This window comes from Sminthopsis crassicaudata, chromosome 1 (genome assembly GCF_048593235.1).
Source record: "Sminthopsis crassicaudata isolate SCR6 chromosome 1, ASM4859323v1, whole genome shotgun sequence".
NCBI lineage: Eukaryota > Metazoa > Chordata > Mammalia > Dasyuromorphia > Dasyuridae > Sminthopsis > Sminthopsis crassicaudata.
Genome location: NC_133617.1, coordinates 383,674,203 through 383,906,397, shown reverse-complemented (window position 1 = coordinate 383,906,397; position 232,195 = coordinate 383,674,203). Strand labels below are relative to the sequence as shown.

The window sequence follows — 232,195 nt, the reverse complement described above, 5'->3', positions numbered from 1 at the left end:
AGTTGTGGTATATGAATGTTATGGAATATTATTGTTCTGTAAGAAATGACCAACAAGATGATTTCAGAAAGACCTGGAGAGACTTACATGAACTGACTCTGAGTGAAATGAGCAGGACCAGGAGATCATTATATACTTCAACAACACTATATGATGATCAATTCTGATGGACGTGGCTTTCTTCAACAATGAGATGAACCAAATCAGTTCCAATAGAGCAGTAATGAACTGAACCAGCTACACTCAGGGAAAGAACTCTGGGAGATGATTATGAACCACTACATAGAATTCCCAATCCCTCTATTTTTGTCTGCCTGCATTTTTGAATTCTTTCACAGGCTAATTGTACACTATTTCAAAGTATGATTCTTTTGTACAGCAAAATAATTGTATGGACAAGTATACATATATTGTATTTAATTTATACTTTAACATATTTAACATTTATTGGTCAACATGCCATCTGAGGGAGGAGGGTGGAGGGAAGGAGGGGAAAATTAGAACAAAAGGTTTGGCAATTGTCAATGTTGTAAAATTACCCATGCATATATCTGGTAAATAAAAACTATTATAAAAAAAAAAACACAAAGAATTAAGCCATGTGTTGTGCTTTGAAGGATGAATAGGATGTGGAGGATTGTAGGGGAGATGGAACAACATTCCAGTCTGCACAGGGTAAACATTTAATATATATTTGTTGATGGACTGACTACAGGGGCTTGAAGAAAGGTTTGAAGATGGTATACATTTCAATGCAATTAAAAGTTTGTTTAGCATATAATAATGTAGGTAACATTGGTATTGAAAGGCATTCTTGTAAAAGGGTACTGACTCTGGAGTCCAAAGATCTAGATTCAATCCAATCTCTCTTCCTACTTATTTAACCTAGGACAAGGCATTTAACTTTCCTAATAGTCGTTTGATCAACTATAAAACAATGGATTTGGCCTTGATGGCATATTAGGTCCCTTCCATCCCTATGATTTTATATCTTCAAGAATCTAGATGTTGCAGTGGATAAAGTCGTAAATCTGGAGTCTGGAAAACCAGGAGTTTAGATTCAATCTCAGATATTTACTAGCTGTGTGACACTGGGTAAGTCATTTCATCTTTATCTGCCTTAGTTTTCTGATCTATAAAGTAGGGATGACATTACCTACCTTCCAACATTATTGTGAGAGTAAAATAAAATTTGAAAAATGCTCTGCAAACCTCAAAGTGAGTTATTATAAATTCTTTTTAGCAATTTTCCATTATTTAAAACATTTTATTATCAATCAGTGTTAGTATAATGGATAATATTTTAAAGCAGCAAAATTGCTTTTATTTCAAAATATTCTGTAATTTGGACTTTTTACCAATTCAGATTGATTTTCCCATCAATTTAGTTAATTTTATTGTTTATGGCAGCAGGGCCAATAAAATAGTTCACTGAGATGTAGGAAGAAAATATTGGAATTTGTTTCTATTTTAGTTAAAAATAAAGAAATTAAACTTTGCTAATACTGACATAAGTATTCTCACTTTTTAGTTAGATGAAGAAACCAAGTCCTAGAGAAGTTAACTTTATCAAACACTGGAAATAATCAACTGAGTGATTCCTAAGAGGAACTAGTAAAGGCTTCCTGTGGAATGTTAGTTTAGCTGGTATTCACATGAAGTTAGGAGAGCCAGGAGGTAAAGATGAAGAGGGAGAACCTTCTTTGTCGGGGTCTAATCAGTGGCAATGCCCACAGATTAGAGAAAGAATTTCTTGTTCAAGGAACAGCAAAGAGACTATTGTCACTGGATCAAACTATGTGTGGTGAGGATTAGGAAGAATGGAGAGTGAATAAGGTGTAAAAAGACTGGAAATGTATGAAGGGGCTAAGGCATAAAAACTTTGAATGCCACACAGAAAATTTTATATTTGATCTGGAGGTGATACGGAACCACTGGAGTTTATTGAAAGGGATATGACATATTGAGACCTATGTTTTAAGAAATTTACTTTAAAAACTGAGTGAAGGATAGATTGGAGTGGGAAGAGAAAAAGACAAATAGGCAGATCAACCAATAGGCTCCTGCAACAAACCATGAATGAAGTCATGATAGTAACAGAGGAGGGAAAGCAGGCATTTATGAGAGATGTTATGAAAGTAAAATCAACAGATTTTGGAAATAGATTGGATATGGGGGAGGAGAGGACACAGGAATCAAGGATAACACTTAGGTTGGAAGCCTGAGTGATAGGGTTCACTATAAATCTCACATATTTGCCAAATGTATAAGTGAAATATGCTGGTAGATAGTTTCAGAGCCCTTTCTCTGGGACCAATCTTAAAAAGTTTGGAGTCACACAGTTAATACAATAATTCTCTGGAATCATGGACTTTTGTAACAAAAAGATTACTTTGGTTATGAGTTCTGTAGTTGCACTCTTCAATCTTCTAGGATGATAGAATTTAGAGCTGAAGGACTCGGGTTTTATAGATCATCTACTCCAAACCCCTTTTTATTGTTGTTGAGATAGATATGTAGAGGAAAAGTAACTTGCTTATGATCACCAAAGTTATAGGTAGCAAGCAAGTCTGTGCTTTAAATCTAGATCTTCCGACACAATCTACCGTTGAGTTGTCATTTGGCTTCAATAATTCTTTTTTTCCCCCGATTCCTTAATGTTATAGTAAATATAAAAGTATATACTTTTATAAGAAATTAGAAAATGCCTCACTGGAAATTTGATCTAATGAAGTTCTATAATTTTATTTTCTTTTTTAAAAAATTATTTTATTTTAAAAAAATAAGAAAAAAAGAAAAACAGAGAAAGAATACAAAAAAAAATTTTCATATGCCCAACAGAACATCAGCAGGGAGAATTCAAAATATAAAGCATCAAATTACCAGTTCAAGAAAATATATGTAGAAGAAATGATATTCATGAATATCCATCTTTACTTCTTTGTAAATTGTTTTTTTATTCTCTGTTGTGTACTTTTTTTGTTTTATTATTTTCCCCTCCTTTCAATCCCCCCCATCCCTAATCAGGCTATTTTTAAGAAAGGATATATTTATATATTCATATGTAAATATATACATAAACATAGATACACATACCCTGTTCCCTCCAACACACACATATCTTTCCCTATCTCTGTTGACTCTTTGCTTTAATTCTGCTCCTTTACTTGCCTTAGTATTAATTAACCTCCTCCCACCCATGGACCCCTCCCTTGTTTTCTTCTCTCACCTTTTGCTTCCCTATTCCTCACCCCTATTTCCTTATAGATTTTGGAGGGTGCTATTGCCTTTCCCCATGTGAGAAGGTTTTCAGAACTACAAGCCCTCCTCTTCTCTCTAATGCCTCTATGTCTGTTCTTCCTCTGCCCCTCATTCATATAACATGATTACTATTTTTACCTTAATCCTGCCCTAATCTTTCTTTTGAGCTACCCCTATTATTGATGTCAGTCTTAAACAGTCTTATACATTTCCCATGTTAAAAAAAAAAAGTCAATTTGTTCATGTTGAGTTTCTTGAAATTGCACTTTGATATTGGCTCTTATATGTTAAATTTTCTATTAAGTTTGAATTTGGTTGATAGTCCTGAAAATCTGCAAGTTTCTTGAATGTCATTTTTTCTCATTCAATATTACAGATAATTTTGGTGGATATGATATTTTTGGCCATACAATTTCTTTTGATTGTTGGTAGATGTGACTCCAGGACCTGCAGTCTTTTATTGTGGCTGCTAAGTCTTGTGCAATTTTAATTGTAGTTTCAGTGCATCTAAATTTTTTTCTTGTTTCTTGTAAAAATTTTTCTTTCATCTAGGGGTTTTAAAATTTTGCAATAATATTCCTATGTGTTTTCCACAAAGGATCTTGTCAAAGTGGTAATTAGTGGATATTTTTTTCTATTTCTACTTTTCTCTCATATTCTATCACTCCAGAACAATTTTCTTGCATTATTTCTTGCATTATTGTGTCAAAATTCTTTTTTTTGGTCACAATTTTTAGGCAGTCCAATTATTCTTGTCTTTTCCCTTCTTGATCTGTTCTCTAGATCTGTTTTTCTCAAGAGGTTTCTCATTCTTTTTTATTTTTTTTGTTCTTTATAATCTTTATTATTATTTTTTTGGTCTCTCATAGCTTCTCTGGCTTCCCCTTACTCAATTATAATTTTCAAAGAATTATTTTCATTTTTGAGACTGTATCTTTTCTAGTTAATTTTTTCATAATTTTCTTGTTTTTCTTGGATGGTTTTTATTTTTTATTTTTATTTTTTCCTTAATGTCTCAATTGATTTTTAAAATTCTTTTTTGAATTCTTCTATAAATTCTCTCTGGGCAGAAAGCCATTTCACGTTACTCTTTGGGACAGAAGTTTTAATCACTTCAATATTCTCCTCTGAAGATGAACCCTGCCTTCCTAGTTCCCATAGTAAGTTTTTATGGTGGGGTTCTTGCTTTTTTGCCGGTTCGCTTTTTTAAAAGTAAGAGGTATTAGTGTAAATTAGTGTAAATAATCGTAGGATGGAGTGGGGATGGTGCCTCAAGCTTAGCTTCAGCTCTCTCCTCTGACCCAGAACCCTAAACCAAGAGCTCCAAGTAAGTGTCTGAAGTCAGCAGGGTCTCTGCCTCCTTCCTCTTCCTACTTCTTACTTCCTACATTATACCTTGTATAATGGGTGTGCAGGTTCCTTCTCTCCTGGGGTCCAGACTCTGCAGCACAGCCAGGACTGGCATTCTTTATCAGCCAAGGTTCACTCAGTCTTCCTTGACTCAGACCCCTACTCACAAATGGTCCAGGAGGTGAAAGTTTCTGTGGTTCCTGCTGAGGTTCCAGCTAAACCAGCTAGCCCTGGGGATCTCCATTTGGTGTTTCTGTGGAGCTTGCACTTCACAGGAGTTAATCTCAGCTCCAGGTCTTCAGATCTTCCTTTGTACCAGGAGGACCACAATTCTGCCCCAAGCTTCTTGATTTTTCACTTCTCTGTGTGTGACCTTGAAGCAGGTTGTGGTCCCTTTAAGAAACTGTATTTCCTATTGATCTGTGATCCTTTTCAGATTTCCAACTCCTTTTGGGGAAGGCATATCCCATTAGATAAGTTATCTTTCCAGGATGCCAGAATCTCTGATTCAATTAGAAATCCTGATCAAAAAGCATCCCTTTAAAGTATTGTTAATTCCACTAGGAGATCTGAATTGTCCCAGTTCCCACCCCCACTGGGTCTGACCTGCTTGGGTGTCCCAGACCTCACTAAGACCCAATATAATAGCTTCCTTCAAATAAGGTCTTTTGCAGATGGGCCTAAATAGCTCATTCAGCTATCAGGATCCTTCTGTCCACTGAGAACTGAATTCTCAGTGCAAAACTCCATTTTCCCATAGATCTGCCACTATAGAAGTCAGTCTCTTGGTACACTGATTTCTATCCAACAATACATTTTCATTTTGCAACTAATAATTCGGGAATGACTGAATTCTTTTACTCCTAGAACCTGCGGCCGATTTAAAGGGGATTCTTAACAACTCTCTTATAGCCATTAACTTGTAGAGCATCAGGAATCTAGACCACTCAAATTGCATCAACCTGAGGTGCAAATTTGTTCTATTTGTGGGAGAAATCTGGAGAACTTGAAATTTACCAACCTACTCTGCGTCTTCCTAGAATCCTTCCAATTTATTCTAGTTAACCAGTAAGATCCAGGATATCCTTAATATATATCATTCCTTAATCTAGTACTTCAAACCTGATTTTATCAAAAGATAACTGGAGTCTTAGGCCAAAAAGGGTGTCATCAGAAACAAAGACATTAGGTAGAAATTACTTGTCAGATGAACAGGCTGATTTCAGAAAAGCCTGGAAAGACTTACATGAACTGATGCTAAGTGAAGTGAGTTGAACCAAGAGAACATTATGTTCAGCAACAACAAGATCATGTGACAATCAACTTGACTCTTCAACAATGGATGTTTCAAAACAAATCCGATAAATTTATGTTGGAAAGAGCCATCTGCATCTAGAGAGAGGATTATGGAAATTGAATGTGGATCAAAGCATAGTATTTGCACCTTTTGTTTATTTGCTTAATTTTTCTTCATGTTTTCCCCCCCTTTTGATTTTTTTTCACAGCATGAAGAATATGGAAATATGTTTAGAAGAATTGCACATATTTAATCTATATTGTACTGCGTGTAGGGCAGGGGGGACAGGGAGGAACAAAAATTTGGAACCACAAGGTTTTGCAATGGTGAATGTGGAAAATTATCTTTTCATGTATTTGGAAAAATAAAAAGCTATTATTAAAAATATTTATCAGAAATATACATATAAGAAGAATCCACAATCAAATAAGGAATGGAGCTCATAGAAAATGTAATAGATAGTTTTGATTACATGAAACCAAAAAGGTTTTGCACAATCTAAACTGATGTAGCTAAAATTAGAAAAGAAGCTGGTAAATAAGAAAAAAAAATGCAGAAAGTTTCTTTGATACAATTCTCATTTCTAGGAGATATAGGGAAATCAATCAAATTTATAAGAACAAAAGCCACTCCTCAAATAAATGGTCAAAGTTTTAAAGGAAGAAAACAAAGCTATCCATAGCTGTATGAAAAGTAAAGCACTAATGATTTTTTAAATGTAAATTAAAACAATTTAATGTTTCATCTCACATCCATCAGATTTGCAAACTTTACAAAGAAAAGAAAATGACAAATGCAGGGAGGGACTGTGAGAAAATAAGTAAATTAAAACTCTATTGGTGGAGTTGTGAATTAGTTTAACCATTCTGAAAAAGGTAATTATATCCCCAAAGTTATTAAACTATATATAAACTTTGACCTAGCGATACTACCACTTGGATCTGTATCTAGAAAATCAGAAAACTGCCCTAATTGGGTCCACTGCATGTTTATATTGCACAATTTCAACTGATTCTTACTGAGGCAATCCTTTTACACCTCCCTAAATGACTCACTATCCCACTGATCACAAAGACTTCTCCAAATCATTTCATCTCTCCTCTAAGCTCTTACAGCTTCCCTTCCACCCACCTACCCAGCCACTCCCATCCTCAGCTGAGAATATATTTCCTACTTTAGTGAAAAAAAATAGTTCCCTTTTTTCTCTTGTTCATCTTTCATCATTCAGACAAAGTGGCCCTTTCTTTGTTATAGCAAACTTTTCTATATGCACAAATAATTTCATTCCACCTCATCTCAGATTGCTCCCATTGCCTTGCTAATTTTCCACTAATTTTCAACTACTCTGTCTATTGGCTGCTTCTCTACTATTTACTAACATGTCCATGTCTCCCTGTCCTCAAAAAACCTTCACATAATCCATATCTCTATCTCATCCCCTGACTAACATCACCTATAGCTTTCCTCCCTTTTGCAGCTAAATTCCTTGAAAAGATCATCTAAAGTGCCTTCACTTCCTTTCCTCTCACTCTGTTCTTAACTCTTTGCATTCTGATTTATAACTTCAACATTGAACTGAAATTACTATCTCTAATGACTCTTGATAAATTAGTGAACTTTCTCAGTTCTCATCCTTTTTGATCTGTCAATTGTTTTCTTCTTGGTTCTTTCTCTTTTCTGGATTTTAATTACACTGCTTTCTCCTAGTTTTCCTCTTACTTGTTCATACTCCTCTGTCTCCTTTGCTAGATCTTCATTCATTTCACTCTCACTTATCATGAATGTCTCTAAGGTATATCCTGGGGCTTCTTTTCTCCTTCCCACTATTTTACTTGGTAATCACATCAAATTCATAATGTCAATTATCATCTCTATATCTGCTTGTCCAGTCCTAACTTCTGGACTTCTAGTTTTACACTTTCAACTGCCTATTAGATATCTTAAATTAGATGCTCTGCAAATATTGTAAGCTCTACATGATCATATATGAAATCATCTTTTCCCCAAAGACCTTACTAACTTCTGATTCCCCTCTTTTTTTTATTATAACTTTTTATTTACAGGATATATGCATGGGTAATTTTTCTGCATTGACAATTGCAAAACCTTTTGTTCCAATTTTTCCCCTCCTTTCCCCCCACCCTCTCCCCCAAATGGCAGGTGGACCAATACATGTTATATATGTTAAAGTATATGTTAAATACAATATATGTATACATATCCATAGTTATTTTGCTGTACAAAAATAATTGGACTTTGAAATAGTGTACAATTAGCCTGTGAAGGAAATAAAAAATGCAGGTGGACAAAAATAGAGGGATTGGGAATTCTATGTAGTGGTTCATACTCATTTCCCAGAGTTCTTTTGCTGGGTGTAGCTGCTTCAGTTCATTACTACTCTATTGGAACTGATTTGGTTCATCTCATTGTTGAAGAGGGCCACGTCCATCAGAATTGATCATCATATAATATTGTTGTTGAAGTATATAACGATCATGTAAGTCTCTCCAGGCCTTTCTGAAATCATCCTGTTGCTGACTCCCTTCTTAATAACTTTTCTGTTACCATGAAGAGTACCATCGTCCTCCTAGTTTCTCAGATTTGCAGCTTGGGGATCATTCTCAACTCCTCTCTCATTCCTATATCTAATATTTTGCCATCTAATTATTGTGACTGCGTTATTACCCTGGATATCTTAGAATCAGCCGGAGTCAGGATAAGCAAAATCCTTTATTCTTGGTCTTTTGGGGTCGCCATCAGAGAATTAGATATAGGAATCTACATACCTCCTTCCTCTCTCTCCACCGCCAAAGAATGATCCTGTTTGCCCTACTCCACCTCTGATCTCTCTCCCCCTTCTCTGTCCACACCCACAGATTGAGCCAGCACAGAGTAGTTGAGTAATGTCATCCTCCAAGCATATGCTAATAGAGTATTGTCCAATTGGTAATTAGCCTTAAGTGCTAGGTTGTCCAAGTGCATCTGCTCAGAATTTCAGCCCTTTACATCTCCCACTTTGTTTTGTTTTAGAACACAGGTGGTCACACCATCCCTGACTTCTCAGAGAGGTGAGAACCCCAAAAAGGAGGTGATCACGCCCCCCTTGACTTCTTAGGAAGGGAGATGAAAAGCACCAAAGGGAAGTGGGGATTGCTGGCAGGTTTCTGGGCTGAAGGGACTTCTTAGAGACAGGTATGCACAAACCCATCAGCATGGGAGATATTACACAAGCACATAGCAATAACGCATAGGCTATTAGTGATGACTCTCCCCATAGTGCAGGCTCAATGTGGTGTAACAAACAGGAATTGTACATGCAAGTAGTGATATAACAAACAATATAAATCAACATGGTCTTGTAAAAGATTTCTAGAAGTCCTAAAAGGAGGGTATGTAAACATCAGTCACATATACGCCTTCTTCAGCAGCCAAGAGATAGTCCAAAACCAATCTATTGTCCATTGCTTCACGTGTCAGGGAATCTAATGATCCCCACAGGTTTTTGAAGTCTTGCAACAGTCTTTTTATATGTTAGGGAATCCAATGATTCCTACAGGTTTTGAAATCCTGCAACAGTCGTATGTCTCAGAGAATCCAATGATTCCTGAGGGCTTTCAAGTCCTACAATCGTCTTATCATATCTCAGAGAATCCAATGATTCCTGAGGGCTTTCAAGTCCTACAACAGTCTTATGATGTCTCAGAGAATCCAATGATTCCTGAGGGTTTTGAAGTCCAACTATTTTTGATGTCTATGAGTCAAATGCCGTAACTGCCAGGCTCTTTCAGTGGTGGGCACAATCAGCAATGGAACCACCTGATGTTTCTTGGGTCTTCTCCTTCATTTCAAGGGTCTGCTTCATCTCTCTCCAATGGACAAGGCAAATATGGCTCGTTGGCACCCATCTGATTCCTTCTCCATCTGTGGAGATACAAGCAAACCCTCTCCCCAAGCAATTAAACTATCTAGTCCCTTCCATTCACCACTTTCTGGGTCTCTCCACATGACCTGGCGATTATCTAAAGACAGTGGAGCTGCTCACACTGGACACTGCCCTTCTGGTGGGTTATAAAATCTGTCTGATGGAGCCAGTGTATCTTTGTCAAAGATTAAGAAGTTAATAGTATAAAGGGCTAGATTTAGAAATTCTCTAGGGTTACCTGTGGTTCTGCCTTTCTTTTGTTTTTGGAGGAGAGTCTTGAGGTCTCTGTTTCTCCTCTCTACTATTGCCTGTCCTTGAGGATTAAAGGTATGCCAGTGGTATGTAAAATCTTATGCTGTGCACAAAAGTGTGCAAAATGTTTAGAAGTATACACAGGTCCATTGTCTGTTTTTATTGCTTGTGGCACACCCATAATTGTAAATGCTTGTATAAGAAATTCAGTGACCACTTGGGCTGTTTCTTTTGCTGCTGGTATTGCAAAAATGAATCCTAAAAACATGTCTACCACAACGTGGATAAAAGACAGACAATCAAAAGATTTATAATGGGTCACATCCATTTGCCAAATTTCATTAGGTCTCAAATCACGAGGGTTCTTTCCTGGAAGGAGTGTAGGAGCATGGAAAGGAAGGCAAGCTGGACAGGCTTTTACTTATGCTCCTAGCTTCCTCTCTTGTAATTCCAAATTGAAATGTAAAGCTTGGGCAGCTTGATGATATTTAGAATGAGATTTTTGGGCTTCTTGAAATAAAGGAGTATTGGCTAACATAGTAGAAGGCTATCTGCCTTTGAATTACCATCAAAAAAGGACCTGGAAGTCCACTATGAGAGTGGACATGCAAGATATAAATCTTTCCTGGATGCTTTCTCACTTGCTCTTGAAGTTCCTTAAAGAGCTGATATATATTGTTCTAAACAAATTAATTTGGGCTGTGGCAATTCTTTATACCACACCTACTGAATAGGCCAAATCAGATATTATATTTATGTCTCCAGGATAATAAGTAAGAGCTAGAATGATTGCTTACAATTCATTCTGCTGAGTGGACTGAAAAGGAGTTCTGACTACTCTTTTTATAGTTAAGTCACGAGACTATATAGTACAAATATGTTTGGACGCATCTGTAAAGATAGTTGGTCCTTTAAGAGGAACTTTAGAAATCTTTTCTTCAAGAATCCATCTCCAATTATGTAACAGTCTGGTTATCTTTAATGGAGACCCATGTGTAAAATTTGGAGCCATGGCTAATAAAATTTGCCACTCTGGGATGGTTTCAGAGCACACATTAACTTGTGCATTAGTATAAAAGGTGTATATCTTGTCAGGTCTTATCCCAGATAATTGTACTGATCACTTTGTACTGATGGCCTTTAATAAAATTCTAGCCACAAGCACTGGGTAAGGAGTAAGGTTTTGTTCTGGTTGTGCTGGGAGGTTCACCCACTCTATCACACTGTCTCCTTGATGAAAGACTGCTATGGATGCCTCTTGTGTAGCAGTTTTTCCAAGGGTTTTTCAGTGGCTATTTCAACCACATTGGATAAAGCCAGTTCAACTTCTCTCAAAGCCTCTTGAGCTTCTTTTGTAAGCTGGCATGGTGAATTTAAAGCACTGTCTCCCCTTAAAATATCATATAATGGTTGCAATTGATAAGTAGTCAAGCCTAACATTGGACACATCCATTGGATATCTCCTATCAATTTCTGGAAGTCATTTAAGGTGTTTAGCTTTTTTGTTCTTAAGGAAAGTTTTTGTACTATAAGCACCTTAGAAATACTTAATATCCTAAATATTGAAAAGGAGCATGATTTGAATTTTTTCGGGAGCAATGTGCAATTTATAATTCCTTATGGTTTTTTGTAGACATGCATCTAACATTTGTTCCTCAGGTGCACATCCCAATATATCATCCATGTAATGTAATAACATTACTTTTGGAAATGCTTTTCTTACTGGAGTAAGAGCAGCAGCAACATACATTTCACACATAGTAGGGCTGTTTTTCATTCCCTATGGCAAAATTTTCCATTCATATCTTTTATAAGGCTCAGATAAGTTAACACTAGGCACTAAAAAGGCAAATCTTTTTCATATCCTCCTTTTCTAGAGGAATAGAATAGAAACAATCCTTAATGTCTATAACCCAAAGAGACCATTCTCTAGGCAACTGAGTAGGAGATGGAAGTCCAGACTGAAGAGTTCCCATAATTTCCATCTGTTCATTTACATTTCTTAAATCAGTCAACATCCTCCATTTTCCAGATTCGTTTTTTACAACAAATACTAGGGAATTCCAAATACAAGGGAATACAAGAAGGTTGTAGATGTCCTTGGTCAAGTTGTTCCTGTACTATATCTAATAAGGCCTGAATTTTATCGCTACCTAAGGGCCACTGTTCTATCCACACTGGTGTAGTTTTCCATTGCATAGGAACAGGTGAAAGTGTTGGCAGGCCTTCAACAGCAGCCCTGCCTAAAAAACCGAAGTACTCATTCTTAACCCTAATTGTTGTAAAATGTCTCTTCCCCACAGATTGATGGGGATTTTTTTCAACTATAAAAGGAGTAAAAACTCCAGTTTTGCCTTCAAAAGTCCATCTCAAAGGGGTAGCACTAACTTTAGCTGCTATTGATCCTTCTACCCCAGACATGTAGGTGTCTGGCTTAGTCTTTGACTAGTGACTGGGCCAGTTGGCACCTCTAATGACTGTAAAATCTGCACCAATGTCTACCAGTCCTTCTAATAGTATGCCATAACTGCTGCTGTCCAGTATATTCCTAGGTTTTGCTGCTTGGAGTCAGAATGTGGGTGACTATCACCAGATTGCTTATTAGGGGTCTGTATCAATAAACCTGATGCTACTACTTTTCCTGGTTGATAAGTCACACATTGTCTACCTGTGTTAGTGACTGGGATATTATCTACACATTCCCCAATTTCCCATATAGGTGTATGGATGGACACTGTTTTGTAAGTACTCTCAGGAGGTGAAATGGTCACTGTGCCTGGAGGCAAGGGATCCATAGGCTGGAGAGGAACATATTTCCCTCTCCAGGGGTTATCTCAGTTGTCCTAGCTGCATATAACTCTATCCTCCCCAATTGTAATCCCTTTCTCCCATCAGATGGCTTCCTGGCTGATTGGACATGTCTGGGTATTGTACTTCTAGGCACTCTCTGGGTGTGGCATCAGCTGCCATCATGCCCCAAGTGTTTTTTACATGGAGTCCTGGAGCTGGGTCCCTCATCCCGTTTCCCTGAATCAGTCTACATTCTGATGCCCAGTGGAAGCCTCGGTTGCATTTTGGACATGGGGTATTGGGTCTTGTTCTCCCACCCTGTTTTCTCACTCTGTTTCTATGCCAACATTTAGCTTTCAGATGCCCTACTTTACCGCATTGAAAGCATTGACAAGTTTCTCTGGAAGTCCCTTGCCAAAAGGGACTCTGTCTTCCCATGTTGGGATCTTGGGAAGTCTGCATCATAGCCTGGCTATAAAAGCATTTGTGCCCACTGTAGCACAGTGTCTTTTGATCTCCTCTAAAGGAGCATCCCTATGTAGTCCTAGTACAATTCTTCTGCAAAGCTCATTAGCATTTTCTTTAGAAGTTGCCTTATCAAAATGTCTGTTACTGTATTTTCACCATTAGTCCATATGACAGCTGTCTGCAAACGTCCTACAAAATCAGCAAAGGGTTCATTTGGCCCTTGTGCTATTTTTGTGAAGGCCTCTCCCTTATCGTTTTTACTGGGGAGAAAAGCCCAGGCTTTGATAGCAGCAGCAGCAATTTGCTCATATGCTGCCATGGGGTAATTAATCTATACTGAAGCTTCTGCATAAGAACCTACACCTGTTAGTTGGTCACAGGTGATTGAAGTATTAACTCCACTTTGACTATTTTGTTGGGCTTGTATCCTACAGAGCTCTCTATATTCAGAAACCACAACAAGTTTTGTCCAGGTTCAAAGCATACCCTTCCTATAGATTTCTAGTCACTAGAGGTTAAGACTTCATAAGCCAAATTCTGTAATAACATCTTAACATAAGCTGATGTAGCCCCATAGAGAGTGCAAGCTTTTTTCAGGTCTTTGAGGACGTCTATATCAAAAGGAGTGTATCTTCTAATCTCTAGATCTGAAGAGTTAAACTGTTGAACACGGGATATATTTGGAGCTTCAGATCACTTATATCCTTCCTTTCTTCTGTAGCTTTAAGTACTGACTTTTGCAATCTAGTCACAAGAGGGGGTTGATTGCTGGGGGGGAGGTGCTGGTGATATCACCACCCCTCCCACTACTCCTCCTCCCTCCATCCCAGGAGGTGGCATTAATGGGGGCATATCAATAATCTGCTCCCTAGGTGGGGTTGAAGCTTCCTCAAGAGAGCCGGAATCACTATGCCCTTGAACCTCATTTAAGTCTTCATGCTCTCTGGCTATATGGTCTTGAGACTATCCATTGTCTTCTGACTTTTCCTCACACTTCTTCATCTGTCCGTTTCTAAAACTTTTCCTTTTTCTATAAGTTGCAAGATTGTTTAAAGCCAATAGAATTATGTTGTATATATAGAATGCTTCTGTGGAAATTGAATAGGACCTCTATTATTGTAGTATTCGCAGAGTTGTTCTCTCACAAGTTTCCAATTGTCTACACTTATTTCTTCTTCCTCTAAGAACCAAGGGGATGAGCATCCTAATGTACCCAAGAGTCTAGCAATCTGTTCCCAGGTTATAATTAAATCTTGCCCCTCAATTAAATTAAGCATGCTTTCTATAGTGCCCCTTTGGGGTGGGGGTGGGGGTGGGGGAGAATCTTTTCCTAACATCTGCCCCATTTCAGCTATAAAAGGTTACTAGTTTAGCCCTTTACAAAGTAAGTTCTCTGTTTGTCTATTAAATTACTCACCTAATTTCCTGGTCACCAAAGGACTTCTTCAGTGAAAGTAGGGTGCTTGGCCCACACATTGGGTGCTAAATGTTGTGACTGCGTTAGTACCCTGGATATCTTAGAATCAGCTGGAGTCAGGATAAGCAAAAGTCTTTATTCTTGGTCTTTTGGGGTTATAATCAGGGGATTAGATATAGGAATCTACACACCTCCTTCCTCTCTCTCCACCGCCAAAGAATGATCCTGCTTGCCCTACTCCACCTCTGATCTCTCTCCCCCTTCTCTGTCCACACCCACAGATTGAGCCAGCAGAGTATTTGAGTAGAGTCATCCTCCAAGCATATGCTAATAGAGTGTTATCCAATTGGTAATTAGCCTTAAGTGCTAGGTTGTCCAAGTGCATCTGCTCAGAGTTTCAGCCCTTTATATATAATCTATTATTTCTACCTTTATAACATTTTTCATATAAACCTCCTTCTCTCTTCTAACTCTGAAACCACCCAGTGCTGGTCCTTATCACCTCACTCATGGACTAATGAAACAGTTCGCTAGTGGGTCTCCTTGCCTTAAATCTTTCCCAACTCCAACTCATCTTCCATTTATCAAACTGAACTTTATAAAGTGTAAATCTGATCATATTCCTGCTCCTACCCTATCACCAATTCAAAAAACTCCACTGGCTACTTATTACTTCTAGTATCAAATATTGGCTTTTAAAGTCCTCCATAACCTGTCCCCTTCCTACCTCTTCAGTTTTCTTATATCACTCATGTGAAAAGTCATTCTGACTCAGTGATACTGACCTTACACATCTCTCAATTCTGAGTATTTTCACTGACTGTCCCTACCCTCCATTCTTATCTCCACCTCCTGGATTTCCAGGTTTCTTTCAAGTCACAGCTATATACTATCCTCTGCAAGAAGCTGTTTTTAGTTCTTCTTAAACTTTGTGCCTTTCCTCTGAGACTTCTCCCAATTTATTGTCTACATGTTCATCATAGTTGTTTGCATTGTTTTCTTCCATTAGATTGTGAGCTCCTTGAGAGCAAAGTCTGTTATTTGCCCTTCTTTGAATCCTCAGTGCTTAGTACAGTGCCTGGAATGTAATAAACACTTAATTAAATGCTAGTTAGCTGACTAACTAGACCCCAAAGAAGAGGAAAGCATATGTATATGTATATATTTGTCATGAAAACTTGTTTTTCTGTTTTTCATTGGAATGAGGATGACAAGAAGATAAAAAGGATTTTGATAATTGAAAGAACAAAATTAAAAATTAAAAAAGAATAAAATTTAATTAGAAAAACAATACAATAATGATTGCAAGTGGGAATCTCCCTAGAATTTTCAGCAAAGACAAGGTAAAGAATTAGTTTATTCTCTACAATCTCTCTTTCATCTTGGGCTTTGTATTGCTGTCATTTAGTGCAGAATGATAACATGGTACCTGGTGTTTCCATTTAAAGCTTTTAGTCTCACCCTGTTGTATTTCCTTTCTTTGTGGTTACCCTCATAGGAGGGGATTTCCTGATATGCATGCTGAACAGTCTATTGTATCCCCAAATATGCTGCATTGTTTTAGGTGAAATGGTAAATTACACACCCTGGTAATATAATACATGCCTTCTGGAGAGTTAAAGTGATAAAATCAGTAGATTGAGTCACATCTTACTCTATACCTTTACTTGACCTATAATAACTTTCTTTTATATTTCCACCTGTCACAATTCTATTCAGCCTACAAGGCTCAACTCAAATACCATCTCCTCCTAAAGTTTTACTTAATCCCACTATTGGATGTAGTCACTCTTGTTCTACTCCAATTCACAGAACACTTAGAAAACCCAAACTTCTCTTCCCCCCCCTCTATTATGTACTAAAGATATTTTGTCCTTTTTCCCCCCTTTTCCTTCAACTACCACTTTTATAGACTCTTGGAAACAAGGAAACTCTTTTGCCCATTGACCATAAGTAGATGGTGCAGTAATTTACACATAATAGATCCTCAGTAAACTTTGATTTAATGGTATAAATCTATAGTTTCTTAGTAAGAGATAAGCTTTTGCCACTATGCCCGACAATTAGGGCTAAATCCTTCTGGGCTTTCTCTGTACATTTACTTAAAAAAAAAGTCAGTAGAAAGTCCTAGAGAAAGACAGAATATGCAAGTTGGAAGGGATCTTAGCAGCCAGACAGACATCCAAAGGAATCCTTGTTATAACTACTGGACAAGTGGGCCTTCTTTTCCCAGGAAACTTGTCATTTAGGATATCTCATTATCCTAAAAGATTGAAGTCACATCTCATCAGTATTCACTGCCCTTCTGATTGGATACTGTGACTGAAGGGAAGAGGTATGGACTCCATAGCCATTATTTAAGAATGGGGTTTAGCACAGTTTTCCCCACACTTCGTGTCAGCTTCACTGATTTAAGACTTCTGGGGAATTCTCCATCATGCCTCCCTGTCTACCTTTTCCTCCCCTACCTTTTAAGCTTCCTGTTGTGTGTTGTCTTCCTCCATTAGATTGTAAACACTTTGTGGTCAGGGACTGTTTTTGTTTATATTTTTATTTACATCCCCAGTGTTTAGCACAATGCCTGGCACATGAAAGATGCTTAATAAATGTTTACTGACTAATTAATCATCCAGCCTTTGTTTGAAGACTTGTAAGGAGGAGGATCCTATTAACTTTTGAGGTAACTGCTTTTAGTTGGCCCTAATTGCTAAGAAATAAATTTGCCTCCTTGCAATTTCTACTCATTGATCTTGGATGTGCTTTCTGGGGTCAAACAAAACAATCCCAATTGCTCCTCCACAGGGTAACTTTTGAAATGTTTAAAGGCAGGTTTTCCTTTGAGTTTTCTCTTCTCCAAGTTAAATATCCTTAGGCTTTTAATCATTTCTTATATGATATCAACTGAAAGTGCTTTACAATTCTGATTGCTCTTCTATGCATAATAGGGTCACAGGTAAATCATTATGATCTAATATATGCCTAGACTTGGTATATGATATAACTCTCTTAGATATATTGGGAGATCTTAAAAATCTTTGTAATGAATAACCACTGTGGAATTGTCTACCCCAGTCACCAGTTGTAAAATACATTTTCCAGATTGGTTTTCCAGGTAGGTGGAAGTCGCTTCAGTATTTCTCACACAAAACTCTATGGACCTTTAGCCACATCAGGACTCTCCACAGCCAGCCTGACTCAGAGAAGCACAAGGGACAAAGGACAGCACCTTCAGGGACTTGAGCTAGGATTAACTTTGGAATGTACTTGTTTTTACTGATAGCTTTAAAAAGGATTCTCTTCTACTATTGAATTGAATTGGCCTTGGTGATGTATTATGAATACAGGCTTACCGGGTACAAACTACCTGTATACTCGTATAAAGTTCTATCTTTGGTACTATGCTACACTATTACAATTTTTTCATTATCTTCAATGTTCAGTTGAACAACATTGAACAATACTCCATTTGGATAATGCTGCTTGGGAGTTATAGAACTACTTGCATTTTTACCTGCTAAACAGGAAGTGCTATGTAAAATATGTTAGCCCTGGGTGAATGTTTCTTGTATTTATAAGCATAGTACACTTTAAGGCTTAAAGATTGCAGTTGTATAGTCATAAGTTGAATGAGAAATTCTGATCATGTATAAACAATGGCATATTTATTTTACTTTCCTTGGTGTTATTTACTATCTTCTATGGGAATGCAAAGAAAGCCAAGAACATGAGAACAGGACCCAACTCACACAGAATGAATGCAATACACAGAGAAGCAAAGGTGACTTTTTTCTCCAAGTAAGAACTATTGAGTATACATTGGTGAGTTTGAGTCAATTCTCTATATATTTTAGAAATAAGGCCTTTATCAGAACCTTTAAATGAAGAAAATGTTTTCCCAATTTATTGCTTCCCTTCCAATCTTGTCTGAATTACTTTTGTTTGTTAAAAAAAAACTTTTTAATTTAATATAATCAAAATTATCTATTCTGTGTTTAATAATAAGCTCCAGTTCTTCTTTTGACCATCAGTTCTTTAGGATTAAGTTAAACATTCTCCAATTAATTAAATATTTTCTTAAAAGGTCTTCTGTCACACATATTTTTAATTACATTGTGACCAGTAAAGGTTATGTTTAATTGCTTCTCAATATTTGTGAGTTTTAATGTTCTAATACCTGGTCATTTTTTGTAAAGTGCCATACATGTATATTCCTCCCTGCTTCTATTCAGTAGATGCCAGAGATTTATCATATTTAACTTTTCTAGATTCCTATTTAGGTCCTTAATTTTGTATACTTGTCTAATACTGAAAGAAGTACGTCAGTCTAAGACTGAGGGATAGGGAAGAAAATGATATGCTGGGTAGTTTGTGGTAAAGATTTTTGTAGCAATTTAAAAAATGGCACTATAACTCAAGTGTGAGATAGGGATGAGTGATATAGTTTTGGGTATTATGATTACAGTGGCATACATGAATCCAAGGTAGGGAGTACTGAGTGAACAATGGTTCTCAATCTGTTTTGTGATTATTGATAGTCTTATGAAGCCAATAGACATCTTCTAAGAATTATTACATTTTTAAACGCATAAAATTAAATATATGATTACATAGGAAACAAGTTATATTAAAAATAAATTATTCAATTTTTTAAAAGTTCCCAGACACTGAGTTAAGAACCTGTGGAGAAGAGAAAAACAGACTAAAGGGAGGTTTGAGAAACAGTATTTATACTTTACCAGTAATATAGTGTTTATTTTTATTAGCAACATCAGAGAAACCTGAAATTTCTCTTGTTCTTAAACTCCTTATTCTGACATTGATATTTAAATGTTTGTAAATGGTTCTCATAAAATTCACAAAAGTGATACTTCATTTAAAAAGCAACTGAAATCTTTCTGCTTATTTTTTATAGATTTTATCTGTTACTCTTTGTTGGCAAAATCAGGAAGATTTTCAGTTTTTTGGGACTTTATGCAACCAGTATGGTTGACCATAAACAGCAGAATCTGGAGGGCCTCACTGTGCAAAGGAAGTTCCTCTGAATGCTACAATGGATTTCCTCCAGCACATTTGCATACTACTTTGACAAGCATACATTACCCTAATTTATGCCTTTTTTGTTGTTTCTTATCAAGGTTCTTTAAACAACATTAGTTATATTTTTTCTTCATTTAAGGAATCTTTAATAACTTTGATGAATGGAAGATACTTTGCTGGAACAGACTTTTTTTCTTTAAAAAATTAATTTTTCACATAAAAAATTGAGTTCCAAATTCTCTCTTTCCCCTACCAATTGATAAGACAAGCAATATGATCTAAATTATACATGTGAAATCATGTAAAATACATTTCCGTACTAGACATATTGCAAAAAAATCAATGAAAAGAAATAAACACAAAGAAATAAAAAATATATTCTTCAATCTGTACCCAAGATTTCTCTCTCTGGAGATAGCATTTTTCATCATAAGTCTTTTGGAATTGTCTTGGATCATTGTATTGATCACAGCAGCCAAGTTTTTCATATTTGATCATTGTTATAATATTGCTGTTACTATGTACAGTATTCTCCTGATTTTGCTCACTTCACTTTGTAACAGTTCATATGTCTTCCTTGTTTTTTCCCTTAAGCTGTCCTGCTTATCTTTCTTGTAATACAACAATATTTTATCACAATCATACATCATAACTTGTTCAAACATTTCCCAGTTAATGTGCATCCCCTCAATTTTTAATTCTTTGCTGCCACAAAAGAACTTATATGAATATTTTTGTACTTTTATAACTATCCTCTTTTATTTTATTTCTTTGGACCACAGACCTAGTAGTAGTATTGCTGGGGCAACGGATATGTAGTTTTCTAGCCCTTTGAACACAGTTTCAAATTATTTTCTAGAATGGTTGGACCAGTTCATGACCACCAACAATGTCCCTATTTTTTCCACATCCCCCTCAGTATTTATCATTTTTCTTTTCTTTCATGTTAACCAATCTGATCAGAAATTTTAAATTTGCATTTCTTTAATGAAGAGTGATTAAAAACAGTTTCACAAAGCTAAATATAGCTATATATAACTATAACTATAGAAATCTGATTTCTCCTGAAAACTGCCTGTTCATATGCTTTAATTGTTTATCAATTGGTTAATGGAACAGAACTTTTAAAGTAGCAGGTTTTGCTTTACTGCATCAAATGCTTAAAAAACAACAACAAATAAGCCAATGGGCTCCTCTATTCTCTATATTTTTCAGTGTATTTTGTGATGGTTTTGGTTTTTCACTGCGGCATATGGCTTGTGAAGATCTACCTGTTCTCTTACATTCTCACTAAAAATTTCTTTAATGTTTATGAAGAAGATTCTTATGAGAAATTTTATGATGCAGATTGAAAAATAGGCATATAAGTCAGGAGCTGTCAATGTGCAATTTGGTCACTTCTTTTCAGTATTAGTAAAATCTAAGATTTTTTTCATAATCTTTTAAACATTTTAAACATTACTTGCTTTGAGATACCTTGTATATTGTAAATGTTTTTGGGGGGACAGTGCAATAAACTGCTCATAAATTTTGGGGACACTTAATTTGAATTTATACTACTCAAGTTAATCAACAAAAATAGATTGACCACATGATCACATAACATTGAAGTAACTAGGAGAACAAAGAGAAGAAATAAAAATGATAATTCAACAAACATTTCAAGTGATATATATTAAGCACATATACCCAATACATTGTGCTAAATTTTTGGGGGGAGACACAAAGATGAGTAAAAGTGATCCCTGACCTCAAAGAACTTAAAATTTAATAGGAAAAATAATAACCTTACATAAATTAACATAATATAAATTAGAATATATTTGGTAGTTTAAAAAGTATAATGAAATGAGATGAAAATCATGTTTTACAAAGACAAAAGTTTTATAACAATGATGTACAAATTGATCTTCACAGTCCTAGCTCCAGATCTCATTTTCACACTTAGATAAATGTCAGTACTGGGGAATATTTTGATGCACATTTTGTTTATGTAAAAACTAGAGCATTATCTTCTTCAAGTCCACTTTGCTAGAATTTGACCTAGTTAGTAATAGAATTCAGGCATCTGTCTTGTTGCCCTTTGCAGAGATCATTAGTCCTCAACTATTTTCTCTGCCACCTGTATGTTTGTATGGGGATAGGCTCACAAGATATCTAGTTACATAAGGGAGTGTCATAACACTGTCAATTGAGCAACTTCTAAAAGAGGTAGCTGCTGCTGATTCTACTTAACCTACGTTTTTGGCTCTTAGTGCTTCTGTCATGAGGGATATCATGTTCAGGAGATATTATGCATGGGGTATTTGCTCCTCAAGCTCATAGGAATTTAAATAGTTCTAGCTTCCCAAGGGTGAATCATACAAAGTCACATATTTATTCAGCAGATCTCATGCTGAATATATGGTGGGCTAAAGAACATGGGCAAGGAAATATTTCTATATTAGGCAAGACTTTGGGAGCAATAGTGTGGTGGTCATTACCTATTTTATTCTGTTTATACAAGACAAATCCCTGAGTATTCTAAATAATTACACAGGTCTTTAAGCCCTGAAGGATAGTCAGGATCTAAAAAAGAGCCTGATTTTAGGAATCCTTCCTATCTGGAAATATCCAATCAATACTAAGTATTAGGCACTTATTTTGTGCCAAACATCATGCCAAGACACTGGGAATACAAGTACAAAGTATTTGTTAGGACAGCCCAGGAGCAAAGAGGGATATTGATAGTTCAACCTTACCTTGGAGTTCTTTATATGCCCTTTCTGTTTTTCCATATACATCTCCCCTCATTCTCTATCCACAGCTCTTAAATTCAATAGAAATTCCAACCTGAAGTCAAATATAAAAATCTAGAAGGTAAGAATGTATTTGCTTAGCAGGCTTATATTTGAGCATCTGGTTTTTTTTTTTTTTTTTTTTTTTTGGTTTGGGGTTCTTATATGAATCAGTGGCTAGATCCATAGGAAGGGGTTACCCTTTGATTCTATTTCTATTTGATCCTATCACTACCCCATGCCACCACAGATAGGAAAATGGATACATATTTTGCAAGATAAATGAGAATATAGAATGTTAGAGTTGGAAGGGACCTTAGAAGTCTTTTGTTTTCAGCTTCTCATTTTTACAGGTGAGGAAATAGAAGCCCAGAAAGATAAAATTATTTGCCCAAGGTCATGCAGCTAGATAATAAAGAATTAGGAATAGAACTCTGATCTCCTGACTCACAGTCTTGCAGACTTTCTGTTATCACAACAAATTGTTGAAACATTTGAATGCTGATTTCACAAAAACAACTCTGAATAGAATTCCTACAAAACACTGCAGATAAAATGAATATAAATCAGGAAAGCAACTATTGCTTTTATATGGTATTGCTCCACATTTTCTTTCTTTCCTTCTCTCTCTTTTTTCCTTTCTTCCTTCCTCTCTCTTTCTTTTTCTTTTTTCCTTTCTCTCTTTCTTTTTCTTTATCACTTTCTTTTTTCTCTTTCTTTCTCTCTCTTTCTTTCTTTCTTTCTTTTTTCTTTCTTTCTTTCTTTTTTTTCTTCCTTCCTTCCTTCCTTCCTTCCTTCCTTCCTTCCTTCCTTCCTTCCTTCCTTCCTTCCTTCCTTCCTTCCTTCCTTCCTTCCTTCCTTCCTTCCTTCCTTCCTTCATTCTTTCCTTCCTTCCTTCCTTCCTTCCATCCTTGCTTGCTTGTTTCCCTCCTCCCTTCTTTTATTTCTCTGTCATATAGCCAATATGTGTTGGAGATAAGACTTGAAGCCATTTCTTCCTAACTCAGGGTAACTTTCTATCTAAGATACTTCGCCACCCAAAAACACACAGTAAAAACTTCATTCTTAGCCTGGGACAACAGCTTGAGGGTCTGTTTAAATCGACTATTCAACTTGTACTATGTGTATTGAATCTGACCAAATTAAGAATGTTAGATGACCTAAAGTTAGATCTAACTGATGAATTATGGTAATAATGACCACATTCTACTCAACAGGACTGAGCTGTATTTTAGAATTTGGTTCAATGAGAAGCTCATACATAGACTTAGGGATGTCAGGACACATCTCTATGGGAAATTCCCAGTTTAACCTGAAGTTCCTGTGAAGGGTGATCTCCCATTTAGCAAACTGAGAATCACAGGAATTGTGACTCAGCCCTAGGTGTGAGAAAGTCATACCCTTGTTGAAATATTTGCCAGCAAGTCATCATTTGACTTTTAATTAGATCAAGGAACAGGGATAGCTGAAAACTAATCAAATTCTTATGGTTTAGTGTAAAGCAGACCTTTTATCTGCTGGATATGATGTCAACTTAGGACACAGGAATGATTTTCAGGACTCTAAGGACCACATTTATAGCTAGCTACACAGCTTTGGGACTTCTTTGAAACTTTCTATTATGCCTTTTTATGCATTGTTTTGTTTTGTTAGAATGAACATTTCTTGAGGAAAGAGACTGTCTTTTTAAATTTTTATTTGTAGTCCTTACATTTACTATAGAATCAAGTTTATAAAAATGTTTATGGACTTACTGATTGACCAATGTAGGAAGTCAGGTGAAGATCTAGTAGGACCTCCATTAAATTTAATACAATTGAACATAGATTCCTTAAACTGGTTATTATCCAAAGTGCTCTGTGCTAATAAAGACAGAATACAAAGATGAAAAATGACATAATGATTGTCCTTCAAATTTTCACTAATTTAGAAAGGTAATATATGTATACAAATAACTATTTTACAATATTCATGTATATATCAAGTTATATAGAGGAAAGGTAAAACAAAGATATGAGAAATTGTTGAGGAAAAGGTTACTTCTAGCTAGGAAATTCAGACTGGATACATGTAGGAGATGATACCCAGTCTGGATCTAGAAGGAAGAAGAAAGATTTCACCAGGCAGAAATGGGAAAGGAATAGTATGAGATTCGGTTCTTGGCCTTTTACTCTAAGAAGACAAAAAATGGACAAATAAGACTGGGAAATGGCTAGCAGTGCATAGTGCCTAAAACAGAGAGGAAAAGTGAAAAATTAGGCCAAAATGTGAGTTGGAATTAAATGACAGAATTTGAATCTCAAGCTGAGTCCCTTAACCTCTTTTTTTTCTCAGTTTCCTTAAGTGAAAAATGAGGATAATAATACCAATCCTCACAGGATTGTTATGAGAATAAATTGAGATAATTGTCAAAGTTTTTAGCATAATTTCTGGTATATATTAGGTGCTATATAAATGCTTGTTCCTTTTTCTTCCACCCCATCTCAATTGAGAATTCTTTGGGTACCTTGAGTAGGGAGAGTGGTTAATCTGGCAACATTAGACAAGGTAAAGTAGGAGGGAGAAAGAGGTATCAAGAGGGCCAATTAAAATTTTATTACAATAGTCTGAACAAAAGATGATAGGAAAAGATAATGATAAATGTTAAAGGGGCTGTGGGAAATCTGGGACGTTAATGTATTGTTAGTGGAGTTCTGAAAAGATCCAAATATTCTGAAAAACAATTTGGAATTATGCCCAAAGGGCTATAAAACTGTGATCCAGCAGCATCTCCGCTAGATCTGTATCCCAGAGAGATCATAAAAGAGGAAAAAGGACCCACATGTGCAAAAATGTTTGTAGCAGCCTTTTTTTTTTGTAGTGGCAAGAACTGGAAATTGATGCTCATCATTTGGGGTATGATTGAAAAAGTTATAATATATGAGTGTGATGAAATACAATTGTTCTATAAGAAATGCTGAGCAGTTTGATTTAAGAAATGCCTGGAAAGACTTATATGAGCTAATGTTGAGTGAAATGAGCAGAATTGTGTAGAAGAGAACATTGTACACAGTAACAACAAGATCATAAGATGATCAATTATGATGGACTTGGCTCTTTTCAATAATTCAGTGATTCAAGACAATTCCAATAGACTTGGCATAGAGGATGCATTTCGCCTTTTTCATTTGTTTGATTTTCTTTCTAATTTTTTCCACTTCTAATCTGATTTTTCTTGTACAGCATGACAAGTGTGGAAATATATTGCAAACGAATATGTGATCATAAATCAGAGAGTAGAAATACTCCATGACAACCATACTCAAAACTTAGCATTAATACAACTGGTATCTACTCTTATTTCCCAATACTCTCCTTCATAGTCCCTTCTTTCCACTATGCAAATTCCAGTCTTTATTCTTTTGAGTATGGGTCAAACTCTGGGTACCAATAAGAGCAATTGTACAGGGGCCATTGGGAAAATTCTCCTCAACCCAGAATATCCATCTTTGAAGCCCATCTCACCTGAGTGGTCATGGAAGATGGCTCTTGGAAGGAAAGTTCAAGTTCTGGGTAAGACAGGATGAGCAGTTATGAATAGATTGTAATATGTTACCTTTCCCCCATTCCTCTTCTAGACTTATATTTGTGGAGAATACCAGTATTCTAATCACCCAGGTGGTCATTCTTAGTGTAATCCTCAACTTTACTCTTATTCCCCTTACATATCTAATCAGTTTCCAAGCATCTCTCTCTCTCTCTTTTTTTTTTTTTTTTGGCCTTCACACCTCTTGAATTTGTTCTCCTTTCTCTATTTACACAGTTGCTACTCTACTTCAGATCTTAATCACTTCCCATCTGTCTCTACCTCAAACCTTTCCCAAATTTTTTGTATTCCTCACATAGTTTCCAAAGTCAGTCTCAGGTCTAACCATGTCACTCCCTTACTTAATATTACAGTAAATGATTAACTGATATATTTATAAAGTGCTTAACACAATGCTTGCTACATAATAAATGCTTGGTCCCTTTCCTCTCTCAATAAATTTCAATAATTTCTGATTAATTGTAAGGTCCAGTATTATTTCTTCTTTATCTCTTCTTATATATAAAAGTCTATTCTTGGCATAAATTTTATAATGTGCACAATGATTAGTTTAGTGACATTATCTAATTTTTAAATTAGTTAATATATATACTTTGGAGATACAATCATCATATTACTGAGAGAGATCAGTGAGAGGGATTAGAGCTCATTGCTTTTGGAAAGAAGATTACTCAATCTAATCCTTTAAAGTGTCAAAACAAAGACTACCTAAACTCTCATGCAATCCATGATTTACCATGCTATGCCAGGCTAACATATATTTATAACTATGGACTAATTCTTATTGCCAAAAAAGAAGAGGGCAAGGAGAAGTAGTGTAGTGTAATCAAGGGAGTCTTAATATTACTGTTATGGAAGATGTGTTCAAATCCTATCACAAATAATTAATAGCTTTGTGGAAATTTATTCAGCTTTTCTAAGTTTAAGTTTCTTTATGAAGTAGAAATAATAACAGCATCTATCTCACAGGATTGTTGTGAAGCTCAAATTAGAAAATAAATAAATTGATTTTAAACCTTACAATTATATATAATTGTGAATTATTAATAGTAACAACAGGGTTTTTGTTTTGCTTTTACAAACCAACTCCATAATATCTTTCAAGTTCTTCCCTTTAACTAATATTTCAGTTGATGGGTAGGAGGATCAGGGAGGAGAGACTTCAGCATACAACTCAAGAAGAAACTTTGAAGTAAATAGTATCCCATTCTTATGTTGACAAAGTTCCATTCAGTTCGAAAAAGATATACAGGTTTGGTATCAGAAGGGCTCAGCCATCAACTCCAATAAAAAATAGCTGCCAGAAAGGACTTAGAAATTAATTGAATGCCTATCAGTTGGAAAATGGCTGAATAAATTATGGCATATGAATGTAATAGAACAGTATTGTTCTATAAAAAATGATGAGCAGGGCTGATTTCCAAAAAGCCTGGATTTACATGAACTGATGCTGAGTGAAGTGAGCAAAACCAAGAGAATATTGTGCACTGTATGTAATGATCAATTGTGATGGATTTGGTTCTTATCAACAATGTGGTAATTCAAGACAATTCCAATAGATTTGGGATGGAAAATGCTATCCACACCCAGAGAGAGAACTATGGAGACTGAATGTGAATAAAAGAACAGTATTTTCACCTTTTGTTATTATTGTTGTTGCTTTGCTTTTTTTGTGTGGATTTTCCCCTTTTGATCTGATTTTTCTTACAAAGCATGGAATATAAGGAAATATATTTTTTAAAATTGCACATGTTCAGCATATATCAGATTGCTTGCTGTCTTGGAGAGGAGGAAGGAGGAAGGAGAGAGAAAAATTTTGAGCACAAAGTTTTGCAAAGGCGAATAGTGAAACTATTGTTGCATATATGTGAAAAAATAAAACAGTATTAAAAAAGTAGCTGCCAGAAAATTTAGGTCATACAAGTCAACTCAATTGCACATACATTTATTGATCATTATATGTTAGACACTGATTTGAATGGAGTTATAGAGCTTTTGTCATATTTGCAAGTGTTATGAAACTAGAAGCAATGGTTAACATAATGGATGTCAGAATTAGGATTCAAAAAGATCTCCAGGCCAGAGCTAATCTCTATAGGTTAACACTAATAAGAAAAAATTCTATTAGGAATCTAACATTAGAGTTAAATCCCTCACAGATTAAAAAAGGGTCAATAGCCTAAATAAAGTATGATGGAGACATGTCCATACGACAATACCACAATGTTTTGAGTTGTACACATCCTTTTGTGAACCAGAAATTTGAAAGTATCTTTCTCCTACAAAGAATAGAAGAAAGTCCTTGGGGAGAGGTAGTGTTTGCTACTTGCTGGGAACTTAGGAGATCTGGAGAAATATCTACAGAGAGTGGTCAGCTCAGTGGATAGAGTATTGGGCTTAGAATCAGGAAGACCTGAATTCAAATCCTGACTCAGACTCTTACTAGTTGTGTAACTTTCAGCAAATCATTTCACCAGATAAGTTTCCTCATCTGTAAAATGAGCTGGAGAAGGAAATGGCAAACCACTTAATATCTCTGCCAAAGAAGATCTTAAATGGGGTCACAAAGTGTTGGACATGACTGAACAACCACAAAAGGGAGGGTAGAAATTGGGAGCAGTGACTGGGAGCAGCAATAAATGACATCATCTGAAATCAGTAAGAGCTGTGGAGAAAGAAAACTATTATACAGAGAATAAAGCCAAATAAAGGATCACTAAATCCATGTGGATTCAGTACCTAGACCTCCTATTTAGTAAATGACTGCAAGGGGTGTGACTGAGATTGTGCAGCAGTTTTGGAGAAGAGAAAGTTTGTCCACTAGGTTTCATTATTTCTAAGATCACTGGTAGAAGTCCAATTTTTACCCCCAACTTTTAAGCAAAATCTTTCCTATCTTGATCTTCAGTTTGTTGTGTCATGGAGTGTTAAATATTGAAATTCTTAAGTCAGCTAGCTAGGAGGGAACAATGAGCCAAAGAAACGAGTAGCCCTTCAAAATGTTCCAGGATCCTCATGGCAGTCACGAACCTGTAAAAAATAAGGGTGATTCAGTGACAATGGGTTAAGCATTAAGTCCTGAGTCAAATTAGAGTCCAGCTGGGTCCGCTATCAACTTTTCTTACAAAAAAATGCCTATCAGTTAACATAATTCTAATAAATCCTAAATGCCATTATATAGAGATTGAAGTACCCTATTTTAATGACTGAAGCAGAAGAATATATATATATATATACATACATATATATATATATATATATATATATATATATATATATATATATATATATATATATATATATATATATACTTTTTTTTTGCAAGGTTTTTTGCAACTTTTTAGGCAGCAGGAAAAGTGACCAGTAGACAGAAAAAACAAGAATTGTGAGAAGGCAGGGGGAATGGTAGGAGAAGTAAATAATTTGCTGGAGAAGGGATAGATTGGGGCCATTTATGTAAGTTGAGCCTTGGTAAGGAACAGGTTCTCAGTCCCTAATTGATTCATCATCTTACTCACTATGGGGAACCTTACATCTGTCTCACCTATAATACCTCTCCCCCTATTCTCTCCACTGAAAACCTTGACTGAACAAATTCAGTGCTTGTGTATCCCCTTCTCAGCTCCGATCTCTCAGAATCCATTCACTCTTTTTTTCTTTCACTCCGGAAGAGGCCTTATCTCCTTACCAAGGTTCTACATAGAGAAATGATCCCATTCTGCTCCCTCTTCTCTAGGAAATTACTTACTTCTATCATTCTCACTCCTCACTAAACTTAATCTTTGTCTACTGTCTACTTTGTTGCTGCCTACAAACATATCCATGTTCCCTTCCTATCCTTAAAAACCCCCAAACGTTTTATTTTATCTGTTGATCCCTCCTCTCTTTCATGGCGACATTATCTCTCCTCTCTTTCATGTTTAAATTCCATAAGAAATGTAATCTATAAGTATGTCTACTTTCTGTCCTCTTAAGACTTTGCTGTCTTGATTCCAAGCTTGTTATTTAATTGAAATTAAATTGAAATTACTTGCTCCAAAGTTACCATTAATCTTGTATTGCCAAATCTAATGCCTTTTTCTCATCCTTCATCCTTTTAGACAATTTTGAAGCATTGTCAATCACCCTTTTCTCCATGATACTTTTCTTCTTTCAGTCTTCATTATATTGCTCTTTTAGTTTTCCTTCTACTTGTTTGGCTGCTCCTTCCCAGTCTCTTTTTCTAGAACTTCATCCAGGTCATACCCTCTAATAATGGGTTCACCTCTTGGTTCTGTCCAAGGATGTCCTCTCTCCTTTCTCTACATCATTCTATTTGGTGATTTTATTATCTCCCATGGATTTAATTATTATCTTTGTGATATGTTTCCTGTATCTCTTTCTCTAACCTTGATTTTTCTTCTGACCTCTAGACTTGCATTTTCAATGGTCTATTGAATATTTCTTTCTTTTCTTTTCTTTTTTTTTGGCCACATAATTGGGTTTAAGTGACTTACCCAGGTTCACACAGCTAGTAAGTATTAAGTGTCTGAGACTGGATTTTAACTCAGATCCTCCTGACCCCATATTCAATGTTTCATCCACTGTGTCATCTATTTGCTCTGTTTATTGAACATTTCAAACTGGATGATTCACAGACAAATTAAACTCAACATGTCCAAAACTCATTATTTTTCACCCCAAATTTTCCCTTCTTCCTTACTTTCCTAGCACTATTGAGGGCACTACTCCTCTTTCTAATCTCTCAGGGTTGTAATGTAAACATCATCTTCAACTCTTCACTTTCATTCATCCCACATATCCATACTGTTGTCAAGTCTTATCATTTCTGCCTTTACAACATCACAATATATATACAGATATATAGATATATGTATATATATGCAAGCCCTTATCACCTCATGCCTAGAGAATTACAATAACCTCGTTGATCTCCTATGCCTCAAGTCTCACTTTACTTCAATCCATCCTCCATTCAGTGGCCAAAAAGATATTCCTAAAATGCAGATCTGATCATTTTGCAGCTGCTCTATTCAACAAACTTTAGGGACTCCCTATCACCTCTAGGAGAAAATATAAAATCTTTAAAACCCTTTACAACTTATTTTTTTCTCCAGTTATCCTGGTCTCTTTGCAAGTGTACAAGGATTCTGTTTTGTTCTGTAGAGATATTTTGCGGATAGATTTTCCTAATCCTGGAAATCTAGACCCAGAAGTCCTTACCTAGCTCTTAGCAGAAGGTTCACTAATCCAGTGATGTCTGGAGGACAGACACTATTAATCAGAGGTGGTATCAAAGTTTATTTTTCAAATATAATTGGTAAAAGTACACTTTTTCTTGTATAATTTCAGTCATATTTCTTCTACCCTGGCTACCCTCTGTTTTTTTGCACCAAGGAAGTGCTTCCTACTTTACCTGTTTTTCTATCTCTATATGTGTAGAAATATGGCAATAATTTCTGGATCATTCTATCTTTCTTTTTCCCAATTAACTTTTAACAAATATTAAGGGATCAGCCATAACAAAAAACAGCAAACATTTATTTATGTGCACAATATATCCTGAACATTGGGATTGAAAAGAATTTCCCTGAGTAGTTTTAATTAATTCATTTTATTTTATATTCATGAATTAGACATTTTGGACAGTGCTGAAACATGGATCTTTACTTATCTGGGAAGAAGAAACAATGCAGCACAGGAGAAGACAGGAGAAGGAAGTCAGAAAATAGGGATTGAAAGTCTGGCTCTCTGCCACTAATTCTGTGTAACATTGGATCAGTCATTTAATTTTTGTGGGTCTTGTGTTTCTTCACCTGTAAAATGAAAAGTTTGAATTAGATGATATCTGATATACCTTACAACTCTAAATCTATCATCCTAGAGTGACTTTGCACAGTTCTGCCTCACTTAAATACTTTCAAGTCAAGACATCAGCTTCCTGATATCATTAGTCCTCTTCTAGAATGAAGGACAAACAACCAGAACAAGAACAAATCCATCATTCTAAGAACTCTAAGACTGTATTTCTCTTTAAAAAGGATCATAGCATAGATTTTGCCTGTGAAAGCATCTTTGGGGATAAATGAAATTTTATACCCTTGGATGATAATATCCAGTTAAAGAATTTAGGGCAATAGAATTTTTAAATTTTTAAAATTCAAAGATTACTCAATTCCTTTTAATGTACCTACTATTTATAAAATACTGTTGTAGGTGTTGGGCTGGGTGCTGTGTCACCCAAATAGTTTCTTCTCTTGGAGATATGATATTCTCTTAAGGAAATATAACAGGTTTACCGATAAGCAAAAACAATTGAATTTGAGGAGGGAGAGGGCATTAACAACTAGGAGATGGCAAGGAAACTTGCTGAGACTTCAAGGAAAAGAAGGAATTTGAGTAATGGAAAGAATACTGTAGGTACATGGTGATATTCCACGCCATACTTTATTCTAAGAGCAATAAAAGGTTATTGAAGGTTATGCCTCAGAAATATTTTTTTACATCAGGGTAAATGATGGATGGAGAAGGGAGAAAGTAAAGGCTGAAAGAATGATTAGTAGCCTTTTACAAAAAGTTAGATAGAAGTGATAAGGTTCATTTGGGTAGAGAGGATAGATACATGACATGTCATATAGGTCGCAAACAAAACTTGGCAACTGATTATATATGAGGGTGAGGGAATGGTGCCAAGAATGATTTGAAGATTATAAAGCTGAGTAATGAGAAAGACTGTGGTTTTTATTGTTATGAAAGAGTATTAATTAGTAAATCAAAATAAGTGCAATACTCCTGAGGCAATTTAGTTCAAAAGACAAGCTTAATTAAGAAATTATTTTTATTTTCAGTTTCAGATTTTCTCCCTCCCATCATATTCTTCTCCACCCATTGAGAAGGCAAGAAATACAATACCCATTATGCATATGACATCATGCAAAACATTTCCATAGTAGCTTTGTTGCCAAAGAAAATAAGAAAAAAAAGTAAAAAAAATTATGCTTCAATCTGCACCCAGGCATAAATTCACCCTTTGAAAGGGCATAGCATTTTTTAAAATCAAGAGTCCTTTGGAATTGTGTGTCCATAGAGTAGCTAAGTCCCAGTTCATTATTATTATAACACTGCTGTTACTGTATAGGATGTTCTCCACATCTTCTCACTTCATTTTTCATAAGCTCATATAAATCTATCCAGGTTTTTCTGATATCATTCTATTTGTCACTTCTTATAGTATAGTGGTATTCCACCACAACCATAATTTCTTCAGCCATTTGCCAATTGATGGTCATTCCCTCAGTTTCCAATTCCTTGTCACCACAAAAAGAGCAGCTTTTAAAACATTTTTATACATATTGTTTTCCCCCTTATCTTTGATTTTTTTTAAAAGAATATAGACCTAGTAATTATATTGTTGAGTCAAACAGTTTCATAGCTCTTTGGTCATAGTTCCAAACTTTTCCCCACAATGGTTGGATTAGTGCCCAGCTTTACCAACAATGCCTCAATGTAATCTATTTTTCTAAATCCCATCCAGCATTGGTCCTTTTCTTTCTCTGTCATATTAGTCAATCTGATGGATATGTAGTGTTTTCACAGGATTGTTTTAATTTGCATTTCTCTACTCACTAGTGATTCAGAGATTGTTGATAGCTTTGATTTTTTTTTTTTTCTGAAAACTACCTGTTCATATGATTTTACCATTTGTCAGTGGGGGAATAACTCTTATTTTTATAAATTTGGCTCAATTACCTATATTTGAGAAATGAGACCCTTATTAGAGAACTTTTCTGCAAAAATTTCCCTGCAAATTTTTTTCTTTCCATCTAAATTTGGCTGCATGCTTTGTATCTCAAAAATTTTTAATTTATTATAAATCAAAATTATCCATTTTATCCTCATGATCCTCTGTTTCTTATTTGTCATTAACCACCCTTATCCATAAATCTGACAGGTTATTTTTCCTCCATGCTTCCTTAAATAGCATGATATGACTCCTTATGTTTAAATAATCTCCCTATTTTGAGCTTATCTTGATATCAAGAATATTACACTTGTCTATGGCTAGTTTTTGCCAAACTAGTTTCCACTTTTACGAGCAGTTTTTGTCATATAGGGAGTTCTTGCCTTAGTACCAGGTATCTTTGGAATAATCAAACACTTAGATTATTGTGGCCATTTGTTTTGGTAAATTACATAATAATCTATTCCATTGATCAAATGTTATATTTCTTATATACTGCCACATTGTTTTGATATTCACTGTTTTGTAATATAATTTGAGATCTGATACTTCTAGGTCCCTTACTTTCACTTTGATGGGCTTAAAATTTGCAGTCTTTTAGTTATCCTTTAGAAAGCCTAAAACCATAGTTAACAACTATAATATTTTGGATTTTTGCTTTTGTGAGTTCAAAATGGACTTATTAGTCATAACAACTTTATCTGTCCAAATAGTCTGTGTAAACAGCTATTACAAATTAGATATTTTTTCCCCAACATTTCTCATATCACTGACTGAAGTCAGTTTTATTTATCAAGCAGTTTTTGAATGCTTTTTTATTTTAGGTGTTGAATGGCCCTATTTCTTTTCTTTTCTTTTTACATAATAAGAGAATGAGAAATTAAAATTGTTTACTCAATTTTTTAAAACAATTAATTTATTTTTAATATGCATTGCTTTATGAATCATGCTATGAGAGAAAAATCAGAGCAAAAGGGAAAAACCATGGGAGAAATAAAAAAAAAAACAGAAAAAAGAAATGAACATAACATGTGTTGATTTATATTCAGTCTCCATAGTTCTTTTTTCTGGATAGGGATGGCATTTTCTGTCCAATGTCTATTGGGGTTGCTTCGGATTACTGAACCACTGAGAAGAACCAAGTCTTTCATAGATAATTATCTCACATTCTTGTTGTTATCGTGTACAATGTATTCCTGATTCTGCTTGTTTTGCTCAATATCAGTTTTTGTAAATCTTTCTAGGCCTTTTTAAAAATCAGCTTGTTCATCATTTTTATACAATAATAATATTCTATTACTTTCATATACCACAACTTGTTTAGCCAGTCCCCAGTTGATAGGTATTTACTTTTGATAGGTATTTACTCATTTTCAATACTTTGCTACCACAAAAAGAGCTGCTGAAAACATTTTTGCATATGTGGATCCTTTTTTCTCCTTTATAATTTCCTTGGATTATAAAGCAAGTAATAGCACTGCTGGGTCAAAAAGTATGCACAGTTTTATAGCCCTTTGGGCATAGTTCCATATTGCTCTGCAGAATTATTGGATCATTTTACAACTCCACCAACAATGCATTAGTGTCCCAGTTTTCCCACATCACCTCCAACATTTATCATTATCTTTTTCTGCCATCTTAGCCAATCTGAGATGTATGAGGTAGTATCTCAGAGCTGTTTTAATTTGCATTTTTCTAATCAATAGTGATTTAGAACATCTTTTTCATATGACCAGAGATGATTTTAATTTCATCACCTGAAAATTGTCTGTTCATATTCTTTGACCATTTATCAATTGGGGAATGACTTGTATTCTTACAAATTTGACAGTTTTTTATATATTTTAGAAATGAAATCTTTTGCTAAGTGAAGTGAGCACAACCAGGAGATCATTGTACATGGCAAAAACAAGATTATACGAAGATCAATTCTGATGAACATGACTCTTTTCAACAATAAAATGGCTGAGGCCAGTTCCAATGCTCTTGGAATTGGCCTCAGCTATCTCATTGTTGAAAAGACCCATCTACAGGCAGAGAAAGAATTGTGGGAACTGAATGTAGATCACAAGACAGTATTTTCACTCTTTTTGTTGTTGTTTGCATTTTATTTTCTTTCTCATTTTTACCTTTTTGATCTCATTTTTCTTGCACAGCACGATAATTGTATAAATATGTATATGTCTTGAATATAAAAAGCTTTAATAAAAAGAAAGAAATGAGATCTTTAACTGGCTAAATAGATTTTTCCCAGCCTTGTACTTCCTTTTAATCCTGTTTCTATTGGTTTTGTTTGTACAAACCCTTTTTAATTTAATGTAATCAAAGTTATCCATTTTGCCTTTCCATACTATTCTCTAGTTCTTCTTTGGTCACAAATTTTTCCCTTCTCCGATGATCTGATAGGTAAATAATCCCTTGCTCTTCTAATTTGTTTATGATATCATTCTTTATGCCCAAATCATGTAACTTATTTTGACCTTATTTTGATATGAGGTGAGAGATATAGATCTGTGTTGAGTTTCTGACATATTTTCCAGCTTTCCCAGCAATTTTTGTCAAATAGTGAGTTCTTATTCCAAAAGCTGGGGTTTGGGAGTTGATCAAATACTAGATTATTATAGACCTTGATTATTGTGTTAGGTGTATCTAATCTGTTCCACCACTCTATTTCTTAGCTAGTACCAAATGGTTTTGATGACTGCTGCTTTATAATATAATTTTAGGTTTGGTACTGCTAAACTACCATCCGTTGTATTTTTTTTTTCATTTATTCCCTTGACATTCTTGATCCTTTGTTCTTTCAGATCAATTTTGTTATTATTGTTTCTAGTTCTATAAAATAATTTTTGGCAGTTTGATTGATATGGCACTGAACAAGTTGACCAATTTAGGAAGAATTGTCATTTTCATTATATTAGCTCAGCCTACCATGAGCAATTGATATTTTTCCAGTTTTTAGATATGATTTTATTTGTGTAAGAAGTGTTTTGCAATTGTGTTCATATAGTTCTTGGATTTGTCTTGGCAGGTAAATACCCAGGTATTTTATTTTATCTACAGTTATTTTAAATGGAATTTCTGTTTCTATCTTTTACTAATGGGCTTTGTCAGTAATACATAGAAATGCTAATGATTTGTGTGGGTTTATTTTATATCCTGCAGCTTTGCTAAAGCTGTGAATTGTTTCAAGTAAGTTTTTGGATGATTTTCTAGGTTTCTCCAAGTTTCTCTTCATCATATCTTTTGCAAAGAGGGATAGTTTTATTTCCTCATTGCCTACTCTAATTTCCTTAATTTCTTTTTCTTTTCTAGTTGCTAAATCCAACACTTCTAATTCAGTGTTGAATAATGGTAGTGATAATGGGCATCCTTGTTTCACCCCTGATCTTATTGGGAATGCATCCAGCTTCTCTCCATTACAAATAATGCTTGCTGTTAGTTTTAGATAAATAGTGCTTATTATTTTAAGGAAAGCTTACTTTATCCCTATGCTCTTTAGTGTTATTCTTTTTTTTTTTTTTTAATAGGAATGGGTGCTGTATTTAGTCAAAAACTCTTTCTGCATCTATTGAGATTATCATATGATTTCTGTTGGTTTTGTTATTGTTATGTCAATTATGGTAATAATTTTCCTGATATTGAACCAGTCCTCCATTCCTAGTACAAATCGCATTTGGTTATAGTATATTATCTTATTGATAAGTTGCTTTAATCTTTTTGCTAATGTTTTATTCAAAATTTTTACATCATATATGGCCCTATTTCAGATGATCTGAGGGAATATCAGAATAAGTGATATATAGTACCACCCCTGTGGGAGCCTAGAATAGGAGAGAAGACATGTACACAAATAACTTTACTGCAAGGTCAAATGTGATAGATACTATAGGAAAAGGACAAAGTGCTGAAGAATCACAGAGAAAGGAAAAGATCATTTCTGGTTGGGATTAGGGCCTGGGATTCAGGAGAGTCTCCAGGAAGGAGGGAAATAAGTTATAGCTCAGAGGTAGATGGATATCCCATGGCCTTAGGCCACAGAAAAATTTTCTTCAAAATTCTGTTTTCCTTAGAAAGAAAGTTATTGGGCCAAAATTATATGTATCTGTTTCCATATATATATTCACAGTCTATGGGACAAAATTTTCTATTTCAAGCAAAGTTCCTAATCACTATTCCTTAACAAGGGAAGGAAGGCTTTAATTGGGAATTAAAATTTAGTGGGCACTGATAGAACATGTAATCTTTCAGTGCAAATCAAAAAAACTGAACATAGTATAGTGTTGGCAAGAATAATCAATTAAAATAGAAAGCTACCAGATGGCAGCTCATTTCTGCCCTACATATGCCCTAGAGTCTATTTCTTACATGGGAATTAATGTTATATGGTCTTTTTCTTGCCCCTAATGGTTTTTAAAAAGTTGGTTTAAGAATAAATTTGGTTTTGCTTACTCCAGGCATATTTTAGAAAAATTGTCTTAGGTGTCAAAATTGTTCATGATGGCTTTGATTATGGTTCTCATATAAAGAACATCTCCTTATCTTATATTCTGATAGAATATAAAGGGGCTTTAGGATCTAGAAAGTAAAAATATCATCAAAAGTATAAAATCCAACTGATTTATTTTTCCTCTACCATCTGTAGGGTAAGGAAGAAATGGGGATTTTGTTAATACTTCATACTTTTTAATGAGCAACTATAAAGCATATGAAATCTATGCTGCTAAAAAGATACCTTATTTATTACCAAGCAAGATACTATGAACAATTAGTATAAGAGAAAGCTGAAAAACATGAACAACAGATCATTCCAATTGTCCTCAAGGACTGGCCTTGATACATTTAAAGGGGTAGAAGGAGAATTGGAATCAGGAAGGGGGTTGATTTTAGCAGTATCTACTGAGACGTAGCAAAACATTGACAGTTCCTTGCAGTAAATGTGAACAGCTCAGGTTTTGGTATCTCCTAGGGATGCTGGCAGCAACTCTGGTCTGACATGTGATAAGTACACAAATCTGAGCCAAATATGTCCTGTGGAGAACATTACATCATGCATATCATTCTCCATGAATATTTGGGAGGCTTTGGTGCCAACAGGAATGAAATAAGCAGAGAAATCCTTAATGTTGTAGCCCAAATATGAAGGATAATAGTGAATAACAACATAAGAACACAATTGATTTGCTTTAAGCTTTAAGGCTTATTAGAGAAGAACTGACTACCTCTCAGGCAAGGGTGCCAGAAGAACTAAGCAGCCCCGTGTACTGGTGATGCCAAGAAAATGTCATCTGGAACATTGGGAAATCCAAAAGGTCTTTCAGAGAAGCAATTAAAAATGTCTGATGCTGAAATGCATTTGCAAACACTTTAATTTCCTTGGAAATGAGGGTCCAGAAGCAAGAGACTTAGCTTTACACAAAATTGAAATTTTATATTAAGTTGCAACTTTCCCATTTAAGAACCCCATAAAATAAAGGTCCTCCTAGTACTATCTCCTAATCACCTCTAGGCTTCTGGCAGTTTGGTTCTCATTTTGAAAAGTTACCACTGTCTCCCCATCTCCTGTCTTCTAAAGTAATAGGAAAGACAGGAACAGGAATAGGTTGGGGCGGGGAGGAAAAAATGAGTTTGGTTTTGGACATGTTGAGTTTAAGACATGAAATGTTCAGTTTGAGGAATCAAGTAGGCAGATGGAGATGAGAGGTTGGAGGTTAGTATTGGACAAGTATGTTTGAGAATCATCAGCATGAGATGATCATTTAATCATTGGAGATGATCAATAAGATCAACAAATGAAATAGTTCAGAGGGGAAAAAAAGGACCATAGCAGAGCCATAGTAGACATTCATAGTTATTGGGAATAACATGGAGAAAATCCAGCAAAGGAGACAGAGGAAAAAACAAGAGAGAGCAATGTCACAAAAACCTGAAGAGAAAAGAGTTAACAGATAGCATCAAACGTGCAAAGCATTAATAATGATGAGGATTGAGAAAATGCCATTATATTTGTCAATTAAGACATCATTGGTACCTTTGGAGAAGGCTGGTCAGTTGAATTTTCAGGTGAGAAGAGAGATTGCATAGAGTTAAGAAGCAAATAGGGATAGCTAGGTATATATTAGATACAGTACTGACCCTGGAGTCAAGAGAACCTGAGTTCAAATGTCATCTCAGACACATTCTAGCTGTGTGACATTGATCAAGTCACTTAATTCCAATTGCCTTAAAAAAGAAATAGCAGCAGAGAATAATGAAAAAATCAGTGGAGACACCAATTCTAAAGGAATTTAGTCACAAAAGGGAGGATAGATAAAGGGGATAGATGGATTAAATGAGAGGTATTTTTGAGGGTAGACATGTTTGTAGACATGAGGGAAATAATCAATAGAAAAGAACAAATTAAAAAAGTAAGAGAATAAAGATGAAAGAGTGGGCAATCTGCTGTAGAAGATGGGATAGGATTGGATCCTTTGTGCATGTAGAGATATTTGCCTTGTCAAGAGAGTCATCTATTTATGTGAGACAAGGATGAAAGAGGAGATAGTGGCAGAAGATATTTCAGGGATGTAAGATGAAGAGGTAGTGAAAAGACGTAGCTCCGGGTGAATGCCTTCATTTTTTTTTCCGGTTAAATATGAGGTTCTCAGATGAGATAGCGAAGGTAGGAGGAGCACAGGGAAATTTGAGCAGGGATGAAAATTTTGGAAAACTCCTTTATTGAGTAAAATAGTGAACTGATTAGGGAGATGTATAAAGATTGACTAGTCACATAAATTTGTAGTGAACCAAGTCCACATGGCTTCATGATTTTCTCTAGTTTTATTCAACACTATATGAATAGGAAGGAAGGTAGTGAATCATGGGATTAATTCAAGGCTAGGGCTTGGCAGGGAAAAGGAGATGAAGGGACTCAAGGGAAGAGGACAGTGTAGAGTTAAATTCTTTATTAAGGGGTTAAGATGTTAAAATGGGGCAAGTGTAGCCAGTGCAGAAGTGATGGCCATCAACCTGAGAAATTATAAGAATGGTTGTGCCTTCAAGAAAAACAGCAAAATTTGTTAGAGATGTTAATTTGAGGGGAAAAACAATGAGTTCTGATTTGGACATGCTTGTGTTTGAAATGTGCCCAGAACATTTAGTTTGAAATATCCATCAGAAAGTTGGTGATGCAGAATTCAAGCTCAGGAGAAATTGGAGCTATATATAGATCTGTCAATTATCTACAGAGAGATGACAAAGTTGATAAAGTCTCTTAGCAAAAGAAGAGAAGAAAGTTCAGGACAAAGTTTTGGGAGTAACATAAGTTAGTATGATATGGATGATGGGTCCGAAAAGGAGCTAACAGACAAGCAGGAGAGGCAGGAGAGATTGTGTTACAAAAATCCAGAGTGGGGGGGGCAGCTAGGTGGTGCAGTGGATAGAGCGCCAGCCTTGAATTCAGGAGAACCCGAGTTCAAATTTGGTGTCAGACACTTAACACTTCCCTGCTGTGTGACCCTGGGCAAGTCACTTACCCCAGTCTCAGGGGAAAAAAAATCCAGAGTGGAAAAGAATATCCATGAGAGGATGATTAGCAATGTCAAATGCAGCAGAGGGTTTAAAAAGTATGACTGAGAAAAGATCATTAGATATGACAAGTAAAAGATTATTGCTTATGTTGAAGAGAATTGTTTCTGTAAAGTGATGGATCTGGAAGCTAGATTGCAAAGGTATGAGGAATAAGAGAGGAAATGGAGAAAAATAGTTTTTCTAGGAGTTTGGCTTCTAGACAAAGGGAAGAGAGATTTAGAATATAGTTTGAGGGGGTGGTATAGTCTAATAGGAGTTTTTTTTTTTAAAGAAGGGGAAGATAAACATGTAGGCAGTAGAGAAGGAACCAGCAAACAGAAAGACTGAACATTAGGGGAGGAACAATGTCAGGAACAATCTATTGGAGAAGGTAGGAATGGATAGAATTGAGAACATATGTAGAAGAGTTAGAGAAAAGTCATCTTATTATGAGAGATTGAAAGGAATAAAAGGAAGGACGTGTTGTAATGTTAAGAAATTTTGAAAAAGAAAGGAAGAGGTTACTCATGATAAATGGCCTCAGTTTTCTCAGTAATTTAAGAGATGAGGTATCCAGCTAAAAGGGTGAAAGGGAAAGAGAGAGGCCTAAAAAGAAGGGAAAGTCTAAAATAACTTTTGTGGGGAGTGAGATAGGGTAAGGAGGAAAAGAACTGCCTTCTTATAATGAGGGCTCAGATGAGATAAGAAAACATGTATTTGTAATAAACTTAATCATCATCGTTGTTTGATTTCCTGCCAGCTCGATCCAATAATTGTGAGTAGGACAAGAGGAGACAGTGAAGAGTAATATAGGGATGAGTTTGGTAAAGAATGAATGGTAATAGGATAAGGTGGAAAGGTTTTCAGAAGTAGAAGACAATCCAGAGTTGACTTAATTTTAGGATCTCTCTATAGAAAGCTAGGTCACAGCAAGGTTTATAGTACTGAGAGATTGAAGGACTGGAAATCACAATGAGGCAAAAAGAATATATTTAGAAGGGATGAGGTAAAGGAAGAGATGGAATAATAGGTCAGATAGAGGAGTATAAGTTTTTCACCAAGGAAATGGCATACTTTTGGGTAGTAGATAGTGATAGTAGTAGATAGTGATAGACATGAGTCAGGAACCCTTGGGTTCAACTCTTACCTCAGAAATCAGCTATATGTCTCCCTGGCCAAATCATCCAACTCTCTAAGCCAGTTTTAACTTATCTGTCAAATGAAGGGGTTAGACTGCTAGCTTCAAAGGTCCTTTCTAGTACCTTTCTGTGATGTATTTCACATATATATATATATTTTGCATACATATATATATATATGTGTGTGTGTGTGTGTGTGTGTAAACATATATATGCATACCATGCACAGGTATGTGTACACACACATATATATTTAACACTCTTCACTTTTCTTTTTGGTACATGATCCTTTTTGCATTTGGAAAACATTATGCTGTTTACTAGAGAATGGACATTTACAGTATATTCCTTTCAAGGTCATAGGCTCTGCCCTACTCATTTTTCTGTGTTGCTAATTTTAGCTGCCAGACTCCAATTAGATCTTTTTTTTTTCTATGTTGTCAGTATTCAGATATAATACATTAAATTTTATGATAGCACTTCTAAGTTGTTTCAAGGCAATGGCCCCTTCATGCACTCAAAGAAGATCCAATTCTTTAAAAATAGCTATATTTTTGCAGTTTAATTTCTTGATAGTTTAAATTAATAGAAACACTAAATATTGCTTGCATCACTAGTGGCAAGATACTTGGATTTTGAATCAGGTCTGGATCAGAGTCTAAATTGTCATTTATTACCCATGAATCAATAAGCATATCACAGACTTTAAAAAAGTCCCTTCCTCAAATCTCAAAAAAAATTATTAAAACAAATACTATGTACCAGGTTATGGCTGGGTCTGGAAAATACAAACACAAAAACAAGATGTTTACATTCTGCTGGGGATAGGGTGGGGGAGTTCAACATTTTCACAGATAAACATATAGTGATTTGAATGGTGTAGTAAGGCATAATATGTAGGGAATCAGGAAAAATCTCTTGAAGGAGGTGACAGGTGTACCTGTGGACAAGCTCATAATTTCTCTGAACCTCAATATCTGCATATGTTTTTAAGAAGCTAATTCTAGCACTGCCTTTTCACAGAGTTGTTATAATGACAGTGCTTTGTGTAAACTTTGAAACAACATACAGGGTGCCCCAGAAGTCCTATTTAAGCCTAAAGCTTAAAATTACACAGAGTTTTGGGATGGCTTGTCTAAATAAGAGTGGAGAATGTGATCATCGAGGAAATCTGTTACTGTGTCTGGCCTTCAGCTTCTTCTGCTGGATTCAATCCCCTTTCTTTTTACTGGTCAGGAATAGGAAGTACAGAAAAGAAGCTGGGGGAGGCAGTGCTGGAGTTTGACCCCACTCTGTCTTTTGTTTTCTGAAGGGGGCTTCATAGGATGAGTAGAACTCCACTTATTCAACTGTATTTACTACATGCACTTTTAATCACTAAAATTCACTATCCTAGAAACAGCTGTTTTATTTTAGCTTAACCCCCTTTCCTAGTGACATGTTTTATTCTTCTAAGGTTAGTATAGCTGAGCCCCAAATTTGCAGTGTGCTGCTCAGCCTTCCCAGCCCCTGGTGAAAGCTTGTCCCTGCGCTTCATCAGTTCTCCGGGGCAGCATTTCACACTTAGCCCTCTGCCAGGGCCCCACCAGCGTCAATCACACCTACTACAGAAACAACCCTCAAATTTCATCACAGTGATGCTAAAATACACTCCGCTTTGCTCGATGACCTAGCCCATTCAAGGGCAGACAAAAATGCTCCTCCTTTCGAACTTTCCCAAAGACCTTCTAGGAAGAGAGGCTTGTTCCCGAAAATAAACATAGCTTCTCATTGGTCAGACCCTGCAAAAGGACCCTAAATCTTGTGTTCCAAATTCCAGGCCTGGAACTTTAGTCCATGTGAGACCCTCCTAGCATCAGCCCTCCTCCAGAGACTCCTGGACAAAACGTTGTGAAAAGTAAGTCTGCATGCTTTGGCCTTTACACCTGAAATGGCTTATGCTTTAGATATAGAGCTGCTCACATTTTCTAGAGGGATGAAGTGCCATAAAATAGAATCAAATGATAAGAATTAGTTTGTGTATTTTCCTATGCCTTGTTTTAGTTTACTTTATTGTCAGTGATATTTTCTTAGTTTAATATAACTCTGATCCAATTTGAAAAGGAATTTCTTGCTTAGTCTTAAGTATTTTCTGTAATTTTTCTATAGCTGAATCAGCAATGAAAACTAGAAAGAAACAATGTGTGAAGAAATAGATCTGTTTATAAAAACTATGCCAATTGTAGAGGCATTATCCAGTCAATTTAGGCTCCACAATCTTTGACCTGAATTTATGTGTGTTATTTAAGCCAAGATGCTTTCTTTTCTTGGAGTTATCTGGAAATTCCTACTTTTTGCCTTATAATGCCAGCTGCAAGTAGGGAGAACTGCCAGAAGGCTTTCAGATGATGAAAACAGGGAAATTGAAGCTTGCAGAGTGTCAGTACAGAAATTCTGCATTTGTGACAAAATAGGACCAAGTGAAAAAGGTTGGTAAAATAGTAGTACCGTAATCTTGTTTGTTTATGAGTCCATCTAAACTTTAAAACTGCCCTGATTAAGGGTGTCAGTTACAGGCATCTGGCAATCGTTTAAAAATAGATAAAAGCAAGAACAACATTGCTGGGCTGCTGCTATAATAACTATCCATTACCTTTTCCCTTACTTAAGGTATACTTCATCTTTGAAGATTAAAGAATGAATTCCTTGGATGGTGATATAGTCCTTCTCCTTTGAAGGGATGTATAATGCATTTCATGAAAGTACATTGAAACAAGGTAAGGATAACATGAAAACATTTTTCTGGAAACATTTTTGCTGGAAAGCTTAGGAACTGCAGTTCAAGATAAAGGCACTATTCTGGACCGATATAATCTATACAAAGATTAAAAAGCATTTTTTTCACTACATTGAGATTTAGACATTTGCAAACAAGATGCATACGTACAAATTAAATGAATTTTAGGCATCAAATGGTCCTTCCTGTTTAAGTTATTTAAAAATTTAGTCACAGCTTTCCAAGTTAATTTTTAAAAATAGCATTATTTGACCTGTGAAATGTGTACTATTTAACATAGCAATTTTTTTTTTGAGGTGGGAAGACCAAGATTCTTATTTTACAATTTTTAGACATTGTTCCTTAGTTGAATTTCATTTTTAAAAAATGTCTCATACATATGCATATAGATTTATGTGTATGCTACATACATGCACATGCACAAAAACTTTATGATAAATATTCTAATTTTCCAATATGAGTATTTGGTATTTCACTTACTTTTTTGTAAACATAAAATTAAAAAAAATTTTTTTTCGATAAAAATTCTGCAAGTAAATGTGTGAAATAATGAACAAAGTAAACAAGTAATTAGAATGTAAAATGTGTTTTATTTTAGTTGTTAGAAAAATTAAATAATTTTAAATAATATATGAGAGTATAATTAAAACATTGCATTTAAGTGCTATGCCTAAGAAAACAACAAAGTTATCGATAGAAATAAATGATAGGCTTTTTATATTCAAAATTTTAAAAATATAGGTATTTTAAAAAACATAAACTTAGATGAGATATAAGTATGAGCTATAGAATCGCAAGACTAAAATATTATCTCAAATCTGTACTGAATACATCATAAAGTAAAAAAATAGAATTCAAAATTTTCCTATGGATATTAAAGCATTGGTTTAACCTTTCCTAGACAAACAAAATAGGCTAAACCTGAATGATATTACCTTCTCTCTAAAAAAGAAAAGAAAAGCTAATTAAATTTATCAACCGAAAGATGGCATTTGGATGAGAATAAAAAGGATAGAGAAATAAAAATTATGTAACTGGAAATATTCTATAGACTGCCAAACTGAATTTTATATATATATATATATATATATATATATATATATATATATATATATATATATATATATATATGTGTGTGTGTGTGTGTGTGTGTGTGTGTGTGTGTGTATACATATATATATATATATAAAATGCCTATTGAAAAGAAGTTATAAAATGGACCCAGAAGTAAGTGATAGGACTAAATTACTTTAAGGACTATCTCAGCTATAAAATTCTATTATTTTAGAAGCGATAATCAATTATACACTGGAATTATTATTTTTATAAATCTGATAAATATATTAGACATTTTGGTGGTGACATCATGCCTTGGAGAGTAAAGGAAATGAGAAATTGCCACTATGAACTCAATTCTAACAAAAAAAGGGGAGATTGGTGAAGTGGAAGGAGACAAGTACCTGAGGACAAAGAAACCATCTCACCTTAGAGTTTGTAATAGCAAAATAAAAGAATACTGGGTATAATCAAACATATATATCTAGACATTAGGAAAATATGTATAAAAAGATAAGAGAAAATATAGAAATGGTTCCCTAGCCAGAGTCTCTGAAAAGAAAGGCAGTTAAAAAGGATGAAGAGATTCTAGAAAATTAAAATTTAATAATACAATTGTAATCTGTGACTCAAAAACCCTTTATGTGACTTTTCTCACTGGTAAATTACTGGATGTTCCTTCTTGTGTTGATGAGAATCTGAGAGAAGATAGGTCTTGGTCCTTCCACTTCTACATTATCTTTAGGGACAAGTCCCTCCAAGGGAGAGAAAAATTCTGGGAAGAACATGAGAAATTTCTAAATAATTGTTAAACTCACTAGTGAGGAAAGTCTTCTATAAGGAGCATTTGAACAGCATGCTCCATAATGACAAATGGTCCTTAGAGGGATGAAAAGGGAGATGTAACTAAGAAATTAGTGTAATTGATGCTCAGATCTCAGATTTTGAAAGAATGCATACAAATTATGGAAAGAAAAACATGTAATCAAGAATGACTAGAAAAGTGAAATGAATCTGAACAATAGTATCAGGATGTTTAAGACCAAAAATGAACAGAAGATTGCAAAATATTAAATGAATGACAAAAGAATTCTTTTTGTTTTATTTGGAAGAAGAAAAAGAACAAGGAATGTGGACTCACTGCTTGGGATAGATTATTTAAAGTTAACATATGACAAAGAGAAAGCAAGGTTATCAGCTTCTACTCTGTAACCATCTTCTTCAATCTTCAAACTGGAAAAGAGAGAACAAAAATTATGATGAGTAGGGAAATGAAGGCTGAGCTTGGTAAGGAGACAGTGACATAAAAGCCGGTGGTCACTTTAAATGAACTTGGATTTCCCTTTTAAAGAACTTCAGATATGAGTAAAACCAAACAATGCAAAACAATAATAACAAATGTCCCACTGTTTACATACTGAAAAATAATGGAAAAAAGAGAAAAAGTTATGAACGATTGGATCCTAGAAGTATTGTACAGTGCAAAGAATCCTAGATTTAATGCCACGGGACCTGTGTTTGATCCTGGCTCCATTACTTATTACTTTTGTTAGTTAATGGGATACAAAGATGAAAAGGAAACATCCTTGCCTTCAAGGAATTCACATTCTTAAGAGGTGAACACTTGAGCTTTGTAATTCTTGAAGGAATACAGATTGTGAGATGAAGGAGGAATGCATTTGAGGTATAAGGGAGAATTTGAATAGCTTCCCAGAGATGGGAAATGGATTGCTAGATACCATGATAGATAAAGTCCTAGATATAGAATCAGGAAAACAAGAATTCAAATCCTGTCTCAGACATCTACTTTGTAACTTTGGGCAAATCATTTAACTTGGTTTAGCTTCAGCTTTCTCATCTGTGATAGGACGTACCTCACAGAGTTCTGGAGAGAATCAGATAAGAAAATATTTCTAAAAAGCTTTGAAAACCTTGAAGTGTTATGTAAAGGTTAGCTATTATTATTACTACTCTTTTTGTTGAGTATGTGAACAGTTAGTAGTTTAATTTGATGGGAAGATAAAGTTCATGAAAAAATATCATTTTTTATAAGACTAGAAAGTTAAGTAGGAGCTATATTTTGGAAATGAAGCCAGATGTTCCTCAGGTTTATATAATTCTTATATAATAAGAATATTATATATACATTTGAAAAGCACAGAGTTTACATCTCCATCTAAATAATTTTAAAAATCTAAAAATTTAACTTCTTTTATTGGTCCAGCAGATCAAGAGAAGGTTGCAGGTAGAGCATACATTGGTTTCAGTCAAGTATTTAGTGCTATCTTTCTTTATATTCTTTTGAACAAGGTGGAGAAATGGGCTACATGCATGTAGTTCTATAGATTGCTTTGTAATTGAATATTATCATTCACGTATGGATTCATGGATTGATTAATCTGGAAGATGGCTTCTAATGATATGTCGTTGAATTTTATTCTTGATCCCCAATCTTCAAGTCTTAAGCTCAAGTAACCCCACACAGAGAATAGAATAAAAATAGGCTGTATAGGGTCAACTGGAACTATATTAAAAAGTTATCCATCTTGATAAGGCAAGTTATCTTGAAGGATGAACCCAAAAAACTGCTGAAAAAGAAAGACCTCTCTCTTCTTGGGGAATTTGTCAAGTAAGCCTCTGGAAGAGAAGACAATCAATTCTGATAATTATGAGTGTGTAGCTAAAGCTGTTATTTTTAAAGTACATTCCCCCTCTTTTATGATACCAGCTGTCTAGGGATGGTACTGAAGGTAGAATATCCAAATCTGCTGACACAGGCTCAATCTTAGACCTTCTTTGCAGTAATATGTATACCAATCAGAGATAATAGTACAAGTGGCAGTATAGGAAGGAAGGTTTCTAAGAACCTTGATATTAACTGTAATGATTGTGGACTTAATTAGCATTACAAACATTAGCATTACATATCCTGAATAAACATAGATTACAAGACCAAACATCTTGTCCATAGATGGAGGAAGAGGATCAATGTAATTAATTTGATAATCAGAGGCAGATTGAGGAACATGTGGGATTATACCATATTGATTCTTGAAAGGTAGACACTCTGGCATGAAAAGTATCATTGGGCAGGAGTGGCTACATCATTCTACTTAGTTAAGGGGAATTTATGGTTCTTTAAGGTAATTAGGTGACAGTGTATAGAATGCTGGAGCTGACTTGGAGTCAGGAAGGCCTGACTTTAAATCCAATCTTAAACATTTGATGGCCATGTAAGGCTGGGAAAATCACTTAATTCTATTTGCCTCAATTTCCTCATCTGTAAAATGGAGATGATAATAATAACAGCACCTAACTCCCAGGACTGCTGTGGGCACCAAAATGAGATTCTATTTTTAAAGTGCTTTTCAAACTTTAAAGTAAATGCTAGCGATAACGATGATAGTGATGATTATATTGTTCTATGATGACTCCAACACATCCCCATCGGTGATGAAGAATCCAATCCCCAATCTCCACTTTCTTATTAGGTATCAGTTTGATTATTCATTTTGGCAGTTGGAGTATGATATCTCTAATAAGCACAAATATCCCCACAAACAACTATTCTCCCCTGGATACAAACTACATATCCTGTAGTCACGAAAATTAAGTAAAAAAAAATTATCACCTTCCTCCCTCAAAGCTCTCTCACAAGCCAACCATACAACAGGACCCCATCCCTTAGGTTGGATGCTCTTAATGGTGAATCTATAAATTTGTTTTAAACGATATTTTTATTATAATCTTACTATGTGGTTTGTATTATAATCGTATATATTTCATTTTATGGATTGACAAACATTGTTCCGAGAAGACTATATGTTTCATTACACTACCAAAAAGGTTAGAACCCCCTGTCTTAAGGTATTTCCAGTACTGAGTTTATAAGTGCTGAAGTCTAGATGCATACACCTTTCTCATAAAAGGCACAATCATCAGGAAACCAGGTAAAACAACCTTATTCAAGAGCTAGGTCTTCATAAATAGGGACCTATTGGGTTAGCTAACAAGATAAGGTATTAGGACTAGAATGGAGCGTCTCAGCCTGAGACAATATTACAACCTGGTCATCATACCTGAGTGATTATGATCTTGGATGAGCCATTTTCATGTAACAATGAAAGCTTTTTGTGGTCTACTCATTTTGTTAAAGGAACTATCTAATATGTCCCAATTCATAGTGGCATTTCTGAACTAAAGGTAATAATATGCACCATCTATTCAGTAGTAATCAGGGCCCAATAACACGAAAACAATGGTTTCTCAAGCCTAATATAATAGTTTATCACTTGGGAGTTAATGGCTATAAAAGCCCAAGTGGTCACTTAATTTGGACATTCATCTTCGTCCCTATGCATGCTCTAGAAACTTAAGTCCCAAAAGGATCATAAAGGCCCCAAGGGAAAAACTGATGATGGGCCTCCTTAAATTCCCTAAATCCTGTTCTAGTCTCTGCTCAAAAGAAAAAGAATTTTGATAAACAGGAGCAATTTAAAAATACAGATGTGGAATATCTGGAAGTATTTGGGAAGATCCAAAGAGTTCGGTAAAATGTTGAGTTTCTTTTTTTGTTTTATAAGAAAGCAAATATAACTAATTCATTTATGACTATACTAAGATAATCCTAAAATGTTAACTAAATGGCCTAGATGCTGAATTTTTTTGTGTGTGTGTGTGTTTGTGTGTGTGTGTGTGTTAATCTCCTACCCTTGTGTCTCATGTGAACCCTTATCAGAGCTGTGGCTTCATTTGATCCAATCAGAATTATATCATCAATATAATGGTCAACATCAATGACCTCAGGAAGTAGGATCCCTTTCAGGTTTCTGCCCTGAGAGAAACTGGCAATGTGAAAGGGAGTTCAAATAAAGAAGAGGAATAATGCTGAGAGTGTGTTTAACTCCTTTCCAAGGAGAGAAACTGATCATCTCAGCCACATGGATGGGGAAAAAGCCATCATTGATAAGGACAATATCGTCATGCTATTCACCTGGTATCTGCATAATCTGGTCCCATGCTGAGGTGAACAGGAATAAGCAGGATGACCAAAATGTTCAATTCCCCCTATCATCTAGTTATTGATTACGAGGTAGCATCCATCATTCTCACTAGCCACACAGAGTTATCAAAAAATTTTGACAGAATATTCTAGCCTCCTTCATCTCCATTACTAGAGAGGAAATATCTTTCACCATCATCCCTCAACCTGATGTCATTTAATTTTGACTACAGGGGGTGGTTTAGACCTACCCAAAATATCTGGCTCAATAACTACTGAAATACCCAAAGCAATACTCATTTCTGAGAACTCAAAATGTCTGCACTTACAAAGCACTCTTCTTTATTCAGCCCCACAAGAGAGACCAAAACATATGTTTTTTTCCTCACTTCTACCTGAACAATCATATTTCTTTGTCATCCAGTCCTCCAATAAATAGAAACTGGAGTAATCCTATGAAGTTGTTGAAGGAGCTGTGTGAAAATATGGTCGGCTGCCAGTATCTCACAGACCTTTAGATATCTGGTGTCTCCTCCCTTCTCAAAGTGACAGTAACTCAAGCATATGATCACCAATCCCCCAGTATCCTACAGCAATTCATGAAGTTGGGGAAGAAGAAGAGGAAGGAGAGAGCTTTAGCCTTTTCCTTATGGTGATTCTTTCTAACAATCTCTAAAATCTGGACTTGTCTGGAAGGACAGAACAGGAAGGTGGAAACTTTGAAGGATGTCCTAAATTTTGATAGGGTAGAAAAACCCATATTACTCTACTCCTGGAAGTCCTGATACAATTTTACCAATACTTTTATAGAATGACCATCAATTTTCTTATGCATCCTGTCTTTTAAAAGCCATAACCATGATTCACTAGAGGAAATAATATCTTTACAAATACCCACTAAACATGGGTATCCTAACATGAACATCCTGAATAACTTAATCAACAATTTATCAATTGCTTACTATGTAAGTGGGATGGGCAGATGAGAACAATTCATTCCATAAAGGTGGCTACAGCTGTGGAGTGCATTGAGGTTTGTCAGACATGGAAGATAACAAGGTCATCTACTGCATCCTGGGCCATTGTTAGTTATCCTGATTTTTGTCTTGTCACAAGACTTCGATGACTCTGGAAGAGAGAGATGACTTTGTCTAACTACACTTAACTTAAATCCAATTCACCAAGAAGTTAAGACTTCATCGCATGATGTCATTGGTTCTCTTTGAAAAAGAAGGATAAACAATAACAACAATGTGCCAAGCTTTGGAGTCTCTTGGACTAGTCTAGTCTCTCTCAGGTGGTTAGAAAATGATGACTAAAATCAAGAAAGGAGTCAATGTCTTCTCCACATCCATTTTCTTAGGCCAACCTATTTATTTACTGCTTATGGGCACTGTCAGGGGAACAATCAATCAACAAATATTTATGATTCACCTATTATGTGTTAGACACTGGGGATGCAAGGATATAAATAAAACAGTTCTGCCCTCAAGAAGTTTACATTTTATTGGGTGAGGTAACAGACATAAATATATTCAAAGTGAATATAAGGATACATAGCAGCTGGGAAGATCAAAAAAGATTTTATATTGAAGATGACAAAAGAAGATTTTGAAGAAAACGAGAGATTCTACGAGATGGAGGAGAGATGGCTGCATATGGAACCTAGATGATATGAAGACCAAGTGACTGCAGAATAGACATGTATAATAAAGCTGTATTCTACTTCAGATCCCCTCCTTCTCCAACTTTGTCTCAAATTTTCCAAAATGTATTTCTTAAAGTTAGGGTTTTGATCCCTCTTAATTATAAATTTCCTATCAAGAAACTGCCTTTTAGGCTCTATTAAGGCAAACATATTTAGGACTTCATTAGTTCTTGTGATCTCATGAAAGAAAATAACTTTCCACTGGTGCTTACTCTCCAAATGACCTTACCCTTTGTCCTTCTTGTCCAAGATTTGGGATCAGTCCTTTATAGAGGTTTATCCCTCTGTAACCCTCTGCTGGAATGTGATCTCTTGTTACTTTTAAAGAAGTGGTCCATCTCCTCCAAAAATTCACTGGACCTTAGACAAAGTTCTCATATTGAATGTTCACTGTTAACAACTGTAATCACTAGGATTTATCTAGCCTATTAAGGATTGCTAAGCACTTTGCAAATTTCTTATTTTAGCCTCACAACACCCCTGGGAGGTAGGTGCTATTTTTAATGCCCATTTTACAGATAAGAAAACTAAAACAGACATTAAGTCCCACAACTGGTAAATGTGACCCTGGGAACTCAGGTCTTCCGACTCCAGATTTGGACTCTACCCACCTTGCTGCCTCAGTTCTGAAGTTCTTACAGTTCTTAAGCTTTTTCATCCACATTCTACCCATCTCTTATGGAAGAGTAAAGAGGTTGCTTGATTTGGGATCATTTTTGTATTTTCAGCTATTCTGTGGATCACCCAAGGCCAAAGAATTCATTACCTTCTAGTTATAATTCTTTTCATACTTAGGTTGATTTTTGAGGAGCAAAGTTCATTGCTAAGACCATAATTGAAGTCTTATAACTAGGTAGAAATTACCAGTCCTTGTGCACTGCTGGCACTGATTTTGGAAATTCAAGGTCATCTCTATCCCCCTAGGCACTAGAGGAACATTTTTACAAGGAGAAATCATGTATATTTTAGCATGAATGAGGATTTGGAAAGGTTTTTGATTGGAAGAAATGAAAGTATAAGGGTGATTGAACAAGAAGTTGGGAAAGAAATGTCACCCTAAAGGTTATAAGAAGAGAAGAGGATTGAGGGAACCTGAAAATTAAATTTGGTTATAAGAGTCAGCAACCTATGACTTTAAAAAAGACTTTAAAATCATGATAACAATAGGTAACAATTATATAGTTTTAGGATTTGTAAAGCATTTTACATATATTATCTCATTTGATTCTCTCAACAACTTTGTGAAGTAAGTGCTATTATTATCCTCTTTTTAGAGATTAGGAAACTGAGATTAAGAGAGGTATGTGAAAATCTGCTTTGTTATTTTTGTTGTACCTTACACATTTATAGTAGCACAATCTTGCTTGTCTTCTTTATCCTAATCCTTAAAAAGAAAAGGAGCAGGACAGCCAGAACAATCAGTAACCATTCTTTCTATATCTTGGACAGGGAGTCAGGATACCTAAATCTAAATACTTACTATTTCTTTAAATAGTTTTATGCTGGGCAAATGACTATGTCTTTAGAGCTAAGTTTTCTCATCTATTAAATGGAGGTTGTTCCAGGAAAGAAGCCTTCCAGCCCTCACATAATATGATTTTTAACTCCCCTAGGTTTACTCTTCCTTTGTCCTAATATATTCCCTGGTAACAGCCCTAAACCATCCTATCCCATTACATAGTTGAGTGTTTCCTTTCCCAGGTTCTCATTGGAAGGGGTGTATATTTATTGGCTTAGAGATTTAGAACTCAAAGTTTTCCTGGAATTCCTTTGAATCCAACCTCATTTTGCAAATGGTAAAAAAACCAAATCTAGAGAGGTTAAGTAATCTATCCAAGACCATAAAATTAGTAATTATGTGAGGTTTTATTTGAAAGCAAGTCTTCTTGTCTCTTAAGTCCAACAATAGATCAATTACATCATGCTGCTGCTCAGATAACTTAACAAAATCAAACTTTAGGATTATTCTGCATAAGTAGAACCCAGCCTACCAATGATGAGAAATTATCTCTACATTAACAACTTTAGCAATCAGCTCCTAAGTATCTGCTCTTTTTCTGTGTGTTATCTGGGATCTGTTCGCTGTCACCTAGGGGTGACACATGTTTTTCTTCCCAGAAGCACTTTTCTTGTCTGACAACAACTACAGTTTCCAGTTGGCACATGGCCACAGGGCAGGAAACCCCATTTAGGTGGATTTACCATCTGAGATTAGCTAATTCCCCACCACTGTTCCTTTCCATTCATCCAGTACTTCAGGTTGACTACATGTTGGATTTATTCTCTGGCAGAATTAAATTCAGATTAAAATACCTACAGTTAATAAACCTCTTTGCATTTATCTGCAATGGTTCTTAGCCTCAAAGAAAGCTTCAAATAGCCCTCATTAGCTATCATCCTTTTCCCCTGGGTACAGTTAGTGCCCTGTAGTTGCAAAATGTGCTAACTGAGATGGTGAGAGGGGTCAGATGAAGTGCTTTTCTCAGTATTACAGCACGTGAGCAACTTAGAGAAGAGACACAAGTGACCCCAGGCGATATGGTCCTGATACCTTTGTTCTCATTCTCTTACCTTGATCTTGGGGAAAGGGAGAGATGAGAGCTCTCTATATAATAATAATGGCAAGATGAGCATTATAAGATAACTGAGGAAATTCTTTATGCATTGATAGGAATACCATTAAAATTAGCCACATGTTTTAAAAAATCAAGATTATAATAACTCATGAAAGAAAGATTACTGATTGAAAGGTGCAAATTCTTTTTAAATGTGATGACTTGGATTCCATCATTTTCAAAGGAATTGCTTATACTGACAAATTGTATATAATGCTGAAAGGCAAAATATACTTTGCTTTATTGGTGGTTATTGAAGGCTACATTTTTTGTTTCAGATGAATTATTTCATACTATCCTTACACACACACACACACACACACACACACACACACACACACACACACACCTTAATTTCAACATTCTAAACAAAGAGGACTCCTTCAACTTGAAACACTTATCTCCCATTTCTGGCATTTATTAGACAATCCACTCCCTAGTCCTTTCTCATCTCAAACCCTCAGAAGCTTTATCTCCCATCGAAGCTCACTTCAGGTGCCAAAATTGTTCTAATAATTTGTATACTCATCCTCCCAGAATTATGGTTAAATGATACCTCACAGGTCATAAAATCTATCCTGTTCCCAAAAGAAAGATATGTTATATGAGATAATCATCTTCAAAGTATGATCCGCTAATGGTTGGCTGTTCCTAATTAGACCCTGTAGAGCCAAGCAGAACAAATCCAATCCTTCTGTCACAGGATAGTCCTTCAATTATTTGAAAATGGCCATCTGCCTGTATATGTATTCTCAGAGCTTAGAACAGTGACTGGCACATAGTAAGTATTTAATAAATGACATTCATTCATCCATTTATTCATTCATCATGTTCTTCTGATGACTCTGGTTCTCCAAAACATCCCCATTTCCTCCCTATGTTTCTTATGAACCTTCTCTATTCTGGCTAAATGTTTTCCAGTTTATCAGTGACTCAGATACCAACCCGGTTACTCCAGATATGGAATGCCTAGGAGGAAGAATCTAGAAGAATATCTAGATGAGGTGAAAGTTCAAAGAATAATTTTTTTTACCTAAGATAATCAAATATGGGAGATTCATGACAAGAAAAGATGACAAAAACAACTGATAGATTAACTTCAATGCAAAAAAAAATTACTAAGAACAAGACGCTGTTTTAGATACCATAAAATAAAGATAATAATAATTCAAATTTACATACATAAATTATAATTTATATAGGACTTTATATATATATATTATCACATTTAATTCTCATAACAACATTCTAAGCTTTGTGTTACAAAGATTATTATACTCATTTACAGATGAGGAAAACAAAGTTCAGAGAATTGACACAAGATGGCACAGTAGATAGAACACTGGAGTCAGGAAGACCAGAGTTCAAATCCATCCTCAGATACTTGATAACTGTGTGATCCTGGGTAAATCACTTAACCTTGCTTGTCTCAGTTTCCTCATCTGTCAAATGAGCTGAAGAAGGAAATGACAAACCAAGCCAGTATCTCTGCCAAGAAAACCCCAAATGAGATCATGAAGAAAGAGTTGGACAAGTCTGAGCAACAACATTTTGCAAGCAAAGAAAGTGAAGTTCAAAGAACTTCATGACTTGTACAAGATTCCATAGATAGGAAGTTCTAAAGCTGGGATTCAAATCTAGGTGTTCTGGCTCCAGGTCTGGGACTTCTAGCCCTGCGTCATGCCAATAGACCCTTTCTCTGTAAGGATCTACTAATATGTAAAAAGTGGGGGAAAAGGGGAGCAGTGAGGCCAGAAATAAAATATGTATACAGAATGACTGATACAAGAGAGAGACTGTCATAAGCACATAGGGAAGATCCAAAGCTGCAAGAACTTAGAGGAAGGATGGGTCATTTTTGAGAAGGGGAATGATTTATAAAGGAGAGAGAACCTGAGTTGGAACTTAAAAGAAAATGATGATCTCTACAGGCAGAGATAGTCATTTTATTCTATACTTGGATACAATATACCTGCTCCGGATATAATAATAACTCAAGATGATAATAATAACACCTCAACTATTGTTGGTGTTCAGTCATTTTTCAGTCCAATTCCATTCTTTATTACCCTATTTGGAGATTTCTTGGTAAAGATTGTAGAGTGGTTGGCCATTTCCTTTTTCAGCTCATTTTACAGATGAACTGAAGCAAACAGGGTTAAGTGACTTGCCCAGGACCACACAGTTAGTAAGTGCCTGAGGCCACATATGAAGCCAGATGAGTCTTCCTGAATCCTGACACTCTATCCCAGTGGTCCTCAAACTTTTAAAATAGGGGCCAGTTCACTGTCCCTCAGACTGCGGGAGGGCCGGATTATAGTAAAAACAAAAACTCACACTCTGTCTCCGCCCCTCAGCCCATTTGCCATAACTCGGGGGGCCGCATGAACGTTCTCAGCGGGCCACTGTAGTTTGAGAACCCCTACCATTGATGCATCTAACTACTTATACTAGTTAACATTTATGTAACACCTACTAAGTGCCTGACACTATGCTAAGCACTTTAGAAATGTTATCTCATTTTGATTTAAATGACCAAAGGCCCTGAAAGAGAAAACACATGTTGGGATAAGAATAGGGAACAGGAATAGTCTAAATTGGGGATTAGTATAGAGAGATAGTTTGGATAGCCTTGAATATTGGGATAAAGAGTTCAAATTTTATTCAGTAGGCCAGAGGGAACCATCAAAAATTTTAAGCAAAGTAGTTCTGTGATGTGATTCATGCATATAGAAAATTATCACAAGAGCAATGTGTTGGAGGAGGAAGCAGAAGTATTTGGGTGTAGAACAGACTTCTGGTCTCAGGTGAATTCATTTATCTTGTTTACCCCAATTATTTCTTCTCCATCTTAGTTAGGAGTACTTATAGATTTTGCTAGGCCAAGGGTAGGAAAAATCATTTTTAGCTGGAAGTCTGTACAAAAACAGGTAGAGGGCTGAATTTGAACCACAGGAAATATACCTATGTTAGTGTGTAGCATAATATCTGTCATAGTAAGTACTTTTTTCTCATTTTAAAAATTAATTTTATAATTATAACTTTTTTTTTGACAGAACATATGCATGGGTAATTTTTTACAACATTATCCCTTGCACTCACTTCTATTCCGAATTTTCCCCTCCTTCTCTCTCCCTTCTCCCCTAGATGACAGGCAATCTCATACATGTTAAATATGTTATAGTATATCCTAGATACAATATATGTGTGCAGAACTGAATTTCTTGTTGCATAGGAAGAATTGAATTCAGAAGGTGAAGATAACCTGGAACAAAAAACAAAAATGCAAACAGTTTACACTCATTTCCCAGTGTTCTTTCTGTGAGTGTAGCTGTCCATCATTTATCAATTGGAACTGAATTAGATCTTCTCTTTGTTAAAGATATTTACTTCTGTCAGAATACATGCTCATCCATTATCGTTGTTGAAGTGTATAATGATCTCCTGGTTCTTCTCGTTTCACTCAGCATCAGTTCATGTAAGTCTCTCCAAGCCTCTCTGTATTCCTCCTGCTGGTCATTTCTTTCATATACCATAATTTACCCAATCATTCTCCAACTGATGGGCATCCATTCATTTTCCAGGTTCTAGCCACTATGAAAAGGGCTTACAAACATTTTGGCACATACAGGTCCCTTTCCCTTCTTTAGTATTTCCTTGGGGTATAAGCCCAGTAGTAGCACTGCTGGGTCAAAGGGTATGCACATTTTGATAACTTTTTGGGCATAATTCCAGATTGCTCTCCAGAATGGCTGGATTCTTTCACAACTCCACCAACAATGCATCAGTGTCCCACTTTTCCCACATCCCCTCCAACATTAATCACTATTTAATCACATCTTAGCCAATCTGACAGGTGTGTAGTGGTATCTCGGAGTTGTCTTAATTTGTATTTCTCTGATCAATAGTGATTTGGAACACTCTTTCATATGAGTGGAAATAGTTTCAATTTCATCATCTGAAGATTGTCTTTTGACATATCCTTTGACCATTTATCAATTGGAGATTTCTTATAAATCAGAGCCAGTTCTCTATATATTTTGGAAATGAGGCCTTTATCAGAACCTTTAACTGTAAAAATGTTTTCCCAGTTTGTTACTTCCCTTCGAATCTTGTTTACATTGGTTTTGTTTATACAAAAACTTTTAAATTTGATGTAATCAAAAATGTTCTATTTTGTGATCAATAATGGTCTCTAGTTCTCCTTTGGTCACAAATTCCTTCCTCCTCCACAAGTCCGAGAGGTAAACCGTCCCATGTTCCTCTAATCTATTTATGATCTCGTTCTTTATACTTAAATCTTGGACCCATTTTGATCTTATCTTAGTATGTGGTGTTAAATGTGGGTCCATGCCTAGTTTCTGCCATTATTAGTAAATTTCCTATTTATTCCTATTATTAGTAAAATTAATTAGTAAAATATAATTTTACTATAATAAAAAATATAATTAATATATTAATAAAATATAAAAATATAAAATATAAAAAATAAAAAATATAATTAATATATTAATAATTAAAATAATAAAAAAATATAATTAGTAAAATTCTGCCAAATTAGTAAATTTCCAGTTTTCCCAGCAGTTTTTGTCAAATAATGAATTCTTATCCCAAAAGTTGGGATCTTTGGGTTTGTCAAACACTGGATTGCTATTTTTATTCACTATCTTGCCCTGTGAACCTAACCTATTCCACTGATCAACTAGTCTATTTCTTATCCAATACCAAATGGTTTTGGTGACTGTTGCTTTATAATACAGTTCTAGATCAGGTACAGCTAGGCCACCTTCACTTAATTTTTTTTTTCATTAGTTCCCTTGAAATTCTCGACCTTTTTTGTTCTTCCATATGAATTTTGTTGTTATTTTTTCTAGATCATTAAAATAGTTTCTTGGGAGTCTGATTGGTATAGCACTAAATAAAGAGATTAGCTTAGGGAGTATTGTCATCTTTATTATATTCACTCGGCCTATCCAAGAGCACTGAATGTCTTTCCAATTATTTAAATCTGACTTTATTTTTGTGGCAAGTGTTTTGTAATTTTGCTCATACAATTCCTGACTTTCCTTTGGTAGATATATTCCCAAATATTTTATACTATCGACCGTTATTTTGAATGGAATTTCTCTTTTTATCTCTTGCTGTTGGATTTTGTTGGTGATGTATAAAAATGCTGAGAATTTATGTGGATTTATTTTGTATCCTGCCATAGTAAGTACTTAAGAAATGCCGATTGATTGGCTGACTTTAACTTTGGGAAAGCTTACCTCTCCCTACTAATGTCCTTTACCCAATGGAAATGATTCTCCTAAATAACTGATGGTAGAGCTGTTACCTCTTTAAATCACTGAAATGTAAGCATTTTACAGAGCTTAGTATGAAGAACCATTAACAAAGACTTTATTCTTCCAGATTTACTCGGCATGAGAGGATGACAGACTCTGAGCTTGGCCCGAGGAGTGCCCTGCGTTTCCTATCAACTTTGCCTTCTCAAAAGATTCCTGAAAAATCAGATCTTGTTCTTCGCTGCACAATATCTGGTAACCAACACTAGCTAATGAGCATCTGAAACCTAATCATAGAAAAGGTCTTTTGTTATTTTCATTTATGTTTTGTTCATATTTCAATTCAGCATATTTATTGATGCTTTCTTATGAAGAGCAATTTTTTACTATGCAATATTTTTGATGTAATAGAAAATCTTCCCAAACACGGAAAAACCTTTACTTACCCTCCCTCCTAAGTGTGTATATAAGAACTTAGGCAAGTCATTTGACCTCTGTTTGCCTCAGTTTCCTTAATAATAGCACCCACCTAGCAGGATTGTGGTAAGGATCAAAGGAAATAGTGGTTGTAAAAAATGTTTAGCACAATACTTATCAGAGAGCCAGCCCTTCAATGCTCATTCCCTTCCTTTCCAGGTAAAACTGCCTAAGGGCCACATTCAACTGGTAGCTTGGTTAAGTTTCCTGATTGTGAACAATTTTGAAGGTCCTAAACCAATAGGATCCATTGCATTTAACTTGAATTTTGATGCCTTTTCATATTATAATTCCCATAAAGCCATTTTTTATGATCTCTGGCAGTTAGTATAAATACCTAAAACCCATAATGAATTCAGAACACAGTTTGGTGATATCTTGGATCTTTCTTCATTTTCTATTCTGTTTTTTCCTACTAGAGCAGCCATCAAATAGCATGACTTTTTGAATTAATGTACTCCTCCCTGTCTGTCCTCTTTGAAAAAACAAAAATGAGTGAATAAATAAATGGATAAAACTTCAGTAATCTGTGAATAGAGGAGAAGCAATAGGTCTGGCTAATTCGCAAATGGAAGAATAATTGATACCCTTTGTAACTATATTCATTTTTTAATAAAATAAACTAAAATTGGTATAAATTACTTAACCATTCTATCATCTTTAATGGGCAAGAGGGTACTCTCTATTTACCTTCTTGGATGTAACTAGAAAGTAAAAGCATCTATTTGACTTTTAAATAGTATTATAGACTGTCAGATCTGAAGGGGACTCTTAAAGATGATCAAATATAATCCTCTTAGTTTACATATAGGGAAATTGAAATACCAAGAGGCTCAATGCCATTGTCAAATTCACTGGGCTAGTTAAGATTGAGCTACCATGAGAATCTAGGTTTCCTGATTTCCTGTCCAAGATTTCTTTATTTTGTCACAGATCCTTTTTGGCAGTTTGGTGAAGCTTATGGACACTTCACAAAATTGTTTTAAATTCTTATAAAAATAAAACGCATAGGTTTACAAAATTGTGCTGAAATAATAGTTATTAAAATGTTAAAAAAAAAAAAAAAACAAATTCACTGACACCTAGGTTAAGAATCTGATTTCTAGAATGCTTTCTATAAATGATATACTCTATCCTTTTAACAATTCTGTGAGTCAGTTATTGCATTGAAAAATCACATGATTTCTTCAACTCAGGGGTGGAGCTAATCCTAATTACAGCCTATCTATGTTTCCCTTTCAATTTGTTATGATTCTCATTTTTCTCTGATTCATTTCCCTCTCTTCCTACTTTCCACTTCCCTCTCATCTCTTTGTTTCCTTTCCTTTTTTTAAATGCTTTTTAAAGTATTTGAATCCAGAGTCGAAATTACCATATTTATATAGTATAATGTCAAACTTTCAAGTGGAAATAGCTCTGGACTATGTGCAAGGGGGGAAAAAGTATTGTTTTTCATTTTAGAGTTGAATAAATTTAGATCCAGACAAATCACATAAATAATACAGTAAATTGGACCTCTGGATTAGGTCTTTTGTCTCTAAATTCACTATTCAAACTCTTTTTTGATGTTCATCCCTTAATCTAGGTCTTATATATTTAACTGGAAAGGAGAAAAAAATAGGGCATCTATAGTAGCCTCTATTTTCTCAGCAAAAGTTATGCTATAGGCTTGTCTTTGAAGGGTAGAGGGATGACTTTGCTTAGGTGACTACATGCTCTGAGATACATTCTGGTTTTAGATTGTGTATCTATAGTAGAACATCCAGTGGTGGAGGTAAAAATCTAGATATTTCTTAGCCATTTTTTGTATCCCAAATAGATTTCATAATGCTACTCAGAGAGCTTCAATATTATAGAACCCTCCAAACTAGACTTCTCCATTACTTCTACTCTCTTCCATCTAAGGAATTCTGGAATTATCAAATCACTTGATGACTATTATAGTCTAAGATGATGGTTTTCAATATATACTCTATAAGTGGGTGCAACCTGCCGAAGCCTAAGGAAAAGTTGAGTGTGCTTGTATCTCAGTGAGTTCCTGTCGACAACATAAAGAGATCTCATTTAAAATCATATTTTTATTATTTCCACTCCTCAACCCACGTCTGCTCCCTGAAGCAATTTGCCCTATACTAGTTATGGTTCTGGTATCCAGGCAAATGATGGTTTCCCTGTATATAGTCTAAATTCATCTTATGCTTTTGAACTTAATATCATCCTGTACAGACCTAATAAAATGAGTTTTGCCATAAAAAACTTGCTCTATATGGACCACCTTGAAAAGAAAAAGAAATAAATCACAAGAAAAATGGGAATAATAAAAAGTGATTGAAAGGGAACTATGAGGCAAAAGGGTAAGGAAGGGTCATAGGACTCTAAGGTCCAAGTTGGCCTCAGCTTCCCTAATGGATAGAAACGATTATAAAGAAGCAATTCTTACTTGTTTAATCAGTTGCTTGGTTGAGGCACCCATGGAAGTCATACCCTTAGCAAGAGCCCAGAGGAAAGGCATGTGCTGGCCTGCCAGCTTGTCTGCCTCTCACTCAGCAGATTGCTTACTCAGGCTCCTACCTGAAGGGACAAGCCATTGATGAGGAATTTGTCTCATTTGCCAGGAAGAACATTCATAGCTTGCTCGGGGTGGGGGGGGCAGTCATTGGAACTGAGGCCAGGAGGACTAAAAATGAATGAGAGACAGAGTGACCTTTGTAGACTTTTTCAAGCTCTGCAATCTTTTCTCTGTACGTGTCCTGTTGCCTTTATCTTGTGGTCTCCTTCACCCTCCTTTCCTTTTTTTCCTTCTTGAAATGTCCTTAGAAGGATAAGAATCACTACCTTTAATGATAGCTGGGGCCATCAGCCAAAAATTCCTAGATACATGATATGAGGATTAGGAGCCCATTCTGGAAGTGAATTTAAGATGACCAGACATTTCAAAGTCCTGATACATTTTCCCCCTGTTGCAACACCTTTAAGGATTTTTCTCTGAGATAGAAGTTAGTTATTTTTTTTATTTTTTATTTTTCTAATCATTCTTTTTATTTCTTGTGATTTGGTTGTAAATTTACATTTTTAATTATAAAATTAAAAAAAAACATTGATTTACTTTTCTATTCTATTATTTTATTTTTTTATTCATTTTTCCAAATTATCCCCTCCCTCCCTCCACTCCCTCCCCCCGATGGCAGGTAATCCCATACATTTTACATGTGTTACAATATAACCTAGATACAATATATGTGTGTAAATCCCATTTTCTTGTTGCACATTAATTATTAGCTTCCGAAGGTATAAGTAACCTGGGTAGATAGACAGTAGTGCTAACAATTTACATTCACTTCCCAGTGTTCCTTCTCTGGGTGTAGTTGTTTCTGTCCATCATTGATCAACTGGAAGTGAGTTGGATCTTCTTTATGTTGAAGATTTCCACTTCCATCAGAATACATCCTCATACAGTATTGAAGTGTGCAGCGATCTTCTGGTTCTATTCATTTCACTCAGCATCAGTTGATTTAAGTCTCTCCAAGCCTCTCTGTATTCCTCCTGCTGGTCATTTCTTACAGAGCAATAATATGGAAGTTAGTTATTTAAAAAAAGAAGAAGAGGAAAGAACCCCCGGGACTTTACATAGCCTAAATGCTAAATAATAGCCCAACCTAAAGGCTTCATAAAAATGGGAAAGCACCCACAGGCTGGAAGTTCCAGTTTCTCCATATCCACCCAGTCAACATTGCCTAATGCTGTATTATGAACTAATGAACCCACTAGAGGGAGAAAAGCATAGGAAAGAGGTAGTGACATTTTCTTCTTCCTCAATAGTATTTTTTTCCAAATACATATAAAGATCCCCTTACTTGCTCCCTCCTCAAGACAGTAAGCAATCCAATATAGCTTAAAAGTATGCAATCCTTTTAGAGATATCTCTGTATTTGTTATGTTGTGCAAGAAAAATCAGACCAAGAGAGGAAAAGCCATGAGAGAGAAAAAGCAAACAAATAAACAAAAAATGAAAATATAATGCTGTTTCTATACACATTCAGTCTCTACAGTTCTCTTTCTGGACATGAAAGGCATTTTCCATCCCAAGTCTACTGGAATTATAGTGGTGAATTTTTGACAATTACATCAAGCACCAGCCAAGCAGCCCAGATTCCTTAATTCTTGGGTCATTTAAAGGAAAATTATCTTTGTTAAACCAGTTTAGTTCTTTTCTCAGTCATGGACTTAATCTTTTATTGGAATCTAATGTACATTGATAGTGTCAATCTTTTCAGTCTTATTGCTCTATTATTTTGTACATGATGTTCTCATTAAGTTTGATTACAGCTCAGCAGATTTTTTAATTTTTCTAAAACATCTATTTAAAGAAAACAAATGTTCTTATTTTTATGTTCCCAGGTCAACCCAAGCCAGAAGTAACTTGGTATAAAAATGGTCATGCTATTAGTGAATCAAACATCATTTCTAATTATGAAATCTTGGAGAATCAGTATATTCATATGTTACATTTATATAGGTAAGTGACTTTCTCTACACACTGTTTCTTAACAAAATCTATATTCTGTCATATGTTTGGTATTGGGAACATATGGAAGCAAGGCAGAAAAATGGTCTTTACTTCTTCACTGAATTACAGTTTCAGAGGGCCAACTTCCTGCTTGTGTTAGTTAGTAAAATTACTTAAAATTTCCTTGATTTTTCTAGATGACTTGACTGCTTTAGATTGCATTATTTGGTGCCATTTTCAATATTACAACTTCAGAGTTATGAGGAATCTTTATAGAAACTAATCAAGCTATTTCTGAGAGGAGGGAGAAGTTAAAATATTAGGTAACTAATGATGACCAGTGCTTTAATAGTTTGGTGAATCTGTAATTTCATCAATGTGAGTTATACCCATCCAATGAACCAGGTCACAACTCATCCTTACCTTTTCATCTTTTGTGACTAACTGTCCTATAAATTCTTTTTTTTTATCACTCGACACCTGTGTGAACGCTAAAGTTCCTTCTAGCTGTATGATCTACTCAATTGGCTAGATGCCTTAAAACCCTAGTATCATAATGATGGGCACTCAGTAAATACTTTCTGATTGATTGGTTCCAACATCATCAAAACCTAAGAAATGTTAATTTTTAGTCTTGGCCTAGACAGTGTGTATATCACTAGAACGGCATTTTAATCTGATGAATTATTTTTAAATTACATGTCAATTATACAGTGGTCTAGACCAACAAGAGGGAGAAACAATTGTGCTTAATGGGCACCTAGGTAGAAAGAAAGAGAGAGAAGAATCAAGGAGTACTAGAGCTTCATAAAGTGGAAAGTTGAATCCTTATGGTAAGGAACACTGAAGGGAAATTAATTATAGAAAAATTCTTAGAGAAACATGTTAAGTGTGTTAGATTGCTAATGAATGTCACATTTTTTCTTAATGGATTTAAATTTCTCATAATTGAATAAGTTATTTCCAATCTCTTGGAGTGCCACTGAGAAAATGCTGGAGAGGATAGGGCAATAGATGTGGGGAAAGATATTTTAAACACTCTAGAAGAAATCTGTCGTATAAAATTCAAGTCTGGATTATTGTGTGTGTGTATATATGTGTATATGTGTGTATGTGTGTATGTGTGTGTGTGTGTGTGTGTGTGTGTGTGTGTGTGTGTATATACACCAAAAAGAACTTTGAAGTTTTGACACTTTATTCCCTAAATATTTTTAATAAACTAGTTTCATTTATGCCAAAATGTTAGATGAATGAGTTTTGAAAATGAATTATTTGAAAGGAATATCTGAAAGGCCTTGCAAAACCTGTGTTTGTTGTTCATTAATTAAAAGTCTGACATCTTTGTCTTTTTTTTTTGCCATTACTACTAAACCACAAACCACAAGATTAGCCTCATGGTATACCAAAGAAAAAAAGTGCTTTTCTTTATCTACAAGGGTTTCTTCTTTGGGTCATTTATTTTGAGTTTTTCCAGATGTTAGAAGCTCCTATTTCTGGCTTTTTCAAGCCCTGTTCCTGGTTTAAAAGTCTAATCTCTAAAACTTTTTTCTGTTTCACGAGGCATTGAAACAATAGTTTCCACTGCACCTTTCTCTTTCCCTAAGCACTCCCTCTCCCAATCCTTCCTTCTTGGTTTTCTTTATGCTTTCCCTTTTCATTTAGCTGGAGTAGGTGAGTTTTCACAAATAAGACAATTTTGATGAAACAAATGCTTATGTGATCTTTATACTTATATGATTGGGCAGGAAGGTAGAGAGGAGCTATCTTATAGAAAGATTCCTTCCTTCCTCTCTCCCCCTCCCTCTCTCTCCCTTTATTCTCTCCCTTCTCTCCCTCCCTCTCTCTTTTTTTTCCCTATGTGATCTTAGATGTCACTTAAACTCTCTGAGACTCAGTTTTTTCACCAGCAACATAAGGTAACTGAACTCCATGGACTCTAAAATCCCTTCTACCTATCTGATCTATTCAATAGGCCAGACACCTAATAGCCATAGTATTATAATGATGGGCACTCAATAAATACTTTCTGATTGATTGGTTCCAATATCATCAAAACTCAAGAAATATTCATTTTAAGTTTTGGCCTAGACAATTTGTGTTTTGGTAGAATGGGATTTTGAAATCTGATGAATTATTTTTAAATTATGTATCAATTATACAATGGATCTTTCTTTACTTCTTTCTTTCTTTTTTCTTCCTTCTTTTCTTCCTTTCTTTTCTTTCCTTTCTTCCTTTGTTCATCATATTATCCCTCCCTTTTCTTTCTTTTCTATCCTTCTGCATTTATTTAATCAAGAATGGCCATTAAAGTAAACTATAAAGTTTTATTTAACCTTCTTTCAGGGAAGTCAAGTGTAGGTCTCTTGAGAGAGAAAAGCAATAGGAAAAATGATAAGTATTTTCTATCTCATAGTAAAAGAAAGACTGTGACTGTGACTCTGTGACTTATGTGAATACAACATATGACAAGGCAGCAATGCAAGAGATAAAAATCAAGAGAAAACAGGAACCCACACCTGAAAGACTACACCCATTCTTATAACAAACAAGTTTATTTTGATTTTTAAAAATTCAACCAAACCTCAGTTAGAAAACACACAGTTTATTGCAACAGCAAGGGGAAGCAGATGGATTTGTTAGAGGAACCAGTTAGATCCCTGAGCAAATCACAATGTGTTCTAAGGAGACGGAGGGAAGGAAGGAGATGTGGGTGAAGAAACAGATAAACAGTGATAGACACAGAGACTGAGACAAGCAGAGAAGGTGGAGACAGAGATATATAAAGAGATGGAGAGAAAGAACCAGAAATTGAGATAGAAAGAGAACGAGAAAGGGGAATAGGGAAAAAGAGAGAGAGAGAAGAAAAATAGACAGACAGACAGATAGATAAAAATAAGATAGATCTAGTTAGAGAGAGAGGAGAGACATAGAGACAGAGAGTAGCAGTTGTGTCTTCCTAATCTTCCCCAGGGGGAGCTCAGTGATCTATGCCATGTTAATTTAGGCTAAGGAATGGTTAGCAGCAAAAGCTTGACGATTAGTGGGCAAAACAAAAAAAAAAGTTTGAGTCATTTAGGAGCAAAGCAGCCTTTTTGAATCCTTAGCAGCTTTAAGTGTGTATATGAACAAACATACAGTTTTGTCATTAACATAAATGACCAAAAAGGGCTGTAAACTTTATTTGACATCACAAGACAAGTTTCAAAGGAAGTGAGCCAAAGGATAAATATCATTATCTGATAACTTATCCCCAAGGTGGACATTTCTGTCCAAGGCTAACTGATAGGGGGAAAATTCCTTTGTTACTTCTTTAATTCCCAATTTCTGTGTGTTCACAGTTTCTAACCTACCCTGTCTCTATTTAGTTTAAACTCATTTATGATTTTATACTTTAAATAGAAATTATTTATCAGATCATGCATAACTTTAGATTCTAAACTAAAAGGGACCTTAGAGGTCATGAAATCAAACTGTTTCCTTTTATAGTTGAGGAAACCAAGTCCTAGAGAGATGAAGGGATTTTCTAAGGGTTACCCAGGTAATTCAGATTCAGATGCTGGATCTCCAAGTAGTCTTTTTTTTTTTTTTTTTTTTTTTTAGTAGTCTTTTTATTGGACCCTTCTATTAGACCCTTCTCACCTGATCTCTAGATTTTTTTCAGCTTGATATTCTTTGTTTTCTATTCATTGTAGGCACCACAGCCTAGTAAATCCTTCTAAGGACATAGCTGGCTCTGATTATGTCACTCTCTTGCTAAATAAAAACCTTCAATGTCTCCTTACTGTAGAATAAAGTCCATAACTGTTAGTCTACAATCTAGCTTCAATTTTCTTTTCTAGCTTTCTTTTCCATGATTCCCTTCTGTATAATCCAAATTTCATCACCTTAGGAATAGGAATAGGAATAGGAATATACCCATCTCCAATGCTTTGCTCATTATTTCTACTTGAAAAAACTTCCAAATACCATATATTGATTCCATACACAAAGCCAGGTTGCAGTTTTTTAAAAGGAAGAGAAATGGGTAAGTTGAAGGAAAAAAATCACTTTGGTAATTTTCTTCTTCTCTCTTTGGCTTGCCTCCCTCACCATTACCCCCTAAAAACTCCCAATAAATCAGACTGTCTCTATCTGGAGTAATAAAGTTTCATAAATATCCTTGGCTCAAAGAATCATCTAAAAGTGTTGAGTAATTTTTGGTTGGCAATATTTGGGAAAGCCTTCTGGCTGCAAGATTTCTTGAATGAGTTCCCTGCTTCTGATGTAAACCTGCCCTATGAGTCCCCAGGGTGGTAAGTCGGCTGCTGAGAACTTGTTGTCAATCGTCACTCTTACAGTTGTGCCTGGGGAGGTGAGCATCTCCAAAGAGTCAATGACTGGAGGGAGGAGCCGGTAGGCTATCTTGGCCACACATAGTGGGGATTCTGGGCCTGTCTGCTCATTCTAAGTGCTTACTCATCTGTACCAAGAGATGAGAAGGCTGCTGCAGCTGCTACTAGCCTAATGGTGATGACCCCATAGGGACAAAATAAGAGTAGGCTGAGGAAGACAACCAGAGAACCCAAACAGGTGCCTTGTGTCTCAGAGCAAACAGAAGCAGATTCCCTGTTGGACTATTAAAAAATGAGAATTGAGGTTAAAGCCCTAAACACCTTATTTCACCATACTGTCCCCAAGAAACTCCTAAGGTCTTCGAGGGATACTGGGGGTAATCACAAGGCTGATCCAAATTTCAAGCCTACTTAACAACTACAAAATTAGAATTTTCTATTGATGCTAAAAAAGAACTTATAAGATTCATTCATTTCCCAAGTATTTTAGAGAATTCCTATAATCGAATTCACTTTCTTATTTCATAGATTCATTGAAAAAGCTACAATGATAAGACAGAAAAACAATCTTTTTTTTTCAAGATACTGACATTCTATTGAGGGTGAAACTATTTGAACACAGATAAGGAAAAGAAAACCACATATATACAAGGGCAATAAAAAGTAATTCTTTTTTTATGGGAAGGGAATAAGGATCTTGATGGGAAAGGGTCCTTCAGGCTTTAGCTAGCATATGGTGATTGAGTTGTATCTTGAAGGAAGCTAAAAGTGAGAAAAGAGGATGGAGGACAATGTCAATGAGGTCTAGTGAAGTTAAGTAATCTCATTAAGGCTACACTGCAAACCAGTGACTAGATTTGTAACTAGAGCCCAATTTACTTGATTATTTAATTATCTGAGGGCTGTGATTTAAAAAAAAAGGAAAGAAAATCAGTTTCTTCCTTCAAGGTGATAAAAACCTATCAGAAAAGAAAAGAAATCTAAAGATAACTGTACTAGTAGGCAGAAAGTTATAGGGAAAGTATAAAGTATTGAGGACCACAGAAGAAGGAAAGATAATTTGTGAAGTAGGTGTGGGATCAGAGAAGGCTTCTCAGGAGAGAAGATAAGTCAGAAAAACTGTGGCTCTAGGATTGAGTACACCTTTCAGAAGTTGATGTGTTTCTAAGCATAGAAGGGAGAAAATGTCATTTTGAATGAAGGGGCTTGAGTTTAGATGGAAACTTTTGCCTCTTACTACCTACAAAGCTACTCTTTGGGTCTCAGTATTCTCATCTATAAAATGAAGGGATTGGATTAGATGGCCCCTAAGGTCCTTCAAAGTCTTATGGTTCTTAAGGTCCCTTCAAGATCCTATAAATATCATCGATATCGTATAGTCATGATCTCACAAGACTGCTGTAAGCTTTTTTAGGGAAGTGCCCCCTAAACATTTATAATATTGTTTCCATTTAACTGTCTCCTGTGTTATTGTTTTGTCTAACATTATGTTTTTGTGATCCCGATTAATCTTCATATATCAAAACTTACCAGCTACAATTTGAACATGGCTTTAGAATGTAAGCCCCTTGAGGGTAGGAATTATTTCATTTTGCCTTTGTACTCCCAGTATGAGGGCAGTCTCCAGACTTTAATAAGGACTTAACAAATAAATGTTTTTGATTGAATGAGTGATAGGATTTAGGTCATTTCCCATAGTTTATGGGAGGAAGCAATCAAACACAGTTACACATATTTAGAGAAAGGCTGCTGATACTGATTGAGGACAAGATATGATATTAGAAATCCCTGTAGAAGAGCCAAAGAGAATTTAAGCCCAGTTCAAAGTTCTAGATGTGCACGTAGAATATGTGAGAAGAAGAGAATATGAAGCCGAATAGACAAACATCTCATTCAATTCAACACGTTTTCATTTTATGGTGAATCCTTTCAAGCTTCCTGGTGTGAAACAGTGTCAGAAAAGGGCTATATCATTTCATGCTCCATCCATGTAAATTTTGTTTTATTCCTGGCCAAAACTGTAAGAAAAGGTTTCAGGCAGAAGGAGATCTTTAGGCTCTGTATGGCAAAGAGAAAGGCTTCCAGGAGTCCTTGGAGGTGTATCTATTATAGATAAAGATGAGATTTTGATTATGAATGATAGTTCTCAATTAGACTTCTTTTTTTTTTTTTGAGGCCTGATGACTTGACCTTGTTGAAATGACAAAGAGCAAGGCAGGAACAAGAGATCTGATGCTGCCAGCAGAAAGCTGGGCCCAGCAAAGACACTAATTGTGATTGCCTTCCTCCTCTGACATTTATTACAGGGCTCTCTGTATGAAAGAAAGCCTAACATACAGTTTTATTTATATTTCCTGCCTCTGTGCAGCAATTAAAAATGTTCCCAAATCCACTGGGAAATATGAAAAAGGGACTTTTGTGAGGAACTCTCCAGGTCAAATTCAGCTGTCAACAGATAGTTGGCACTTTCTAAAGACAAGAAATGGGGAATTATCATAAGAAAAAAAAAGGGAAGAAAAGAAGGAAAAAAGGAAGGAAGGAGGAAAGGGAGGAGAGAAGGAGGGAGGAAGAGAGAGAAGGAGAAAAGGTGGGAAGAAGGGAAGGAAAGAAAAAAGGAAAGAAAGAAGGAAGGAAGCCATCAAGGATGCAAGGAAAGAAAGAAGGAAGGAAGAAAGGAAGGAGGGAGGGAGAGAAGGAGGAAAGAAAAGGAGGAAGGGAAAGGAGGGAGGGAAGGAAGGAGGGAAGAAAAGGAGGAAGAAGGGAGGGAAAGAAGGAAGAAAGGAGGGAGGAAAGGAAGAAAAGAGGGAGGAAAGGAAGGAAGGAAGGTAGCAAGGAAGATAGGAAGGAAGGAAGGGAGAGAGGAAGGGAAGAGAGAGAGAGAGGGAAGAAAGGAGAGATGAAGGGAGGAAGGAAACATTCATTAAGTGCCTATTATATGTCAAATACTGTGCTTGAGTGCTTTACAAATTTTATCTCATTTGATACAACAGCCTGGAAGATAGATGCTATTATTATTCTCATTTTGACAATGAAAAAACTGAGGCAGATAGAAATTAATAGAAATTTGCTTCAAAGCTCAGCTCAAAGAGTTATTTTCTACATGAGATGCTTTTAGAATTCTATAGCTACTCATGCCTCCCTCTACAAAATTCTCTTGTATTCATTGTATACCCTTACATTTGTAATGTTGTTTCCCCCAATAGAATGCAAACTTCTTGAGAGCAAAAACTGTTTTTTAAATTTATTTGTTTTAGTATCCCTGATACCTAGCACAATTCTTGGCACATAGTAGGTACTTAATAAATACTTGATTGATTGTTGGAGTCATAGAATTAAAATGGAAACCAATTATTTTACAGTAGAGAAAAGAGAGAACTGACTTTGCCAAAGTCTTTTAAGTGACAGAGAAGTGCATTAACTTCAAGGTCCCTATCAACTATGATCTTCTACATGAAGGATCATTATAAGCAGAATTGGTCTCTCCCTTTTGTTGAATTCTGTGTTATTCACATGACATTTATCATTTGTGTCCTAATAATTTGTATATATTACTTCTCTCCTGTTAGATGGATGGTAGGGCTCCATATTACCCTTATAAAGCTCAAAGCCTTGCCTATAATAACAGTCACTGACATTTACATTTAAGGTTTGCAAAGTGCTTTGCATTTGTAATTTAATACAAACCTAATAATAACTTAGTAATAGTAATTATTAACTTGTTATTACTTTATAGATAAGGAATCTGATGCTCTGAAAAGTAGACAATTTGGCCATATTTGTCATATTTCAGAGATGCTATAAGAACTGGGATCTCTCCAAATTTCAGCTCCAACCTAGATTTCTCTATACTATCCTGACTTATACACATAGTGAAGTGCATATAGGGAGAACTACAAAAATTGTTGTTGATTCAGAAGTAATTACCAAATGAATAAAGGCAAGGGTCTGATTGCTGTTTTGGACTGGGGGAGAAAAGGTGAGAAAGAAATTTAAAGTGTCCTTGTAGCCAGTAATTCCTTTCAATTATATACAAAATTCTGAGTTTCAGGGTCTGAATATTCTAAGCTATATCCCTCCTCTTGAATTATGATGCATTTGAATAAATCACAAAATTCTAGAATAGTAAAATAATAAATGCTTGAAATTATATTGGTGAATTTTTTAAAATTCCAAAACTTGTTTCAAGGAGATATCCTTTTAAATGAGTTCCACCACCAAGAAAAGGAACTAGTTTTCATCTTGCAGATAATTGGAGCACTTCCCTTTGTGGTATCTTGTTCAGAAAATTCACACCCCCTTAAGAAGAAACATTAGAGGATTTAAGTCCTTCACTGCCAGTAGTACATGTAATTCAGATGTGATTTGTTCCTTGATTATTTTTCTTCTACTGGGAAGTGGATTGTGTCACTTTAATGGGAAAGGACTATGTGTGTCATTATCTAAACTGAAGAGGTGTTAAGTTCCACATAGTTTTGTTACCTGAATTTAAAGATAGGAAGAGGCAAAAATAAGTAAAATCCAATTTGGAGATTTCAGAACCTCATTTAAAATTTTAGCTTCTTACCAAACTTTTCACCAGAGCAGCAGGCAAAGAGCCATTTAGCCTGTTTTGAATTTCAACAATTTATATTTCTCTGGTAGTCTTTGCTTATGAACAGTTGTCCAAAAAGCAGATAGCTAGCTAGAGGGAAGAGGAGACCCAGCAAGGGGGCAGAATAATTTACCATCCAAACAATCATTCCCTTTGTAACTGAGAGTTGATTTAATTGCCTTTAACAGAAGCTATCACCAGATAAATGTTCCTCTGTCATGTCTGTATTGAAAAATGTGCAATATTTCCATTCAAAAGCACCAGTGCATTTGAGATAATGAAAGGGCTAGAAAAATTGCAAAAGGCTCTATAATGAAGGGCTAGAAAAATTATACAAGGCTCTACAATAAAAGGGCTAGAAAAATGTAAAAGGCTCTACAAATACACAGGACTGTTATTTGGAAACTAGGAATTACAAGAGGCAGCAGCAATTACATGATCAAGTGCATTTATTATTGAAATTGTCTGAGAAACACTATTTCTAGAAGGGAAATAGGAACAGTTAAAATTATTTAAAACTTTTAAAAGGCATTACTTCTTCTAACATTCTCCAATATTCTTATTATCATTGTTCATTTGTTGCTATACTAGTAGATCAAAGGAATCTTATAGATCCTGCCATATTTCCATAAATTAATCGACAAAGTCTCCTTTGCTGCCTTCATGGAGAGTAAGCCATGTGATGTAGTATTGAGTGCTATAATTGAAATCAGGAGAAAATTGTGTTCAAATCCATTATCTGACACTTAGCTATTAGACCTTGAGCAAATTTTATTAAACCTCAGGCTTCTCATCTATAAAATAGGGATAATTGCTCATATAGTACTTACTTGCTTTTTTTAATATAATTTTTCTAACTATATGTAAAGATAATTTTTAGCATTCATACCTTTTATTTAATATTTTATTTTCCCCCAATTACATGTAAAAATACTTTACATTCTTTTATAAATTTTCCCCAAAATTTTGAGTTCTAAATTTTCTGCCTCTTTCCCTTCTTTTTCTCATTGAGAAGGCAAGCAATTTGACACAGGTTATATAGTCATTTAAAATACATTTCCATTTAGTATTCACTTTTACAAAATTTGAAGTTCCAAATTTTTCTCCTTTCCTCCTTCCCTCCTCCTCTCTTCCTAAACCAGTAAGCATGTATATATATATATATATATATATATATATATATATATATATATATATATATATATATATACATATACATACATATATATTTATATTTGCAATCACATAAAACATATTTTAGTCATAATATTAGTCACAGGGGCTATATTTCCACATTAATCATAGTGGCCGAAGAAAAAACAAAACCAATAGGGGAAAACCACACACACACACAAATAAAGGAAGTGAAAATAGCATGCTCTGATCTGCATTCAGAGTTCATTAGTTCTTTCTCTGGATGTGAATAGCATTTTCTATTATGAGTTTTTTGTTAATTGTCTTGGATCACTGGATTGTTGAGAAGAGCTAAGTCATTTGTAGTTGATCATCATACAATGTTGCTGTTACTGTATTTGATGTTCTCTTGGTTCTGTTAATTTCACTTTGCATCAGTTCATACAAGACTGTCCATGTTTTTTCCTAAAATCTGCCTGCTCATCATTTGTTATTGCACAATGGCATTCTATTCCATTTGATGGGCATCCCCTCAATTTCCAATTTTTGTCACCACAAAAATATCTGCTATAAATATAATAAATATAAATATAAATAGGTTCTTTTCCCTTTTTATGATCTCTTTAGGATACAGACCTAGTAGTGGTATTGCTGAATCAAAGAGTTGTTTGCTTGTCACAGTTTGGTTATCCTTTGGGTATAATTCCAAATTGTTCTCCAGAATGATTGGATGAGTTCACAGCTCAACCAACAGTGTATTAGTGTTCCAATTTTCTCAATCTTCTCCAATGTTTATTATTTTCCTTTTTGGTCATGATAGGTATGAGGTAGTATCTCAGAGTTGTCTTAATTTGCATTTCTCTAATCAAAAGTAATTTAGAGTACTTCTTCATATTACAATTGATAAGTTTGATTTCTTCATCTGAAAATTGCCTGTTCATCTCCTTTGATGATTTATGAATTTGATTTATGAATTGAGTAATAGCTTATATTCTTATATGTTTGATTCAGTTCTCTATATTTGAGAAATATTGAGGTATTTATCAGAGATATTTGTTACAAAACAATCTACAAAGATTGTTTCCCAGATTTTCTGGGTTTTTTTCCTAATCTTAGTTGCATTGGCTTTGCTTGTGCAAAACCTTTCAAATTTAATGTAATCAAAATTATTTATTTTATATTTTGTAATGTTCTTTACCTCTTATTTGATCTATAGTACCTACTTTTTAGGTTTCTTGTGAGGATCTAATAATATAATATATATAAAGTGTTTTGTAAACTTTGAAGTGTGCAATAGAAATACCAGCTATTATTATTACTGGTGGATAGAAGAAGAGAAGGAGGAATATTGAGACTCTCTATTACTCAAGTACAGCAGCTATTCATGGGTCCACTCCCACTTTTGATCAGAAGGGAAGTTTTGACAATTTCTGACCTGATAGGTTTACTCCCTTTTAGGCAGTCTGGTGCTCTCCTACTCCCTACTCATAGGCCCTACTATGCTGACCTAAGTAGACACTTAGTATAGACACCTAGAACAGAAGCCTGACCTAGTATAACACCCGAATGCTTAAGTTTTACTTCTGCTCAAGACTCCTGAGCTCCAAATGATCTACCAGCCACAGCCTCTCCTAGTTGTAGGCATTACAAGCATGTGCCACCACACTTGGCTAAGTATCAGCTGTTATTATTAAAAGAATGGCCTGTGCAATAGTAGAGTTAACTAAATTTAGAGTTGAGTGAAATGGCACTCAAAAAGTCCTGATTAATATAGACCGATGCTAACCTGGAAGGAACTCTCCAATGGCTCATTGCTAGGCTCTGTTCTATTTTACATTTCAATGGATGATTTGTATGAAGACATAAAAGAGAGTAGCCTAATGAAAAGAGCCCTGAAATTTTAGTCAGGAGGTCTGGACTCCTGTTTTGGCTCTGCTACTTCCTAGCAGTATAATCACAGACAAATTATGTACCCTGTTGATTTATACTAACTACCTAACAATGTAGCTGTGTGGAAAGTGCTTTTTAAGCTTTCAAATACTATATAAAAATAGACTATTATTATTAGCCCTTTCAGATAATACAAAACTGGGAAGGGTACTCAATATTTGGATGATGGATTTTATGTCAAAATACCTTGAAAGGCTGAATTGGGGGATCTAACAAAAGGACATATGTAGAATAGAACAGAACCAAACACAAAGCCAGGCAACAAGCCATTTGAAATTGTCCTCCAGGCTGACCTATTTGGGCATGATTATTTAGTTTAAGTTGAATCTGCTGGATTATATTATTACCCAAAGCATACTTCTTCATTTAATCCATAGGTATAATATGAGAGACTTTGTCATGACTTTGTTGTGACTTTTTTATTACATCCTTTTTGAAATAAAATATATTATTCTCATGACATTTCTGTAATTAGAAAAAATGATGTACACAAGTAAAGCAGGAATGGGTTGGGAAGGGGGACCTAATTAAATGCAGTTTTCATATGGAAAAGACTTGGGGGTTTTAGTTAATGAAAGGACTGATAATAGTACCACAAAAAATGATGAAATAGCATGTCTAAGTTAATAGGATATACACAATTGAGTACTCAGTCTTGAGTTACTAAAGGTTCCTTAGTGGTCTATATGTTTTTCATTCCAGACACTTTCCTTTCTTTATATTCCAATTTAACAATCTTGAGTCCTTGGTGGGAAAGGGGAATAAAGAGTTATGATTTGGGGTAGAGGAAAGTGGAAATAGAGAAGCATAATGAAGCATGTTATACTCAATTAATGGGATGAACCACTGTTTAACAAGTAAGCTGTCAGAAAACAAGCCACTTAAGTCTATAAAAGAAGTGGCAGAGGTGATTCCCTTGCATTAAGGTATATTTTGTTTTCTATTTTTGTTGCTTAGTCATTTTTCAGCCCAACTTTTCATGATCCATTTGGGATTTTCTTGGCAAGGAAACTGGATTGGTTTGCATTTCCTTCTCTAGATTCTATACATGAGGAAACTGAGGCAAATAGTTAAGTGATTTGCCCAGGGTCACACAGCTGGTGAGTGTCTGAGGCCAGATTTGAACTCAGGAGTATGCCATCTTGATTCCAGGCCTGGTACTCTATCCACTAAGTGATCTAACTATCTATTGTTTTAAAAAATTGACTCAGTTCTTGCTACCATCTTTTCTATTGCCAAAGAGATCAAACTTTTGTTCAGTTAAAATAAATTCTGGGCTCTTTAGGCTTCTTTTTGTGATAATTGCTTCCTGTCAGCTGAATATTCTCAAAAAATGGTAATCATTGAAATCAATATGTTAGTTTTTTTTCCATTTCCCATTTTAAAACATTGACCACTGTGCTTGAGTAGGTCAAGTTCATTCAACAAGCATTTATCAAACACTGGACACAAAAACAGAACTGAAGACTCCCTGTCCTCTTAGAGTTTACATTCTATTGGGAGCTTATAACATTCATGTAGATAAGTTAAATAAAAGGTGATTTAAGAAGGATAAAGACAGTATTTAAAGAGATTGAGAAAGGATTCCAGTAGGAATTTAAGGGTTTAATAAGTCTATTCAGTCTCTTGCGAACTTTATCCTTCTAACTTGATGTTAACTTTTGTCTTTGTTCTAACTAGTCATGGTCTGACTACACACAGATAACACTGCTATGATTCCCACATCAGTAACAAGTTATTTCCTGTCAGTTAAGACTGAGATATTTTCAGGGTGAGTTTTTCCCCCCTTTGATGATGTTCCAGTTCCCTTTTTGAAGAAAGTATTCATGACATATAGTAAAGCTTCTGAATAATCTATGAGTTTATTTAGTTCTTAAACTTGAACTCTATTTTTCCATCATAGTTTTGCCATTTTCCCCTAGGCCCATCTTCATATCAGAGTTACTGAGGACCAAAGCATGTACTGACAAGATTTATTTTCTTACCTCTTCATCTTTTAATATAGATACAATAGATGTCATAAGCTGCAACTAACTAGTGGAAGATGAGTCAATGTTCCATGTAGTTATATTTCTTATTTTGAGGGGCATAAATGGCATTCATTCTACCAACATTTTATTTGTCTTTTGATGGAGAATCTGTAAGGCATTATGTTATCTCGTTAAAATTTCCTTTTTGACTTCTAGTTTCATATTTTATATTGCTTGGTTATTGGAAATGTATTTTACACTTTAATAGCTACAGTTAGTATTTTCCTTCCTTTCTTTTCCCTTCCCTTTTCTTTACCTTCTTTTTTTCTTAGTTTCCATTCCCTTCTTCCTTCCCTTCCTTCCTTCCTCACACCTTCCATCAGCTCCTCTCTCCTTTCCTCCCACTCTCTTTTCCTTCCTATAATTATAACCTCTGTGATTCCTAGCCCCCTCAATCCCCTTTATTGTTTTACAAAAACTTCAGAGAGAAGAGAAAAAGATTACAGTTTCACCTCATAAAACAATGAAAAGCAATAGAAGTAAAAAACAATTCTTCAGAAAGCTTGTCATTAGACCAACCTGAGTAAAATCACTCCAGGAGAATCCAACGATGAAATGAGCAAAAAATCAACAAATACATGGAAAATTAAACAGACCTGAGAGCATTGCATATAATGAATCTATTTTCATTATCCATTTGTACTACCAAATTTAAAATTATGTCTCAATCTCCACTGTGATACATGAGAAAACAAAAATTTTATGTAAAGTGTGAAAAGTAAGAAAAATAGCTAGAATAGTACAATAATAGAGTTCAGCTATGGTGACTGCATTTTGGAAATCTTGAATGACTATTTTATAAAATATTTCATGAAGAAGAAGAAGAAGAAGAAAAGAAGAAGAAGAAGAAGAAGAAGAAGAAGAAGAAGAAGAAGAAGAAGAAGAAGAGGAAGAAGAAGAAGAGGAAGAAGAAGAAAATAATAAAAAATGGAAAATAAATAACATTCCACACCAAAAAAAGGGGACACAGAAGATATCACCTTTTGAAAGAAAGCTTAAACTTTATTGTTGTGATGAATAGGTACTGGATTTGGATTTAGAGGCACCTGTGTTAAAATTTCACCTTCACTTTAGATGCTCTATCGTTGTGTGGCCCTGGATAGACATGACTTTCCTTATATATAAAAGGAAGACTTTGGACTCATTGGTTTCAGTTTCTATCTCTAAATCAATGGTCCTATGGACAACTACAAACCTATGTCTATTTTTTCATCTTTATATAACATTGTTGGTATCAGGAGAAGGCAGAAAATGGAAGATATTATAGAAAATGCCAGTATTGACGACCAAGGGCAACCAAGAAAGCACTCAACCCAATAGCAGAGGCTGCTCTGGAAAACTTCTGTGCTCACTCTGACTCTTGGAGCTACCTGTATTTTTTTTCCTTAGATTTACCATTTGTGGATGGTAATGCATATCTTCTTCATCATCATCATCACCAATTAACATAACCAATTAAGGCTCATAGAAACTCATCTTATTGAGTCCCCTCATTTTTCAGAAGGGGAAATCAAGAAATAGAGACAATAACTGAGTTGTCCAAAGTCACATGGATAATAAGAGACAGAGCCAAGATTTGAACACAAGCCTTCTGACTCCAAATAGTGTTCTTTCTACTGACTCATAGAAGTTATATTATGGATATATCAGATTAGACTCTTGTTTTACCTGCGAAAACTCTTACCCTTTTTCTGAGGCCTGTTAACGCTTTCATTGAAGTTACCTGCCAAGACAAGCCATAAGAACGCACAGTGCTTTATTCATACCATTAGAAAAGAATGTAAACAAATGCATTAAAACAATGGCATGGGTAACTTATTAAAGACCACAAATTTTTCCTATATGAGAAAACTTTCTTTCCCTCCCTTCCCATTTTGGGCGGCAAATCAAACAAACAAAAACTTAGTTTCTCTTCCTATTTGCTCCCACCTGCAACTGGTAAATGTTCATCAAAGCAATTTTGCACTCAGCAAATAGGTCAATGTCCAGTCACCTGAGATGAATTAGGAACTCAGGACACCTAATTGGTTCCTGTCTTATTTTTAAAGGTGGCCATGGCTTGAGCATTTAGAATAATATCAAGCAGATTAAATTTGGCAATGATTCCTTCTATGGGGACCTAGTCTATCTGTCTGTTTGTCTGTCTGCCTATCTCCATAATTACTTAAAAGAGCTCAGCCTATGAATCCACAGAGAAAAACCAAATAGATGAATAATACCTATTGTAGAGAATACGACATGCATCTAGCTAGCCAGTCCCATAAGCTAGTACATCTCTCTACCCATAGATAGAAATATTTAGAAATATTTCTATATGTGTTGTTATACAAATATATTTGTTCTTTTCCATGGACATACATAGATGATATGTAACTATATGCAGAATAAGCAACGAAGATGCCAGGATCTTCATGCTACTGCCGCCTAGTTCCATTTCTTGAGGCCCCAAAGTGTCCAAAGAATCAAGTCCTCAATGAACAATGGAGAGATGCATGTGGTTGTAAGTAGGCCATAGCATATTTCCAAGGAGCCCATATATAAGAAGCCAAGAAAAGAGTGATCAGAAAAGGAGGTAGACCATCCATGAAGTAAGAGTGAGTCATAACAGATGAATGGCCTGAGATTGATATGTCTATGGAAGACAAAAGAGGAAATCCTCTCCAATACTGGTAAATCCTTTGTGGAAGCTCTCCGAGAGAACAGGGAGAGGAATTGTGCTGATTGAAAAAATGAGAAGTTGTTAGCTGCAATAATGAATGGAGTATCCACATCAACAAGAATATGAATCCATGGAAATTTTATTTATGGAAACAAAATTTATACATTTAAAATTGATGGGCAGGACATGCATAGTGGTACATGACTATAGTATCTATTACTAGGGCGGATTTGGTTGATGAATCACTTGCGTTTAAGAGTTCTGAACTCCAGTAAACTTAAAGCTGCCTAGGTGTCTATACTAAGTCCATCACCAATATGGTGAATTTCTGGAAGCAGAGGACTACCATGCTTCCTATGAAGTGATAAACTAGTCCAAGTTAAAAAAAATGGAGCAGGTTAAAGCTTCTGTACCAGTCAGTCTTGTGATCAGGCTTGTGACTGACTGTTATACTTTCAAACTATGTAAAAGAAAGAGAACTTATATTAAAAAATTAAGAATATTTGAGAGGCAGTGGGGTATGGATAGGACACTGTGTTCATTCAGGAAGTTCTAAGTTCACATTTTACCCTACAACTTCTACTGGTCCCATGGCCTCTGCTATGTCATTTAACCTTCCATAAAGCATTATATATTAACGTTTATACTAGTAACTTCTCTGTACCTCAGTTTTCTTATCTGTAAAATGAGAAGATTGAACTCAATGGTACCTTATTCCTCTGTCTCTAAAATCCTGTTGCCTAAAAACAAATGCAACTTAATATAATATCACCTAGACACTTAAAGATTGCCTAATGCCTAATACTTAACTCTGATCACAAGCTCAGAATAGAATAGTATTAATGGAAGGACTTCCTGGAGCAGGCATTGCAATGGGCTTATAAAGGGCCTGTGAGGTCACACACAAACTTTGAAAAACAAAAGAAGGGAATTGTAAGGATGCAGTTCCCGCAAAACAAGAGAAGGGAATTGTAAGGGCCCTTTAAATGGGCAGGGACAGCGCAACAGGAGATTGAGTTGCTCAGAAGTAATCTCTGTGGATATAGGACTTCCCTGTAGGTGGGATCCTGGCCATATTGAGATAGCTTCGTAATGGATGACGGCTCTCTCGATGGTTGGCTGTGTGTGCGACCTCACAGGCCCTTTATAAGCCCACTGCAGACAGCAGCCACTCTCTTTAACCTGGCTCCCTAGTCTGGGGTAGCCAAGCCAAGCTGATGGATAGCTGAGAGGTAAGGAGTTTGGTAGAGAACATGTGTGTCTTCAGACCAGGTGTTCATTAGGGAGCTGACAAGTCAGGGCATTATGTGAGTAGGTATAATAAAGGCTTTTAAGATTACATGTGGTTGTTCTTGAGTGCGCTACCGGTTATTAAACTATAGATAGATTCAAGAGATCGTGGCCAGAGACCTTTGAAGGCCTCAGAGGAGGCGAGCCGGGTAGAGTTGACATTGCAAAGATCAGTGGTCAAAGGTACTCTATTGGGCCTAGGAGAGACTGGTAATAGTAACTGCCAGGAGGGCATGTTACAAGACACATTTTAAGTCTATACTGCTCCAGGATCAGCTGCCTAGAAAACCACACCAGCATCAGAAAGCTCAAAGAACCAGAATATTTGCTATTATCTTGCTTTGGTACCCTATTCCCTAAGACACAACTATTGGGATTATGGGAATCTTAAGAATGGCTTCATTTAACACTCCCTACTTTGGCTTATTAGACATCTTAAAATTTCATCTATGAGAATCAATTTGGATTTTAAGTCCTTTTTTAGCATCCAACAGCCAGAAGACAGCTACCAAACTATCACAGTTGTATAGTTGGCCACATGCCTTAGTTTGGTTCTCCCAAGAGAAAGGCTACTTTACTGAGTGATTGATGAACCCTCTCGCTGTGATGAGCATCCCTCCTCCCTCAGGCCAGCCTTTCTCTATAGCCAATCACAACAGGGGTGGTATCACATGCCATGGGGTCAAGCTGGCTCAGGATAATGTTTGCATGTGACTTAGACTGTAGAAGTCAGGAAGTTTTCATTTTGGGGCAGGGCATCATCTTGTGCCATCTCTCCTTATAATGAACTGGTATATTTGGACTTGCCTCCTGGCCTGTTAGTGGGACTGAGGTTCATGGCTTTTCCTGGTTTGTTGTGAGGCCCCAGCTACCAATAAGTGAGGGGAATCTTTCCCAAAAAGACTCAGAGAAAGTAAAAATAAAGGTGTGGATGAATAGAGCCAGAAACTCGTTCGGGGCAAGAGTGGGGATGCTACAAGTTTGGCTGTTGTGTTAAGTCCACAGGTTATAGTTATCATACATGATCATTAATTGCGGTGCTCTGGAATGAATACTTTTCCCAATGAAATTAATGGCAATTATGTTTTTGACTCTAAAAAATTTGGCCTAGGAGAGTTTTAAAGGAATTACTGCAGTAAGATGAGAGAAGAATTTATATGAGTTCTTCCTAAGCATTCAGTCCTCTTCTTTTGTAATTTTTCAGTTGTGTAAACACAAACATTTATTACACATTTATTTTAGGCAGGACTGTAGGAAACACCAAAGCACAATGCGGTTTTCAGAGAAAATGATTGTTTGTCCATATCTCTAATGGTGTCTTTCCACTTCCCAGTCCTACTCAGCAACCAAATCCAAACTATAGGGAATAAATAAAGGAATAAATAAAGCTCTGCTTCAATTGAATTTTCCCAAGAATCCCTGGTCCTGATTATTGATTATAACATTAGATGGTGAGTGGGAGAGAGTAAGATGTCATGGGTCAATATCCTCTGGATCAATATAATTCAGGTTACCCTGGTTACATTGACTTTTTTCTTTGGTTCATCACTCATTGCTGTTTTTCTTTCCTTCTTTCTTTTTCTCTTTCTTTATTCCCTTTTTTACTTTCTTTTACTCTCTCTTTCTCTTTCTTTTTTTTTTTATCCTTTCCTTGCCTTTCTCCTTGCAAAATCCCTTTGCCTTTCCCTTCGCCTTTCCCCTCTCCTTTCCCTTCTCCTTTCCTTTCCTTTCTTTCTTTAAAATGTAGGTGAGACCATGTATTAGGGAGATGGACTTCTTTTAAGGCAACATTAATTTATATGTAAATATATGTATATATATATGTATATATATAAAGTGATATATATATATATATATATGAACATGAAATTTTGTAAATTGTCATATGCATGTATATACACACACGCTCACACAGATTTGTGTGTATACATAGATATAGATATTTAGATATCTCCCCTTAGGGCTAGTTTTAGCTCTGTGAATTTTGTAGAAGATTTATCCAGAAACAGTAAATATGTGTTTTCAGTTCTCTTATAACATTCTTTTATACAACTTTAGGGAGAAAATGCACTCTTGCCCAGATGCTAGATAAGTAAACAAATGCGTGTCACATGTTCAAGACTATATTTTCCTTATTCATAGCATAATGTGAAAGAATTGTCAGTTGATCCCTTGTGGGTCCAGCATAGTGAGAGTCTATTAGGAATACAAGAGAAATTAAATTTTGGAGAAGCAAGGAGACTCTGAAGACTTGACCAGAAATCCTAAATTGTATGGCTTAGATGCTTATTATATTATTATAATATAAATGGGACAGTTAGGTGGCACTCCACGATAGAGTGCTGGTCTAGAGTCAGCAAGACTCATCTTCCTGAGTTCAAATCTGGCCTCAGATATTTACTAGTTGTGTGACCTTGGTCAAACCAGTTAATCTTGTTAGCCTCAGTTTCCTCATCTATTAAAATGAGATGAAGAAGGAAATGGCAAGCCACTCCAGTATCTTTGCCAAGAAAATCCCACATAGAGTCAAGAAGAGTAGAACACAACAGTAAGCTACAAGATGAATAAGGTTTACCAAATGAGGGATGGACAAGGCCATCAATCAGCAAGCATTCATTAAGTGCTTACTTAAATGCCAAGTACTGTACTAAAATGAATACAAGCAAAGAGACAGATACTGCTGTGAAGGAGCTTACCACCCATAAAAGAACACTAAAGGAGGGAAGATAAGGAGAGTAATTGGCTTAGAAGCATGATGGAGAAATACTGAAGGCATAATGCTCAGCTATGAAGAAATGGATGACCTGGGGCTATACTTAAGTAGAAATTTGGCAGAAGCCATCAATGTTTGAGAGGAATGAGGGGCTTTCTGAGATGTCAGTTCTAAGGCTGAGGTAATTGTCCAGTTGAATTAGTTGCAGAGGTAGTTTGGAGAGGACAGTCTGAGAAGAATTCCCAGATAAGGTGGAATGTGAATGGAGCCTTAGAGGCTGTTGTATATGATCTAGATGGGCAGGAAGGAAAGAAGAAGGGCACTGCAAGAAGAAACCCGTGAAGGTATTAATTACTCAATGGAGTGGAAAGAGGTCCAGATGAGAAAGACCAAAGTTTAAATCCTATTCCTGCCACTTAGAGGCTATTTGACCATGACCTAATTATGTGTCATCTCTGGATCTTATTTTTCTCATCTAAAAATGATAATAATAACAGTCACCTCTTTCACATGGTTGTTGTCATCAGGATCTAGTGAGACCATGTATGTAAATTGTTTTACAAATGTTAAAACAGTTTATAAATATCTGATAATATCATAAAGAAACAAAGGCTGGAATAAATATGTCATTTGGAAAAACAGTTTTAAAATCACAGATTCGAGAGCTAAAAAGAATCTTAGACATCATTTCAGTCTAATTTCTCCTTTTAACATTATATAAGTATTACTCATGCCTCTTGTTTTTACTTCGGTTATTGTTGCATATTCCAGTCCTTCTATTCCTTCACCAGAATGAAACCCTTGAAAGGAAATACAGCTTGATACAGTGACCTCATCTGACAATGTGATGCACATGCTGTCCCTGTATTTGTATACTAAGAGAGATGACCACTGTATGTTACAGATAAGAAAACTGAGGTACAGAAGTGATGGATCAAGCAAAAAGGATGACTCGTTTTTCCTTCTTCTTTCTTCTTTTCTTCCTTCCTTCCTTCTTTCATTCCTTTTCCCCTTCCTTTGCTCTTTTCTCCCTTTTTTACGCCCCCCTTCCCTTCCAATCATTGATATTATCACGAGGAATATGGTCCCAGACATCTCTGGCACTCTGGAAAGTGATGTTAAAATCTTTGTGGTAGCTCTACTAGCCTCTGTCTCCTATATCTGGTTATACTACTGAGAAGGTATGAGCTTCATTTCCCCAAATATAGTAGTAACTGAGTACTCAGAAGTGGGGTGGGACAGGAATTGCCCTAATTCCCTTCCCCTCTACCACCTAAGGACCCTGTGGGATCATTTGGTACCTTGGTAGTCCAGAAGCTATGGCTAGAGATAAGAGAGGGAGAGAGTAAGAGACAGCTGAGTATAATGGCAAATATCCTCCAGTTTTATTTCAGAAATCCTGAGGCATAAAAATGAAGATGAATACTATGTTGAGACCCAGGGAAAAATATTGATGTATACAAAGTTTAAAAAGTATTTAGTTTACTTTGACACATGTTCTCATCACCTCTGAGGAACAAGGTGCTCCTCTTAGGATTAGTTCATCTCTTTTAAACTCACCATCAAGCCTTGACTGATAGCATCTCCCTCAATCTCCTTTCCCTTTGATTGGAAGGCAGGAATATAAAGTACCAAACTCCTCCCAAAACCTTCCTTTAAAGAGGGCAGAAACTGGACTCTCTTCTCACTTCACTTTACATCTGCTTCCCTGTCTGGTTTCAACTCCATTGAATATGTCCTTATGTCAGGTAGATGTCCTGTTTCTGCATTTTTACTGCTTTCCTGCCTCCTTTTTTGCGTTGTTTCCCCCTCTAAATTGTAAGCTGCTTGAGGGCAGGGATTTGTTTTGATTTTTATTGATTATATCTCCAATGCTTAGAATAATGCCTGGCACATGGTCAGGTGGTTAATAAATGTTGATTGGATTGGATAAATGCCTTTTCATAACTTCTCCATGACTTCTTAATCAATGTGTCTTATTTATATTTTTCTCCAAATCTCATAGAGGATTTACCTAAGACACTAGAGGCTTTCCTCTGATCTTAATTACTTGTCAAACTTAAGATAAGGCATCGACTATTCTGAGGCCTTGGTTTTCTCCTCTACAATAAGAATTGGATAGATGAGATGACCTCTGGGGTCCTATCCAGCTCTATATCTGTGGCTCTTTATGTATCTTGCAAATACAAGAATGACTTCTAGACTGCTTATGTGTATATAGCTGCCTTGGAACTTAAAAAATAAAAATAAAAAAAATTTATAGGAGAAAAAAATGTACACTCATAAAAAGTGATATTTATAAAAGCTCTTTCCTCTTTTACTCTATTCCCAAACTCAGTTCTACCATGCTTAAAATCCATAAATACTCCTCACTTCCTTGTCCTGCTCCTGGCTTCCTAGTTGTGAATAGCTCACAGGACAAGTGGATTAGAGTATACACAAAGGATCACCTCTAATAATAATATTAAGTTGAAATTTATAAAGCATTTTAAGTTTGTTCACAACAGCTTTCTGAGGAAACATTAGGTGGACACAGTTTTTATAAATTAGGGAATAGGAACTTATGGACACCAAGTGATTTATCAATAGCTAGTAAGTGGCAAAGCCACTATTCAAACCTAGATCTTACAACTCTGAGTTCATGGTTTTTCACACTGAATCAGTAATTCCCAACTTCTTTGAGCATGCAGAACATTTTTTCCATTTATTTTTCTAAATTATTTTTATGTTTTTCAATTAACAAGTACTTCTTTTCTTCTTATGCCTCCCCAATTGAACAATATTAAAAAGAAAAAGAAACCCCTATGAAGATACTTTAACATCAAAATATCTAGCAAAGCTCTATGTGATCATATTTGTATGATTTGTATTTCTTGAGAAAAAAATATAATGGCATTGAATTCTGTAACACTTTTGAAATGAATTTATATTTTATTATTGTAATTTATGTTATATATTATTGCAATAGTATGTATATATATGTATGTATATTTTGGAAACACACACATATGTATATATATATATATATATGTATATATATATATATATATATATGACTTAATTTTTATTCAGGTTGTATTCTACTGGAGCTAAGTAAAAATCAACATGATAAAACTAGGTGTGCCTACAAATTCACAGACTACTCTTAATGACTCCTTGGAAAGTTAGTGATTAGGAGCCACCTGACATGATCATAATTCCTCCTATCTGAAATAATAGCTGGAAGTCTGAGACTACCCAGGTTTGTTCTTTTTGAGGAAAAGCTCTAAAAGCCAAGTTAGCTTAAGGCAGAGGCCTATAACCAGGTAATATGTGGTTTCATTTATCATAAGACAGACAAAAGCTACCACACTCTGTCTCCTAAGTTTAAAAATGTTGTGGGATAAAGAGAAGGAATATATTCTTTGATGCCTTCTAATGAACCCAATGTGGTGCCTGCTCCAACAACTGTTTCTAAGGATAGTTGTCATTAGGGGACAAGTTGGTGCTTAGGGGAGGGGATGATTTTGGCACAGAATCTTTGTTTTCTGAACACCTCTAAAGCAGGATTTAAAAAAATTTATATCATAGACCCCTAGCAATCTAGTAAAACCTATAGACCCCTCAGATATACAATACATGGGATGACTAAGGAATCTATATCAAAAGACAGTTTATATATACATATATAAATCCATGGATTCCAAGTTAAGAATCTCTGTTCTGGGATATCCTAGGATATTTTGTTTACTCTACGGTGGGGTCTAAGGAATTCTGGATTTAAATTTAAATGAATCCTGGTCTTAACTCAGAGTAGATTTGAGTAGAAGGAAGAGATCCCAGAAGTTGTCTAGTTCAACATATATGGACAAATGGTCATTCAGCCTCTCTTCTTAAGGATCTGTAATCAAGGTAAAGCCCCTCTCTTCCATGGCAGCCCATTTTATTTTGGGAGAATTTTATAAGCAAGATTTTTTTTTCAGACAGCAAGACTAAATTTGTACTTTTTTCAGCCTTCACAAATTGCTACTAATCCTCACTTCTGGGGGAAAGCAGAACAAGACTAATTCCTCACTCACATGATAGTCTCTTCAAATACATACATACATACATATATATACATACATATAAATATATATATATATATATATATATATATATATAGAGAGAGAGAGAGAGAGAGAGAGAGAGAGAGACAGAGAGAGAGACAGAGAGACAGAGAGAGACAGAGAGAGAGAGAGAGAGAGAGAGAGAGAGAGAGACAGAGAGAGAGAGAGACAGAGAGACAGAGAGAGAGAGAGACAGAGAGAGAGAGAGAGAGAGAGAGAGAGAGAGAGAGAGACAGAGAGAGAGACAGAGAGACAGAGAGACAGAGAGACAGAGAGACAGAGAGACAGAGACAGAGAGAGAGGAAGATATGACAGCCTCTTCAAATACATACTATAGATAGATAGATAGATAGATAGATAGATAGATAGATAGATAGATAGATATAGATATCTATATCTATCTATCTATCTATCTATATAGACAGAGAGAGAGAGAGAGAGAGAGAAAGAAAGAGAGAGAGAGGGGGGGGAGGGAGAGGAAAAGAGAGAGAAAAAGAGAGAGGAAAAAAGAGAGAGAGAGTTATTATACTCTTCTTGGATCTTTTCATCTTCAGGTTTATCATCCCCAATTCCTTCAACAAATCCTCATATAGTATTATTTAAGGCCCTTCATCATCCTGGCTACCTTCCTCTGGCTGCTCTCTAGTTTATCAACGTCTGTTTAAAATTGTGGCACCCAGAGCTGAACATAATACAGCAGATGTGATTTGGCCCAGGAAGACCAGAGAGAAACTATCACCTCCTAATTCTTGGAGGCTATAGTTCTGAAAATGGCGTTCAAGATAGCATTTTGACAAGATGAACTTTTTTGTTGGTTGAATCATACTGAGCAAGGCAGTTCATTAAAACCTTCAGATCTTTTTTTTCCAGACTGTCAATTATATAACTTGCCACATCAACTCTGAACTTGTAAAGGTGGCTTTATGAACCAAAGTGTAAGTTAACTTTAGATTTATTCACCCTATTGAGTTTTATCTGTTTAAATTCAACCCTATTCTAGCATGCTAGCTTTTTTGTATCCTTATTCCATCATATAGTGATTTATTTGTTCCTCCCAGCTTTTTGTCTTGGAGGAATCTGAAAATTAGTGAGCATGCCATATGCCTTCATCCAAATTATTGATAAGGATGTTTTAAATAGATCAAGCATAGATAACTGGGATTTTCCACTGTAGACCTACCACATTGACCTTGAACCATAAACTTACTTCTCTTTGAATCCAACTATTCAACTAGTTTTATCCATTTAATTTTATATTTGTCTAGTCTACATATCAGCAAAAGTCTTTGGCAATGTCCGATGGATCAGAATCAGAAAGATGTGGTTTCATCACTGGAAATGATATTAAAGAAGATACATTATCAGCTACTTTGTTATTGTACCCTAAGGACCATGGTATCTTCTGACTTAAAACCCAAACCTCCTAAATATGTTGTTTCCCTCACTAAAATTTAAATTCCTTGAAAGCAAGGAATATTTTGTGTTTTTTCTGCTTAGCAGAATTCTTTTCACACTAAGTGCTTAATAAATTATTTTTTATTCATTCATTCTAACTTCTCCATCTTTTCCACAAGATTAATATGAGATGCTTTGTCAAACGGCTTGCTAAAATCTAAGTAAATTATATCTTAAGCATTTCCCTGGGAAAAACAATAAAAAAGGAAATAAAAGTATTCTTCAGTCTTAAAGAAGTCATGCTGGTTTTTTATAATCATTTCCTTTTTATAATCATCACTTTTTCTTTAGTGACTTGCTCAAGAATTTTCCCAGGAATTGAAGTTAAACTCACTAGCCTTTATAATTTTGAAACTTCCCTCTTTGACAAGTGGTTCAACATCTGTCCTTCTCCTTTTCCCCATTTATCCCCTTTTAAACACTATTTATAGTGATGCAGTAATTACACCTGACAATTCTTTTATCCCCAAAGATACAGGTTCAGGAACTTAAATTCATGTGGGTTATTATTATTATTACATAATATATATTATATTTTATCTCTTTATTTATCTTGAGCACAACTATTGGCCATTTTTGTTCTTTCATTTCTAGTGTAAAAGTACTTGTCTTTTATTAAAAAAAATAAAACAAACAGAAGCAAATCTAGATATGAATAGCTCTACCTTCTCTGGTACCAGTTGTCCTTGTTTCATCTGTCTTAAGTGTCATCTCTTCTTTGATGCTCTTTCTTTCCCCCCCCCAACATAGCTAAAATCAAAACCATTTTATTGTCTTTAGTTTTCCTTTACATATTCAGCTCATTTAGAGCCATTACTTGACACCATTTTTATAGGACCATGCCATACTCTTATATTCATCCTCTGTTACTCTCACTTTTTTTATAAATATCTTTTTTTTTAATCTAAATTGGTGAGTTCTCTTGGCATTCTCATTAATCTTTTCCAATTAGCAAAAATTGCATCTCTGCAAGGAAATTGATCTCTTACACCAAGAGACCAAGAGATGGAAAACAATGATTAATGGAATGATTTTTATCATGATTTAGTGCAGTAAATAAAAAAAATAGCTTCTATTTAGAGTCTTTCAAGTTTCAGCTTAATTATCATCTTTTGCAAGAAACTTTTCTCAGTCCTTCTTAATCAGTGTTTTTCCTCTGAGACTACTTTCACTTTATCTTTTATATATCTTGTTTGTACATAGTTATGTGCTGAAATTTTATCTTGTTCTGGTCCCATCCATCCCACCAGGTAGTATGGTAAGTATATAAATAGCTGATGTAAGGTATCAAATAATAAATAGGAATTAAAAGTACAAAGGGGAACTTTGAAAAAACTGCCTTCTGTGTTAATTAAGGCCACATCCAGAGATTATCCACTAAATTAGAAGAAACCAGATAATAACTCCTTCATCCCCACTAATATTCCTTTGGTCTGTAAACTACAGATAAGGTTCAGATATAAGTAGTAAAAGCAGAGAAAAGTTATGCTAAGAAACCCCAACATGGCAATGAAAACTTTGAGATGATATCGATATGTTAATGAATAATCCTAAGGTAGCGTGGACAAGAGTTAGACTATCCTCCATCCCCAGAATCCTATTAGAATAGGACGCCCAACCCTGCCCCTTGAGTACTCCTTGAGCTGCTATGGGCCCATTTTGCCCATGTGCTTCCAACTCTGAACTACAATTGACTCTCTGTGTGCCTATCCCTCCCCAGTCTCTTCTCAGAGCTGTCTTGTCTCCTGCTCCCATCCCAATTCTGTGTCTGTACTTTCTGGACCTTCTTGGAGTGTAACTGAGGCATTACCCTACCTTGCTGCCAATGTGATTTTTCTAGGGAGAATCCAAACAATCCTGTGTGTACACCCTTTTGTGATCTCTTTCCTTTAAGCCCGAACCAAAAGTACCAGACTAGGAGTAATTGTTCATAGATACCCTTCTCATTGGGGGAACAAGGTGTTGTAAACTTACTGGGAGAAAGCAAGGACAATCACAGACAAGGGACCCTATCTTCCTCCTGGGCAGGGATCTCCTCTCCCGTCTTGCTTGGATTGTAAAGGAATAGCTATTTATATAATGTCTTCACCTAGTGGACTGTAAGTTTGCTTCTTGAAGGCCTACTTGAAGGTCTTTTGTCTTTCTTTGTATCCCTGGTACGTAATAAAATTTGGGGCACATAGCAGGAACTTATTAAATGTCTAGTCAACTGATTTCAAACTTCTTCCCTATTGAAATAATTTCCCTTTGTGTCTTTAGGATTTTATTCTTGACAATTTCCCAACTCCTCTGAGCTGAATTCCCCTGTAAAATTTAAGACATGGGATTTTATCTATCTTTCCTCTGTCCCTCAGAAATCTCCTTTCCCCAATTCTTAGCTTCATGTCAGAATATGTCCAATTTTCCTGTCATTTATCAGAAATTCTAGAATTGGTCATTGCTTCACAAAGTTCCCACTACCTCTACTACCACAATAACCATTTTCTTCCCTTTAGTGGGAATTAGGCCAAAAATATTATTTCCACTCATTTTTGAGGTAACCAGGGTTAGATGACTTGTCCAGAATCACACAGCTAGAACATATCTGAAGCCTTCTGAATCTAGGACTACTTATTGTTTTTTAGAGGAAACTTGAAAAGATAGAAGTTTTAAAGGAGGAAATTAGTTCCAAATTATAGTGAGAATCAGATCAATTTTCCTTTATAGTTCCTCCCCATTTTGAAGGATAAAATTATTATTAAGGTAGATAGAGAAATTATTGACTGCCAGGTTTTGGCAGTGGGAAAGTCAGAAGATATGTTGATAATTAAAATTACTTATCATTGTTAAATCTTCATTTGTGTGTGTGTAGTATAAAAGCAAACACACTGGATTTGGAGTTAACCTGGGTCTGTTACATAATAGCTTCAAAATCTTGTGAGCCAATTGACCTTAGTGGATTTCACTTTCCTCTTCTGTTGCTGAAGATGAGATGATCATTAAGGTCCCTTCCAGTTCAGAATTCCAGGAATTAATAAGCCCACACTTTCTGACTATAAATAAAGTCTTTGATGTTAAACTCTTAGACATTAGATCAATTTGAGAGTGAATTTCTATTTTAGCTATCATGGGACAGCTAGGAAGCAATGGAAGCCTCAGGAAGATCTTGAGTTAAAATCCAATTTCGGATACTTACTTAGCTAGATGACTGTGGGCAAATCATTTAATCTCTGCCTCAGTTTCCTCATTTGGTAGATGAGCAATATAACAGCATCTATCTCACAAAGTTGTTGTAAAAGGATCAACTGAGCATAGTGTCTGATACATTATAAGTACCATGTAGATGTTAGCTATTATTAACATTATTATTATTGATATTGCTTACTCTGAAGCATTTCTTTCTAGTAATGCTGGTGTATTGCATATTTCAAAACTCCCATCCAGTTTCCATCATTGTCAGACTTAAAAGCTTATTTTACTATAAGAAATATAGGAGATTTCATTTTCTATTTGTATTCCTAGCACTTAACACAATATTTAATAAATGCTTTTTCATGGCTTTTAAAGAGCTTGCTAAAGATTTCTCTTAAATTGACTTTAATAACTCCTAAGGTTTTTAAATAGCAAAACTGTTAAAAATAGAATTGAAATTGGGAATTACCACCCATTATCCCCTCTAAGCTCTCTTAACCTTTCAAAATACTGCTTAAAAATTATGAGGATATCAAAAAGGGAAAATAGCAAACAGAACTCTTCCACACCACTCATGCCAAACCATGGGGAACTAAACAGATAACTCTGATTTTCTTCTAAGTAACTGTAAGCCATGGTGAAGTATTTATATTGACTTAGTGGGTGATTCCATTCCCTTTAGGTGATAATCATCCCAGCATCTTAAGTGTGCTTAAGGGTTCTATAGGAAGAAGTGTACTATGGAATGCAATTACCCTCAGACTAAAAAGAAAGCACATAAATACATACTGTACATAGTGTGTACATGAGAGCCAAAGGATTAGGGAGATGGTTTATAATTGAGTGAGTGTGTGCTTCAGAGAGCAACTAGCAATGAAAATAAAAAGGAGAAAGAATGTGATGATCCAGGAATTTTATCACTTAGAATTTATATGGCACATTAAGATTTGTCAAGCCCTTTATAAACATCTCAATTTATCTTCAAAACCTATTATTATTCCCATTTCACATTCAAGGATATTGAGGCAATATTAGGTCACACATCTATTAAGTGCTAAGACCCGATTTTAAGCTCAGGTCTTCCTTATTTGGTTCTCATCTCTCTAATCACCATGCCACATACCTGCCCTAGTGAAGTGGACATCCCAGGAAAAAGGGGTAAGGAAGTAAAAGGTTTTGTATCCATTATACATGGGGATATAACGCTGCCCTCTTCTGGATAGGATTTAATATAGGATAGGATAGGATTTAAATACAATTTGCATGTATGTTATATGATGTACACAATAGTCAACAAGTATTTATTTAGTATTTAACATATTAGACAAGTCTCATATAGCTACCTAGAGTAAAATCACAAAAATTATTATTCTGCTTATTCTTCAATACACATTGGCACCGGCTGTGCAATTTACTATCTTGAATTATCAGGGACACCGATTTCCTGATGATTTTTATTGTTATTATTATTAATTATATAATAATATATATATATATAATTATTAATATTGACAATTACAAAAACAGATTAAATCCATGGAGTACTTTATGGTTTGGGGGTGCCTTTATATATCAATCAATAAACATTTATAAAATGCCAGTTGTGTGCCAGGAACAAATATAAGGGTACAGAATACATATATCTAACGCCTTTGATCTAGTTGTCCTAATTACATTTTCTGATGAACAAATGGTTCCCGTAAATGGATTACCCAAATGGCCATTTATGAGTAGGGCCCTGTTTCTCAACATTAGAAGTACTTTCTAGAAGCAACTAGGTGGTATTGTATGGTTACAGTGCTAGACCTGGAGTTAGGAAAAATCTGAGTTCAAATCCTGTCTCAGACACTCAGGTATGAGATTTGAACCAAGTCACTTACCTGTGTCTGTCTGTTTCTTCCTCTGTGAAATGGGGATAATAATAGCAATTCACCTCCCAAAATTATTGTGAGGATAAAATGGGATACTATTGTAAAGCGCTTTGTAAACATTAAAACACTGAATAAAAGAGTTATTGTTGTTATTTCCACCAGACTTCAAGAAGAGTAATGGTTTCTCTTTCTTTTCTTTTTTTTCCTGTAGCTTTCTTCCATTTTCTAGTACTCCCCTTTCCCTTAATGTACATAAAGTACTTCTGTGAGCCAGAATTACTCCCCTCCTCCTCATATTAAAATTCCCATTTCAATCATTCTTTTCCTAGAAGTATAATTAGCTAGGAACTAGAGGACAGTTGGCATAAAAGGAGCCAGGTTCCAAAGGCAGGCTATCTAGGTTGACTATCTGACTCTACTTGGACTAGTCATTTAGTATTTTTAAGCCTTAGTTTTCTCTTAAAATGAGAAAGCTTCTTGCTTATTCCCTAAATTAAAAAAAATAAAATAAAATGAGGAAGTTAAACTGAATGAGTTATAAGAATCTATTATTTGAATACTTCACGGATCCTCCTTTAAGTGTGTTTATTAATTTAACTTCCTTTTTAATTGATGGAATGTATTGGAGATCTTCAGAGGATATCAACCTTACCTGACGTCTCTTGACTGCTTATGTACTTCTCTTCCTCTGACAACTTGGCACCAGGCACTTAGTATTCCGTTTCTGAATGGCTGTAGATCCCTGAAATGTGTCAAACAAACAGGGGTTAGTAATATAAAATTAAATGATATGTAAGTGAAAGGTCACTAAGTATCAAATCTTATAACAATGCAAGGCATTCATAGAATATCATGAGTATGAATAGTTAACACAAGTCTTCCTTCTAATACTTCATAATAATTTGAACAAAGCTCTTCAGATCTGCAAGGTAGGGCCCTATAGAAAAATACAACATGAGATCAATAATTAACAATGACAATGCTACATCAGTCAGCCTTTTTTGGGAAGGGCACTGAACATGGAACCAGGAATTATGATAATTAATGATGGTGATGATAATAATAGCTAGCACTTATATAGCATTTTAAAGTTTGCAAAGTGCTTTACAAATATCTTATTTGATCTTTGCAACAATCTTGGAAGAGAAGTGTTCTTATTTTCCTTATTTTACAAAGGAGGAAACTGAGGTCAAGAGAAGTTAAGTGACTGATTTAGGGTCACACAGCTATTGAATGTTTGAATATGGATTTGAACTCAAATCTTCCTGACTGGGTTTAGAATTCAAATTTTGCCTTACTTACTATTTATGTGACTGATTTAACTTCTCTAAGCCTCATTTTCCTCATCTATAAAATGAAGTGGCAAGACTTAATGGTCCCAAAATTCCAGCTGTAAATTTATGATCTTGTGTGCCAAGCACTATGCCAGGATCTAGGATGCAGAGACAAAAAGTGAACAGCCCCTTTTCTCAGGAAGGTTGCATTCTATTGACAAACAAAAACCCTTACTTATATTACATCATTTAAGGCTCAGAATAGCAACAAGAAAGATATCATAAAAATATTATTATGATTATATTATAAGTGATTAAGAGTAAGTTCAGAGAAATTAAATGATTTACCTTAGTTTATACAGCTGAGAAATTCAGGAGCTGGGACCCACGCCAGGTATTCTTACTTCAGCATTTGGAATTTTCATACCATATCACTTCTCCCTTCTAATGACAATTATATAGGGTCAAGGGAGAAAAAAACTAAGGTATCCTAAGTGATGTTTGCTCATGTTTGAACAACTGAATATAGCACCAGAGTCAATTAATTTTTTTTTTTTGCTCTATAGACTTTAAGCATAAGAAAGCTTAAAGTTCTGTTAGGGATGGCACTCAGCCAGAATCACTCAAGAATCATGGTTGAATGTGATGCCATCTAGGGCAGGGAGTAGAGGGAAGGAGGGGATAATTTGGAACAGAAGGTTTTGCAAGGTTCAATGTTGAAAAATTACCCATGCATATGTTTTGTAAATAAAAAGCTTAAAAAAAGAACCATGGTTGATAGCACTGGCCAGTCCACTGGCTAAGAACATTGTACTTAGAAAACTCATTTTTCTATGATTAGGGGCATTGTAATCAGAGAGATTTACTGGCAAAAGTCACAATATTTAAGATGACATTAAATATAGTTGTTGTTCAGATTGTTTCAGTTATATGGGGCAGAATATGATAGTTTTTTTAGTTTAAGTCACAATTTCTTGCCTGGAAACAAATGCTAGAATGGTACTTTCTCAATTCCCAGTACTCCAAAAATGTCATAACATTTCTCCCTGGTAGGAGGGAAATTGTGAAAAATGAGACATTTTTTTCATCTAAGTAAACAGCCAACTTTCTCCATTTGGGTTAGTGTTGTGGAAAGTTTTTTGAGACTCTACTGAGAGTCTATCCATCATGTGGTAAATGATGTTTTTTTTTTTTTTTTCCTCTTTTCACCTCAGCTGCACCAAGAATGATGCTGCGGTTTATCAGATCTCTGCTCAAAACTGTTTTGGAATGATTTGCTGTTCAGCTTTTGTTGAAGTTGAGTGTTTTTCAGAGAACCCACAACTCAACCCTAACCTGGGAAAAGATGCTGCTAAGGATTGTAAGGATAAGACTGAGATTTACAAGAAGGACAACTCACATCAAGTTGATGATAAAGAACAAGTTTTCCAGGAGAAAGGGACTGCCACTGAGGACACTTCTATTCTGTCTGGTTCTTCTTTCCCTCAATTCAGAGACTTGTGCTTATCACAATTATACTCCAACAATGATAATGAGACACAGAGTCCTGAAAAAGACACAGGTGTCAAAAGCACTATTCAAACTCCAAAGAATTATTCTAATCATAATTACACAGAGGAAACTACATTTGATTTGCTTTCCCCTAAAGACAGGGATGAGACAAACAGACTGGAAAAATGTTGCAGTGAGCTAGTACATTCCAAACCATCACGGTTAGTTGATGACTGCATGGCCAGTTATGGTCATAATGATGAAATCTTACCATCTAGTCATCGAGACCCTAAAATACAAAAATATATTAGCTTTAGCATGGCGTTATCTGAGGAAACCACATCCATATATCCAGTGTACAGCTCTACAACCAAGCAGAATGTTTCCCCAGAGATTTCCAGTGAAGACTCTGACACAGATTTTGAACTCTGCCCAGAGATAAACCTAACCTGCACTGAGGAGTTTTCAGATGATGACCTTGAGTATTTGGAATGTTCCGATGTTATGACAGATTACTCTAATGCGATCTGGCAAGAAGACCTCAGAGGGAATGACCCTGTCTTTTTATTAGAAAGAGATGACGAAGAGACAAAATTCAGAGAGGGTTGTCTGGGTGGGTGTGAGCATTTCCACAGTGAAATGGCTCATCACTGTCAGGTGTCAGATAACATTGTGCCTATGGATACCACCACTGGCTTCTGTGATCATCACTCAAAACTACAAGAAATAGCTGGAAGGAGCAATCTACCCATTTCCAATCAATCTGCCTTGCAACCAGGAATGACTCTTACTTTGGGACACCCTCAAGATGAAACATCCCCAATGAAAGACCAAGAGCGATATAAGCTCCCTGCCGCTTCTCCAGCCAATGACAGTGATCAACCAGGAATGAAAGGAGAAAATGCAGATAGTCACCAGGCAGGAGAGTACCTTGCCATTGACAGTCTGATGAACATGGAGAAGACGCCTAGAGAGATGATGCCCCAGACTCATGAACTAGAAAAGCCAGTGACAAAGCAGCCTATGGAGAACCCAGCAGAGAAAAGTGTGGAGGGAGACCTGCCGCAGAAGAAGGGCTCACAGAAATTAGTCAGGGTGAGAAGACCAGGGAGCAAAGGGAAACCCAGGAAGCTGAACACCAACCTGAAAGAAAATGCAACAGATGGCACGCTTAACCTCCCAGGTCCTGGAGAAATCAGGGATCTTGAATTTAGCCAAGGCGATACAAGAGAGAGTTTTCACGAAGAGGCAGAAGTTATTCATCTTAATTCCCAATTCCATGGAGGAGAATATACCATTTCGACCCAAGCACAGCAAGAAACAGAAACCCTTCCAGCGCCAACAGAATCACTTCCCACAAAAGGAGAGACAGAATGGAAGAAGAAAGGGAAGGGTACTAAAGGCCTACTAGAGAAAGATCAGGTGGTAAACCAACCTGCCCATCCTCAGGTAAGACTCCTTTCCAAAAAATAACAGAACAGAAAGCATCCTTCCATGTCCTTATCCCCCCACTTCATGTTTCCATGAGCTCCACCATAATGTAAATCACAAGTAAGCCCTCAGATACCATTAAGGCAAGAGTGAGTGACAGCTGCTGCTGCTAGGAAGGAAATCTGGTTTTGAAAAAGGCCCAGATAAACCTTAAGCCATCCTAATTATAGAAAAAGACGGCCAGTAGTAAGAGCGACTAATGGGATTCTGGACAGCTGAATAGAGAAACATGATCTTTCATACTCTGCATGTGTTTTACCAGGCAATCTCTCTATTCAGAAAGTTTCTCAAGCAAATGTTTTGAGTATAGCCTTTGAAAATTTTCTCTCTATTTAGTCATGTTTGGTGGGAGCAGTTTCTGAAAGGTGGGACCTGACAAGTTCATATTCCCTATGGGAATGGGTAATTTCTAGATATTTTGATTTATGTAATTCATTTTGTCATGCTAGACTGCTAGTTCTGCTACTGCCTTTTACTTTTAACTACATGTATTTTATCTGTGTCTCTATGAAAGTACTTTGTAAATTATGGTATGCTATATATCAGTAGTATTAGGTATCAGGGAAGAAGATAAAGAGTTAAGCAATTGACTATAAATTCCACTAATTGCTTATTTGGAGGAAGCATTTTAAAAAGAAAGAATTAAAAGCAAAGAAGTAACTCAAACATAAAGAAGTTTGCTTCTTGAGAAATACTTTTGTCCAATTTAAAAAAAAAAAGTTTTGAATTGGCTTTTGAGGATATATAATAAAAGTTTAAAAGTCTTGAATTTATGCAATATCTTAGAAAATTGTCCTTGATTCTTAGTAATGATTTATGTGACATAAAATTATTAAGAGTCTATGAGTTATTGATTTTGGATTTATAGAAGAAATTGGGTTTTGTTATTTTGTTTGTTTTTGCCAAAAACAAGCAAACAAACAACTTATTTGTCACTTACCTGCCTCTTCTGCCAGGAAAGATGAAACTCTAACTTCAAAGGTTTTCAAAGGTACACTTTCAAAGGTATTTAGGAATTTTTTAACTCTCTCAGGGAAAACTTTAAATATTAGACTATTTAAAATGCAGTATAGTGATTCCTACAGACCTGACCACACAACCTCCTCAGTGGATTATTCTATTTAGCTATCTAAACCAGGCAACTTAGCCACATAACATTTCCATTTCACTGTCTGCTGTATAGATGTAATCTCACTAATAACAAGTCTATGACTGCTGTCATTTATTATTCACACATAAATAATTTGCAACAAATTTGTTCCCATATATAGCTTACATTACTGGGTTGCTCAAATAGTTATACAAAATAGATTGTTGTTTTAAGGTTTTTTTTGAATTTTATACATCATTTCCTTTCCTGACCATAAAGTTGCTCCTCTCATACCTTATTTATCATTTTCATGTGTCTATACATTCTTAGTGCATATCATTAAGCAGAATATCCCTTTTACTAAAAGCCTGTAGAATCTGATATCTGCTCAGATGATAGAATATGAGAAAAAATAGGAATTAAAAAATTAAGTTTCCCTTATAAAGGGGGTGTCAGGGACATACCCACCACCATTAGAGGCTTGATTTTATCTGTCTAGATGCACTAAATTGAGAAGCTGAGGGAAAAGAGCCCCTATCCATCATTAGTCCCCAAACCCATTGACGATTGGCTACCATGTCACTTTTTTTTTCATTGAGAGTTAACTAAATCAAAATACTTTCATTCCTGAAGCCAAATTTCTATCTGTTATGTCCATTCTAAGATTTATACTCAAGTACTTATACTTTCTCATTTATAGCAGCACAGTCACAAACATCTTCATCAAAAAAGCAACTTGAACTTTGGGATAAAATAAATAAATTAGGCAGGGACCTAGGTTGGAAAATAAGCTAAGAAACAGTTTACATGGAGTCAGTTCTCACTTTGCTGTGATCATCAACAAAGCTAATTCTCACTATGGGAACAACTATTAACTTCAAAGGAAACTGTGTCTTAAAGACAGTTCTGTACAACTTAGGTGCTAAGAAGGCTCCTTCTTCCTATAATATCTATTGTTCTTTGGATAGAAAAAGTTTGTTAGGGGAATGGAAGAAGAAGGAATTGGCATATTTGACAAGGCAGAGTCTTCTTCTCATACAAATTTGTGTTCCTAACAGGAAGCTGTGTTTTCAGAATCATGTCAAAAATGTATTACCAGAATTGGGAAAATCTATTGGTTTTACCGTAAGCCTTTATCCTAAGACTCTGAAGTTTAAGAGTTAATTTTTGGAGTTTGTAGCTTTTGCTTCTAAATCTTCTATCCACTGTAAATGGACCTTAGGATTAAGATGAAAATCCTGGGTTTCAGGGTAGTTGAGATAAAGGTGTCTCTCCTCTTTCATCTCTTCCCATTAGCTGATGGGCACATGCTATGATTCATTTACCTCTAACTGTCTTTTGGTAGGATTGGTGACCTGCAAACTAACTCCTTTTCTAGTTTTTTGATTTTCATCATAACCATTTTTCTGGTCTGTCTCTCAAGGAACTTTATTTTAGTGGAGTTATACAACATATATGCTGATAAGGAAATTCAAAGTACACAAATACAAAGATCAATAGTCTGGATAGGAAGGGAAGAGCATTTACAAATGGGAGAAGTAATAAAGGTCCTAAGTAGGAGGCAGCTCCTGAACTGAGCCTAGAAAGGATCGGGGGAGTGATAGAGAAAAGGAGAGCATTCCAGGGAGGGGGCACAATCTATTAAGTCATAGAGTCAGGAAATAGAATATTATGTACAGCTCTGGGGGAAAAACAAAACAAAACAAAATTTCTACCATTTTAGTTCTTTTATAACCCCTTCTCAGAATGTTTTTAGATGCACAAAATAAACTATACAAGATAATAAAGGATATCAATTATATTGAAATATAGTTATCAACATATTTTTAATAAATAAGTTCATACACCCTAGTTTTAAAACTCCTTCCTTTCCTTTGTAAACTCATGTCTTCAGATTTTATACTTGCTTTCCTGTTTGACAATGTAAAAACTAAATAAAACACAACACAACAAAACTGTTTTAGTCTTATTGGAAATAGTACTTATCCAAGTTCACCCTCATTAATCTAGTCCTCCCAACCTAGTCTCAGAAGTTTAGCCATTGAGAGTAGAGAGGGTACCTCAGGCCAATCTGAACCTACTCCAAAGGTCACACCAACAAAACCTTTACTCTGGTTTAAACCTCAATGTGCTGGTCCAATTCTGAGGTTAGGAATGACATTCTACTCATCTAAAGTTTCTTCTGGTGCCTCGCTGGAGTCATATAAGCTTCGCTCCTAAATGAAGAGTCCTGCTGGATAATTGTAAGCTTTACCCTACAGAATGTGCATTTGGGGTCTAGGGAGGATTGGTTAATGGGTTTCCCATATGTACAATATGGAAATTTAATCTTCAATTAAGGTATTTTGCAAACTTTCTGAATGGAGAGTCAGCACTTGGTAATTATGAAGCACTGCACTACATTCTATGTATTTTAACTAGATGCCATGGAAATAACATAAACAATAATAAGCTTTTTTATGCAAGGATAACATAGTTTATTCCATATATCACAAACACTATCTCATGCAAATGTATTTTCCTTTAAATGCAAAGATGGCACTCCTGAATGATCATTGTATTTTTCTGTTTATTTTGCATAACTTATTTTTGTACATGTTGTCTCCACAAGATTATATGTATTCACATATATGTATATCCACATAGGCACATGTCTACATACAGGCATACACACATAAAAATATGTTTATGTTTATGTACATATATATATATATATATATATATATATATATATATATATATATATATACAGAGAGAGAGAGAGAGAGAGAGAGAGAGTGAGTCTCTGCCTTTAAGGAATGTATGTGTATATACACACGATATATGTGTGATTATACTATAGACATATATAGACATATATATGCATGTATATACACATACATATCTGTATGTATACACACATATTCTTTGAAGTCAGAGATTTTGCTTTTTCTTTTTGTATTCACAATGCTAGACACAGTGGCTGGCACATAGTAGGTTATTAATTTATAAAAATTATAATAAAAATAATCACTTATTGATTGAGTGATTGATCATTAGTGGAACATGTCTTTGAGTTGTTTTTCTAATAGTGGAGATGTAATTATGCTAAGCCATTCTCAGGCTTACCTGACTCCCCTTTTGACAGTGCCATTAACTTTGGGGATGACTGTCAGAGGTTGGGAGTTTAGTCTATGACAATGTGATAGGCAGAAATTATGACAGAACCCATGCCATCTTTATTGCAATGCTCTGGATAAATTAGCTAAAATTTAGAAAAATCTTATCACACTAGTCTGGAGAGTAAATAATCCCAGTCTGCCTCTCTAACTTTAGTTCCCCTAGTAAAACTCTCAATCATGCCCCTAAATGTACTATGTGACTTCCCTAACCCGTTTCCTGAATGGCTAGCCCTCATCTCTTCTCTTGTCATCCTTTAAAGATGAACAGATTCATGAGACCCTCCACAATGTCCTGTCAATTCAATAGCATTTATTAAGCATTTACTATGTGCAAAGCACTTAGTGTTAGGTTCTAGGGATCCAAAGAACACTAACAACTGGGAGGGATCAATGGAGGCTTCATGTAGGACCTGAGCCTAGAAAGGAACTAGAAGTTCCCAGATGTGAAGAGGAAGAAGGAGGAAGAGGGCTGGGAGGACAGGAGCATTCCATGCATGGGAGAAAACCTAATCAAAGGCATGGAACATCACACGTGGGCAACAGCAAAAAGGCCAGTTTGACAGAAAATTAGAACATGTAAAGAAAAGGAAAGTGAAATAAGTCTGGAAAGATAGGCTTTAACTGGAGTGTGAAAGGATTTTAGTGTCAAACTGTGGAATTTGTGTTTTATACAGGAATCAACAGGCAGGTACTGATGCTTCTTGAAGAGAGGACCATTATGTTAGATCCGAGTTTTAGGAATACCAATTTGGTAGCTGTATAGAGGATGGGTTGGAGAGGGGAAAGGCTTGAAGCCATTTTAGATCAATTGACAAGTCACTGCATTAGCTCAGGTGAGAGGTGTTGAAGGCCTGAACTTGTATGGTAGCCCATGTAAGAGAAGAGAAGAGGATAGGTAATGGATATATAGCAGTAAAATCATAAAGACTTAATCATTGACCAGATATGGAAGAGTGACCTAGAGCAATTATTGCCTATAACAAGTCTCCAAATTAATACAAGCTAGTTTTTCTTTCTTTTTACTTTATTGCCCTCCCCCCCCCACCCCAAGTTGGATTGTAAGCCTCTGGAGCACAAGGTCTTATTGTACTTAATTCTATCTCCAGCACACTTAATGTAGCAGGTTCTGGGGCAGGACCCAGCATCTAGGCGGTACAGTGAATAGAGCTCCAGTCCTGGAATTAGGAACATTCATCTTTCTGAGTTCAAATCTATTCTCAGGTACTTACTAGCTGTGTGATCCTGAACAAGTCCCTTCACCCTGTTTGTGTCAGTTTTTTCATCTATTAAATGATCTCAAAAAAGAAATGACAAAAAACCTCCAGTATTTTTGCCCAGAAAAACCCCAAATGTGGTCATGAAATATGGACATAACTGAAAAATGACTAAACAAAAAGAGCCAGGACCACTTGGCTTTCAGGGAATACCACCAAGAGCCAGAAGTATAAAGAAGCCAACAGTAGGATTCCAGGGAACTCATCCATGAAAAGAAACTAAGCAGTTATTTAAAGTTCACTACTTGTTCAATCAAACTCAATGATTGGCCAATAGAAAGAAAGCAGGGGAAATTGGTAGAATTCCTCCTCAAGTAGAAGGATTAGACTTGAGGACCTCTCAGGTCCTTTCAATCCAGAGATTCTGTGATTGTTTTTCTGTGTGAAAGGGTCAGTCAATCAACAACATTTTTCAAGTGTCCACTCTGTGTAGGGCACCATCCCAGGATATGGTACTAGGCATGACATTGGCATTTCTCCATGAGTGAGAACATCTAATTTTCTTTATCTGTCATCAACATATCTATTTACTGACTTAAAAAAACAAACAAGGGATTAAGTAGAGAAAAAATAATAAACCAAAAGAACTCTAAGCCTAAGCAATATGCAGTAGCACTAAAAGCAATAAATGATGTTATGGTCTGAGAAAGAGCAGTTATCTCATAAAGTGGTTTGTTTGCTAGCACGAATGGATGCAGACACGAGGGAGCTGAATTCAGTGTCTCGTACAGAGCTGGATGACACCAAAGAAGAATAAACTCTTTGTGTTTATATATAAGTGGTGGAAGAAAACCATGACTTGGGGAACAGCTTCTTAGTCATCCAGTTTAACTAGAACATAAGAGTTTGTGCAGAGAGACAATATGAAATAAGGTTGGAAAGTTTGCAGGACCCAGCCTTTGGATGGTGTATTTTCTTAACCTAGGAAAGTCCCTTTGGATTATGATTCCATGCATCAGCTATCCCTCCCAGCTAAATAATAGTCATAATAGCAGTGGTGATACTTATTGTTCAGATAAAGCTGTGATCTCATCAGTGTGGAAACTCCTTTTGATGGGGTAGATCACAATCCATAGATACCTACTTATTAGTAGGCTTTTTGTCTATATCCTTACCATAAGTCAGCCGCAAATGAACACCTATATTACTAGATACTTTCATTGTTTTTTCTTGATATATCAAGGATACTAACAAATCACTGATAACAAAAGCATCAATAAAACTTTTAGTATTGTTTAATATTACCACCAATAGACCTAGTGTGTTTATTCAGTTGTGTCTGATTCTTTGTGACCTCTGTTCATAAGGTTTTCTTGGTAAAGGTACTATAGGGGCTTACTATTTCTTTCTCTACTGACAGACAGAATTAACTTACTGAAGGTCACACAGGTAGGATATTTCTAAGGTTGAATTTGAATCCTGGTTTTCCTGACACCACTGCCAGCACTCTATCCACTGCCCCACCTAGCTGTCCCAAATGGGCTTAGTATGTAAATATTAAAAAACTCAAAACTTCTTAAAACCTAAACTTCCAATTCTGAGCTTCTTAGCTTGAGGTTATTGATTTTTTAAAAAATATTTCAATAACTGTATTTTAATATAATTTGTTTCTTTTGTAGTCCTATGTATTTTATTTATGTATTTGAATACATTATTCTGAGTCCATAAGTTTCACCAGACTGCCAAAGGGTATATGAAAGAAAAGAGCTAGAGAACCCCTATTCTAATGAGCTATAATCAAGGTACTGTCAGAACTATCAGTATATGACTCACAGAGTAATTAGTGCTGACTCTGCTCTTTGATCAGGAAGCCCATTTTCTAAGACCAGCCATGGTGACTGAACTAGCTGGTTACTTTGATGTGTACTTAAGATCTGGCTTACTGTAATCCTATGGTTTGTATTAAAAGATCTATAAAAGTGCTCAGAGGCCAGGCAACATAAACTTTTCATCATCTGTGGCCAGTTGGAGCTGAGATAGAATAACCCAAGTATTATTATATTTATCTTAACATTTCTACCTCATCTTACTACATATATTCTCTCTCCTTCCCAACAAACCTGCTTTATGGCCTGAAATATTTCACATCACTTAGGCCCACTTTATTTTGAATCTGATCATGATATAACCTCTACAACCAGTGTGGGATTTGATTTTATATTCATCAGGTACCTCATGACCAGTAGGATCTCCTGGAGCAGGTATTGTGGACATGCAAATCAAAACAATGTGGGACAACCCTTAAAGAATAAGACATATGAGGGCCATAGAACAATTCAGTGTATTGGCGGAAGGAGAGAACATTTTAGTACTTCATTTAACCAAGTAATACAGTTTGTGGTTTACTGTATTTTATTCTGAACTTAAGAAATGAAATAAGCATTTCCAAATGTATTATGTACAGCTTACTTTTCCTTTTAAATATATAAAAAATTATCATGTAACTTCCTTCTTTTCCCGTTTTTTCTTCCCTTCCCCTTCCACCCTAGAGATGCTATCATTAGACACAAATATGTATATAAATATAAGTCATTCCATAAATACTTTTATTTATCAGTTCTTTCTCTAGATGCAGATAGTGTCTTCTTTCATAGGTTCTTTGTTGTTAATTTGCATATTTATAATAGTCAAAACTATTCAGTTATTCAAAGTTGTTTTTAAAACAATGATATTATTAATGTGTACAACATTCTCTTGGAGCTGCTCATTTCACTTTTCATTATTTCATGCAAGTCTTGCTATATGGATAGCCAAGATATTTAATCTTGAATAGTTAAGAATAATGCACCTAGGCTAAGAGGATTGGGATAGACATCAGAGAAAGCTGCATGAAGAATAAGAATGAACTAAGCAGGGGCAGCTAGGTGGCACAGTGGATAGAGCACCAGCCCTGAAGTCAGAAAGACCTGAGTTCAAATTTGATTTCAGACATTGAACACTTCCTAACTGTGTAACTCTAGGCAAGTCACTTAACCCCAATTGCCTCAGGGGGAAAAAAAAAAAAAAAAAAACAATGAACTAAGCTTTGAAGTTTAATCTGAATGTTAATAGACAAAGTTGTTGGGGGAGACTATTTTAGACCGAGGGGAAGAATGTGAGTAAAGCCTTGGAGTCAGAAGATTGTGGGACTTGTCTAAAGACCAAAGAGTGTTGAGCTTGGCCGGAACATAGAGCAAAGGAAGGCATAAGACACAAAGGCCAAAAAAGGGTTTTATATCCTAATTATATAGAATCTTGGATGCCAGACCAAGGACTTCATGTGACAGTAATAGGCAGCCAATAAAAGTTTGGAAATGAGATAAGTGAGACATCATGGTGTAGTAGGAACAAACACTGAACTAAGACTCAGGAGCTTTGAATTTGAACTCCATGTTCTGCCACCAACTTAGCTGTGTGATCTCATTCAACCTCTTGATTTCCTCTCCCATTAAAATGAAGGGTTCCAATTAGATGATCTCTAAGGTCTCTTTCAATAATATGGACTGAAGAATATGAGATCAAAGCTGTACTTTAGGAAGAATAATATGGAAGCATAGTTAAAAATGAATTCAAGAAGGAAATAATTTATTTAGAAAGTTGCTATAACAACAATAAAAAAAAAACACAAAACAATAAGAGCCTGAATTATGATGATAAAATTAGGAAGTGAAAATAAATGCTAATTCAAGATGGTTTGTATAGGCAAAATCTACAAGACTTGAGAATTATAGTACCATTTACATGAAAGAAATGGAAAAGTCGAGAAAAGGAGTAGTTTTTTTGGTAGGATTTAAGACATGATAAATTTCAAGTTGGAAAGTAACTTTGAGATCTTCTAATCTAACTCTCTCATTTTTTTAATGGATAAGACGACCAAAGGGAAGATAACTCTGACTATGGACAAAGTGAGTTTGAAATTGTCAATGGGACATACAAAAAGGGATTTTTTTATTAATTAGGTAGAAATGAGGAAACAGAGACTGGGAAAGAGAATGAAACTAGAAATAAAAAATGTTTGGGAGTTGTCTACATGGAGGCTCTTGATAAAGACATGGGTGCAAAGGAGAATACCAAAGAAGATAAGGGGAGTTAGAACAAACAGACCCTTGGGGGAACTGCCTACATTCAAGAGTATGAAGAGAAAGAAGAGCTGGAGTAGGAGGCAAGGAAAGAATATTCAGAGAGATAGGAGAAACGTCAAGAAGATAAGCAAAAAACAAATGAAGAGAGAATGTCAAGAAACAAGGGGGTAATATGTACTTCATGGAGGTCAAGAAAGGTAAAGACTCTTGGATTTGGAAATTAAGAAGGCAGTAAAGTTTGAGAAGCAGTTTCCCATGAATGGGAATCAAGAATGTAGATTGCAAAAAGTTGAAATTCATCTGAATAAGAAATATAGCAAATATAAACTATTCATTGCAGAAATTTGACAAAAAGCCTCCCTTCTTTGCAGAGGTGGGGGACTAGTGGGTGATGAAAACTACATATATTATTTGACTTAGTTGATATGTTGGTTTGTTTTTCTAAACTGTTTTTCTTATTTTTTTTATTCTTTGTTTTAAAGGAAGACTCAGAGGGAGAGGGACAGATAAGAGAGAGAGAGAGAGAGACTTAGTTGTGTTGGTTTGTTTTTCTTATTTTTTATTCTTTGTTTTAAAGGATGACTCAGAGGGAAAGGGAGAGAGAGAGAGAGAGAGAGAGAGAGAGAGAGAGAGAGAGAGAGAGAGAGAGACAGAGAGAGAGAGACAGAGAGAGAGAGACAGAGAGAGACAGAGAGAGAGAGAGAGAAAGAGAGAGAGAGAGAGATAGAGAGAGAGAGAGAGACAGAGACAGACAGACAGAGAGAGTAGGGGTGGGGGTGGGGAGACAGACAGATAGGGATAGACATTATAGGTAATGTAAAAACAAAAGATATTAATAAATATTAAAACAAATTTGGCAAAGTGAGAAGATAAGACTCTCACATAGTAATAGGAATGAATGATGATATTTTGATTTTTCTTTTGGTTTTAAGATAAAGGAGATGAACTAGTTTGTAGGCAAAATGAAAAGAGCCAGGGAAGAGAAGAAATTAAAAATTGCAAGAAGTTATGCAAAAGGGATGAATTCTGAACTAAGGACCTGATGAAGCTTAATAGGATAGATTCTCTTCCTGACAATCTGACTGCTCCTCAGTCTTCTTTGCTCAGTCATCAACAACAATCACATTTGCTAAACAGAGGAGTCCTTTACTCTGTCCTTTACAATCTTCTTTCTCCATACCATCTTATATGATGATTTAATCAGCTCTCACAAATTCAATTACCATTTCTATGAAAATGATTCTCAGTTCTATTTATCAAGACCTAGTCATTTTCCTGACTTCCCTCACTTCTTTTAATTCCCTATTATACATCTGATCCTAGATGTTCCATAGTCATCTTAGATTCATCAGGTCCAAAACTGAATTCCTGATTTGCCTGCTCCCAAGTACAACCTCCCCTCTTGAACCTCCCTATTATTGTTGAGGGCACTACTATCATCCCAGTTACCCAAGATCACAACCTAAGTTTCATCTTTGACTCCTATTACTTATCCTACTTATCCAATCTTGTGCCAAGTAATCTTGTTTTATCTTTGTGAAGATAAACAACAACAACAACAACAAAAAAAACAAAACAAAACAAAAAAAAACCCAAACCCTCTCACACACATCCTATCACCATCCTGTGTGTTTATCTTGTACTTATTTCCCTGGTGTAATCCCTCATTACTTCAGGCCTAGACTGTTGCAATAACCTTTCTGCTTTAAATCATTGTTCTCCTCTCAGTTCCATTCTCACAGCTTCCCTATCAATCTTAAAAGTAGGTATGATTGATTGTAATTCCATGATCAAATTTTAAAGCCCTTCATAATCTGATTCCTTCCTACCTATACAATCTTTTTACACTTCATTTCTTCTTACCATGGTCCAATCCAGAAACAGTATCTTTTTTGCTATTCTTCACATACAATATTCCCTCTCCCATATCTTCTCTCTTTCTGGGTTTCCTTAGCTTCCTTCAAGACTCAACTCAAACCTTTTCTTCTGCAAGAAGGTTTTTTTTTTTTTTTTTTTTTTTTTTTTTTAGTACCCCTCAAAGTTAACTTTCTCTGAAATGAAGTCCAATTCACTTTGAATATCTCTTATATGTACATAGTTGTTTGAATGTTGTCTCTCCAATTGGAGTATGAAACTCTTTTTGTCTTCCTTTATAGCTTTAGTGTTGATCAGGGGGATTGGTTTTTGGCACATAGTAAGTACATAATGGATGCTTGTTGATTTGAGGATCCAGGCTCCAGGCCTTGGGGAGAAAAAGTTAGTCTTGAAATAAAAGGACAATTCTATCTTCCAAGATGGGAGGGAAAGAGCTGAGAATGGATGTAAACACCCACGGGGCATTTTTTAAACATAAAGGAGGAAAGCTGAAGTAGATCTCTAATGCCCTTAAGTAATAAGGCTAGTAATAGTTACTAACTATTACTCTCTCTAGTAACAAAGAGCCTAAAGCAAGGCTCTCTCTTAAGAGTGAATGGGTCCATCATAGGGAAACGGCTGAAAAAGTTATGGTATGTGAGTATAATGGGATATTACTATTCTATAAGAAACAATGAGCAAGCTGATTTCAGAAAAGCCCAGAAAGATTTTCACGAACTGATGCTTAATGAAGTGAGCAGACTCCACAGAACACTGGATACAGTAACAGCAAGATTATGTGATGATCAACTGTGATAGAATTGGCTCTTCTTGGCAATATGGGATTCAAGACAATTACAATGGATTGTAGATGGAAAATGCTCTCCACATTCAGAGAGAGAACCATGGAGACTGAATGTGCATCAAAGCATAGTATTTTCACACTTTTAATTTTTTCTTTCTGTTCTGATTTTTCAGACCATTTGTACATTTGTTATGTACAACATGACAGATATGGAAATATATTTATAATGCGCATGTTTAACCTAAAAAAAAAAGTGATTGAATAGGTCTGGGATAAGGTTGGGGTCTTGAGGAGAGTGCAGAAGGTTTGGAATAACAGCTGTAGAGACTATATTAGGAGTGAATGAAATATGAAAAATAGGAGTGCTAGGTAACAGGGTGGCCCACTGAGGATAAATAGGATGAATCTGTAGTATACTTAGCCAGCATAGTTACATAACTTTGTCCATCAAAACTCAGAAGTCTTGGAAACAGGAATGGAGAAAACACATGGTAAAGGTTACCCAGGGTTAAGGATTAGCTGGATAGGAACAGTACAAGGTCAAGTATACTTAGGAAGGGAGGCATCATGGTTTACTGGATACTAGATGTGGTGTCAGACCTGAATCTGAAGTGATACTTAGAAGCAGTTTGACCTTAAGCAAGTCATGTAACTTCTCTAAATCTCAGTTTCTAGATCTGTAAAGCTGAGATAATGACATCTTTAAATAACCACATTATATGGTTAGTATGAGGATTAAATGAGATGATGGAAACAGAGTCTTTTTCAAACTTTAAATATTTGCTATAATTAATAAATGAGTGAGGAATTCTAGAGTGATGATGAATATGAATTAGTTCCCAAAGTGACTATGGGATCTAAGCTGAATAAGGAGGGCAGCAAGTGAAGCCAGAATGGGGTGAAGGAACTGGGAAAACAAAGGGCAGTTGAGGGGCCAGAGATAACAAGGGCAAAAAATAAATTTTTGGTAGTAAGGTATACAAGAAGTAGAAGGATAGGAGATTATGATTGGATGATTTAAGAGTTCAGCATCTCAAAAGTGGTACAGATCCAAGTGAAAGTGAGCTATAAGGTATGCTCTTATAGGTAATTAATTGAAGTGGGTGGAAGGTAGAGATAATTGGTCTTGAAGACCCTGAGAAATTATGAACACAGAATGCTAAAAAGGTTCATGAAAGTGTGAGTTGATGTCCCCAAGGATAATAGCAGGGGGCAGTATAAGCAGAAGACTTTTGTTGAGTCAGATGAATTGAGGAAGAAGGGGAAGTGTCCTGAATGTCAACTGAAACTATTAATCAGGATGAAATTGTCATGGCTGAAACTTCCAGAAAAGGAGAGTTTGCTGAGGATGACACTAGGACAATTGATTTAGAATTAACATTAAGGAGCAAGGACATCTTCCAGCTCTGCTCCTAACTTTAATAGATTCAAAATCATTGCATAATGATGGGGAGGGGTGAGACAGAAGGCACTGGCAGCTGGTGGGATCAAAAACAGCCTTATGTAGGAGATGGCATGTGGAGGAAACTTGAAAATAACTGGGAATTAATTCTAAGAAGCAGAGGCAAGGAAGCAATGGATTATTGTTGTAAGGAACAGCCAGTGCAAAGGTAGAGATATTAAATAAAGTGGTATATATAAAGAATACTGTAGTGTATGTAAAGGGGAATAAGGTGTAATAATACTGGAAATTTAAATTGGATCCAGATTGTGAAAAGTCTGACCATGGGAGGATTTTATATGTAATCCCAGAGGTAATAAAAAGCCATTAGTGTTTATTGGATAGGGATGTGACAGAGTTAGCTCTACTCTTAAAAAAATCACTTTAACTGTGGTACAATGATGACTTAGAAAAGGAAGAAATTGGAGGACTCATTAGAAAGGTATTGCAATAAACCAATAGAGAACTGATGATGTGCTGAACTGGGGTGGTCTGATCTGAAAAAAAAGGATAGATCTGAAATATACTGTTAAGACAGAAGCAATAAGATTTATCCGCTGTCTGATATAGGGAGTGAATAAAAATAAAGATTTGAGTTTGAAACCAAGATTTCAAACCTAGGGAATCAAAAGGGTAGTGGCATCCCGGGAAGAAATTGAGATTCCAGTCCATTTTGGGTAAATTGAAGGAGAAGCAGAACTAGAAAAACATGCCAGAAAATTAGTTTACAATAGAATAAGAATACCCAAAAGCTCAGTAGAAGGGACCAATAAAAGAATAGACTTTGGGAGACTTTGTTGAATAAGGATGAAAATACAAAAGGCAATGGGGGCAGAGAAGTCTTTTCACCTATGGTGATAATGCTGGATAATACAGATTAGGAAACCAGGGAGTTAGAGAGTAGGCTGGAGGGATATGCTAATGATAAAGCCATGTTGGGGTGACAGAATTTTAGATGTGTAGGCATTTACTGGTCAAGTTAATAGTCACACCCTACCACAGGACATGGAAGCTTCTTTGGTGATTCATTCTTACACTGAAACTATAACAACACTATTTTATCCATTCCCACATTTTAACCTTTCATTTCCCCCTCTGTTTTCTAGTATGCTTGCTAAAAACATGTCTTTGTTTTCACCTGTCCAGGGTAACTGAAATAAGCATAGATGTTGATTTATTGTAACTAATCCAAAACAGGTGTACCATTTACAGCAGAGTTTTATTTTGAGGAGCAGTTTAGGGATTGGAATTTGGGTGACTCCTGATGAGGCTGGTGAGAGGCGGTCATGAACCTCCTGGTGTGTGGGTTTAATCTCCTGAAACAAATCACTCATTGCTGACTTGTTTTGGAGCTGAGTGCCAAAAACAATACTTCATTTGCCCATTTCTTTTGGTCTGACTTAAACCTCAATCACAACACTAGCCTAGGTTATCTGCTAGGGCTTTCCATTCTCCTTAGAGTGTAAAATTTTACTTCCTGTAGTCTGAAAGGATTGGGTTTGGTTTCTGTGACCCAAGATAAAGTCATAGAATTTTAGAGGTAAATAAACCTTGAAGATAGCTGGCGCAATCCCCTGTTTTATAGATGGAAAAAATGTTGAATAAAAAGGCTTTTCCCATTGTAGCAAAATTAGTTCACAGAAGAGCTAGGAATAAAACCAATGACCCCCAGCTCTAAGATTCTTAGTCCAATTTCCTCAAACTCATTACACTTCTGCAACAGATGGGTCAATTTAACAATAAGTTTTTCATACTATTGACCAGGGTAGCTTAAAATGAATTTATTAATTTTAAAAGGGAGAATAATTTCTTGTCCATTCTCTCCTGGGTCCTTTACTCCAGAAGCAAGTTTTAATTTATTCAATAGAAACACATAGTGCTGCAATTTTTTCTAAATCTCTGAATTTAGAGAACAATTATTTAATGAGCAAGAGAGATCTTTCTTTGTGGGCAGAGAGAATATAATATGGCTGATTAAAGAAAAATAACCTTTTAAGATAGCCACAAGACCTAAAAATGAGTTCATTTAGACAAATATGAGCCCAATAACTAATGGGAATTAATACTTTTCTATTTCCCAAGGGCATTTTTTTTTAAAGAAAGGGCCATTATACTTTGTTCTGGAAATCTTTGAACAATGTACTTAGCTTACATGAAACTTAATTTCCTCAGTGGGAAAACTACTCTCTAGAGATATGGTAAGTTACCTTGGAAGATTGTGTTCAAGTATTCAGATGACTTAGGGGACTATTTGGTACCCTCTTGTACAATTTGGTTGGGAAAATTCCATCTTTGCTGATTTGAAACCAGGGAGGCAACAATGTTCCAAAATAATCTTTCCTACTGATGCTGGTAAGAACATTGTAATATTATTACATAATACTTATGTCACACTTTTCTAGGAACTTTACAGTTAATGAACCTGTGCCTTCCCAAAGCTCAGGATGCAAATCAAGAACACAATCCTGACTCTTTGTAGCCAAGGAAGCTATATGGTGAATCATCTCCTGGATGTACACCATCAGGTCACAATCTCAATTGTTACGTCAAATTTTCATAGGAAGAAAGAGAAGATGTTATCCTAATTAGGACTAGGAAATACTATATATAGAATAAGATGAAGACAATTTGTTTTTGTTTTCCCTTAGACATATTGTATCAGGTGAGCAGACACTTTGAGATATAGAGTGGTAAGATGGAAAGTTTGCTGGCTTTGGAGTCAAATGATGTGGGTTAAAATCTTGGCTATTACGTGTGATCTTGGGCAAGCAACTCCATCTCTTTGGGTCTTTCTTCATTTGCATAATGAGGGAGTTGACCTAGATGATCTCTATGGTTCTTTCCAGCTCCAAATTTATGACTCTGTGATTCATAAGGTGAATATGAGCAGAACAACAACAAAATCAACCAGAATCATTTAGGCAAAACACCCCATTCATTTTTTTTCAGTCTCTAGCTTTTTTTCACTGAAAACACTCAGCTACACCAACATGGCTTTCTATCTCTAAAGGAATAATGGTTATTGTCTGTAACACAACTTCTTAAACTGTGGTTCACAACCCCATATGGGGTCTCATAACTGAATGTGGGGCTCACAAATTTATGATTTATTATCAATACCTGTTTGATTTGTATATCTATTTTATATATTTAAATACCTGGTATCCTGAGTGGAAAAGGTTTAAGAAGCCTTGATCTTTGGCTTATTGGAGCCCATTAGTCTGCACACTAGTATGAATTCTTAGTTCAAGTATAAAAACATTACGAATTAAAATAAGCCAGGAAGATCTCCTTGAGTCTTTAATTTTTAAAACCTTATTTTTGTTGTTTTTTTTTTCTTTATCTCCTCTTCTACTCAGGGAGTCATTCCTTATATCCACTATCAAAAGAAAGATCAATAAAACAAAATAATACATCCATCACATCAGTCAATATATGCAATTGTCACTTAATTTTTAGACCCACCCCCCAAAAAACCCCACACAAATATGGAGAATGTTTGGTCACTTTTGTCTGAAACTTTGATGAGAAGAAACTCACCACCAGAAAGAGAGTCCAAATTACATTACATTCAGGCCCAAGCTGGGCAAACTTCCATGATTCCAAGCCAGTAGGAAGCCAGTGCTGTTTCCACCCCATTCATGGAAAGCACCCAAATGTCTAACCCTGTTGTTCCCAGAAGAAAAAGCAACTCTGTGTGAGGGCAAAAAGGAAACATTTCTAGCTTCGTGTTCTTATTTAATTGGGCAGGAGGCATAAAATGAAAGCAAAGTATCTTCTGTGCAAAATAGAAAATTGTCACAAAGGTCAATAAGAACCCAGAGTGCTGAAATATGTATCTGAGACCTTGGAGCAGGGATTTCTTATAATGTAACTTTTCCATTCATGGAAAAGTTATCACATAAGTAAATGGAAATCAGCCAGATTACATCATCATAAAGGGAATTCTGGGAAAACTCCACCTTAAAATTTCCCTTTCTGGCAATAGTTGCAATAGTTAAGGAACAGAAGTTGGAATGGAACTAAGGACACATGTTTCCTTTAGCTTAACGAATAATAAAGATTGGTACTCGGCACAAAAAGCCCTTGAATGGCACCAAATCAGGCTACCATTGTTTACTACTGAATCCTGTCTGTGTATAAGTATTATACCTTTTAAAAAACCACTGCTGTTTATACTTTAGTCCTTACCTCTGATTTTCTCTTCTGTTCCACAGTTGTCAGTACAACCATCTGTAGTTCCTATTTTTAAAAGAATGGGGTCTGGGGCTACTTCCTGTATTTTATACATTCAAATTCCACTGTCTGACAGTTTGTAACAAGTGGTATGGGTTAGACTTCTATCTAACCTCAGCCTTCATTACTTGCCTTAGGGAATTAATTTCTCATTTCTCCATCTATAATACAAACTTTTATCCATCTATGTCAACTATAGTTTCAACCTACTTAATCAAGTCTTTTTTTCCCATATACAGTAGAAATTTTTATTTTACCTGGATGGAATCATCAAAAAGCCCATCTTAAAGAAGTATGAATTAATGAGGTTTCACTGTGAAACAAAAATGAAATTAAGAATGTGTGTGTGTGCATACACATATGTGAAACATTTTCTTATTATGGTAGAATGTGTACCCCAATCAATAATCATTTACACAGCCATTTGCCATAAATGAATTGCCAATCACTTACAGCTAGTACAATAAATTGGATAACCTGAAAGTATGGAGACCACAGGGCAATCAGATCAAGAGTTCCTTGAAACCTCTGTGAGAAAGCCAGTTGGATCTTACAAGATTTTCATTTTTTAATTAGAATTTATTAAGATAAAAACACAGAGTGTTTCTCCATAATAAGAAGAGTCTCAAGAAGTCTCAAGTGTTTAACTAAAACATCCAATATGGATTGGAATATATGGATCATTTGGGCCCACAGAAAGTTTCATTAGCCTTTAACATTTGCATTTGACTCACACATATTTATAAATGTCATTCAGACCAAAGCCTAGTCTATGGTCGCTTTGATAAGAAGACAAGTAACTATATTTAATAAACATATTATGTCTTCCCAGTATTTTTAACAGCACACTACTATTCCATTACTTTCATGTTTAATTTGTTATTTAGACATGCTCTAATCAATGGGCATTTATTAAGTTTCCAATACTTTGCTACCATTAAAAAATGCTTCAGTGAAAAGTTTAACATAGTGTTAGAAGGAATGGCCTTCCCTCAGGAGAAAGTAATCCAGTGTGATCTTTGAATTCTTCCATCAAAACATTATCCCAATCCCTTTATTGGGCTTTAATTTTCTTGTCATTCTATTACTTAGAAAAGAAAGTTGATGAGGAAAGGTTTCTGCTGTTATTTTTGTTTTGTTATTTTAAAAAGAAAAACCTTCTTAAAGGAGCACCCAGCTACACATATCCTTGCTCCAATTTCATGTACCTAACTAGTATCATGGATGTAATCATCTGCATACACATGTGCGTGCATGCATGCACACACACAAATGGTTTTTTATGAATAAACAAAAGGTGCTTCTGTTTTCTTCAAAAGAAACCAAACAGTTCAGGTCTAAAAAAATCAAGGTCAAAAAGCATTTAGCTATTTTATAAATTAGGAGAGAAAATATTCCAGTTTGAAGCAAAACTAAAATTTGAAATGAGGAGAAAGGTCTAGCCCAGTAGAAGCTGACAATTTGTAAAGACAAAGATGTCTTAGGTAGGAATAAAAGAAGAGGATTAAAATCTAAAGAGATATAGATGTGTCAGACAACATCTAAAGGAATCTTAGCTGAAGAATAGGATGGATGAAGGCAATCCAAGAAGAAATATCACTATAATTTGTTTCTTAAAGTAGCTATCTTTCTACTTATTCTTTGCACTTATGTATTATAAGTTTGTATTGGCTTAGAATGGGTTGCTGTATTAATGACTTCTAAGAGTAGAATACACAAGGCAAAAAAAGAACTAACTACTACTAAATCCTAATTTTGTGTCAATGAAGATAAGGAGCTAGCAAACTACAGCAAGTAGGAAACTGTACCCCAAAAAGTCCTAAAGTAAAATATATTTCTTTTTACTTTTTGGTATTTGCAAAAATAATCATACATCTAAGGCAAGTTTCTTGCTTAAGAGTTACATTTGTTTTCTTAAATGTCATTATGATACATGCTTTGAAACCACTCTTGAAAAGCTGAGTGATGGGATGATATTTATATCATGTGTTTCCTGTTTCTGGTTTAGACTTCTAAAATTTTTACAAGAACTTGGTTTGTTTGTACAATTTATTATCGCCACTACAGTACAATAATGGCAACCACATACTCATGACTCAAGAAACTATAGATTCAGATCTATTAACATTTAAAAATCATTGACTATCATAACAATTTTCTTTTTTTGTCCATTTTGAAATTTCTTTCTAAGGCCAAATCTATATTAAATAAATAGAGTATTCCCCAACAACTTATACTCACTTCAATGCTAATAGTCTACATGTCTATCCAGAGATAGAAATAAGGGACCATAGACCTTCTGTAATTATATTGTTTCTATGGTTCTAGGTTCTAACCTTCTGCAAGATCAAACTTTGGGGCAGACATAGTAGATGCATTTTTTTTCAGCTCATGATGCAATAAAATTTACTTTCAATAAAAGGCCATGGGATAACAGACCAAAAAGTAATTGGAAACTAAATAATCTCATCCTAAAGAATGAATGGGTGAAGTAGTAAATCATAGACACAATCAATAATTTAATCCAAGTGAATGACAACAATGAGACAACATACTAAAATTTGTGGGATGCAGCCAAAGCAGTAATAAGGAAAATTTTATATCTTTTTACTTGCATAAAATAGAGAAAGAGAAGATCAATGAATTGGGCTTGTAACTAAAACAGCTAGAAAAAGAACAAATTAAAAACTCCAATCAAATACCAAACTTGAAATTCTAAAAATAAAAGGAGAGGTTAATAAAATTGAAACTAAAAAAACTATTGAAATAATAAATAAAACTAAGAATTGATTTTATGAAAAAAAAACACAAAGTAAATAAACTTTTAGTTAATTTGATTAGGAAAAGGAAAGAGGAAAATCAAATTGTTAGTCTCAAAAATTTAAAGGGAGAAGTTTCCACAAATGAAGAGGAAATTAGAGCAATAATTAAGAGTTATTTTGCTCAACTTTATGCCAAAAAATTGATAACCTAAGTGAAATGGAGAAATACCTAAAAAATATAAAGTGCCCAGATTAAAAGAAGAGGAAATAAATTACTTAAATAGCTCCATTTCATAACAAGAAACAGAATAAGATATTAATCAACTCCCTAAGAAAAAATTCCCAGGACTAGACAGATTTTACATGAGAATTCTACCAAACATTTAAAGAACAATTAATTCCAATACTATATAAACTATTTGAAAAAATAGGGAATGAAGAACTCCTACGTAATTCCTTTTATGATACAAATATGATACTGATACCCAAACTAGGTAGGATGAAAATGGAGAAAGAAAATTATAGATAAATCTCCCTAATGAATATTGATACAAAAAATCTTAAATAAAATATTAGCAAAGATATTACAGAAAATCATCCCCAGGATAATACACCAAGTAGGATTTATAACAGGAATGCAGGTCTGGTTCAACATTAGGAAAACTATTAGCATAATTGACTTTATCAATAACCAAATTAACAAAAGCCATATGATTATCTCAATAGATACAGAAAAAGCATTTGGTAAAATCCAACACCTATTAGAAACATTAGAAAGTATAAGAATAAATGGACTTTTCCTTAAAATAGTCAGTAGCATATATTTAAAACCATCAGCAAGCATTATATGTAAAGGATAAACTGGAACCATTCCCAATAAGATCAAGAGTTAAATAAGGTTTCCCACTATCACCATTATTCTTCAATATTGTATTAAAAATGCTAGCTTTGGCAATAAGAGAAGAAAAAGAGATTAAAGGAATTAGAGTAGGTAATGAGGAAAACAAATTATAACTATTTGCAGATGATATGATGGTATATTAGAAAACCCTAGAGAATCAACTAAAAAGCTATTAGAAATAATCCAGAACTTTAGCAAAGTTGCAGGATGCAAAATAAATCCACATAAATCCTCAGCATTTTTATACATCACTAACAAAACCCAACAGCAAAAGATACAAAAAGAAATTCCACTTAAAATAACTCAATAGTATAAAATATTTGGGAATCTTATCTGCCAAGGGAAAGTCAGAAAATATATGAGCAAAACTACAAAACACTTTCCACACAAATAAACTCAGATCTAAGCAATTGGAAAAATATCAAGTGTTCTTGGATAGGTTGAGCGAATATAATAAAGATGATAATACTACTTAAACTAATCTACTTATTTAGTGCTATGCCAAACTCCCAAGAAACTATTTTATTGACCTAGAAATAATAACAACAAAATTCATCTGAAAGAACAAAAGGTCAAGAATTTCAAGGGAATTAATAAAAAGAAAATCAAATGAAGTGGGCCTAGCTGTACCAGATCTAAAACTATATTATAAAGCAGTGGTCATCAAAATCATTTGGTACTGGCTAAGAAATAGAGAAGTTGATCAATGGAATAGGTTAGGTTCACAGAACAAAATAGTCAATGTCGATAGCAATCTAATATATGACAAACCCAAAGACTTCAAATTTTGGGATAAGAATTCACTATTTGACAAAAACTGCTGGGAAAATTGGAAACTAGTATGGAAAGAAACTAGGCATAGACCCACACCTAATACCATATACCAAGATAAGGTAAAAATGGGTTCATGTTCTAGACATAAAGAATGATATTATAAACAAATTAGAAGAAGATAGCATAGTTTACCTCTCAAATCTATGGAGGAGGAAGGCATTTGTGACCAAAGAAGAACTAGAGATCATTGCTGATCACAAAATAGATAATTTTGATTATATTAAGTAAAAAGTTTTTATACAAACAAAACTAATGCAGACAAGATTAGAAGGGAAGAAGTAAACTGGGAAAATATTTTTATATTCAAAGATTCTGATAAAGGCCTCATTCCTAAAATATGTAGAGAACTGACTCAACTTTATAAGAATTCAAGCCATTCTCCAATTGATAAATTGTCAAAGGATATTAATAGACAATTTTCAGACAAAGAAATTAAAACTATTTCTAGTTATATGAAAAGGTGCTCCAAATCACTATTGATCAGAGAAATTCAAATTAAGACAACCCTGAAATAACTACTATATACCTCTCAGATTGGCTAAGATGGTAGGAAAAGATAATGATGAATGTTAGAGGGGATGTAGGAAAACTCAGACACTGATCCATTCATTGTTGGTGAAATTGTAAATGGATCCAACCATTCTGGAGAGCAATCTGGAACTATTTTCAAAAAGCTATCAAACTGCATACCCTTTGATGCAGAAATGTTTCTACTGGGCTTATATCTCAAAGAGCTCTTAAAGAAGAGAAAGGGACCCACATGTACAAAAATGTTTGTGGCAGCCCTTTTTGCAAGAAACTGGAAATTGAATGGATGCCCACTAATTGGAGAATGGCTGAATAAATTATGGTGTATGAATGTTCTGCAGGAAACAACCAACAGGATGATTTCAGAGAGGCCTGGAGAGATTTACATGAGTGAAATGAGCAGAACCAAGAGATAATTATATATTGCAACAAGATTATATGAAGATCAATTCTGATGGATGTGGCTCTCTTCAACAATGAGATAATTCAAACCAGTTCCAATTATTCAGTGATGAAGAGAGCCATGTACACCCAAAGAGAGGACCATAGGAGCAGAATGTGGATCACAACATAGCATTCTCACTCTTTATGTTGTTGTTTGCTTGGATTTTGTTTTCTTTCCCAGTTTTTTTTCCTTCTTGATCTGATTTATCTTGTGCACAAGATAACTGTATAAATATGTATACATATATTGGATTTAACACATATTTTAACATATTTAGCATGTAATAGACTAGCTGTCATCTAGGGGAGGGGTGAGGAGAAGAAGGGGTAATTTGGAACAGAAGGCTTAGCAAGGATCAATGTTGAAAAATTACCCATGCATATGTTTTGTAAATAAAAAGCTTTAATAAAAAGATAAACAAACAAACAAAAAAGACCAAACTTTGGGTCCAGGGCTTCAAAACACAACATATTGTCAACAAATTAAGGGATTTTCTGGAATGGATTAAAGGATAATGGAGCCATTAAAGAGGAAGAAAAGTGCAGAGTTTACATTTGAGAAAAAATTGGGATTCATTAGATTCATTCTGCACACAGGGCTCCCAAACATGCCTTAGATAGAAATGGCAAAGAATTAGATCAATTGCTTTTTAGATTTTTCACCCTAAGTTGCATCTGAATTACTATATTATAACAGATTCACCCTTTGAATTAACTGATTCCCTACCTTGGGGTAATTACCTCAGTCTCCCCATGTTGGGAGATAGAGAAATATCATAACTGCACATCGCTCCTCTCATTCCAGTTGTATTTGTTAGTGTCAGTTGCACAACAGCAGCTTGCCCTTCTGTGAATATGAAAATTTATACTTGGTTCATTTCCTCTTTCCATTGTTAAATCAATTCTGCTCAAAAATAGTAAAGTTGCTACTTTAATTCCCCACTTCTGCATTGTGGAATGGCAATACAGCTATTTAATTGCACTCTTCACGCATTCCCTAGTTTTTTGTTGGGGCTCAGAAGTTATTATGCTAACAGAATCCTCTTTTTTAATTTTATTTTTTATTATAACTTTTTATATACAAAATATGCATGGGTAATTTTTTCACATTGACCCTTGTACAAACTTCTGTTCCAACTTTTCCTCTCCTTCCTCCCACCCCCTGCCCTAAATGGCAGGTAGTCCCATATAAGTTAAATATGTTAAAGTGTATGTTAAATACAATATACGTATACATATTTATACAGTTATCTTCTTGCACAGGAAAGATCCGATTTTGAAAGGAAGTAAAAATAACCTGAGAAGAAAAAAACAAAAATGCAAACAGTAACAGAAAGAGTGGAAATGTTATGTTGTAGCTCATACTCATTTCCCAGTGTTCTTTCTCTGGGTGTAGCTGGTTCTGTTCATTACAGATCAATTGGAACTGATTTGGATCCTCTCACACGTCCATCAGAATTGATCATTATGTAGTACTGTTGTTGAAGTGTATAATGATCTCCTGGTTCTGCTCAGTTCACTTAGCATCAGTTCATGTATGTCTCTCCAAGCCTTTCTAACAGAATCCTCTTAAGTTTTACTCCTTACATGGAGAAAAGGAATGCTCTTATAAGACTTTTCTCTATTCTTTTGGTAAAACTTGAGTTTAATGGACATCTTCTAATTCTCAGACCTTAGTCTTTATCACTTATAAAATGGTGTCAATACCATCTCTTCTTCTGTCTGTTTCTAAAATCTCTTCCATTTCATATTCCACTCTGGATGTGACTAGCACAAGAGCAGGTCCATAGAAATTCAAGTGAACACAGTATTTTATATAAACTGTGGAATGAATGTTCTCTTTGAGGGGGTTCTATCTCATAGATCAAAAGGTTTAATCGCTTGGAGATAGTAAATGAGTTCGGATAGCTACATTATCTAAAACCTGAGAAAACTTAATATAGGAAAGTATGTGTAATCCATTATTTCATTCATTCAAAAGTATTCATTAAGTGCATCCTAAGTGCCAGGCATATAAAGAAAAAACAAAATAACCTTGCTCTCAAGGAGCTAGTCATTGATTGGGAAAAAGGAGAATGAAATTAACACAGAGATAAATATAAATAAAAATTAATTTCTGAATTGGAAGAAAGGACACCATCCACTAGAGAAAAAGGATCATGTAGGTCTTCAGGTAACAGGTGATACTTGAGCTGGGCCTTGAAGAAAGTAAGTATTCTATGATGTGGCTCTGAGAAAGAAGTGCATTCTGGGAATGGAGACAGTTGACCAAAGGCACACAGATGGTATGTTTTAGGCTCTTATCATATGTATCAGGGAACAGTAATAGGTCAGGCCTGGCCTTCTAATTCTAATGACAGAGACCCTTGTACTTTGTAGAGTTCTATTTTGCCTTCTCTGATCTTGTTCACATCTCAGTCTTCATTTTCCCAAAGGGAAATTCTGTTCTGTGTTTTTTCAAGACTGCAATTTGTCATTAGGTATACTAAGAAAATATATACACACATTCGTGTGTGTGTATATATACATTTATAATATATTTATATAAATAATCCAAATATATATGTATATATATATATATATATACTTTTACATATATCTATGTATATACATAGATACAACATGAAAAATAACTAGATTTGAAGTCAGGAAAACCTAGGTTTAAATTCTTCCTCAGACTCTTATAGTCTATGTGATGCTGGGAAAGTCATTTAAACTCTCTGGGTTTGTTTTATTTTTTTTTATTAGAACTTTTTATTTTTTAAAGCATATGCATGGACAATTCTTCAACATTAGCCCTTGCAAAACCTTATGTGCCAATTTCCCTCCTACTTCCTCCACACCCTCTAGATAGCAAGTAGTTCTGGATCTGTTTTCTTGTTTTTAGAATGAAGATAAAAATTGAACTTATAGCCTAGCTCAAGTAAGATAATGCATCAATCAGTCAATCAACAAACATTTGTTAAAAATTAACTAGGTGCCAAGGCTTCTGCTAAATTCTGTCGATATAAAGACAAAAATGATATATTTACTCATGCTTCAATTTCCTGTCCTGTCCTACTATTCATTCATCCCATCCTCTACTTGTTTTTGCTAAATTGTTCCTCTATATCTGTCTAGATTAGCATCCTTTATAGTGGACCTCAGACCTGTACCTCCATACTCAGATTTTACTAGATCCATATCTTCAATCCCTAGAGGGGAGTTAATCCACTGATCTTTGGATCAGTTAATCAGCCAATAAGTATTTTGAGTGTCTACTTTATACTAGGGATAGAAATTCAAAGAATGAAACACTTTCTACTCATAATGAACTTACATTCTATTGGAAGAAACAAGTAATTTTAAATATTATATGTGTATATAATATATATATGTGTGTGTGTATATATATAAACTATAAAATTAAGTAGCACACATGTGTTTATACATATATATATACATTTTATATATATATATGTGTACATACATATATCTATATCTATCTATCTATCTATCTATCTATCTATCTATCTATCTATTTATATATTTACCTGGAGAGAGGAGGACAGAAAGATACAGAGAGGACTATACACACAAATTAGTGAAATATAAGATAGCTTGGAAATGAAGTCTCTAGAAGATAGAGGATCAGGAAAGGCTTCTTTAAAGAAAAGCAGGGACTATATGAGGCAGAGGTAAGGATGGAGAATGTTCCAGACCCTGGGGGTCACAAAGTTAATATCTGTCAAAAAGTTAAACTGAATGGTGCTATCAAGCTATCTCACAGAATTGAGATATTAATAATCAATTAGTTGATTGATATTATTGGCTTTGAAGCCAGTTTTCTATTGTCTATACCACAGGATCTTTCAGAAAGGGAAATAATAGAGAATAAAGTTGGAAAGGTAAATCCTAGTCAGGTTAGGAAGAATTTTAAAAGTCAAAGAAGTTAATAGTGTGTCCTCTTAGCAATAGGGAACCATTGAAATTAATTGAGTAGAAATGGACATAGTTAGCTTTGTACTTAAGGAAATCACTTTAACAGCTGTGTTGAAGATCATTGGGAGAAGGAAGAGATTATCTGAAAATTCAATTAGGTGAGGATTACAATAAATAAGGATAGTGAGAAGAAAATGAATTCAAGAGTTGTTATGGAACTAAAAGAGTGATATCTGGTTACTGATTGAATATAAATTCATGTTGATAATGAATATGAAGTGTACTGAAAAATCTTAAAACATAAATATTAGCTATTATCACTATTATCTGGCAGCTAAGTGACACAGTGGTTAAAGGGCCAGACCTGAAATCAGGAAGACTCAACTCCCCAAGTTCAAATCTAGCCTCAGACATTTAGTTGTTGTGTGATCTGGACAAGTCACTTAACCCAGTTTGTCCCAGTTTCCTCATCTGTAATAGGAGCTAGAGAAGAAAATGGCAAAACACTACAGTATCTTTGCCAAGAAAACCCCAAATGGGATCATGAAGCATTAGACACAACTGAAAAATGACTAAAAACAAGGAAAAAAATTACAATTATCATCCTCTCACTCACTTGTTCAACAAGCATTTATCATAAAAACAGTATCTTGGCCATCTGAAAGTTAATTAAATTTTCTCAGAATTCAGTACCTCAAAAGCAATAAGAGTATCATGTATTTCTGCCATACTTTCATATAAATTGTTTCACTAGATAAAATGTAGGCATCTAGAGAGTAGGGATTGTTTCATTCTTTATCTTTATATCCCCAGTATCTTGCATAGTGCTTGTCATTTGGTGAGTGCTTAGTAAGTGCTTATTATTTGATTATTATTATTATCTCAATTCTGTGAGATAGCTTGATAGCACCATTCTTAGCCAATTTTTTTTTTGTCCTGGACCTTTAGGCAGTCCAATGAAATCTATAAAACTCTTCTAAGAATAAGGCTTTAAATGTATAAAGTAAAATACATAAGATTACAAAGGAAATCAATTATATTGAAATACCATTATCAAAATATTCAAATAACAATTCATCAAGCTAGAATTAAGAAGCCTTGCTCTAGCAAGGATTTGAGAAAAGCTCAGTGACTTACTTACTCAAGGTCACATAGCTGCCAAGGCCAAAATGAAAACCCAGGGCTCCTGGCTTCTGCTCTGATGCTGTTTCTACTATACCACAGTCCTTGGCAAAAGTTCCCTGATGAATTCACATTAACCCTTGGAGGCCCCCTTAACATCCTTTTATAGAACCAAAGTGAAATTCATAGTGTCAAAGCAGTAAAGGAGTCAGACCTATATTTCTACCCCTGATATATAAGCTGCACCAATATTAAAAACTCAGCGACTTTCCCAGAAATAAGCACAGGATTCTAAACTTAGCCTGCTGAAGTTTTCTCATTTCACAGGAGTCACTGGAATGAAGGAGAGCAAGTCAAATCCCAAGAATGCAATGGGTCCAATTACGAAGGGTGGGAGAGTCAGAAGGGAATGGAAAGACATTGGGGACAAATTCTAGTGAGTTATATACTTTCTTCTTATGCTTGTGTTATTTTGAAGTGATTTTTTTGAAGTGATTTTCAAAGATTTTAGTGAAGGTGTGTTTTTCCCCCCTCTTATGCTGCACAACTCCTAAAAATAAATACAGGTCCCCAAAATATTCTGCATTTTGCTTTCAAGCTTCTATTGGCTCAGGGACAGGTCTGTTCTGTCTATTTTCAGTTTCACACCACCAGGTGGTATGGATTTGATCTATCGAATGACGTCATGCATGTTTAATGAAAACTCAGCAGATATCTGGGAAAGGTTGGCTATGCATGAGGATGTAGCAGCTCAGGATGATTTGGGATTGGGAGAGTCCCCCATTTAAAGTGTCCAGGAGCTAGAGGAGGAAATTGAAAATGTGAAGACAACTGTTGATGGACATACTGCTATTTACACCCAGTCAAACATGGAGGAAAGAAGGTATGAGCGAAACAAGATGAAGTGAGGAAATTATGTGACAATAAAACTCATTTCTGGCATGTGCCAGTATAAAGCAGAGCTTGAGGAAGAGAGATGAATATCTGATTCTTCTAGGTCTTGTATCCATGTATTTGTGGTTTCAAGACCTTTCAGCACTTCAGACCCTTTGACCTTATTCCTCTGCTTTATCACTTCTCATGTTTCTTCCTACTGTTTTCCTTGGCATCAGTCAAGTTGGCCCACTCTTATCTGCTTTGATGCCTTTTTCCTTGGCACATCTTTCACCACCTCTATGCTTCAGTTCCCATTTGATGGATCTGCCTCTGTGCCCAATGACATTGTTCTCAAATATTCATTTCTCCCTCAAGCTGTCCAATGCCTCTTAAGGGCTTTGATTAGCCTGACATGGTAGGTACAGGACTGACCTTGGAGTTCAGAAGACCAGGTTCTGGGATATGGCTGCAGCCTGTGCCTACGGTTTTTACTGTCTGTGTGACTATGGACAAGTCACTTCACCTCAGTGCCAACTGAGGCAATGCTCTAAGATTACAGAAGAGTTGCTGATATGTCACAGTGAAGGAATTGCCAGGCAAAATGATCCTTATACTAATGAAAACACAGGATTCTCCCTCTCCTTCCCCCTACTGCAAATGTATATGTCCTTTTTCTCCCAATAGATAAGTTTTTTGAGGTCATGCCCCTAAAGTACATACCACTTATCTCAATAATTTCTTTCACATAGTCAGCACTTAGCAAATGTTTATTTATAATGACAATGATTGATGATGACATGTAAGCACCAAAATCTCTCTCTTGGCTTCACAGAGTAGGTATGTGGGAGATGGAACTGTAGAAGGAACTTAAGAAAACTTTGAGTAGTTCAGAGTTTATACAGGTATCAACAAAGACAGTTTTCAAACAGTCATACCCAAGCAGCTCCAAGGCAAAGGTTTTGTTGTTTTTCAATTATCTCTAATTTTTCATGATTCCATTTGGAGTTTTCTTGGCAAAGATACTGAAGTAGTTTGCCATTTCCATTTCCAGCCCCCTTTATAGATGAGGAAACTGAGGCAAATGGGGTTATTAATTTACTACAGTCATCTAGCTTAAAAAGTGTCTGAGTTTGGATTTAAGCTCAAGTCCTCCTAATTGGGGGCAATATGTGTGTGTGTGTGTGTGTGTGTGTGTGTGTGTGTGTGTGTGTGTATGTGTGTGTGTGTGACAACAGATAGGCGAGTAAATAAATTGCATTCACCAGGCAAGAAAAATACATACTTAATCAGTAACTGCCAACAGAACTTGCTGTCATTAACTGGGAATAGGGGGTTGTTGGTACCAGTTGTCAAGAGGTTTGTTAAATATTCAGTGTAAATATTTACACCTTAAAATATGCAAAGGCTACATATCAGGACTTGATTTATTGTTTTGTTGATTGTCTATATTTGAAGAAGTAATGAAGAAAATATTGGTAATGTAGATTCAACTTATGGGTATGTCCTGTGGTATACTTTTTTCTCCTGGAGAACCAAGTGTTAAACATTTACTAGCACATCTTTGCCTGGGAGTCTAAAAAATAGCAATGGCCCTGGCATAAGAAAGACAAAATGCATTCCTGTATCTGTTCAGCTAGTGAGACAATATCCCTTTTCCTGGCATTGGGAATAAATATTGTTTCCATATTCTAATGAGAACAATTACTAGAGTAGTGGTGGGTAACTTTATTAATTTTTGTCTATTTTGGGGGGGCTAAGAAGGAGTCAGGAGACTTATTTGAACTAGTGAGATTATAAAGGATATTGGTTGTAGATGATAACTGGCACCTGATGAGGCTCTTTTTTGAGAATGTATCTCTGAGTGTCCCTCTGTCTTTTATCATGATAAGACACTAGAGAAAACCTCTCAAATACCTCCATTATAAAATACACAATTACAATCTTTAACAAGGAATGAAGGGTTGAAAAGGACATGTTGGCCTGAGTGTGAATTTTTAGTCTTAAAATACTGCTTTTAGAAGAAAGTTAGGTCTGGAATTGTTGCTAGCATGTGATTTATTTTTCTTTCTTCCTCTCCTCTACAACATTGCCCCTAAAGAACCAGCCCTTTTGACTTCTGGGGCAAGTAGTACAAAACAAATTTTACAACTAATGTGAAAATAAAAGAAATAATTAATACCAAATTCAATTGAATTTCTCTAGTAACTTCTGATTATTAAAAGAGTATATGTGGCAAACTTTCACATCCTTTAAATTTTCGTGGCCTGGGACAAAGCCTTGGTGGCTTCCTGTAGGTTACAGGTCTGATCTCCATTCCTACTACCCACCCACCCACCTGAAACACACATTTTTTTCTAAAGGAAGATGTCTAATTCTGATACAGAGGTTTGTTTCTATTTCTCATATTAAAACGTGCGAACTTGGCAAGAAAACAAGTAGCTAAAAACAGAACACTGAAATTGATTCTCCATCAGCAGTTTTATTTTCACCTGAACAAAGAGTTTCCCCACAAGATAAGACATAAAGAAAGCCTACATGATCCTAGTCACGGGTCCTCTGACAAAAATCGAGCAGCAGAAGCCTCATTCTTTGTTGAGGCTGTTTCATAATGACTTACTGAGAAAGATGGCCTTCAAAGAAATGGCTGACTCACATAGAAAGTTTTGTTTTATGGTTTTGATTTTCATTTGAATTATTCTTCAGAATGAAAAATGAGACTGGAGCATCCTGTCCCCAGAACTGATGTCCCTAAAGTCTGTGGTTTCAGTCTTGGTTCTGTCACTTATTAGCAGTATGACCAAGGGCAAGTTATTAACAACAACTCACATTTCTATAAAAACTTAAAGATTACAAAGTACTTCCCCCTAATGCAATCTTGCATGGAAAGCTTCTGACCCAAGCAGGACCCTACTATCTCTAAAAAGATAGGTAGTGAAAGTCTTATTATCTCCATTCTACAAATGAGAAAAATTGAGACTCAGAGAAGTTAATGACTTGCTCAAATTATGTAGTTAATTTGCATCAAATTGGCATTTGAACTTAGCTGTCCTTCTTCCAAGTTCAGTGCATGTTATATCACAGTAGAAAGTCATGGACTTGCAGTCAGGATCTGGGCATTCTTTTTAACTTTGCTACTTACTACTTGTGTGTCTTTTAGGAAGTGATGGTTTCTCTTGGACTCAGTGTCTTCATCTGTAAAATGAAGAAAGAGGCTTGAACAAGATGACCTTAGGTCCCCTCCACTTCTAATTCTCTGAGTTCTAACCATCTCAAGGATTCTAAATCTAATTTTATTATCTACAAAGTGGGTATAATAATACTCAAAATACACATAGCTAAATTACTGGAAGATTAAGTGAAATAATATGAAATGTAACTGAAAATATCTTTGTAAAACATAAAGTTCTATTTAAATGTGGGATCTGATTTTAGAAAACCAGTATGTTTTATTATTACACCTTTAAGAAAATCTGAGAGATCAAATGTAGAAAATCAATTAAATGGGACAAGATTATTTGCATTACAAAGGATTCATCACAGAAGTGCTTTAGCAAAAAAAGTTTGGAGAAGGTTGTTTGTAGCTTGAACCCATGGGAAAGAAATGTCCAGCAACTCCGAAAAGATCAGCAACTAAGAAATAAAGAACTATGATCTGGTGTGGGTAGAGGATGTCCAGATTGTTGTTGTTTGTCCTTCAAAGAGACCAGGACATCAGAAAGATAATGCCATGTGCAAAGTTACCAGCCTCACTTTCTCCTCTTGAGCCATCTGGACTCAGTAGCCAGATATACATCAGGATGACTGGAGAGAGCCCTGGATATATTAAGAACCTTGACTTTTTTCAACTAGAGGTTGACTGAGACAACACCTTTAAGTGATTAAGGCTAAGTGAGAAATGAGACAGAGAATTGCCATTTTTACCTATCCAAAAAAAAAAAAAAAATCAGTCTGGGAGGGGAAGACGCTTAGGGTTTCTAGCCAAAACAGAAACAATTGCTATTTACATTCACTCTGATCCATCTGGGCCCAAAGCAAGCTATATATGGAATAAATAGAAAACAACAGAGTGAAACTATTGGAATTAAGAGTATTATATACTCGTTGACCCAGTGACACTGGCCTCCTGGCTTTTCCATGAACAAGATGTTCTATTTCTCAACTCCAGGCATTTTTTTTCTGACTGTCCTCCAAGCCTAGAACACTCTCCCTTTTCTCCTCTCTGACTACTGACCTACCTAGCTCCTTTTAAGTCCCAGCTAAAATCCCAACTTCTACAGGAAGTCTACCCCAACCCCTCTTAATTCCAGTGTTTTCACTTCAATCCACCCTCCACATTCAGGTACTAAAATGATTTTTTTAAAGCACAGATCCACCCATATCACCCTATCAGTCAACAAACTCCAGTAGTTTTCTATTGTCCCAAAGAACAAATACAAAATGCTCTGTTTGGCATTCAAAGTTTTTCATTAGATTATGATTGAAGTGAAGATTTTAGGTAAGAGAAAGAGTGAAGAGCCATGTCATCATATGAGACAGTGGTAAAGAAAGAGAAATTGGGGGAAGGTATCTGAGTGATAGGAGATAAGGAAAAGGGAAGAAGAGAGATAATGAATGTCCTCTATTTTTTTGTTAAAATACAATGAAAGATTTTCAGCTGAGAGAGTGGGGGAAGGGGAAAGTATGAGGGATTTGAGGAGGGATGAAAAGATTTGGAAGAAGTATAGTAGAGAATAGAATAGTGAGTTGATGAGGGAGGTACATTAAAATTACCTGGGAGCAATGATGGTCGAATTGAGGTTATGTAACATAAATTGTGAATCTAGTCAGAAGAGATGTATATTTTTCTCCACATCCCTTTAGCATATCTATAGAAATGAAAGCAATTGATGATAGGAGTGATATAATGCTGAGGGTTGGCTAGGTGCAACCCATATCTTCCTGACTATAAGAGGTCAGTTTGATGTGACTATATACTGCCTTTCCCAGAGGCAATAAAATAGGAAAATCATATCATTAAGCAATTCTAGGGTATTGAACACTAAAGCCTATTTCTCACTAATGCTGAAAAACCTCTCTTAAAAGGAAAAAAAAACACGTAAGCATACTGAAGAAGAGATGGAAGAGAGTCAACAAACATTTATATTAATTGTTTACTTTGTGCCAAGCCTTATGCAAAGTACTGGGGATACAAAGAAAAGCAAAAGAAGCCCTGTTTTCAAAGAATTCATAGTCTAATAGGAGAAATAATATGCAAACAGCTATGTATACACAAGTTATATACAGGATAAACTGAAAATAATCAACAGAAGAAGGCACTAAAATGAAGGGTGAAAAGTCATCTGGGATCCCATAGTCAATAGGACTTGAACCCACATCTTCCTATGAGGTCAGTTTGATGTCTACTGTATCAACTGCTTTTCCCAGAGGCAATAAAATAAAATAGGAAAATCACATTATTAGGCATTTCTAGAGTATTAAAGAATAAAGACTACCAATCCTGAAAAAATCTCTCTTAAAAGAAAAAAAAACCATATTCATAGCCAAGTCTGGTTTACTCCTCTGTCTCTATTTTGTAGAAGGAGTGACTGTAGTGAGACTCAAACCCATAACCTGCAACAAATCTAGTATTCTCTCCTTCTGCACCACTCCTCAATTTTAGAGGCATGAATTATACAGGTAGATTTTTTTTAATGGGAAAGTTTTGGAGGTGAGACAACTAGTGAAATAGATTTCTTGTTCTCCTTCCTCACATGGTCATCTTGTATAACAGGAATTTTAGGAGAAAAAAATTAATGACACGTCAGGAAAGAACACTTAGCAGTCAATGCTTTGGGAGTAAGAGAAGTTTGCAGTTATAGTATCAATTGTGTGTCATTTATTTTCATGTATGGCTTGTTGAAATGTGTCTTATAGTTACACCATGTATATATACACCAAAGTTCTATTTTAGTATGGGCTGGCAGTGCCAACTTTCTTTTGGCACTGTTTGATCTGTATTGTATTTTGAGGAACCCCAATGAAATTGCTTTGATTTATAGTACCCTGGAGGAGTTTGGGAAGTCACTGGCTAAGAAGATGTTTATTGGATTAAATGTGGATTTCAATTATTCATATTATCTCTGCTTCCCATTAGTGCAGGTAATTAAAGGATTAAATATCCTCTGGATAATTAACATGTCCTATTATAGGTCCTTAATAGTAATGATTCTATTCTGCTTCTCTTCCTAGGTACAAAGGGAGGGAAACAAAGCAGAGGGTATTAGCAATAGTCACCTGCAAGTCTCTTCAGAGCTCATGAGAAATTCTGAATTTCTATGGAAATCTTCTGCCTTAAGTGGGACCATAATAAACTCCAATGACACTTTGCAAAGTATCAGTGATGAAGATGGATCAGTGACCCAACACATACAGGTGGAAGGATGCTCTCCAGGGCCACAACACCATGAGAGACAAGACCAAGAAAATGACATCTGCCATCCCAAAAGTCCCAGGGAAGACAAGCCAAATGAGCAATTTAGGTCTGAGGCCAGTCATGAAAATGCATTAGACTGTGAATTCTTAGCCCATTACCAGAGGGTATGTGATGCTGATCTTGGGGAGCAAGAGAATCTATATATTGCTTTGGCAGAAGCTTCATATGATCTTCTGACAGTACCACATTCTCTTAGTGCACCAAGGGATGCAGAAGAACCATTAGTCATGGCACTCCATGAAACAGGTGACACAGAAACAGGATGTGATCCCAAAGATTTTTCCTCTCCAATGCTAGGTGATGACTGTTTGCCTAAAGAAAATTGCTCCAGGGGCTCAGAGCTGGCAGAAGGTCAATGTGAAGCGTCTGATTTATGTTTGCTCAGTGAAGTGATAACTGAACAACTTACTGGAGCACAGGATACTGACTCACCTTGCCCAACATGTGAAAACAGAGAGGCTGCAGGTGCAAACACAACACCATATCCCATAAACATTTCCATGGGAAGCAGCTTAGAAAGGGCATATGAAAATGAGATAAAAGAAAAGAAACTGGATAACAGAAAAAAATTGTCTAGAATGCTAAAAACAGATCAAGAAAGTAACCTAGTCAGTACTTGGAAAGACCACATTGTTTCTACAGACAACAACTGCCTTTCCCAGCTCCAAAAAACAAGTGATGAGACACTCCTTCTTGGAATTGAGGATGAAACAGCGACTTCTTTACTTTGTGGCATGATTGCAGAGCATCCTGAACAGAAGTCAACTGAGATTCCAACTGAAAATATCAGGAATTCTCAGATTTCCGGTGATGGGGAGGAAACACTTGCTCTTCAAACTATTGGTAGAGATCATCAGGTCAAATACTTTGCTGTTTCAATTGCTCAAAACAATCACTCAGAGGAAACTAAAGAAAAATTTCCTGGGGTGCCAGCTGGAAACATTACTCACCTTCATTCTGATGAACAGTCTACCTCTGCTGGAAGCGACTGGGCAACTAAAGCTTCAGAGCAGTTGACCCTCAAAGATCCCTTTGGGACAGCAGCTCATTTACCCCATCCACAGCTGCTGAGAGAAGAGTTCTTGAGTAATTCTTGGGGTGTTCTTACTGATGGATTGACCATTGAAAGCCAGGACTCTGAGGGTACTGTGGGTAAAAACTGGGAAGAGAGTTGTCAGAGCAAAGTGAGAGATTCAGAACAAAATATACACAAGGAGATTCAGCCTCACTTAGCTTCTTTCTCTGAAGACAGCCTCCAAGATGACTTCTATGCCATCGAAGCTGCATGGGGGCAAAGTAGCCTGTTGCCATTAGAACATTCAGCAGATAATTCTGAGGAGGGAGAAGGGAATTTAGGAGTTCCCAGTGGCAAAGTAGCCATGATGAGTGACAAAGAAGAAAGGCAGGCTTCCCAGAAGATTCCACATTCTTTGGAAAACCTCCTGGAGGAAACTAGCAAAAATTCCATGGATGATAGTCAGGGAGATTGTGAGTCGGGAGGGAGGCAAAAAGCCTCAACTTTGACAGATCTTGTTTCAGAGCCTTCAGCACCAATTCAGGCAGTGGATGGGGCAGGCCCAGTTAGTTCTGTGGTTGTGGACAATATTTGTGTGATTTCTGAAGAGCTTGGGGCAGACAACAAGCTACAAAAACTGGATACATCTGAAATAGACTCACCAACTAGCACCAATCAGTTTGCTTGTTTTGATGGGAAAATTCAAGAGAAAAAAGAAGTAAGAAAGAATGTAGGTTTTTATATCCCTAATATCCAGAATTTGAAAGATTCTAGCATCCTAGAATCATCAGTAGATCCGATAGATGAGAAGGAAGCCTCTACTGCAGTTTCACTATTTAAAGGGACCTTGAATATGGTCTCAGATGTCTCTGGGAAGAAAAAAACTAGTCATATAAGTAAAGCACAGGAAAAAGACCAATCTACAGAGATTTGCCCCATTTTGCTTACACAGCTTTTGACTCACCCACAAATCATGGAATCTTCTGTAGATTCTGCAGATGGAACAGAAGTTATGGAGTGGGATGGGACAGGAAAAATAGTGACTTCTGAGAGCACACTAGAAGTGATGTCAGAGGAAAGGAATTTCAACAAGGAGAGCTTTAGTCAAAAGTTGGAAGTTCCATATCATAAGGAAGTTAAATACCTTGGGGAAGGAATTCCATGTGCAGACATTGGAAGACAAAGACAAAGCCCAGAGACCATGGAGAGTCACTTAGATGAGTCAAGCCACAAGGCACAAGACAGTACTATTGAATGTAGTTCAGCATCCTTTGTTCTTTCCAATAATCTTGTTGAACTAGCCACTGATACTTCCAATGAAAGAGATACCAACAGTGCCATAAGCCAAACACAAGATGTGCCTGTGAATGACTTAGTTGAGCCAAAACATGAATGGATTTGTACTGATTCAAAGGAATGTAAAAACCCTGAGACTGAATATGCCCAAAATTTGTCACCTACTTTGCCTCCATCAAATGTGCCTGTTGAATTAACCTTGACTTCATTTCTAAAGGGAGAGGCCACACATTTTGCAAAGGATTGTAAAATACAAGAGCCTGCAACTGGAGAACTCAAAGCCACAGATTCACTGGGATCCCCCATAGAAACTTTGGCATTCATTCCAGCAGAATGTACTTCCAAAATCAGTCCTAAATGTCAAGATCAACAGCTACTAAATCATTGTCTGAAAGACTCTTTACCAGGAACTGTACAAAAGGTGCGCGAGAAAAAAAAGCATTGTCATATGGTACCTCTCAAATCTAAAGTGCCAGAGACTCTGGCATCAGCATCTGAGGAAGGAAATAAGAAGCAAGAAATGTCCGGGACTGGACATTTACCTGAGGGTGTGAAGAAGAAAATTCTGTCCAAAGTGGCAGCTCTGAAAATGCGCTTGGAAGAAAAAGAAAGGGCCAGAAAGAACTCTATTTTTAGTAAAAATATTCCTAAACCCGAAACACTAACTCAAAATGAAGAAAAAAAAGACCCCAAAAGATCATCTTGTAAAAGAGAAAACAAAGGTAAGGCTGAACTAATTTTCATTTCTTTATAGATGAGGTATATAAGATTAGTTTCAAGAAGACATTTATTGCCTCATAAGTCTTTTGCCTACAGTCAAGTTGCCATTATGTGACCATGGCACCTTTTTCTTTACCTAAAAAAAAATCAGTCCTATATTTTGTATTATTCAGTTTCCTGAAGATATGTTTTGCTAAGGGACTGAGGAGGGAAGAGACTATTGCACATTTCTATGCAATTATGTTTTAAAAGAAAGAGATCTTTTTATGAAAAAAAAACTAATTATAAGTATTATGGACAATATTTAAAGAGATGAAAAAAGTATTAAAATAGATTTAAGTGGTATTAAAACAAGATCCAAATAAATAAGTACCTGGATACTATTTACTACCTTTCTTCCTAAATAAATATTTACAAATATTACAAATACTAAATAAGTATTTATAAATTATTGTTTAATCTAACCCTGTTTTCTACCCCAACATTTGAGTATGATGCTTCACTCTCCCCAGCCTTCTAATTACTATAAATTTATCTGAATCAAAAGACTTCTGGGTAATGCCAAAACTTCCTGATTTACAGCCACTTCACTTTAAAAAACATTTTTATCACCACTCTTCCTTCACAGTCTGAAATGGAAATAATTCTTCTTAAGTTTCAGTCCTCTTCTTTTTAAAAGTTCTTGCTTTCCCAACAATGAAACTTGGAAGAAACCAAAAAAGACATTATAGAGAGATATTGTGCATCTCTATGTCAGTTATAGTAGAAACGCCATTATATTCTAGATCTGATCACAAGGGAGCAACATTTCCTCTTTACCTTAGCTCTTTCCTTTTGAAGTTTAAATTCTTGTTATTCTTATTACTTTTTGGATGGTTTCTTAGTAACCATCACACAAAGTGTTAGATACAAAACTATTTTTCCAAAAGAGCTTGTAGTTCCCCAACCAAGAGTGCCATACATAACTTTTTAAACAGAACCTAATGTTTTTAAACAAAGATAGAAAAGACATAAAACAGTTTTGCCAATGTAAAAGAAGTACTGCCTTTGGAACTTCATAAAAGGCATTGACTGTCTAGCTTGTTTATGAGAGGTTATTCTTCTTCAAAACATTGTACTATTGAAGTATTTGGTGATGACCCAAGACAACTTCATCAAGCAATGAATAATTAGGCCTAGTATAGCAAGAGCACACTTGAGCAATGGACTGGATCCTTTGTAGACTCACCCATAAGCAAACAAGGATAATTTAGAACAGAAGTATTGTTAAAGTTATGGTTTCAAACTATACACACTCACATGTAGATACATGCATCAGCACATACATAATCCCCTCACACACAATGTGGACCTATTCCCCTCACACAATGGATCATAGGTATAGATCTAGCCTAAGGTGGACTTTAGAGGTTATCATATCCAATTTCCCATTTTGATAGATGAAGAAATGAGTCTCAAGGTAGGTTGTGTCATATGGGTACTAAGAAGTAGAACTTGGATTTGAACACATGTCAACTGGCTCCAACTTTCAGCATCCTAAGAAAGGATTCAGAGTCAAGAAAATGAGTACAAGCAATTTATATCACTCAAAATTAAGAGCCTAGATTTCATATCTCAGGTTCATAATATTTCCATGCCATGTTCTGAACCTTGTGTTAGGGGGAAGAAGACCATTTGTTCCCAAGACACCCTCAGTCTTGTCTACTTCTCTGTGAAGGTGGAAATCCTTTATCAAAGGAGAGGAATGGGAACGGAGAGAAAATACCATCAGAACTCTGGACAAAGGTTTACAGCTATTGTATGTGTATCAAAGATGGCTCATGATCCTATTTCCAGTGTCCAACATGTCCCTGAGAGGTAGCATGACAGAGTGGAAAGAGCTCAAGTCAGAATCTGGATTTGAACCCAGGCTGACCTGTGGCTACTATTGTTTATACTAATAGCCTCAGAATATATGTACACTAAGCAGCTAAGTGGTGCCATAGTTCACAGAGTACCATGTCTGGAGCCATGAAGATATCTCCCCAAGTTCAAATCCAACCTCAGCCACTTTCTAGCTGTGTGAACCTGGGCAAGTCACTTAACCCTGTTTATTTTAGTTTCTTCATCTGTGAAATGAGTTGGAGAAGGAAATGACAAACTATTCCAGTATCTTTACCTAAAATACTCCAAATAGGGTCACAAAGAATTGAACATGGCAGAAACAAGTGACTAACAGCAACATATACACCAAAGGTGTATATCAGTCAATCCAGCTCTCTTTTTTCCTGAGGAAGAAGCCAATACCCTGAGAAGTTGAGTAACTTGCCCACGATCGCACAGTTTGTAAATGTCTGATATATAATCTGATTGTATTCCTCTGTCCCACCTGCCTTCTATTGAACATACTGTGACTGATGTGCCAAAGAAAGAATCCTAGAAACATATATTAAAAGGTCCTTACAGTCAGTAAAAATTAATAGCATTATTGTCTCCTTTCCTCACAGAGGTGAAGGTCTGTACTTGAAGAACATTAACTATGTTGTCAAATATCATTGTTGAATTGGTCATTTCTGCTTAATTCTTTTGTTTTGTTTCAAGGGAACAAATATAGGTATATATGACATATATATGTATGTGTATATGTGTGTGTGTGTAAATGACTATGATGTAAAAATAGCATCAATAAAACTTTAAAAATAAACAAAAATAAAATGGAGCTAACACTTCCTCTACCATCCAATGCCTAGAATAACAAAATCATTAGTATTTGAATGAAAATAATTTTTTTGAAGAATAAATGAGGCTCCTGGGTTTGTACATGTTTTCCCAAATTAATGCAGAGAGATATAATTAGAAAGTATTGAGTCTAAACTATTTTCTGATTGTAGAATTTATTACCCAGTGTTCCCATCACCACTTCTCTAATATAGAATAAGCTTTTTATTTATACAAGTAGCTGTTATTCCAACAATGACTGGCAACAGCTTTTGATCTACTGAATTATTCACAGTAGTGAATATTGCAGTGACAGATCAACAAAGCAATGTTGGACCTTGGCTGGGGCTCAGAAGGTTTTCATTATAATCATTTTTCTTTTGGTGATAGTGGTTGTTATTCCATGAGTGAACCTACTTAATGGGATTTTACTTGTATTGCATTGACACCTATGGCTGAAACTAAGGCAACTTTCCCAGAAACTTTCCTGGCAGCCTCAGAATGCTGACTTTAAATATTCTCATTATACCAAATGAAATTGCTTATTCTTTAGTTTTTGTGGCACCTGCTCCTTGCTTTTCAGGGAGAATCTACAACCAAATGAAGTAAAACTCTTTTTCCATCTAGATTTTTAAAAATCCCGGCCCTTTACATTAGAGCTTCTTAAATTTTTTCCACATGGGATCCCTTTTCACCTGAGAAATTTGTATGTGACCCCAGGCATATAAAAGGTATAAAAACCAAACATTTGCTGATAATAAATCATAATTTTGTGACTCCCCCCTTCAGTTATGAGACCTCATATGAGGTCACAAAACACAATTTTAGAAGCTGTGCTTTAGATGATGGTCCAAAACCAATTCTAAATGATATCATGTTAATACTGCCGCCTGGTGGCTACACAGATAATTATACCCTAATCTGGTACTACACTCTTGCTTGCCCCATCTTCCAGCAACTGATTTTTTTTTTCATAGCTTATATTTGTTTTAGCCAGTACCAATGTCCTGTTGATATGGAGGAAATAAAATATAGCTCATTTTTAGTAGGGTTTCTTTAACAAAGAAAGTAATGAAGAAAAACTCAACACAAATATATTATTGAGTTGCCCTTTGCTTCTTGGTGGTCTAGCTTTAATTACCTTTACAATTCATTTATACACCATTCCATGCACTTACTTAATATTGGCTTGGGAAAAAAGGTAGAGTATAGTTTTGTTAGCTGAAAACATGTATGTGGTATCTCATCAATATCCAATTTCACTTTTTAAAAAAGAAGGACTCATATTCTGTTTCATTGTCTGTGATATAGATTTGGCTCCAGGATTTTTGAATACGAAAAAGAGGAGGTCATATTTTCTAGATCATTTAATTTCTCACTTTCCTACCAATGATGAATTGCAAAATTCTCATTGACAGCCCCAGTGCTATTGAAGAAGATCCAGGCTGAGATGTTTCCTGATCATTCTGGAAATATAAAATTAAGCTGTCAGTTTGCAGAAATCCATGAAGACTCCAACATCTCCTGGACAAAAGATTCTAAGTTAATTGCAAGGGTTCAAAGAAGGTAAAATGTCTGGCTTTGGACTAGCCAGTCTTAATCATTTCTCACAACCTTATTGGGGCATTGTCCTCATTTGCAATATGAGGAAATTAGTGTAGACGGTCTCTAAGATCTCTCTCATGTCTGACATTACACAATTGTATGATTTTATGACCATCTTGTCACATAGTTTCTTAGGAGGTAGTGGAGGTGGCAGAAATAGTGAAAGAAGGTAAAGATTAGAGTTCCATTAAGGTAAAGATTCAGTATCTTATCTAAATATACCAACCCATTAGTAACCAAGTAATATTTGTTGAATAGGGATTAGGACTAGAATTATGATCCCATATATCACAGGAAACTACAGATTGAGGGAATTCTCCAATTTTTAGTGGAGGTTAGTATCTTCTTTGTAACTCGGTCTCAGAGAATAGCTTAGAGCACTGAGACATTAAGTAACCTGCCTAGTTCTTGTAGCTATCTTGCGTCAGAGGTGAAGCTTGAACTCAGATATTTTTGACTTTAAGGCCAGTTCTCTGTATATTATGTAACACTGCTTCATTTATTGAAGCCTGGAGTCAGGAATAACTGAGTTCAAATGTGGCCTCAGACACTTACTAGATGTGTGACTCTATGAAGTTACTTAACTCTTCTCTGTCTCAATTCTTCATCCAAAATCCCTGGAGAAGGACATAGCAAATTTTCCAAATTTTCTTTGCCAAAAAAAAACTCCAAAAGGAATCATGAAGAGTTGGACATGACTCAAAATAACTAAACAACAATAATAATTCACATTTCTATAGCTCTTTTAGAAAGCATCTTTCTCATCTTCACCTGTGAATCAGGTATCATAAGGCTTATTATTTCCATTATGCAGATGAGAAAATCATATGAGAGAGGTCAGACACCCTTGCTGAAGATCATACAACTACATAACATCAGGATAGGCACTTAAACCCAAATCTAAGACCAGTCCACCTGCTTCTATACAGTGCAATGTGCTAACTTCATGAGGCATTAAGAAGTAGACTACGGGGAATGCTCAGGTGTGAAAGCAATACTGTCCTAGGGAACTAAAGACCTAGAATCTGGTGCTTGCTTTGCAGCTAAGAAGCTTGAGGTCTTAAGAAAATATCCATGTTTTTGGATTTCAGTCTATATGCTTGCAAAGTCAAGGGACTCAAGGACATACCTTCCAAGATGCCTTCCAAGTCTGAAATTCTACCAACCTCATACTGAACTAGGCTTTTTGCATCTGAAATGTTTTTCCTTACATATGTCATTGTGTGTGTCTGTTTCATAATTATCTCCATTAACCTGTCAAGTACTGTATACAGTCAAGCAAAGGTCAAAATGCAGCAGATGAACCCACGGATGTAAACAAGTATGGCATCCTTGGCATGAAGAGGCAAGAAACACTTGTAGCCCTCAGACCAAATAGCAATCATTTAGAAGTGCTGACTAGCCATTTCTAGGAATGGAGGGACTAGTTTGTTTTTCTGTTTCTAAGAGATTGATGAGGTAGGGAGTGCAAGTGGCAATGGGATTTGTTTCACTAATAAACATGCCAGGTATGCTGTCTGGGGTCTCTGAAGACTTGGTGGCTCACTTTTGTTTCTTCTCTGGGATAGAAAGTATCATCTCACTTTTGGCCCTTCTTCAGATCTCACTGAATCCCTTCATTTCTTCAGGAAATAGACTTTTTACTAAAAGAATTAAAATTACATGATTTAAAAACAAACAACAGGGCTTGGTTGTGGCTAAGGGCAAGCTTAGGCAAAACCACCAAGGCCTTAGAAATGTTACCTTTTTTTGAGTCTTTTCTTTTGCTACCTATGCACTATTCATTTAAGCAACAGGAGGAACTTGCTAGTGAAGGCTAAGTAAGGCTAAGTAAGCCTTAAGTTACATTCACCTATCCTTATATCACTTTCAAATGATCACCAGCCCTATATGACAGAAATTCTGACATTAATAATCATAATTATAGCATTGTTGCTGTTATTAAAATATATTAGCCACAAACATTTTTAAGTTCCCCCTCAGCTTAGAAAAATCAAACAATCCACTCTTCAAAAACCTCACAGACAGCATATAAATAACTGTGAACAAAGAGAACATATATCAAGAGATTCAGAGTAGTTTCAGAAGGAAGGCACTGATTTTAAGAAGTATAGGGAAAAGCTTCTTGCTGAATTTTGAAACATTAGCTGAGACTTGAAAGAAGATACGAAGCATGTGGGAGGAATACTAGGAGGCTAGAATATGAAGAGCGGTAGGATGTAAAAAGATTGAGGTTAGGAAGGGACCAGATTATAAAAGACTTTTAAAACCCAGCTGTGGGATTTATAATTGATCCTAGAGAAGGCAACTAGGTGACATATGCTGGGCCTAGAGTCAGGAAGATTCATCTTCCTGAGTTCAAATCTTATCTCAGATGACACTTATTATCCTCGTCATCCTTGGCAAATCACTTAATCCTGTCTGCCTCAGTTTCTTCGTCTATAAAAGGAGCTAGAAAAGAAAATAATGAACCACTCTAGCATTTCTGACAAGAAAACCCCAAATGGGGTCATGAAGGAAGAGTCACACATGACTTAAAAAATACTGAAGAATAACAACAAAAGAGATAATAGGAAAGCGGTAGAGCATATTGAATTAAGTGTATTTAATATTCTTTAGGAAGATCAATTTGACAATAGATAGATTGGAGGGAGGGACAGACTTGGAGTGAAAGAAAGATTGTGACTGGGTTGAGAGAAAAGGATATATTTGTACAAGACATGCTGCAAAGATGAGAAAGATAAAATGTGTCAATGGTTTGAATATGGGGAGTGACTGAGAGTGAGGAATCCAAGTTAGCTTATTGGTTGAGATCCTGTATGACTAGGAAGATAGTGGAACCCTTGCTAGGAAGAGAAAAGTGTGGACTAACTATTTTAGATATATGCAATTGTCATTGCTGAGGGGGCATTTTGTTTGAGATGCCCAAGAGGCAGTTGGACATACACAACTGTGGGTTAGCAAAGAGATTAGATATACAGATCTGAAAATCAGATGGAAAGAGATTCATGTAGATGGCCCATGAGAGCTAATGAAATTATCAAGTGAGATAATATAGAGTGAAAAAGGTACACACTTTGCGGGACATTCATGATTAGAATATGTAATATGGAAGAAGAACCAGCAAAGCAGTCTGAGGAGTGATCAAATAGAATGAGAACCAGGAAATAGCAGTGTAACAAACCAAGAGAGGGGAAAGGGATCCAAATATCTTCTAGTTCAATCTCCTCCTTTTACAGATGAGGAAATTTTGACTCTTAAGATTTCAAGTGATTTGCCCACGGATACTTAACTAATAAGTGGCAAAGAAGGAATTTGAATTCAAGAAACCTAAATTTTACTAGGGGAATTCAACAGTATTGGTGAAAGTAGGTATACTAATAAATGAGACACAATCAACAGTAGCATTATTCAAAAAGTGTTATGACATAATCCCTATCAAAGTCCTCCTTTGATACTTCCTTCTAGTGTAGAAGCAACCCTGGGTTCTTAACCACTACCAGTAGAACCTCAGCTCTGGCAAGTCCTACCAAGCTGGTAAGGATACAAACATAGGCCCACAGATGGATTGAAGGTCATATGAGAACCAATGACCTGAGTTAAGTAAGGTTCATTATTAGGTTGACCTTTGGTTATAGGATGAACTTTTTGACTTTGCAATTAATAAAGGTCCATCTAATAAAACAGGGAGAGATGTTCATCTGCATTCTTGGAAGATCCACATAAATGAAAATTCAGATTCTTGAAGTAGTGAAATTAGAGTTCTATAATTCTCCAGTTTATCTGTATTAATGGCCTTAGGGTCATCCTTGACTTTTTCCTTCCTCATTCTTACTTCCAATCAGTTGGCAAGTCATAGTAATTCTATTGCTACAATGCAACAGGGATTCATCACCTATTTTCCACCCTGGAATAAGACAATGATCTCCTCTTCTTTTTACACAATCCCATACATTTTAATAAACATGAAGCATATCATATGCCTCATATAAGGCTATGGGATCAGAACCAGTTTACAAAAAATAAGAATAAAATATGGAATGAAAGCTCAGACCTTTCAGTATAGTAGAGGAAAAAGCATAGGAGAGGTAAAAACAAAATGCTATAAAAACTTCCTGGAAGAAGAGACTATTTTTAGCTGGAAGATTAGAGGAAATTTCCTGAAGAAGACTCATACAATTTTATAAAAATGTAACCACTGTGCAAAACAATATTTACTTACATTTATATATTTTGACATGACATTGAAAGTACATCCTCTTCCAAATATTTTTAGTCTCCCAAATATTTAGTAAGTGCATATTGTATATAAACCACTCTACTGGATGCTCAGGGTAATACAAAGATGAAGGAGAACCAGCTTCTGCCTCACGGAACTTGTAATTTGGTGGAAGAGATAAGAGTTAGGCTAACTAAACATGGACAAAGTAAAACCACAAAAATACATTTTCACAAAGTTGTATGAAAATTGTGTGTAAATCAGGGACTTTACCAAAAAACTAAAATGGGATAAATTCATTTACTAAACTCCAATTAACTGATACTCAAAAATTAGTCAGGTAGGGATTTTCTTTCTTTTTTTTCTTTTACTAAACCAAAGTTTTCCCCCTTCCCCTGTCATTTAATAAGCATTTATATACCAGCCACTGGGCTAAGCACTGGGGCTGTAAAGAAACGCAAAAAACCTGCAAAATTCCCTCCCCTCAAAGACATGACAGTCTAATGGGAAATATAGAGAATTAACTTGAAACCCAAAGTACCTATACATTTTCTAGAATGAATAAACCAAACAAGATATAAAAATATTCACCCAATCAAACATGAGGCAAAGAGTTGTTTCAGTAAATATTTATACATATTGAATTATGTTTAAAATTCACTAAGGAGCTCACTATTCAAAGAAATGCCTCTTTTAATACTTTTATAAGGCAGAGAACACTCTAGTAATATAGATAATTGTCCCTTAATTGATCCATTTAGTCAGTCAATTTTGATATAGCTGGTTTTCCTAAAACAGAGCACCCATATAGTATTACTACTAATGCAGGTAATCAGGACAGTGTACAAAAGTATGAATGGTTATGCAGAAATATCTCCATTCTTTTCAGTGATTTGTATTACAATGGCAGATTTATTCTCCTAATGGATGGGCAGATTAATATTTCATGATGGTGCACAAATATTGGTGCAAGATCAGGATTTTCAAGCCAATAGGCTCTTTTACAAAATTTAATGGGCCAAGCATTCTTTACAGATAAATTGTTAAACAATGTACCACAATGGAGGACTCCTCTTAGTTTATTGGTTGCAAAAGACAGAGGAGGAGGGAACAGGAGTTTTTCCTTGCAGCTTAAGAATATGAGACTTTAAAATGATTAAGTTTGTAAATGTTAATGTTTTTTATTATCAGTGCAGGAGATAATTCAACTGTGTCCTTGGCCATTGTTCAAGCAAGTAAAAAAGATCAGGGATTGTATTATTGCTGCCTTAAGAACAGTTATGGAAAAGTGACAGCTGAATTTAACTTGACTTCTGAAGGTAAATCTCAACTTTATACTCTTGGATAGAAAGCACAGTTACAGTCATTTCAATGATGCTCCTGGTCTGACAGCCTTTTTCTCTCATCTTTTGTCTCCTTTTAGTTCTGGGTCAGCTTTCAAGTCATCAGGATATTAAGGGTAAGTCAGTATGGGCTGTCAGAGAAAATGGGTTCACCATTAAATCATGAAATAGGCACCTCCTGGGATAAATAATGGAAAAATGTGTTCCTTTAGACAGATAACAAGTAAAATAGGTAAATTACTAGGGAGGTTGGAGAAGTTAATGGCAAGCAATAAGCCACTTCAATCTCTCATTCTCTTGCTTTTGAGTAACAATATTCACTAACATCATTTTGTCAAGATATTATAATTCTAGAACTTTACCATTACCAGAGAGAGGGATTAGGTAACACTCATTATTGTAAGTTTATTGATATCTTTGTTTTTATACCACATTTAATTTTTTTTCCAGTTCTAAAGTCAATTTTATTTTCAGCTTCAAATTATCCTCCTCTCCCCATTCATTGAGAAAGTAACAGAAACAAAATCCATCACAGTGGATTGTACATGTATAGGTATGCAAAACAAATTTCCACATTAGCCATGTCCAAAAAAATTAGGAAAAAAGAAAGAAAGAGAAAAAAATATTCTTCAGTCTTCACTCTTGAATCTATCAGTTCTTTATGTGGAAGTATTACATTTTATCTTAAGTTCTTTGGAATTATGGTTAGTTATGTTAATCAATTATTATGTCTTGATTATTGATTATCTTTATAATATTGCTGATAGCATATATTTTTTTTCTTGGATCTGCTCATTTTACTTTGCACCAATTCATACAAGTATTTTTAGATTTTTCTGAAACCACCCCCTTCATTATTACAAGCACAAAAGTATTATATTCATATGCCACAACTTACTTAGCCATTCTCCAATTGATGAGTATATCATGTTTCCAAGTCTTTGTCACCATAAAAAGCTACCGTAAATATTTTTGCATATGTGTGTTCCTTTCCTATTTCCTTCATTATTTTGGAATATAGAACTTTTGGTGATATTACTAGATCAAGGACTATGAACAATTTAATATTTTGGTGTATCTCCAATTTGTTTTCCAGAGTGGTTAGACTCATTCACAGCTCCACCAATGATCTGTTAAAGTACCTATTTTGTTACATCTGTTCTAGCATTTGTCATTTTACATTTTCTTCATTTTAGACATTCTAATGACTAAATTGTTTTTTAAATCATTTTACTTTGCATTTCTCTAATTATTAGTGAATTGGAACATTTTTATGACTATTTATACTTTTGATATCTTCCTCTAAAAAGTCCCTATTTGTATACTTTGGCCAGTTGTCAACTGATGAGTGCCTTTTGTTTTTGTAAATTTGATTCAGTTCTTTGTATGTTTAAAAAAGATCAGAGGCCTTTATGAGAGAAACTTGATGTAAAATTTTCCCGGTTTTCTGCTTTTCTTCTAGTTCTAGATGCTTAGTTTTATTTTTGTGAAATCTTTTAAATTTTATGAATCAAAATTATCTAGTTTAACTCCTATAAACTTCTCTTTCTCTGGTGTGGCATAAAGTCTTCCTCTATCTTACAGGTAAATTTTAATCTTACAGGTAAATTAATCTTACAGGTAAATTCTTATACAAACATTTTGAATATATTCCTTCCCCAAGCTTTCCCTTGTAACAACTGGGGAAAAAAATTAAGCAAAATCCCCATCTGGCAAAGCAAACATTTAATTCTCCACACAGACCATTGTGTTTTACCTCTACAATAAATTTAAGTTGGTGCATTTCCTCATTTCCTGTCCAGAATTAAAATTAGTAATTATAATTACATAGAAATCTGCTTTGTTTTACCATTCTTTTCATTTATATTATGATACACACATATACGTGTATATATGTTTGTGCATACATGTATATATACACACATAATTTTTTGGTTCTGCTCACTCCACTGTAGCATATAGTCTTCCTATGTTTATCAAAATTCTTCATGTCCATTGTTGCTTATATTTTGTTCCTTCATGAGGAATGTGGTTAGCAGTGGAATCTGTGGGTTAAAGGCCATAGACATTTTAGTCACCTTTTAAAAAAACATATAATTCCAAATTGCTTCCCAGAATTGAGTTAATTCATCAAGACCATCTGATTATTGCTATTTTTCCACAGCCTGTTCAATATTAATTTGTTGTTTCTCAAAAGGAAACAATATTCCATTACATTTGTGTACCACTATTCAGTGATTCCTCAATCAATGGGCACCCATTGTGTTCCTAGTTCTTTGCTACCACAAAGTGTTGCTATGAATACCACTAATACTATAATAAGCATTTGGAATGAGGACTTTCAGGTTAGTTTCTATTTGCAAGGGTCTATCATATATAGATTTGATAGTTGAAGGCAATCTCCTCCCCACAAAAATGCCATTCACCAAGATTAGACTTTTTTCCCACAATTCCACCTCCCTCTTTTCTGCCTAGACTCATAAACTACCTCTTTCATTGCTTCTACTGGTTGTTCAGCTGTGCATGCTGATAAGCACATTCCCAAAAAGCATCAGGTATTTGGCAAGAGCAAATCCTTTCATCTACACTTCAATGCAAGTAGAAGGAGGGTTTTGATGTTTGCCTTTGATACCCATATACAGCTTTCTGCTCAACAAAGCTTAGGAGCCATTCCTGAATCTGCTCACGTTTTGATCAACTCCTCCACTGAATGTTCCCTGGCAAAGTGTTATTCTGCAGCCTATCCCTCCTCACAGAAATTTTATTCTCTGTTCAGGGTAGAAATTGTAGCTGATTGAGGAGAGAATTGAATTTTACTTCAGTTAAAATCCTTTTGGATCATTCTAATCATTTATAACTTGTGCTCACTCTAAAACAAAACACAAGGCAAGCCAATCCCCAAACTTAAGGATGAGAAGATATAGAATGAAAATACTAAGAGAAGAATAACTAGGATGTTTGCCTGCTTCAGTCGGGAGGCATTAGAGTCCCCTGGAAAAAGAGCACCAGTGTGTTCAACAGAGCATGGAAGTTCCAATCTCACTTCTGATGATTACTCCCTGTGTGACTTTGGCCCCGAAACTTAGTTTCAAGTTTCTTCACCTGTTAAATGAAGATAATGGGCTGTTGACTTCTGAGCTCTTCCAAATTAGATCTGTGAATTTTTGTCCTTCACCTTGGGTCCAGGAGAAGTTGTGATATTAATATTTTGGGAATGGGAGTTTTAATTTCATTGGTAAATGTAACTCTCCCTACAAATACAGATTAGCACCTGCTCCACCACTTATAGTTTTAAAAGATTGCCTGGCCTACTGAGAAGTTAAGTGCAGGGTCACAATATCAGTTTTTGTTCCAGTCAGGACCTGATCCCAGATCATCTTCTTCTGAGACCAGTTGTTTATCCTACTATATTAGATTCCCTTTTTTATAGTATTGCTAATTTACAAAAAAAAAATGCTAATTTGAATAATAAGGAGCTTCTGACTCCATATTGGGAAGAACTTTCTAACTATTAAGAGTTATTTCAAAATTAAATGGCTTGCCATGTGAGATAGTGAATTTCTCTTGCTAGAGTTTTTAGATAAAGCTGAATGATCACCTGTCATTGTTGATGATAAAGGGATTCAGGCTTCAGATAGGAACTGGACTGGATGATCCCTGAAGTCTTTTCCAGCTCTGAGATTCAGTAGTTATATGATTCTCAATTACCTTTCAACAAAACCATTAGAGCAGAAAATAAATTTACTTCTAGTATTGATAGTGTGTGCTATACCTGCCTGTGGCCTCAAGCAAAAATTTCATTTGTAAACCACAAAAATGGAGCTCCAAAGTAGAGAGGGGCCCTTTCTTACAGTCTATACCAAAATAGTTTTGTTGTGGTCCATACCTGTGATGTTTGCTATTGCTTTGAAGGTTTGGATTTGCACAATCAGGTGAAACTGAGCTTGCAATAAGGGTTAAAATGTGCCCCAATTGGCACTAGCCCTATAAGACTAATCCATCTCTCGAGATCTCATAGGCTTTAGAGCTCTCCCATCAGAACTTCTGGTTCACCTGTGACTATAATTACTGAATACTTTGCCTTCAGTTCCAGGGTGCTCCTGTCTGGCCTTTCTCACTAAACATTTTCTGAATGTAATTATAATTTCCATCTTGCAACTTGCATTTTGCAAGTTGCTCTCTGATTCAAAACTAATAAAGCTAAACCCACAAGAAATTCCAAAATGAATGTCGTGCCAGCTACAAAGCAACAAGCTGTGCATGATGACATTATTAAGGTTATAGATGCATGTGGGGATCACTTTCCTCTTGTTATCTTTAGGATCAGCATCCTATACCATTGCCTCCAGGCTGTGTTCCTTCTGTCTACATTGAATAAAATCTGTGGTTTGTAATAAAACCTTCTGAAAACTAAGATGTATTGATTTATATTCAACAATTACAACAAACAAACTCAAATGAGTTTTTGCCAACTGATAGTATGCCTCATGCTTTATTGAAGCACCATTTCAAGGCCATTGGTAATTTCCTGTCCAAATGATGCAGTTGGTTTTTCTCACAATTTTAGGTTTATCTATCCATCTACAATGTAGAAGATATTTAGCAAATAAGAAATTTACCTAGAGTAGTCTTCAGCAAAATTGTCATCTAAGTGAACTTTAACTCCATCACCTTCTTCCTTTCCTTCCCATCTTTTTATTTCTCCTCCTCTCTTCTCTCTCCCTTCCCCCCCCCCTCCGTGTCCTGGTATAAAGAAATCTAATTATTTGCTCATGTATTAGAGACATAATATGTTTACCTTCCAAGCAACACATCAAAGCTTTTACCCCTTAAAATGCTTCACCCATAGGAATGAAATACTAATAGTAGAATTTCAGGCATAGTTTGAGAGTTGTTAGAAACAGAGCTGGTCTATAAACATTGTAACATTGTGTGGATTTGCAGCTAGAGGATCTGGGTTTAAATTCTACTTCTAACATGTAATATTTCCTCAAGAAAATCACATCAGTGGTCTAGGTTACAGTGTGGGGGTTTGTTTTTTTGTTTGTTTGATCTCTAAAATGAATACTACGTGACCTTAGCCCCATTTCAGCTAATTTGGAGATGCTTCACCTACAATACTTATTACATAAAAAATAATAGGGTAGATATTAAGTCATAATCTGAAGTTAATCATTTTTAGGCAAGAAGCAAGGATGTACCAGAGTGAGCTCAAACTGACTTTTGAGAGTCAATTGTTAAATTTTCAGTGTGAAGATATATGTCTCAGCAATCAGCAAATACTTCAAATCAAGGTTTGATTTAATGTTTTGTTGATGGTCTAGACTTATGAAAATGATTGAGAAAAATGTTGAAAAAATTGAGGAAAATGCAAATTAAACTTGAAAGTATGGCCTGTTGTTTTTTTTTCCCAAAGAGCAGATTATCAAATGTTTACATTTACCATGCACCTAACTAAAAGAGCCCACAGAAATCATCTAGGGTCTACTTCTTTAGTTCTTCTGAAGACAAAGAAGGCACTGTGTCTTGTAACTATAGACAGGGACCTTTTTATGTTCAGTTACCAGACTCTAAAAGAAAGAAAGCTTACCTGATTTTCTTTAGCATCTCCAGGCACTTTCAGGACTGCTTATGACTATAGAAAAACCAATTTAAAATCATCACTGCTTGGTGAAGTGTATATTGCTAGCTTAGCTAGCCAGTGACGATGGTAAAAAAAAAAGGGGGGGGGAAGGGGAACATTCCTCCAGCATTTTTATGTGGCAAATAAACATTACTGAAGCTCCATTAACACAAAATTCTTGAATAGTGAGGGGGGATTCTTCTCAAGGTCCCTGAAATCATGCCCCATTGTTGTTGTTTAGTCATGTCCAATTCTTCATAACCCTCATTGGGGTTTTCTTGGCAAAGATAGTAGAGTAGTTTGTCATTACCTTTGAACCACATAGGCAACTGCTCATTCCACTTTCCATAAGGTCTTAGAGAACCTACATCTAGGATAAGAGAAGAGTGGTCGTGGAGGTAGGAAAGCCTGAGTTCACATCCTGCCTCTGACACATATTGACTGTATGGCCCTGGGCAAATTGTGTAATCTCCAGCAATTCTCTAAGACCATAAGCAACAGGGAACTTTCAGATCTATATACCCAGAGGAAGTTTACATGTTGGAATTTCTTTTCTTTGGTGGAATCACAAGGCTAGACAGGGAAAAAAGACCAGAATAGGGACTGCTTCTTAGAATGTTTTTCTAAAATCCCTGTATCAAGTTCTGCCTTGTATTACTCTCTTAAGTATACTGAGAGATACTGTCATTTTAGCTGAAGGGGAAGAGAAGGAATGAGATTGTTCTATTTCTTCTTTTGCTGTGTTTTTGTCAAGCAGCCTAGATTTGTTGCAAATTATTGGCAGGGCTGTTAATGATGTCTCATTCTGTGTTTTGTTGTTGCTGCGGTTTTTCTTTCCTATACCCCAACATGATCTCCTGGATACCCATTTTCTTGAATTTTGCTTGACCTAATTTTGAAGTTCTTCTTGAGTTACAGAAATTCTTAACCCATTTGATAAACTGAATTACACTGAAATGTTTCATTTGTTAATTTTTACCTTTGGATTTTAAGCAATGGTATTGTCAATTATAAAAAAAAAAAGTTTTTAAGTACACTATTATGTATGTCCCTACAGAACTGACTTTATTCTTCTATGGGGGAGAGAGATCAGGTGCCGACTTATAAATGAGAAATAGCCATGTACCAGAAATGAAAAGCGGTCATTCTCTTATACAAAACATCATTAAAATTATACACACACACACATACACACCAGTGTGTATATATGTTTTTTGAAATATATATTGATGTATATATATATATTATATCTATATGTATATATATAAATGGCTATCCTGTATATATGTATAAACAGAAGACTATCCCATAGCATACCTAAAGCTAAAGGAATCCATTTCTCACCATTTTTCCTTTTTATATATTTTATTTTAGTCTTGTTTAAAAAGAAAAGAAAAATCTCTATTTCTATTGCTATTTAATTGATTCACTCAAATATATTTCTAATTAGTGTTCAGACACTCAGATCCAATGTAATCACATTGATTTAGATACCCAAAAGCTAGATTAAAGGAAAACCAAAGCTTCCTTTCTATCAGAACAAGGGAGGGTCCATTTTGTCTCCCCTGTCTTCTTGTAGCTCAGTAAAAAGAGAAAGAAAATCATATAGCAGCAGTGAGAGAATACAGGCCTGGGTCACTATTTCATAATGGTAATTTTCATCATCCCTGCTTTCCCTGATGGCTAGCTCTTAAATGTGAGCCTGAATTTTCTATTTAAGAAGGCTTTCAAAAAAAAAGGCTTCAGTTTCTTCCTTTCCAAACTTCTTTCTGATTAATAATTAGTTCAATATACAGTTTGATCCCTGACAAATAGCTGCAGGCCCCCACAGATTTGACAACATGCCTTCTGATACAGACCACAGACAGTGTTCTTTTAAAGAAATCATACTGAAAGAGACAGACAGATGAGGCATACTGTTTTTCCCAGGTATAATATTTTAAACACATATAAACAGAACATAATAAGATTTTTAATTCAAAATATAAACCAATATTACCAGAACCAATGCCATATTTTTTTTTATCACAAACTTGAGGTAATAGGTGAACATTAGAAAATCGAAACAGAAGAACATTTAACTAAAATCCAGGCTTTTCTCAGTCAATCAGAAATCTGGCTTCTGACACTTTCAACTTTAAAGTGGTGAACATAGTCTATAGCTAGAGCTGCTCTACCCAGCCAAAACCATTCTGTATTTCAGAATTTGAAGAGATTGAATTCAGCCAGCTTATCTTCAGAGAAGACTTTATCAGTGACAGCTATTTTGGGGGCAACCTGCGTGGTCAGATTGTAACAGAAGAACTCCACTTTGGAGAAGGGGTCCACCGCAAAGCCTTCCGAAGTACAGTGATGCAGGGTCTTACTCCTGTGTTCAGCCCTGGCCATACCTGTGTACTCAAAGTACATAATGCAATTGCCTATGGGACCAAAAACAATGATGAACTTGTCAAGAAGAACTACAAACTTGCTGCACAGGTGGGTCCTTTTTTCCCAGTTGAATTAGCTCTAAAAGATCATCCGTCAGGGCATGAGATTGACTCATGTTTTGAATTTAAAATTTAAGTTAGGATCAATAGGAGTTCCTCTAAGGTAGAGATTCTTCACTTTTTATGTCATGGACCCCTTTGGCAGTCAGGTAAAACTTATGGACTTCTTAAATAATTTTAAATGCACAAATGAAATAGTTTTAAAAGGAAACCAATTATATTGAAATAAATTATCTGTCTACTGATCTATAGAAACCCATTAAAAGCCTCAAATCTAAGTGAAAAAATTATGAAAACCTTAAGCCAAGGACTTCTTTGGATCTCAGATTATTAGGGACCTATTTTGATACTAAGATAAATATGGCAAACCATTTGATTTTCAATGGTTTTATTTAATATCTTTCCTACCAGTTCTTCATAGTTAAGCTTCAGGGCTCATACAAGTTTCAGAACTTTTGATCAGGTTTGGCCAAGCCTTGGAGAAGTCAGGATTTTAACTACATTCCAGTTTTTTTGGGGGGAGATATTCTACTGAGTAAAGCCAGGGCCTCTTTCACAGGGCTTTTATCAAGTGTCAATGGAGACATTAAGCTTTGTTTGAAGACTCAGCTGTGAACAAAATGCTTTGGCATTTTTGCAACAGAAGCAGATATTTTAGCCTCTCAGATTGTTGCCCAGAACTTTGGGGTTGTTTTAGCAGAATGGAACAGAAAGAGATAATTTAATGGATGAACAACCAATTCTCATGGGAATAATTAATAATGATCATTGAACTTCTGCTAGCTGTTCAAAATATATTTGGAAAGTAGTGAATCTTAGTCACACCATATCTGCTGGCCTCAAATCTCTGATGATAGTCTAGAAAAGGACTAATCATTGGGAATTTCAACAGATACACATTTCCTTTCCCTTTTTCCTATTTCTTTTTTAAAATTATTTTATTCTGACTTTAAGAAATAAAACAAGTATTTGAAATGACAATTGCATTATGTACAACTTGCAATGTCTTTCAAATATGCAACAAAGTTATTATGTAGCTTTCTTTTTTTCCCTCTTTTCTCCCCCATCCCTAATTCTTTATATATTTCTACCTATTTGAGTCAATTCAGGATATCAACTTAAAAATCATGATTAGTTGAGACTTTTGTTACTTAAGCTGATTTCTAGCACAATTTCTAGCACATACAGTGTATGACACAATGTAATCTCTTGCTTCTTTACCAATCATACTAGTTCTAGTTTTAGATTAGAGTCAGCAGCCACTCGTATCAGAGATAATGTGTAGTAAACATATTATGGCCCAGGGATACATCAATGAATCACAGAGTATCATATTTGGAGGAAATGTCTAGGTTCATCCATTCAAAATGACTATCTAAAATATTTATCTCTTATAACATTCTTGGACAGTGGTTCTCTAGATCAGCTTCAAGGCCTCCAGTAGTAATGAATTAACTTCTTCCAGAAGTATTCTTTAAAAAAAAAAAAAAAAAAAAAAAGCAATCTTAATTACTAGGAAATAATTCCTAACTTATTTAGCCAAAATCTGTCTTGCATCTGTTGTTAGAAGTTCTTCCCTTATAGATCATGGAAAATAAGTCTAATAACAATTTTTCTACCTAAAAAAAACCACTTAAAAATTTGATGAGAGACATCATGTTTTTCCCAACCCTTCTTTTTTCAAGGCTGACCATCCCTAGTTCCTTTAAGTGACCTTTCTATAAAATGATCTAAAATTTCTTCATAATTTTGATTGCCCTCCTTTGGATATATTGTCCTTTCCAAAATATTGTTTCCATAACCGAACACAAAATGTTTGAAACAATATAGAGTATAATAAAACTATCATCCCTTTCCTTCTAATGTTATTTTTCTTTTGTTAATGATAAAGATAGCTTTTTTTTTGGCTAAAACTATTGACTTATTAAGCTTTGCAGTCCACCAAAACTTAGAACTTTTTTTTTTTTAACATGAACGGAGAGCACATATTACATTCTTGTAAAATGTATTTCTTTGAACCTGTTAAGAATCTTATATTGATCCCTATTAAAATTCACATTAGTCAACTTCATCCATAGTACCAGATTAAGATCTCTTTCCATTTCCATTCTTTTAATCCACCTTTTCATTTTATTCCATTTCATGACAGCTGCAAAGTTCACAAGCATGTGATTTGTGTCTCTGGATAGCTTTCTGGGATAATTTGTCCAAGGATTTAGAGCAATTTTGGAGGGGGAGTGGGATTAAATTATTTTTTATTTTGAATGTAAACTTCAAAAGTAAACATTTTCCATATACAAAGCAGAACACAAAAAGACTGAACATGGATCCATGTGTCTTCATTTAATACTACTTATATTTCTTAAAGTACATAATAAATTCTACATAATTGCTTTCAAAAACTGCCCTGTTTATCTGTGCCTTCTTTAAAAGTCTTTTAAAACTATTTTGATGATTCTCTCTTTCTCCAGCATCATTATTGATAACTCCCACTTCCCAAACTCCCAATCTGCTAGTTAAAATAAGAGAGAGAGAGAAAGACAGAGACAGACAGAGAGACACACACACAGAGAGACACACAGAGAGAGAAACAGGCAGAGACAGAGACAGACAGAAACAGAGAGAAAGAGAGAGAGAGAGAGAGAGAGAGAGAGAGAGAGAGAGAGAGAGAGAGAGAGAGAGAGACAAAGACAGAGAGAGAGAGAGAGAGAGAGAGAGAGAGAGAGAGAGAGACAGAGAGGCAGAGAGACAGAGAGACAGAGAGAGAGAGACAGAGAGAGAGAGAGAGAGAGAGAGAGAGAGAGAGAGAGAGAGAGAGAGAGACAAAGACAGAGAGAGAGAGAGAGAGAGAGAGAGAGACAGAGAGGCAGAGAGACAGAGAGACAGAGAGAGAGAGAGAACCCTATAATAAACACAAGCAAAATTAATCTATTCTGGGCCAGGGCCATGCGCTCCTATTCTACTTCAACAATAAGCATGTTATCTTATCCTCATCAGGGACTGCTGCCTAGCTTTCCTCTAGTAACAAATATTTTTTGTATCTCTTGGTATACAGGAATGTTATGTCCAAAATACTGCCAGGCAGTATGCCAAGATCTATGCAGCTGAAGCCCAGCCTTTGGAAGGCTTTGGAGAAGTACCAGAGTGAGTAGCTATGTTCAGGTTTGTAATGCCCCCCAATCTGTCTCACCAGAGATGATATTAGAGACAGTGGTGGGATGGAAGTTGGAAAGAGAGGCCCTGGGAGCAATAAAATTCGTCCCAAAATTCCCAGGGTGACAGAGTCATTTTCCTGACCCACAAAAGGAGAGAAGAAACTCCCAAAAGTAAAGCTCATGCCTCCATGGAGGGGGGAGGGTCCTCACCCTAGGGAGGAGAAGCCCCACTGGATGTGGTCTCATTCAAGGGACAGACAAGATTAATGGCGGGACCCATGGTGGGATCCATGGCTGACACTCAGGATGGATATGATATGTTGTTTATCTGAGAATATAATACTTCTGACTTCTCAGCCAGAGAAAAGCACTACAAATTATTTTACCAAGGTTAGCTAGGTGACCTAGTGGATAAAGTGCTGGGCTTAGAGTCAGGATAACCTGAGTTCAAATCCAGTCTCAAATACTTGCTAACTGGCTACCATGAGAAGGTTACTTAACCCTTAACCTTAATAAAGTGAGTGTAATAATAAGTATAATAATAACACCTCCCTCCCAAGCTTGTTGTGAGGATCACAGGAGGTAACACTGTAAATCACTTAGCACAGTTCCTGGCACATAGCAAGCACTGAATAAATGGTAGCTGTTATTGATTATTAATAACTTCAGTTTCCATTTGTGTATCACTTTACATCTACAAAATGTACTTTTATATATAAAATCTCATAGGAATGTTGCAAAATCCAGTCATGCAAATATATGATTGTATATGTATACGTGCATGTGTAAAAATGTTTTATATCTATTTTGTCTTATTAAATGTGTACGTATTTTCCCTGATTATAAGTTCCTTGCTGGACTTTTATTTTTGTCTTTGACCAGTGTCCAATACAGTGTATGACACAATGTACATATTCATTAATTGCTTAGGGGAATTTTACACTTGTGATTTTACTGATTTATCAGTGCTGGCCAGCAACTTCTCCAAAATAGAAAGTCTTAGAGAATTTTCTGGAGCCCCAGAGAGGTTAACTAACTTTTCCTCAGGGAATGTAGCTGATAGATGTCAGAGAGACAGTACTTGAACACCAGTTTTCCTGATTCTAAGGCAAGTCCCCTATCCACAATGAAGACTTGTTAATTGACTGATTGATATGTATAAAGTTGTAAGATTTGCAGTCTCAAAAAGAAATGGAAACATACCTAAGTAAAGTGATGTTCTTAGATGAGGAAAGACCTGAGTCTAAAGTTTATTAGTCAGGTAATCTAAAAACAAATTATTTAACCATTCTGAAGTTCAAACATCTCCTGGTGATTCTGGTATCTTGTGGATGGGTAGCAATCTGTAAGCAAAGATTTTTCTTCATAATAATGTTGCAAAATAGGAGCTTTGATAGATGTGTAAATTGAGGCTTGATCAGACTAAGTGACTTACCCAACACGACTAAGTAGGTTGGTCACAGCTAGTAGGTGATGGAGGCAGCATTCCAACCCAGGGCCTCCTTCCATTCTACCATACTTCCTCTCACATAATAACTCCCATTTTAGAGGAATAGGGTCTAGACTTGTGATTTCTTTGGCATAGGTGAGATGAGGAAATACCCTCTACCAAAATTGCCCAGTATCACTGCAGCTTGATATTACAAAGAGTTATCTAAAGCATTGAGAGTTAAATAATAAATTATTTATCCAGGGTTATACAGACAGCTTATATTAGATGTAGGATTTGAACACAGCTCTTTTTGGTTTCCAGACTAGCTTGTATACACTAAACCATGAGGTCTCTCATAGCACACTCTAACATTTCTATGCTGCTTCTTAAATGTTCCAGGAGTTCTTTTCACACGGAAACCTTGTGAAATGAACAGTGCAAGTATTATTAGTCTCTTTCTATAAAGACTCTGAGTAATTTGCTTAAGGTCACACATCTAAATATTGGCAGAGCTGAAATGAGAATGCCACTCCTGGCTCCAAGTCTTTATTGCCCTCTGTGCTGAGCTGCCTCTACATCCGTCATGGTAGATTCCCACATTAGCCACATGCCCTCAACTATTCTTTTGGATGACCAATGGCATACTTTGGCTAGACATCTAGTCAAGGTTAGAAACAGATGCTCTAGCCATAGAATCCCCCAAAGTCAAATGGCCCAAATGGGCAATAAGTCCCCTGCCATGGAATCGTTAATGAAGCACCAAACTCTAATCCTCTGAGCTAATTGGCCATAGAAAAGAAAGAATTATAATTAAGCATTGTGAAGCTCTCTTTCATATGAATGCCAATAAATCCTATTCACAAAGCAAACACAAAACCCCATTGAATCTTACAGAGATGTATCTTTGCTCATTCACATTATTTTTTTCAGTTCATGTTTAAAAATATTTATCAAGCCAACTAAAAAAAAAGTTAAGCACCCAAGATATGTGATTGCCTCTTTATTTATAAGGTAATTATTACTTATTTATGTATGTATACATACACATTGAAAGAAGGAATGTGGTAGGGTATATTAAGATAATCTGAAACAGGAATTTTTAAGAAATGAATGAAAATTGAAGGAGGAATTTAGAAATGTTTTATCATATTGTTGAGGGCGGTAGCCCCTTTGGTATTCCTTGTTTGATCTACAACTTCCTTTGGGACTTGGACTTTGATACAAGATCTGGTCAAACTAGTCTGGGCTTGTACCCAGCCCCCCACTGGATCTGAACAGGCTTGGATAAAGCCCGCCAAAAATCTGGCCTTCTAGGAATTAACCTGAGCTCCGCCCATTACTTCTTCAAGCAGATAAAAAGAGCAAAGCTAGAACCATCTTTGGTTCAGAGATTTAAAAGATGCCAGCCAAGATGCTTGCATCAGAGATTCTCTGTCCCCGCTGCTTTCGGTGTATATCTTCCTCTATCTAATGCCTTTTACTAACCAGACCTTAACTTTGCTTCCAAACCCTGCAATAAACATCTTTTACCCATCTAGGTTTTCGGGCCTGTAAATTCATTTACAGGGGACTCTCGCCGCCACTAGACCTGATTTAACTTTGTATCCTTGCGCCGAATCCTAAGGGGGTTGCAGGTGAGCTCCATGTGACTCCCTGTACCCCGAATCCTGCCACTAGACCTCACTTAATCCTATTGAGGTATATACCTCATTATTAGGTATTTACCTCATGATTTGGTTCAAGTTACCTCATCATTTTGAGGTTCCCTATTACCTCATCAATATGAGTGAGGGTTTACAAAAATGAGTAAAAAAAGTTCCATCAAGTCATTTATAATAGATTATCAGGAAGAAAAAAAAAAGTAAATGAATTACTATAATATAAAGTAGAACAGGTGGTAATATGGATAGATCAGAACACCTAGCAGGAAGATCTGAGTTCAAACCTAGGCTTAGACACTTACTAGCTGTATAATCCTGGTGAAGTCGCTTAACCCTTTTTTGCCTCAGTTCTTCATCTGTAAAATGGGGACATACTGGAGAAGGAAATAACAAACCATTATTGTTTCTTTGCTGAGAAAACCCCACAGACAGTCCATATGATCAAGAAAACTCAGATATGGCTAAACAACTAAATAATAACAACAAAGTAGTATACAAATACTATAAAAGGATTTAAACAAAATGGTATAGTCATTTAGTGAAGAAAGACATCATATCACTAGGAAAGACTTATAAAGGCAAAGACAGGGAGGATTCATAGGGGAAATATATAGATCTGGAGTTGGAAGGTCCCTTAGGAGTATCTATTCTATTCCTCATTTTACAGGTATCCAAGCAGATTAAATAACTTGCCCAAGTTTGCATAGGTACAGGAATATTCATATTGACTGGGACAGAAAAATAATTAAATTTGTTGACATGACATAAATCTGACATCTTTTTGCATCCTTAAATTTTTAAATATAATGTCCTCCTGCTACAATCATTGCTTTTCATGATGTAGTATTGAGTTCTCAAGATTTTGACATTCTCTAGTTATTCATTATGAAACCATAAATCCTACTGAGCAGTTCATTTCCCCAAGGCTGGCCTTGTTTAGAGTGCATAGATTTTTTTTTTTTTCAAAAGAGCTTAAATTCAGAGCTTCCAGGTCACTGAAGCATGGTTATCTTTATATCTTAGAAACATTTCTTAACCTTTTGTGACATATGACATGGTATAAAGTCAGGTTGTAGTAATCCATCAACATTCAAAAATTCCTATAATTTTGGAACAACTCTGCTTTTCAATATGTTGTTATATTAACAGAGTTTATTATCTCCTTACAAAACTTCAGTCCCACTAGATAGAAAAACGTTTTTGAGCTTTTATGTTTTACAGTTTGATACAGATGCTCAGATCTTAAAAGCCCATCAGACTTCTCACAGTATTTTGGTATAGCATCAGATGGAAAATGTGGGTTTTAGAAAAATCAAACAAACAAAAAACAATTGCTTTTCTCCAGAAGTAGTTTTTCTTCAAAGTACTCATTAGTAGCTATATTTTTAAAAATTGATCTTTTGCTGTTCTTTCAACTTTCAGAATTCTGTGCTAGGAATAGCATATTTATTTCAGGGACCTTTGAAGGTCTTTGCTTGTTTTCTGAAGCTTCATTAGGCTACTTTGGAGTAATAGTTCATCAATTCTCAGAGTTTTGGGGTTTTGATCACATTTTCCCTTTGCTCAACTGCTTCTTTAAACACAAATTCTTACACCAATAAATGCCCCAATATTCTCTAATGATAATTGAAATATATTCTTTATTCAATATTTAGAATCATAGAATTAAAAAATTAACTAAAAACAATAGAAACACATGTATGTAATATGAAATCCAGGACTCAACTGACAGAGAATTAAAATGCAGTCAGCCTAGTGTCAATAGAAGCACACATGCATGACCATTGCAATTACAAAATAACACCATATCAAAATTACTGCTTGTCTTAAGTAATTCACATGCGCTATAGTAAGCTTCATATGTAGGATTTGAACTGAGGTCCTCTACTTCAGAATCATTTCTCCAAAAGGGATAGATGGGAAATAGGACATCCCAAATAAAAGAAACAACTTGAACACAGTCTTAGAGGTGGAAAAGTGTAGAGGATATTGAGGAACATAGGACAGATATAGGGGAATTATAAGATTTAAGTTTGAAAAGATATATTAAATCCATTTTGTAGAAGACATTTAATATCAGACTGAGGAAGCTGGAATGAATTCAGTAAGCCTCTAAAGTTTTTCAACAGAAGGGTGGTATGATTGGTAGATATGCAAGAAGGTTTAGAGTTGAGGGCTAGAGGTAGATAAGAGAGATGAGTCATTCATCTCTCTCCCTCTACTATTTTTCAAAACTTTTTTTTCAGTCATATTTCATACTACCTGTTATATGTCATTCAGTCTACTGGCTATCCTTACCTCTCACCATACTTGGATTCGGACTGTGATTGAAATGACTTTTTTGTTTTTTGAATTCCCACTTATAAAATTACATAATTATAGCATTCTAGCTCTAGTAAGAATCTTAGAGGCCATCTATCCCAGACTCTTCATTTTTAGATAATGTAGGTGAGCCCAACAGGGGTAGAAAAGTTAGTTATAAACAAAGTAACTAAAAGTCACACAGCTACTCAATGGCTGAGCCAGGCCTTAAATTCAGATCTTCCCAATTCCAAATATAAGGCTGTTTCTATTAAATTGGTAACCATTAAAACTCTTCTCTTCCATGATACTTCCCCAGATCCTTCCAGCCAGTGATGATCTTAAATACTCTGTCTAAATCTCTCTTATGTATCTCATATTTTAAATTATGTATATTTGGCTTACACTTACATGGCACTTTAAAATTTAAAAAATCTCTTATTTTCCTATGAGATTATAAATTCCAATAGGACAGGAAGAGTATCTCCTTCCAAAATTTCCATTTCTTCCAGAATCTAACACAGTGATCTTTAGACACAGAAGCCACTTAAAAATACTTGATAAATATTGAACTGAAGGTGAAGTGACTAATTAAGAGACTCTTACAATAGTCTTATGGTAATAGAGATCCTGAATTAAAATGGTAATAGAGTAGGCAGGAAAGATACAATTAATATTTCAAAAGTAATATAGGAATCCTCAGTGGATTGTCTGAGGGGGAGATGCTTTTGGAGAAGAGAGAGGATAAGTCAGAAATATCTACAAGGTGGCATCTTTCAGAGGTAAGGGAAGTCAGAGGAAATAGTTTGGAGAGAGAAGCTGAGCTTACTTTGAGATAAAAATATGAAATACTTTGCAAGGAAGGAAGGAATTTTGTATAACTGCCACCCATTTTAAAATTCATCAACTAGAAATAAATATTCTCCATGTACTTCTGGGTTGAGCAGCATCTGTATATAAAACCAGATGATTTTCAGCCCTTATTGGCACCAGATTTACCATATACATTTATACATAAGTATTCCTCTCTGTGAGGAGGGGAAGAGGATGGATTTCTAACAGCACAAAAAGGCATACCGACAAACACAGTTTAGTGTGGCTTCTTTTTTATTATGCACAATAGAATAGAAACTAGGCTGAATGAAGGTCATATACAGTAAGAACTAGTCCTTATCACTCCACCTAAATATCCTTCACTTGTCTCAACCTCTCAAGGCAAAATAAGGACTCATGAATAGCAGAATGGGAAAATCAGACAATCTGTTTCTGGCATATTAATAACCACCAAATTCAAGTCCCTTCTTAACACAGAGCAGGAGATTATTGTTTCCAACCACTTCCCTTTCATTTAAATAAGGGAGTAATTAATTTGAACTTTCCCCTCAAATTCTAGAATCCATGGAAGAACTCTAAGGAGTAGCTGGAAAGGATCCTGAAAGCTCTTGTTTAAGCAGACGACTATCTAAAGGGTCTGTGGCTTCCTTGTAGCTCTCCACCCTGGGACCCATTGTAGAAAAGCTTGAAATAGGCAGCTTTTTGGATGCCGCCTGCATAGGCACATTGTGTGTATGTAGGGAATAAATTAAGATCCTGAGACCTCTATAGCTTTGTGGGCTTAGAGGCAGAACAATCCCAGTTGGCAAGTTATAGTAGCCAAGAGAAGGGACAGACTGAAGAAGAAAGGGATTCATGAAGAGCAGAAGGGAAAGGTCACACAATCTGTTCCCCACATATTCAAGGGTCTTCTCTATTTTTAACCATACAAAAGGAAAAGGAACTGAGCCAAAGGGGCCTGAACTGAAAACACTAGAATCAACTATGCCACAACTGAATTTGATAAAGAGATCTTTGTCTCTGCAAATATTGAGATAGAATTTCATGGTGCAGCTTCTGACAAGACAAGCCAGCCCCTATGTTTTCTTCCTCAGAGGATGATATTAGTCCCTGGAAGTTCCTTTTCCCAGATTTATTTATAGGAGAATAAGGGTCTTAAATGAAATGCTATATGTGAAGATAGCTACCCATTTAAAAATTCATGATAATCCAGGGAGCCAAATTAGGTATGCAAATGAAATCCCACTGGGCAGGGACTAGGCTTAATTAAAGTGCTGAACAGGGCTTAGCCATTGTTGTTATTTTATAAATGCCACGTAATTAATGAGTGCACATGCAGTCCATGAACCCTTTCTATTCTGCTAAGAAGCCAAGTGGTTGACTGGATTTTCAAGGGCTGGCTAAGGAATACAATTGTGTAGCCATGAACTTATTTATAATGGAAACAGTTTTCACAGAACATCTATTAAGTTTCCTTGTTCACTTTTACTGTTTCCAAACCCCAACAGGAAGAAAGAAAAAAAAAATTCCATTTAAAATAACTGTGGACAGTATAAAACATTTGGTTCTACCTGCTAAAAGATACACAGGAACCACAAGAAAATAATTATAAAACAGTTTTCATACAAATAAAAATTGATACAAATAACTGGAGAAATATAATTTTGCTTAAATTAATTTAGTTATTCAGTGCCATACCAATCAATGCCAAAGAATTATTTTGTAGCTAGAAAAAAATGATAACACAATTCATCTGGAAGAACAAAAGGTCAAGAATATTAAGGGAATAAATGAAAAAATAAAATAAAACAAAGGAAAGCATCCTAAGCTTACCAGGTTTCCAACTACTATAAAAGGATAATCATGAAAAAAAAAATCAGGTACTAGCTAAGAAATAGACTGGTGGATCAGTGGAATAGATTAGGTACACAATAGTAATTACCATCATAATGTAATGTTTGAGCAATTCAAAGATCCAAGCTCTGGGGGCATGAACTATTTAATAACTATTAATTAATCAATGAGAGGTAAAATGGATAACTTTGATTATATGATTGGGAGATATGAGACATGGTGTTTAGTCCTGGATTTCCTACTAACTAGCTTTTTAATTGAGCCTCTAGGCTTCAGTTTTCTCAGCTTTAAAATGAATAAATAAATAAATAAAAATAATTATTTATTTAGTGCTTGAAGGGACCTGTGACATTGAGTCTAACCCATTTTACAGATGAGGAAATTGAGACTCAGAGAGGTGCAGTGACGTGCCCAGAGTTGCACATCTAGCAAGAATTTGAACTATATGAACCCTGATTTTCCTGACTCAAATTCCATCACTATATCCATTAAAACATGCTTCCAGTTGTAATGGTCATTTAATTTCTGAGTCTTAACATATTCATCTATAAAATGACTGGACTAGATGGCTTACAAGATCCCTTCAGACTCTGGCCTGTGATTCTATAATCCAGGATGTAAATTCAAACTAAGGTATAAATCACTGAGAGTGGATCTTTTTCATAGAACAAGTTTTCTCAGCAAGAAGAGACTAGGAAGAGAGGGGTCCTTGACAGAAGAGAAGATTCAGCATAACCGAAAGGCCCACACATTTATTTCTTTTCCAATTTTGCTAAGGCTACTCTTGATATTTTCCTCTTGCATGTTTATCATTGTATTTCTCTTTAAGTTGTTCTCCCTATTCTAACTCCAAATCCATATCACCATGAATGTACTGGTAAAGAAAGGTTTAATAATTAGATCTTGGGGAGAGGAAGAGAATATAAGCTGAATACACTTTTGAGTTTAATCTGTATTATTAACATATTCTCTATTCCTTCTGATATTTAGAAAATCAGCAAAATAATAAATTAAATCCTGATTTGTAGCTTTTGTCAACTTTCAAGGCATTAAAACAAAACTTAATAATTGGCTCCCAAAAGCCCAGTTTGAATTGGCTTCAGCATATCAATGTTGTCTTTCACAGTATTAATTGTAGCTGATTGATTTGGTACCCCCTTTTACAATGCCTTATAAGAAGTGTTTGGAAAGTGCAACCATAACATTATTCCCTTTCACAGAGTGAGGGGGCTGCAATAGATAAAGGCTATGTCAAATTCATGTGATTATAGCTGTAGAGAACAAAATCACCACTTTTTTATCTGTCCCCTTGATTCACCTGGCACTTTATTCTCTGTTATTTGTAGACACAAAACTTTTTTTTTTGATCTGTCATTAGTTACACCAATTTGTTCATTCGTTCCTTCATTCATATACTTTTTCTGCCATTACCCATTCCTGAGATTTATACCACCATATTCTTCAAAATACTCCTGTCATCTTTGATTCTAGAAATGCATTTCTGAAACATTTGATCTAGTTGCTGACTAGTTACTTGAAAGTTGCTAAAACCTGAATTTAAAATCTCTAAGCCTGATTCCTGCCTGAAGAAAGGGGACAGTCCTGCCTGATTATCATTAGTGCTACCTGTAAAATCGTTCAGATTGTTTGGCAGAAAGTGAGCCCCATGATTAAATCCTTGGCAAAGCACACACTGCATTTTTCAGAAGTTACATTTGCATTCTAAAGTGTCATGGTCATATTTTTAAGGAGAGCTACAAGAGACCTTAGATATGATCTATTTTCATTTTATACATGAGGACAATGAGCACTAGTCAGGTAAAGTTATTTGCTTGAAGTTATACATTTAGTAAGTGGAAAAGGCAGAACTTACATTCAGGCATAAATTCATATTTCTTTCTACAGTGATTCTTTAGAAATTTTTCTTTACTTTTTTAGACTCTATTTTACTCTATTTTGCTCTATTTTACTCAGCTATCTACATAAAGGTATTTTGCTATTCTTTTCCATACATATCATATGACTGACAGTATGGGAAGCAAAGACAGAGTTGGCCTAGGAATTAAGAATTTGAAGTCCTGCCTATGACATATGCTGGCTGTGTGACCCTTGGCAAGTCACTTAAACCCTCCTGACAGTTTTCTAAAATTATAAATTTTAGAGCAGGTACAAGTCTTCAGTGGCAGGACCTATCTCTGTAGAAGTTCACTATGCTAATGAAATCAAATAAAATAACAGTTTGCTCATTGTAAAAAACAAACAACATCGACCTGGTCCCTTTCTGGAAGAGGTTTACAAGCTAAGATAGATACATTGGCATGGTCACACATTTAAAATAGACTATCCTTCCCAAAGAAAAAAGAGCTTGATTTATGGTTTTGTTGATTGTTTAGACATAAGAAAATAATGGAAAAAATGGCAGAGTAGTGACGATTAACTTGGGAAATGAAATGTTATATTCAAGGACTACAAGTAGACCAGTGCTGATGTATTAAAAAGTGTGTAAAAAATGTAACATATATGAAAGGCTATAAACTCTTAAAAGAGTACTTTATATCTTTTCCTTGAGATAAAAAGTGAGCTGTATGTGTCAGGGTGTGTGTATGTGTGTGTGTGTGTGTCTAATATAATTGATTCTCACTTCAGAAAATTCACCTGAAGGTGAGAGGGGATGGATTGGAGTGGAGAGAGACTTGGAGATAGTGATAAGTTAGAAGGCTATTTCAGTAGAACAAGTGAGAAATGATGAGGTCCTGAACTAGGATTATGGTTATATTAGTGGAGAGAAAATGATGTGTTTGAGAAATGCTGTGAAGGTAGGACTGGGAAGATTTTTAAATGGTTTGTTTATGTGGGGTGAGTAAGAATGAGGAATCAAGAGTGACACCGAGTTTGTCAGTCTAGGACACTGGGAGGATGATGGTGTCCTTGACAGTAATAGGGAAGTTCAAAAGAGAGAAGAGTTTGGGTAAAAACATTATGAGTTCTTTGGGGAGAAGGGGCTCTATTAAATTCAAGATAGCTACAGGATATCTATTTCAGATGCAGACAAGACAGACAATGCATACCTATAACTCAGTGTTGTTGTATGACTAGAAATAGAGATCTGGCAGACACAGAGAAGATAATTAAGTTCATGGGAGGTGATGAAAAAACATAAAGTAAGATAGCGTAGAGCAAACAAAAAAGAGGGCTCAGGATAGAGGTATGGGATATACTTGTGAGCAGCCATTGGAGTCTTTTGCCCAGATTGAACAAGACTAGAACTAGAAGATAACACTGAAATGTGTCCATTTTGTTGCTTAAAGCAAGCTTTGGAAAAAGATTTGTGAAGAATATGATTCAGATAATTGTTTCACAGTGTGGTCCAGAGAAACTTGTGGATCCTTAAGACCCTTTCAGTAAGTCCATGAGGTCAAAGCTATTTTCTTAATAATAATAAGAAAACATTATATTTTACCCACTTTAAAAAAAAAGCTCTTTGGGTTTTCAGTAATTTTCAAGACAGTAAAAGAATTCTGAGACCAAAGGTTTGAAGACTGCTAATTTAAATTATAGGCTAACAAGATCCTTTGGGACTTTCTGACATTTAATTTATCAAGCAAGTCAACTTAGGACAGTAATACAGTACAAAAAGAGGGCTGCATTTAGATTCCATGAACTAATTCTGAATCTTGGCTCTGACACTTGCTATATTTGCCCAGCAGCAAGTCATTTAATCTCTCAGATCCTCAGTTTCTGATTCTGTTAAATGGGGAGAATAACAGGGCTTACTTCATGAAGTTGTTGCAGGGATCAAATGAGAGAAATGCATGTGAAATGTCTTGCTAACTTTAAAGAGCTGTACAAATGCCAGCTTTTATTTGTCTTTTATCCCAACCAAAGAAATTAAATCTTGTCCCAAGACTGACCAAACAATTTTGGAGAGAGGATAATAAATGTTTATTGATTGAACAAAGAAGCCCTTCTCTTATTTGATGGTTCAGTATAGTGCTACAATTCTTTCTACTAATATTAGATATGTTTTTAATGGAGGACTCAGGTATGAGCTTCTTAAGTTCATTGTAGCCTTAGACTGGAGTAATAAACATATTAGCTTTTATTTCTGCATGAGGATTGCCTGGGTAATCCTGCTTCGTTTGCTTCCAGGATCATTCCAATCTTTCTTATACATCGGCCTAAGAATAACATCCCATATGCCACAGTGGAAGAAGAGCTGATCGGGGAGTTTGTGAAGTATTCTATCAGAGATGGGAAGGAAATCAACTTTCTGAGAAGAGACTCAGAAGCTGGTCAGAAGTGCTGCACCTTTCAACACTGGGTGTATCAGAAAACAAGTGGCTGTCTGCTTGTGACTGATATGCAAGGTAAGAATACCAGCTCCTGCTGTACCCCATGGGATGTCCTTGGGGACTGAGTGAGCAAATGAGAAAGAGAGCTCACTCTTGTTTAACCAGAGCAGATTGTTCTTTGGGGAAGGAAAGCAATACCTGTTTATTGTTTCACTGGTGGTCACAAGTAATTTGACCAGAGGATGAATGGGAGAAGGGGAAAAACACAAAACCTAAGTTCATAAGTACCTCACTTTTAAAGTGGAAGGGATTTTAGAAATCATTAGGTCCAGTTTGTAAATAAGAAATATTTTGTAAATAAGAAAATTGAAGCCCAAAGAATTTGAGTAATATGCATGGAGTTATAAAAATGGCAAGTGACAGAGTTGGTACTTAACTTAAGTCATTTGACTTCAAATCTCATTCTTTTTCTATCATATCATGCAGCTTCAATCTACCTATGTGGAGCTTTTAAAAATAAACACTTCTTTTTTATAAACTTTAAAAAAGTTTGAAACATATGGCCAAAAAGAAGTATAGAATAAATTACAATTATTTCCCCTGCTAAATAGAATAACCAATTACTCCTAGAGAAGAGGTTCTTAACGTTTGTGTATGTGTATGTCAGGGGCCCTTTTACCAGGCTGATGAAAGATTTAGACCCCTTTGCAAATTAATAGTCTTAGATGAATAAAATTAAATACAAAGGATTACTAAGGAAACCAATTTTATATAGAAATAAATTTTACCCATCTGAATTCATGATCCCCTGGAAATTCATTCATGGTAGATCCCAGGTTAAGAACCTCAACTCTAGATAATTGAGTGATGGCTCTATAAATATGCCTTTCTTTAAGTAAACCCAATACTACATGTGAAAATCAAAATTATCTTTAAAGAACTGATTATGTATTTTACAGAAGGTTGCTTTCTTCAACAGGAGTCATAGCCAGGAGTCCTTTAAACATCAAACTTCCCTAAATGCATTTAAAAGAATTTCTAATTTATTCAGTTTTTCAGAAACACAAGGTGTAAGGTATACCTATAGAATTTTTTTTTCTATACTGTATAAATAAAACTCAATAATGATGCTGATGGAATAGAAGAAGTCTGTTTTCCCTTCCAATTAAGGAATAAAATTCATTTCAAGTTTCTTCCATTATTTCCTCTTGTGCTGGGTCCTAGATTATTCATCTCTCTTCCAAGATATAATACTTCATGTAGAATTCCCTTTGTTCCTTGACTCATCCCTGACCCCTCCCTCTCAATCTTTGTCCCCAGGCAGAGGCTGAGAATACTTGATCTTTCCTATGACCCCAAGAGGCCAGTATACTGAAGGTAGTTATGTTCTTTTATTCTCAGGAGAGCAATCAGACTGTAAAAACATCTTCCTTTATGAATATAGGTAGCATTCTATCCTAATTAGCCTTGGGTTGTGCAATCATTGATGTTCCTTTCCCTCCTCTTCCTCTTTGGTGCTAATTTTACATTAAATATGAAGTTATACCCTGGAGCTGTCTGCATAATTTTTTCTTTCCAATTGGCAATAAATAACCATAATATATTACATTCTAGATATAAAATAAAATGTCAGTTAATAAACCAGTGAGGTGTTTCATAAAAGTGTTTCTTTACTCAACCCTGCCAGGAAATCTGCCTTTTTTTTTTTTTTTTTTTTTACTGTTGACTGCATAGTTGCACATGATAATTCTGTTCATGTTCCAAACAAATTTCATGCTCCTTCCTGCTTACTGGCCTTTTTTTGTGTCATTGACCCAACCCTTTAGCAGACTACAGAAACTTTTGAGAATGATATGTTTAAATAATCAGAGGAAATGCTAGATTTCAGATAGGAATGAATGAAAATAAAGATGTAATTTTTTTCTAACCAAAGTTCATAGATCCTGGGTAGATCTGTCCATGGCAGATAATAAATTCTCATTTTACACAATTCAGTGGTCCAAAGAGTGATAATAATTGGGCAACAAAAAATTAGATTACAGATGGTAAATTCAAAGCAGTCATCTTAACAACTGAAATAACCAGGTCAGGCCTGCTGGAAAAAACTGTCTCAGTTGTCATTGTGATGAGTAGATCATGTCTTCATGTACTAATCAGTCTGTGCACAAGAGCAGCCAAAAACAACCTTTCTGTCTCAGAGATGCTCCAGTTACTGATGCTGTGAAAGACACAAGTACAAAGTCAGATGATGCTATGATGAATGAGGCAGGATCAACTTACTCATGACATCTGTTCTTGTATACTAAAATGGTAACTACTGGCCTAGACCATAAAGAGCAACTCACTTACAATGTGTATACTTAAAACAGCTGGGAGCAAATCTCCAGGATTATGAGCTAGAAAGATTTTCAATTAAATTTGGACTTTGTATAAGGGAACAAAAGACTATTGTTCTCTTCTGCATTGTGGCAGATCTGAAAAATCTGGCTTCTTACCTCTTCATCTCCTAATCTTTATAGTTTTTCCTATTAAGTAATGTTTTTCTTGAGCAGAGTTATGGAGACAACATATTCTGATCAAGATGTATGTGCCAGTTATTTTGTTAGTAGAGAATGGAAGAAGATAACAGTAGAGTTCAGTAGTGTTTGAATGATCTCCAATACAGGACCATTGCACTTCTCAACAGAATGGAAAATTAAATCAATTCTTTTCAGTCCAACAAAAATTAAGTCTAAGCATTTTTGCACTGCATGCAAAGACTCTTAAATGTGGAAGGTAAGAGACATTGTGGTATGGTAGATGAAGAGTTGTCTCGGAGTCAGAAAGATTTTGATCCTGCCTCTGACACATACTGGCTATGTGTTTTTTGGTAAGTCATTCAGGCAATTCTTGAAGACTAAAAATTATAGAATACTATATATGTGCATTAGTAAAGGAACTTTCTTTATCAGGAGTTGACTACCCTGAAGAAATCACAAGTCTAGACCAAACCAAATTAAACCACAGAAAAACCAAATAAATATGTTAAGGCCTTTGATAGGCACTGGGGATACAAAAAGAAAAGACCCAAACTATTCCTGACCTCAGGGAGCTTGCATTCTGTGTGTATAAAAATAAGTAAATACAAAAGTCAACAACTCATTAAATTACAGGATATCTGCCAATTCTAGGTCAAGAAAAAACTTACCATCTAGGCCATCTCTAAATATACTGTATAATGCTTTCTCTGATTTTGAATTTTGCTTTGTATGGAATATATAAACCTATACCTTATGTCTTCAACTACACATGAGCCCATGCTTTTAGTTCTTAGGTCTGAGTTACCATATTTTCATTGACTCTTAGAAAATACTTTTTCCAAGAGCATAGATTTACTAACCCTAATAAAATGAAAGATGTAGAAATGAAGTCTGGGAATCAAACTTGAATAGTAGTAGATGAGGAAGTAGTAGATGAGAAGTGTGTCCTGGGAGCTAGAGAGCCAGAATAGGAACCTAACAGGATGACCCTAGGCAAGTCATTTAATTTCTCAGTTCCTCAGGAAACTAAGATTGTTAAGAGTTTTTCCCTGGGAGTTTCTCACTCAGATCAATTCCCCTCTTCCCTCAAAAATATACATATGTAACTACCACTAGTAAAGTTCCAGGATGTTCCATTAACAGATCTCAAAGATATAAATAACAGGGAAACCTGTCACCTAAAGGTAAGTTAAACATATCCTTTCACCAGCCACTCTACTGGGGTGTGGTGGAAAGAACATTGGCTTTTGAGTCCAAGGATCTAAATTCAAATCCACTTACTTGTATTACTAGCTTATTTGAGCAAGTAATTTTACTACCCTGTGCTTCAGTTTCCTTATCTGTAAACTAAGGAAAGTGGACTGTGTGAATTGTGAGGTCTCTTCCAGCTCTAGATCTTTTAAATGACTGCTATGTCAAATCTGTCTTAATGACTACATATTATAATTTTAAAATTACACTATAAAAACTTTTGAAAAATGTTGTTGAATTGTAGTCATTACTAAAGAGAACTCTTTCTTCTGGTTTCTTTTCTTTTCTTTTCTTTTCTTTCTTTTTTTTTTTTTTTTTTTTTTTTTGTAATCACATTTCTTTTTTTCCCTAACTTACCAGTAACATCTGTTAATGAGGGAAGGGATCAGGGAGCAATAACTTGGTTTTAAAGACCTTTTCCCAAATGATTAGGGGAGAAAGAAAGTTAAGCAATTCTAGAAAAATGGATTTGTGATTTTAAAATACATTTCACATGCAGCATGAAGCAAAATCTGCAAGGAGAGTTTTTTATTTTTATTTTTTCTAACAAGACCCAGTTATCCAAACCCCATGGTGTGTTTCCATGTGTATCTTGGTAGTTAACAGTGTCAGAATAGAGAGATGAATTAGTTCCCCACTGTGGAAAACACTTTAAAAACTGCTCATTGCCTTCCACAAAAGTGCCATTTCTAATTTAGGCTTGCAGGTTCGAAGTAGAAAAACAGAGTTCAGAGCTTCTGTCTGAGTGACCAGACTGAAAGAAAAATGTCCCAGGCTATTTGTTGAGCTCCACATAGGCCCTGCTGCTTCTGAGCTTTGGTGTTCAGTGCACTTTGTGTCCAATGGGATTCAGGGAAATAAAGATATGTTTTTCTCTCTGCCCTTTTCCCTTTAACCTCCAAAGTTTCACTCCCCAAATTTTGCATTTCTTTTTATATATAAATATTTACCCAATAGAATGGAAGATGTGAGGAGCAAGGTTTCTTTCATTTTTGTCTTTCTATCCTTGGTATCAAGTACCATGCTTGATCCATATTGCCACCTATTATGTGCTTTTGATTGATGGGGGGGCTGGAGGAACACTAGAGGCAGAGAGTCTTTTCCCATGGGAACAAAGGGACAAAGAGCATTAGAACAGAGTCAGATACCAGGTATTACAGTCTTTATCTTCCCAGAACTGGAATGTAAGCAAAGAGCAAACACCAAACATCAGGCAGGACCAGCAGAGTGGCTGTTGTTGAGACTGGCACATCTTGTACGCTCTACATCCTTATCAAAGGTCAAACAGCAGATTTTTCAGGATTTTAGCTGGAGATCATGGTGGACTAGAATACAGGAATTGAGAAGGGAGCCCAAAATAGAAGCTACATCTGTGCTTGATCAAGTCAAGGAGACCTAAGAAAGGCACTTGGGAAATAATACTCAATAATTAAGAAAAGAGAGATTCTATGTGGCACCTCCCTCTCTAATGTGACTCCCATAGCACTCAAACAATATTAGGGAAACTAAATCTCTTATTCTTTACTGCAACAAGACAGGGGTAGGAAGGCATCCTATGTAGGGGATAATTAGAGCATCTTTCTCTGCAAAGCAGGGATTTCCCATTCATTCCATTCTTACCATTTGACAGAGTTGGAGCGTGGTACCTGACTGAAAGAACGCCCTAACTTCCTTCACCATTGAGGCTTGCTTCTGTGTGTCTCTCAGAATCTTCTGCCATCTAAGAGTTTCCCTTTTCAATATTTAATTGGACTCAATCCTTTTAGCAAGAGCCAAAGAGCCCCATATGCATCTCCTTGGAGAGAGCTCCTGGGAAAAGGGTAGATGAATTCAACTGCATGTAACTAGAAGAACCAAAAGGAGCCCCTGACAGGCAATGTTGCACAAGGGGCAACTCAGACCTGGAATGCCATTTCTCAGGGCTATGAAAGGCCCTCCATTGTCAATGTATTCATGCCACAGTGATTTATTTACAAAGACATGAATCCACTGTCTTTCTCCGGATATGCAGCTTACAGTTCCTCATTACTGCTGTGTCAAAGGCCTAGCACTCCTATTATCATTCCCTTACAGTCTGAACGACAACGGTCACCAGCCCAGAGAAAGCAATCTCAAGCAGAGGAAATCACAGTGGAAAATGAGCTCCCTAATGCAGAAAGGGAAATGACTTAGTGATCAGAAGCATCAGATCCCATCAGTAGTGGATTGCTGATTTCCTTTCTGTGAAACTCATGGTATCTCAGACCTTATCTTTCCTTTCTTTTCCTGTAGGTGTAGGAATGAAATTAACTGACGTTGGCATAGCAACACTGGCGAAAGGGTGAGTGGAAAAATAAATCCAACAGCGCATGCTTTTGCATTGTATTTCCAATGCCTCACTGGGCAAACACGATAGAGACTGGTGTATGTAATGCTGGCCTCTTGTCCTAACTTAAAAAGACAAATATTCTTGATGTGATTTTAATTCATCCTTCTCTGGCTTTTACATAAAACATATTTGTTGTCTACTTTTTTAAAAAATGCATATATTAATACCTAAAAACATTATCTTGAAATAAATAATAATTATTTCTCTTTACAGGCCCACTTTGGTTCTCTAAGATTTCTTTTTTTCAGCATTGCTAAAGTTTTGCACTATCTCCAAAGTAGAAAAAAAGAGTTGATTTAAGAAGTATTTCCTTTTGCCATCAAGAAAACTCAATGAATTTAGTTTATAGCTGACAATATTAAGAAAATGAGGATTTTTATAGCTGCGTAAAAAATTAATCAGTCCTCTTCCATCTCCTCCTCTTCCTTCTACTTCTAATCTTTCAATATAGAATGTTATTTTTCTCTGCCAGAAAGGAAGATAAAAAGAGAGTGGTCTTGTATGTGTGAAAGAGGAAGGGGAAAGAGAAAAGGGGGAGGGGAAAAGTTACTCCCTATCTGCTCTAAAATATTTCTGTATTTGAGATTTATGGGTAGCTTGGTATTTTTTGGTTACAAGATTGCTATCTGGCCATGGTGGAAGAAGAGAACATAAAGATAAGCTTGAAAGAGAGTAAAAAAGGTACTTTTCCATTTTAATATCAATCAACCTATATTTCTTCAGGACCTGTGGGAATAGTAGTGCTGAATCCAATTCTATTTGGATTTTATATTGAGCATTATCTCTTTTTTTCTTCCCTCTCCCCCAATGAAAAAATCCTGCAAAGTTTTCTTTAAAAAAACAACAACAACAAAAAAAAAACAAACCTAGTCTGGACAGCAGCATGTATTTTTTTTTTTTTTTTTTTTTGGCTCCAGATTGATTATAATCATTGTAACCTTTGTGGTCAGATGATATAATACATGGGACTAAAGAATTGGGGTGGGGAGGAAAACACTCCTTGTGCCCAAATACACATCTCTGCCTTTTTAGAATGGTCTTTGTCCTAACATCAGAGCAGGAAAATGATATTCTACCATTCAAAGCCACAGGAACACAGATTAGCAAATCCTTTACATATTTATTAACTTCTTCAATATTAAGACAAAACCAAAAACGAATATAAAACCCCAAACCAAATGCTGCAATGCTCTGGGATAGTACTTAATCATTTAACAGCTGTTTTATAAATATGAAATACAGCTCTGAGGAATGCAGACCCTTGGAGAGCCTGAATCACTCACCTCTCCCTTTCCCTTCCCCCTCCAATTTAATGACATCCCAATCCTTTGGTTTTGTGTGAAGACTGGACAGGTATGGCCGTGTAAACCTTTAGAGATAATGGTTACACAACAATCTAAAGGTTTGCTTGCATCCCAAAATTTTTTTATTGTATATCCCCATCAATTAAAAAGAGATACTGATGGGGTATATCTCAGCATTTGTCCAATGATATCATAAGCATCAGGATTCAGTTTTAACCGCTCTAAGAAACTAATACCTGACTCTGAAGAAGGTTAGGAGCTTGTGGAGTGGAGGAAGGGGAGGTAGGTAGGGACAGAGTTGGGTTATAATGAAGGACAGGTGTGATTGTGTTGAAAACAAGTCCCCAGATTGGCTGTGTGACAAGGTTGGCATACAATCCATATCCCACTCTCTGATTGGCTGTTCATCACCCCTTTGTGCTTTTTGCTCTACTGTACAGAATGAGATCAAGAAGGAAGATACTGAACTGAGGAAAAATGTGGTCAGATTTTCTAGAGAATATGGAGATAAAAGGGACCTTAGAAATTATTTGGCCTAACTGGTCAGATAAAGAAAGGGAGGTGATTTGTCCAAAATCATACCAAGGTTAAAATCCAATTCTAATTCCCAGTCCCATAGAAGTTGCCAGAGGAAAAAAAGAATTAATCATCAACTCTTTGTTTAGAAATATGTTATGAAGTAAGTCTCTTGGAACCCCAAGTAGGGAAACAAAACACAAGGGCAGATCGAAGGAGCTTTAAATTTGATTTTGGGATTGATGGGAAAGGAGAAGTGGTAAGAGGAAAAAAAACTAGCGGAAAAAAAAAAGGAAAATAAAAAGGAGAAAAGAATTATTATAACAAGAATTAAGTTGGGAAAAAAGGGAGAATGGAGCAATGTCAGAAGACAAGGCATACATAGTAATTCAATTGAACAAGGATTCACCATCACCTTTGCACACACCAAGGAGTACAGGCTTAGTTCACTTATAGCAAGTGGGGTAGAATTGGATGCTTACAAGAGGGGAAGATTGATGGAGCTGAGCACAGAAATGTGTTTGTCAGTAACTTGGAGGTGAGAGAATTGATTTCTGGAGGTTTTTCCCCTGAGGCAATTGGGGTTAAGTGACTTGCCCGGGGTCACACAGCTAGGAAGTGCTAAGTGTTACATTTGAACTCAGGTCCTTTTGACTTCAGGGCTTGTGCTCTATCTACTTCACCACCTAGCTGCCCAAGAGTTGATTTCTAACTCATTTTAGAGGGGGCTTGTTCAAATCTTGACTCTAGAGCATGCCTAGATTTTCCCATTCTGCCAAGCTACTTCTCATTTCTCTCACATACAACCTACATTAGAGAAGAGGTTTCATAATGCCTTGTGATCCCATACTATGAAAATATCCCAACTTTTCACAAATGCAACTTATATTGTACTCACGACTTAATTAAGCTAATTGATTCCAGAGATAGTGACTTGGAGGTAAATTGTTATTCATGAGCTTCCTAAAAAAAGATGGGGAGAGTATCATTTTTCATTTGTTTGATGATCTACTCCACTCCCACCCCCACTTCCCTGCACTACTCTTAAAACAGAAGCATGTGATATTTCTTTTGGGTTATAGAAGATATTATTATGCTTGAGAGCATGTCATATACAAAATATGTATTTGTGCATGTATGTATGTATATGTCCCAACACCATTAATCTTTTGGCAAAGTAAAAGAAAAGTTCTAAGTGGTTAGTCAGAAACTAACAAATTGAATTGTCTTGATATCTATTTAGCCATTGACTTTTTGTCAGTTGCTCCCTGTTAGAAAAATTCAGTCTTCTGGCTCTAGTGCTATATTTCTTTTTGTGATTGAAAATTCCTCAGCCAACAGGAAATGCTCTGAAAAGTATGCTTTTCAAGCAGCTAGTTCCATAGAGGGTGCTTGGGATCGTGCAAATAATAGTTCCCTTCAAACAAGCCAGCAAAAACAACAGTAATCGCCACTGAAAAGGGTGTGTAAAAGTACTTTGACTTTTAATTTATTTTCTATTAATCCGGTAGAAAAGAAACAAAGAAGAGCAGATCTAAACGAAATCTCTTGATCTATTTTCCATGCTGGAGATGAGAGCTAAAAATTTAGCCAGCAGAGGGAACCAGAGTCAACAATTTAATAGTGTTTTGTTTTGTTTTTTTTTTTTTAAATGTTCATTCCCCATCTCTAGATTTAACTAGAACAAAGAGAAGTACATTGAATAGTGTTCTCTCGTGTTCAGAAATGTTGGGCCAAAAAAAGACAGAGACAAGAGCAAAAAAGAGTACTCCTTCTTTTGGATAGTTGCCGAAACCAGCTGAGCCAATTCTTGCTTTTCTATCCCCAGACATTATGAGGATAAAGATAAATGATTCATGGCTTTTGTCAGAAATGTAAAAATTAAACTCCTAAGACACTGGGTGCTGAATAACAGATGGGTCCCTAATGTGGAGAGATGGGGGCGCCCATGCTCTGAAGTTACAGAAGTAGGGTTCAATTGGTTCCCTTGAGAAAGCCAGCACTGACACAGTCTCCTCCCCCAACCCCGGTACTACAAACCATAATAATAATAGAATGCAATTGCTGCCAAGCCAGAGTTCTTTTCATCGTTCTGCCTTTGCAGAACAAATGTTGCATTCTGGACCTACCGAGTCAAATGGTTCTGAGGCTCAGAACTGACAAGGGCAAACAAAGAGGAGGTGGGGGAGGCTAGGGATGCCCTTGTGTACTTATGGCACGTTCCGAGGTCTATTACTGGGCCAATAGATGAAGCACTGAAATTAACTTGTTAGGTGCAGGAAATTAGTTCTAATGATCAGAAAAGATCTGGAATGGGACTAATGGTTGCTTCCTGGAGTCAGAATACTCCCTTCAGGGCCTATATGAAGAGGAAATAGAATGAGGTTCTGCTCCCTGATCTTTGTCTCTTTCCTCAGGCTCCAGAAGGTTGAGCAGTTCTCCTACTTCTCTGGGTAGCTCGGGATTGCTGAAGGCAAGCGTAACCCAATAACAGTGATTTAGTGAATAGTGATTTAGAAAGTATACCATTGCTACAAAAAAGCTACGTTAAGAGCCAGAAATCCTTAGCCATTAGCTCTTCTTTTGAAAGGCCCCTTAGTATAGTAGTTCCCCTACTGGTCTTGGTATTAGGAAGTCCTGGCTTCAGAACCTGCCCCCTTCACTTGTTGCCTGTGGGATGGTAGACTCAAGTTGTTGTGGTTGTTTGTCATTTGTTCTCAAGTCACTTAATTCTTTAACTCTTAATCATAAAATGGAAATTACCTCTGCATAAATTACCTAGGGCAACTGGGTGGCACAGTGGATAGAGTGCCAAGCCTGAAGTCAAGACCTGAATTCAAACCTAGCCTCAGACACTTACTAGCTGTGTGACTCTGTTTGCCTCAGTTTCCTCATCTGTAAAATGAAAGAAGGAAATGGCAAACTACTCCAGTATTTTTGCCAAGAAAACTCCCCCCCCAAGGGTGTCACAAAGAATTCAGATGATTGAAAAGGACTGGACAAACTACCTCCCAGCATTGTTGGGACACTTGTAGGAGATAATGTATATAAAGTGCAATGGCAGGGTTAGTTTTAATGAGAGTCATTTTCACTAGCTGGAGACATTATGTTACCCAGGAGGTCACATAGTTAGCCAGCACATTAGCTAGGTTATCCCATCAATCATAATTATAGATACAGGCAGTAGCACAAGGTCTGATGAAAGAGGAAAGCATATTAGGAATCTGGTAGATGCTTGGGAAAGACAGCCTCCAATGGGAAGTTGTGGGCAGCACTTACATAATAGTCATCTTTTAGAGAGAAGGTGCCAAAGAAGGATAAATGGAGGTATAAATGCTTTTAATGCTATAATGATATAAGTGGAGGTAAAAAAATGCTTTTAGGTTTAAATTTTTACTTTAGGCATCTAGATATTGTAGTGAATAGAGCATTCTATTTAGTGTCTGAAAGATCTGAGTTTGAATCCTGCTTCATACAGTTACTAGTTACAACATGTATCGGCCTGAGTTTCCTCATCTGTAAAATTAGTGTTACAGTAGCACCTAATTCATAAGGTCCTAGTGAGGATCAAATGAGGTAACCTACATGTCTTTTTGCAAACGTCAAAGAACTGTATAAATGCTATCAATTATTATTACTATTTGTCTATGCCTGAGATTTCATCAATAAGATGCTTCTAATATCTACAATTCTCTCTACCAGGAAATTCAACAACAAATCTATAACTAATAGTGTTATAAAATTTCTGTATTTTTGAGAAGTAAAATGACTTGTCCAGAAATATTCAGTTTGCATGTGTCAGAGGAAGGACTAGAATCTAGATCTTGCTGATCACAACGCCAGCCTTCTATGTGATGTACCATGCTGCCTTTTATCAACTTTATTATTTTGCACAACACTGGTCTTGCTAGCAAAATTACTTGAGTTCTTTGTGGTCAAAAGATTCTGTACCTTCTGTTCTAAAATTGTTTGATACCTTGTAGGTAGGAATGACAGTGGTAGTTGATGTTGGAATTTAATCGCAAGGTTTCAAATTGACTTTTTTGTAGAAATGAGATTTTGTTTCATTGCACTGAGTTGAAGGTTCTAGGGTTCTCTGTACCAGCTGCCACTATATCTGAATATCCTCACTGTTCTGCAGAAATCCAAACCAGAAATCTTTGGTTTTTGATTTATCTGACTTATGTCTATAGAATAAGAAGAGGATGGGCATTGGAGGATATCCTTCAGGAAGGAGAAAAGAGGAGTCATCAGAAAAAACAAAGAATCATAAGTGAGTTAGAGAATTGTAGAAAACAGGTTTTGGGAAGTTAAGAACAGTGTACGTCAAGAGGGAGCTCATGAATAAGAATGTCAAATCTTTCATAAAGATTGATGAATATAAATATTGAGTACATGATCCCAAGAAGGTCATTTGATAACTAGAGAAACCATTTTTAATTAAGGAAATCTGAAGACAGAGTGTTAAAAATGGAGAATATAGATAGACAATGGAGGCAATTGATGTTCAAGAAGTTTGGTAGCTAAAGAAAAGAGAGGGAATGGATGACAGCTAGAAAGGAATAGCAGGGCAAATTGTGATGTGTGAAAAATGAAGTTACTGAGAAAATCTGAGCTTCTAAGTATAGCAATTTAAGCAATGTATGCTGATTACCCAACAAGTCAGAACCAGTATCCTTCCTCAGTTTTGGTTCTAGACCTAAAATACAGGGGGAGACAGATTTTTTTTAATACATTAAAAATAATTACTCAAATAAGCATGATTAATTAAAAGAAAAAATAAACCAGGAAACCTGATTTCTAATTGAGGAAAAGATTTGGAACTTCCTAGTTTGGGAGCAGAAGAGCAAACAGATACAATTCACTGAAATCAGAAAAAAAAGTATCCTATCCCCATCCCCCTATTATTTGTAAATAATCAAAGGAACATGGTAACAGAAACTGACTGATCAATATGAGGCCAGTTTTCAGGTAAGACATATGAATTATTCGTGTTGTAAAATTTGAAAAAAGCCTGTTTTTTATTATTTTTTATAATTATAAATTTTTGACAGTATATATGCATGAGTAATTTTTTTTATAACATTATCCCTTGTATTCATTTTTCCAAATTTTCCCCTGCCTCCCTTTATTCCTCTCCTAGATGACAGGCAATCCCATACATTTTACATGTGTTACAGTACAACCTAGATATAATATATGTGTGTAAATCCAATTTTCTTGTTTCACTTTAAGTATTGGATTCCGAAGATATAAGTAACCTGGGTAGATAGACAGTAGTGCTAACAGTTTACATTCAATTCCCAGTGTTCCTTCTCTGGGTGTAGTTATTTCTGTCCATCATTGATCAACTGGAAGTGAATTGGATCTTCTTTATGTTGAAGATATCCACTTCCATCAGAATACGTCCTTATATTGTTGTTGAAGTGTATAGTGATCTTCTGGTTCTGCTCGTTTCACTAAGCATCAGTTCATATAAGTCTCTCCAAACCTTTCTGAATTCATCCTGCTGGTCATTTCTTACATAGCAATAATATTCCATAACATTCATATACCATAATTTACCCAACCATTCTCCAATTGATGGACATGCATTCATCTTCCAGTTTCTAGCCACTACGAAAAGAGCTGCCACAAACATTCTTGCACATACAGGTCCCTTTCCCCTCTTTAAGATCTCTTTGGGATATAAGCCCCGTAGTAGCACTGCTGGATCAAAGGGTATGCACATTTTGATAACTTTTTGGGCATAGTTCCAAATTGCTCTCCAGAATGATTGGATTCTTTCACAACTCCACCAACAATGCATCACATCCCCTCCAACATTCATCATTATTTGTTCCTGTCATCTTAGCCAATCTGACAGGTGTGTAGTGATATCTCAGAGTTGCCTTAATTTGCATTTCTCTGATCAGTAGTGATTTGGAACACTCTTTCATATGAGTGGATATAGTTTCAATTTCATCATCTGAAAATTGTCTGTTCATATCCTTTGACCAAAGCCTGGTTTTTTAAAAAGATACTAAGAAATTATTCTTTTCTAGCCTAAAAACCCTTTCTAGAATGTTGGGATAACATTTGTAGGAATATTGAACAAAGGAAATAAATCATAAGTTCAAATCCAACATTGGGTTAACATTCCAAAGTAATTGGCACTACTTAGTTCCTTCATTGATTTCTCCCTTCACGTATACTTCAGGAGTAATCCTAGATTCCTCTGCCTTTTGAAGTGGTACAATTAGAATCATAAAGACTCATTTCTCTGAATTCAATTTTGATCTCAGACATTAGTTGTGTGATTCTAAGCAAGTCACTTAACTCTATTTGCCTTAGTTCCTCATCTGTAAAATGAACCGGAAAAAAATATGGTAAATCATTTCATTATCTTTGCAAAGAAAATTCCAAAGGGAGTAACAAAAATTGAAATCATCTTTCTTTCTGAATGGAGAAGCATGGGTTATAGCACCGATCTCTTCAGGATATAGATGAAGAGGAGACTGCCCTAATATGGATCAATAGCCCAATCATTCCAAGGAGTAGGGAAAGCCATTCTAAACAATACATACATTAAATTTAGTTGCCATTCTTAATCTATTTCCCCTGAAAAAGCTTTAGTTTTTGCGCTACTGACTTCCTAAAGAGAAATGTTTGAAAACGGTTTTTAGGCTAGAGAAAAAATCATTTCCTAATATTTCTAGAAAAAAAATTTAAAATGAGGCTTTTAATGTGCTTCCACAATATATTCACCAATGTCATCAAATATGTTCAACACTGAGTACAAAGGAAAGAAATCCTCTAGAGGCTTCTATTTTTTTTTTCAAGTGAATTGTGGAGATTAAATAAAGCCCAGAAATATCACAGAAACTACTAAATGAGATTCACAACCACTCAGAAGAGTTTAGCTCAACAATCCATACAATAAGAACCAAGTGGAAGAAGAATGTCATTGCCTGGACTATGTGGGATCATTTGGCCAATAGCCCACCAAATTAATCTATTAGTATATCATACAATCCTGAGAATTCTGGTGGTCAAGATAGATAGGGAATTAGTGGATTTTTAAAGCTCTTAACAATTCGCCATTCTCTGATTTAACCTTATTGTGACTTTATTTGTGTGGTTCCTCTGTCACTGAAATACTCTTAGTTTCAATGTGGCTTTTGTAGTGCTGTGGAAAGTTAGCTCTGTGACTTTTAGAAGTGTGCAGAGGTGGCTGAAACCACATCACACAGCTAGCACCTGGATGGCTTGTTGCTTGATTAGTCAGCCTTCTGAGATGGAGGTTATCTCCATCTTCTCTCATTTTTCTAAAAATGAGGATATTTTAGTACACTGCTTTTTTTCTTCCATGGTGACACTTCCACAGTGTGCTAAGTTTGGTTTCCATGGAGGCAGTCTGAGCCAGTTATTAGACTTGAGGACAGAGGAAAAGGCCAAAACATACATGTTAGCTTGGTTGTTAGAGAGATATAGAACAGCAGGTAAGACACTTAATATTTCCAAGAGGCCCAATTGATGAAATCACAGAACTCTGAGCTTAAAGGATCTCAGAAGTCTATACCTGACTGAGAATCCCCTTGACAACCTGACTGAGAATCCCCTTGACAATATCCCTGACTCGGTGTTGTCTCGCCTCTGCTTAAAGACTTAGTGAGCAGCAAGCTACTATCTCCTGAAGCCATAATTTAGTAAATTTTGATGTGTGTGTGTGTGTGGGGGGGGGGGGTCGGGCAAGTTTTTCTTTACATCAAACTTAGATTTGACTCCACAATTTACACAAATTGTTCCTAATGTTGCTTTTTGTGGTAAGGCAGAACAACTTACAACTCTCCTCTCTCTCTCTCTATAATATATTATAGCCCTTCCAACTATTTGTCATGTCTGTCTTAAGACTTCTCTTCTCCAGGCTAAATATTCTCTTTTCCTCCCACTGATCTCCATAAAGGATGCTGACTATATGATACTATTCAGTTTGTCCATGTTACTTTTTAAAAAATGATGCCTAGAACTGAGTATAATACTCCAAATTTGACAGTTTGATCAAAAGCCCAAGGATCTTAGGTCATTGATGAAAGGCCCTTTGGAAGTCATACAAACAGAACTCTCAGTAGGTTAGTATGGAGTTTTTGGACCTAGGGGTACTGGTGTCACACATCTATTATTTTCCTAAAAAAATTTTTTCCTCTCACAGTTAGAAGGCTGATTGATGATTGCTGTGAGAAGTCATTATCATAGAATGTTAGAACTAGGAGAAGCTTTAGAAATCAATTGCTAACATCCTTTTATTTTACAGATGAGAAAACAATGTGTACAGTTTTTCCCATTTCTAACATTGGTGATTAGGATCACAGGTTATTCACAACACAAAAGATGTGACACAAATTGAAAGAATAAAAGAATTATTCCCTAGAAGAAAAAAAGGACAAAAGCCATCCTCCTAATGTATGTGGCTACTCTATATAGTATGATGGGATTTTTTGACTTTTTAGAAAGCTTATTTTTAACATTATTTTTTAAAATTTTGAGTTCCAGATTCTCTCCCTCACTTCCATCCCTCCCTTGGCCACTGAGAAGGCAAACTATATCATTTATACATGTGAAATCATGTAAAATATATTCATATTAGCCATATCACAAAACAGCAAAAAATAAAGCAAGCAAGGAAATTATAAATTTCGCACTCAGAGTTCATCAGTTCTTTCTAGAGATAGAGAACATTTTTTCATTACAAATCATTTGGAATTGTCTTGGATTACTGTATTGATCAGAGTAGCCAAATTTTTCATAATTAATGATCATTACAACACTGCCATTTTTACTGTGCATAGTGATCTCCCAGTTCTTACCTGTCTTTGCATTAGTTCATATAGAACTCATCATGTTTTTGGTTTTTTTTTTTTTCTGAAACTACTCCCCAACATTTCTAATAGCCCAGTAATACTCCTTCAGAATCCTATGCCACAATTTGTTTAGCCACTCCCAATTTTCAATACTTTGCCATTACAAAAAGAGCTGATAAAAACATTTTTGTACATAGAAGTTCTTTTCCTTTTTTTCTGACCTTTGTGCGCATAATGCTAGTAATGGTATTGTTGGATCAAAGAGTGTGTATTGTTTGTAGCCTTTAGGCATAGTTACAGATTGTTTTCCATAATAGTTGGACCAGTTTTCTAAACCCCAACAATTCATTTTCTTTCATCCCCTCTAGTATTTGTCATTTCTGATAGATATGAAGTAGTACCTCAAAGTTGTTTTAATTTGTATTTCTCAAATTTCTAGTGATTTAGAGCATTTTTAATATGACTATAACTTTGATTTCTTCTGAAAACTGCCTATTTATAACCTTTGCCCACTTAGCAATTAGGGAATGGCTCTTATTTTGATAAATTTGACTTAATACCATATATATTTGAGAAATGAAATCTTTATCAGAGAAACTTGTAAATTTTTTAATATCACTTCATATCTTTTAGCCAAATGTAATTTTCTTGATTATCTCTTACAATTAAATCTATGTTTGCTTTTGCTTTCATGATTGTCACCCCTGCCCTCTTCACTTCAACTGAAGTATAATAGACTGCTTCAATCCTTCATTTCAAATCTCTGGGTGTCTTTCTGTCCCAAGTGTGTGTCTCTTACATACAACTTCTTGTTGGATTCTGGTTTACAATACACTCTGCTTTCTGCTTCCAGTTCTCTGGATTAATTCTTTACATTCCCATTCCCAATTATGATTACAAACTGCATTTTCCTGTATCCCATTTTGCTTTGTTTATCTTCTCTTTCTCTTCCTCTCCCTGCCTCAGTCTGTCTGTCTGTGTGTGTGTCTCTCTCACTGTGTATCTCTCTGTCACTCTCCATCTCTCGCTCTCTTACCTGTCCTCTTCAAGTCAATTCTTCTCTATCTCCCAATTGACTGTCTTCCCTCTTTGATCCAAGTCCAATGAGAATGAAGTTCAAGGAACTGCCAGCACCACTTCTGTTTCCTCCTCCCTTATAAAGAAGTTCATCCTTGTACACCACTTTTATATTAGAAAATTTACCCATTCTACCTTTCATTTCCCCTTTCTCCTAGTACATTCCTGTTTCTCACCCCTACATTCTTTTTTTGGAAGATCATCTCAACATAATCAATTCACACCCATGCCCTCTGTCTATGTAAATTCCTTCTAAACTGTCCTAATGATGAAAAAAATTTTAGAAGTTGCACATATCATCTTCCTATATAGGAATGTAAACAATATAACTGCATTGAGTCCCTTATGATAACTCTTTCATGTTTACCTTTTTTTATGCTTCTCTTGAGTCTTGGGTTTGCTAGATTTTCTATTCAGCACTGGCCTTTTCATCAGGAATGTCTGAAAGTCCTCTATTTCATTAAATAACCATCTTCCTCCTAAAAAAATTATACTGTTTTTTTCTGTGAAGATGATTCTTGGTTGCAATTCTAATTCATTTGTCCTCTGGATTATCATTTTAAGCCCTTTATCCCTTTAACTTGGAAACTGCTAATTCTTGTGTGATCCTGACTATGGCTCCATGAATTTTGATTTGATTCTTTTTGACCACTTGTAATATTTTCTCCTTCCCCTGGAGCTCTGAAATTTGGTATAATATTTCTGAAGTTTTCAGTGGATTCATTCAATTTCTATTTTATCCTCAGGATCTATTTTGCCTTCAGTTTTCCTTTATAATTTCTTTTCTCTTTTTTTTCTTTCTTTTTTGGGAGGGATATAATTTCTTGAAATATATCTAGGGTCTCCCTCTTTTTTTAAATCATGATTTTCAGGTAATATTTGTAATAATTATTAAATTATATCTCCTAGATCTACTTTCTAGGTGAGTTATTTTACCAATGAAATATTTCACATTTTCTTCTATTTTCCCCATTCTTTTGACTTTATATTATTATTTCTTTCTTGAAGTTTCATAGTCATTAGTTTCCACTTGCCTAATTTTAATTTTTAAAGAATAATTTTCTTCAGTGAGTTTTTGTACTTTTTTCCATTTCCTCAATTTTGCTTTTAAAAGAAATCTTCAATAAATTTTCTCTTTTACCAGCTATTGTTCTCTTCTTATAATTTTCTTGCATCACTTTCATTTCTCTCCCCAGTTTTTCCTCTAAAACTCATCTCTTTCTTTAGTTTCTCTAGGAATTTTTGCTGGTCTTGAGTCCAATTAGCATTTGAGGCTTTATTTGTAGTTATTTCCATATTGTTGTCTTCTAAATGTATGTCTTAATCTTCTCTGCCATCATAAATAACATTTGATGGTCAAATTGAGTTGAGCTCTGTTTACATGAGGAGTGAGGAGGCAGTGTGCCAACCTTCAGTTTTTTCATACTGCTGTTTTCAAAGATAGTTCTAGGGTGTCTGAAAGTTTTCAGTATTTCAAAGTTGTCTCCTGGTCTTAGCCCTGGCCTTTAACCAGGAATGACCCCTGTTTCCCTGAAGCCACAAGCACTAGTGGTCCTGGAATGGTGACCAAGTCTCCCGTTCCCCTGCCCCTATAAGCACTAGTCCTCCTCTTGGCTCTGAAACTTTGATTAGGTCCCCTGATTCTTTATGACAGATCACATTTTCTCCTCTTGACCTAGAATTGCTTGTAGGGTAATAGAATTGCCAATTAGTGCCAGCTTCACCTAGTACTAGCAAGGAGTCCCCTGTAATCTCTTTCTGACCAGTTCCTGACTATCTTACTGCCTTTGGGCTGAGAGGATCTGAAGCTACTGCTGCTGCTTCCATCCAGCTCTAGGCTTCTAAAGCTCTTCTAGACTTCTGCTGGTACTTCTTCTGCTTTAGTCCAGGCCTGTGCCCACCCTATTGTTACATATCTCTGCTATAGGCCTCCTAAATTGTCTTAGGCTGGAAAAATTTCTCTGACCTTTTGTTGGTTCTGTCACTCCAAAAATTTCTTTCAGGAATTAATTTAAAGTTGTTTGGAGAAAAATGTTTAGAAAATACAGTTGGGTACCAGGCTGTCCTCTGCTGTCCTTGATCTATCTCTAGGAAACCTTATAGAGTGTATTTTTTCTTGCTTTTTCAACTCTCTAAATTTGGGACCATTTTTAATGAAGATCTTTCACAATAATAATAGAGCTTTAAGATATGTAAAACACTTAATATATTTTCTCATTTGGTCTTTCCAAGAAAGTTGTGAGATAGGTGAAATTATTATCCCCATTTCATAGATGAGGAAAATGAAGCTGAAGGCAAATACCTTACCTAAGGTCACATAGCTATTAATCATCTAAGGCTAAATTTGAAGTCAGGTCTTCTAATCTCTAAGTTCAGCTCCCTTTGATATGGATCCTCAATGATCATGATCTTGACTTTGTTGGCACAGCTGTCATAGGTTTTACCTATATCATATCCTATTTCTTCTACTCTTTCTCTTGGACATTTGTTCCCTAATTAGCAGAACAGCCCAACTCTCAACTCCTTTGGGGGGGGGGGTAAGGAAGTCAATACAGTATGCTCAAGGAGGATGAAGGCTGATTAGACTTTGGACTTGTTGATTAAGAGGGCAATGGTAACTGCTAAGAGCAGTTTCAGTAAAGTGGTAAAAAAGACTTCAGTGCAAAAAGAGGAGCACATGTTCATGGATTTAATTATCCGAGTCAAGGGTAGAGGGAGTAGAAGCAGAAAATGCAGCCTAGTCATCCTAGGAGCTTGCTGGTGAAGAAGAGGAGAGTCGGAGGATATCTTTTTTTTTTTTTTTTTATTAAAACTTTTTATTTATAAAACGTATTCATGGGTAGTTTTTCAACATGGACCCCTGCAAAAACTTCTGTTCCAACTTTTCCCCTCCTTCCCCTCACCCCCTCCCCTAGGTGGCAAGTAGTCAATACATATTAAATATGTTAAAGTATATGTTAAATACAATATATGTATACATATTCATAGTTATCTTGCTGCTCAAGAAAGATCATATCAAGAAAGAAAGTAAAAAAACCTAAGAGGGAAAACAAAAAAGCAAGCAAACAATAACAGAAAGAGTGGAAATGCTATGTTGTGGTCCACACTCACTTCCCATAATTCTCTCTCTGGGTGTAGCTGGTTTTCTTCATTACTGAACAATTGGAACTGGTTTGGATCATCTCATTTTGAAGAGGGCCATATCCATCAGAATTGATCATCATGTAGTATTGTTGAAGTGTATAATGATCTCCTGGTTCTGCTCATTTTGCTTAGCATCAGTTCATGTAAGTCTCAGAGGATATCTTAAAGGGAGAATAAGTTGGATTCTTTTCTTGGAGGCAGGGAAGTTGTTTTTAGTAGAGACTTTAGCAAGTTCATAGGCAGAGGGAAGGAAACTGAAAGAGGAATGAGGAAGGCCTATGGGGAAAGCACTAGAGTTGGAATGTGAGATAGGAATTCAAATCCCATCTTTATTTACCATTTGCCACTTTTCTGATTCTGGACAAATCCTTTTTTCTGGACAAAACTTTTGTTTCCTTTTATGTGAAATGAGGGATTTGGACAAGATGTACTCTGAGGTCCTCCATCTGTAAAACTATGATCTCATAAAGAGAGATTTGAAAGTGATGGATCAAGTTGAGCTGATTATTGAAGCAAAGTTCAGTAAGAAAGATGATGGGATGGGATCAAGAGCAGATAGATAAGGAAGAGGATCTGCCTCATTCTTGAATAATGGAGAAAAAAAAGAGGAGAAATTCACAAAAAGACACAGAGAAAGGCTAAGGGGCATAGGATGAGAAGTGGGAGTTAAAGTGTTAGTATTCTCTTCTCTATAAAGTAGGAGGTTGGGTGAGAGAGGGTTGGGTGGAGCTGAGGACTTGAAAAGAGAGGAGAAAGTTTGGGATAGACTTTGTGAGGACTTTCTCATCAGCGTTATCCAGAAGTGTAATGGACTGTCTCAGGAGGTAATGGGGGTTCCCTTTTAGCCTACCAGAGACTTCATAAAAAGGTTGGGTGACTACTGGTCAGGGAGAGTGCCTAAGAAATGAATAAAAGGATTATTGCACAATATTGAAGACCCAGTTGAATGAGATTGGATGAGACCTGGATTTAACCATAGAAGCAAAACAACGAGGTTAGAGCCATGGTAGAATATGCCTGTTATCCTATCTCCTAAGGGATTAAGGCTGGTGGATCTTTTGAGCTCAGGAGTTCTGAGGTACAGTGGGCTAAAGTGATCTGGCACCTTGCATTATTCAGCATTAATCCGGTGAATCCCTTGGGGCAGGGAGTTCCAGGTTGCCTAAGGAAGCATAAATTTACCCAGTTTGGAAATGGAGTAGATCAAACCCCCATGCTAATCAAAACCAAATTAAACCTGTGAATTGTCCCTGTACTTCTACCTATAGGAGAGGGAAGGCCAAAAACAGAGAGATGGAGTCAAAGACAGAGAGAGGAAGAGAAAGATCCAGAGACAGACCAGACTAGACTAAAAATTCAGTGAGTGTGGTTTCAATGTCACTGAGATATCTAGGAAGATTTCAAATATATAGCACTTTACTTTGATTAGCAATGTGGTGGTAGAATATTTAGAATTTAAATCCTTGAGCTTTCACTGTTGGCTCTTCCTCTATTATTATGACAATGGCTAAGCCACTTCTCCTTTTTTGGTCTCACCTATAAAAGGTGGGAGTTGGAGTGGATAAGCTCCAAGATTCCTTTGAGTTCTCAGTTTGTGAGACACTGAACAGGAAAAAACAATAAAGGAATTACTGGAAATTAAGCCACTGGGAAAAGAGCTAATAAATAGCTCCCCTCTTTTTTTGGCTCCCTCCAACTCTAAAGCAGGCCATGGATCATGCTGTAGATTATGCATGATGGTTCACAGAGCTTGGAGATCTCATCTTGTCCATTGGTTGTATAATCAAAGACACAGAAATAGCCATAAGAATCTATTATTGTTCACTTGTTTCAGTCATGTCCACCTCTTCATGACCCCATTTAGGGTTTTCTTGGCAAAGATACTGGAGTGGTTTGCAATTTCCTTTTGTAGCTCTTGCTACCTAGCTGCCCCCTTCCCTCAGAAATAGGGAGAGGAAATAATACTATAGAGAATTATTTGAATTTTAATAGCCAAACAAGAAATCTCTTGCTTTTTCTCTCAGGAGATACTTTATGCTCTTGGTATAAGAAAACAATGTATCAGAGGAGAATCCAGGCAGAAGGCAGGGGGTAACTAGAAGATATGAGGTTAACAAATGCAATTCCACAAAAGTAGAAACGAAGGAAATTTTAGAGATACACACAGAGACACAAGTTAAATTAGCTCAGTCTGAGGGCCACAATCCATCTTTGGTACCCTGTCCAAGAAAATCTGATCCTTTGTTCCTTTGTTCTCATAGAAACATACAAACAGGAAACACCCTTTTGAGATCAAGCTTAATAGAATGAACCAAAGGAAGGTATATAAACACACATAAAGCAGTCTGTATGGTACTCAACTCCAGATATGGTATTTGGATAAGTGCATTTTATTTGTTTTGAGTTTCTATTCCAGCTTAACTGAAGAAGTCCAAAATCTTCTAAAATTCAGTTTTTATGAAGCTAGCATAACAAATGAGGAACTTCAAACTAAAGCATTTCATCAAGACTAAAATAATTTTTAAAAAGAATAGGAAGAACACTACTCTCAGCACTCACTCTGGGAATTAGATTCTGATCTCAGGATAGTTTCCTGTGAGACTCATGTTCAGAGTGTGGTGAAAGCATGAAAGATGTTTCTCTCTGGGCTGAAAGTTGGGAAAATTCATTTCTGTGACACTTGGTCAACATTTGATTTCCTGCTCAGAATATTTGCTACTTTCCACCAACCTAGTAACAGTAGGAAGTGCTCCACTCAACTCATCTTACCCTTGTCAGCCAAAAGTCAAGTTTCATTGCTGCTGTCCCTTATTCCCCAAGCACTGCCATTTAAAAAAAAAAAAATTCCATATGGCTCACTTTTTCTTCTCTCTAGAAGTCTCTACTATCTTGCTGATACAGACCCTGTAAAGTTACACAATTTCAAAATTTATTACGTCATGGGCAAGTCAATCTGATCCATCTTGAGGACCAGAACTTCATGGGAAATATTGTCTTTCCCCTCAGATACAAGGAAAAAGATTCTCAGAATTTGAAATTATAGCTTCTCTATGATAATCAAAACTATAGAGGTTATAATTAGTTCTTGAGGATCGTAAGACTTACATGAGCTCATTGTAATGATTTGTCATAACAATGATGGGAAGGCAAGATGCCAGCCAGACCATCCAGCACAAGGGGTTCTTCTATATGTGAAGCTATATAAAACATTTCCATAAAAGTTATGTTGTGAAAAAACCCCAATCCCAAAAAAAAAATCTTCAAGAAGAACAAAGAATATGCTTCAATCTGTATTCAGACACAATTCTTTCTCTGGGTATGGATAGTATTTTTCGCCATAAGTTATTCAGAGTAGTCTTGATTCTTTGTACTGCTGAGAAAAGCAAAATCATTCATTGTTGATCATCCCACAACATTGCTATTACTTTGTACACAGTACATTTCACTTTGCTTGAGCTCATGGAAAACTTTTCAGGTTTTTCTTAAAGCATCTGCTCATCATTTCCCAAAGAACAATATAATTGTTTCATAACCACATATCAATGTTTTTCAACCATTCCCCAATTGATGGGCCTCCCCTCAATGTCCAAATCTTTGTCCTGAAAAAAAGAACTTCTATAAATATTTTTGAATATACAGGTCCTTTTCCTTTTTTTATTCTCTTTTGAGATTCATGCCTAGTAGTGCTATTGTTAGGTCAAAGTATATTCATAATTTTATATTCTTTTGGGCATAGTTCATATATTTTGATGATTTATCAATTGGGGAATGGTTGAGCAGGAAACTTAACCTTGCTGTTTCAAATCTCTTCTCTGTAAAATGAGCATACTAATACTTATACTACCTACTTTGTAGGATTACTGCGGGGAAAGCTGGAGAATAGAGATTACCTGAAGAGAAGGTCAAAGAGGAATGCTCATGAATCAATTGATCAACAAGCATGAACTGTGCTTAGACCTAATATGTACCAACTTCTAAGGATAAAAAGTTAAAGGGAAAAACCAGTTTCTGACTTCAAAGAACTTTCATTCTAATGGGAAGAAACAACTTATGTACTTAAGAAGAAATGTAAAATAGATAGTTAATAAAGCAATGGGGATATTAACCCTTGGAAATACCAGTAGAGGCCTTTTGTGTGAAAGAGGTGGTATCTGAGTTGCACTTTGAATGGAGCTGGCTATTCTATGAAGGGAGGAGAAGATGTATTCTAGGCAGGAGTGAAAGCTTTTGCAAAAGCATGGACATGAGAGATGGACAAGCAAATCTGGCTGAAGTGTAGGAAGGAGAGTAAAATGTAATGAACCAGGAGTTAAAATATGAAGAGCACTGAATAACAATCAAATGCTATTTTTTCCTAGAGATAACAGGAAGACTGAGACAGTGGAGTCTCATGGCTAGAACCATGTTTTAGGAGTATTACCTAAAGTACTGTATAGAATGTGAATCAAAAAGGAAAAGAGATGAGGCCAAAAGATAAATCAAAAGGTTATTATAGTAGTCCAGCAGAGAAGTTATGAAAGCCTGGACCTGAGTAACACTTGTGTGAGTGGACAGAAGGGGAGCAATGCTGCAGATGTTGTGGAAGTAAAAGTTACAAGATTTGTCAACTGGTTAGTTATGTGAGGTAAGAAGGAATAAAGAGCTGAGGATTACTCTTCTGATGTGAACCAGAATGACTGGGAGAAAGAGAAAGTCATTGACAAAAATAAGGAATTTAGGAAGAGATGTAAGAGAAAATATAATAAGTTTTGCTTCTGACATTCTGAGCTTGAGATCTGGTTAGAAATACCCAAAAGGCAACTGATGACATATGAAAAGAGTTCAGGATAACAGTTAACTAATAATAACAGCTAATATTTATAGAATCCTTTAAAGTTTGCAAAGCCCTTTATAAATATCATGTCATTTTATTCTCACAGCTTTTTTGGAAAGTAAATGCTATTTCCATTGTCATTTTACAGATGAAGACCCTGAGGCAGAGAGTATAAGCAACTTTCCCAGAGTTACACAGTTAAAGAGTGTCCAAGGTAGGATTTAAATTCAGCTCTTCCTGATTCCAGATTTAGTGCTTTATCTACTGAGCCACCTAGCTATTTAGGAAAGACTTGTATTGGATAAACAGATCTAGGAGTTGTTTTCATAGAGATGATTGTTGAATTCACGGAGACTTATGGAATCATCAAGAAAGGTTGTAGAAAGACAAGAAAAAAGGATCTTAGGATAGATCCACACAAAGTGAGCAAGACATAAATTATGATCAAGTAATGGAAACTAAGGAACAGCCAGGTAGGATGAGAACCAGGCAAGAATTAGAAAATATTTTGCAGGAGAATGCAGCCAATAATGTCAATTTGCAAAGGGACCAAGAAAGTGGAAGACTGAGAAAAAGTCAATTAGACTTGGTAATAAAGAATGTTTTACAAATAATTTTCACTTTAATTATCTTATTTTTTCCAATTACATGTAAAGACAAATTTAATATTCATTTTTTTCAGTAAAATTTTGAGTTCCAAATTTTCTCTTTTCTTTCTTCCTCCTCTTCTTCCTCCCTAAATTGGTAAGCAGTTTGATATAGATTGTACATATACAGTCATTCCATGTTAGTTATATTGTGAAAGAAGAAACAGAACAAAAAGGAAAAAATATCCCCCAAAGGTGAAAATAATGATCACAAAGAATTTTGGAGCGAGTTGTTGAGTCATGTCCAACTCTTTATGACTTCATTAGGGGTTTTCTTGGCAAAGATACTGGAATGGCTTGCCATTTCTTTCTTTAGCTTGTTTTACAGATGAGGTGACATGTACAGAGAAACACAGCTACGAAGTATTTGAGGCCAGATTTGAACTCAGAAAGATAGATAAGTCTTCCTGACTTCAGAACTAATGTTCTAGTTAACTGTAGCACCTAACAGCCCTTGGAGAGAGTAACTTCAATTAAATGATGAGACTAGAAGTCACATTTCAAGAGGCTGGTGGAAGATGTGGAGAAAACAAACAAACAAAAAAGTATAAGCAGCTTTTTCTAGTGTTTGGTTGTGAAAGAGAATGATTACAGGAAAATAAAGGGTTACTAGGATGAAGTGAAAGCCTTTTATTTTAAAGGATGAGGGAAACTTGGCCTGTTTATAGGGAAGGAGCCAGTAGAGAGGGAGAATTTTACAAAAGGGATGATTATGGGACAATATGTCAAAGTAGATGGAAGGAGGTAAGATGAACCAAAGAGTTGCTTTTGGAAGAGAGAAGGGCTGCTTCTTTATTTGAAATAGACCAAAGGAAGAGAAAATGAGGGATGGTGTGAAGGAGTTTGGATGTAAAGTAAGAGACAAGAAGACCATGGCAAATGTCCTGTTTTCTCACTGAAATATGAGATGAGATTATTTCCTGAAGAGGAAGAGGTATGGATAGTATGGATATGAATCTGATTGAGCGGGAAAGCAAATATTTGGAATAGCTACTATGGTAAAGTGACTAGAATATGTGCATAGCATCACCAGTTCAAGCATCTCCTTTTACAGCTACAGAAACTGAGATCCTCATGAGATAGATGAAATGACTGGCCTCAATCCTTTCTACTCCTTGACTATTATGTCAGTTAAGGATAAATAACAGGATTGCCTGGGCTAATGGCAGCTCCATTTACAACTAAATAATAAATAAATAAATAAATAAATAAATAAATAAATAAATAAATAAATAAAGAGAAGTATAGTTAAGGTATTAGTCTGTATTATTAAGGATTGGGTAAATAATATCCAGACAGAAGGAATTCACTAAGTATTGCTATCTAACCTGAACAAAACTAAATTTGGAATGCATTATACCTTTTATTTCCTTTTAAGTGTCTGTGTGTGTGTAGATACATATATGTATGTGTATATATGTGTACATGTACATATCCGTTGATGCATGCATCACACATATATACACTGATCCTCAGATGACAGACCTAGAATCAGTCACAAGGATATTCTTCTGTTTTTACAAGAACAAAAATACATACTCCTCAGGAACCCATTACCCATCCCCTGCAGGGATCCATCAGCATTGTCTCAGGGGAACTATAATATGGTGAATTATTATTGTTATTTTTCCCAGTGGTCATTCCCATGGCTGTCTGTGTGTTTAGCAGCCCTAAGACATTCACAGCATGGATGAGCATGACTGTTTCTTCCCTTGTCGCTATTTGTATGTGTATAAACATCGGTACTAGCCTGTGTGCGTTACATTTGGAGTATAAGTAAGAAGCAATGGAATCTGTGTTATCCATCAAAGACCTTTCCTCAGTAGAGAATGGGATTATGCTTTCCATCATGGTTCTGACAAACACAGGAGGCCCCAAGAGGCTTCACATCCTGCCAGGGAGTCCTGGAGCACAGTAGAGAAATGGACATGCTGACATTTCAACTTCCCTTTCTGGTCCCCTCAAAAGAAGATACAGATGTAAAAATGAAGTGAGGAGACAGCTGGATCTTTTGTTCCGCCAGATTCATCGCCCTCCATTCTGTTGACTTTTTCTTCAACGAATGAGCGTGGTTTCTGGAACATATGCAATATCTTTTATAAGACAATGGAATGCAGCCTCCCAGAGGAGAAAACGTATTTGTTGGCCTGAGGTACATAGGGTGTGGAGAAGGAGAGGTAGGGAGAGGAAAAATTATAATAAACATATCAAGATGATGATATGCCTTGGTGCTTCAGCTTCAGAGCTGAAAGAAACTTGTCATGCCCATAATTGTCTAAAGCCCAGCTCAGATTGCATGGTGAAGAAAGCAGTCTCCAGACCCTATCCTTTCTGGGATTGTTTGATCTTTCTGTCTCCCAGAAATAAATTTAATTTAGCTAGAGTTCTTTAGTCAGTTTAGCTATGAAATGAAAGTAGCCAGATGCTTTGGCTCACTGTCATTCCTCCCAAGCCTAAAAATTGTTTTTTGCCTGTATGTGAGACTGTATTAAGTGCCTTACCACACTTAGACAGCTGTAGCTACTGCCCTGGGGAGCTGGGAATCTATCAGAGATATTATTAATTCAGATGAATAAAAAAAAAAAAAGTCACCAGAATAAATGCTTAGTAATGGTAGCAACTGATGTTTATATAGCACTTTAACAAAAAGTTATCTTGTTAAAGATAAAGTTATTCTCAAAATACCCCTGGTCCAGGGCAATGGAGAAGTCAACATGTACATATATACACATATACAGACTATACATTGTATAACCACAAGCCATTGGACAAGGGGTACTAGCATCTCAGGGATAAAGAAAGAATATTTGTGGGAGTGTTTAATTTGAACTTTGAAGGAAACTAAGGAACTGAGGTGATGAGAAAGACCTTTGTAAGGATGGAAAAAAATGACCTATTCACATACACAGAGATGGAAGAAAAGATCATATGTGAGGAATAGTAAGTTGACCAGTTTAACAGAGAGCATGATATAATAAAATGAAGTTAGGTTGGCCTCAGGTTATGAGAGGATTTAAATCCCAAGTGTTTGAAGTAAGAAATAAGAGGGAACCACTAGAGTTTATTGAACAGAGAAAGGACATGGAGAGATCTGTGCTTTAGAAATATCCCTTTAGATATTCTGTATGGAAGAGAAGGATCAGAGATAAGGAGACCAATTAAGTAAGCTACTGCAAAAGTTCAGGCAAAAGGTGAACAAATTATACAGAAAAAAACCTATATGGACTTAAGTGTTCATTAACATATTCATAGCTAGAGCCAGTGCATTTTAGTTTCGAAATTCTTTTCATATTTGCTATTGCTATTTGTATATTCCCATTTATTCTATTCTCTTTCCTTACACAAAGTAAGTTCCTCCTCAAAAGTGTCTTCTTCTGACCAGCCTCTCACTCAAATGTGCTCTTACATCATTTTTCCTCCCTTCTAATCTCCTCCCCTCTCCTACTTTCCTGCAGAGAAAGATAGATTTCTATACCCATACTGAGGTGTAGTATGTATGATATTTCCTCTTTGAGCAAATTCTGCTCACTCTCTCTCTCTCATCCTCCTCTTCCCCTCCATTATAAAAGTTTTTTCTTCCCTCTTTTATGGCAAATAATTTACAGCTTTCCACCTCTCCCTTTCTCTTTCTCCCAGTACATTCCCCTCTCACCCCTTGGTTTTAATTACTATCCCTTCATATTCAACTCACACCTGATCCCTCTGTCTGTATGTATTCCTTCTACCTGCCATGATGAAAAGTTCTTGTGAGTTACAAATATCTTCTCATGTAAAATGATAAATCTTGTTAAGTCCCATATTTTCCTGAATACCTCTTTATGTTTCTCCTGAGAACCGTATTTGAAAATCAAATTTTCTATTCTGCTCTGATCTTTTCATCATGAATACTTGAAAGTCCCTTATTTTACTGAATGACCACCATTTCCCCTGAAGTATTATCCTCAGTTTTGATGGATAGATAATTCTTGGTTGTAATCCTAATTCCATTGCTCTCCAGGGTATCATATTCCAAGGCCTCAAATCCTTTAATATAGAAGCTGCTAAATCTTGTGTTATCCTGATTGTGATTCTATTATACTTCAATTCTTTCTTGATGCTTGCAATATTTTCTCCTTGATCTAGGAATTCTCCCTGACCTCACTATTGCTGTGAGTTTTCATTTTAGCATCTTTTAGAAGGTGAGCAATGTATCTTTTCAATTTCTATTTTACCTTCTGGTTCTATAATACCAGGACAGTTTTCCTTGATAATTTCTTGAAAGATGATGTTCAGGCTTTTTTTCTTTCTTTCTTTCTTTTTTTTTTTTTTTTTTTTTTGATCATGGCTTTAAGGTAGGCCAATAATCTTTAATTATCTTTCCTGGATCTATTTTCCAGTCAGTTGTTTTTTCAATGAAATATTTGACACTTTTTTTCTATTTTTCCATTCTTTTAGCTTTGCTTTATTGTAGCTTGATTTCTCATAAAGTCATTAGCTTCTATTTGCTCAATTCTAATTTTTAAATAATTATTTTCCTCAGTGAACTTTTGTACCACCTTTCCCATTTGGCCATTTTATACTTCCTTGCATCACTGTCATTTCCTCTACATCTCATACTTGATTTTCAGAATTCCTTTTGAACTCTTCCATGACCCAAAACCAAGTCTTATTTTTCTTTGAGACTTTGGATATAGGAGCTTTGATGTTTTTTATCTTCTTCTGAGTATGTATTTCAACCTTCCTTGTCACCATAGTAGCTTTCTATAGTCAGAATCTTTTTCTGTTGTTTGCTCATTTCCCTAGCCATTTACTTGGCTTGTAACACTTTATTAAAGTAGGGCTCTGTTTCCAGAATGGAAGGTGTAATGTCCCAAGTTTCATGAGTTTTATGCAGCTATTTTCAGAGATCCTGCTGTGGACATGTACTGTCAGCATTGCTACCCAGATCTGCCTGTGGGCAAAACAACTGAGTTCCTGCTATAATGCCAGCAGAGGGATCCCTAAAATCTCCCTTTGACAATCTGTTCCAGCCCCATCCCTCATTTGCGTTCTGAGATCTCCAGAAGCCACTGCCGTATCACCACTGTCTCTGTTTGCCATGTCATTACCACCACCTCAGGGCTGCTGCCCTTGCTGTTGATTCAGTGGCTCCCAAAGCCCAGTCCTGATCTGGGGCTCCCCTCACACCCTAGTATGCCAAACCTTTCTTGCTGAGTTGTCCTTGGCCTCTGTGGCCTGAGAAGTCTGGAGATCGCTACCATTGCTGCCAATTCAAAGGCCTCACTACCAGCTCCTGGTTTCTTGGGACCTGGGCTGTACTGGCCCAGCCTAAACTATAATCATGTTCCAGACCCACCCATTGCAACAGATAGCACTTGCCGAACTTCCAAGCTTCCTTTGGCTGAAAAAGTATTCCATTCTGTCTTTTTATGGTTTTGATGGTCTTGATGGTCTAAAATTTATTTAGAGTCATTATTTAAAGATATCTGGATTAGATTGTGGGGAAACTTGGTGATTTCCTCTATTCTGCCATTTTGGATCCACCTCCCCACAATCGCATTTTAGGAAAAAATTGGCCTCCTTATCTAATGGGAAGAATGATGGACTGAGTTCTCAGTCTGCTTCTTTCAGTAACAAGAATAATGACTTGGAAATGGAGTGGATGCCCCTCAGCTGGAAAATGGCTGAATAAGTTATGGTACATGAATGTTATGGAATATTATTGTTCTGTAAGAAACAATCAGCAGGATGATTTCAGAGAGACCTAGAGAGACTTACATGAACTGATGCTAAGTGAAGTAAGTAGAACCAAGAGAACATTGTACATGGCAAGAGCAAGATTATGCAACAATCAATTCTAATGGACATGGCTCTTTTCAACTATAAGATGATTCAGGCCAATTTTAATATATTTGTGATGGAGAAAGCCATCTGCATACAGAGAAGACTGTAGGGACTGAATATGGATCACAACATAGTATTTTCACCTTTTGTGTTTGCTTGCTTTTTCTTTTCTTTCTCATTTTCTTTCCTTTTTGGTCTGATTTTTCTTACGCAGTATGATAATTGTAGAAATATGTATAGAAGAATTGTACATATTTATCATATATTGGATTACTTGTGATTTAAAGGAGAGGATGGTGGAAGGAAGGAAGAGAAAATTTGGAACACAAGGTTTTGAGAGGGTACATGTTGAAAAGTATCTTTGCATATATTTTGAAAATAAAAAGTTATTATTAAAAAAAAAACAAATAAACAAGGATAATGGCTTTAGGCAAGCACCTCTTACCTTTCCAGGCCTCAGTTTTCTCATCTGTAACAAATTGTTATTGGACCATATGGCATGTAGGGGTGAAAAAGCCCTTTGGATACATTCACATCTAATTTCCACAGCCTTGTAAAATAGGTTGTTATGATCCCTATTGAGGAAAATACTCAGAATCACACATCCAGAATCATAGAGTTGTAGGGTTTGGAAGAGTGGGCTCATGCAGCCCCAGCCCAAACCACAAATCTCCTATATAACAACCCTCACAATTAGTCATGCAGTAACTACATAAAAGACTTCTAGTGAAGGGGAATTCACTACTTACTCCATCCCCAAAGCAATGCATATTTAGAGCAGCTCTAATTATTAGGGAAATTGTCCCTTACATTAACTCAGAATCTTTCTTTCTATATATATCCTACCTATTGGGCTTAATTCTTCCATCAAGAGACAAGAAAAGTGGGAGAGCTATCTGTATGGCAAGAGGCTTAAGGTCTATCATCGTATCCCCATTCTGTATTCTCTTCCTTAAATTAAGCAGCCTCTATTTCTTTATCCTCACACAGGTCTGAGTCTTTAATCCATTTTGGTTGCCCTCCCTGGATACAGTCCAGCTTTTCCACATTCTATCTAATTATAGCTCCCCAAGTACACACAGAACTCCAGATGTGGTCTGACATGAGCAGAGAGAGTACATTGACTTACCACCTCTTTCAATTTGGACATCTTTATTCTATTTATGTAGACTGAGATTGCAGGAGTTTTTCTGGCTGCCCTGTCATACTGGGGGAATTCAGCTATTTAAGCATCTGCTGAAGCAGACATTCTGCTAAAAACAGAATCACTGACCAACTGGGGACCTGCCTTGCTGAGAATTTCATTGTTCAAAAAGTGGAGGAAGCAGTAAAAAGCCTGCTATTCTGGACTTCATTCTAACCCATAAGTAGAGCTTACTTCCTGAAATAGAAATGCCTTGAACCTTGGAAGAAAGAGATCACACCACATTATGTTGCTGATTCATTTGGAGCCTGCAGTTCACTTTCACATGAGCAATGCTTTTCTTTAAAAAAAAAAAAAAAAAAAAAAACAAAAAAAAACATACAATTGTGGTTGCTTTTTTTTTTTCTTTTAAATGTTTTTTAGACCAAATTCAGGAAATAGTATATAACACTAAGACTTGAATCCAAGTCACACAGGATTATTGTTGTTTTGTCCTTTGTTTTCTAAGAGCACCAATGACATCATGAGTGATATAAGAGAAGACCACTGAGTTCAACATTTTGCGGGGTTTTTTGTTTGTATGGGGTTTTTTTTGGCTTTTTTTTTGTCAGGGTTAGGTTCCCCTCCCCTATGTTTTTAGATGGAATTGACAGACTGTATTTGATACTGTCCTCTCCGTAGTATCAACTCCTTCATTTTTCAAAACAGCAAAGGAAGCTCCAGACAAGTGGTGTGATTCATAAAGGTCATTCCCCTGAATTATAAGGGAAAAGCAATAATGAGCTAATCAAATTTGACAAGAAATTGTCAATTCAAAATTTGCAAAAAGAGTATTTGAAATACAGCTTAATATACACTGTTATTAATACTGAATGTCATTCTAGAATGTATTGTGCCTTGGAGATAATAACCAAAGGCATGGAGATATTAACCAATCAAAAGGCATTTTGAATCTAAGCATCCATAAAGAAAAACTTCATCCACATTTAAACTTATGTGATAATTGTGTACTTTATGAAATTTCACAGAATCTTTTAAGTGCTTAGAACCTTATGACATTCCATATTTAATATGCAAAAATCAAAAAGCCATGCCCCACTGGAGAAATGCTTCTTCTTTAATCATAGTAGACATATCTGAAATATTCACCTAAAACAATAAGGTGACAAAACACATTCTTTTGTCAGCAAATACAATTGGAAGATGGCTGCAAAACAAAGCTAAAATTTTGATGAAACATGCTAAAGAAGAGTCAGAATTTGAATTCTTAATGTGGCTCTATCTACAGTTCCAGGATAGCACTGGACTTCTCTTTCTATATAAGGTTAAAATTTTGTGGTTCTCTGGTTAGTTTGCAAGGAACCACAGAGAATGTATTTTAAGATCTTCTCCAAAAAAGACACTGCTCTTTTAGTTATTTGCCCACAAATTTTCTGAGGTCCAGCTACATTTCCTTGATTTCCATGACTATCAATTCAAGTTCAGAGAGTAAAGGTAGACTTCAGTTGCTCCTGGAACACTGGGCAATTTATCACACCTAAATGATAAGAAATTCAGACTGATTGCTATTCCTATTGTGAATAGCAAGTTTTGGTATTCTGAAAGTCCTTCACAAATATTGAAAACAATGAATATCTAATCTCTGCTTAAAGATTCTCAGTGATGCATAACTCTTTACCTCACAATTCTACTTTCATAGTTTAGGAACTGAAGACTTTTTTATCTTAATAGTATTTTATTTTTCCAAATACATGTAAAGATAGTTTTCAACATTCATTTTTGTAAGACTTTGTGTTCCAAATTTTTCTCCCTCTCTCCCTTATCCCCCCAAGACACCAAGAAATCTGATATAGATTAAATATATGCAATTTTTAAAAACATATTTCCATATTTGTCAGTCATGTTGTTCAAGACAGACCAAAAGGGAGGAAAGAAAAAGCAAACAAACAACAATAAAGAAGTGAAAATGCTTAGATTCACATTCATTCTTCATAATTCTCTCTCTGGATGCAGATGGCATTTTCCATCCCAAGTCTATTGGAATTGTCTTGAATCACCACATTGATCCAAGTCCATCCCATTTGATTATCACATAATTTTGCTGACACTGTGTAGAGTGTTCTCCTAATTCTGCTTACTTCACTTCCAGGCTTTTCTGAAATCAACCTGATCATCACTTCTTTTAGAACAATAATATTCCCTTAAATGCATACATCATAACTTATTCAGGCATTCCCCAGATGATGGGCATCCACTCAATTTCCAGTTCCTTTCCACTACAAGAAGAGGTGTTACCCACATTTTTGCACATGTGGGTCCTTTTCCCTCTTTTGCAATTTCTTTCAGATACATACCTAGTAGTAACACTGCTTGATCTAAGGGAATGTATGGTTTTATAGCCCTTTGGACATACAGGAACGGAATAATTTCTATGGCATATTAAGGTATTAGCCAAGGATTGAAGATGCCAAGTAATAGCAGAATAAGAATATAAAATAAAAGTTATTTTCATGTTAACTTGTAAATATACTAAAGTTCAATGTGTCAGTCAATATGACTATTGCTAAGTTATATGACTTTTGCTAAGCCTTGGTTTTGGCTTATATCTGCTGAATCTGCCAAGACACCCATCATGATAACAAACATGACAATATTTAGGTGCCTTTTTAAAATCTTAGACTCTTTACTTTGGTTTCATTCCCAAAGCAGTCTGGATATTATAGAGGACAGTAATCTCTAAGAGAACGGCAAAATAATCTCTGTGTTACATCATCAGCTTTTCTATCAACTACCAACAAAACTCAGCAGTAAGAGTTAGAAAAAGAAAATCCATTCAAAAACATTTACAAATTGTACAAAATACTAGATTTACCTTCTAACATATATATATATATATTATATATTTCATGAATGCAATTATAAAATACCCTTTAGAGAAATAAAAGGAAATTTAAATAATTGGAGAAATATTAACTGTTTATGATTGGCCCTGAATATTAACAAAAATTACAATGTTACTTAAATTAGTTTACTTATTCAGTACTATACCAATAAATTTACCAAATTATTACCTTATAGGGTTTGATTTTTTTTTTTACTTTTAGCAAAATTCATCTGGAAAAATAAAGGTCAAGAATCTCAAGAGAAATAGTATATAAAAGGAGACCTAGCAGTATCATATCTATAACTCTACTACAAATTAGTACTCATTAAAACTAGTTAGTATTGCTTAAAAAATAGAAAAACATTCAGGAGATGATATCAAGTAAACAATATGTTCAATAAACCCAAAGATTCTAGCTATACCCTACTCACCAAAAATTGGTTCATATCAACATTTCAAACAATCTACCAAAATAAGCTCCAAATGGATACATGACTTATACATAAAAGGTCACAACATAAACAAATTAGAGGAACAGGGAAGGAAATGGTTTGGGAAAGAATCCATACACAAAAAGCAATAGAGACAGAGATAATAAAGTGGACAGTTTTAATTACATGAAATTTAAATATTTATACAAATATCATATTCTAATTTTAGTATAGAAACAGTTTGCAAGAAAACTATTTTTGCAGCTTCTCTGATAAAGATCTAGTATATAAGGAAAAGATTCTAATATATAGGAATAAAATCTATTTCCCAAAAGATAAATAGTCAAAGAAATATGCTGTTCTCATAGGAAGAAATTCAAGTTGTCAAAAAAAAAAAAAACTATATAAAATGCTCTACAACACTAAAAAATAAAAACAACAACAACCAAAAAAACCCCACCTAGAAAAATACTAATTAGAACAACTCCAAGTTTCTGTCTCATAGCTACCAGATTTACAAAGAACAAGGAAGGAAAATTATGATAATTGAAGATTCTACCAAAAGACAGACACAGTGATGGATATATTTTTGGTGTGAGGCTGTGAATTTATCCAGCCTTTCTGGAAAAATAATTTAGGAAGGTATCCAAAAAGTCATCAAACTATATTTCTTTTTATACAATAACACCACTATTAAGCTGATACCTCAAAGAAATAACCAAAAAAAAAAAAAAAACCAAAAAAAATATGTATACAGATATTTACAACAGCTCTATTTGTTGTAGCAAGGAATGTGTTAGAAGATGTGGACCAAAAATGAATGTGCCATACATTTTGTGAGAGAGATAATGGTCTCAAAATGGGACATAATTTTAGGATATGCCAACCTGCTAATATATTTTGCTTTGTTTTGTATGCTTATGTTACATATTTATATTTCTTTTTAAAAAAATTAGTGGAGGGAGAAAGAGAGCTTAGTAATAATATTATAGAAAAAAAGACAAGAAGGTAAGTGAATTATCTATAAAATGTACAAAAGAACAAAATGAAGTATACAAGGAAACAGATCAGTCAGCCAACTTGAAAGAAACAAATTCAATTTTCTTATATTCCTAAAAAGAAAGTGAAGCTATCCTGTATGACCTTCATTATCTATTCTATTTTGCATGTCAATATGCTCATTTTATTTGGTGTTTAAGTTCAGAATTTTTAAAAATTGGATTTCTGTGCCATAATCCTGGGTAGGCTACTGATCCTGTTATAAATGGTTTTTGACTTGACAGAGTGAAAAAAAAAAAAATCATGCATGAGGTGGCCTGAGTTCCCATCCTTTTACTGCTGCTAAGGAATTTTGTGACCTTAGACCAATCATTTCACTTCCTTATGTTTCAGTTTTCTTAGCTATATGTTAGTTAGAGCATGATCTTTGAGCTACTGCCCAGCTCTAAATAGAATTATATTATCCCTTTCATAAGTAAATCTGATAGGAAGAAAAAGAAAGGGTGAAGATTCCTTGTATTTGTTATTAGACTTACATGCCACTGAGATTTCACCCAGGTTTCTGTCAAGATTGTCTATCCCTAGATATATGAATAAAAGAAAAAATCCAAAATACAATATTATAAAATGTGTTAAAAGATTTGAAATTCTTTTTAATATCATGTCAAAGCTGATTAGACCTTTACTGCATAAAACTAATTTTATTTTTCCTTAATTCCATTATATTCATTGTTTTCACCACTATGTTCTTGTCCTTCACTTAGTTACTAATAACTTGCTTCTTTTGTTTACTGCCTTTGTGACAAATGGTGGAACTCCCATCCTGGATTTCTGTCTCCCTTATTTGTAAAAGAAGAAACCTGAATGAGATGGCCTCTGAGATCTTTGCCCACTCCAGCTCTACAATCTGGTTATTCTACATATAGATTGTATATTCCTCCTCTATCTATCAATTTCTCTCCTTCAAGTCTGATAGAATAGCTTTTTCTGGTAAGGACTCTATTTAAAAATTTCTCTTTCCTTCCTTACAGGTACAAAGGTTTTAAAGGGAACTGTTCCATGACCTTCATTGACCAGTTTAAAGCCCTGCACCAATGTAATAAATATTGTGAAATGCTGGGGTTAAAATCCCTTCAAAGCAATAACCAGAAACAGAGAAAACCGGTCATCGGGAAAGGCAAAGTTCAGCCACCCACTATCCCTGCCAAGAAGGCAGGGGCCAATGCCCCTGCAGAGAAGAAAACAGATTCTACGGTTAAGTCACCTGCTAGCAGAGAGTGACAGAGAAAAGCAGAGGCTTTATGCAAGAGGGACTTCACAGTCAGTTATAAGACTGTAGCTATTCCCAGTTTACAGTGACTTTAGATGCTTTGTAAACTATAACCTTCTGTCCTTATTGATATGTTAGCAGGACCCATGAAAGACTTAACTGGAAAACAAACCAAACTGTCCATCAGAATGATAGTCAATCCTCTTTGTCCGAACTTTTCAGTATTTTTACCAATGTCATATCTGTATATATTTGTGGGTTTTGCACATTGTTGTGTTATCAAGGACTTGGTGTAAGGATGGGACTATCCCTTGTCCTATTGCCTTCTTTACTTCCCACTCAGAACTAGACCAGTGAGGTTATTCAGCTGCTATATAAATTTAAAATATGAATGACTGACTCTCTCTATTGAAGTTTTGCACTAGTGTTGGTTACTGGCCTTGTTGAAATTGTTCAGTAATGATGATCTTTTTCATAATTATTTGCACAGTTGTTACCCTTGTGAAACTTTTGACAACCAGATGTACTTTTCTGTTTAATTAAATTCCTATTTAAACAAAAGAAAGTTGTGTGGGTACTTGGATCATTGCCGGCATCTTTTCTGTGTAATTTGTAACATAAGCCAAATCTCTTGGGTTTAGTAATCACCTAATAAGGTGACCTACTCATATGGCATTTCCTTTTTAAAACAGAAAAGCTCTAAAAATGGACATTTGTGGTTTCTTTATTATTAGGTCTCCACTTGAAAAGGTACAAACTTTCTATTATTTTCCATAAATCCAGAACTCCAAAGATTGATGACTCTTTCTTTGATTGCATAGAGGCATAAACTCTAGACTGCATTTTCTTTCTTATGCACAGGAGGGTGTTGGCTCTACACCTTTCTTAGAAGACACTGTCCCTCCTCACATTGTGTCTTTCCCTCACTTTCACCTCCCCCAAACTAGATTTCATTAATCCTTTATTATGTATTCATATTATGGTATTATGGTATTCACCAGTCAATTATACCAATTCTTTCTGAGTAGTTAATGGGAAAATGGAATCAATCTGATGACCTTTAATGGGATGGGTCAGTGTTAAATGTAGACAGATTTTCTGGCATCATGTCCATATAATTATACCTGCTCCACCCAGGACATGAACACTACATTTTCCAGAAGACACCTATAGAATGTCCCTCTCACCTCTCCCCACCTCCACTAAACAATCTCTAAGTTTGAAAGAATTCCAATCTTGATTTATTCCTTCTGCCAATGGATTTTCTATTTAGAGACTAGTATATGGGATAGATATTGCAGATGGACAATGAGGTGAATTCTGAATTGAATGGAGGTAAAATATTAGGTAGATTGTGTTTTACAGAGACTTAGAGCTGAAAAATCATCTAACCCAACTTGTATCTTAATGAAAAAGAATGTCTTCTTCAATATATCTGACAGATGGTCATCCAGCTTTTACTTAAAGACCTCTAATGTGCTCTACTTCCTGATGCAGCCCATGTGCTGTTAAATATCTCTAATTGTTTGGAATTTTTTTCTAAAATCATTACTATATTTGCCCTTGGCAAATTGCTTCTATTTCTATATTCTGGTGCTAAGCAGAAAAAAAAAAATACCTTCCAAATATCTGATAATTCCTATCATGCCTTCATTCATTTTTTTGCATTTTCAGGCTAAATACCATTAGTTTCTTTAATTTATCCCCACCTGACATAAACTTGAGACTCTTAAGTTTCGCTACTCTGGACACTCTCTTAATTTTTCAAAGTCATCTTCAAAATGTGCTCAGAGTTAAACACATTCTTTTAGGTGTGGTCCAACTATACTATTTATTTAAGTTGACCTTGGAATTTACTAAAACCCCCATATATTTTTCAGAGGAATGGTAATTTAGTCATGTCTCTTTCATTTTGTACTTTTGGAAAGAGTGATAACTATGGAATTTTTTTGTGGAGAACAAGGACTGGAATAGAGAGGTAGGGAGGAATTTCACCTGGGACACAGCCAATAAGAAAAAAGAAGCTATCTTCTAGGATACCAAAAGATCTCTATGCTACTGAAAGAATGGACACTCTTTGGAGAGAGGAGAGGATTTTGATGGGATGCTGAAATTTAATAATATGATTGTTTGGAGTAGGGGGAAAACACATGCCTAAATGGGCCCTCCTTCTTCCAGCAGTGGTGAAAGATGTAATTACTACATGGGATACCACTACGTTTTTCTACTGCTGAAGGAGCAACCAATGTCAACCAATGGAAAGTTGAGTCAAGGGAGGAAGGAAGCGTGTCCCAAATTAAAGCTTTTGGTGCTCTCCAGATTTTGGTGTCCCAGGGCAAAGCCCTGGTTTACTAAATTACATTACTGATTCTGTTTGTAAGGTTGATTTTTATACCCAAGGGTAAGACTTTATATTTATCCCAATTTTATTTTATTTTATTCCATTCAGCCTAGCATTCTAGCCTGTCAAGATGATTTTGGATCTTGTCATTCAATGTGTTAGCTTTTTCTCTTAATTTTGTGTCATCTACATATCTGACAAGAATTAGTTTTTCCTTTTATCTAAGTCAATGATCAAAATGTTGAACAAGAATGCCAAGCAGAGATCCCTTGGTCACTTCACTGAAAACCTTCTTCTATGCTGACGCTGAACCATCAATGACTACCCTTTGCATTTGTTCATTTAAACAGTTCTAAATTTTCTTAACTGTAATACTGTGAAGTCTTCATCTCTCCATCTCATCTACAAAATAACAAGAGAGATTGTTAAGTGCTATGCTAAAATCAAGTCAAGCAGTATCTATTGTGTTCCCCCATTCTACCTGTTTAGTAATCCAATGGAAGAGGCAAATGAGATGAGTCTAGTGTGATTTCTTCTTGACCAAGACACACTAGATCTTTATAATGTTTATCTCCTTTTCTGGCTTTTTACTCATCATCCCTTAAATAGTACATTCTAAAATTTTGAAGGATTCATTATCTAGTTTACTAAACTATGCTTTATTAAACTCTTCTTTTAGAAAGTTAGGACATTTCCTTTCCTTGGACCCTTGGCACCTAAATCATTCATGATTATGCCAAGCAGTACTTCATCTAGCCCCTCGATTACTTGAACTCCAAAGTACTCCCTTATTCTTTCCCTAACTTACCTTGGGCATCAATCAACTCCTTATTAAGCAAAAATCATTTCCTTAGAAGAGAATTGAGAACAAAAAGAGTTGAATGTTAATGCCTTTGAGATCTCATATAAACATATATACATACATTTATATATATATATATGTATATATATATATATATATATATGTAAAATTATTTCTTTCACTTGAGTTCTTATCCTCATTTTTGCCCTCATTTCCTTAATATAGCTAAAGACAAAAATAAAACAAAAAAACTGTTGATGCTGCTTTTAGTCTGTCTTAGTTGACTCTGAGTTTAATTGTTCCCAATAAACACTTTTTAGTGTTTATTTTTCATGACTTGACTTGGTTTCATTCTGTGTATATATGAAGTATATACATTTTTGGTGAGTTCTTTGTGCACCAACATAGGCCCCTTTAAGCAACTCATCAGAAATGTTTCCCTTTGTGTCTTCAGAATTTCATTTCTGTGAATTTTCTTTATTTTTTGAATTGATTACCCTTGCAGAATTTTAGTTCATGTATCCTATGTGTCTTTTTCTTTGAACTCTTTTAAAATCTGTTCCAAAGACACTAATGCATTGTTGATGGAGTTGTGAACTGATCCAACCATTCTGGAGATTGCTCTCCAGAACTATGCCCAAAGGGCTATAAAACTGTACATACCCTTTGACCCAGCAGTGCCATTACTGGGTCTGTATCCCAAGGAAATCATAAAGGAGGGAAAAGGATCCACATGTGCAAAAATGTTTGTTGCAGCTCTTTTTGTGGTAGCAAAGAATTGGAAAATGAGTAGATGCCCATCAATTGGGGAATGGCTGAACAAATTGTGGTATATGAAGGTAATGAAATATTATTGTTCTATAAAAATGATGAACAAGCTGATTGTAGAAAGGCCTGGAGAGATTTACATTAACTGATGCTGAGCAAAACAAGCAGAACTAGGAATACATTATACACAATAACAGCAAGAATGTGCGATGGTCAACTATGAAAGACTTGGTTCTTCTCAGTGGTTCAGCACTCCAAAGCAATCCCAATAGACTTAGGACAGAAAATGCCATCTGTATCTAAAAAAAAAAAAAAAAAAAAAAAAAAAAAAAAAAAAAAAAAAACAACTGTGGAGATTTAATGTAAATCAACACATGCTATATTCACTTCTTTTTTTTGTTTTTAAAAATTTCTCCTATGGTTTTTCCCTTTTTTGTGATTTTTCTCTCCCAACATGATTCATAAAGCAATGTGTATTAAAATAAATTAATTTAAAAAATAAAATCTATTCCAAAAATCCAGCTTCCAATCTAAAATACCATCTGATTTAGGAAGGTGTACAGTGTATAATCCCAAATTGCTTCCCTAAAATAAAAATCTATTTAAAAACAAAAACACAAAAGTTTTCCTGGTGATGCTGTATTTTGGAAATAAGACTGCAAATTGGGGCAGCTAGGTGGTGCAGTGGATAGAGTACCAGCCCTGAATTCAGGAGGACCCAAGTTCAAATCTGGTCTCAGACACAACACTTCCTTGCTATGCGACCCTGGGCAAGTCACTTAACCCCAGCCTCAGGGGAAAAAAAAAAAATAAAAAAGACTGCAAATCTTGGAACATTAATCTCTGAAGAATTAAAGTTGTAGGTTACTAAAAAGATAATGGAGAAAGATTTATATTGTGGTCATAAATACAATGCGGCATATTTCCAATGATGACCAATGAGGCAAGAAGCAATGTAAGTCATATCATTCAAAAATTTTGTAGTAAAAAAGTGGACTAGTCATGTAGAAAAATATGAACAATATTAGATTAACAATTCATATGCTATTTTTGTACCCAGGAAATGTGAAAAGAAACAGAAGGCCTCCAGCCTGCTCTCTGCATTTATGTGGAGCTCTATGGGAGAACATGGGTAAGAATCATGCTTGATAAGAAGGTATGGTTATATTGCAATTTATTCCAATGGAAGGAAAGCCCATATTGATGAAGTCACAAGCCCATACAGGTATTCAAGAGTTAAAAGTATTTATCCTATCATTTACCCTCCTCTCATACCTTGTATATATGATGTCTATTCCTAGCCCCATTAAAATGCAAGCTTCTCAAGGGTAAGAATTGTTTTCCCCATTTCCTTTTTCTAATGCTTACTTAGCACAGTGTTCAGCACACATCAAAGGCTTAATAAAAACTTGGTACTTGCTTGCTTGATTCTTAGACCTAAGGTTGAAAACTCCAGTCCCATCCTTTTTGCCCATCCTTTTTACTGGTGGCTGGGCAGTGACTTAAACAGGCAGCTTCTATGGGTGAAGAAAGTGAATCTCAGTAAGTTGATGCTGCAAGCTCCTTTTTTATTCAGCCTCTCAGTCATGTCCAATTCTCCATGACTCCATTTTGAGGTTTTCTTGGCAGATATTGGAGCAGTTTGTCATTTCCTTCTCTAGCTCATTTTACAGATAAGGAAACTAAGGCAAACAGTATTAAGTGACTTGCCCAGCATCACACAGCTAGTACATTTCTGAAGCAGGATTGGAATTCAGGAAGATGAATTTTCCTTATTACAAGCTCAGTGCGCTAGGTACTGAGCCACCTACCTCCCATCTCCATGCAAAGAATAAAATTGTCCCTCATTTCTTACACATTCATTGACATGCTCCCCTTAAGCTCTTTTAGTGTCCTCTCTGGGCCCCTACCATTCTCCTTTCAAGATTGCCCATGATGCTATTACCCAATTTCACCATTAAAAATAGTAGAGAGCAAGGAATAGGAGGAGCACACAGAGTGCTCATCTGCTCTGACAGCATCTCCTCCTTCCCCTCACCCTTACCAATTTGCTTTGGCCCAAAATCCCCCTCCGGATATTCTTGGGTGGGATTGTTTTGCCATCTGCCCAATCAGCCAAATCATGACCATCTTCTTTGGAATTAATTGTTATTTTCCTTGTATTGGAAAATAACAGGGTGCTCACACCAAGGGCTCTATTGCACAAGAGGTCCCAGAAATATACACATTGTTTTTAATTGCTTCAGAGGGCTAAAAGTGGTAACAGAATGAAATGTTATTGATTTTCCAGTTTGGGCCAATTAGTGTGCTTTATTATTAGAGGATTATCAAGGACCCATACACTGAAAATATCCTCATGCTTCACCCTTTCTCCTTCCCTCCTTCCATTGCCCCCCTCTCCCCACCAAGCTTTTTTCAAATCACTTAGCCAGGACAGCCTTAAATGTAACTATTTCTCAGCCCTGGGATCCTCTCTCTTTCTGACTGTTCCCATGACTGTATATATGCCCAAGGACAATTTTTTTTTTCCATGCAAGGCTCAGTCATGAAGCTATATTTATGAATTGTAAGTCACAGTAAATGAATGTTTCATTAACATGTGTCTGGTGTCCCTGGAGTTGGGTGCATCTCTAATAAGGATGGCAGGAAAATCACAACAGCATGCCAATAGCATAAGAGCTTGGCTGGATCTCACCCTGGATAGATGGAAGCTTTTCTGAATATTTCACTCCGTCCTCGCTATACCCACATTTCCCTAGGGAGGCTTCTGATCATCCCTGTAATTAGAGCCAAAGATTCAATAGGATTATTATTTAAAATGAATGCCAGAAGGAGTAATTATTTTCTAATTATAAAGTGCTCTCTTTTCTAAATATATAGATGATTACGTGTGTGCTTGCATGTCCCACGACAGCCAGGAGAGAGTATGCTGACAAATGGATTTTGTCTTTCTGGCTCTATTCCAAAGGAGCTGTGTAACCCCAAAGTAGAAGGACTGACTCAATTGATGTCATTTTGAGATGGACAGATGCCACTTGGATTGGAATGTTTTAAAAAACAAACAAAACAAGAGACATTATTTTGATTCTGCCAAGGGGGCATCTCCCAGCTGTCTCTTCCATACTTCTTTGAAAAGGTCTGGAACAGCTTGAAGGCAAGGTTGAGGTCAATTGAATTATTTACTGAAGTGAATCACAAATTTTATTGATACATTCTTGCATTGCTGACAGATATTTATAAGCATGGTTGAAAACATTTTAAAATTTCACTTTCCTAATAGAAAACAAAATGGTCCCAAATAAATTTCTAATTAGCTTCTAAGCCTAAATTCCATGCCAGCTTCCATTTTAGGTCCTGGAGATTCAGAGTTTCAGCAAGCTTTCTGTGATATCTCTATGGCTCTCACTAGTTTGTGGCTTGTGGAGTCTCTGCAGAAAGATACATACAGTGATCTTAGTAAAGTATTCATCTTCTTTTTCCAGTTTTTGACAAGCTTTCCTTAGTTTCTTCTACTTCCTATCTAGGAGTTCTAGTGATTCCAAGATTTGACTCTTTCTCTCTCTCTCTCTCTCTCTCTCTCTCTCTCTCTCTCTCTCTCTCTCTCTCTCTCTCTCTCTCTCTCTCTCTCTCTCTCTCTCTCTCTCTCTCTTTTCTCCCCTTCTCTCTCCCTCCCTTTCTCTCTCTGTCTCTTTCTTTCTTCCTTCCTTTCTTCTTTCCTTTCTTTCTCTTTCTTTCTTCCTTTCTTTCTCTTTCTTTCTTCCTTCCTTCCTTTCTCTTCCTTCCTTCCTTCCTTTCTTTCTTTCTTTCTTTCTTTCTTTCTTTCTTTCTTTCTTTCTTTCTTTCTTTCTTTCTTTCTTTCTTTCTTTCTTTCTTTCTTCCTTCCTTTCTTTCTTTCTTTCTTTCTTTCTTTCTTTCTTTCTTTCTTTCTTTCTTCCTTCCTTCCTTCCTTTCTTTCTTTCTTTCTTTCTTTCCTTTCTTTCTTTCTTTCTTTCTTTCTTTCTTTCTTTCTTTCTTTCTTTCTTTCTTTCTTTCTTTCTTTCTTTCTTTCTTTCTTTCTTTCTTTCTTTCTTTCTTTCTTGCTTTCTTTCTTTCTTTCTTTCTCTCTCTCTCTCTCTCTTTCTTTCTTGCTTTCTTTCTTTCTTTCTTTCTTTTCTTTCTTTCTTTCTTTCTTTCTTTCTTTCTTTCTTCCTTCCTTCCTTCCTTCCTTCCTTCCTTTCTTTCTTTCCTTTCTTTCTTTCTTTCTTTCTTTCTTTCTTTCTTTCTTTCTTTCTTTCTTTCTTTCTTTCTTTCTTTCTTTCTTTCTTTCTTTCTTTCTTTCTTTCTTTCTTTCTTTCTTTCTCTCTCTCTCTCTCTCTCTCTCTCTCTCTTCTTTCTCTCTCTCTCTCTCTCTTTCTTTCTTTCTTTCTTTCTTTCTTTCTTTCTTTCTTTCTTTCTTTCTTTCTTTCTTTCTTTCTCTGTTCTCTCTTTCTTCTCTTTCTCAGCTTCTTTCCCTCCAATTTCAAGCACATATGAATTTTTCTCTAATTTCTTCCATCTTGCCACCCCTTCACATATTGGTATAGTCTTTTTTACCTAGAGTTGCTTCCATTTTCTTCTTTTGGCCTTATTGTTAAGCCTTCCTAATTTTCCTAAATCATTTCCAGCAAGATACTCAATAAATGAATCTTAGCTGGAAATATTGACTCATTCCTTTATTCTTAGTGGTCCATTTTGAATACCAATACAGAAGGAAATAAAACAGAATTGAAGAGTAGTAAGGTTTAACATAAGAACACAAAATGGTCATATTTGCTTAGATCTATTTTCTCTCTGACAGTGGAATACAGGGCAGTTTTGTAGAAAGGTATATTATACTCTGTAGTAATTTTTAAATGGCCAAAGATACATTCAGAAGATCACTACTTCCTTTTGTGTCAAGAACTTATACAAAATGTCCTTAAATATTTTCATCTACTCTGTGTATAGAGAAGTTTTATATATGTGTATACACACATGTAAATATATACACAGGTGTACATTGAGTATATATTCATATGTATGTATAAATTTTGGAGGTAGTCATTTCCACTGATTAAATACCCTCTATTTAAAGTAATCAATCATAAAACCTCATTTAATTAGAGATTAAAAACTGGAACTAGAACTTCATTGATATAGGGTGACAAGTCTATAATTTTATTACTAAGGTAACTTACCAATGCAAGTCCTTACCTTCTCTGACAGCTACAGTCTTAGAGAAATGCCATTCAGAAGTGAAGTGACTTGCTTACAGTTCCATAAACTTGTCAGAGGTGGACTTTGAATGCAGATAAACTCATAAGTCAGCTGTCTATCTACTTCAGTGCTATTAAGCCAGCCATCTATCTACCTCAGTGCTCTGACTCTCTTATAAACCTATATAAATGTGAATTGTAAATATTCTCATCATCTTCATTGTTATTATTCCTGAAGCAGACTCTTGTATCTGTTTTTAGACTTTTCAGTGATTGCCATCTGACAGAAACCATCTTGGTCTCAGCCCTATTGGTGGAAACAAGTAGTGGATGAATCTAGGTTTTAATCACTGGTTGTTCTGAATGAAATAATATTGCCCTTCTCCCAAGAGTGGTCGAGGAGTTTGTGTTGTGGGTGTCCACTGAATAACTAGTAACTGAGCTCTGATAACACAGAATGAGGAAATCATGGAGAATATCAGATCGATAATTGGGCTGTCTCATGTCCTTACCATTTCTCCTGATGTAGCCACATCTGATTTATTTTTGCCTGGACTGATCTATCTTATAACTCTCATATCAAGATGTATGTTGCTTTTCCTGGATTACTAAGTCAAAAGAAATCAACTAAATGATGGCCCAAATGAATAGAAAAAACTCTTCTAATTGAATTGTCAGTCAATTTAAGTTAAGCATTTACTATGTGGGAAACACAAGACCAAATAGTGGGATACAAAGAATGGCAAAAGACTATTCTTGTCCTCAAGGACATTATAATCTGATTGGAGAGACAACATGTAAACAGTCATGTAGAAATAAGCTACAAAGATGATAAATTAGAAATAATTAACAGAGGGAAGGTATTAAAAATAAGAGGCAAAGGAAAAGGTCAGTGATTTTTTATTTTGTTTTATGTTGTTTTGTAGGAGAGATTTAATCTAGAATTTTAAGGAAATCAAAAGATGGAAGCATAATTCTTTATTAAGTGGTACCAGGCTAAAAAAGGAAAGTAAAAAGGTGATAAATGAAACCTTTCTTCACCTTTGCTTGGAGGCCTATGTAAATTCTTCACATATTTTGGAATACATTTCAATCTAACAAGGTTATTGCTCAAAAAGTCCAGTCAATCAAGAGTATGGACCCAATTACTACCAATTGAATCATATTTTCAAGATATTAATATGAACAGAAATGTGCTCCTTGAAAGAATCCGATTGGAAATGTATTTATCTGTAAAAAGAAAATTCACCCCATAATGTATCTTTCTTGTAAATCAAGATTTTCAGGTTTTGATTAAGATGTGCTGCTATCTCTATTAAATTGTTTTGAACCAATCAATTAACATTTATTAAATCCTTACCCTGTTCCAAGCACTATGATAAGTGCTGGGAATACAGAGACAAGAAAGGAATAACCCTGTCCAAATAAGCAGAAGAACAGAGACAAGGTCACTCTATGGTCATGCTTGTCACTTTGATCTAGTGTGTGAGGCTAGGTTCAGGTTCTCATGAGAAACTTACAGGTCCTTTTTGGTTCAGCAGAAGCATATACAAAATACAGATAAAATGAATATAAGATAATGAGTGGAGGGGATGAGGAAAAATAAGGTGAAGTTCTTGCTAAAATTTGAAGGGAACTAAGGATTCCAAGAAGCTGAGATGAGGAGGGCAAATCTTTCAGGTATGGGGAGGCAGGGGAAGCACTGCAAAAACAGGGATGGAGTGATGTGTGGGAAAAAAAAAAAAAAAAAAAACAAGTAGCCTGCAGGTCTGGACAGTAGGGCTCATTTTGGAGAGGATAGAGTAAAAAGACTTGGAGAGATAGGAAGCATTCAAGTTTTAAGGCTGTAAATGCCAGATCTTGTTCGCAAAAGGGGCTACTGGAGTTCATTGAATAAGAGAGTGACATGGTCACATCTGTGTTTTAGAAAAATCCCTATGGCACTGTGTGGAGGATGGATTGGAGTAGAGAAAGATTTAAAATAGGAAAACCAAAGACAAAAATATTGTCATAAGACAGGGTTAACAGCTTTGTCATAAAGGGAATAAAGGAAGGATTCTGGGACAATGGTGAAGTAGATGGGTAAATTTCAAGCTTTCTAGATTTCCCCCACAAATAGAACAAATTTGCATTTCAGGCCAACTTAGGCTGGCAAAAAATTAAGACTTGGGACAGAACAGGATCCTCCTGATAAAATCTGAGAAGATCTGAAAAAAGACCATGGGCCAGGATTAACCTGTCAAACATCTCCTGGCTAGCTCCCCAGAAACTTCTAGTGAGGAGCCCTGGGGTGAGCTGGGAGTGGCTGGAGCCTCAGGAGGAACCACAGAGTCCTTCACCTCCTGGATTGTTTGGCAAGTCCAGGTTTTAGCATGGAAAGACTGATTGGGAACACCAGGCCCAGCTATGCTGCTGAGATGCAGCTGTGGGTAAGAAGGAACCAATACACCCGGTGAGTAGAAAAGCAGCAGGGCGGGGACATTGCTGGCTTCAGGATCTACAGGAGCCAGGAGTTGGGGTACCTGGTCAGAGTGGAGAGCTGAAGGTGATGAGGTGTAAGAATTGAGGGTAACAACGGCAATGGGATCCCCTGGCCAGTCGTGCAGGTTTTGTGAAAGGATTCACTTGAGGTTTGTGGCAAAGAATGGGTTTATTTCCGATAAGAAAGCAATATGCTAAGGAGATAGCTTTCTTATAGGCAAGGTCCTGTTAGGACTATTATAAAGAATGGTTTACACTGAGAAGAAAATATCTTCGTCAATGGGCTCCCTCCAGAAGGACAGGCCTTCCTGATTAGGAATAAGCAAAGGTGAGTTAATAAAACCCTGGTTATATAGGGCCAGTCTTGGCCTGGAGCTGGGGAGCAGTTTGAGTCACTCGGGAGAGGATGTTGACTATGCCCCAGGCTGAGAGTTCCAGTTGAATGAAATTACTTATCTGGGAGTTGTCTGGGAAAGGGTGTGCCCCTCCCAGGATTTGAGAGTTAGGAGCACCCTTCCTCGGAAAGAGGACACAATTCATATCAAGGCCTTTCCAACTCTTCCCCTAAAAAGATCTCAGTTTATAGCATTTCCCCCTCAAATAGTCACCCCCAAATTCATTTAGGGCAAAGAGATGAAGGTCTCATTTTCTGGAGCTGCTTCAAAGCTGACAAGTATCCAGGCCAGGAGGGGAAGTGCGAGATCTGAAGATAGCAGCAGCAGCATCTAGAAGATGTGGAGTGTCCCATGATCTTCAGGCTAAAGGAGTAATTAGAAGTTTGCTTGGAGCCTGGAGGAAACAAATCTCAGGAGCAGATTAAAAGTGGGGTGGCATCCAGGATGGAGATAGTGACATTTGAGAATGGGGCCTTTGCAAAAAATGCATCAGGTCCCATCTGTGGACTGCCTTAAAGATGCTGATGGGCCACTCAACAATCCTGAATGCCCCCACTGCTTACGAAACAGGGGCCATTAGAGTGACATCAAGAGAGAAGATGCTAGAAGCAAAGTTCTCATCCTTGGAGCAAGAAAGAGTTAGGAAGGAGATTAGAGTGAGAGAAAGAAGGACACAAGTGAATCTCCCTTTTGATGTCCTTAGCAAAATATGACTGAAACCTCTCTGGGTTTGTGGACAGCTTGTAGTAACTGTAGAATTTCTCTGCATATTAATAGAATTTTTTGCTGTTGAAAGTCCCCTTTCTTTCCATATAGCCCCATAAGCTTGCAAAATATGAAAAGCATATTTGGAGTCAGTATAGATGTTCATTCTCATTCCCTTCCCCAGTTCCAAAGATCTGGTTAGGGCAATGAGTTTGGCTTTCTGGACAGAAGTCCCAGGGAGCAGTGGCTTAGCCTCCAGAGTGCTCTTGAGGGTCACCACAGAATATCTTTCTTTCCCCATTTTCAAGAAAGCTCAACCTATCTGTAAACCATTGACCATCTGGGTTGTCAAGAAGGATGTCCCTTAAGTCCGATCTGCTGGAGTAGATAGAATCTAAAGTTCCTCATGATTATGAGAAATGTCTCCTGACTAAGTGTTGTCAGGGAGCAGAGTGGCAGGTTAAGAGTGGGACACACATGGAGAGACAGGTCAGGGGTATCTAGCAGGAGAGCTTGATGTAATCAGCCTCCCACTAGCAAACCACTGATGCCCTTTGGCTTCTAAAATGCTCTTCTGCCCTAGGATAAATTTTGCAGCTTCTCTTCTAAGGCACAAAAGCCATTCTAGGGAAAATGAGTCCAGTTCCTTTGAGAAATGGGCGACCATTCTGGGATCTCCCAGGGCCTGGCCCTGCCTTTTGATATAAGAATGCAGTTAAATGGCTCCAAATCTCTTAACTCTTTAGCTAAAACTTTGTGCTTAAGAAATTTCTCAATTCTGACTAAGGCTGGAATAGAGAAATCCATTTTCTTGAAGATTTCAAAGGGAATGTGGAAGGGCTTTAAGAGAAGCACAAAAAGATCATCTGGAGATCTGAGAAGAGAAAATTGGGTCCCCAATTTCACATTAAATCACACCCCAACAAGGGAACAGGATAGAAGGGAATAATAAGAAATGAGTGTTTAAATAATAGGTCACCAAACTGGAGAGGCAGAGGAAAAGTCTCCAAACAATCCTTAAATTTCCCTTTAATCCCCATCCTATGGGGGAAAGGGCAAGTGAGATGAGAGTGCCAGAGCAAGGAGGAAGAAGTCCCCATAGCAAAAAGAAATTCAATAGTCTTACTGCCACATCCAGGTGTTGGGCTGCCATGGTAGAGTGAAGGGGAGCTTGACCAAGTCCCAAACTCCTTCTTGAGGGCAGGACATGGGGAGATCAGCTTGTCTGCAGTCTTCCCTCCAGTGCCCCTCAGGGCAAGGACTGGGGAGTTTCCTCAGACAGTTTCCATGACACTTAAAGCACAAACCTCTATGGTTCCCAGAAATGTCAGTAGCCAAAAGTAGTCGCTTTAAGTTTGTGGTCTTTTTCCTCTGCTGCAGTTTGATCCCTTTTATTAAAGACTCCAACAGCTTTATCTAACGGCTGAGTTGGCGAAGTTTGAGGGCTCAAAGCTGGCTTCTGCAGGTTCCTCTGTATATCTGGGGCAAATTGTTTAATATTAACATCTCCCCAGGAAAGATCAAGGAGGGCATTAGCCTTGGACCCCTCAAAAAACTGGGTGGGGTCCTCAGAGTAATGGCCAGGTTTTTCCTTAGGCTGGGAGAGATTTAATATTGAAAGAGGCACTTCTTTTCTGAGTGTCTCTCCCTGGGACTCTGCTGCTTTTCCCAGGGGGCAGAGGTTAAAATTAGTATCCTGAAGGGGAGAAAAAAGAGTCCCACTTCTTGTATCAGATTGAGAAGTGAGGGGTGGGAAATCTTAGGATCTGGTTCAGGTGAGGGGGACAGAGTTAAAGAGATTGTTGCACATAAGGTCCTGTTCTGGAAGGAATTCAGAAGCCTCCTGATAAGGGCTGCATTGAAGCCCTAGAGAAGCAAGAAGGAGAGAGTTTGATTTCCCTCTAGCAAATTTAAGCAGCATCCTGCAGTTCTGTTTTAATTTAAGCTTTTTAGTTTTGAGATCTTTTAAACTGAATTTGTCTCTGTTTTTTAAGACTGCCTAAGGAAGTATTCTTAGGGATAGAGGTAGATTGTCCCATTTTGCCACAAGCTTTAGATTTCCTCGATTCCATAGTGCCTCCTCTTTCTCTTAAGCAATCCTAGAGAGAGAGATATGACAAAACATTCCCTGATTAAGGGGACTTTTGACAGAAAACGCAGAAATTCCCAGTTCAAACATCCCCAGCCAAGGAATTCTGCTTTGAGTGCGGAGTTTCAAATGACCCAAATTTTCCTGAGTATTTGAGTGCCCTAGCTATAGCTCAGACAACCAGCAAAAAGGGGCTTACCTCAGCCAGACTCTTGGGGATCCCCAAACAGGGCCACCAAATGATGAAGTATGAAAATTGAGGGTAAGAGATCCCTTCTGGTGGATGTTGCAAATTGCTTGTGAAAGAATTCATAAATCCAAAGTTTGTGGCAAAAAGATTTATTTACACTAAGAAGGCACTTTCTTAGTAGGCAAAGAATCCTGTTAGGGTGATTTTGCAAAATGTTTAGTGCTAGATATATTCTGGTGCTTTGATCTTTGGCCCCCAGCTGGGGGTCAATAACCAGATGAATCTAAGAGATTGATTTTCAATTCAATTCAATTCAAAATGGAATGAGATGACTTATTGTGGGAGTTTCCTTTATGGGCATGAGGGTGTGCCTCTTCTAGAGGTCGGGAGAGTTTGAGACCCCAAATCATACTTCCCCCACAGATTATAGGGGACACAGTTCACATCAGGGCCTTTCCAACCTTTCTCCCAAAAGATTTCAGTTTATATCAAAGGGAAACTTGAGTCACCATCCCTCTACTCCACAATTAGATGTGCCAATACTAATACTTCTTATTTTTAAAAAATTGAGCCAGCAAAGAAGGAAGAACCCCACCATTGAAACATACTATGGAATCATTGAAAACTAGCATTCATCTTCAGAGAAGGACACTTTAGAGAAAAAAAAAAAGCTTCTACTCCAAAAAGTAATATGAAATGGCTCCTGTCCAAAGAGAATTTATAGAACTCAAAAAAAAATTTTTTTAATTGAGGAAAAATAAATAAAAATCATCCAATAAAACAAAATTATGAAAAAAAGTTAACTTCTAGTTAGATACAGAAGATACAGAAAATCAAAAATGAAAATAATTCTTTGAAAATTAGAATTGGGCAAGGAGAAGCCAATAAAGTTATGAGAGATTAAGAAATAACAAAACAAATTATAAAAAATGATAAAACAGAACAGAATGTGAAACATAAGAAAAACAACAAATCTAGAAAATAATTGGACTGCCAGAAAGTTGTGGCCAAAAAGAGAACCTTGACACAATAATGCAGGAAATAATCTAAGAAAATTATCTAAAATTATCTAAGAAAATCTGAAGTGATAGAACATGAGGGGAAAATAGAAATAGAAAAAAAAAATCCATCAATCACCACCTCAAAGAGATCCTTTATGAAAAACACACAGGAATATTATTGCTAAACTTCAAACCCCCCAGATCAAAGATAAAATTTTGCAAGAAATAAGAAAAAAAAATGCAAATAAGACTTATCAGCAGCTACAATAAAGAATGCAGATCCTGAAATTATATCTACTAACATTCAAAAGAACTCAACTTGCAGCCAAAAATATCATATCCAGCAAAATTATCTATAATTTTGAATGAGAAAAATGTACCTTCAATGAACTTGCAGATTTTTAGGACTTTCAATCAAACCCTAATCTAACAGAAAATTTAACATATAAAAGCCAACATCTCAGTTTTAAGGAACTCAACATGGATAAAGTGTTTAAATATGGACAAATTGTTTATGTTTTTTTTACATGGGAAATGTATACTATATGTTTAAGATTCACATCAAAATAAGGTAGCTCAAAAGAAAGATTGGCAGAGTTAAGGTAAAGATAATCATGTACAAATGAGGTGCAGAGGAAGGATAAACACAAAGGCATTAGAGGAGGGAGAAAGGCTCTTAGTTCTGAAAATCTACTCACATTGGGGATGGGTTCAATAGGCAACACTACATATATATTATGAAGGGTTTAGTACCCTCCAAAATCTAAAAAGAAATAAGGGGGGTGCAGAATGGGTGGATGGGAAAGCATAAGGTGAGAGAAGAAGAAATGGGAGGGATCCTTGGGTAGGGGAGGTTAAGTAATAACAAGGCAAGTTATGGAGCAGAATTTAATGAAAGAGCAGAGATAGGAAAGATGTGTGTGTATATGGGGTGTGTATGTAGGTATGTATGTATCTACATATTTATAAATAAATATATCTTTTCTTAACTTTTCTTGGGAGTAGTGGGGAAGATGAAAGGGGAAAAAAAGAATAAAGTGTGCAGCAGAGAACCAAAGAACAATTTATAAGGAAATAAAGAAAAATGGACATTCAATTTCTTCTACTGATCTGGTTATTTGTTGTTGAATATTTTGAATCCTCCCTGATGTTCTTCTGGGCACATGACAATGTTCTGTTTTGTTTTCCTTTATTTTGTCTTGTATTCCTTTTCTGCTTTTCTTTTTTTTTTTCTTACTCTGTTTTTTCAAATAAAATAAAATTTAAAAAAAGAAACAAAAAGTCAAATCATAAAGACAAAAAAAAAAAAAAAAAAAAAAAAGGGAATATAGATCCTGCTGCCATGCAGGCAGAAGTAGACTGCACCCATATAGACTTACACTATCTTGAGGTTTTTTTTTTTCTTTTTCCTCTGGGACAAAGAAATATATAGTTTAGAGATTTATTTGGAATGAAATCACAACAATCTCTCATACTTTTTTTTCCCCTAAATCTTCCTCTGGGGCCCATGGCAGGTAGGGGAGTCCATAATGAAAATCAGACTCCTTAGATTTTGCAACTGGAAGATTCTGAACTGCTATTCACATTTCTCTTTTGGGAAATTTTGAGAAAATATGTATAAACAATTCATAATACATGCTTTTAGTTAGAGAGAAAATCTAACAGTGGACCAAAGCTTGGGGTTCTTGACCTGAAACTATGAAGGGACTATTTATATGCCTATGTATGTACTCTCTCTTCATCTCTATCTCTTAGAATTCTTATCTTCTTTCATGGCACATGATGGGAACTTATAAGTTGAAGTGAATTGAAGGGAGATAAAGGAAAATACTGATCACAGATTATAATTTTGATTAGCCCACTTTCACAGAAGGAGAAATATGAAAGTTGATTTTTATGTACTACAATTAAGTAAAAATTGGCAGAAAAATTATTTATTTTTGAAAAAAATGTGAAAATATATTTAACTTCTAGACTATCCCTACCCCTAGGTAACAGAAGTACCCACTTTGGTGTTAGGGTTGGAAAGGACCTAAAGGGTTCTTCCCCATTAAACATATTTTTCTCCTTACTGTGGTTTTCAGAAACTTCTACCCAGTCAAACTTATAATGGTTCCCTGAGCTCCCTGCCTCAGTAGTACTCCTAGCAGCCACAGTCAGCTGGTGCCACTTAGTTCCCATCTGAAATGCTAGTTAGGAATGCTCCAGGGAATAATCCATTGATCAGAAGTTCAACATTTATTCTTCCTTTCTAATTTGTTGTTGTTCAGTCATTTCCAACTCTGTCACCCCCATAAACTATAGCACATCAATAATTTCCAGGGGGTTTTCTTTGCAAAGATACTGGAGTGGTTTGTCATTTCCTGCTCTAATAGATTTAGGTAAATAGAAGCTAGGTAACTTGCCCAGCTAGTAAATATCTGAAACCAGATTTGATCTCATATCTGTACTCCAGAGCCAGAGCTCTATCCACTGAGCCTCCATTCCTCTTAAATAGAACGCCTTGATATCTCTGGGTCCAGAAAGTGGGCATTTACCACATACCTGTGTGCAGGTTGGTCCTCTGGATGCCAGATGCCTGCAAGTTTGGACATGCTTAGATGTTCTGCATCTTGCTAGCTCCCTTATTCTTCTTACGCTGTTATCTCCCTGCCCACTGAGACATATACTTAAAGCCTTCCAGTAAACACAAGCTCAAACCAGCTCAGAGCCAATTGCTAAATTTTCAATGTGAGCATTTATAACACAGAAATCAGCAAAGTTACAAATCAAGGGCTTGGTTTATTGGGGTTTTTTATGTCTAAAATTAAGAAAGTGATGAAGAAAATGTTTAACCTGAAATCAGATACCTGTTAACCATTTACTAGCTCATTCATGGGCAGATGTCCTAGGGGCTGACTGCCCATTTACCTCAACTTTTCTCTGCTGTTATTCCCTACTTGAATGAGCCTGACCAGAATTTGGTTCCTGGACATACTCAGTTGAGCCTATCCTGTTGTCAGTGAGACTCCAGATCTAACAGATCTTCAGGTGGGAAATATTTAATTTCTGCAAATGTCTCAAAATGCCAAGATGTTACCTGGCCTGGAGAAGGAGGGAAAAAGTAAAATCAATCCATTAACACAGACTGGTTTATGAGAGAACAGAGTGATCAAGGGTGAGATGCAAAACATATCAGCTTTGGGGAGGAAGTGAGAAACTGGAACAATAATCCCACTATTTATTTGTGTAATACTTTATACTTAAAATCACAGAATGGAAACTGGAAAGTACCTTGGCAATCATCTTGTACACTCTTCTCATTTCTCCAAA

At 35.8% G+C, this 232,195-nt stretch overlaps 1 protein-coding gene and 1 long non-coding RNA gene across 5 annotated transcripts; one reads left to right on the top strand and one right to left on the bottom strand.

Moving 5' to 3' along the window:
• Positions 1–61,173: 61,173 nt before the first annotated feature.
• On the top strand, positions 61,174–213,463 carry ALPK2 (alpha kinase 2). Its single transcript, XM_074279450.1, has 12 exons — positions 61,174–61,282; positions 65,903–66,020; positions 99,783–101,508; positions 137,089–140,365; positions 144,479–144,626; positions 150,076–150,203; positions 150,308–150,343; positions 158,054–158,328; positions 161,395–161,483; positions 173,726–173,943; positions 179,910–179,958; positions 212,660–213,463. The coding sequence occupies exons 1-12, from the start codon at positions 61,174–61,176 to the stop codon at positions 212,907–212,909; spliced, it is 6,423 nt and encodes a 2,140-aa protein (XP_074135551.1). The 3' UTR covers positions 212,910–213,463.
• Positions 64,702–130,098, bottom strand: LOC141549684 (uncharacterized). 4 transcript variants are annotated; one of them, XR_012484420.1, is made up of 5 exons: positions 101,203–101,292; positions 99,968–100,114; positions 98,917–99,012; positions 97,947–98,036; positions 64,702–65,060 (listed from the first exon to the last, which is right to left on the bottom strand). It is a non-coding gene; the product is annotated as an uncharacterized LOC141549684 (long non-coding RNA). The 4 variants fall into 4 exon arrangements; XR_012484421.1 differs by lacking the exons at positions 98,917–99,012; positions 101,203–101,292 and adding an exon at positions 130,004–130,098; XR_012484422.1 differs by lacking the exons at positions 98,917–99,012; positions 101,203–101,292 and adding an exon at positions 101,495–101,579.
• Positions 213,464–232,195: the final 18,732 nt, after the last annotated feature.

Coding starts and splice junctions, on each gene's coding strand:
- ALPK2 (XM_074279450.1), top strand. CDS start 61,174: ATGACAGACTCTGAGCTTGGCCCGAGGAGTGCCCTGCGTTTCCTATCA. Junction 61,283..65,902: donor TCTTCGCTGCACAATATCTG/GTAACCAACACT, acceptor TTATGTTCCCAG/GTCAACCCAAGCCAGAAGTA. Junction 140,366..144,478: donor TTGTAAAAGAGAAAACAAAG/GTAAGGCTGAAC, acceptor TCTCATTGACAG/CCCCAGTGCTATTGAAGAAG.